At 38.8% G+C, this 274451-nt stretch overlaps 14 protein-coding genes across 27 annotated transcripts; 8 read left to right on the top strand and 6 right to left on the bottom strand.

Annotated features, from left to right (window-relative positions):
- Positions 1-2070: 2070 nt before the first annotated feature.
- Positions 2071-7615, top strand: LOC139940108 (uncharacterized). The gene is made up of 2 exons (XM_071936352.1): positions 2071-2525; positions 4711-7615. The coding sequence occupies exon 2, from the start codon at positions 4782-4784 to the stop codon at positions 6288-6290; it is 1509 nt and encodes a 502-aa protein (XP_071792453.1). The 5' UTR covers positions 2071-2525; positions 4711-4781; the 3' UTR covers positions 6291-7615.
- Positions 7616-8348: 733 nt separating this feature from the next.
- Positions 8349-17876, top strand: LOC139940120 (uncharacterized). 2 transcript variants are annotated; one of them, XM_071936366.1, is made up of 2 exons: positions 8349-8627; positions 15224-17876. In XM_071936366.1, the coding sequence occupies exon 2, from the start codon at positions 15239-15241 to the stop codon at positions 16820-16822; it is 1584 nt and encodes a 527-aa protein (XP_071792467.1). In that variant the 5' UTR covers positions 8349-8627; positions 15224-15238; the 3' UTR covers positions 16823-17876. The 2 variants fall into 2 exon arrangements, with proteins under 2 accessions (XP_071792467.1, XP_071792466.1); XM_071936365.1 differs by lacking the exon at positions 8349-8627 and adding an exon at positions 13415-13613.
- Positions 17877-18916: 1040 nt separating this feature from the next.
- Positions 18917-28297, top strand: LOC139940096 (uncharacterized). 2 transcript variants are annotated; one of them, XM_071936339.1, is made up of 3 exons: positions 18917-19191; positions 20488-20773; positions 23593-28297. In XM_071936339.1, exon 3 carries the CDS (start codon positions 23646-23648, stop codon positions 25488-25490), a length of 1845 nt encoding a protein of 614 aa, XP_071792440.1. In that variant the 5' UTR covers positions 18917-19191; positions 20488-20773; positions 23593-23645; the 3' UTR covers positions 25491-28297. The 2 variants fall into 2 exon arrangements, with proteins under 2 accessions (XP_071792440.1, XP_071792439.1); XM_071936338.1 differs by lacking the exon at positions 20488-20773.
- A 344-nt stretch (positions 28298-28641) lies between these two features.
- Positions 28642-34713, top strand: LOC139939900 (uncharacterized). 2 transcript variants are annotated; one of them, XM_071936062.1, is made up of 2 exons: positions 28642-29120; positions 31721-34713. In XM_071936062.1, the coding sequence occupies exons 1-2, from the start codon at positions 28948-28950 to the stop codon at positions 33381-33383; spliced, it is 1836 nt and encodes a 611-aa protein (XP_071792163.1). In that variant the 5' UTR covers positions 28642-28947; the 3' UTR covers positions 33384-34713. The 2 variants fall into 2 exon arrangements, with proteins under 2 accessions (XP_071792163.1, XP_071792164.1); XM_071936063.1 differs by lacking the exon at positions 28642-29120 and adding an exon at positions 31135-31308 and having other exon boundaries at positions 31721-34708.
- Positions 34714-34793: 80 nt separating this feature from the next.
- Positions 34794-39490, bottom strand: LOC139939901 (protein LTO1 homolog). Its single transcript, XM_071936064.1, has 5 exons — positions 39342-39490; positions 38588-38767; positions 37772-37886; positions 37154-37303; positions 34794-36274 (listed from the first exon to the last, which is right to left on the bottom strand). The coding sequence occupies exons 1-4, from the start codon at positions 39425-39427 to the stop codon at positions 37232-37234; spliced, it is 453 nt and encodes a 150-aa protein (XP_071792165.1). The 5' UTR covers positions 39428-39490; the 3' UTR covers positions 34794-36274; positions 37154-37231.
- Positions 39491-41640: 2150 nt separating this feature from the next.
- LOC139940017 (fructose-2,6-bisphosphatase TIGAR-like) lies at positions 41641-61584 on the top strand. Its single transcript, XM_071936209.1, has 6 exons — positions 41641-41766; positions 52122-52159; positions 54013-54131; positions 54530-54604; positions 55718-55825; positions 56623-61584. Exons 1-6 carry the CDS (start codon positions 41735-41737, stop codon positions 57388-57390), a joined length of 1140 nt encoding a protein of 379 aa, XP_071792310.1. The 5' UTR covers positions 41641-41734; the 3' UTR covers positions 57391-61584.
- A 907-nt stretch (positions 61585-62491) lies between these two features.
- Positions 62492-74017, top strand: LOC139939749 (actin-related protein 6-like). Its single transcript, XM_071935848.1, has 9 exons — positions 62492-62571; positions 65118-65235; positions 66067-66259; positions 66603-66738; positions 67366-67521; positions 68085-68196; positions 69541-69664; positions 70619-70757; positions 71199-74017. The coding sequence occupies exons 1-9, from the start codon at positions 62498-62500 to the stop codon at positions 71326-71328; spliced, it is 1182 nt and encodes a 393-aa protein (XP_071791949.1). The 5' UTR covers positions 62492-62497; the 3' UTR covers positions 71329-74017.
- Positions 74018-74150: 133 nt separating this feature from the next.
- On the bottom strand, positions 74151-84396 carry LOC139939747 (DEP domain-containing protein 7-like). Of its 3 annotated transcripts, none has more exons than XM_071935845.1 (14): positions 84312-84396; positions 83098-83312; positions 82255-82355; positions 81281-81364; positions 80772-80867; positions 80475-80582; positions 80116-80208; positions 79675-79767; positions 79065-79160; positions 78352-78503; positions 77656-77818; positions 76940-77309; positions 76165-76366; positions 74151-75642 (listed from the first exon to the last, which is right to left on the bottom strand). In XM_071935845.1, the coding sequence occupies exons 1-14, from the start codon at positions 84394-84396 to the stop codon at positions 75446-75448; spliced, it is 2055 nt and encodes a 684-aa protein (XP_071791946.1). In that variant the 3' UTR covers positions 74151-75445. The 3 variants fall into 3 exon arrangements, with proteins under 3 accessions (XP_071791946.1, XP_071791947.1, XP_071791948.1); XM_071935846.1 differs by having other exon boundaries at positions 76940-77306; XM_071935847.1 differs by lacking the exon at positions 84312-84396 and adding an exon at positions 84007-84087.
- Positions 84397-84696: 300 nt separating this feature from the next.
- Positions 84697-116525, top strand: LOC139939342 (synaptotagmin-7-like). Of its 5 annotated transcripts, XM_071935136.1 has the most exons (13): positions 84697-84760; positions 87807-87971; positions 88096-88350; positions 92214-92442; positions 95414-95515; positions 97367-97462; positions 106162-106294; positions 107425-107505; positions 110432-110556; positions 111047-111165; positions 111816-111985; positions 113410-113524; positions 114773-116525. In XM_071935136.1, exons 3-13 carry the CDS (start codon positions 88323-88325, stop codon positions 115081-115083), a joined length of 1509 nt encoding a protein of 502 aa, XP_071791237.1. In that variant the 5' UTR covers positions 84697-84760; positions 87807-87971; positions 88096-88322; the 3' UTR covers positions 115084-116525. The 5 variants fall into 5 exon arrangements, with proteins under 5 accessions (XP_071791237.1, XP_071791236.1, XP_071791239.1 ...); XM_071935135.1 differs by having other exon boundaries at positions 87807-88350; XM_071935138.1 differs by lacking the exon at positions 95414-95515 and having other exon boundaries at positions 87807-88350.
- Positions 116526-122506: 5981 nt separating this feature from the next.
- Positions 122507-139185, bottom strand: LOC139939341 (ADP-ribosylation factor GTPase-activating protein 2-like). Of its 2 annotated transcripts, XM_071935133.1 has the most exons (13): positions 139039-139185; positions 136947-137065; positions 136551-136620; positions 135739-135870; positions 134509-134716; positions 133800-133918; positions 131794-131936; positions 131211-131339; positions 129535-129672; positions 128976-129101; positions 127380-127500; positions 125822-126025; positions 122507-123996 (listed from the first exon to the last, which is right to left on the bottom strand). In XM_071935133.1, the coding sequence occupies exons 1-13, from the start codon at positions 139123-139125 to the stop codon at positions 123979-123981; spliced, it is 1614 nt and encodes a 537-aa protein (XP_071791234.1). In that variant the 5' UTR covers positions 139126-139185; the 3' UTR covers positions 122507-123978. The 2 variants fall into 2 exon arrangements, with proteins under 2 accessions (XP_071791234.1, XP_071791235.1); XM_071935134.1 differs by lacking the exon at positions 125822-126025.
- Positions 139186-164959: 25774 nt separating this feature from the next.
- LOC139940068 (achaete-scute homolog 1-like) lies at positions 164960-207201 on the bottom strand. 2 transcript variants are annotated; one of them, XM_071936301.1, is made up of 3 exons: positions 207019-207201; positions 169066-169722; positions 164960-167363 (listed from the first exon to the last, which is right to left on the bottom strand). In XM_071936301.1, exon 2 carries the CDS (start codon positions 169640-169642, stop codon positions 169100-169102), a length of 543 nt encoding a protein of 180 aa, XP_071792402.1. In that variant the 5' UTR covers positions 169643-169722; positions 207019-207201; the 3' UTR covers positions 164960-167363; positions 169066-169099. The 2 variants fall into 2 exon arrangements, with proteins under 2 accessions (XP_071792402.1, XP_071792403.1); XM_071936302.1 differs by lacking the exon at positions 207019-207201 and having other exon boundaries at positions 169066-170155.
- Positions 174539-176723, bottom strand: LOC139939598 (uncharacterized). The gene has a single exon (XM_071935616.1). It carries the CDS (start codon positions 176721-176723, stop codon positions 174807-174809), a length of 1917 nt encoding a protein of 638 aa, XP_071791717.1. The 3' UTR covers positions 174539-174806.
- On the top strand, positions 187943-206351 carry LOC139939865 (uncharacterized). The gene is made up of 2 exons (XM_071936017.1): positions 187943-188827; positions 204242-206351. The coding sequence occupies exons 1-2, from the start codon at positions 188264-188266 to the stop codon at positions 204290-204292; spliced, it is 615 nt and encodes a 204-aa protein (XP_071792118.1). The 5' UTR covers positions 187943-188263; the 3' UTR covers positions 204293-206351.
- A 1472-nt stretch (positions 207202-208673) lies between the features above and the next one.
- On the bottom strand, positions 208674-272980 carry LOC139939360 (uncharacterized). 3 transcript variants are annotated; one of them, XM_071935171.1, is made up of 26 exons: positions 272802-272980; positions 251419-251633; positions 250540-250663; positions 249820-250027; positions 246496-246612; positions 242482-242583; positions 241456-241712; positions 240526-240783; positions 239824-240160; positions 238983-239130; positions 237769-237971; positions 236961-237142; positions 236463-236684; positions 235759-235957; positions 235272-235357; positions 234523-234655; positions 233607-233724; positions 232964-233121; positions 229665-232355; positions 228949-229127; positions 223322-223354; positions 218375-218603; positions 217736-217844; positions 217321-217394; positions 216663-216777; positions 208674-211835 (listed from the first exon to the last, which is right to left on the bottom strand). In XM_071935171.1, the coding sequence occupies exons 2-26, from the start codon at positions 251550-251552 to the stop codon at positions 211748-211750; spliced, it is 6504 nt and encodes a 2167-aa protein (XP_071791272.1). In that variant the 5' UTR covers positions 251553-251633; positions 272802-272980; the 3' UTR covers positions 208674-211747. The 3 variants fall into 3 exon arrangements, with proteins under 3 accessions (XP_071791272.1, XP_071791273.1, XP_071791274.1); XM_071935172.1 differs by lacking the exon at positions 223322-223354 and adding an exon at positions 223172-223201; XM_071935173.1 differs by lacking the exon at positions 223322-223354.
- Positions 272981-274451: the final 1471 nt, after the last annotated feature.

Genomic DNA, 274451 nt, shown 5'->3' with positions numbered 1-274451 from the left:
AGACCAACTCGACCGATCCAAGGCAACGTGTTCCTTTAAACACCAACTTCATGTTTTGTTGGTTCTGTTGGACCGAGGACTGCGCTAGTGAAACTGATTATGCTTTACATGCGGGATCAGTTACGCTACCATAATTAGAGTCAAACAGTTTTGGTGTTGAGTTACTTTCATTTGGTTGAGTTATGTTAGAGAAAGGATCGACCCCTGTAAATCACTATAGAAAGAGTCTATTTTAAAGACCAGTATTTTTAACGTGTTGTGTTGTCAAAATAAAGTCCACTCCTATCTCGACATTATCCTTAGCCCGCCCTCATCGACCAATCTCTTTCAGAAAGTCCAAACCTCTGTTAATTCAGGTATCAGTATTTATATCGGTCTCTCCCCTCGATTCAGTACTGTTTACTTTGTGCCAAGAAGAAAGTCAAACACTTGTTTTATTTTTAAACTTCATACACCTGCTATCAACCCGTTCCGCCATTCTAACAAATATAATCTCAAGGTAATGTGAGACTTTTGAGCGCTAGGGGGCAGCAGACTTACCAGGTGAATTTCCTCAAACGTCTCTCATTACATTGCACGTACAACTTCCAGTCACCTAGATCATTTTCAGTGACGTCAAAAAAGATGATGATACGCTCGAAAAACTCCTTAGACTTGACCAAGTCGGTATTTCGTCGAATCTATATGTCCGCTTTATTAATCCACTGCATGCACTCCACGTAAATATGGCTTTAGCTCATTACTGACTTGATTAGCACGAGACCCAACCGGCCCCAAGTCTTAAAACTCGTGGGTCATCTGACCTGGTTCTTGGTCGCAGGGGGTCTGATCATTTCTGGGTAATAGTGACCCAGAATCAGAATTTGTGTCAACATGACTCAGAAATTTGTCAAAATAACGCATAATCCGAGCTAAAATCTCACTTTGCGGGTCAGCCTGACCTAGAATGGATCAGGCTTCATGATAGCCGGTAGTTTTTAGTGTGTGTCAAAAACAAGGATAAGACTGCATAAATATTGACTGGAGTCAGAATTGGAGATCTCATTTTAGTAAAACTTGACTTGGTAATGCCCCGATAAATGGGACCGTAGTCGTGAGAGCAGTAGTCTCGCGGGGCCAGCAGTCTCGCGAGATCGCGGGAATTGCGGGGAGAGTCGGAACTCTATCACCGCGACAGACATTCAACGACTTGTCCACAAGTCTAGGTATAGCCTTGACGAAAATATGTAAAAGATTTATACCGAATTCCTTGAGTGAATGTTTCCGTTTGTGGCCACTGTGCCCAAACACTCCTCAAATTGCCATAAAAGCAAAACTTTCAGTTTTGTAAAATCTAATTGTTTGTATTTGTATAGTTTTGTATGGAAATAAATGTTGATTTGATTTGATTTGATTTGATTTAATTTGATTTGATTTGATTTGATTTGATTTGAAGCACAGACACTCATCTACACGCGAGGCACCTGACAGAAAAGCTGCTATTATTTGGTGTGTTTGGAAATAATAATATGCTAAAATCGTTAATTTCACCCAAACTTTGAAAAGTTTGTACATGTTACCTAAAAACAAAGATGTAGATACAGTTTCGAGACTAAAATACCATGTCCGAATAATTGATGGAATGGCCGCATACGGAAAGCTGGGGGTACTCGCTTTGCAAGGGATGGTTATGGGGGTATATATTGGAAAGGTACGAAGTGTCCAGGGTACGAAGTGGCAAAGGTACGAAGTGTCCTGACACCAACTGGAATACCCTTTAAGCCATGGAGGACGAAATGGTTAAGCCTAATTGATTCCGTGGGACCTAGTTGAAGCTTAAGCCGAAACTTCTTTCTTACAAACACCCCCTTCGCATACCTGAACAAGATAAATGCTTTGTCATGATTCAATACGATGGATGAATAAGTGATGTCCTTTTCGCTTGTGTGTCTAGTTTGCTGCCTTCACTTTTCACAAATTGAACCATCTTAAAATGTTATTCGCACCAGCAAAAGTTCTGGTCAATATTTTTCTCTTATTTTATTAATATTGATGAACTTTTGGGAAGATGGTGGGTCTAATGAGGTGACTCAAGGATGCCCCTATGCCGTGTATCGTCGCGTTGTTCCGCACCGATTCATCGCTACCGATCGATCCAAGCCCCACATTGTCCGTGCTTTGTCGGGACGAGGTTGGTTTGAACACGCGTTAGATGTCCCACAGCGCTTCTGTATGTTATTAGCATGCTCAATGGTTTAGGTTTACTCACGGGGGCTTATTCATGGCCCGCGGGCCCCGTTACCAAGCACTGCCGCCACAGTGTCAAAAGGTTCACCTTTGCGTTGGTTTTGTTTGCGCTGCTCACTGTACACGGTTGAATTTTAGCAAAATGTCGGCTTGAAAGTGAGTTCTCAAAAACGCAAACTTGACTAGCACATCGAACACAAGTCGTTTGGTGTATTTGCGTATTGTTTTACTTTAGTATGAGTGTTGCTGAATCGACAACTTCAGGGATGGTGAATGTGGGACACCTGTTGTTTATCAAGGTATGTATGAGTTTGATGTTTGTTTGTTAAGTGGGAACAATATCTATTATACCTGTAAAATAATTGTTTGTTATAGATTTGTACACGGTTTGTAAATGATGACTCGTAGTACTGTGGTATTGGGAATGAGGAAACATGAAATGGTTAATGGAAAGATTTATGCCACAAATTAAAAGAACACGTTGCCTTGGATCGGACGAGTTGGTCTGTAAAAAGCGTTTGTAATCGTTTTTTATAAAATGCATGTGGTTGGACAGATGTTTTGAAAGTAGAATACAATGATCCACACAAGTTTGCCTCGAAATTGCGTGGTTTTCCTTTTACTTTGCGAAATAACACGGTCGGCCATATGGGAGTCAAGTCAAAAATTTGACTCCCATGGCCGACCGTGTTTGTCGACGAGGTAAAAGGAAAACCGTACAACTTCGAGGCATGTTTGTGTGAATCATTGTATTCTACTTTTACAACATCTTTCAAACCATATGCATTTTGTAAAAAAAAGGTTTCAAACGCTTTTCAAAGACCAACTCGACCGTTCCAAGGCAACGTGTTCCTTATAGTTTTTACGGTGGAAATTCTCATGACATTTCTAGGAAATTTCCTTCTTTTCAGTGTTTATACGCGGAAACATCAGAAAATTGTTCCTTGTAGTACTTTGATGGCCTATTGGTCTTTTCAGAACCTATACTACCTATATGACGTTATTGTTTAAATTGACCAAGACAACTTATAAAATGAGTGTATTTTTTGTTGGGTCTGAAAATGTTTCACTTGAAATGTTGGTCGTATCTTGAAATTGCTTGTTACTTGAAAGTTACTTGTTAGCTTTCACGTTCTGTTTATCAGTTTCCAAATTTCATCATATTAAGCCATGAAAACTCCCTCCCACCCACTAAACTACACCGTATAGTACAAACTTTTCAAGTCTGTCGCGTGTTTTCGAGCTTTGGTCCCGTCAAAGTGTCGCGTGTTTTCGAGCTTTGATCCCGTCATTGTCGCGTCTTTTCGAGCTTTGGTCCCGTCAAACTGCGATATTCCGTTTCCTTCGCACGTATTAATCCTCACTTCAGGTTAAAAAAACATGCAGTGAGAGATAATGTCAGCACTTCATGGTATACATTATTGGTCGATGATACCAAATCATATAAGCAAACAAATTAACCCAGCCAATATTATCTGGACGAGTTAACAGACTTAGATAACACAAATTGTTGGAAAATAATAGAAATTACAGATCATCGTAAACCATGGTAAAAGCATGGAAGCAAATGTGCTGAAAATTAACAGAGAGGCAGCGTGTACCAAAAAGGTGCCTCGCTTGACGGTTTTGAAGCAATATTGTTGGAAATCAAACCACCAAAATAATAGTCAAGAGACTTGCAAAGTCTAACCACGGCCATACGTGCGTTTGAGGAAGCCATGTTGTTTTTCTTCCGTTAATACTGTACCAAGGCCAGTGGCTTTTAGCCCCTCGAATAATGAATGATTTAAACCTATTGCTTGAACTGTTGTGTGTGTGTGTGACAAAGATGGCTGCCACAGCACTGTGATTGTGACCCTTTGTCACCCTCTTCCCATTCATCACCAGTTTGGTTGCAAATATCTGTCTTGCGCTTTGGTATCTGATAAACTAGTTCGATGGATAAGTAAAAAACTATTTGCTACAGTGTTTTCTTAAAGGCAGTGGACACTAATGGTAATTGTCAAAGACTAGCCTTCACAGTTGGTGTATCTCAACATATGCATAAAATAACAAACCTGTGAAAATTTGAGCTCAATCGGTCATTGAAGTTGCGAGATAATAATGGAAAAAAAACACCATTGTCACACGAAGTTGTGTGCGTTTACATGGTTGGTTTCGAGACCTCAAGTTCTAAATCTGAGGTCTCGAAATCAAATTCGTGGAAAATTGCTTCTTTCTCGAAAACTATGGCACTTCAGAGGGAGCCGTTCCTCACAATGTTTTATACCATCAACCTCTCCCCATTATTCGTCACCAAGTAAGGTTTTATGCTAATAATTATGTTGAGTGATTACCAATATTGTCCACTGCCTTTAAACACAAACTAAATAGTCAACAACACAGATCATTGTGGGTCAACTCGGGACGGGGTCGTTTTGGTTTGCTTTGGGTAATAACTGCTTCTTAACATTAATTTGTTGTTTCTTGCTATTTTATACGTAGATTTGGGAGTAAATCTGAGGAGCTTTGACGAGAATATTACATCAAGATGACAGTGTCATGATTCAACCAAGATGATGGTCCTTGGGAGCAGTGGGCCCCGAACGCGAAGTCGCGCTGAGCCTATCGTAAGGGCCTCGGCTAACAGCGGGTCGAGGGCCGCACCGAAGAGCCATCGAGTGGGTCCGGCCCCGTTCAGATCCCCGCCTAGAGATGCATTCTTCTCTATTGAAGGCTCACGTCTAGAGAGAGATAATCAGGGCCAGTCAAGACCGAACAGCAGACTTTATGAAGACCCTTTACATGATTATTTCCCAAGTATCTCACTCGATCATGAGTTTGATGTCGGTGTGTCGTCTAGATCCCATTCGAGAAGTGAATCGGTGCCGATTCCTAACGGAGACTTGTTCGAGGCGAGTGATGCTGACGTCACAACAAGGAGCACGACAGCGCCACCTAACGTCGACTTGTCTCTCAAACTCTCAGATCTGGCCAACTTGGACATGAGTGCAAATGATATCACCACCGTCGGCATCGAAAAGGAACAGGAGAAGTTCAAAGCAACACGGCGTCTGACGATTTCCTCGGCAATGGGTGCCCGGCAGCACGGGTCTCCTCGCCCGGCAAGCCTGGGTGGTGCTCGCAGGAAAAGGCTCGAGAGAGAATACGCTTATCTCCGTATGAAGTTTCGCGAGCGTCCATGTTTACGAACTGAAAGCTTTCTGAACCAAGATCTCGCAGATGAGGTGAATGACATGTCTCGTGAGTGTTGTGACGTACTTGGTCCCAAGGCATGCCACGAGTGTGACAGGCTCAACAGACGAAGTAACTCCGCGCTTCGAAATGAGGCTAACTTTCCGAGCCTCAATATCTCAGCGGCCAGTTTCTCAACGATGACCATGGTCACTCAAGTCAGGCCCGATCTCAGCTCCAGGGAGGTGCTTGAAAGACTTGCCCAGGGTGACATCACAAGACCACAGTCACTCCGACACCGTAAGGGAACCTCGAAAACTGGGAACAACGAAGAGGATGACGAGAAGTCAACCGAACGAAAGATCAGCATTAGCGCTTTTAGCGTCCCAGATGGACAAGGGTATTTCACAAACTTCACCGACCTACGAGCGCAGATTTTCGCCAGACAGGGCAAAACTCGCAGCAGGGAAAAACGCTTCAACGGTGCCCAGAACATGAGCAACCTGCCAGTCATCACGAACGTTGAGATCGTACCCAAGAAGGAACATGAGCGGGAAAATCCAGCCAACTATTTCGGTCCGCCCATGATGTCACGTGAAGAGATCAAACGTCAGCAGAGCCAGCCTCGCTTCTACGCAGGCGCACAGGGGAAATACGAGCTCCCTGAAGCGCCCTCGATCGACGAGATTGTTCGGCAGGCGACGGGGGCGAGGCACCAGAAGCTCCGGGAGCCGGAGCCGCGCTCGGACACCCCGGACTCAGACATTTCTTTTCGGAGTCAGAAATCGCCAATGCCGGAGGAGAACTTAAGCGTTGATCAAGGGAAGATAAATGAAAGAAAATCAAACTTGGATGTAAATGCTAATGAAGAAACTAATGTGTTGGAATAAATTAAACACCCTTTGTTCTCAATGGAGCCTAAACTTTTTTAGTTGTAGCTTCTCTATACGTGAAAAGAAGTAGAGCATAAACACAATCCATAACAGACAACTGCCCCAAAACAGAGAATATCATCTGTTCAATAAATGTGGGGCAGATAGGAACAATTTGGTGGAAATTGTGCCTTTGAATAAGCATGGATTTGGCACGCAGTCAGGAATTATGCCATAAGAAATGAAAAAGATATTTGGCTATAAATAAGGCGATCGCAGATTTTTCAAATTTGTAAAAAGTCAAAATAATTATTAGCATAAAACCTTACTTGGTGACGAGTAATGGAACATTGTGAGAAACGGCTCCCTCTGAAGTAACGTAGTTTTCGAAAAAGAAGTAATTTTCCACAAAATTTGATTTCGAGACCTCACATTTAGAATTTGAGGTCTCGAAATCAAGCATCTGAAAGCACACAACTTCGTTTGACAAGGGTTTTTTTTTCCATTATTATCTCGCAAACTTTCACAAGTTTGTTGTTTTATGCATATGTTGAGATACAACCAGTGAGAAGACTAGTCTTTGACAATTACCAATAGTGTCCAGTGTCTTTAAAAAGAAGCACTGTTGAAAGAAAGGTTATTGTTTGTAATTAAAAATACAAGATCTTTGTTCAGTATTATTGCCATCGACATTTCCCTTTTCCAAAGTGCTATTTCTAAATAATGTATACATTTTATAAAATGTGAACATTAATTCTCGTTCCAATTTGGGTTTTTTTCTGAAACAAAATTTTCTGACTTAAAACAAACAGTGATATAACATTTGTATTATATTTATTTTCGTATACATTTTTGATATTGACCAGATTTTTAAACACAATTTATTATCTGTAATCTTTCTATAGTCTAAGTGCTTTTTCCAAACTGCTTGTAAAGATTGTACATGATTGGTAACAAATGTATTTTATTCACATTATTCGGAAACTGTATGTATCTTCAAAAAGAGCACTAAAATCACCCTGCGAACTGTATCAGCCTATATAGCGCCACCAATCGGCAGATTTAATCATTTATACATGTAACATGATTATAATCAGATCTATGATTACACGTTATATTTTTATGTCATTTTCGCAAAGAGAATGTTGATAGCTCGTTTCAAAAACTTAAACATCGAAACTTGTATGACATCGACACTACTAAGAAATCGTACATGACATTTTGAAAATGACGTTTTTATAGCTTGTGCAATATCTCTATATTCCTTCTAATAATATTTTCAAAGTCATATTTTCTAAGTAACACAAATTAATCAAATAAAATGGTTTCTGTTTCTTACAAAAGTGTAAGATGTTTGTAAAACTTTCGATGGTGTATCATCGCCCCCAGTCAATACCTGTACCACTAACTACCGGTCACAACTGGTCTCCTCGGCCAACCCCAAGCCCAATCACGCAACTACGTCTCGGTCTCAGACTTTCATTCCCCCACTTTCAATGCCCTCTCCCCACCCTATGGACTGGTAAATGATGTTTACTTGTATCGAGGACAAACAAACTTGAAGCAACCCAGGGACCCCTACAATTGTCCAAATTGCATGATTTGCAAGCTAAATGACTGGTGTATTTAATTCAGTACTTCAGAACTTCAGAGCAAGGACCATTCTCTATGTTCAGACCGGCCTCGAATAACAGTGATCACAAAACCCATTTCACCTAATCCCCTCGTGATGCACACATCAAATTGCATGCTTTGGAGTTGTTTGTAGTGTGAAAAGGCAGAGGCAGAAGCCTAAACTACATGGCACATCTATTCTTCTCAAAATTCCAAAACCCACTCTAACCCTTTGACCCTTTTGCTTCGCTCGACCTTTTCTTATTACCAATACGCTCTTATTATTAGCCCAAATTATCAATAGATTCCGAATGGCAATCAAAGATAGCCGGTTGAGTTACTTCCCTCATTAATCCAAAAATAAAACCCAACCTTCGTCATCAACACAACTGATCTAACCACGGTTGCCAAGTCATCAGCAATATACCCTCGGTTTACAACACACACGTCGACACAGTGCATTGTCACATGTTTGCTGTACCCAGAAATTCTTGCCTGCCTTGTCGTTGTTAGGCACACTCTCTGCCACTGGTTTCAAACGGTGAACCTCTGGGCCTGGAAGGGTAAAATACTAATAAGTTAAGCCATCTGTAAATAAAGATTCGGACGCTATGGACCACTTCAAATGACTGAGGAGCAATTAATCAATATGTTTTCAAACATACTTTGCCAACCTCAGGTGTGGGTTGTTTTACTCTGAACTGTGAACGGAAGATCTATGGCGATGTTTAAGAAGTACAGGTGAGTAGAGATGAGTGTCCTCTGATAGATAGTAGATACAAAGGGAGGCAAGTTGGGAATAAAATTAAATGTTTGTTGAGTAATTTGACTGCAAGAAAACAAAATGTTTGCTTGACGTTTCAACCCTCAGCAGAGTCTTTCTCGAAGGCTAAAATTACAACGCAACATACATTAATATTAACTGGATGAAACCCGATGGCAATCTGGTTTCATGTTCAAATTATGCAGCAGCGGAACTCATTGAATTAGCAAACATCAAACTAAGCTTGTTCTTGTAGTTTTCTGATGAAGACAGCCAGAGCAAACTGATCGAAACGTCGACTTGTTGCACCACATGGTTCTCGCAGACCATAGCTTAGCGCGAATAGTTTAACCATTGGTTTACTGCAGGCCACACTTTTACGTGATCATACCAATTCATTTTGGAGTCAAAACCATTACTTAAATTTAAAAAATTATAAATGTGAGAACAAAAGTTCATACAAATTATGCTCTTTTTTACTATATCCATGTGTTGTCAAGGTTTTGTGGTGCTTTCACCATAGAGTGAACATTGTGATGGATTGACTTGTCTCTTTTCATTTTAACCCAAATAAATCAACAGTGAATCCTTCATATAAAGGTTAAGCAAATTTGATTTGCCATGCAGTCGAGCTTGCTGTATTGACCTAAAAAGCTATCTGTATTGTTAAAAATGTAACCAATGAGGTACATGTATAGTGCATGACAAAGTTCACCTTATTAAAAAATACTGTGCTTGAGTAAAGTGCATAATAATAGTCAGTCAATCGTTGTACAATGCATGGGCACAGACCAAAGAAGGTAAGCTAAAATACAATTTGTGCACTTAATTTCCATGAACAAGTTTTTTTTCATAATATCTCCACCCCCCCCCCCCCAAAAAAAAACCCCAAAAAACAATAATAACTTCCACTGCTAAATACCTTGGTTAAAGGACAGATTAAAAATGCATGGGAAAGTTTTTACGTTTGGGGGGGGGGGGGGGGGGTGGCGGTCAGAAACAGTTTCAATCTGAAAGCGCACCTAATTATAAAGTCCATCACAGTATCAACCGCCCAATCGCGTGCAGGGCCGAATAAGCAATTGCTTTTGAAGACCCTCTGGGATAACCATTTTGCTTGAATATTGTTTATTGTTGACTGGGGTCTGGTTAATGTACACACCTTTTTATGACAGTTTTATACTTTGTTAAGTCCTTGACAGCCCCCCGTTCAACGTTTTAACTTCTATTCACTACACGTCTAAATATATTCAATAAAATATATTAACCCGAAGATTCAATTGCATCGTATGCACTGGGGCAGGGGAGATATAGGGAGAATATGAAATTGTGGGAGTTGTGCCTTTGATGACTCAAGAATGGTGGTTGGCACACAGACAGAAAGAATGTCACGAGACAGATATTTGGCTATAAGGGGATCGCAGATTTGAATTTCGAAAACGCATAGATTCAATGATGTATACTAGGCCTATCCCTTGATTCTTCCAATCAATATTGAAAGACGCTACGTAATAAGATATTTTTGTTCCAAGCGGCAAAGACAGGTGGGAGACCAAACTTATTAAATATGCAACAAGTTTTATTTCCTGGCATTCCTGTTTTTTTTTTCTTTTTTTTTTTTTTTTTCTTTTTTTTTTTTTTTGGGGGGGGGGGGGGGTTCGAAGAATTCTGATGTATGTTAATTGGTGTTTAAAGTACAATGCCTAAGAACCAACCTGTATGGGTTTTGGCTTGCCGTTCATCATGTGTAAACCTCAATGGCTCCGAGTGATATAAATAATATTCAGCAAATCATTGAACTGCTTACTAGCAATGGGGAGCTGGTGATTTATAAAACATTGCAATAAACGACTCCCGCTGAAGTAGTTTCTCTGAGATAATATCTCACTCAAATATTTGAGTATGAGAAAGACTTTCTCACATGCATTTGAAAGCACACAAATTTGTGGGTTTTTTTCTTTCGTTATTCTCTTGCAACTTCGACGACCAATTGAGTACAAATTGTCACTGTTTTGTTATTTTGTGCATATGTTGAGATACACCAAGTGAGAAGACTGGTCTTTGACAATTACCAAAGGTGTCCAGTGTCTTTAGGGAACAATTATCGAGTTCTTTAAGGTTCTTATATTTTGTGTTTACAAGCCTGTCCTATGATAGTTTCTGTATATAGAGACACTGAAGAAGAGTTTGGTTGATACTTCCTAATATAATGTGCAACGACAATTTTTCCTCATGGTACTTGTCAAAGCACATTGAGTTCGTTAAAGGCAGTGGACACTGTTGGTAATTACTCAAAATAATGATTAGCACAAAACCTTTCTTGATTACGAGTAATGGAGAGAGGTTGTTAGTGTAAAACATTGTGAGAAACAGTTCCCTCTGAAGTGACGTAGTTTTCGAGAAAGTGAAGTAATTTTCTACGAATTTGATTTCGAGACCACAGATTTAGAATTTGAGGTCTCGAAATTAAGCATCTGAAAGCACACAACTTCGTGTGACCATTGTGCGACAAGGGTGTTTTTTCTTTCAATAATATCTCGCAACTTCGACGACCGATTGGGCTCAAATTTTCACAGGTTTGTTAGTTTATGCATATGTTGAGATACAGCAACTGCGATGACTAGTCTTTGACAATAACTTTAAATAATTAGCATAACAAAATAAGCTTGCATAGTGCAAGGCGTGCCCATCTTATTGTGACAGTCATGGAGGAAGATTTATATTGCAGTTATTGATGAATATAATCTACAGTGGGAAGAAGCCTGGGGCCAAGCAGATGGCTTCGAAATTGATCAATTCAGCTTTCGAAACTGGACGGTCTTTCATCTGTTAAAATACAACATCACCCATTAAAACCTTTGAGTGTAATTCAAAATGATCCAAAAGAGCAATTCCTTAAAAAGGAAATTAGTTATCAGTGAATACGCACTTTTGGGAAAGGAAAGCCCGCTGTATGTGAAGCCACAGGTGGCCGCTCAGAACTGGTAAGACATAAAAATAAAAAACACGTTGTCATAATCATGCAATCAGAAATAATGGTTGTAACTCTTGCATATATTGGGTCAACAAAGATATGCACACAAAACGTTGAAAGGGCAAATACCTACTGGCCATTGGTTTTTTTATAATGATATTAGTTTAAAGTAATAGTTAAAAACAACCGATGAGATTTTTGCAGCTGAGGTGTCTCAAACCGCTAACCACTAAAGACCACATTTGTTGACGCTTTACAAAACGAGAATGAAAGAAACAGGGCAATTTCGAAACCACGATTTTAAGCTTGGGCTCCGGCTTAGACTCCGGCTTAGACTTCGGCTTATGCTCCGCCCGTCTGTTTGACGCACCGAACCAAAAACACACGGTTTTCAATACAACACAACTGACGGAGCCCGAATCCAAAGCCCATGGTTTCGAAATGGCCCAGTAACGTGTTTCTCAATCCGATCAGCATCACCATTGGAGGACATCCAGAGGCGGATTCCTCCTCTTTGACTGTTTCCTGTGACGTAGATCACAGTTGTCAAAGCAGGTGACAAAGATGCGGTTGCTATGGTTACAGGGAGGTCACCCGTCCGTCAAATACGACACCCATGGTGCATCATCTGCTAGTAATGGATTTCGCACGGTTTTGAAAACATAAGGCAACCGTTTTGTTGGTTCTTTGGGTTGCTACAGAAATCCATCTGAAAACAATATTGTCAATTTCCCTATATCGTCTTCATTTAGCTTTCCGAGGTCGGTAGAGTTTTGGGCCCGTTTCTTAAAGCCTGTTAGCACAAAAACTTGAGCACAGCAAAGAAATAGGTTACCAGCCAAAATTACATTTACATCGTTTTGACTGGTGCCCAAATCACCATCTTCTGAAAGATTGCCAACTTCAGGGAGATGTTACTAAGCATTCTGCCTACAATGGGTTTTTATATGGATGCCATCTTGGAAAACCAAAATACGTCATAATACGTCTTGGGGAAGTGGTGCATATCAAAATAGTAAAGCTAGGTAAGGGAGCATGTGGACACAATAATATTGTTGTGCTTTTGTCGGAATGTCCATCTCAATATTGGACTCGAATCCGTCAGGGATCTGTCACAAAAGATAATGTGTGACATTTGGCTTATCTGAAAGAAGTTTCCCCCGAGGGCAGAGTTATTGTTTTCTTTGCTGAACAAATTGTGTTCTTAAACAGCTCGATAAAGGGACGTACTTGCCCAAATATTGATTTTTGCCATAACGTCTTGATACACAAAGTTTGTGTATGTTTCAGTGGGAAGATGGGGTCATCAACGCTCCAATGGCATCCGTATCAGAAAATTCCAAATCTCTCCATCTCTGTTTTCATTTCGTTTGACCATGGACCTCCATTGTTTAACCTTCCCAGTTGGTGTCAAGCCTGTTACTTTTATGGAATTAGTTACTTCCCATCACTAACAATAGCTGTGACATTCTCAAGCAATCACTGTAACTGTGTATACAGACCCTTCCGTACGAACAAGGTGGGATAATGACAGTATTGGCGCATGCGCAAGTGGGACACCCCTACCCCCCGGCTCTTCGTGTGGGCATGTTTGTGTTCGATCTGTACCTATTCTCGTACACAGCGATATTTAACTCTCAATAGAAAACACAATCACACGTCTTTAAAACTTTGATGAAGTCAGCCGGTGGAGAATAACCACACTATAGTCTTATCGTTAATAATAAATACCCGGTGTATATAACTTGGTGATTAAGAACCAGTTGGAGTTTGCAATGGGAACAAGTCTCCACTAACATTCACTGTAAGGTGGAAAAATATTCCAAGCAGTTGTTGTCATCTCTGGCCTCAATCTTCCCAAAAAGAAGCTGGATTTATTTTAAAGACTTGCGATCTATGTAGGAGTGTATTTTGGGGTGATTAGAAGATGCGAGTTACTATGGAGAAGTCAAGTCGACTCCCAGTTAGTGTCCTGGCTTACGGTGCACAGGTAAGGCCGACTTGGTTGCAGTTGAACCGCAGGCTCTTGTGCTGTCGTACTTGTTTGACCTTGGTGTTTTAAAGATACAGTAGAGCCTGACATGGATATTTTTAGGGGAAAGTATATTGAGGCCGTGTCCGAAACGGCGACTTCGGCTACAGCTACGGCTAGATCGCGCGCGTCTGCCTATTCTTCAACACTGGCAGACGCGCTGATCTAGACGTAGCTGTAGCCGAAGTCGTCGTTTCGGACACGGCCTAACTTCCATCTTTAAGCAAACAATCCAAACAAACAACCCGTAACACCATCGGTGAGGCAACAAGCGGTTTATGTTTTGCGTTGTTTTTCGTATATTTATACGTTTGTTTTATATTGGTCTTAAATTAAGCAATCGAAACAGCCTACGGTGTTTTGCGTTCTCTTGACACAACTGTTTTAACTTATGCATGAATTGTTATTTTGTTAGTTAGGGAGCATTCAGTGTTTCTCCCAAATTGCTCCCGCCCCTCTCCCCCGATGCAAATAGTATCTGGTTACGCTACTGCTGTGGGAATTTATCTTGGATGAAACAGCGTCATTCGGACAGCTATATATGACAAATTATCTTGAAAATTCCACTTTCATTATTTAAATTTTATAAGTCATAATGTAAAGTATATTTATTTATTTTTCCTTTTTCTGTCTATAAGTTCCTTCCATACCTTATTTTAAATCCGATTTTTCTTCAAAGTATTCAGATTTGTGAGCTTGGTGATCAAGGCCCAATTCCTTGCTAAGAAAAAAAATGAATATGCCAGTACCAGTCACTACGATATTATAATTCAATGTAGTTTTGTCTGGTAAACTTGTTCTGTAAGCAATATTTATCTGTACTTAGCAAGTATTTGTGCTCATACAGGCTTTATGAAATTTGGCCCTGTACGGAGTGTCAGAACGTATGAAAAGGTATTTTTCTTGATACGCGATATCGTCTGATAAGACTGAATTACAAGCCGTAACGGTTCATGGCCGCTTTACCTCGAACACTATACAGAACTGAACAATGAAGACAAAATACCTCAATCTTAGGAAAAACATTTGTAAGTGATTTTGAGATTGTTTGTGTTCTTGGTAAATGTCGAGTGCTGTATCGGTTACGTTTAAACTACGGATACAACATAAACGTTTGATCAAATTCTTTTTAATTTAAGTTGTTTGTTGGAGAAAGTCGTGATTCACGAGACAAACAACTTGTATGTACTTTGTCACGTACAATCGTGCAAGGAATCTTGGAAATTACATCAACCAGGCCGAAATAACCGAAAGTTACTGAAAAACAGCAGTGGCTCAAAACAATATATGGTAAGCAGAAAGTGACGCATGAATTATACCATAAATTATATAAACTTCATTAGAGAAAAGAGGTTACAAGGAAGAGTATCAATTAAGTTAAAAGACCGACGTCATGAGATATGGATCGGTGTCCTCCACCCCCACCTCTCGCGGGTTCTCGAAATCAGAAAGAGGAACACGATCACGGAGACTCTGTAAATCTAATTCAAGCACCCGTAAATAATTGAAATAAATGAAGATTGATTGTGTTTACATAATCATATTGTGTTCGTTTTATTTTGCTGCAGCTGCAAGATGTCAAGATGGCGGCCTGCTTCATGATCAAGAATCCCCAGGATGCATCTATATACGTCACAGGACTTCCGGTTAACAACTCATGGCCCACAACCACCAATACATCAAATGGAGCCACAGCGGAGTCCAACGACACGTCAGGCAACGGGCAGCAACCACGACCAGCACCGGGCAGCCCTGGGAAGCGGTATTGCCCCGTGCTGGCCGTCACTCGTCGAAGCTTCCAGGGGCACTTGAACCCAGTAGGGACTCCACAAACCCCGCTAGAGTCACCCAGGTATATGCCGCTTACAACTGATACCTCCAAGGAACCCTTTCTACGAGATAACATCTCAAAGTCTGCCCGGACATTTGGAAAACCTGTTCCACCAAGTGACATCCTGAAGAGTAGATCTGCTTTTCTGTCTTCAAGTGCAGCGGCGAAGTCAAGGTCCTCATTTCTGACCAAGTCCAAGGTGGACATGAGGACGGGTTTCATGAGGCTCCTGTCTCGACCAACACCGGGTGAACTAGACTTGAAGTACCACCGTGAGTCCCAGGAAAACAGTGCCAAAGGTAGGCGGAGTAGGGATGCCTCAGGACCCGATCCAGATAAGTTAAGTATGACTGAGATCATGCGAATGTTGAAAAGTAAATCCGAGACTGAGAAACGTACGATACTGGATGCCCAAAACACTGATGGCTGCCAAGAACTCAACACTACCTCCGGACCTGACGGTGATGGTGGGAATGGTGTGAATGTGCCAACTCAAAGCAGCTCCTGTCTACAAAAACCAACATCGAAAGCTTTGAACTACACGCACGAGAGATGTGATGTGGTGGGATGTGAACCACCGCTTGTTTCCAATAGAAACAGAGAGCACAAACTCAGGCTGCAGGCTCTGTACTCGCAACAGCATCAGTGTCACGCAAGGGGAACAGTATCCAGTGAAGTCATCACGCAGGGTCGATCATGGAGGGACCACGGCCGACGGGTTGTCGACAGGATCAGTCAAAGATTTTCCCCACCGCGCAACGAGGTGTCGACACGTGTCAACAATCTCTCCTTGGATAGTCTTGATGACGACGGTGCCCTGTCCTCGTGTCATTCTGAGTCATGCAGTGATTGCTGGAGTAGTCGTTCGAGTGATTCTGGCGACAGGAACACACCGCGGAGCACTGCAGCACTCCTCTTGCAACAGAACCATCAAAAGGAGCGACACCACTGCCGAACGTGCACCGGGAGGAAGGGTCGAGAACACCGACGGTCGTCCCGGCCCGTCCGGCACATCAGCTCGGGAACCCACCTCACAACCAACAGCGAGGAGATGGACAACTGGGATCCTCTCGGACCGAGTCATCACAGAGTTGAATTCGCCGAGTACATTAACATCATTCACCCCATGAGACCACCGGCCAACTCGCCCGTTAGTGTCGTATCCGAGGACGAGTACGAACTTATGAATATGGATGAGGAGACTGACCAATGGTCGATGAGTTATCGCACGAAAGGCGCCAGTAGTATTAGTTGTTTAGCTAGGGGTAAAGTTAGGATTGAATCAGACGGGGAGAGCAAGGCAAAAATTAACATTTTCTTGCCGCAAATGAAATAATTTTCAAAATAACAAATTAATAATAGCCCTACTATTATGCACTCCTAAGCATCTGCTTAGCATGAAAAACTCTTGCTTCATAGACGAAGGTAATACCAGCCAAAACTGCAACTGTTAGTATGACTTGTGTCCTGGTAATAATTTTTGTTTAGCTAATAAATAATGTTCGGTAAAATTGGCTACTTTCCAGCCGTATTAATCATTCCAAGATTCATTTTATGAGAATGAATTTCAGCTTAAAGGCAGTGGACACTATTGGTAGTTACTCAAAATAATTATTAGCATAAAACCTTTCTTGGTGACGAGTAATGGGGAGAGGTTGATAGTATAAAACATTGTGAGAAACGGCTCCCTCTGCAGTGCCATAGTTTTCAAGAAAGAAGTATTGTTTCACGAATTTGATTTCGAGACCTCAGATTTAGAACTTGAGGTCTCGAAATCAACCTTCTAAACGCACACAACTTCGTGTGACAAGGGTGTTTTTTCTGTCATTATCTCGCAAGTTCGATGACCGATTGAGCTCAAACTTTCACAGGTTTGTTATTTTATGCATATGTTGAGCTACACCAACTGTGAAGGCTAGTCTTTGACAATTACCAATAGTGTCCACTGCTTTTAAATGTCTCTCTAATCAATGAAATACGCTTGCGGTAGTGTGAAATTGCGTGTTCTAGTAAGCACCGATCCTTGGCTCAAAGCATTGGGATCTGGGCCCAATTTCATAGAGCTAGCCGCTTTAAGCACAAGAGTATATAAACACAACAACATTATGCTTATCACAATATGGTTACCAACCAACTGCCATGTCACATTATACAATTTGCAACTGGTATCCTGGTCATTTTTGCTTAGCAGAAAATCGTTAAGCAATTTTAAGCAGCTCTGTGGAATTGGGCCCAGGGTTTGATCTAGGGTTTGATTGTGTAAGTGAAGCAATACGAAATGCTCATAAAGTATTGTGGAATTAATGAAGTATTATGGAATTAATGATACAAAACTTATTTTTAGGCACAAATTGTTACGCAGTAGCTCTATGGTAATAAATCATAAACAAATATGGAATATTCTTCATGAGAGTGGCTCCTATAGTATTTATTTTTCTTCATAAACAATTGTTTTGTTTATCCACGCACGGTTATTTGCCACGAAATCCAAGGACTCTTGCTAAGTCAGTTGTTTGAAAAAGGGATTATGCTGTTACTCGAGATATCTATTTAAGTACCTTAACTGCAAGTGGGTGTGTCTGTTTTAGGGGTGTTGTGGCCGAGTAAGGCGGCGGGACTCAGGTTCTGTATAGCTTACAGATTGTGGGTTTGAATCCTGGCTGGCTAGGCGCGACATTTGTGTTCTTGAATTAAACAAGACACGTGGTCATAATTGCTTCTCTCCACCCAGGAGTACAAATGGGTACCGGGCGAGAGTTGGGGAGTAACCTGCGATGGACTGGCATCTTCTTGTCAAGGGGGAACATAAGCATTCTCAGTCAGTAATTTAATTCCAAGAAAACGGGATATAAACACCGCCCTGATGGGCCATGTTGACTTGGGACAGACTTTAATTTACTATCAAGCGGACATCTTGATAGTAAGAATGGACAGCTTTCCCCATTTGTTTTTTGCTATCCTTTAAAAAAAAAAATATTTCCCATTGTAAAAAAAACAAAAACGTTACAGTTCCCATGAATCACACAATTCTACCTTGTACACATGGACTTGCTGTTTGTTCGTCTGCAGGCAGTATGGCAAAATTTTGTAGGTATACCAAAACCTATTGTCCTCTCATCCAAAACTCACTCTTTCCATTTTTCCTTCACCCAAGCTCCCATTTGTATCATTTTGTAGAAAACAAACAATAATGTTAAACTTGTCAACTTTAAGGTGAACAGTGATGCATTGTTACTATGACAACCAGCCTTCCTACGAGCAAATATTGCCTCTCCTTGAATGAAACGCATTTTATATTTGGACAATAATGTTAATCAAACAATGGTGTTGTGAATTAATACACGTGTTTACTTGTAGGGGGACACCAGTTGTAACATATCAGATCACGTCACACGATACTTGGCGATAATCAGCGTTGAATGCTCGACCGTAGATTGGGTCTCCTGCTCCGCGTCTAGTTCGTGTTTCGTGGCTCAATGTTTGTCTTTGCGTGCGTGAGGGACATGTACACGAAATCGAGTCACACAAACAAATTACGGTATTTGTGTAGCGACCGAGGTGTTTTATTTAGCTCAACCTTTTTAATGGACAGTCAAAGGTACACATATTTTTTGAGGGCTGGAAACTGATTTGATTTTCAGCATTCGAGCATTGTTTGGATGGATGGATTCAAGATTTCGTGTCACTGCTGGAGCGTCAATTCTGGTGAGTTTCATTTTTTTTTTCTTTCTTAAATTTAAACTTTAATTGCTAAAAGCAGTGGCGGAAAATATGACTACTTATTCATTTTGTTTAATACAACACCATGAATATACCTTATGACAAGCTAAATACTCAACTGCATGTTTTTTATCCTTATATATTATTTTTCAATGATTTAATTTTGAAACAACAGAGTTCCAATTTGCATTTAGCATTGTTATTAAGCGTTTAGACTGCAAAATTTAGGTGAGGGGTAGGCCCTAGATGGCAGGGCGCGAGGACTGGCTTGGGATGAGGGTAATGGTTGGATGGTTTGTTGACATCCCGTAGTTTAGAAAGTTAAAGTTTGGGTAAACAGAAAAGCTTGTTCCTTTAAGTGAAATAATAACAATCGGCATCTCTGAGAAGTGTTCATGCAATAGCTGAAGAGTTTTGAGAAGAGAATGTAAACATGGCCCTCTCTTGTCAATGTTTCGCGAACTTTCTCATACATTGCATGCAACTTGCATTTATGTATTCACATGTCTTTCCTACGTCATATGGACAAGTACGGTACTCGTATGGGATTCGAACCTACGACATTTGACATTTCATACAGCTGATCTGAGACTAAATTTTGATTTTTTTTCAGTCATCCATTTTCCCAACCGACCAACACAAAACAGTATAGGTTAAACGGCTATTTCATGCCTGACTCCAAACAAAGAAGTAGATGCCGCTCTTTTGTTTAATTCACCGCAAAAAACTGACATTTTGAAAGAGAGGTTTCCATTTATATTTGGTGTGTCTCCGTTCTTGAAATCTCAGGAATTCTTTAGGGAATTTTAGAGGGGTACCTCTGTACAAGAAGACAGTTTTAAAGCATTGGGGGTTACCCTCTGCCCCCATATCGGCATGGCAACACTTCAAGCGTACATAAAATATTTAGTCTGGTGACCATGACAAGAACTACATACTTACAATACGTTTGTGTTGTACTCTAACAGGGAATAAGACCAACAGGAGCAGACTCGTAAGTGATGGACGGTTGGGTTGGTGGGTGGGAGTTTGTGGGATGGGGGGGGGGGGGGGTAAGCAATGGTTAGGGATAAGGATACTTCAACACCCTTACAAACTAATTGTTCCCATTATAGAAACAGGGGGGCTAAATGGCAGTATAACTTCTGTGTGTATATTAGCAAGCTCAGAATCTCCCTTGTTCTTAATCAAACAACATCACCACTAATGTCTACCCTCTAATCCACACTGGCTCTTACCTTCAAAGTGATCAAACATCAATTATCTTTATGTCATGTTTAGTTTGGGTGTCATCACCTCCCATCATGCAAGATAGAAGGTCAGAAGTCAGACAAAGAGGGGGTATTTGGTCAAGGAACTCTAATGCATCTGCAGTTCTAAACTAAGCTCATTACACACGGAGGATGTATCTGTTGTAGCCATGACTATCGGGAGGTTTTCTTGCCGTGCATGTTTTATGTTTTCTGGAGGAGGGTGAAACTTTTAACATTCTGAATTGACGAGGAATTCTGATGTATAATAACTAGAGTGTTTTGACATCATAACCGGAAGGAGCTTTAATTAAATGGTAGGGTATTATGAGTTTGTTTTCTGGTTATGTTATAATGTTTGTGGTTTTTGTATGCTGGCTGTTTGACCGACGGGTTTCTTTTCTGCATTCATGGCTAATGAGTGAGATTTGTAAAGTTATACAGTATTGGTTATAGATTAACCAGAATCATTGCTTAACTTTATTCTGAACACTAAATTATTGTGAAGTGCATACCAGAAGTTTTTTTTCGGTGAAATATTTCCCTCTGAAATGATGTTATGTTCGAGAAAACTGTATTTTGAAAACCTTTAAAAGATGCCACAGCTCATGTCGGTGGTTACAACCCAAATTAAGGACAATGTGTTAAAATGCTGAAAAGTGTACGCATGGCCCGGTCATTTCTTCTTTGCAAAGAAGTTTGCTAACAGAATTTCTGCTTAACAGCTTTATGAAATTGGGCCATGAATATAGTTGGAGTACCTATAGTTTCGATGTTCACTTATATTGGTTTATAACCAGAATTTTAAAGACAGTGGACACTATTGGTAATTGTCAAAGACCAGCCTTCTCACTTGGTGTATCTCAACATATGCATAAAATGACAAACCTGTGAAAATTTGAGCTCAATTGGTCGTCGAAGTTGCGAGATAATAATGAAAGAAAAAACACCCTGGTCACACGAAGTTGTGTGCTTTCAGATGATTGATTTCATGACCTCAAATTCTAAATCTGAGGTCTCGAAATCAAATTCATTGGAAAATTACTGCTTTTTCGAAAACTACACTACTTCAGAGGCAGCCGTTTGTCACAATGGTTTATACTACCAACCTTTCCCCATTACTGGTTACCAAAGTAAGGTTTTATGCTAATAACTATTTTGAGTAATTACCAATAGTGTCCACTGCCTTTACAGTCACCCATCGGTGGGTTTTAATGCATACTTTGATAACGAGCCATTAAATGTGTGTCGTTGGACTTTTTCAACACTTCAAATCGAATACAATCGCAACAAACGGGCGATTAAATTGTGAATAAATCATATTACGAAAAACATGAATCTCTTTAATTGATAGACTTTGCATATAAAACTGTGTTACAGCTATCGATAAAATTGACTGTTGGCCCCCCTTAAAAGCATAACGAGACAATAGTTACATTTTTTATCATTTTCGAGGATCGCCAAAAAGTTTAAACAACAGTTCCAAGGACAGATTTGGGTTATTAAAGCTTATCATATTGGTACTTTGATCATTTGAATTGTCAAGGAGTGCTGGATTAATTGCCAGCAAACTATAAATGCAAATAGATTGAAATCATTAAGGTGACTGTGTATTTTGATAAGAACTGCTTACTTTTGAGGAAACTGTTAATGTTTAATCCTGAATTACAGTAATCTCGTGGGTGAGCGGATAAGAGCACCAGACTCAAGCTCTGATCGTTCTGATCAGGATAGTGTGGGTTCCAGTCCCGCTCGTGGCATGTGTGTCCTGGAGCAAGATACGTTAATTGCTTTGTCCTTAGATGGGACATTAAGCCGTGACAGGATAGTACACGTAAAAGAACACAGATGTGGAAGAAGGTTTGGTGCCGTTGTTTCTGGTTCATACTAGCAAGGTTCTGGTTCTTACTAGCAAGGTTCTGGTTCTTACTAGCAAGGTTCTGGTTCTTACTAGCAAGGTTCCTGTTCTTACTAGCAAGGTTCCTGTTCTTACTAGCAAGGTTCTGGTTCTTACTAGCAAGGTTCCTGTTCTTACTAGCAAGGTTCTGGTTCTTACTAGCAAGGTTCCTGTTCTTACTAGCAAGGTTCCTGTTCTTACTAGCAAGGTTCTGGTTCTTACTAGCAAGGTTCTGGTTCATACTAGCAAGGTTCTGGTTCTTACTAGCAAGGTTCTGGTTCATACTAGCAAGGTTCTGGTTCTTACTAGCAAGGTTCCTGTTCTTACTAGCAAGGTTCCTGTTCTTACTAGCAAGGTTCTGGTTCTTACTAGCAAGGTTCTGGTTCTTACTAGCAAGGTTCTGGTTCTTACTAGCAAGGTTCTGGTTCTTACTAGCAAGGTTCTGGTTCTTACTAGCAAGGTTCTGGTTCTTACTAGCAAGGTTCTGGTTCTTACTAGCAAGGTTCTGGTTCATACTAGCAAGGTTCTGGTTCTTACTAGCAAGGTTCCTGTTCTTACTAGCAAGGTTCCTGTTCTTACTAGCAAGGTTCTGGTTCTTACTAGCAAGGTTCTGGTTCTTACTAGCAAGGTTCTGGTTCTTACTAGCAAGGTTCTGGTTCTTACTAGCAAGGTTCCTGTTCTAACTAGCAAGGTTCCTGTTCTTACTAGCAAGGTTCTGGTTCTTACTAGCAAGGTTCTGGTTCATACTAGCAAGGTTCTGGTTCTTACTAGCAAGGTTCTGGTTCTTACTAGCAAGGTTCTGGTTCTTACTAGCAAGGTTCTAGTTCATACTAGCAAGGTTTTGGTTCTTACTAGCAAGGTTCCTGTTCTTACTAGCAAGGTTCCTGTTCTTACTAGCAAGGTTTTGGTTCTTACTAGCAAGGTTCTGGTTCTTACTAGCAAGGTTCCTGTTCTTACTATAGCAAGGTTCTGGTTCATACTAGCAAGGTTCTGGTTCTTACTAGCAAGCCCCCTGTTTACAGGTTTCTTCGGGCTTGCGAGCTACAGTGATGAAGTTCACTTATTATGATGAATCATTGATTTCATTACCAGAACTAATGCAAGTAGACCTATTGCAAATAGCTTTTGCGCCCTGTGCTCGTATGCCTAGAAATGTTATGCCACCCTAAGAACAAACACATTCGCTACTACTTTGAATAATGATTGTTATGTATTGTTTTCGTTTGATATTTTTTCCAGATCTGACCCACTAACAACGGCAAGGACCTCATACAATATCACTCAAGTAAACCATGGCGTCTATGGAAGACTATACCGAGGGCTTGAGGGCGTCTCTCAATCAGAGAATGGAGCATGCCCTCAACGACAACACGGTGAAAGTAAGTGACATCTTATCAAAGACGCATGCGCAAATGGTTGCCGATTTGACCGATCCAAGGGAGTGGTATTACTCGGATGCTCATAGGTACCTGATCGATTTACTCCATGTAAACTATGGTGGTTCACAACGAAAAGGCATTAGGTTCCAGACCAACCCTAACATTTCTAGCGTTGATCATACGGACAGTAACAAGACAAAGATCAAAGGTCATAATGTCAACTATTCTAAAGTTGAGAGAAACATGCACGTACATCACAAGCGAGAGACGACTAGGCCTAAGTCATCTAAAGAACCATGTTTTGACGGAACAGACGCAATGATACGCTACAGGAGGCAGAAAGCGCTTGCCAGAAATTCTAAGAACGCGCATGGTGCTAGTAAACATTACCAACAGTTTGGAAGTGAGACTTTTGCCGAAAACACAGGTAACCGTTTTTTGCCGACACACCATAGAGCCCAAAAGGTTGCCGAAAAACAGCCAACTGGCCTAAACGAACTAACTGTACTCCCCAGTACCGCAGCGCAGGAACACTCCCCAGATCTGACCCCACCTCGACACAGCGAGACACGTGCACCTGCAAAGCAGACGAAAATTCGAAAATTCGTTTTCCCGCCTGAATCGCAGGAGAAAGGCTCACGTCACGACAGTGAAGTAGTCGTTTATGACCGGTGGATACAACACATCGCAGGCGACAAATCTCTGCCTGAGACGACCTACGGGATTCTCAAGAAAAACGACCGGTGCACTGGGCGGGAAAAATCAATCATTCTCCAAACTCCCACAAACTCTAAGTCAACACAAACTGACGGTGAGAACGGTGGCGGGAAAGTCAAACTCTTCTCCATTCCTCTCAAACTGTCCCCGAACTCGGGATTACATGGCTGTAAAAGGCCTCACACATCTGCCCTCAAACTCAAGTCATCCCAGGGGTTGAGAGATTTCGCCAAATTTGGCCGAGCTCGAAGCCCGCGCAATGATACCAATTTCCAGTCTCTCCTCGATAACGCCAAGAAGCGTTTGGCGGAAATCGAATGGCAGCTTCATGGATTGTGTGTTGAAAGTGGGATTATTCACAAATCAGCGTCAACCAATGCCCAAGTCGTACGGGATAGTTTAACATCTCAGCGGGCAGATGCAGCGGACAATCTACCCGGGGAAGACGGGGGTTACAGTAAAACCACTCAAATCAAATCTGTAGACGTCGGTACAGTAACCCCGTCTGAATGGTACACCGTCAGTAAACCATTGAAACCGCACAACTCTGACGTAAAAACTGTGAACATGAAAAGCTACGTCACACCATGGAGGAATAAATTAGATTCCTCCGTGGTCACACCAGACATGCTGAACGTAACATCCCAACACTCGCGTTATCAACGTCATGTCACCTTCGCAAAGAGCGCCCTCATTCACCCCGCTAAACTAGTCCGTCCTCAAACAAACCAGCGATGGAACTCTCACGAGACTGCTCGAGAGAACGGGAGTTTTGCAACGACTTCAGACTTACTGGTTGAATCACTTGACAATGTGGATACATCTGGGGAGATCGCTGAGAGGGTAAATATTCCCTCTCCCAAAGGAATAAGAAATTCACAGCAGGAGGAGGAATTAAAGATGTTATTGAGAACGTGTTCGCTGACACCGAGTCCTAGGAAACAAACAGCGAAAAATGAAACGTCCCCGGAAAAAGGAGAGTTTGATGTGGAGATATTGGAATCAACTGAATCAAATAACTCTAGTTTTACCGATAGTTAAGACGAGTTTATCAACCAATGACATTAAGCTGACACCGGACCGGTGTCTCATGCAATTATGTCCTCTATGCAATACTATCCGGAGGACATTACTGCATATGCAATTATGTCCGCCGGACGGTTTTGCATATGCAATCGTGTCCGCCTGGACGCTACTGCATAATGCAATTGTGTCCGCCCGGACACATTTGCATATGCAGTTGTGTCCGGCCCTGTGCAAAACCATCCTTGCAATCAACTAAACGACCTTGGTCGACGGAACACGTTCGCCATCTTTTTACAAGCTATGTGCATATCAAGAATGAAATAGGAAACGTTCGGCCGTTGGGTATTCGCTGCAATCATAAATAATAGGCCTCTTAAACGATAGTTAGTTCTTTTTTACATGTAAATATATGCGGTTTTCAGCTTTTGCTTGATTTTTTGCTTGATCCTTGTAGGGTTTTCCACCTGTATTGTAAATTGTTTTTTGCCTGTTGTCTGTATAGTTTGTCTAGTTTGTTAAATTGATCACCCCTTTTTTGTTCAATGCTTTAAAGGGTTTGGGTATAGTTTGTGTAGTCCTTAATGTTTTAATATGTTTTGATTTTCGAATGTTATTTTAATTTCTTGCCTGTATGTAGAGTTCTCCGGTATTTTAATGATTTTTGTTGTTCTTGTGTGTTGTTGCTGTCGGTTAGCCATTAAAATGGCTTTTTCACGCGTTCACTTTCATCAAGCATGGCGGCCGATGACGCATGTTGCAATTCGTCTTTTGTGCATTCCCTAATGTTTATTTGTAAAATATTTTACTGTATAACATGCAAATATTGACGCAATTTAGCCATTGGCTACAAGTTCAATTTTAATAAACCATCAATAATATAAAAAAAAATAATAATAATAATTAAATACGTGAATATTCATGCTGCATATACGTCGGGTTAAGTGCATGCACGCTTGCTTACGCGCGCATACACATGTACAGTCGTGTACATGTCCACCTGACGGTTTTTGCATAGCCCCGGACACGATTGCATATGCAAAAGTGTCCAGAGCGGATAGTATTGCATGGCGGACACCAAGAAGATTTTGAGATTAAATGAGTGCGATTTTTTCAAATTTCAAAAATGTTACCAACACAGCCAATGCTTTGTTTCAGAGTTACAATCTGTGTCAGTCTAAAAAGAAAATAAACAACTTTATTCTTTGGTTTTAATGCACAATGTTTATTTTACAAAAATGTTTTATCAGTTTCAAACTTTTCTTTTATCCATAATTTGTTTTCGCTTTTTGAATGAATTTGTAGTTTGTCTTACAAAGAAAAAAAACATTGATATTCTAACTATCGAGCAAGAAAGCCATTGTTCAATTAAAACAAACTACAGGGTTTTCAACTTAATAATAATGGATGGGAACGGACCACAATGAACTTCTAACTAAAATTGACCGATTACTGTCTATCATTCAAACATTTATGACACCATTGAAACACAATTATAGTGAAATCACATATTAACTCTGTTTTGTTGCTTCACTTGCATGGGCCCTTTGCGTTGATTTGCCCTTTCCAGTCGAAGTTGCGCCAGGCAATGTTGCTAAATTTTAAACAGGAATCTTGGTGCTTTGTAAAATCGAGGCAAGTTCCGATAACGTTCAACAATTGTGCAAGGCTTACATTGTTGGACCGTTGCGGCAGGAGATTATGTCCCCCGGAGATTCTCTGTGTACCCCGCCCCCCCCCCCCCATATTGTAATATATATAACTGTGCAGAAATTTTGTCTGATAGCGCCCTCTTTTGAATAAACTTCCTTCAACCCATTTTGCCTTAGATTTTGGCACTTTGGTCTATTTCTTTGAAATGAACGTGATTGGAAAGATGTTTTAAAATTGGAATATTATGCCTTGTAATTGTGTGGTTTCCCCTCAACTTCGTGAACTAACACGGTCCGCTATTTGTATAATAGAACCAATTTTTGGACTAAAAAAAAATTACCGACCGTGTTAGTTCACGAAGTAAGAAAAACCACAGAAAAACTTAACTCAGTCCGAAGATCACATGGGTTATTCGAACCATGTGGTTCGGATAATCCACGTATACCTTCGGGGGTTTTTTAATGGTCGAAAACAGCAAAATCTGATTGTTTCTGCTCCATTCCTTTAAAGACCTTTGGAGTCACTTGGGTATACATTTTATTTTGAAACCAATAGCCCAATAATGGGGAGTGGGGTGGGGGCATGGGCGTCAATCGGGGTTGTCACTTTAAACATGGGTAACTTTATTGATGCTCTTGGTTCGATTTCACAGTCCTATTACCTAATAGTAATCCTGGGGTCGATTTCACAAAGAGTTCGGACTAGTCTAATCTTGAGTTAGGACGAGTTACTCACGTCCTAACTTAGGACTATCCATACGTTTTTAATATCTCCTAGGACTAGTCCTAACTCTTTGTGAAATCGACCTCTGAGTTGTTAAAAACTAAAGGCTAGTCCTCCAACTCGAGATAGGGAACTGTACACCTTAATCATTCATAAGGTTGTGCGGTGATCATAAGTGGGAGCATCGCGTGCATTCATGGGGTCGGAACTGAGTTTAATTGAATTGAATTGTAAGAGGGATAACACTCGCCTTTTTTACTATGAAATACTTGTACCGGGCCTCTTGAATGGACCACCATCTTAAACCACCGTCTTTAGACTGCCTTTAACCATTTAATTGTCAATACATACCTGCAATGAGTGGTCAAGCATTGTACAAATCCCTAACAACCACTCTCATCTCGACAAACATCCGTAGTCCCTTTCTATGAAGTGAAGGCTTTAGGATTTACTAGACGGAATCCTGCTAATAATGTAGCCAGTTGAGAAATAAATTGTGTTACTCAAAACTTACAAACTTTCCTTGGCGTCTTTTTTTGTGAGTGCCCTTTGACAATAAACTTATTAAAGCAAGAAGATTTGTTTTAAATGTTGTTGATGTATCATGCATGTTGAATCATCAGATTTTGATCATAACTTCATATTCCTAGATCATTATATCTAGTAAAAATATCTCACTTTAGGGCACAATAAACAAGACGTTTATTTTGAGGGTAGCCTGTATCTTTTCAAATCAAGAATGGAGATTTTTTTTTTTTTTTTTTAGTGACTGGAAATGTGTCACAAGGTTTTGACAGTTGAGGTTGCTTTTGTGGACTTCGTACAGGAATCGATGTTGATGAGGCTAAAGTTTTGTTCCAACCCACGGTGAATGCTATCATCTATCTCCTTTGATCGTGGGATTGTCCTAGATCTCCTACATTTCTTGGATACTGATGTTGGTGAAGTGTTTGCCCCCGTTTTCATGACTTTCGAGCAGCAAACCCTTGCTCGAAATTGGCAAACTTAGGGTGAATTAATTATCTTGGCAATCTTTGTGTCGTATCCGTATCGAGATTGTACTACTTCCTGCTTTTCGTGTCTTTGGTGCGATTTGGCCATGGCCTCCGATCTCAAAACTAGTGGAATCGGTGAAACAAACTATGGTGGATTGGGTGGGTCGACGTGTCAGAACGTGGGTACATTCGTCCACAAAATACCATCTCCTACACCAACGAGCGTAATACAGTTCTACAACCAACACAATTCCTACAACCAACCAGACAATCACAGGTGAGTTAATAGTTCATTGGAACGATTTCCCGTTATATCCTGTCACCACTTGTTCACCCATTTTTACCAGAAGGGAATATCTCATTTGAGTAAATTAGATACTAATTTATTTCATAAAAGTGACGGCAGCACACGGAAATTGTTCCCATTTTATTTCCTATCTAAATAACTTTGATGTTGTAGGCCTACTGTCAAAATAAGGAACGTGTGGGCTTTTAATACCTTTTTGACTCCTCGTGGGTCATACCTTGAGGAAAGATGTTCATAAAAGTTTTTTAATATGACATTAACAACGAGGTGTGAGCGGCCGGGCGGGGGGAGGGGGGGGGGGGGGCTAACTGTGATACTCTTTCAGTCGGGTGTATATTGATGCACATTATACTTTCTTTTCCTTGCCGACCTACATTTCCATGTTCGCTTTTATGTGACAATGAAATTTGATGAATTACTTGATTAATTTGGTGATTGGAACATTGGTTTGCATTATGGTATGCAGAGATAGAAAAGTGAAGAGCAGAAATATTAACAAAGACCAGGCTATGTGTCACAGTGTGGTGTATATGTTTTTGCTAAGACAAGATGTTCCAAAGTGCACAGAACCTTGTTCTAAAAAATATCACAAACAAAATGATGTGCAGATTTTAATATTGCAGTTTACTTTCTAAGTGCACCACTTTTAGGCCAAGAAAACTAAACATACCAACTTTAATTAATAATTTATTCATTATCTTCTTTTAATGACTGTTAGTCTTATATATAGTGTGCTTTCTTGTAAAATTTTGTCTCAGACTGCCCGAGTTTTAATATTGTATTTTTCTTCTTTGTAAATTGCATGTAATTCAGCCTTTGGCTGCAATGTGTTTTTCACAATAAACCAATTAATAACTGGGGGAGGGGGGTTTATTATTATATTATTTATTTCAAAGGAAAAGTGGAGCCAGACTAAAAATGTGCTGACTTTGTGGAATTTAGAATTCTAAAATTATGGGTAAAATAAATCAACGAAACATTGGTGCCAATTATGAAGTAATAAATACACGAAATTTTGTTGGCCTTTCGGGGACCAAAATAACATGTTTTTAAAAAGGGGGAAAATGCGGCTTAAGAAAGGAATGAGGGTCGGTCGATCAATTTTTGATGCCTTGTTGCTGTTGATTTGGGTTCTGTTATTACTTGGCCTGAAGTTCTGTGTGAACCATTGAGGTAGAAACATCCATAACACAAAGTTATCGAAATTGACGGTACAGTAAGTAGCTGTGTAGTAGTCCGTGTTAGAAAGTGATCGTGATTGTTGAACATAAACTAAACCGTGTAGCCTTGGTTACGAGTATATACAACTAGTGCCCGATGCTAAAAATCTCGCATGTGTGCCAGTGACGTCAGTGGAGCTTATATTGTCAAAATGAGAAATCACTAACAGGGAACAATCCGAGCTGACCTCTAAACACCTTTACAGTCTATGCACCTCCCGGAGGTTTGGGATTGGATAAAAAACAAAATTCTCAAATGTTTGTTCCCCATAATGCCAGGTTGTTTTCTTCATTTTTCAAGGACTGTTTTACAGTAAATACAAAGTTACTCTCTAAAATGTAAAAGAGTGAAAAACACCACTCTTTACATTTCGAGCTGTCCTTCATACGGCTCTTCAAAAAGAGTGGTGGTATTTCATTCTTTTAGAGTGGTTTCACTCCAGGACAGAGTGAAAAATCACTCAAAAAGATGCAGAAATTCAATCTAAAAGAGTGGAAGACCACTCGAAAAAGAGTTGTCCTTCATATGGCTCTCCAAAGAGTGCTTTTTCACTCTTTCACATTAAGAGAGTACATTTCTATATTTGTTCTTTCAATGGACACGCCAATAAAATACCATTTGCAGGGCTATGGCAAAATGTAGATGTTGCTTAATAATCCCTAAGGTAAACAATCCCCAGCTTGAATCGCTTCAGCGAACTTTCACAACACACGATTGAAAACCGTAACTAGGATTTAACAGTGGGGCTAAATGCGTGGGTAATGTTGCGTGACTGCATACTGAAATGAATGTCGAGTTGACCGACGTACATGAGGAAATACTGGTAACATTTGGTTTCAAGAAGGACTTCTGAGTTATGTTTCCATGACGGCAGAGGTTTTTCTCTTATTTTGGTAAAGGAGAGACGTGTGATATGGAGGGAAAATAGCAGTATGTGGTAAGGAAATAGGAGTGTAGATGTCGTCTTACAATTTGATGGTTTGGCTTTAGGGGTTTGGTTTAGTCGTGGGGCTGTTTTGGTATTGGGGCTTTGTGATTTTTTGTTCATTCTTGACTAGTATAAATATAAGCACGGGTTGAGCAGTGTTGACACTAGAATGACTCACTTTGTCAAATCTGTTGACTGAAGTTGACACTATCAGCTCAAAATGTCCGACTGTTTAGCTCTCAAATTTATTTTTGAACCACTCTTCGTTGATTGAACTGTAGAACAAAAGGCATAGGGCCTACAGGTTTTTTTTCACAAGTGCGAGTTGGTTGCAGCATGGAGGCTACCTCCATGGTTGCATGCCTGTATATTTCCACGATTTCATGTATTTTCAATTGTATCCCACTTTATTGCGTTACAGACACACCATTCTTGAGGAGCCATCTAAAGACGCTACTGCCTCCGTCACGATGACGTCATACAAGCTGGATACTGGTGTTTTCCTTCAGCAGTTTACGAACAGCGTCAGCCGGGCCCTTCATAAGCAGACGTGTAGCTGCAGCGGACGATCCTACTCGGCAGACGAACTCTTTCTGAGGAGTAATCCCGCCATTTTTGCTACAAATGTCACCGAGTCGTGCAGTCGACAATCCACTGCCGACTCGTTACCGTCCGTGTCAAGACCCGGCTGTATGGCTAAACACAAGACAGATGCATCAACAGCAAAACACTCTTCTTCTTCTCCGAATATGAAATTGGAGTATGAGTTTATTCCACGTGGTAGTCCAACCCACTGCACGAAGATCAAGATGCTAGGAGATGCCTCTCCGATGAAAAGATTGAAACGGCAGTCAAATTTACCGGAGAGAATGAACGTGACCGACAAGAATGGACAGAACTGGCAGGTTGTTCAGAACTTCCCGAAGCACAAGAATAGGTCATCTTCACATCAAAACCCATCATGCTCTTCGCAAGAGCTCGAGTTGCAGACACCGCCAAACACATCTCGTCTCGCTATGATGGAGGTAGGAACAAGCAAACATGACGCGTCTGAAAGAAATTCTCCAAGACATCGAGATATCCACCTCCCTAAACACATCACCAGTGAAACTGATATCACTCACAACAACATTTTAGAGCAGATACAAATACAAAATGCTACATCTCCGGGTCCAACGCCCACTGATTTACCAGTAATAGACCTTGAAACAACCCCTGCCGACGGCTTTCTGTCCAGCCGAAACACGCCTCGCGAAGCCGATCGAAAGTTCATCCTCTCGCTGTTAAATTCAGCAGTGAGAAAGAGACAAATTACGTACGAGGACTTCCTCAAAAGAGCATCTCAGCTGACATCGGCCTTGTCTAACAGGGACAACAACGAAGACGGGTTGGTTGAGAGTCGAAACCAGAATAATAACAGTCCTTCATCTGATGTGTCTGAACTCAAGAGTGGGGGTACGCACCTCCCGAGTTTAAACGCCTTTGACAAGACTGGTGAGCAAGTACCGGCCCAACATCACCTACCATCACAACTGGAAGACCTGTACACGAAGGGACGTCTGAAGATTCTTAAGTTTGACATTGGAGGAGTGCTTCCCGATAATTTCCTTCAAAAGGATAGGGACAAACTTCGACAGATGTATCCAATGTATGACTGGCGTGTTGGTCAGGGTGCAAGGTTGGTGAAAATGAAACACTCGCCCGTTAAAACAGTTGCACCAAACAAAAAGGACATTCTGGCGACAAATTGTACGCTTCAGCTTCCGAAAATGTTCCCCAAAGATGGAGGGAAAGATTTACGGGACAAAAGACACAATTGGCGAGACTGGAAGAGCCCAAGGAGGGCTGTAGGTGTGAGGGGCGACAGTTTTGCAGTGACCGACCACTCTGAAGCTACGAAGGGGAGTAAAGTCAAAGATGGGGAAAGTGGAGCGGCCGCGATGGAAGAGGAGCGTGTTGGGGACGGCGAGCCCATGGAGGAAATGCGTCCGTGTTCGGGGTCGATGATCCCGAGGCAGCCACCACCAACTCCGATGGAGAGTAGACGTAAACAAACATTGGAAACACTCAAAGAAATAGACTAGCTGCGTGAACGAACTGTCGTCACATTGTGTAAATTGTTATAAAAGTACCAATAACTGTTTGTTGTGTTCATCGTTTCAACAATTTTCCTATAAGGAAGCACATGTATGACAACTTCACGGAGGCAACGAAGGTGATTGTGTTTCCCCATGCCCTCTGGTCATTACCTTGGTGCCCTTGAAAACCTCCTGAAGAATGTTGCAATTTCCTGATAGGGTGCCTTTTACCAAGGAAAAAAATGGCTTAGTGCCCTTTGCCCTTTAAAAAACGAAGCATACATGCATGGACAAGCTCCGTAAACGAACTATCATTGTGTCATAGACACATAGTGTGAAGTGTTATAAATGTACTATTAACTGTTTGGTTTGTTTATTGTTTCACCATTTCCATATGGAAGCAAATAACTACCCTGGGCCCAATTTCCTAAAACTGTTAGGCAGAAAATACTGCTTGACAATTTTCTTTGCTAAGCAAAAATTCTATGGGGCACCAGTCACAATAATGTACATGTATATATATTTTGGCCGGTAGCCTGTTTCTGTTTAGCAATATTTTTATGTGCTTAGCAAGTTGATGTGCTGGCAGGCTTCATGAAATTGGGCCCGTACATAAACAAGATCTATCAGAACATTCGCAACATTTCAGAAAGTACATTACATCTTTAGTTTTGGGAAATGAAAATTCAATCAGGCTTAACATTTCATCTCGTTAAGTTTTATAATGTGATTGTGTATGTTTACTTTTTAATATGTTAACTTGTTTGTTCTTAACAATGTAATTATGCAGGGCCCAAATGGAAACCAGTTATTTTTTTACTGATTTGGCTCACCCTGGGTAAATAAAGGAAATAAATAAATCTCAAGATTTGAGGCTATTTTCATTTTACAATGGGAATATCCGTCGTAAAATCTTATAAAGTATTTTATGGAAAACTTGTATAGGGGGCACGCCAACGAACCATGGGTAACAGAGACCATTGCCTCCCTGTAACTGCGTTCCTTAAATTCGATCCTTAAAATAGCACTATTATAAAATATCTATTAAATGGCCATGGTACTTGTTACAGATACTCTAAATGTTTTGCGCAAAAATTAAAATACTTTGTTTCTCGAAAAAAGAAACTGTTAAATTTCTTTAAAAAAAAAAACGGTTTTTGAACCGATCAAAATGTAAAACGAAAGCTATTTGTGTAGAGATCAAGGTACTTGTTGACCTCTCGGTGTTAGCTCTGCGTCCAGTTTGACTTTGAACTCGCATTTTTGCTTAAAAAATCATTCTTAATTTAGATGAATTAAGTGCCAAGGTAAAGCAGTGACATCTCCAGCAGCCTTTTAATCTATGTCAGCTAAGTTTGGCCGTTACACTTGCATTAAACTGTACTGATTGTGTTGAATTGAGAAAAGATACAACAGTGGTTTTCATTTATGTTTTTATTATAATTTTAGAAACAAATAAATATAATTTTTGAAATTATCTTAAATTATTCTGAAACAGAAATGAAATGTCAAGATTGAAGCTTCCTCATTGTACGCAAGGCGTCATGCACACAAAAACAAGCCTAGTTCATACTTACTGTCAATGGTTCTTGCAAAGCAAATTTGATGTCACAGCTCTGTGAATGTTACAGAGGGTTGAGCTATTCCGAATTATTTGTTGAAATTTGCATCCATTCACATGAAGTATGAACCAGGCTTTAGACTTCCCTTTGTAAAATCCGAGTACCAGTTAAAAGGTTAACTAACACATGCTGGTTGTGACTGCCAAACACATCTACAATATACAACTTGGCTGGAATTTGAACCCCTCTGATCTAAAGCAGATATATTAACCTCTAGACCACCGAGCCCAGTATCAAGAGGCCACTCCAAACCTGTCAATTAGAATCTGGTACTGCATCAATTTACTGTTTACCAGTCGATATGCGGCAGTGTTTGGTTCCCACCATGTTTTTGCTGCCAAGAAGAGATATTTGTCAAGAATTATTTTGTACTTTACAATTGAAAAAACTTGACCTAGGTCAAGTGGTTCTTTAAAGACACTGGACACTGTTGGTAATTGTCAAAGACCAGTCTTCTCACTTTGTGTATCTCAACATATGCATAAAATAACAAACTTGTGAAAATTTGAGCTCATGTCGTCAAAGTTGCGAGATAATAATGAAAGAAAAAACATCCTTGTCACACGAAGTTGTGTGCTTTCAGATGCTTGATTTCGATACCTCAAAATCTAAATCTGAGGTCTTAAAAATCAAATTCGTGGAAAATTACTTCTTTCTCGAAGACTGCGTCACTTCAGAGGGAGCCATTTCTCACTATCAACCTCTCCCCATTACTTGTTACTAAGTAAGGTTTTATGCTAATAGGTATTTTGAGTGATTATAAATAGTGTTCACTGCCTTTAACCCCTCTTCCACATCTGTGTTCTTTTACGTGTACTATCCTACCACGGCTTAATGTCCCATCTTAGGACAAAGTAAGGTTTTATGCTAATAATTATTTTGAGTAATTACCAATAGTGTCCACTGCCTTTAATCAGTTTCAAACAAGAATAGCTGTGTGGTATGTTTCTGTTCTCTAATGGTAGTAACCCTAAGCACATGAGATCACTGCAGTAGGGCGCCCTCATGTAGAGGTCACACAAAAGTTGCTCATTGGTCCATCCTGTGCGATGTGGTACTGAGCTTTGCATTTCCAGTTTTCATCACTGTTTACTGCTTCGACAGGATAATGCCTATGCGTCAAGTCTATAATATCCACACTGCTTTGGCCTGGTGCCCTTTGCGTAAGGGTAGAATACCCTGCCAATCACAGCATCACAGGAGCCAGACTACTTGCATGGGTTCCCACATGGTCCTCTTGAAATGAAATCATGTCACAAAGAGAAACCTCAGTACCTATGAGAAACAAACAAACAGCACTATTGATACAAGACACACACATTTAAGAATGCGTCTTCAAAGCAAAATATCAATGAAAATTGTAAACACAAATTGAAATAGATTTTATCGGACTCAAATCACCATGTGAACATCGTATGTTTTTGTTCAGGCATTATTGTCTCATTGAAAATCACAAGACCCTGGAACAGTCTGGTCATGAGTTCACTGGCCCCATGCTTAAATTACTGGACTCTGTAGTCTAGCCTCTAGTCCAGTGTAAAATTTGAGCCCTGGTCAAATTCACTATTCCCACTTAAAGGCAGTGGACACTATTGGTAATTACTCAAAATAATTGTTAGCATACAACCTTACTTGGTAACGAGTAATGGGGAGCTGTTGATATTATAAACATTGTGAGAAACGGCTCCCTCTGAAGTGACGTAGTTTTCGAGAATGAAGTTAATTTCCACGAATTTGATTTCGAGACCTCAAGTTTAGAATTTGAGGTCTCCAATTCAAACATCTAAACACACACAACTTCGTGTGACAAGGGTGTTTTTTCTTTCATTATTATCTCGCAACTTTGACGACCAATTGAGTTCAAATTTCCACAGGTTTGGTTTTTTATGCATATGTTGAGATACACCAAGTGAGAAGACTGGTCTTTGTCAATTACCAATAGTGTCCACTGCCTTTAACTTAAATGATTTGGGTTGACAAATTTTTGTTTACTAGAGTGGGATGTGAACCAGCGACCTCCGGATCAATGTGCCAGCGCTCTACCAACTGAGCTATCTAGCCATACGTTGGCAGTCTCCCTAATAAGTCAATATCTTTGTTCGAGGTGCTGTTTAAGTTTACAAACACTTTGTAAACTCCTTTTTTATAAAATACCTTTTCTGTCTTTGATTCATCAAGGAATTCTGGCCATACTCGGGTGTCTCTCTCATTCAGCAGGAGAGGTCACTGACCTCAGAATGATAGTGGTGGCTTCTGGGTGTCCTTGTCACTGAAATCTAGTGACACATTCAGAAGTGATGCGACCTGGATATTGGAACAAATTTAACTAGATGAGCCGAACTTTGTTTATGGTACACAATCAGGAACATGCCTAGCACACAAGGTATTGTAGTATAATTCAATTTGCGGTAACACCCTGTGTGTATCTACTTTGCTTTTGTAGATTGTGTGTTTTGAGAACTTGTCTTGCCGTCTCCTGATGATGATTAGAGCAGGCAAGTCGTAACATTGAGACCAACGGCATACTTTTGAACGCTAGGTGGCAACAGATTTACCAGGTAATTTTCCATGTTTACGTAGCATGCCCACATTATTGAAAACAATGGATTAACAAAGTAAGTCTGCTGCCACCTAGCGTCCCAAAAGTCCCCAATTAAAAACTCACTCCAGTGCGGTGCGGTAGTGGTGACAGCATTGCTCATAAGGAGTTGACAAACCGCAAGTGCAAAACAACTATCAGTCTAAATTGAGAGTAGATACACGGCTGCTCACCTGTTTGAATTTGTCTCTGATCTTTTTAAAATCTTCCCAGTAGTTTTCCTGAGTGACATCCTCCAAGCGAAAGGATACCAGCAACGAATGCAGAATGCCCAGCGCTTTCACTGCTCTGTAGAAACAAGTATGGATTTCACATAAAATAACAACTCCATTATTTAGACCTTTAGTGGAAGATTGATGTTTGTTTTTATTAAGATTCTACACAAGAGCTTGTGGGCACCCACAAATTTAAATTACTGCTAAAAGCATAAAGTATTGCTTACCAATTTTTTGTGAACAAAAATGAGCAAGATATGAAATGGGGTTTTGGTTGTTATAAAACCTTATTTTGGTAAGCATTATTTTGTTGTGCTAAGTTACTGTTTGTACTTCAGTAGCCATGTAGTGTTAGTGTACCATACAAATTTAGTTTGCATAGCGTGTACACCCACTAAGCATTTTTTCTAACCCTTTTTCTCATCATGTTAAAAATGTGCTTCTCAAGCAATGGAGCTTCATGTATAGCTCCATGTTCTAGTAGACTTATGCAGTCAACTTGGCGGCTTGATCTCCAAGTTAAAAAGCATTGAAGCATAGGAAGCCCATAGCAACAGCCACAGTCACAGCTTCCAATTCGGTCATAGTCTTAAGCCGTGTCCGAATAGCAACTGTGGCTAATTGCTACCACTGTTGCTAAGGGTGTTGCTAATGACTACCTATTGGACTATACTCTAATGCATGATTACCCAGTGATCAAGCCATAGATCTAGCCGTAACGGCCAATTCATTCATATTAATTTAACATCTATTACAATTCATTCATGACCTTACTTGGGTTTGGCTAGCTCAGAGTCTTTCTGGAGAAGCTGCCGCCATGTTGATATAAAGCCGAGATAGAATCCATACTCTGATCCAATCTGTCGTCCTTTGTCTTGACCTAGCTTGAATCCATCTTGTTTCCCAGTGACTTTACCGGCTTGGAATCCCTCTTCAAATCCCATCTCATTAAATCTGTGAAGAGTCAATAATCACGTTGAACATGTTAAAATCCATTGAATCAAATTGTATTTGTAAATGTATGAATTGTAAGGCCTAATGAGTGACCTCTTGCATTATAACGTCGCATGGAACACTTTTACAATTGCCATTTTGAGAGTCAATATATTTCTTTATTTCGGCATAATTTTTACTCTCAAATTGACTATCTGACACAATAGGCATGTGAAGTGTGGTACATACGTTGAAATTCGAAATGGGTCAATTATTAACTAAATTTAGAAACTTATGAAAATAAAAATATATTTTAAAACAATTTATTAACTATTATTTAATTTACTTTTTTATCTTGCACATTCATGACACTTAAGTATTGAAACAAATGTTGCCATGCCCCAGTTCCTACATGTGTGAAATTCTGAGCGGACTCCATAATAAAAAAAATATAAGAATGTGTAAACATCGACGTAAATTTGTTCAGAAATTTAATCAACAAAAGTCAAAAGGCATTGCCATACACCGACTTGCCAGATTGCGGCGGCGACAAAACCACAGTGAACTATATGACTGAGATTGAACTCTTATTTACCTTTCTTCCGCCATAACTAAAGAGTCAAAAGGATCTTCATCAGGGGCGCCTACACCACGACTCGGGAATCTGGGGTTTTCTGCCATTGTTGAATATGAAAATAAATGAAAATCCAACTACTTTTAGAGCGACGTCCTTTAGTAAACACTTCGTTTGTGTAGCAGAGATCACGTCGATGGTATCCCTGTGGCAAATCCACAAGTAGCGCTCGTTCTCGTGGCGTGGCGTCTAGTTACCAGACAAGTTGTTGCCCAGACCGTTAATTTGAAATAGCGCCCTCTATCATCAAAAACAACTATTGAAGAAACTTTCTTTTTTGCATCATTCGGGTGCCTGATATTGGGCATGATATTATCCGCAAGGATAATCTCGAAGTGTGTCGTCACATGTTCAGGCTAGGCATGAAGTAACCCAACGTGTCTTCATTATGTGTTTTGAATATCAAAAATTGATTTGAGGATCAGTGGGGGATAATGACTTCTGTACGAGAGGAAAATACCCTTTACCCTATAGGGCATTCGATGATGACAATCTTAGTCTGGCCACTACCCCCGGCCCCGCCCTATTGCGAAGGTTTGAGCTCACAGGGTTTGTTCCACATGGACGTGATGTATGAGTTGTCAATACTTTTGCCATAATTGATATGAATTGCATCGATACAGTATTAGAAAGACCAGTCATAGCTCATTGTGAAATCGGCGCATTAATTATGACTGGACAGCGGCTGTTTTAATCTGCTTAAAATCAGCATCACTCAGATGGATAGATGGAGGGGGGGGGGGGGTAAAAAATCAACATAAAAAACGTGTTTGGAAATGTTCGATTGTTTCATCATAAATCATATGAATGTAATACGCCTTTTTCCATAAAAATAATTAGGCTGTGAATTTTGTATCGTATTGGTCGTTATTTTGAATTATATACCTCATGTATAGAATCCTCTAATCTGATTGGTTAAAAATGGGAGTCATGGAAATAGCTATGCCCCCTTTTTATATCAATATGACGTCATAGTGACTATGCCCGGGCATAGTCAATTATTGACTATGCCCGCTCTGAAAATAACGCAACTTTGATATGTATAATGTACGACTAGCGTTCCATGTGACGGCGCGACCTTTCTTCGCAGACGACCTTTCACCGTATAGTCAGATTGTCGTTGATTAGAAGAATCTTTATTCGGTAAATAAAAGAAATATTGACTACTTAATATTCGGGCAACAGTTAACATTATAGGCCCTCGATGATGTCAAAACCATGGCTATGCTCTCAGCTTCGCTTCGGGCATAGTCATGGTTTTGACATCACCTCATTTGGCCTATAATTTTTAACTGTGCCCCTCATAGCAGTCAATTTTTCCATACTATCGCTGAAACTCCTGAGCGATTTCCATTATGTTCACGGAAATAATATACCCCGTATAGGAATACAAAATCTAATTCAATTTTTGCGGGTATAAAAGTGATGTGTTTTTCCATAATCATTATAACATGAAGTGGTTGTCAAAGTGAATTATCCAAAGCTGATGCAAAAGTTGATGTCTAAATGATGCTTAATTACTTCAGTTTGAGAAAACGGGTGAAGATTATAATTTTCGCCACGAGGTCAGTTTCTTGCAGTTGGTTTTGGTTTTAAGTTGCCTTTGTGTTTGTTTGTTTGTTTGTTTGTTTGTTTGTTTGTTTGTTTGGTTGGGGTGGGGTGTTTGTTTGTTTGTGGGCGTGTTTGATTGTTTGTTTGTTTATTATTTTGTATGGTTCTGAAAAAAATTACAACTAGCTCTTTCCGAGCAATCGATACAGTCAGGTGCCTGTGTATCATTTTTTTTTAAGCCATACGTGCATCTTCGACCGTGCCTCAACTAAGCCCCCCCCCCCCCCCCCCTCCCAGACCATTCCCAAAGCCAGCCGGACCGTCAACTTTTGTTTCCTACCTAATGCGGCCTCAGCCATTTGTCAAAAAGGCCTTCCTTGTTAAGTCATAATCATTATACCCTGAGCATTTCCATCATGAAAACTTTGGCATAATTTGTAGTGATTATGCCTGGGTGATGTTATCAGCCAATTAGCTCGTCTGCAATCCATTCATGGAATCAGAGGTCTGCGGTCTCACGGTCTAATGCCCCAGACGATCGCCCAGACAGGTCACAAGGTCAAAATGAATCCAGCCGTACTCAGTATGGCACCCTGACTCAAGCAAATCATTCACACATGATTACTAGCGGGGACAACACAGCAGCGCGTGTGGGTCACCTGACGATGGCTTGCAAGGCACGTTGAAAAAGTGTACATGCACCCTAAAAATAGCCGGTCAAAAAAACGAGTGAAAACCGAAGTGCTTTGTAGGATTTTGACATTTCACTCTATGCATTCAAGAGGAGAAGGCTCGTCACAGAGATGGCACGATTTATATTAACTCTCGTGAGACAGTAAGTTGATCAATTAACGTTTGCATGAACCCTGCCCTTGTGCCGCTTGACTGAGGCCTATCCTATTTCTATATAGCGGAGAGAAGGGCTTTTTGGGGGTGGGGGTGAGAGGCTGAAGCCTCGGCTAGCTGGGTTGGTGTGTGTCTGCATGCTCGCACTCTCATCATCCAAGTACTGAGCTGAGCAGATGCCAACACATGCATGTGTTGTATATCAGCTTGTGTGGGAAATTCTTAGCTGCACTGACCTATGCCTATTCAATAGCAATCATGTGTAAAAATATATATATATTAATGTAAAACCTTTTAATATAATTTAATTTTTTTTAAAGATGTAAATTGAACTTGAATGTTTCAATGTTTGCTTATATTATTTTAAAGTCTCTATTTTTGGATAACTTTCCACATGGCGCCACCACTTTTTTACTCTTTTTTACAAAAAGGGATATCTCATTGAGGTAAATTAGGTACTATATTATTTCATATCGAATGAAAAAGTGGTGGCGCCATACAGAAACTTTCCCTATTTTTTTTTGTACCGAAAGTGTCCAATAAGTGTAAAGCCATTGGACCTATTCTGTAAACAGTACAGCCCAAGGCCCACACTTCGTGTATCACAACTTACAATTTGCCCAGTCTGTCATTGAACCATCTGAATTTGCCCGTAACCTCAGTGTTATTATGGATTCATCATTGTGCATGAGTAGACATGTTGATAATGTTTGCAAAGGAGCTCTCATTGCTATTAGGAAAATATCACAAATTCGCCGCTACCTGGATGAACCTACTACTCTTCGTCTTGTTCATGCCTTCGTCACTACTAGACTTGATTCCTGCAATTCACTTCTGTATGGACTCCCCGATAAAGATCTTGCTAAAATTCAACGTGTACAGAACACTGCTGCTCGCCTTGTTTCTTGTCTGCCTCGTTCTCACCATATTACACCTGTACTAATGCAATTGCATTGGCTCCCGGTTAAGTTTAGAACAGTTTACAAAATTCTTCTGTTAACTTTCAAGGCTCAAACATGTCAATCTCCTGCGTATTTATCTGAACTTGTTCATCATTATTCCCCTACTCGGACTTTACGATCATCTCAACAGTCATTGCTTTCTGCTACTAGTGCTTCTTCCATTTTTTATGGCCACAGATCTTTTTCTTACGCCGCACCGTTTCTTTGGAATAGTCTTCCTGTGCATATTCGCCAAGCTAATACTTTACAATGTTTTAAGTCCTTGTTGAAAACTCATTTGTTTAAAGCTTCTTTTTTGTAGTTTGCCTATTTGTATCTTGTATCTTTCTCTAATTGTTTATTTTATTGTTTTCTTAAATGCGCTTAGAGGCTTTTGCATTAGGCGCTTTACAAATTATTAATTATTATTATTATATAAAATAACAAACCTGTGAAAATTTAGGCTCAATCAGTCATCGGTGTCGGGAGAAAATAACCCACCCTTGTATCCGCACGTTTCGCCGTGTCGTGTGTTTAAAATAAATCCGTAATTCTCAATATCAGAATTGATATTGTTTTACTGTTTTCTCAAAAAGTAAAGCATTGGACACTTTCGGTACAGAAACAAAAAAAAAGTTCACAGATTTACAAATACTTGCAGGGTTTACAGAAGGTAACGGTGAAAGACTTCTCTTTAAATATTATTCCATGAAATGCTTTACTTTTTGAGAAAACATTAAAACAATATCAATTCTCGATATCAAGAATTACAAATTTATTTTAAACACGTGTCATGACACGGCGAATTGTTCGGATACAAAGGTGGGTTTTCCCGTTATTTTCTCCCCACTTCGATGACGGATTGAGCCTAAATTTTCACATCACAGGTTTGTTATTTTATATATAGAAGTTGTGATAAACTAAGTGTGGGCCTTGGACAATACTGTTTACCGAAAGTGTCCAATGGCTTTAATCTTAGACCATTAATATTATTATTTAAGTGTGTCTTTGTCTTTAAACTTCGAACAGATGCAAACATTATTTACAACCTTGGACAGTCGTTGGAACTTTAAAGACACTGGACACTATTATTGGTTTATAACACACCTCTGGCTCGTTCTGTATTCTGGTTGGCTGAAACATGGTCACGTACGTGGGATGAACTAATATAGGCTAGTGATCGCGGGCGCTTGTTTTGTGGGAATAGTACCAGAGCGAGCAATAGTCTTTGACTATAGTGCAAAACAAAACTCCAAAACTCTTTTTTCTGTTCTTATTTTACATTTAAGACCGAGCTGTGTTATAAAACACATATTGACTGGCATAATTCGGTAACTAGTATACGTCTATTCCCCCTCGGATCTGCGAGTGACCAGAAGAGGGCCTATTTCCCTGACGTATACTAGTTACCTCGTTGCCAGTGTGTATAATATGGTCGCGACATGGTTACTTTTATTATTTACTCCGCTCACACTTTTATTTGAATTTCTCCCCAAAAAAGGATGAGCGGAGTTAATTAAGGAAGAATAATTAGCTGAGCGAGTTCAGAAAATAAGTTACTCTTTTTCCTCTTTAATTTTTTTATGTTTTACAGGAAAATGTTCATCCACTGCAGTAAACATTGTTAAACCTACAACCGTTACAACATAGTTGGTTATTTTGTACAAAACAAAAAGTTCCATTCAAAAATTTCCGATCCCTAGAACTAGTCAAATAAGAAAACAACTTAAAAAAACAAACAATTAGCTTTGACATCAGAAGCGGACGAAAAATACTTAAAGACAGCAACTTCAGGAAGATTATTTTTGAATATAATTCTTAAAAACTGCACACCTAATACCAAAGTAGTGAATTAGCATACAAGTTGGTTGGCTAAACATGGTTTTGTGCACACTAATTGCCAAGTAATATTGTGTAACAATTTTTTATTTAATTTTTTAGTTTCAAGAATCAACTGATTATACATTTTGTGCATACGACACTAGTTCAAAGTACATTCTGGTCAAACTTCTCCATAATACTGCTTTGGCGTGTTGCTTTTTATGTTACCTATCGTTTGTAAGCTGCCATAGTGAGTTATTGGAGCGTTAACTGGCCCTGCGTTTTGAGGCTGTGTGTGTACAACAGGCCTGATACTTCATGGAGGCAATTCATGTCTTTGGTCTCATTACCTTGGTGCCCCATGAAACATTCCAATAGAAAGTTACAATTTCCTCAGAGAGGTGCCCTTTACAAAGGAGAAAAAGCCTTGGTGCCCATGTCTTTGATCATGAACAAAGCATATAATATACAGGCTTTATTCCATGGTTCTGTACTTACCTCTGTAAAAGTTTGAAATTTGAACAGCCGTAGTACAGCTATTTGCATGCATTTGTATCACATTGATTCTTGTGTGAATTATAGAATCTATCAAAATTGAATGTAAAATACAATTTTACAAAATTCTACTTTTGTGCACAATAATGCAAACCCACATGTCCGGGTATAAATAGTAGTACACAGGTTTCAACATGAATGCAAGTTTCCACTAACGATTTGTGTACAAAGTTCTGTTTTATATGTATAAATCTAAAAAAAAATCAAAAAAATCGGACCTAGCATCTTTAAGCCAACCACGACAAATTGAATCTTAAACCACATAAACCTTATAACTAAACTAAATTAGGGTTGCCTTGCAATGTTTATTGAAGCATGGAGGAAGAAATTGAAGATTTAAACCAATCGAAAACATGCATGAGATATATTAACTGGGATCCCCCCAGGTATCTTGCGGTCTGAACCTCACTTTGTCAGTCTCAACTTATAACTTGCAAATGTGCCAGATGGCTCGTGGAGGGTTGTTTACTTGTCACATTTAATAGCCCAGAGCCAATGGAAGCACAAACCTTTCCATCTTTCTGGCACACGGGATTAACCTTAGGTAAACCGCATAAACCACAATGTCACTGTGGTTCGTTCTACCATGGTTCTACTCTGGCTGAGTCAATACGCTCCGGGTAATGAAGAGCTTTAAAACAGCTCAACAATTATTGCTAAATTGTGTACTTTTTGCAGTGCTCGATTTTGAAGTAAATTCCACGAGACAGCAAGGCTTGTAGCTAAAAATGTTCACTGGACCAGTATTTATTTTACAAGCTGGGGCAATTTCTCAAAGAGCCAAGATTGATCTTAACTGCAAATCAATCATAGTTGCTTAGTAAAGTGTGATGTCACAATACAAATCACTAACATTTGAACATCATTTCTTTCTGTTATATATACATAAAAACCAAAAGGAGAAAAAAGTGCCACAATTAAACTGTTTTTATAATACTTATGGGGTACAACTTTCTTAAATACTCATCTGAACTGAAAGATTTAAATCCGACTTAAAGTCAACATTTGAACATAGTATGTTTGTTAAGATGAGGTGAGGAGGTATTATTATTCAATCACACAAGACGGCTGAACTTGTCCAGTCATAAGTTTACAGGCCAAATGCAGGCCTGTGTGCTTCGTTTTTGAAAGGGCAAGGGCACCAGGGCATTTTCTCCTTGGTGAAGGGCACCCTGTATGAGGAAAATTGTAAATTTCTACTGAGCATTTCAAGGGCACCAAGGCAATGACCTTGGGGCATGGAGGAAATCGCCTTTGTTGCCTCCGTGAAGTATCAGGCCTGCGATGAAACAACACTGGCCTCGGGCCTGCAGTCCAGTGTTAATTTGGAGCCCTATGTCATGTTGACATTTCGCGTGAATCTATTCATAATTCATGGTTATCATCTTATGTTAACACCCTATAGCAGCTCCCTTGTCTAGCCTGCCAGGAAAAAAAAAAAAAAACGAAAAAAATACATAGGCCCCTAAACTGCAGCCAAGTGATAACAGCTGTGTGTACTTTCCATGGTCAAGTCAATGTGTTTAGTCCCCAAGATCAGCCTTAGGGGAAACCGTTGAAGGTCAGTGCCTCACGGTACTCCCTGAAGACCTAGTCAATATTACAAACATGTAATTAATACAGTGACATTTGTGTATGGTAATTTCCTAAATGGAGGCAATCTGATGGATGGCTGTAATGCTTTCATTGTTTTGACTACTCCATGTTTTGACATTGCATCACACATATAGTAGGAGTTGGGTTACTTCATAGACTAGAGCGAGGGTTTATTTTTATCTTGCGACCAACGTCCTCGGTTTATAGGGATTGGTTTTTATTGGCAGACTGCCAGAAAGTCTTGAGGCCCTGACTGCCTGAGGCTGTGAGGCTTATTGACTGGCGGTAGACTGTTGGTAAACATTGGCAGAAAAGGGAAGTGCTACTTACATTAGAAATACAAACGGTTTAGAAGGGGAAGTCCAGTTCGAAATATGTATCACCAGGTTTTACTTGACTTGCATTACAGAGATTATTATTTTGGTTTCTAGCAGTTCTGAAAATGGTATTTTGTAAAAAATTTAAGGAACACTTTTCCTTGGATCGGACGAGTTGCTCTATACAAAGCGTCTGTAACAGTTTGTTATAAAATGCATAAGAATAGTGGAATACAATGATCCACACAAATATGCCTCAAAATTGCGTGGTTTTCCTTTTACCTCATTACCTTTTACCGCAATTTCCAGGCAAATTTGTGTAGATAATTGTATTCTATACTTTTAAAACGTCTTTCTAATCATATGCATTTTATAACAAACGGTTACAAACGCTTTTCAAAGACCAACCCAACCGATCCAAGGCAACTTGTTCCTTTAATTGCTAACCTTTGGGGTGGGTGGTGGTGGGGGGGGGGGGGGTAGAAGGCTGAAAAGACAGTCCTCTTCAATAGCCTTCTTGAGGTACGGTGAACACTATAGGTGTGCACCGTTTCTGTTGGGTGTTTACAGACAATTTTCCAAAGCTCTCTTAAAAACACATCTTTTCAGATTGGCATTTGAACACATCTGTGAATTCTTTGATTGACTTTGACCTATGCCTTTTAATGTTATACAGAGAAAGTGCGCCTTACAAATGCTTTGTTATAATTATTATTACCATACCTCAAAATGGCTACTCTTTGTTTCCCTCAAAAATGAAAAATATAAAGCTCCTGACTAAAGAAAAAGTGCCATGTCTTCACTCAGAAGGAGTGAGTACAAGCCTGAGATGGACTGACAGATAGTATGTTTTTGTCTGTACTTTAAACAACTATAAAAAGATACATTTGTAAATAAGGAAGTGTACATTTTTTGGTAGGATTGACTATCAATCATTGATAACCAACCCATGCTATCTCTGCCATTTGCATGTTAGTTTTCAATAATGTCTGGTACAGTGATGCTTAAACCCGTGTTTCAACTTCAATTTCAATTCCTCAGTCGAGAGACAGTTGCTATGTCACATGGGTCGGGGTAATTATTTGTGTAATTCTGTAGAGGGTGAACACCCACACACAATGTGTATGGCATGATGGTATGGCTTTGCTCATCTGGCGGTTGCTATACAAAAGCCTGCCCGAACCACTGTGTGATGTGGTAACACTGTCTTGAGTCTGGTTAGACCAATTTGGAGTATTCACTTCCCCCTAATCAAGTCAATGTACCAGACATTATTCAAAATCCAAGTTACTCGCAAATGGCTGATTCGGTAGATTTCCCAGAACTCATGAAAGTACCGAGTACATGTACAGTATAGACATTCGAGGGGAAACAAATATTATATTCTTTGTTCCCGATGCAAAAATAACCTCTAATTTGAAGAACTTAGCACGTTGATATACTGTAGTTGGTCTGTCGAGACTATTCAATGTGTACAAGTACTTTAATTCCGACGACGTATCTGAAGCCCCACCCATTCAGGTAGGGGCTCCGATCCGAAGGTCACCTTTTAGGCTTAATGGGGTCAAGTACGCAGACAGTGAAGGTCTACAAGGTACCTACAAGGTCAGACAGGCGATTGGCCATCCTGTGCCAAGTGACGACCCCCACTGATTCTGTTTTTAAATTTCACTTGCATTAATTTGGAACGAGGGGGAGGGGGAAAAAGCGATGTAGGGTGTGTGCCTCTTCAGAATTAAAAAACAGGAAAAGAACTCCTAATTTCAGCTTTCCTTCCCCTGCCCATTCATGATATGTCCACCAGCCACTCCCCATAAATTGTTATGACTACCAACGCATTTGAATTTGAAAAAACATGTTTCACATCATCACCTTGCTTTATGGAGACCTTCAGTTCAAGGTTCACACGTGGGAGTGAATTACATCATGTGTTATCTATAATGGAAAATCTCTGTGGATTTTTAACTATAGTAATTCTATGTGAGATTTGAGGCATTGCACGGTGAGATATCAATGTATATTTGGTTTGCGGTAACGCCACATTTACTTGGGTATATTATGTTCTTTTGAGAACTTGTCTTGTTGTATTCTACTATCGCTAAGTAATGATGTAGCTCAAAGAGTGTTCTCTCCTATGTACAGTAGACTCGGTCCTTCCTAGTCAACATTTTGGCCACTCTGTTTTGATATGTCAGGGAGTTCTGGCATCATTTTCCCCAATTGTTTCCTGGCAATTTGTTTGTTGACCCATTGTCTTCTTTCAATTTTACAGAGTGAGTATACACTGTTATGGTTTAGGTCTATCAGGTGAGGTTTAGACCATGTGACACTGTGACATCACTTGTTTACAAAACGGCCACAGATCCTGAACTTCCAGCAGGCAGGCTTTATTCGTACACAGCACAATGCAAGAAAACATTACATTGCATTAAGGGAGGTTGCACTGCTTGATTTTATCAACTTTTGATATGAAGCAACGGAACACAAAATGCAAAGTTTCCCATATTATGAACAGCCAGTACAAACCTAATATCTGGGATTTTGTTTTAGGGGCGTCCCCATTGGTTTTGTACATGAAAGTGAAATGAGGCATCTTTACATTGTCAAAACACTCTCATCCCTTTTTGTTAATGTCTTCAGTTTCAATGAGTAGACACCCTCAATGCACACTTTAAATGAGTTGTGGAGCAGCTGTTTTCTAATATGTCTTTGTTTTCAGTTTTTTGTAGACATTGTGTTCACATGATGAAAACTGATTTTCTGTTTTTATAGTCGGCTGATTTGTCTAGCCACCGGCACTACAAGTAAAGCTAGCAAGCATTACCATCTTGGTTTTATGAATCCCTCATAATACTATCATGGAGAAGAGGTGGATTATGAGAGGGTTATTAGGAATGACATTAAACATTCTATAAGCCATGCAGTGATGCTTATCTGCTTTATTCATAATTGATGGTGGAACGTTTGTTTGTTTGTTTGTTTGTTTGTTTGTTTGTTTGTTTGTTTTTGTTTGTTTTTGTTTGTTTGTTTGTTTGTTTGTTTTTTGTTTGTTTGTTTGTTTGTTTGTTTGTTTGTTTGTTTGTTTGTTTGTTTGTTTGTTTGTTTGTTTGTTTGTTTGTTTGTTTGTTTGTTTGTTTGTTTGTTTGTTTGTTTGTTTGTTTAGATGATCTTCCTGTTAAGGGAACTCGTCAAACTCAAAGGGCATATAATCACAAAGCTGGCAACAGCCAATCTCATTGGTCTATGATTATACATTGCACAAAATCCACAAATTGTATTTTAGTTACAAGACGACAGTACTTATTCTATTCATTGTGAAGTCAGTGGTTAGCATGGGGGGGGGGGGGTTCGAACCCACAACCTTGTTATTGAAGTCTTGCAGTCTAACTGCTGGACCATGGCTGGACGAATTGGTAGTTTAGTACTTGTTGTTGAAGTCTATACCTTTTCCATGACTAATGTAATTGAGGAATTTTTGTGAGTAGCTTCACATTTAGGATATACACCCCTGCACACATTTAGACAAAAAGTTGTTTCTTTTTGGGGGGAGATGCATGCATTTAAAATGACTTGCACAATTGCGTGCCACTTTTAATTAGGTCCATATAAGAGGGAAACAAATTAAGAGTGTGACTTGGCAAATTAGCCAGACATTCTGTAAATATTAGATAAGTAAGAGGAGAAAATGATGAATGAAATAAGGCCACTAGACGCTCAAGGGCACCAAGCCCTGGCTAGGCTTGTCTCAAGGGGTTTATAGAGGGTTGATGAGGAATGCATGGTGGTTTAATCAAGGACTTAGGATCAGGCAAGAGGGGAAGAGGCTATCATTGGGTTCAAAGCACTTTTACCATTCCCTAGCGCTTTCTCTAATAAAAGTTCATCCTTCCAATTAACTTCCTTCAAAAATCTTCGCTAATTCACTGCATGGATCTAGATTGACTTGGTCGGTACAGCAAAGCTTGAATTTGGAGTTGGAGGGGGGGGGGGGGGGCTTCCACACAACCACATGGCTTGCTGGCCCAGAATGCTTCTTACAATACCATTATTAAATTAAAAGAAAGCTGCGTAACCCAGTTTAATATACATTAAGGTTAATTGTGACAAGCGCTCCAAGACATTAGAGAAGATTTAGCTCATTTTTACTTAGTGGTATTGAGTATACTTCATTATGTCATTACTCAATACAATTGAATGGTATTTCATCAAAACAAAGCCAACATTTTTAGGTGCATTTGTCATTTGTATTTTATTCTTTTTGTACACCTGGGCTGTGACATTAGTATTCATTTAAAAATATACAAGACTGCCGGACTTGTCTGGTCAACGGTTCATTATAAAATGTTAACCCTGTACAGCAAAGTCTAAAAATGACCAAATTTACCATGCTTGATTGAGGACATGTGCTTGTTGATTGTCTCTTTGATTCAACAGGTTTGGGACAGTATAAAACTTGTTAGGAAGTTTTTCAAACAAGTACTGTGGTTGTGTCAGTAAAGGCACAAACTAAAACAACAAGAAAGTAGGACAAACCTTTGCAACTGTTTACGGCTGCTATCTATAATGGGTTAGGCACAGTCTTATCAACGGCAAACAAAATTCAAGAAGGTTTCAAGTGAGTGAGCTTATCAGAAGCGGTAAAACTTTAGAAATAGTGTGATTAAATTTGACAAACATTTGTGATTAAATATGATGATGTCAGATTAAAGCCATTGGACCCTTTCGGTACAGAAAAAAAAGGTTCACAGTTTTACAAATAACTTACAGGGTTTATAGAAGGTAGTGGTGAAAGACTTCTCTTGAAATATTATTCTCTTTTTGAGAAAACAGTAAAACAATATCAATTCTCGATATCGAGAATTATGGATTTATTTTAAACACATGTCATGACACTGCCAAACGTGCGGATACAAGGGTGGGTTTTCCCGTTATTTTCTCCCGACTCCGACGTCCAATTGAGCCTAAATTTTCACAGGTTTGTTATTTTATGAAGTTGTGATACACGAAGTGTGGGCCTTGGACAATACTGTTTACCGAAAGGGTCCAATGGCTTTAAAACCCTTCTGTCTGGATTTTGTTCTGAATTTGTTGTTTTGTTTGTTTTTAAATTTCAGCGGTCAGACGATTTACAACCAAGATGGTATCATACAAGGTAAGCTTAATGTTTGTGAAAGACATTTTTATTTTGTTTATCATCAGCAAAATTATCAAACATTATGATGTAGTTGTGTTTGTATACATATATCATATTGCACAACAGGAAAATAATGTAGAGATTCTATTTAAAGGCAGTGGACACTATTGGTAATTACTCAAAATAATTATTAGCATAAAACCTCTCTTGGGGATGAGTAATGGGGAGCTGCTGATGGTATAAAACATTGTGAGAAACGACTCCCTCTGAAGTAGTATAGTTTTCGAGAAAGAAGTAATTTTCCACGAATTTGATTTCGAGACCTCAGATTAAGAATTTGAGGGTATCAAAATCAAGCATATGAAAGCACACAACTTCGTGTGACAAGGGTGTTTTTTCTTTCATTATTATCTCGCAACTTTGACGACTGATTGAGCTCAAATTTTCATAGGTTTGTTATTTTATGCATATGTTGAGATACACCAAGTGAGAAGACTGGTCTTTGACAATTACCAATAGTGTTCAGTGTCTTTAATATTCAATCTTGTATTTTGATATCATAAGGAATTTGCCAGTCCCACCATGAACTGTTGAACACTTTTTACAGTTCTGTACAAAAAAAGATGTGAGCTTTATTTTGGTATTAAACAAATAATATTTTGGAAAGTAGTACTTTTGAAACTTTAACTGCGATTTTGTTTAATCACTGAAATCTGGCTGTGGAGCACGATACATTGGTTGGTGGTGCACCTGACGAAATTATTTAATTAGACAAAATATTTTTGAGAAAATAGAATTAGCTGTTGCAACCAACTTACCAACCGCTGGTATAAATGGGGAAAAAAAATTCATGGCCTGATGTTTCGACTCTTACAGAGTCTTTCTCGCATGTTAAAATGTACTTTTTGAATATATTTTTTGTTCTAAACAACTTGTTCTTTGTTCTTGAATGAGACGCTTCAGAGGTATTAATACAGAATAACTGTCTGAATAAGTTTCTGTTTTTTCTGAATAAGGAAGTGCAAGCAATGTGAAACAGTTTTATTAGACACAAACCATGTGGCTAATCTCACTTGACTAATGGGATGTGGTTAAGTTATAAGAACAGTCTGCCAAACTCTTGTCTTCTTCTGGAGACAATGGGAGAGACAAAAACAGTTGAGAAAACCACCATGATGAATAATTCTTTCTTGATAGTGAAACCCCATGGTTTACCAATTCCCAGAAATCAAGATGCAGTCATCTTTCTTTTTCCCCATTTACCTACATACATGTAGTTAACCAAACTACGGCCCTTTTTAATTCATGGCTTCAGCTTTGGCTCTGGCTTGGGCTCTGGCTTGCTGGCTCAAGCTTAGGCTCTGGCTTGAGCTCCGGCTTGGGCTCCAGCTTTGGCTCTGGCTTGGGCTTGGGCTTTGGCTAGGACTCTGGCTTCGGCTTGGGCTCCGGCTTGTGCTCCAGCTTGGGCTCTGGCTTGGGCTCTGGCTTGCTGGCTCCAGCTTGGGCTTCGGCTTGGACTTCGGCTTGGGCTCTGGCTTTGGCTTGGGCTCCGGCTTGTCCTCCAGCCTGGGCTCTGGCTTGGGCTCCGGCTTGGGCTCCGGCTTGTGCTCCAGCTTGGGCTCTTGCTTGGGCTCTGGCTTGCTGGCTCAAGCTTGGGCTCTGGCTTGAGCTCCAGCTTGGGCTCTGGCTTGGGCTCCGGCTTGTGCTTCAGCTGGGGTTTTGGCCCGGGCCTTGTCTGCCTGATTGGTTCTCAAAAGGGGCATATGGCTGTGAGGGTAAATAAGAAATAAGAAGTAACTTCGAATTGTATTTGTGTCAAAAGTCACTTTGGTAATTTCCTTACAATGAAAAATTTTTTGGCATGCCAAAAGGTCAAATGGACGTACCATTATCTGAGGAGGGGAGGAAACAGGTCTGGTTGCTAGGCAAGGCATTGCAACATCATCGATTCTCAAAAATCTTCGCCAGTGATCTGCAAAGAGCTTCAGAGGTGAATATGGAAATCCCACATTGTAGTCAGGGATTGGACATAAACGCTGGCCAGTGATTTTAGCTTCAGGCCAGTAAACTCAGCATGGGATAAGTCTGATGGTCTTGTGTTTTTCAATTGACTAAAGATACCTCACTGTGTAAATACCTTTTCAATCTTTACGCTTACTTCATACCATAAGACAAATTTTATGAGATAAAATGAGAAGTGCGTTATGTTATGATGGGAAGGCCAACGTGCACAAATTTGCAGTAACTGTATAAGTAACTTTAAAAAAAACTTGTGAAACTGGGATTAGAGCGGCCCAATGCAATTTTAACTCGTTTAGTTCGCTTTGATCTCTGCCCAGATTGAGGTTTTTAGTAAACAGTTAATTCAATGGATATTTTCTCTTCCAGACCGCTCAAGCTGTTGTTGACCTCGGAACAGTTGAAAGGCCAAAGGTCATCACAGATCCTAGGTTAAGAGAAAGGGTAAGGAAGGAATTCACCATCGATAATGGTTCACTATTTTTTTTTTTTTTTTTTTTACATTGCTCTTGTTTGAATTGCAATTGCACTTGTTTATTTATAAAGGCACTACATCTGAATCGAGGTATGGCTGTGGCTAATGGCATAGCAGTGTAATGATCGAGCCAGAGCCAAAGCTGTTAAATTGTTTGCTGGAACTCAAGACAAGAAAGTCAACCACGTCACCCTAATGCTAAAATTGTTTCTTTGGCCCCAAATCAATCATAGGACCCATTTTCTCCTGTTCTGAAACATTGATTTATAACTGGTTACCATTAGTTGTCTGGTCTCCTCCATCCAAACAAACCAACCCACATGACAACATATCATTTGATAAGTTTCTACTCATTATGACAATAAACTGTCCTCATCACTTGGTGACGCAGCTTTCTCAGCTGCAGAGCCAAAAGCTCTGCAACTCTCTGCCCTCGGAAACTGGCCTAACTGCCCGCCACTGCATTCAAAACTAGTCTGAAATCACTCCTGATCAAATCTGGGCCCAATTTCATAGAGCTGCTTTAAAAGCACAAAATGTTGCTAATAAGCACAACAACAGTCTCCTGACGATGACTAGAGCAAGCTAGTCGAAACGTTAAGACCAATTTCAGAACTGACTCCGCGGCAGTACAGTTATTACGATCCTATAAGCTAAAGTAGTAGTCCAGCCTAATTTCTATACCATCCGCCTTGGTAATAGTTAAAAAGCAGGACAGTTCTTTTCAGAACTGAGAACTCTCCCGAACCTCCGATTATCTACTCCACAGCAGTAGAATAAACAAGACAGTTTCCCTAAGAACAACTCTACCTGGCAAGTAGATACACACATGGTGTTACCGCAAACCAAATATACAAGCACAACAACATTACGTTTACCAAAATAAGTTTACCAGTTAAAGCATTATCACACCTGAACAATTTGTGACTGGTATCCTGCTTATGTTTGCTTAGCACAATAATTTTCTGCTTAATAAAGCAGCTCTATGAAATTGGGCCCAACATGTCCGCCGCTTTTTTATGATTATTTGGCAAAGTCTTATCTGTGATACTTTTTTCTTCTCTCTCTATAATCGCTTCCAGGGTTATGGACGATTGGAAGGAATACCCGTCAAAGAGTACCAGGGACACGCCAAGAGGCAGAAGAAGAGAATTGAGTTTACACCCGAAGGTGGAGAAACTATTGAACAAGTTAGTGAAATACATGTTAACCCTTCAGTCCATGCATGGAAATAATAATATTAATTACCCTTGTTATATAGCGCATATCATCGTGATGAGGTTCCTGTGTACAGTCAGTGTTTTCCTACACCATTGTAATGTGGTGGTTAACATGGTGCTGTGGTGCAATATGCAGCCAATCAAAACAGGAACAGCGAGGCTTCTTTGACGAGCATTCACAGCAGACATATTTTTTCTACTTAAGTCTGATTTACAATTTGCTTGCCCTTAGAAAACAAAAAAGAAAGCCTGGAAGTCTTATATAGTTTACCTGCCCTTGTATTCAATAAAATGTTTCTACTTTTTCCTGAAGAGCCAATTATCATACCTGCTTCAGTCACTGTACCGCCTGAAACTGCCTGAGATTGGTTTTCAGTTCCTACATGTTTACTGGGTTTCCCTATTTGGGGTTTTCCTCCCACATCTTAAACTGACATTTCTTCATCTTCTTCTCTACACATGTATCTTCATGTCTTAGGGTTCGAAATTTTTAAGGGTGTTTTGGTTTCATTACCAGAAAGCTATAACATTTTTAGTATTAACAATATTTGTCCCACATCATGGATCATGATGTCAAAATCTCAGTGTTTCTGTTGAAACATTTTTATGTTAAAATCCCCAGAAAAAAAAACAATTTAATTTTATCTTGTAACATCAGTGAAATTAGAGAACTAAGAAAGGCTTTTTTTCCCATCATTATGTTGGAGTAGTCTGATTGCATAGTATGCATTTAATTCTGATGTGTGTTTTTTTGTTTTGTTACTTAGGTTAAGAGCCGAGCTGTTGATTTCTTCAAAGACCTGTGTGACGACTTTTTAGAAGGCAATGCACTTCTTACCCCTCCAGAAAAATGTATACCAGCAAAACACCCCCGCCAGGCCGATGATGGCTCCAACCCACCAGATATAGTGCACACAAATCCGGGATCTTCCATTGCACAATCAGAGTTGAGTGCTTCCTTTGAAAAGGACAGTCCGCCAGTAGAATTTAGCGTAGGCGATGACGAAGAGGCAACGAGTGAAACCGCTGAGCCAATCAAAAGCTGCGAGCTTAGCAGCGAAGATTTGGCAACGGAGGAACAAACAACTCAAGCCAAGAAGGCTGCAAAGAGTGGAGGAGGGGAAGGTCCTCATTTTCATAAACACTTGTCATCTCGCAGTAATCAGTACGCCCCCAACGTGACCCTATCAAACTCTCCCATGCATGCAGGAGGGGGCGAGTTGTCTGAGGGCGCTATTGAGATATCATACTCCGACGGTAGCCTGGGAAGTCAGGGAACCGATGATTTTGACGACGACATTGATTTGGATGGCATGGCAGCGGATGTCTTGGTGGTCGCGCATGGCGTGCTCATCCGAGAACTGATGAAGTATTTCATCGACGAGCTAAACTGCTTCATACCCAAGGGTCAGAATTTGGCCAATCGAGTTACTTTTAACACCGGAATGTCGCGGTTTCAGGTTGACCTTCTAGACGGGTTCCCAAAGATGGAATGTTTAAGCATTCATCAGATTGATCATTTGCATCAACCTTAACTATAGCATCAATAATCGCTCAAAGTCAGGGGGCACATCAGGGAGTTTAAACTTAGGAAGCGTCTCAAAATTTGGGCATGTTCTAGGTGCAGAGAAAGCGTTCCCGCTGACACCTTCCCCATCAGCCAATGGACCTCCAGAACATTGGGCTGTACTGTGCAATGTGCCGAACTTAAGGAACAACCCTACACGAGAGAATATTATGCGCATTAGTAATTGAAAGGTTACAAGAGACCAGATAAGAATGTTTCAACCGTTCAAACTTTTGAGAAGCTCCCTTACTAGAAAATGGGCATTCCCTTCAGGAAATGAGAGGTATTCTTCTGTTTCCCCAGGCCCTTTTTTGAGCGCTGTTTTTAAATATAGCAGTCGTTGGGAAAAATTAATCAGTCAAAGAAAAAACAGTATTACATACATTTTAATTATTCATAAAAATATGAACATTTTTTTAAATAAATGTTTTTTGATATATATTTTATTTCCAGAGTTCATTTCAAACACAAACAAAACAAATTCCTCATGAACTGTACCCCAATGTCATTTTTTATTATTTTTTTATTTAGTATTTTATTTTTATTATTTTTAGTATTTTATGAGGGGTAAACCTTCTGATGACTTTTGCCTGTAAATAACCGTTCCAAACTACCTCATTACGTTTGCTTAAGTTCTAATGAAAGTTTTGTTCATTACCTTTTGGGTTTATTAAAAGAAACATTACTACACATTATACTCAGTGCCTTAATGTTTATACCTGTATATACCTATTTAAAGAATGAAATTTAAGCATGCAAAGAGATGTTATGTACAAAGAAGATGGGTGGGCGTCCCATTAAGAGAAAATGCTGCATTGTACGGAAAAAAAGTATGGCTCTTTATCGTGCAGTAGGCTTTTAAAGGTAGGGTTATAGATTGTTTTTTGTCCACGTTATACTGATTCATTGTCAATATTATGAAGAAATATACAAAAAAGTCACATTTCGATTACAGTGTCTATTTGCTGAGAGATCAGAAAAAAATGTATTTGGTTTGTGGTTACACCATGTGTGTGTCTATTTGCCAGGTAGAATTTGTTCTTTAGAGAACTGTCTTACTTTATTTTCTACTACAGCCACAGAGTAGATTTTTTTGGAGACTTATCAGTTCTGTCCATCCTCGTTTGGCAAGGTGTTAGCGGGAACAAACCGCATCTCTGGCTGCAATGTTCACGTCCAGACACCGACCCTCAGAAACCTGAGAAATTATTCAGGAATAAATCCTTTCCCAGATTAAAATGATTATAAGTGGAAAGTTATCTAAACCATATTACTTGGAAGGGAATCCTTTCTCAACAAAAATTCATACAATCAAGTAATCATACAAAGTAAGTTTTTATGGTCATTCAATTTCTGAGTATATGACAATCTATGACCCTACCTTTAAGTCATGTTCCCGTCCTGCAATAACAATAATGATAGGTAACTTTTGTTATGTGAGATGGTACCAGACTCTTCCACCTTCAAGCCTCGTTATAGTTCCAATGTAATTAGAGGAATCAAAGTCGAGCTGCGCCATGATAAGTGTCCGTTTTTGTTTACAGAGGAACCTTTTTTTGCATGCAGTACGCATGTTTGAAGACTTATTAGAAAGATTCTCTTTTGAAGTCATTTCTTTATTCTTTACCCTGCTACATTATTGATCCTAGTCCATATTTTATGTTCATGAGCAAAATTTGAATAGTTTTTATATATTTTTTTTCTTCATTTTTTTGTAATTATTGTCATTTTTAGAATTATTCTATTTTATTTATTATTTGTTGTTTTTATCACTAATATCATTATGGTTGATAATTGTTAATTTTTCAAACCCAAGTATTTGCTTCTTATGGGACCAAAGAGGTGACCTGTTCTTGTTGAAAGCTTAGCTGGAGGAAAAATCTATCTCCTATATCACACATTTGATATTTGTTTTTTAAATGTCATCCGAACGTGACAATTACTTGTGCAAAGGTAAACGGAAACCATAGCAACATAGGATCAGGCATTTGATTGTTCAAATCCTCGCACTGATGTCAATAACATACAATTAAAAAAAAAAAGTTAAAGACAGTGGACACTACTGGTAATTGTTAAAGAACAGTCTTCTCACTTGGTGTATCTCAACATACAAAAAACACCCTGGTCACACTAAGTTGTGTGCTTTTGGATGCTTGATTTCGTGACCTCAATTCTAAATCTGAGGTCTCAAAATCAAATTTGTGGAAAATTACTTCTTTCTCGAAAACGACGTCACTTCAGAGGGAGCTGTTTCTCACAATGCTTTATACTATCAACCTCTCCCCATTACTCATTACCAAGTGAGGTTTTATGCTAATAATTATTTTAAGGAATTACCAATAGTGTCCACTGCCTTTAAATGGTAAAAAATGAAGTTAAACATTTCTGTAGATGAATTCATGTTTTGCAAAATCAATTGTTTACAGGGTCAGCTTTCAAAATGAATTGTTTACAGGGTCAGTTTCTCAATACATTGGTCTGGACAACATCAAAACATATTCCAAGTATCGTTGAATTTCACAACTAGCTGTTTCTTCAAAAATTAATTAGATGTGACACAAAAAAATCTTTTTGTTCCAAATATACCAGGAATAGTATATTTCATTCATCAATTTATTGATATACCTCGTCTAAAAAGTTTGGAATTATTATTTTGTTTTTTACATGACCCAGTTTCATAGAGCTGCTTAACCAGATAATATTGCTTAAAAAAGGCTTCAGCTAAGTACAATTAAGCATGATACCAGTCAAAGATAGTGTATGTGATATGGTGTTTTGGCTGGTAACCTTCTCCTGGTAAGCAATATTCTGTAATGCTTAGCTTCTTTCTAGGCCCTGCAGTATAGCATGTAAATCTGTCTTTATGAGAGGGTCACAGAAAAACTTAATCCAGATAGCATAACATTCGGACCATAAGCTTTGCGAATTGATTTTCACGGCATTCGGCTTATAGTTTGAAAAGTAAAGTAGGCGCCAAATAACCTACAAATCAGATTAAACATCTTTTTTTTTGTGTGAAATTTCAAAACAATCTCAATTCATTAATATCAACAATCCAGATGAACTTATTTAATAATCTCATTGAAATTTAAACAGTAAACTTTGTCATCTTGCCAAGTTCAATTGTTTTATGAGAATCCTGATGTCACCCGAGCACACTTTTTAAAGTCAGTATTTGTTACATTCTTTGACATCAAATGTGCCTCTTGTATTTATGTAAAAAAATATTAATAATGAAATTTTACCTCATACTATTACCTCATAATTTATGTATGATACAAAATGCTACTTATCTCATAAGATAATCAGAATAGCTACTTTAGTTAAATTTACCAGTAGTATTTGTAGTACACTGAAGTTCTGTCTGAGACCCGAGTAAATTATGATTCTGAGGAAAATTCCTTCAATCCTCTTCCATATTGTATAAGAAACATTACTCTAGCCATATCAAAATTGGTGGATTTAGCTACGATTTAGCTACGATTTCACTAGGGCTCGATTTCATTGTGTAGGCAAACAGAAATGTGCTTAGCACAGAAAAATCTTGCTTAGCAGAAACAGGTTACCAGCCAAAATACCATATAATGTATATTGTTTGTGACTGGTTCCCTGGAAATATTTGCTTAGCAGAAAAAAAATTCACTGCTTTGTGAAATTGGACATCTTTGAGAAAACATTGGTAGCATGTTTGAAATTATTGCATTGGGCTTCTGGCAGACACCTCAAAAACAATTTAATTTGCATGAATTATTCAAATGTATGTTAATTCTTGTTGGAAATGGACTTATTCTCAGGGTGATTATTGGTACTTTTGTTACTTGTGTTGATGTGATCTTTTGTGTACTGTAAATAAGTGCATAACTTTGCACAAAATACTATAGTTATTATTTTATGGCAAATCTTTCTTGAAATAAACTCTTGTCTTTTTCTCTGTAATTTTTACCAACATCTCATAAAAACTCTGAACACTAAGACTCAATGTAGTTGAGAAGTTTTAATCATGTAGTAAAAACGATCAGTGTATGGGATTTTTTTGTAATCGTTCAATATCGCCTTAAACCCTCTGAAATTGGAGCGGTCCAGAGTCGATATTTTTGCATGCATGTGTTTGTTTAACTGAGTCATGTTTGGCAATGCATGATCTTATTGAATAGAGAAAGAAATAAATGCCTCATTTTGACTCAATGTCAAACTATTAATTGCTTTGTAGACAATTTCTTTATTTTTCGATTGTCATGTTCGATGAAAATAATTCATAACAGGTTGATTGATGGTCAGAGAAGTACACACATAGAGTTTGGTTGATTGTAGCTATAGAGACAAAGCTTCTCATTAATATTATTTGTTTCAGCCAAAGGAATGATGAAAGGGTGTTTTTGTAACTTAGTAGGGAAAATGGATTACAGGCTAACTAAACAAATCAACAAAGCGTACCAGGCATTATAGTCACAGCGAAGAGATTCTTTTGGTACAGTCTGAAGTGAGGTTGAAATTAAATAGAGATTTCAAAATTGTTTTAAACCAGTTAACCAAGTGTTAAAATGTAGGAAAAACCTGCACAAAAATAAATTTTCAATTTGTAGTGGAGGACATTGTTGAGTAATTAAATCCAGTGTGCTGTAACGAAAATGACTATTCAGGCACCCCCCCCCCCCCAAAAAAAAAAAAAAAAAACAGAAATCCGTTTTGAAAGATACCCACAATGGGATCTTTATAAAACACATGATTTCCCCTGTTCAGGCTCCCGAAAAACAAATGCCTGGCATGCAGTTTGCCGTTTTTAAAATACCCTAGTGAGGATCTTTGCTGAACGTGCTTTCCCCATTCAGGCCCGAAAAACATTTAAAAAACTTAAAAAAACATACTTTATTGCTCCATGGTTTAAGCTAAAAAGGTTCCTTGTGAAAATCATGTTTTTATGGAAATCTTCCCAGGTTTGCAACGATATTTTGCCTGAGTGTTACGAGTAGTATTCTAATCTAAGTTTTGTGTTCATCATTTTCGGCGGGGAGAATTTAGTTTGCATGCCGCGCAAGACAAAGAGCGCCCTCTACTGCTCTGTCATTAAAGCCAAAATGGCGACGACCATAGTCATCGACAATGGCGCTTATCAGGTCAAGATTGGCCTGAATTCTGACGAAAAGCCAAGGTAAATTATTTCGTTTTTGCATTGAACTTGTTTGTGTTGTAATAAAGAATCATTTGAATGACTTGTTTTTGGCAAATTTGTTCACCCGAGCTTAAAAACAGTCCTTGATATTCATTGGGTCTAAACCATAGAGCTATATAAAAATTAGACCCAGTAACTGGGGCGCTGTACTCCTTTTCAACAATTTTTGACTTTATCTGTCGTACTAGCGCCCCAGGGAATGGCACAGAATTTTAACGAATACCCAGTTTTTCGCGACACCCAGCCACAAAAAATGCCTCAAAATGACAAAAAGACCAAACAAACTAGCTCAAAAATCGCCTACTCTATTCTCGATACGTCTAGGATGTAACATCAGGCATTTAATTGTACTCACGATCATTTTTTAAACTCCAAATCGATGATTTTTAACTCCGCATCGTGGAGCGATTGACAAGTCTGCGATTTTCGGATGTGTATGGTAACGAAACATGGCGTCGCGTTGTGGGTGGATGTCCATCAACGGCTGTTTAATGCTACACTTGTTACAGGCGTTGCAGCGAATGCTATACATTGTACACGGGGATGGGTACAGGCGCTGCAGCTAGCGAGTGCCCACGTGCGTTCAATCATGGGCAACGTAACTTACACGGTGCCGGGTTGTTGGAAAATTATCAGAAAGGGGGTGAAAAGTTCTCAGAAAGGGAATATTGTCTGAAAGAGGGGATTTTTCTGGTCTGAAGTCTGCTGGATGAAGCTGGATGGTTCTGGATGAAGTCTGCTGGTCTGGATTTTTCTGGTCATCGCCCCCCCCCCAAAAAAAAAGGGGAAAAAAAAAGGGGGAAAAAAGATGATAAATAAATAAATAAAAATTCTACAGTGACACTGGCAGCACTAAACATTACAAGAAGCAATTTAACCATGCACAAAAATCGTAGGCCTAGATGAAGTACAGCGGTTTTTATTTATTTATCATATTTTTCCCCCTTTTTTGGGGGGGGGGGGCGATGACCAGAAAAATCCCCTCTTTCAGACAATATTCCCTTTCTGAGAACCTTTCACCCCCTTTCTGATATTTTTCCAACAACCCGGCACCGTATAAGTTACGTTGCCCATGATTGAACGCACGTGGGCACTCGCTAGCTGCAGCGCCTGTACCCATCCCCGTGTACAATGTATAGCATTCGCTGCAACGCCTGTAACAAGTGTAGCATTAAACAGCCGTTGATGGACATCCACCCACAACGCGACGCCATGTTTCGTTACCATACACATCCGAAAATCGCAGACTTGTCAATCGCTCCACGATGCGGAGTTAAAAATCATCGATTTGGAGTTTAAAAAATGATCGTGAGTACAATTAAATGCCTGATGTTACATCCTAGACGTATCGAGAATAGAGTAGGCGATTTTTGAGCTAGTTTGTTTGGTCTTTTTGTCATTTTGAGGCATTTTTTGTGGCTGGGTGTCGCGAAAAACTGGGTATTCGTTAAAATTCTGTGCCATTCCCTGGGGCGCTAGTACGACAGATAAAGTCAAAAATTGTTGAAAAGGAGTACAGCGCCCCAGTTACTGGGTCTATATAAAAATATAGCTCTCCTCTATGGTCTAAACTCTATCTAGACTAGACTGTGGTGAAATGTCATGTGGTTTGATCATGCTGCCCTCATATTCGTGTGCTATTCACTGCTATTCTAACATAAACCATCATAAATAAAGCAAGAACACAGGGATCATGCATGTCATGTCAACTCATCCGTCGGACCATTTTGGATAACTCGACGGTTGAGAAAACTCAACGGTTTGGAGTTGGACAACTCGGCTAAGACTAAAGACTAAGACTAAGAGTAAGACTAAGAGTTAAGACGGGATAGCCACAACCAGGAGTTTTATTACACTACACTACAAGTCTACAGTACTTAATATTTAACACTAAATAACAGATGCAGATGCAGTTGCAGATGGCATGTCAGGTGCCTCAGTAGTTGCGATAACGTAACCCTCCTCCCGACGGCCGCCAGGCCGGAGGGTTACGAGTTCGGTTCGAGCCGCAACGGTTAATCTGGTCCAACACGTAAAATTTCGACAGCTAGTCACCAGATTTGCCCCATTTTTACCACTTTCAAAAATCATGACACAAATTCTGAGGGTACGAACGTAATCCGCAATGTCTAATGCAGCCTGCCATAATACTCAAAACACCATTTAGGAAATATTTCAAAGAAAAATGGACAAAAACTTACCAGATCTTGGAGCGAATTCCCAGGTTGATATTTTGAACCTGTCGCATCGCTTTGCTAAAGCATTATTTTGTTGTTGGGCTAAACCATTCTGTGAAAGGGGTGTTACAATGTTGCAGTGCGTGTGCGCGCTGTCCATTTGCATTGCACGCCGTTCACTCATAATGCCATGGCATTCGCTGGAAGTAGTCCTATGAACCGGGCCTAAAGCAGTTGAAAAGCAGTCACATGTTCAATTACATATTTAGGTAAAAATTTACAACCCCATCTAGAATAAATATAAATGTTTATTTTACATTAACAAATTTTGTTTTTTCCCTTGGACAGGTTGGTTCCAAATTGCATCATGAAAGCTAAGAATGAAAGACGGAAGACATACATTGGATCACAAATTGATGACTGCAAAGATCTGTCTGGTATCTTTTACGTCTTACCCTTCCAGAAGGTAAGATTTTAAACTATATAAGGTCTGGGCTCCGGAATATCACTCTGGAATGAAGTTCACATCTAGCCCCACTGGAGCCCTTTTTACTCGATCCCCCAAAAACCTAGATTCCTTGTTATAAGTTTTACAAGCGCTGATCTTTACTTCTTATGTCACTCTGCAGAGTTTTTACACAACACCAGGTATTGATTTTACCATTACTCCACGCGACAAGAGTACAAATATATTTACTTTATTTGTTTATTTATTTTAACAAAACCTCTAAAAGTGGAGAAGATCAAAATAAATTATATTGACAATAAAAGGTACATAAACACAAACTCAAGGAAACATGATAACCCTGACACTCATGGACGACCCCAGACCATCTTAACACAGTATTCAACAAAAGGATTGTCAGAACGATATGAGCATCTGACCAAGAGTACCAAAATCATCACAATTAGGAAACTGGCTGCGTACCACTGAACAATCACATTTTCTTTCTTAATCATTACTACTACCAGAAAAATAATGATGTTTCGCTTACATTTGTTAAACACAGTGCGTTCCAGTTCAGATTGTTAGCCTGACACACTTTTTTAAACAGTAGCGCAAACATTTGCAAGGTGACACTCCTTTACCAAGGAATGTCGGACAACAAACAACAGATTGTTTCACAATGTTCCTTGTGAAAAATTCCACTAGCGTAATTTTTGTTGTAGGCCGGTACCAACTACAAAACTTTTTTGACCATATATAATGTCAACTTAATGTTGTAACTAGTTTATATACATGTACACTTATAAATTTAACTCTAAAGTGAACTGGTTTGGATATATATTTTTTTAGGGCTATTTAGTCAACTGGGACGTTCAGCGCCAAGTTTGGGAGCACACATTCGGCAAAGATGCTTTGAACCTGGAGTGTGAGGAAACCAACGTGGTGTTTGCTGAGCCGTACTTTGATTTCTCATCCATCCAAGAAGCCCTGAATGAGATCTTCTTTGAAGAATATAACTTCAAAGCTATACTCAGAACAAATGGTAAATCTCAACCTCTCCTTGCCCTCCCTTCCCCCCACAAAAAAACCCAAATGAATCCCCCTGACTGGCGCTTCCCTTGTTGTATTGTAAACTTGGGTGTGATAAGGGCTAGATAGCTCAGTTGGTAGAGCACATGCACATTAATCCGGAGGTCGATGGTTCAAATCTTGCTCTAGTAAAACTGTCTTTGTTTAACCCCAAATCGTCATAAAAAATTTAAATGATAATGTAAAGAAAATCATCACCATCATGTCAAAATACTGAGAATACAGTGCTTACACACATCAATGTAATGGTAATACCAAATAATATAACTTATGAGTCACCTTTTTTCCTTTCACAGCTGGTACTCTAAGCGCTTATAAGAACCGGCAGGATAAACCTGAAGAGCTTTGTTGTCTTCTTGTAGACAGTGGCTACTCCTTCACTCACTTAGCCCCATACTACAATGGCAAGAAAGTAGGCAGTGCAATAAGAAGGTAAATCACTGCTTGATACCCCACTAAGATTGATTTCCCTGTGACGTGTTGCGGCTAAGCGGTTCAGAGCACGGACTCAAGGTGTAGTGTTTCTGATCAGCAGAGTGTGGGTTCAAGTCTCTGTCGTGGTGGTAATGTCCTTAAGATACTTAACCACAATTGCTTTGTCCCTCGGTTGGGACATTAAGCAAGAGGTGAGGTATAGTGCACGTAAAACAACCTAGAACACTTTTTGTGGAAGTGTAGGGGTTAACCCCAGTGTTTCTGTTCACATTGCAAGCACCCGTGTTTACAGGTTTCAAAAGGATTGCAGGGTCCAAATTAAAAAATAAGGCACTTGACCCAGACCCAGCCGCCGATTGCTGGCGGATTGAATCCCCTGCTGTAGAGGTAGTGTTAAAAAAACAAGCTAAGGCCAAATTTGACTGCAGCCAACTTCGATATAGTGTGAGGCAATCTTGTTGTGGGCAAAATGTATAAGTGTTAATAAAACTTTTCACGCAAAGATTCGGCAGTCCATCTGAATTTTTTCACTAACCACTTTTGGATCGTCTATAGTTTTGTGGCAGGCTGTGTTAAAGGTCTGTGCTAATTCTGTTTCTTAACGCATTATTTTTTTCTCCAAAGGATGAACATCGGGGGAAAGGTTCTGACCAACCACTTGAAGGAAATCATTTCATATCGTCAACTACACGTTATGGACGAAACTTATGTTATGAACCAAGTCAAGGAGGACGTATGCTTTGTGTCGCAGAACTTTTATGGAGATATGAAGACTGCAAAGTGAGTTGTGGCAAACAAAAATTACTTTCTTTCTGATTGTGTTCGTTGAGGATTTTTCACAGATCTCATACTTAAAATTTTGAACCACAAACTTTTAACTAAATGTGCTTTTATTGTTTCTCTCCTAAGTACATTTTTGTATCTACTGTCTTTATGTCAATGCATTTTTATGTCAATGCAATTTTACTGTGGTATCTATCTACTGTCTTTATGTCAATGCAATTTTACTGTTGTATCTTTTGTCTTGATGTCAATGCATTTTTATGTCAATGCATTTCTACTGTTGTATCTACTGTCTTTATGTCAATGCATTTTTACTGTTGTATCTGCTGTCTTTATGCTAATGCCTTTCTACTGTCTGGAAAGTCTTGTAAGGGTCTTGTGTGGGGGATTGTGGTATTTCCTTGCTTTTACCAAGGGTTAGCTTTTAATCATTGTCTAATTATTTTGTTATGCGTTTGTGTACATTTTATGAAATGGGCACAATATAAATGTCTGTTCACTGAGAGTTAAAACTAAATCGCTTTTGGTTGATAAACATGAAATTGTTTAACTGGTTTTAGATTGAGAGGCGGAGATAACTCAATCGTCAGGGATTACATCTTGCCGGATTTCTCCCATACCAAGAGAGGCTACCTAAAAGACAGTAATACCAAAGTCAAGACACATGAACAGGTGAGAGTTAATCGCTGTACTTTTCCTTTTTGTTGTACATTGACAACTTTTATCTTAAATACTGATTATGATTTTGGCCAAATGTTGAGGATCTTTGGCTGAGAGTGCATATATGCTGGTAACTTTTCCCCTCCTTCTTTTAATGTTCTTTTAATCAGGTCTGGACTTTCATCTGGAGATGGCCATTTTTCTTTTGCAAAGGGCACTTTTATTTGATAGTCTTGAAGTCTACGTGAAAAGGGCACCAACAGAATTGATAACCCTCGTGGCTTTCATGTACCTACAGGCCTGTTTATTGTGTACCTACCATTTTTATATTTGTAATATTGATTACTTTGTTTGCCAGATATTGAGTACCTTTGAGTACATGTGCTGATAACCCCTCCCCCCTCCTTTCGTGTTCCTTTTTATTGTGTACCACCAATGTTTTATATTTTATTGACTGCTCTATTTTCATATGATTTGCTTGGCCAGTTTTGGCTGCAGGTGGTTTTGTTGTTTATCCCTAGTGTTCAGTTATATGTTTGTATTAACTTTTTAATTCTTGTCTCGTTAAAATCTTTATTCATTAATTATAATTGTTATTACTGTCTTTTCAATGGTTTATCTGGCTTGTTTTGAATTATATGTCTTATTGCCATTTTTATAAGTCTATGTTTGTAAAGCGCTTTGAGGATTTTGCGTTCTAACAGTTAACTGCTTGGGACAAGGGCCCAAATTCATTGAGCTGCTTAAGCACAAAGAGTAGCTAAGCACATCTAAATTATTCTTACCAGAGTATGTTGACCAGACAAAGTACAATGTCACATGAACATCTGTGACTGGTGTCTTGCTCATTTGTGCTTTATAGCAGAATGTTGATAAGCAATACTCTTTTACTGAACGAAAAACAGTATTTTTTTAGTTACATATATGAACTATTTTTACTTGTAAATGTTCTTTTCTGCCTGCTTGGCTGCCAGTGCAGTTAATAAATAAACCAGATTAATGATAGTAATAAATCTAAGTCATTTGGCCCTGCAGGTTGCATGGTTGTACTTTACCTTTGGTTTAATTTATGTGAATCCTTGTTCAAATCCCACTAGGGTTTAGAATAGTGAATATTGATCAGGATTCCTGTACCCATCTAGGCCTATATGCTTAGCATATATATTCCTAAAACAGATTGCCACAAAGTTGACATTTTTGCAACCTGTTCCTTGCGAATTCCTTACTCGATCAGACAGAGACATTTTGTGATCACTGATCAGTATACTTTAAATATTGTCATTATTTTATCATCTTCTGCGTAACTGTAGAGAATCAAGTTATCGAGTTAATTGAGTTATTTGTTGTCTTTTTCAGACCGTCCGAATGAACAATGAAAGATTTGCTGTTCCAGAAATCCTGTTTCATCCGTCTGATATCAGTATACAGGAACAGGGTTTGTCGGAGGCTATCGTTCACGTCATTAATAACTGCCCAGCAGGTAGGCTGTCCATAGAGGGCGCTTTCTTATTCATGTTCCGGGTACTGTCCAAACAGTATCCTTTTCGGGGATTTCAGTTGAATTATGTCTTGTACAAAGGGAATGGTAATTTTTGGCTTGACAGACATTCGGGTCACAGTGTTTAAGTACTCTTTTGTTAATCCTGGACAGCTTGAAATGGGTTGTCTCTGTTCCTAATTCCCTGCTGTTCCCTCTCCCAGCCCAGTTACTAGCCTTATCCAATCTACCATCATCTCTTTTATTCTTCACATGTTTCTTGTCGTAGCCAAACCTTATGTCAGTCATCTTCATTCAGGACCAGTGCTTTAGTTGCCATTATTTAGCCTGTATGCCTACATGTAGTTCTGTTCTATATGTTGATTTTTTTTTCTTCCTATAAATAAAATTTTATAAAAAATACATGTATTGTTAATGTACTTTGTGAAATGGCGGAATAAATAATATCAATAATAATAATAATAATAATAATAATAATAGTATTAGTTTCTGTTTTTAAGGGATAGGGGAAATTTGTAGTCTCATTTAATTGTTGATTTGTTCTCGTGTGTTTGTTGTTGCTGTCCTAATATGGTTAATTTCTGGTTTCTTTTCCTTTTTTTTTATTGATTGATTTTTTTTCTTCTTTTAATCTTAGTGTATTATATTGACACTGTATTTTTCTATGCCATTTTATGTTTTATTTCTGTTATGGGAGTTTTTGAGAAATGTTAATTTTTAGAATATTTGTATATAGGCTTATTGAATTTTGTATTTTAATTATTTTGTCAAGTTAGAGCATTATTAATCTTGAAACAAATTTATTTCTAAAAATAATTTACCACTTTCAACACCGTGCAAACTTCAAAATCTTACCCAATCAGGTGGTAATATGGAGAAGAACATTCACTTTCATTTTTTATAATAATTTATCTTTTGTTGACAATGCTTTTTCAGACATGAGGCCGCACCTGTTTAAGAACATCTTACTAACCGGCGGCAATGCAATGTTCCCTGGTTACAAGGAGAGAGTAGAAAGTGATGTCCGATCCATGGCACCCGCTCAGTACGAAGTCAGCGTCACTAAACCAGATCAGTAAGTCTCTTCTAATTATAAGTGAGGGCTGGTGGAACATGGTATTTATTTCCTGATGTGTCACAGTGGGAGTACGGTGCCAACTGTGTGTGCATCACTAAAAGTGTCCTCGCAGCATTTTGTTTTAACCAGGCTTAATTATGTTGCCCAGGTTTAACCTGGTTTATGTTTGTTCCAGGTTTATGCTGCTTTATTTTTGCGTTGTTCACTAGAGTTTAACACACCCAAGAGATCAAAATCGTTTTCTGAATGTAATTCGTGACTTATTAAACTAATATTGTAGTTATTGTTAGAAAAAAACAGGGTTTTAATACACATATTCAATGTTGTGTTTGTAACCATAAAGTTGCCCCCATGCTCATATAATTTGTTTACATTAAAGAACTTTCTAGTAAAGTTTTGAAACAGCTTTCTAATGATTGTTTTATCATCTCATTCCAGTCCAATCACAGATGCATGGGAGGGCGGCAAATTACTCAGCAAGTCTAAAAACTTCTCTAAACTTATGGTGACAAGAGAGGAGTACAATGAACACGGTCACAGTGTCTGCTGGGAAAGATTTGACGTCTGAGGGAGTTTAAGAGTTGTGACTGTCATTCAGAAGATCCTGACTGTAAGCGTTCCTGTATGTGAAGCGCCCTCCGGAGGTAAAATATGGCCATGATGGTTGTAAGGCCTCAGCTTGGTCGCTACTAGACTGGTTCCCTCTGTTTATCCACAAGAAGAAAGATAGCCCCTGGTCTTACCGGCCAAATGATTTCATTTGGTACAATGATTTCATTGGATAGACGTGCAGTGACGTAACCATTACATATCTGTGTTTGATTTGTTCGAGGTGATGCAGTGTGTCAGCTGTACTTTCGACCGCCTGCATGCAGCGTATGTGTGCATAATGTTGTGTACATCATGTAGTGTTGTTTTACTCACTATGTAATACATGTATGTGTACATATGCATGTGAATTGACTGCAAATCTCTGAGTGAAATGAATGTGAGGGCAAAGGTTAATTTGTCAGGATCTCATCTGGCTGGTATCTGCATAATTCATGAGCTTCAAAGTGAGGCGTCAGATGTTAATTCAGGCTGGCCTCAGCTTGGTCCCAAGTTTCCAAGCCAGATGGGCTTGGGTTTGTTCACGGAGTATAATTCGACATTGCACTGTCTGAAATAAGGTGCTGCCTAGGTCGATGGTTGCCAACTTGGAAAGTATGTGGTTAGTGTTGGGGATCATTTTGCCATGGCTTTCAATTTGAGCCAAACTTTTATACAATTTTTATACAGAACAATTTTTAATAAAATATTAGTTGGTCAGTAATGAAATCACTAAAGAGTACATCACCATCTGTTGGAATGATCCCGTGAGTTGTGAACAGCTGCATTACGATGCCTGGCACCAACAGGAAGATATTGTTTTAACCCATCAACATATTCACTAAACTATCAAAATAAAAGGGTCTTTTCCAAAACATCGGTTTGAGCTCCGTCATCAGTTTGGAGGTGTGTACATTTAGTGCAGTGGAGCCCGGAGACTAAGGCAAAGTTTGGAAAAAGTTTGGAAGCAGACACGAAGGCTGGTCCTCTTAGTACACAATTCAGTACCATTACCATTGTTGCAGTCCAACATGGCCAGCTATTTTTAAGACTAAACTTTGTGTAAAGGAAAACATTTGGTTGTAACTATCGCGACAATGTCTATGCAAGGTACTTCATAATCCTAATTTGTATTTTTATTAAGTGATTCGTGACAAACAGTGTGTACATTTTTTCTGGCATTAAAAAGTATTCATTTGGTAAATTGAACTGTGTATGTTTATTTATTTAATTTTCAAAACCGAGTACATTCAACTCATCTGATAACAGGTGGCATGGTTTTTGTACAGAGCATTTGCTTTACTGTCTTTAACTCTTTCATCTCAAGACAGTTTGTAATGGTGTTGCGCTAAGCAAAAATGTACTTAATGCTTATATGCTTAGCATAGATGAACTGTCTGATTGTTTTAATCCTATATAAATGTAGATGTACAAACGTGAACATTTTTTCAAAATGTAAGCGGGAATGGAGATCGGAAGCGCAGAAGTCGTTTATAACCAGAGCTATCATCCTATGAAATTAGGATCGGCTTTCAACTCTTTTTTTTATAAAGACATAACTTAGAGTTGTTTTGCATTTTTTAATTTTTACACATACACTTATTTGGGGGGGGGGGGGTGTTATAAAAAAGAACAAGTCTACAGTCTCCCACTTAAGTCTTTAATCATAATTACTATTTACAATTAAATTTATTTGATTTTACAAACTAGTAAATAGATTTACATTACACACTTTACAAAATTCAGTTCATGCATCTACTACATTGTCCTCTTATATGAGGGTTTACGTGAATACATCGATGCTGATACGCCTTGAGTGTACCAGTAGCCTCTCCTCAAGGCTTTCATGGCTACAAACCTGTGTAGCGGAGACTACATATGTGCACGTGCGACTGGTGAAGCCACATAGCCTTTTCCAACTTGATTGTGCGTGTTTTCATGGTTGCATGATTCATAAAGATTCAAATGTAACTTATTCATAATTTTGATACAAATATGTAAAATGCTGAAAGGTTGACCAATCACAATACTTAAGAGGTAAATAAAGGCTGACAACATTGCATACTTGGTTTGCAAATTTTCGACACCAGAAGGGTAGCAAAAATGTAGACATAAAGAAAAAAATTCCTGACACATACATACATACAGGGCATTTATATAGCGCCACTACGTCAAGACACGTAGGAAAAGACTCGTGGCTTTGTCACTCAGGCATGTAGTCTCTGGTTCCAGGCACTTTGTGGCTACACTCCTTCCAGAGCCTCAAAGGCCTTGAGTTAAGGCTAGTGTACCAGGGACTTTTGATTGCTACTTTGCTCAATAATAATCTGCATTCATAAAATATTATTTACATTGTTTATTTTCTTATTATATATATAAACAGCTGAATAGGTAATAACTTTGACTAAAGATTGTCTAGGGAATATTTGTACAAATTGATCAATTGATAAACGCATAAGATTATCAAATTGTTTCCTCTGGTTTGAGAAACGTTTTACATAGCTATACATTTACCTTTATACTGTTTCTAACTATTACACAAGTCTGCACTAGTAAAAAGAAAAGTTTTTGACTAGAGTTTGCTTAGCAGGAACTGTACTTGCTACTTAGCACCCTTTTATGCAAATAGCTTGATTAAATTGGGCCCTTCAACCTTTTAGAGTTACAAATTTGTATTTGCGTTGTTTGTCACTTCTACTCAAATGGTTTGCCCACCAACTGGGAAATGTGACCTTTTCATTAATAAAAATGCTTGGTACAGTGAAATTTTTTATTTTGTTTTCTAGTTTGACAACATCTTTAAGACATTTGACTTAGATTTAAATGACCCTTGAGGATCATGAATCAGTTGAATGCATGTCTAGCCAAGTGGAACGGTGCAACCAAAGTCCATTGGTGGTGGATGAATTCTAAATGGTTTCTAGCAATAATTCACGCCAGTTTAACGAGGCTGCACTTCCGCCGATTACAGTTATTTAGCCTTGTCATCGATTTACCGCGCTGTGGTTGTTGCTAAAATCGTAATGATAGATTGTTCACACGTGACATCACACAGTTTAAAGTCAGTTATCTTTGCTGGCAAATATCAATTTGTTTTGAATGTACACCAACATGATGCCTGGTGCAAAATGCAGAAGTTTGATCAAAGTCCTTGCTTGATTGGTCTGTGAAATACTTTGCTGCGTAGAAAATTGAGAAAGTCAAAACCCAGTAATAGTTAACTGTAATGATGGCTTATATAATTGAACTATCTGTATTGCCGGAACTGGGTCAGAAATTAATCATCGCATGTGGTTTAACTCAAGCTGTGTGGGTGTATTGTTCGTTACCCTCTCAACTCTTCTTAAGGATGTTGTCGGATTGCAGGGTTTGAGGGCTATAGGCCCAAATAAAAATTGCTCTAAATCTTGGTCAAGGACACGAGTGTCAAGACCGGGTCTCGAACCCACTCTGCTGATCAGAAACACCAGAGCTCGAGTCTGGTGTTCTACACGCAACAAATACATAGTCAACCAGCTCGAGGTAATCTCTGATGAGAAACTTGATTCACAATTAGTTTTATTCATTATTTTATTTGGGGAAGTGAGGTACAGCGAGAAGAATGTCTCTTATATTGCTGCTAACATGTTCTGTTCGCATGCAGTGCAAAATTGCCCTGCTTGACTTGGGCAAACATTTCCATGTTGAGTGACCATAGAACGGAGGATAGTGGAGGATCGAGGTTGCCTATGGGCAAGTGGGCCAATACAGTGAATGGGGTCATTAATTACAAAGGCAAGCAATAGTCAAACTATACTCCAATCAGTGGCGTAACCAGACATTTATTTTTTTTTTTGGGGGGGGGGGGCAAGTGGTGGCAAAACATAATTTTTGATTATTCTTCCCCCGATATCTCAAAAACTCTATTGACATGAATTTTTCACGGGTTAGTTTTATTGTACATATCTACATCTACATGGGATTAAAAGAATTGAATAATTCCAAAAACCAAAGGTATACTTTGCCTTGTATCAAACCCTTTGTTTGTAATTTTGTTTTAATCGATCTCAAGTTGGGCTGGGGGCCTTTGGTTACACCACTGACTCCAATCTAAGCGACTACAACATATGAGAGAAGTGTTTATCATACACTGTGAAATGATGTTTCCTCATGTCTTGAAGATGTTGTTTTTTATCCTTGAGGGATGTCTTGATGTCATCGATGATGGAATTGGTCAGATCATGTAGGGCTATATTTGTACCCGTTGTACACTGCAATTGGTATTGCTGGGGTGTGACCCTCTGACAGTAGGTTTCTGTAATAAGAAGAAATAAAGTTTTGAGGAAATATACTTTGGTTTGCTGCATTAGATGGTCTTTCCCCCGTCAAGTGAACTCAGCAAACTCCCACAAAGGGATATAAACACCAAGCTGGCAACAGCCAATCTCTCTCATAATACAAATATTGGTTTAATGCCTATGAGTATGAATTGCACACATCAAGAAATTGTGATTGAGTAACTAGACGACAATACTTATTCTAGTCATGAAATCAGTGGTTAGCTTGGTAGGGTTCAAACCCTAAACCTTGTGATTGCAAGTTCTGCGATCTAACCGCTGGCCTATGTGAGATATTCTGCTAGCTTTTTCCCTCATACTGCTGCACTTTGGAACTCTTTCCCTGTATCTTGTTTTAGGTACGTGAACAAAGTACTCTCTCTCTTTAAATTGTCTTGTTTTCTTGTAGCCTTTGTGTTGGGAAACTTTTCACACAAAAATAATTTCAAAAATATTGAATCGTTTTGTGTATTTTTTATGGCACTAGTCAGAATACTAACCTAAGCTGATGTCTTTGAGTCCTGCCTTCAATCGTGCAATTCTGATCTTTGCTGCCTCCTCAACAAGTTGTGGAATCTTGAAGATTCTATCGTTACAATCCACCATGAAGGAGACCAAGTTCTTCTCTTGGACTGGGGTCACTACTTGACTTGGAATGATCAGCGATGTAAAAGTTGTGATGAGTGTGATTCGGTTGTCCATCTATTAAGAATGGGGGGAAGGTTGAATGATTTTGAAAATGAATAATCTGACATCGGTGTTGTTGCTTGATTGTCTTTCTCGTGCATCAAGCATGTTTTGATATAAAATATTTTGATTTTATGTTACAGATTTGTAATTTTAAGTTTAGTTTAGATTAACCATCCTACTGCTTGACCATTCAATATCATCCACTGTGGTTTTGAATTTTAAACTATGCCAGCCTGCAGTATGATACCACATGGTAAATGCACCTACGCAGTACACAACCAACCCTCCTACTGTCAAAACAGTCAATATCATCCACTGTGGTGTCAGCGTGCTATGATATCGTAATTTGTGAAACGTCATCATCTTTAGGGATCAGATTGGCTCAGTGGTTTCTTTCCCTGTCTTTCACCTCTGTGGACCCGCGTTCCAATCCCACCTCAGACCGAAGCCTTGCATGTGGATTTGGTTTTCGGTCTCTACGTGATTTTCCCCCTTGGGGTTTCCTGTTCATCATGTTATTGGCGCTAATTTTGCTGTTGGATGTGTAATCAAATAAAAGGGTTTGTAATCTTCAACACTGCATACCTCATAGCTCAGTTTCACTGCATTCTTAGTGCTTGCCGCACTCATGAATCCCAGCAACCTCTTCAGTTCATCTCGTTCCTTCTTCCCAACAATCATCATCATCACCTGCGTCAACTCAATCGCTCTCGTTGTCTTCCCGCGAGCGAGAGAACCCAAGATGGCCGACAAGACCTCATGGAGATCAGCTGGGATCAAGTGATGTTTCCTCCCAGCGTAGTGATTGGTCAGAGTCTGGAAGAGGAGTAATTTGCGCGCATGAACCGAGGACTGTGATTGGCTGTTGGTGCTACTAAGGAAGCTGGCTGCTATTGAAGCGCCCTCTGGGTGTGAGTGAAGACATGCGATGGCGGACGAGAACCAAGGATCACTGCTGGAAATTATCAAATAAAACACATCTATTATGTTTCTTGAATAATGATTTGGGTTAGACAAATTGACTACCAACTAAGCTATCCAGTCCTATGTTGGCAGTCTCCCTATTAGTCCATATCTTTGTTTGGGGTGCCAGTCAGAAGCCATATAACAGTTAACTGCCACATAGGCTAGCCAGGGATCACCAAGTTTTTGATACAACCTCGGAAGTGGCAGCCAAGGGATCACCTTAAGGAAATGTGACTTTTCTTAATACTGTGGGCAATAAGTCACTCTCAGGAAGTGAACTTTGTCAAGTTGATGACAAGACTGCAGTATTAAAGAGAACTTTATTGGTAACTCACCCAGTGGTATCATCTTTGATTGTGTTTCCATTCGTTAAACTCTCTGCGATATCGTTTCTAGCTTCAAACTTTTCTGTGCAGCTTAAAATGTCCTCTAGAAGGGGTAAATCCACTAACTGCAACAGCCTCTGTATTGTAGACTCCTTCCAGATTTGATTCAAATCTTTGAATAAACAATAATTATCAAAACCATCACAAAACAAATAATAAAATATATAAACTTCCGATTTTTTTTTTTTTTTAAACATTCAACAACCCTCACCATAGGTGGTGCTACTACAAACTACAGTGTACATACCAAAATATTTGTTCAGCATAATGCCGATTTATTAAGAAAGATATAATAAAAATCACATATGAAAGTTTCAGTTGTATTCAGTTGTCTACTTGTTGAGAAAGAGCAAACAAATTGTATGTTGAATTCATCCTTGTTGACAGCAGATACTAATCACATCTCTGGCTTCAGTACAACACAACTCAAATAAGATTTTTCACATGGTGCTACCACAAACCTCACCTGATTATTATGAATGACTCTTATAATGAGATGTTTTTTCCAAATATCCTTTGAAATAATTGCTCTTTAAATGAATTCTGTTCACAAATTTTCATCTCTAACTTGATTCCGTTGCTATCCGACTTGTTTGCCCCACACTTTTCCGTTCCTGCAATTTCCTTACTTATAACAAGACTCACCGATATCATCCCCATTGCTCGCCTTTGATCTAGTCAACCGAACTGACGCCCTGTCACAGTAAATATTCACATCGCTGCTCCTGCTACTTGTTGATTTAGTGTCAACTTGGGAGGATTCTGATGTTACACTCGCCGTCTCTACGTCCTTATTTCTGATTTTAAAAACAAAAATTGATTTCAACATAAAAAGGTTTTCAGTGTTCTTTTTGTGGCAAGTGCTGTTTGTTATGTTGATGAAATCAACTGTATTTTGAAGCAGGAGAAATCGTGGATAAGGCGCCTCCAGACCATTCAACCCCACATCCAAGAAGGAAATGACTAGCAACTTGTCTTTGCCTTCACCTTTTCCAAGAGATATCCCCTTTTCAGTCTGCCTCATTCAATAATTAATTACTTTCTCTTCCTTTTCCCACCTTTGACTTTGTCTTTTGTGTTTCCAACCTCTTGTTTGTTAAACCAGCCCATTCCCTGGACCCCCTTGTCTCCTTCATTGTTCATTCCTTGCTGTTTCGGTGTGCTTTCTACCTCCCTCTCATTTTTGGCCATTTGATTGCCCCTTTTACACTAGTACACCTTTTTATGTGTGTTGTCATTTAACCTTGAGAGAGACTCTACCAGAAATATCAGGCCATTAACTCTCTTGTGCATATAAACCAGTTTTGTAAATATGACCCAGGTATTCTTTTATGAAAGTAATTCTTGTGACTACTGACTTGACTTCTGTTCGCTTCCCAAGTCGAAAACTTCCGATACTCCGACGACTCTTTTTACGCTCTGGCAGGGATCCTTGAGAATCGAGATCTCCGCATCTTAAGTAAAAATAAAAAGATGTTTGATGTTTTGTGGAAAAGAAGGCATGATAAAACAATGAGGGATAGAGTTGACTTCAGGGCTGGAACTTGGGGGCAAAATTCAGAAGACTGCAGGATTTGTAGCTTAGAATCTTTACTTGACTGGGATTTTATTTACAAGACAATGAAAAGAGACTAAAATCAAAACGAGAATCAGTTGTATGATCTGAACTGTTTGCACCAAGATAGTTTGTTGTCTCTTCTGTTTTAAAGGTGGTACTCTGCAGGATTGAAAGATATTTGTGATACTCAAGCTCAACACTTGAATGTCATTCTTCTAAGACAAAATGTTGAATTCAAAATTACAAGACCACCAGACTTGTCCTGCCTTGCGCTTACTGGCCCAACACTGAAAGCACCCGGAGGTAAAATCTGAGCCCTGTGACTTGGAGATGAAGAGACAGGAAAGAGTTTGGAGGATTGCGACTCCTTACTGGCTAAATGGATTAGAGTAAAACAGAACTCAACTTACTTCGGCTCAAATTTTTGCCTTGAGAGTCTGAAACTTGCTCTTAGCTTGTCTCCGGATCGAGGGATGTTTTCAAGAGATCCACTGATATTGTAACTGAAGATTATAAAACAACAAAATTTGTAACAATTCAAATATACCCAGCAGGGAACAATTTCGTCCAGCAGTTATTGCATAGGAAAATATTAAGACTGGTTAAATTTTGTGTACAATAATGGTAAACATTGAGTAGTAAAAGATGATTTTTTGAGTAGTAATTTATACATTTTGCATTGCAGTTTGCTGTAAAAGGGAAATCTTTCGATGACCAGTTGCCATTTATTACGGTTCCAAGGACTGGATTATTTACATGCATCCCATGAAAGGAAATTTAGTTATATCTCACAAACATTTACGATATTACTATCCGTGTTGCCACATCTTGCGTGACATCAATTAGCTCACCTCCCCTCTGGTTTTAATTTTCCGAGTCCAAAGCTGTTTCGTTTTCTCTTTTTTTTCTCAAGGGGTGTATCTGATGGGTTTCCTTCAGTCATTCTGTTGCAATGGGGACGGGAAAAGAGAACAAGGAACAAATATAGACAAAGGATTGTTGTTATATGTACTGAAGATTGTCTGCTGTTAAAAGTAAGATTGACGTCAGACAAAGAATGAAACACTACTTGGTGATAGGGTTGTCGTTGTAGTCGGCAAAACAAATTAATTATGCACTTTGGTTTCAAAATTATTGTACTCTAATGGTAGGATAGCATCTTTCAACAAGAACATTTTTTAATCAAAGCAAAACTGTAAAAAGGTCATACCTAGGTAATCCATCCGTTTTCAGTTTTCCAAGGCCGAAGCTTGCCCTCTTCCTTTTCTTGCGGTCAAACAAACCGGCAAAACCAGTGGCACCATCATTTTCATCGCATCTAATAACAAAAACAAGTTACATCAAAGACATGTAAATTTTTACTTTATAAGTATCCATCAGAATTCATATTCATATGAACTTTATTATATTCTGAATACCCAGTGTAACCACCTTGACTTTCGCACAAAACTTGCACTGGTTTCGATGTTACTGAAACTGAAAAGCCAAGACGGAAATGTTTTCTTACCGATGTTCCATTTTTGACTTGCCAACACCAAAACTGCTCCTCAGTTTCTTCCTTCTGTCGAAGGGAGAACTTTTCAAGCTGTCATGGTCAATTGATCTGCATAACATAATCAATCCCAACATCTCGTAACAATTTAAGAACACTCAGAAATACAGACTCCTGTTTATATCAAAAAGGTGCCCGATTATTTTTTGCTCCTACAGCCTCAGTTAGGAGTAGATTTTTGAATTCAAGAGACTACTTAGTTCTGAAAAGAACTATTGCGCTTAATAACTACTACCTGGTGAGGGGAGATAGGGAATCTACCGGGACTACTATTTTTGCCTAGTGGATTGAGGGGAATTCTCGTTATGCCGTGGGATGAGCTCTGCATAATTGGTTCCAGATGGGGATTTAAAGTTTTAGGTACATTCCACAGTGAACATTTATGCATTCTATTGTTTTATTTAGTTAAGCTTTTTAGGGTCTTAAGGGAAAGCAATCTTATAGTGGAGGGTGAAATTTGTTACCTTTTCTCTGTTTGACTTCTTGACATCTGTGACAAATGATGGTCGAAATGACTATTGCTACGAGCTCTCTGTTCACTCCCAAATCTGTTCATGAATTTTTAAAGAAAGAGTTTTAGAATTCACAATAACTATACAGTCACTGGTCTGAAATCTTGTTTTAGTCTCTACATGTAATTCTTTATTGAAGTTATTAAAGCTGACACACTGAATCCGCTCAAATCCTTGTTGATGGATCCATTGTTTGCTTGATCAGCATTCACTTTTTTAAATCATTTTACTGGGTCATCAAATTTGGTGAATCAAGTTTTCCCCTAATCCACCATTGTGGACTGCAACACCTTGCCCTAAATTTATGTCATCTCTAGTAAATCAATGGACACCTTTAAAGACCTCACTAAAAAACAAAGTTACTCCCTCCCTTTACCCTCCCATCCCATCCATACATTTTGCAAGCTGATGTGATGTGTCTTTTAAACATTTTTGTGCCAGCTTATTTTTAACAGTACAGAAGTTAAATTTAGCCAAAGAATTAAAAGATTAATCGATAGAAGACGGTAAAAACAAGCCTTCCAACCACACTGATACATTATCACAGCAGTCCTGTGGCTGTACATAGTACATGGAGTTGTGAACTCTCATCCAGTTAGAGCTTAGGCGCACTCTCCATAGATTTAAAACAGAGGGAGGGCCTGCACTTGCAGTCTGCTAACTGGGTGAACGATCATAATATATTTCAATGTACGCCGCAGGTCTGCTTTGAGCATGTCGACACAGTCCCTTTAATATACAGTCAGTGAAAGTCTAAAAGTCCTAGGGTTAGGATTACTGTTAAAGTCGACCTATGACAGGCCTGGAAGTGGTGCCCCTTCCAAAACTCTCTCATAGACTTTAGGATGTTCCAATGGAAGGGCCCTTTGCAAAACCAAAATGGCCTCGTCCTCTCATAGATCAACTTGCAGGCCTGCTGTTATTACCTGTAGTAGCTTGCGTTGCTGTCCTGGAAGACTGGTTTAGTGTTTATGGATTGCTGAGACTGAGACAAAACATCGTCAAATATATTCTGCTCCAGTAGTAACTGAAAGAAATTAGTTGTTGGGAATTTGTTATAAAATTTATGGACAAGTTAAAATTGTGTGCAGTTACGGAAACTGAAGATGTGATCAGTCAATCAATGGGAAACCTAAAATACATAATTTTGTTTTTTTAAACAACTCAATGTTAGCAGCATCAATATTGAATTGAAGAATGTTTTCATTGAAAAAATAAGTTGTTGTTGGGAATTTGTTATAAAATATATGGACAAGTTAAAATTGTGTGCAGTTACGGAACTTGACGATGTGATCAGTCAATCAATGGGAAACCTAAAAAGAATTATTTTGTTTTTAACAACTCAATGTTAGCAGCATCAATATTTAATTGAAGAATGTTTTCATTGAAAGAGTTATAGAGAAAATTTCTTTCAACCATTTTTCTTTTTGTTTTTTTGGGGGAAATAAAGGGATGTTAAAGTGTAACTATGTTCAGTGACATAAGTTTTGTCTGACTATTAGTATATTACTCAACCGAATGTCATACAACTCGTCCGTCGGAACAACTCGTCCATTCTTACAAATCGACGGTTCAGACATTTCTACGGCTCAGACAACTCGACGGATGGCCAAGACAAGTCCGACGGACAAGTTGTCTGGTCTCCACCCAACCATGTCCACTGTCATTTTGTATGGATAAAATTTTCAAATCAAAAGATTATTATCCAAAGTAAGACTTAGTCTTGAGTGGCTGTAAACATGCTCTTGCAGCGATTCAACTACACATACTTGACACAATTTGACTGCATTTTCTCTGGAAATGTCTCGCTCAAATCCACTCTGCTGTAGATATGGCAGTAGGACATCTACAGCATTGGCTCCAGTGAAGCATCCCTCGTAACGCTTTGCCTTGTTCTTGTGCGGTTTTGTGTCTACGCTGTCTTGTAGATGTTTGATAATGCTGTTCCATCGCTGTGTGGCTCGAAATGGTCCATTCATCGTACCTGCGGCAAATTGAGTGTTAATAATTACTGCAGTTTTAATTTGAAAAATAAATTGTGCAGCAACACAACAGGCCTGGTTACAGTGAGTGTAGTTGCGACATTGTAACCCTCCATCCCTACCGGTAATCGCAGACCTTTGGTAGGATGGATGTTACAAATGTTTGCAGACCGCTGGGTTGGGAAGATTGAGGGTTATGATTGTCGTTCTAGAAAAATACTGAAATAGCTAGCCCCACTTTGTTAATAAGACTAAAAATGGCCACATAAGTGGAAGTGGGATTTCTGAAATCAGTGACATGATACTGAGTGATACTTAGAACCAGGGCAAGGCAACGTTTGGTTGCGATAATCGTGACCCATATACTCCCAATGGTTAGCCGAGTTACGATTATCAGCAAATTGTCTTCTTTTTTTAACAAAATTAATATTTTTACTCAGTCATAGTCTAAATTTATATCTAAGTTCTAACAAAAAAATATATATAAAAAGGCCTTTTTATTCAGTGGAATCCAGAGCTAGTAACCAGGCTCTGTTCTGTACTCATTTTATTAAATTTTGATTTTTGCATTTCCTGCCTGCCTAGAAACTTAAGCCTTTATAGGCATGATTGATAGGCCTAATATTTATATAATAAAATAGTTTCTATTCTAGAGAAGTAACCCCCCCCCCCATGATTCCCATGAATTTGTCTCACTGTCTGTGGTAAGGGTGGTTATTGTAGTTTGCACACCATGATGGAGCAATAGTTTATTGCTCTATGGTTTATTGCTCCATGGCACAACATATACAGATCCGGCCAGAGGCACAGAAGAGTCGAGAGCAAGGTTACTAGAAAGGTTGGAGTTGGACTCGACAAAACATGATGATTTTTTTATTTAAAAAATTGTGTTGAAAACAACGTTATTTTCGCGGCCATTTATCATGCCGCAGCAATACTGTTGTTTTGATTTTGACACAGTGCCGATCCGATCCGTTAAGACTCCAGAATAACTTACTAACCTGCGTCATCCATTGAGTCTGTCATCGGTTTTGAACAAAAGTTTTGTGTTTCTCGCAGAGGGTGAATCTTCAACAAGGTCGCCATTTTGAAATTGAATTTACCTCGGTTTTATTTTGGATTACTACATTTTGACAGAGGGGGTGTTTGATTCGAAACGCCCAAATTAAAAATAGAAACGGACAAAGGTGACAAGAAATAAAAAATACGTGTGTTAACTTTTTTGACATTCAAAGAATTGCTTTACATTTTAAAAAGGTTTATATCTTTATATGTACTTTGAACATTTTCTGAAGTTGACTTTAAAACTAAAATGGAACATGCCAATTCTCACCCACTCACCAAGAGAGGGCGCCATGCACCAGCAACAAACCAGTCAATCAATTATTTTGCAAAATAAAGTTGCGGTGAGTCGAATCAAAGTCGGCTCTGGCATCAACCGCACCAAAGAGTAAGTCAATAAATTTATGCATTTACAATTTATTGTATTGAAAAGCTTGGATAGTTTCTTGCTTTTGCTTTGCTGTGAATGATGATAATGACAATGATGAAACCTACAACAGCACACGAGGGAGAAAATTACGAAAACTTTTGGGTGCAATCTCAAATCTGAACTGAAACTCACTCCGCGCGCCGACCCACACTGCGTGAACTCGTAAACTTTATGCATGCAACACTACAGCAACAAGTCTGTGTGTGTGTGTGTGAATGGTGAAATACTTGGTGTATTGTCCGTGTGCAACAGCACTGCTTTGTGGTAATTCTAGGGGGGAGTGTCACTGCCAAAACAATCATACAATGCTGTTGTCTTCTCAACATTAACATCATAAAGCCATCGGACACTTTCTGAACAGAACAAAAATTAATATTCACAGATTTACAAATATGTTACGGAGTTTACAGAAGGTAATGGTGAAAGACTTCTCTTGAAATATTATTCCATGTTATGCTTTACTTTTTGAGAAAACACTAAAACCAATTATCAATTCTCGAAATCGAGAATAACAGATTTATTTTAAACACATATCATGACACGGCGAAACATGCGGAGGGTGGGTTTTCACGTTATTTTCTCCCGACTCCAATGTCCAATGACCGATTGAGCCAAAATTTTCACAGGTTTGTTATTTTATATAAAATTAAAAGTTGTGATACACTAAGTCAAGTGTGGGCCTTTGAATGAACAATACTGTTTACCGATGTTGTGTGATTGCTTTAAAGCCATTGGACCCTTTCGGTAAACAGTGTTGTCCAAGGCCCACACTTTGTGTACCACAACTTCTATGTGTTGTCATTTAGCCTTCGAGAAAGACTCTGCTAGGGTCGAAACGTCAGGCCCCTAACTATTTTTTGCATGTATACTCTCGGTCCATTTGGTTGGTAAGTTGTTTGCAACAGCTAATTCTATTTTCTCACAACTTCGATATCAAAAAACAAACCTGTGAAAATTTAGGCTCAATCGGTCATCGGAGTCAGGAGAAAACAACGGAAAAACCCACCCTTGTTTCCGCACGTTTCGCCGTGTCATGACATGTGTTTCAAATAAATCCGTAATTCTCGTTAACGAGAATTTATATTTGTTTTGCTGTTTTCTCAAAAAGTAAAGCATTTCATGGAGTTATAATTCAAGAGAAGTCTTTCACCATTGCCTTCTGTAAACCCTGTAAGTTATTTGTAAATCTGTGTACTTTTGTTTTTTTTCTGAACCGAAAGGGTCCAATGGCTTTAACACCAAAAAAATTCAAACAAAGATGTTGGTCGTGGGGTTGATCGTTTTTCATTTGATGTTTGTTTTTGTATAAAAATTAAACACTTGATTAAAAATAATAAATTAACCCTTCCTTGACTTTGGGTACTAAGTTTTGTATTTTTTTAATTTATGTGAAATTGCAAAATAAATAATAAAAATAAAATTAACTGTGATAAATTTTTGTTTCTGTTTTATTTTTTTGTGGTTAAACTTATAGTGAAGCTTGTTTTAACAGTAGTGCGAAAAAACTCAAACGGAAAAGTTTCTGTTTGGCGCTACCACATTACCTTTAAAATTATAGTAACGGTATCTTATTTATTTACCTCAATGAGCTAGGCCTATCCCTTTTTGTTTCAATAAGTGAAAAAGTGGTGGTGCCACTAGACTGCATAACTATTTTGTTAAAAGGGGTTACTGGTCCAATGCTAAATTTACCAGACTCCGTGGCCAGTGGCCCTGGTGGTATTTAGAGGGGAAACAACAACCCTTCTCCTCGGGTAAGAAAACAATTCAGTGGTTTTGGAGTTAATTAACGGAATTGGTGGCGACGTGCGGAAGATTATCCGGTGGAAGTTACTTGCTGCAGTCCAGTACTAAAATTCTAAAAGTAAATTTACTAGACTCTAGCCATAGGACAATCCTATTGTCAATAGGTACTAGTTGATAAAATACCAGTCTGCAAGACTTGTTTAGTTGTGGGGTTTACTTTGTGAGTGATGTCCCAATATACTAAAATTTATTTACTCTAGTCAGTGGTCCATTCACTTTGTATTATACAAAAATAGTCTGTAATACTTGTTCAGGGGTGACCTCATTTGAAAGTGGTAGACTCTTTCCTATAGACTCTGACCAGTGGTCAACTTGGAACCCAACCATCGACTTTACCAAATTAATTAGAATTTAATATGTATGATCGTTGTGTACTTCCAGATAACAAACACCCTCTTAGTGGACGAGCCTGACTGTAGTATTAAGAGGACATACCCTTCTGTTATAAATTCATTTAGGCCTACACCAGACCCATAATCCTCTCGGCTGATTTTTTATATTTATCTCTGAAAATTTTGAAGATTAATTTAGAAGTAGACTCTCTAACAATAACATGCCCCCACGACTGGACTGTTTTTTGCATTATCTCACGGTAAAGCATGAATGCCCGTTGCGGTAGTGTAAAGGAATTACTCTCTGCTACAATGATCATTTAATGCTCTGTAAGTCTAATTCTTAAATCAACATGACTAGATTTATTATGCCTTGAACCATTCTCTGATTGCACTGAGTATTCTGCATCAAGTGTTTGTGCAAGGACAGACCATGGACAGACGCATCCTTTCTTTTTGAGAAGATGAAGGTCTTATGAACTACCATGATGTTCATTTTTCGGTCCTTCCTGTATGATGTACTTTGTAAAATTGCAGTTTGTTTTGTACTTTGGACCCAAAGTTGAATGCAAACTTGCTCGGTTAGGAGTCAATATCTACATTAACTTGTTGATTCATTTATGAATGGTGAAATTTTGAAAGACTAGGCTTCAGACGCGTGCATTTTTTACACAGTGACATTGTGTAGGCGTAGCCTTCATTGGTATTTGTATTGTATAAAACATTACAGCTTATAGGAATCAAAACTAGCTTTGTTCGGTATTTGACCCACATTTGAATCTGTTTATCCCCGTGACCTTCAGTAATCATGGATTTGACGAACTGAAAAATATTAATAAAACTCTTTTTTGTTTCCCCCATTGCAGCTTTGAATGCAGCAATCCTCAACGCTCTGTTCAGTGGTCACAATTGGGTGCACTCACCACTCATTTCCCACCAGGGAGTTCCGCATGAGTAACTACTCAATGTAAAGGCAGTGAGGACTACAATTCCTAAACTAATAAACCCTGCAGGCATGCACAGAAAATTGTGTGGGTATTTATAAATTCCCTTGTGTTTCTGATCTGGAGAATTTAGTACCGTCTTTCATGCTATCCATTGTAAGGGCTTAACTTTGACAATATCAACACCGCCAGTATTTTTGTCCTCTACCAGGAGTTGATTTGCTACTCAGTGTGCAATGATTGTCACATACGCTCAGTGAGTTTACCAACTGCAGTACGGTGCTTCGATTTTCCTACACCAGGGAATTTTTCAACACCACAGGAGGGAAAGAAACCGAATTGAATTCTGTTGTTTTTACCACATGCTGTTTTGTGTCGAGGAAGGGGGTGGATTTTATATCATGGAGGTTTGATTGACGCAGTTAGAACAGCGACAAGATGCAAGAACTACCAGCAGAAAATGAAGGTAAGCATGGCATGATGGACTTAAAGGCACCGGACAATATTGGTAATTACTCAAAATAATTGTTGGCATAAAAAATTACTTGGTAACAAGCAATGGAGAGCTGTTTATATTATAAAAACACTGTCAGAAGCGTCTCCCTCTGAAGTAATATATAGTTTTTGAGAAAGAGGTAATTTCTCACTCGAACAAAGCCTTTTATTATGCATTTGAAAGCACACAAAGTAATGCAACAAGGGTGTTTTTTCTTTCAATTCTCTTGCAAATTAGATGACCAATTGAGCCCAAATTTTCAAAGGTTTGTCATTTTATGCATATTATGATGTTGGGATATACCAAGTGTGAATATTGGTCTTTGACAATAACCAAACATATTTGCCAGTGCCTTTAAACTGAATTCAAAGCATACTTTATTGTAGAAGTCAGCAATTCAAATGGTCGTCAGAGTTCCACACCGATGGTCAAAAGATAATTTTGTAAGAGGGGCTATGTGAGAGAGTGAGACAAAAGTAACCAATTCGTGGCAGTCTATTTTCGTGTACATTGCCAATCTGTTTATGATTTTAAATCTGTGACCTTTAAAAATTACTGTCACATAGACAAAGGCCTCGGGGAACGATTTCACCCACCATTTTTGCAAAGAAAAGCTGCTATGCAAATTTTGTTGTTGTATTGTAGCAAAATCATTCTTTTGCATAGCAGTCCATACGATTTGCATTGCAAATTTAAAAAAATGCTTGAAAATAATTATATGTAAACTTGTGAAATGTGCTTAGGTTTAGAGGCTTACTCCAGGCCGGCTGGAAAGGGAAGAAAGAATTGTTAAAAATGTCAAAATTTTGTGCCAGTAGCATTCTTAAGCCTTAAAAATAGTAAGAAGAAAACAGATATTGCTGTTGGTGGTAAGAAAGAAACAACAGCATTGGGTACAAAGTCAACTTTGAGAAGACATTTGTGGCGTACCCTTTGTATTCAGTAATACTAATATACATGTACACGTACCTTGTGTATGAAAGTGATACATGATTCGTTGGGCCACAGGGACAATCGGAACTAAGTCTTAATGAAGTTTGGAAAGAAAGATGATTTATGTTTTATTTTATTTTATTAATATTACTATTTTGTTTTGTTTTTTTGTTTTTTTTTTTTGGGGGGGGAGGTAACCCCTCAAAAGAGTTTTATTTTATTATTTTAAAAATATTTTATTGTAAACTGAAACTTCACACGAATGTCACACTTAGCAACAATACGGTCCACAAACAAAGTATCCATCTACTCAAATTACTTTAAAACAAACTAAATACTCGTGGCTTTCTTAAAGTCAACTTTCATTTTGTGTAATGTACCCAGCTCACTGCCTTCGTTTTGACACTTCCTTTGCCACCTCAGTTCAAACAAAAGTGTAAAGGTTGTCTACTTCGTGAAAACTAGACATGTTAGTTTTAACATGGCGACCATCACTATTAAAATAAAAGGAATGGTCAGGCACTAGTCTTTTGTTTGTTTGTAAGTCAACCAGAGACACAACCTCTTGTTAAAGGCCTGTGTGCACATTGTATTTGGCATGATGTGAATTAAATTGATAGTCTGGCGATGGTGTTTTTCATTTACTTGAATTTGTTGTTATAATCTCTTTTCTATTCACCCTCAAATTGAAATCAGAAGTTTACATATAGGCCAGCTTTACTGTTTTTCAACCACCTGTACCAGAGTTTCATGAACAAACTAGAATTATCTCGCTATAAACACAAGGGCCAATTTTATTTTTGTTTTGTGAATACTTTTTGAAAAGATCAAATTCACAGAGCTCATCAACCAATTGTTGATTGCACAAACAAAGCAATTAACTACAATTAAAAAAAAAACATTTAGTAGGACCTTGTTTCAATTCAACATGCTTAATTTGGCCAATCTTTCAAAACTTGGGTCCAGAATACCCATGGTAGTGAACAAAAGTGTTGGGGGATGTTCATTTTACATTCCTGTACATTTACATGCAGGAACGGATGACTGGTTTACATGTATTCCAATATCCTTATTGTTCGGACAACATCATGTGATGTATTCCTTAGGGTAGGGTTAGGGTTAGGGTTAGGCCTTAGAAATAATAGTAGTTATAATAATAATGGAAATTTATACAGTGCCTATCCATTGTAAATATGCTCCTGGGCGCTGAACAATTAAAAGAAAACCTATTACAATCCATACAGTACCCAAGAGAAAATACAGTAAACATGTAATAAATGATGCAGAATTTGCACACAACAATCAATAGTTAAAAACACTTAGAATAAACCCTAGTTAAAAAGCTGGAATTGCTACAGAGAATTAAAAAAAATAAATGTAGTACCACCAATGCATTGTACCATCAAGGTTGTCGAACATAGCATGTCGTGTCGGAACAAATGGTTGTCGTTTCGGAACAAATGGATGTCTTGTCGGAACATGGTGTCATGTTGGAACATCTATAGGGGTGTCATGTCGAAACAGACATGTAGGGGTGCCCTGTCGAAACATGGGTGTCCTGTCGGGGTGTTGGAACATCTAGGGTGTAACCACAAGAATGAACAAGGCATGGGGTCATGTTTGTACAGATTTTTGTACAGTGTTGTCGTGTGGAAACAGACATGTAGGGGTGTCCTGTCAGAACATCGGGTGTTGGAACATAGGGTTGTAACCACAAGAATGAACACGGCACGGTGTCATTTTTGTACAGATTTTTGTACAGTGTTCATTCAGAATGGTACGTCCTTGAATGTATTTTAACAACTTGCTGTAAAACTTTGTGCAAACAGAGTAGAGTCATCATAAAGTCATAAACCATAATATTCCAGACAGGAACACATACCACCATTGATAAACCCCTAAACAACCCCGTGAAAAATTTCTTTGGATGTTCCTTTAACATTTTGGTTGACCTTTCCACACTTGAGTTGCTAGCCCTGGGAAAATACTGGGAAAGTAATTGCTTTGAGGAAAGGCATAGTAGCTGAGCCAGGTTTAAATGTAGGATCATATAGATTGTTTTTGTCAGCATATTCAAAGTTTATTGGCTGAATTATCAATCATACAAAATAAAATCACCAGAAAAGATTTCAGCTGAATTCAGTGTCCAATGCCTGTTAAGAAAACAGCAAAAAACTGTGCGGTCTTGTTTCCAACAATGTCAAATCCTTCCACCTTTAGCGAGTTGACAGAGGGCACCAACCTCAACTGTGTGGCTGTATTGAGGGCATTCAAACGAACACTACAGAAATTTCCAAAAGTCGCCTAAAGTCAATCTTTGGATATTCAGACTTTCGACCTTGTTTGTTCATTTCTAATAAACTGGGGCACTTCAGACGAAATAGTTTCACAGGGTATTATTTGCTTTCATTACCAGCTTTATAACAAGGAGGTTTTAGAATCTACATGTATGCCTATATAGACCCTTTTTTTAACCATGGAGGTACCTCCATTGGTTAACATTAATTAGATTGGAAACTTGAACATTGCAGTATCTGTAAAATGAGGGTATGCTGGGGTCAAAAGGTACCTGAGGCAGTCATTATTACAGGCCTCGATTTACACATTACGCCACAGAGGCCATGGGTCTGTTGTTAGAACTTTCCCAAAGACTCTATTCAAGATTTTCAAATGGAAGTACCCTATACCATGGACCTCCATGCCCATACAAAATAAAAATTGCCTTGCCCTCTCAAAGGTGAAAATTCAGGCCTGAAATGGAATGAAAATATACACTTAGCTAGTTTGAATGTTGCGTGAAAGTTTGTAATGTTTAAATTGACACACTAAAGGGATTCATCTCCAAATCTGTTGTCTTTTTCGGTAACAATTTTATTTTATTTTATTTTTTCCTTTGATAGTGTTGCACCAGGTCATCCTGGCCATGGTGTCTGCAGCCTTCCTGATGGTGGCTGCAATGTCTGTCTTCTTGTGCGGCTTCTGCAACTTCTTCAAAAAGTCTAGCGACTTGGAACAGAAGCAACCCATCCTTGGAATGGATGAGAATGGACAGGGCTTTAAGAAACAGGGTGCAACGAGCGGTGGTTACAACTCCAATGCAAGGAAATCGTCACCTGTTATAAGTACCGGGTGAGTGATCCTACTTTAGTACTTAGATTTAGATTTATATTAATTAAATCCCAGTATAAGAGATCCACTCGACCCCCCATACTGTCAATGATGTATGGATGGCCTCTGTTTTAGCAAGTGTGGGGGAAAGGTTGTGGTCTGATAAATATGTGTTATAATGAGAGAGAGAAAAAATAGACGCTAATTAAACTCCGCGGTAATGTTTATGATCGTTAATCATCAGAGAATGACACCAGACCATCTGTGAAATTGGCTTTTCCCTGTACGGTTGCGGGATGGCTGATTTGTTTAATTTTACACGCTGGTACATTTGGTTTACCAAATTCAAGCATGCATGGATTTGGAGTGTAACTGAAGTGCACGTTGCAAAATTGTTACAGAGACAACTTTGTGTATTTTGTATCCAGTTCAAAGTTAAATGCATTTAAAGAGCGGCTTTTAAAGAGGTCCTTAGAGCCACTTTTAAAGGGGCATTGTCATGGTGATCATAGTCTGCTTTTGGCTGGACATGGATACGTGAGATCTCACTCACCCAGTTACTGACCTTCACGACACAAACAAAAGTCGAAAAGGCCACCGTCTTTTTTATCGCCCGCACGTGTGCAGTAACTGGTTGAGGGTTCCGAATTTAATGTCTGTCCACAGACTCCTGTGTGATCAAGACGACTGTGCCCCATTAAAGGCACTGGCCACTATTGGTAATAGTCCGATCCATTAAGCTCCTCCCCATGGCGTATTGACCAATCACAACCCATTGCACAACAAAAAGGCTGACACTATAAAGTCTGACATGCGTGCGCGTATGCTTGGCGGGCGCGGCAGAGTTGTGCTCCTGTGTTCTTGCTCACACGTGGGCGGAGCCTAATCGACCGGTGTATTACTCAAAATATTTGTTAGCATAATACGTCGTAACGAGTAATGGGTAGAGGTTGATAGTATAAAACATTGTGAGAAACGGCTCCCTCTAAAGTAACGTAGATTCCGAGAAAGAAGTAATTTTCCACTAAAATATTTGAACTTGATTTCGAGACCTTAGAGTTGGATTTTGAGGTCTCGAAATCAAGCATCTGAAAGCACACAACTTCGTGTGACAAGGTTGTTTTTTCTTCCATTACTCATATCTCACAACTTCACTGACCAATTGAGTTCAAATTTTGTGCATTTGCTGAGATACACTAAATGAGAAGACTGGTCTTTGACAATTACCAAAGGTGTCCAGTGTCTTTAAATGGAAAGAACATGAAATGCCAGCTGGGTAAAAAGTACACTCTTTAAAAATAATTAGAAATAGAAGTCTCACTGTCCATTTGTGTCAAGCTGGTGTAGGTAGTTGTGGATGTGTACGAATACCAAAACAACCAGAGAAATTATTTTGTTATTTCTGAGATTATTGTTATTGAAATTGTTGAGGTAAATGTATTTAAAATATTCAATGGAATAGGCCTACTGGTTTAAGAAGAATTCACAGAATTTAGGTCACAGCAAAGGTTTTAAAACAATCAAAACAGAGAAACCAATGTTCACTGTACAAACAAACAAAATTTCTGTTTCAAATAAGCCTTTTTTTTATTCAAAATAATTTATATTTAAGCTGTTAAACTTGAGTATGTCACTTAAGATCCTTTGATGCACATATCTTGTTTTGTTTTTTCTAAGGTCCCAATTTCAAAGAGGTGTTTATTAAAAAACACAGAACTAGTCCAGCAAAATTAATTACCAGTAAAATAATGCTTTGTGATGTGTGGCTGTTCAGGCCAGATCAAGGGGGTATTTGCATTGGTGCCCTTTAAAATGTTCTTTTCCTTTTTAGAGGTTCCTTTTAACTTGAAGTATAAACTGCCTTGCCCTTCCAACATTGGATGTACATGTATCAGGCTGTGACAACTATGTTCAATTTCTGCTAACCGCGAAATTATGTGCTTATACAGCTCCCTGTAAAGCATGTAAGTATACAGGAAGTAAGCGCAGAATTCTGCGGTGAGCATAAAATTGACCTCTGGTGATCTTGGGCCCTAGCATGTTACAATCACACGTGATTATTCATTGCATGAACACATTGCATGAAATGTAAATTTTAACACTGAACTAACAAATCTTTTTCTTTTTTCTTATTTGAAATCCAGCATGAGTCTATTCTGTACAGAGTGTTGTTTTCCCACCTTTACAAATCCAGTTCATTTCTTTTGATTTTGAATTATATCCAATTTCATTTGCTTCCTAGTTGTCACTCTTCTTTTTTCCCCTTAGTTTGTGTCACTGCGTCTTCTCTTTGTTTTTCTTCCAGTTCCAGTCTCAGGTTTTGATATGTTCAGTTTCTTTCTTTGTGTATTGTTCTCCTACACAGTATACAATAACATTGTTCACAGAATGACAAAATGAAGGCCCGATACTTCATGGAGACAACTGGGGCAATTGCCCTCATGGTCCTGGCCATTGCCTTGGTGCCCCTTGAAATATTCCAGCAGAAATGTACACTTTCCTCTTAAAAGTAATAAGGAAAAGCTTAGCTGCCTCGCCCTTTATGAAAAGAAAGTATCAAATATGTGATTCAGGGAATGGTACAGCATTGGAGAAGAAGATTTCAAATGTTCGCTTCTTAAATCAGTTTCATAAAACGTACCTGAAAAAGTCACTGTAAATGTTATTCTTATTCAACAGAAATTATTGCTCTTATAATTTAAAGGATTTTACAACAACTTTTATTTTCAAAATAAACAGAAAGGGAATCTGACTGGGTCAGTTTAAAAAATTGGGGTCGATCAAAGAAAACTTGCCTTGAGTGGGACTTGCACCTGGGACCATTGGATTAGAGTGCAAGCGACTAGACCTAACTTTGAAGGTCTTAAACTTTACCTTGAATCTTTTACTAAAGTTGTTACCAATGCTGTACCATATCTTCATTCTTGACCTGCCATGCCCTTGCATGGCCACACTCTTGTTGACCAATTAAACCAATCTTATACTTTATTAGTCACATGCACCAAGACACACCCCAGAGGAGGGAGCCACAAAGAGCGAAGTCTCTCAGGTCATTCACCAAAAGATATTTAATCTCACCCGACGGGAGTCCATCGTAGGTTTTTAATTTGTTCAATTTAGGCTTTTTAAAAATTCAATCGCTCAAATTGAATCATCAGCGCACAACAATATTATTCACGTTCCATGCTACATGTAAAAACTATTCAACATTTCAACTTCTGTTTTGCAAACCAAATTCTGTTAAAACCTTGGCATATTTCTATTAAAGTTTGGACGTTTTTCAAACTGGCTGTCCCTGTCAATGGATAACAAAATTTCTTATGGATTGAAATAATGCAGTATGCACATTTTGCTGGTAATTGTCAGATCTCATCCACACAACCTTACTGTACCTATCGCCATCCCTCACATCATCCTGCATAAGGCGCATCTACATCATCCCGCATAAGCGCATCTACATTTCCACAACCAAAACCTCCCTCATCTTTCCCCCACCCCTCCCCACCCCTCCCCACCCCACCTCTTCCAGAATTTTTTCATTAAATAAGGATTTAAATATTTCAATGAAAAAGATCTACCACTTTCCCACCCTAACATTCAAGCCGACAACATCATTGCCAAACATATGTTGTTTATTTTATCTTGTGCAAATTTTCCATATGGAAGAAATTCTAGTTCATCAATATATGTTAACAACTTTGGGCAAAATATGTACATATTGTGCACAAGAAAAACATCCTCTGTTTAGTCTATCATTCATTCACCGACAAAAAGCTGACATCCATTTAACAAATCATTGATTAGTTTTCATTGTTTATACACCTACCTGCAATATGACAATTTTTCAATTTGCATTTTGCTTTGATGTACAAGCTGTTGAAATTAAAGCCAGCCCTAATTTTATTCACATTTCCAGCAGTTATCATTTACTATGCTATCCATTCAAATTACTGGACAGTTTTGGACGCCTTTGTTCTAAATGATTTCATTTTCAAAAAAAGTCACTAGTACTTGTTTTTTGTTTGCCAAACCTACATTTATTGCACATGTCCATAGTGTGATTGCACATAGCACATTTTCAAACTTTTGCATTGGCCAATACCAACTTAGATTATTAAAGGCAAATTTCAACCGCCAAACCATCTCTTGACCCCTTTTGCGTTGTTTCAAAAATTATGTTTTCTTTCTTACTTGTTTACTTTCTCCTTTTCTTTTTAACGTCATCTCTGCTCTTTTGAGTTTTCTTTTGGAAAAACTAATTTAAAAACCTGTTTTTACCTCCTTCGAATAAGCTGCTTGCGAGTGAGATTTGAATAATGTGTGTTACAAACTGATTTGTTTAGTCTTATTTTTAGACGATGTGACCTGTGACATCACATGTTTTCAAAAGAGCCACAGAGCCTGGACTTCCTGCAGGCATGATTTGTACACAGCCTAATAGAAGAAAATATAAAATCTTATATGTTATGGAGATTGCACTCTCTAAACTTTTGTTTTGATGAAAGGAGGCACATCTTAAAATTTGTCCAGCTTTTACTTTCATAATTCTTGGACTTATGTGGAAATTATGACACAAAATGTAAACTTGTCCATTTGACCTGTGCAGTATACTCAACCTAATACTCATACTCAGCCTGCCAGAACACTCAAAGAATGTACAAGGTCACACCTATTGTAAACAAAGTTCACATGGTCTATTATTTCAAGTGGTAATGTGTGACAAAACAAATCATTGTACAAAACATTCAAATCTCACTCCCAATTTGTTACCCCCCTTTTTCAACTTGCAACCAATAACATCCCTTCCTTGGCACCACCCACCCACCCCAAGCACCCACACCCTTCACAATATCTATGGTTTGTTTTACTTGCACCTGATCACTGCCTCTACTCTCGTGGACTGTCTATTATTTACTGTGGTGTGTGTTGGGCTTCTATCATCTAGACTGGTGCCGGGCCAAACCAACATTCAACGTGTCCAGCCCCCAATGCGGCGGTCACAGTCTACACCTCTGACGATGCCGGCGTCACTTTCAACAGTGTATGTCATTTTGTTTAATTTGAATATTTGTTTATAATCCATTTTTTGTTTCTTCTTTTCAAAATGGACTTTGTTTTAGGTTTAGGGGGACTGAACTCCCCCAGGTTTTTTGGGGGAGGGGGGGGGGGGGGCCTCAAGGGTTAGGTGATGGGTGAAAGGGGTGGTTGTTGCAAATCAAGACACCATTGATTGTCCAAAGATAAAAATCTCACATGAAGAGAAAAATGATTGAGTGAGGGTATATTTTTTGGGGGAAAATAAGACAGTTTCTTATTTGGAAATGATCACCAGACATGCCAGACAAAAGAGATGTACTGTTTGTAGTTCGTATTTTGTAAGTAAATTATACTTCATTGTAGATGTATTTGCCTGATTTTCTTGGGTTGGGCGATTGCTGCTACCGACTGGTCTATTCTATGAAGCACAGTGAAATGTTAACAGTCTTGAAGAAATAAATAAATAAAAAATTCTAACAATACTAATAATACTAATAGGTGTGGTTAAATAATATTTCAGTGCCGTTCGAACACAGTTTGACTAAAGCGATGCAAAGCATTTACAACTGGATGACTAATACCTGCATATAATTCATACTAATTCACTTTTAACATTTATAACTTAACTTTCTAACGGTTACCTCTTTACCAATGTAGTCTACCAGGCCTGGAATTACGCAGGGTTCATGACCTATGTATGTTGCCTGTGAGGTCCGCCTTAGTGCCCCTTTCAACATTTTCTTACAGACTTTACAATTTTCCAACGGAAGTGCAAAATGGATAAACCCTCTCATAGATGAAAATCGGGGCTTGGTAAACCTACGGGTATGGTTTTAAAATGCTGCTAATAATCAGCTGCTACTGTGAAATATGTTTTAATCACATTAACGCATGGTTGGCAACTGTTATAATAGAGTTAATGTAGATTTGCTAACCTAAGATAGAGTTTCAAGTGGGAAACAGGGTGCCGGAATGATGCTTTAATGTACAGAGTTCGACTGCATTTATAGCTGGTCTCTGGCTTATTTAATTAAAATATTTTTTTACAGCCAGGGCATTTTATGTTATAGAGTTAACTTTGCTTGCACAGCAACTGTTCGCTTAGCAGGTGGTTGGAAAATGCAGTATACCAGATGGATGTAATCCACTGTACTTTGACTGGCTCCTTGCTAAAATCTGCTAAACTGAATATGAAGTATGGTTTTACCTGATGATTTCTGTGACTTGTTTCAAAAATCAAAGCCACTACTATAAATATTGATATTATTATTTTAAAATAACTGCTAATCAAAGTGTGATGTCACATTACAAATCACTCTGGTGTTGGTGACAATACATCTTTAATAAGATGAACCTTTGTGCTGTATGAAATCAAGCCCCGGAAATACTAAAATATGAAAAAATCATAAATTCAATGTACCTTTGTAAATGTGAATCCCAGTTTCAGAGCATTTGCCATCAGTGTCTCTCACCCCTGCAAATAAAAATTTAGTATCAAGCCATGATAATCAATCTGAAACTGAAGTTCTCAGATTCCTGTGTCCACTGTAATGTGAGTAACCGTGAAACCGCTCCAAATTGCTCAATGAAATTGAATCTATTCCTGATATTTTATAGACTATGGTTAAAGGAAAATTGGTTGCAACACTATTTGGTGCATGTTCCAACACAGCTATTAAACACACAAATTTGCTTAGCACTTACAAAAGTTGGCTTAGCAAATTGAACCCTGTCCTTCGATTTTGTAGACTATGATTTAAGGAGAGTTAGTTATCACCGGCGTACTTGAATCATGTTCTGAAGAAAACAACTTCCTAATCTGTTCAAGAATCAATTCCAGTGCCCCATTTCATAAAGCTGTTAAGCACACAAATTTGCTTAGCATTTGAAATCTTGCTTAGTGGAAACTGGTTACCATAAAATACAAATATTGGATGTACATGTAGGTAGGGTTACTTGAGTGCAATGTTGCTTAACATAATCACGAGGTGAAATGGGTACAATCCCATGGGAAAGAATTGTTTTATAACTCAGACAGATCTACGGAGCCCTCAAAGGGACATTTACGGGCTCCGTACAGATCTGTGTCATTTGAACAAATAAAACAAAGATAGACATGGAATCTCATACGTTCCATATGCTGAAAGTTCAATAACAACTCCATGTAGACACTAACATGGTCTTGTCTCGTTTGGATACAAGGGGCGGGGGATAATTGTTTTCTAAATTAGGCTGCAAAGTAATGGAGGCATCCTATAATTATTAATATAGGACTCCTGCATAGAGCTTTGGAGTGTTGCAGTAGACGTCAAAATAAATGATGACGTGATGCTTGTTTCACCAATCAAATGACACTTGGGATCTTTGTCTGCAGCACGCCATTTTGTTGTGGATCACTGGTCATAAAATACTGTTAACGACTTGTTTTTCATCGCGTTGAAGCCTACAAGAGTATTTTCAGTAGCTGTGACTCAGTTTTTTATTTGTTTAAACGACAGATGTCTGTGCTATTTACAGTGTTCATATGACCATACAAATTAAATGGTAGAAACATTATTATTCCTCTCAGAAGAGTATGTGCATTTAAATGACAAGCTACATAAAGGAATATTGTTTATAGAAATTCAATAATAATAATTTAATATTCTTTATAGCGTTTTACATAAAAATGTCAAAACGCTGGATACTGGAAATCACAACAAAATATACTGGTCTGGAAGGACACATTTATTTGTCTGTTTTCGAGTGTGAAAAGCTTGCCAATGCAGGGTTGGGTCTGTGGTTGGCTTAGAGCCTTGGAAGATATTTGGTCATACTCTATGGTGCAATCTGAGCCACTTTTTCTTTAGGAAAAGTATAACATTGCTTGAAAGTAAGGTGCTGTTACTACATTCCGGCACCCATACCAAATCGTTCGGTTGTTGCAGCATCCACAGAACTACGCCTTACATAGCCCCCCCCCCACCTCATTCTTGCACGCCTCTTGGATGGTGTCACATTTGGACATTGTTAGACTTCTTATTTATGTCACATGAAAAACCACAGCTGCACAACTTCACACACAAAAATGTTTCCTACGATACATTTACACAAGTTACTAATACCAGGGAAATATTCAGTGTTAATACGAAAGGCGTTGCCATCTGTATTGACATGGTATGATTTCCACTTGGCTTTGTGTCAAGTTAAAATCAATACCTATTTAATTTTATAAACGGAGACCCCAATTAATTAAAAATAGGTCACATGTTCCTCACGTACAAGACGTCCGAGAGGGGTATTAATTAACGGCCGAGTATGGCACGTACCACTGAACGACCTTTCTTGTCTTTCCAAACATTGCCATTGTTTATTTGCATTCATCAAGTGACAAGTATGCGATACACAAAAGAAATAAATGGATACTTTTACATGTACCCTTGGAGCTGAATGCCTGTTTCAATAACACACGAAGAGGATATTTTGTAGGGATCAGTCACGGAATAACTGTCGCTATGGAGGCATTCGGAGGATGGATTCAGGACTTAAGTGATTCATTGTAAGTTTTCTTCATCTTTGTTTTCAAAAATGGTGAATGGTCGGACGTTTCAACTCTAGTAGAGTCTGTCTCGAAGGATAAAAAGAATTGCTTTTTGTTGTCACTATGGCTGCCTGACTTCAATGTGCCATAATATTTTAAACAGTAGAACAATTCTTAGTTTTGTGTGTGGATGTTTGTAATACTGTCTGTAATTTTACAGAAATCAGGACTTGGTTTTCACGAAGTAGTGTTCACAATTTCCCAACACACTAAGTGGTACACCTCCCTGTTATGAATAACATACATGGAGAAAACCAATCATGCAAAATATTTGTGGAAATTTTGTTTTAAAGCCTTGTCAGTTTAAATTTGAATGTAATTAAAGCTGGTTTATTTTGTGTTTCTGCACTTACTGCCCAATAATGGCAATACGCAGTGGCAACATGTATATAGCGCTGTATCACACCTGTGTGCTGCTGTATCACACCTGTGTGCATCTCAAACGCTCGGCATTTGTTCTACAAGGTACATGTATGTTCAAAATATAGGACCCATTTATTTACAAAGCACCGTGTAACGGTTTTTAAGGTACTGTGTGGTGCAATATATGCAGCCAACCATACTATTCTTTTTCCGATAAGTGTACAGTGTTTTTTTTTATGTGCGTTACATAACACATGGAAAACGTATGATCTGAATGACGAAGCGATGGGTGTTTTGCTTCGTATCAGGATCAGAACTTGAACCCACACTCTACTGGTCAGAAACACCAGAGCTCGAGTCTAGAGCGCTTGGCCACAACACACCATAGCATCATGCGTTTAGATGGTGCTATAAGTACAGGGTTCTGGGGTAAGCAGTGCAATGATATTGGGCCTATAGACCCCTTGCGAAACGCGCAGTGACACACATGTGACATAATGCCTATTAGAATGCCTGGACATGTGACATAATGCCTATCCTGGAATGCCTGGGTGTCATTTTTGGTGTCAAAATCTTATGCAAACATGCACAAAAGAGAGTTGACACCCCAAGTTACGCGCACTGTTCGGAGGGGCGTTCTGTATTGTGTAAGAAATCAAAAGCTCCCTACAAGTACGCTGAGGCCATGGGCGCGTTTTTACGCACAGAGAATAGCTATTGTCCAATGATCTGCCTCTTTGAGAGTGTGACATCATATGCATTGGTTCTATTCTTGTGAAATCTGCAGTTCAAGCTTGTCGGTTGAACCTTGATGTATGTACTCCTCTAAGACAGTTGCACGGTTTACTTCACATGAGATTGATAACGGGAAATTATAGCAGGCATGATTAAGCAAAGTTCTGGTGTAATGACCACTCTGCAACGAGGCGTAGTCTTTAAAATTAAAGTAAATTATTAAAGGGGAAAACATTCTCCATGGTGACGGATTGTCAGACAACATCTGAGACTGCTAAGATTGCTTGAGTAATGAGTGCGTCTATGGGGATGACACTTGTTGGGTTCTTTCTCCATACACTAATGTGTATTCAATACTGTTTATTCAGTACTTCCCAAAGCTCTGTGGTGAACAAAATCCACATGCAAATCACTTGTGGGATTCAAACCCACAACCTTTGCATTGCCAGAGCTGATGTCTTACCCCGAGACCACACAAGTTTTTTCGAGACCATGCTGAAAGTATGTAGAGGTTATGTCTGTGCAGGTAGAATAATCTGTAATTGGAATAGACACAATCTGGGAAATGTTTCATGCAGAAACTTTCCTCAGATCAACTTATTTTTAATACCTCCTCTAAAGCTACTTTCGCTGCAGTGCTATTTATCAAATATTTTTTTTTAGGGTCTTTAATTTTGTGAGTAAATTTCAAAGGCCTATTTCTTCCCTTCAAGGTAGCAATGATTATCATCACTACTTAAAAAACTTTATCTTCACGTACGCGCTAATCCTCCAATCAGATTCGCAGAATGGAGTGGTGATAAAAACCTATATTGCACGGCTAATATCACTACCATGCGTCTTGTGTGTTCTATGTCACGAGCCAAGTTTGCTTGAAGATAAATACGTTATCACACGGGCGCTCGTGAAAATATAGCGCGTCTGCGTCCCATATCCAACTCGGCCTTCGGCCTCGTTGGATGTGTGATAACTGATAATACGTGATGATTATTTGTATGTATGGCAAAAAAACACCTTCAATAAATATTAGTATAAGTCACTTTATTTCATTAAATTAATTTCAAGCAAAATAGACTCGTAATTTATTTTATATTTTATTTCGTACTGCTGTATGGTCTTCATAACTGTTGCTACAGTATGTAAGGGCCTTCACGACAGGCAAGGCAATGAGCCATGGTTGACATTTAAGACACAGCCTTAGTTTGGTTTTATCCTTATAGGGAAGGTATCCGTTTGGTAATAACTCTTAAAATGAATATCAATCAAAACTTAATAGTCAGAAGCCTACAGCAGAATTCAATATATTTTTTTCAAGCATTTTGAGAAACACTTTTCCAGTTCAGAATTTGAATCTGAGTTACCGTCGGATACGCCTCTCAGATTGTGTATTTCTATCAGAGATAACTCTTCATTCGTGGACATATTCGCTCTGGATTTTCGACGATATATCTCAAAAACACAAAAACCTTATGAAATAATTTTTCACATGTTAGTTTGATTGCATAATTACATTTATATAGAACTTAAAAATCGAACGGTTTCAAAACCCGAAGGTATACTTTGCCTGTATGTGTGCACTGTTGGACGATGTATGTTTGTTATCTAGGATAAAGTCAACATGGTGTATGCATATATAACTATCTATAATGAAACCGACTTGCCATTTGGAAACATATTAACGTCATAATAAATGGCCCCCATACCAGTATTTTTAATTCAAGGCCATAATATCGTTGTTGTAGACAAATGGGAACAGCGTTGAATAATTGCCATCCATTTGAAGCATTTAAGCAACAGGGAGCTCACCTTGTAAAACAAGAAGTGGTCAAATTGATGCAGCTTTAAGGTCTTAGCAAGGATTTGGTTAAAAAGGGGTCAAAATACATTCACATATAAATGACAGATAAAACAGAAGGCTTTTATTTTCACTCTTGAAGGTGAAGCAAATTTCCATCCAGTAAGGGCCAATATAGGAGGATGATTTAAATTTGTGTTTGAGCTTTGCAAAGAGCACCATAGCAAAAGCACAGGGCACCATGGCAACTGTTGTGGGGTCTGGGGGTTAATTCAAGGCCTGAAACAGTGTGTCCAAATTTAAAAGAGGTTTTCAAAAGGACACACAGACACCCCTATCGCTACATTATGTGCAGCATACAATATGTTACAGTTTTTATATCAAATTACAGATTGTCAAACAAACCCTTAGTTGATGTAAGAACAATATTTTTATCAAAATACTTTATTGTAAAAATGAATTACATTTTATAATTTATAGTATGTATTCTTCTTCTCAGTAAATATTCCACAATCATTACCTCAGAAACAGTCGTTATAAAGTCACATAATTGGTTGAGAGGACCACAGGTGTTGTTTATGGCTACTGTTTCACCCGACAGCCCAGTCTGATTATTCATAAAATGTCGGATCCCTTAGTATTTGGAAGTTGGGTAGTTTAGCAGTACTTTAAAAAATGAATATCATCATCAAAATCCTGGTATTGAATTAAAGGCAAAATAAACCATTGGTTTTCGAAACTGTGTGACTGTTTGATGTAAAAATTACATTAACAAGTTTTGAAATATCGCAGAAAAATCAGAGCAAAAATTTCCAGGGAAAATGATCCTTAATATTCAAATTATTTTGGATAAACTGATCAGATACCTTTTTATATGACCACGTTACTTTGAAGTGAAATTTTTCTCAAAATGCTTTGTACTATCAAAAGCTGCTGTATGCTTCTTACCAAAGGTTTTTATTGCCATTAAGTTTAAGAGTAATTACCAAAAGTATATTCCCCTTTAAAGCCATTGGACCCTTTCGGTACAGAAAAAAAAAAAAAGTTCACAGATTTACAAATAATTTACGGGGTTTACAGAAGGTAATGGTGAAAGACTTCTCTTGAAATATTATTCCATGAAATGCTTTACTTTTTGAGAAAACGGTAAAACAATATAAATTCTCGTTAACGAGAATTACGGATTTATTTTAAACACATGTCATGACACGGCGAAACGCGCGGAAACATGGGTGGGTTTTTCCGTTGTTTTCTTCCGACTCCGATGACCGATTGAGCCTAAACTTTCACAGGTTTGTTATTTGATATAGAAGTTGTGGTACACAAAGTGTGGACCTTGGACAACACTGTTTACCGAAAGGGTCCAATGGCTTTAAACTAAATGACGGAGGTCGATTCAATTTAAATTTAGCATCAAGCTGTTGCCAATATACAATGGACTATTACTTTTAAAAAGTCCACAAATACATGCTACTGTACTTGTGCAGCATTTTGAGATTTTTAATGTCAGACGCTACGTCAAGAATAAATTGGGACTAATAATAGGCCTATTACTGTTCATGCAAAGGCCAACAAGTGTTTCAACATTTAAATAGCATGTACAGGCCTATAGGACATGGTTGCTTTTCACTCCTTACCCCCCACCCCCCAAACTCTATGAAATTTTCTTTTGGTGAACCAGGATTAACTGTGTTATTACAAAAACACAAATTACTTTCTTGTTAGGTTTTAAGGGGAATGGTATGTAGTGATAGAAGTAACATTGGGAGAATTATGGTGGTTTTTTTAACACGCTTAGTTTACTCCTGTAGCCGTAGTAAGTGGTGTGATTTGAAGGAATTTAACTTTTAACAAATACACTCATGTGGCGGAAAACTGATATTGCTAAAAAGTTAAGATTTTTAAAGTGATACTTTTAAGTTACAACTTATTATCAGTTATTGCACAAGGGCCAGTGTGGAACTTTACAGATTGCTTAAGATGCTGAATTATAACAGTGCGATAGAACAAAGTTTGATATGGGCGTTTAGTATAGGTTGATATCACACTCATGTTTCTATGGATCGACCAATCAGAATCAGAGATTCAAGTTTGCTTGAAGATAAGTTGGATATCGTGCAATTAACAAAAATAATTGAACATGACATTTAAGATGAAGAAGAAATGTTTAAGGTTAGAAAATTTTCAAGAGTGATAGTTTTAAACATTTTTCTTGTGTTTTTGGTTTTAGATTTGAGCAACCAGATCGTCAGATGGTTGTTGGTCAAGTGCAACCAGACGCTAAGAAGCTTGGTAAACAAACCTCAGTAACATCTGCAAATTCTGCATTCTCTTTTGCATCAGGAGCTTTCGGTCTCAGTGATGTGAGTACATGAATTCAATGTTTGGCCGCTCACTCCCCCCCCCCCCCCCACACCAACCACCCTTCTTTGATACTCATGCTTTTCATGTTTTAAAGTATTTACATGAGAATGTTGTTTTTGTTTGCTTTAACCCTAGCTACCCAGAATCCTCTAAATTCCTAACCACCTAGAACCCTCCAAACTTATAGCCACCCAGAACCCCCGTCTTCCTGGGTCCCCTCCAAAGTCCTAGCTCCACCAAACCCCTAAAATTCCTAGCTTTGCCGATCCCTCAAATTCCTTCTCCTGGTATGGCCTTTTTTCATGCTCATAGCTAGCAGGCATGCACATTTTGCCAAAGTCTTAAGTTCTGGTTTTTGAGGTTCAAATAAAAAATTCCCAATGAAAGATTTCTGCAATTCCTCATCAAACTACCGGCAGGCAGGTTTTATCCTATTAGGCCTACCTCTGTTCCCGTCCTCATTTTGGTTGATGTCATCATCCCTTGATATCCCTCTTTTCAGGCAGGTGGAAAATTCCCATGTTTACCCATCTGCTAGACTTGCAGTTTCAAATTAAATCAAGACATATTTATTACACATCCAACAGCACAATTATTTTGCCAATAACAGGATGGTCTGGTTGGCATAGTGGTGTCTTGCCCTGCCTTCCACATCCGGAACGGTTCAAATCCAACCAGGGACATTACGTGGATTGGGTTTTCAGTCCCGACCTGACTCCAGGGGATTTCCCTAGAATAATTCTCTAGGGTTTCCTCCCACATCTAAAACTGAAACTTCTTTGTTGTATTCTCTCCATTGGGTTCTTGGTTAGTGTAGTGATTGGGTTCGCTTTTCTGAGAGCCCTTGGCTTCACAGCCAGAATCAATAAATGAAATAAATGAAACAGAATGTAGGATGAATAGGAACCAAGAAGAAATGTTCAGTTTTAGATGTGGGGAAAAACCTGCTACCTCCAAATGGTACGAGTGAGGTGAGATTAGAACCAGGGTCCACAGAGGTGAACGGCAGAGAAAGAAACCACTGAACCAACCTGATCCTCCCATATGGGGGTTACAATTCTAACAACTTCAAGTTAGAGGACCCCGGCTCGGACTCTTTAACAGTTGACTTCCAATTTTTTGTCATTAGCGATTTTCTAGAAGACTAAGCAAATCCCCAGAGCCGGGTACAGAATTAGTTGACAGAAGGCAATCCTTGCCACCTGAGCCGGTAATTATCAACCACTTGAACTTTGTGGCGATGGGATAGTGGCACCATTGCATGCATAAACTTTAAAGGGAGCAACGACACTTGGTGAAAACCTTACGGGTCTGCCAACATTTTCAACATTTTACACATAGTACCAGAGAGTAGATTGTACCACTGAAAGAGACCCCACAATCTTCCCAAACTCCCCCCTCCCCCCTAACATATTACTTTTTAACAACGCCAGCTTTTTGCCGGGATGCTTTAAATTAACATGTGGAAATCACCAACAATCCCCCTCCTCTCCTCCCCTTGGTAGTATTCCCTGTATTATGGTAAAATGTTGAAGTAATGGCTGCTCACTCAGGGACTTTTGTTTTTGTTATCTTCCTCCAATTATGAAAACATAGTTCCTTTCTTTAAATGGTACGTAAAGCCATACATGTAGATGTTGGTTGTTGTATTTAAAAACTATCAATCCACCTAAAATACCCCAGTACACTTGTCGCTAAGTAGGGAAGGGGTTCACCCTGGTGTGTCTGGCATGCATTGCCCTTGTGCCTTGAGGATCTACACCCTGAACAGCCTTTGATGACAGTCATCATTAAAATAGAAATACAAGTAGAAAGATGCTGCTTCTGCATAGCCAAAATTTTCTCGACTGGTGTCATAACCAGCTCCAAGGAATCGACTCTCCTAAAGGTTGCACTAGACATGTTTACCCTGCGCTCTGTTCAATTGCTAACTATTGTACGACAGCTACTGACTATACACAGATGGAATCTAAACTCAGTATTCAAATAGTCACCATTGTATTGGATCTCATTAAATGAAATGCAAATTAGGAAAGTGAAGTAACACAGTACCAGCATGTTTGTGGATTGAACAATAACCCAAGCATGACTTATTGTATTCATGTATTCTTTAATGCAGGGCTTATGATCATATGGTTACCATGGTCACCTGGATTACTTTAGATCATAAATCCTGTATAAGTGTACATAAATCCATTCATTACTGCACGACCCTTGAACCTTGAACCTAGTTGACATTCATGTTATGCATGGGAGTAATGTAGACTGCTGGATAATAGTTATTGGTTTTGATGTAGCGCTTTTCACACCCGAAGGGCGTCTCAAAGCGCTTCCAACATTATTACCCCTGGTCACTGGGCCTTAATTCATTCCTTAAACAAATGTACAGCCTGTGGAATACACTTGTATATCTGCTAAGCTAAGCATTTCTCTGTAGATTGATCCCAGGGTGGTGTAATTTAGCTTAGCTTACTACTGAACCCAGATTCATAGAGCTCCATTTAAGCAAACTTTCTGCTCACTTTTAGTGGAAAGGAACTTGTTTCAACTTGCGCAAATGTGTTTCTCAGCTTAGCAAGAAAGTTAGACCATCAGTCTTGCGCATTCACCATGGATTTGCATTGCGTCATTGATAAGTTACATGTAGTTAGTTGCTTGTAGTAAGCGCCGAAAGTTTACCATGCCGTTTTATGTGCTTATTGTTTGCAGCGCTATGAAATACAAGTTGATAAAAAAGTAAGCACAAAGTTTGCGGTTCTATGAAATTGGACTCTGGTTGGTTTTAACGGTTTCTTGCATGAAAGTTTAGGTTTTTTTGTTTATCCTCACCGGGAAGTCATTGTCACTTTACCACCTTTCCTCCATCCATGTATCTCTTTGTAAATAATTTATTATACTGTAATATTGGTACTACAAGCTTTTAGTTCATTCTTTGTGGTGCAAACTTTGCACTTGACTATAGGCTCAAGGTCATTAATTGTAGGGTCAGGCTGGTAAATTCACAACTGGCAAGACTGGCGGTCCCGTGTTTTTCAAATCAATATCTTTATTTGAAGAAAAAAGATGATGTTAAAACGTTGACTTTGAGTCTGATAATATCAATTCTTTAAAGGCACTGTACACGTTTGGTAATTGTCAAAGACCAGTGTTCTCACTTGGTGTATCTCATCATAAGCATAAAATAACAAACCTGTGAAAATTTGGGCTCAATGGTCATCAAAGTTGCGAGAAAATGATGAAAGAAAAAACACCCTTGTTGGACGAATTTGTGTGCTTTCCGATAAGAATAAAAGACTTCTAGCTAGAAGTCTTTTATTATTTTAATGAGAAACTACCTCTTTCTCAAAAACTACTTTACTTTAGAGGGAGTCGTTTGCCACAATGTTTTATACTATCAACAGCTCTCCAATGCTCGTTACCAAATCAGTTTGTAAGTTAATATTTGTTTTGAGTAATAACCAGATGTGTACCTTCCCTTTAAGTAGGTCTATCGAAGTTGACTTACTAATAAAACAAAAAAATGAACTTGAGGTTTATCATTTTGATTTTGACCTTGTCACGTTATTTCTCATTTTGAATCTGGTCTTATGAAAAATATTATGGGCAGCAAGCCCTGTAATTCTCATGGATTTCCCCTCAAACTTGAACCCTGTTATACACCATCTATCTTGCAAAAATATCTTTTTGGAATAGGTGTTCCTTCTTACGAGGGTTTGTTTCTCAAGTCTTTCATCGGTACTAAATAAAGTAGTGAATAAATATTTCTTAAAAAGGAACCAAAATTATATACAGACATTTGGGTTAATAAACCTTTTTTGTTTTGTAAATTTGTTGGCTTATTCAAATTTGTTTGCTTCCTTCGTTTTATTGGCCATGTAATTTGCCCTGGTTGACCCCTTAAATTCTAGTTTGCCCTTTGTAAGGCATGGTTCATACTTCCTGCACATTCTTTGTGCAAAGCGAATTTGAGGTCACAGCTCTGTTTTCGCTGCGAATGTTTCGAGCATGAGTTAAGCACAGTTCAACTCTTCTGAATTTGTGATGTTAAAATTTGCATCGCATTCGCTGGTAGTATGAGCCAGGCTTAACATTTGGACTATTTATTTTGAATTATTTCTCCATCTTTATTCCCCCAGAGTGCAGAGATGGAAGAAGAGGAGTATGTCGGCAAACTCCAGTTCAGCATCAAGTACGAGTTCACAGATGAAACGCTTATTGTCAAAATATTTAAGGCAATTGAGCTACTCGCCAAAGATTTTAGGTACGGTGCAATACTGAATATTTGTAAATATTTGTATAAACACTTGTCAAGATTGCACCATTACCCTGTTGTTGATTTGTCTTTAAAATTCGAAGCAAGTTTCTTTAATCAAGGGTTATCCCCAGGTTTTTTCAAAACTGGGAGGTATTCTGGACCCAAGTTTTGGAAGTTCGGGCCAAAGCACACTGAATTGAAACGAGGTCTTAAGAATGTTGTCTACTCTATGTGTAATAATATCTTGGTATTAAATGCCCCAATGTGCATTCTGGAGCATTATTAAGAGTTTTATCTTGATGATTTTTGGTGAAACTAACATTTTTGTAAAAAAAAAACATTTAAAGTATATATCGGCCAAAATATGTGTGTACCAGTACGCAGTATTCTTGTGTATCAGCCAAATTCGCTAGATCGGCGTTGGGAGAACCATGCTCAATTCCAAAGAAGTTGTTAATTTCACAGCCATAATTATGTGTTTTTCTCTCTTCTCCAGTGGTACAAGTGATCCGTTTGTTAAAGTTCTGCTTCTACCCAACAAGAAACATAAAATGGAAACCAAAGTGAAACGTAAGAAGCTGAACCCCGTCTGGAATGAGACATTTCTCTTTGAAGGTAAGATCATTAGATACTTGTCTCTATCTTGGAGTAAATTCAGTTTTTTATGTGTTTTTCCAAGTGTTGGTAATACTACAAAATGTTTTCTTTTTGAAGAAAAGATCATCTAATATTTTTTCTTTATCTTGGTGAAGTTTTTTTCAAAGTGATTATTTGGTAATAGTAAATACTGAAATGTATTTTGAAATAAGATAAAACAATATTTGTACATGCCTGATACTTCACCATGGAGGCAATAGCGGCAACTGCCTGTTCCCTGGCTATTGCCTTGGTGCCCTTATAAATGCTCCCGTACAAATTAACAATTTCCTTCTAAATGTGCCCTTTACCTCTAGTATAAAATGCCTTGGTGCCCTTGCCCTTTCAAGAACAAAGCATCAATCAGGCCTGCATTTACATTATTATATTTTCTCCACCCAAGTATCTTTAGGCCTACGGGGTCAAAGTGCAAGGAACTTTTCAGGGCTCCTTGGTTTTATTACCAGAAAGATATAACAACTAAAATAAATATATACATAAAAAACGCTGCAAGTAATATGATTAGCCTCCTAAAATAGTATTATTATTAATATACCGTGAAATGTTCGATTTTGTATTGATTTTGATTGGTTTATTCATTATTATAACTATTTGCTTGTATTTGTTAGGATTTCCATATAATAAACTTCAAGAAAGAATACTACACTTGGAGGTTCTGGACTACGATCGCTTCAGTAGAAACGACCCCATCGGTGAACTCAACATTCCGCTGTCTGAGATTGATCTAACACAAGAGCAGCAGTTCTTCAAGGCACTGTCACCAAGCACCAAATCAGCAGTAAGAATATTGGCATACTTCTGGTCTCTAGAAAAAACTAACAGCCGAATGTTGGTGGCAATTTGTGTCTCGTTGGCTAAAGGCCTTATCACATGAGGCAACTTGGAGGCAACCAACTGCAGTAGCTGTTGTGGCCGAGTGAATAAGACCACCGAACTCAAGCTCTGGTGCTTCTGTTCAGCAGAATGTGGGTTCACATCTGGGTCGTGACACTTGTGTTCCTAAGCAAGACACTCACTATAAGATTGCTTCTCTCCACCCAGGGGTAAATGGGTACCTGTGAGGGCAAAGATGGTTCTTGTGATTGATTTAGCCCAGTTGCACATATTAATGTTGCACAGGCTGTATACCAACCAGGGAGCTGAGATGGTTCAAAGCAGGGATAATAATAATGGAAGCGCTTTGAGACGCCCTTCAGATGTGAAAAGAGCTATGTAAAAACTGGTTATAATTACTATTAGTGCATGCTTCAGGACCACTTTGGTAGTACTTGAGTCATTCTTCAAGCACTCCTAAAGAGAAAAACGTGAACATTCAAGTTAATGTGAATAGATTCTCTTCATGAAGATGGCCTGGAACTGGTTGCAAAGTTGCCTGATTGACATGGCCCTGCAGCTGGGAATAAGGTGGAATTTTTAAAAATCCACATTTCAAGAGGCGGGATTTATCCTGTGCTGTTGGGAAAATGTAGAAGATACACTGAATTGTTCTTTTAGTTGCTTATCTGACAAACCAAGGAATAAGCTGGGTCAGGCGAAGTTTGCGATGATACCATGTCTTTTAAGAAGTCGTGGCTCTGAGGAGAACTGGGCCCAATTTCATTGCGCTGCTTGGCGGCCGATTTTGTGCTTACTGTGTGATTTCCATTTCATAGCGCTGCTAACCGTAATCACACGAAAAGGCTTGCTAACCTTACGGTGCTTTTACGCACAAAAGTAAATGATGTCACAATGCAAATCCATGGTAAACGCGCAATATGGCCGCCCAATTTTTTGCTATTCTGTGAAATACGCTTGCACCTTAGCAAATGTTTCTGCTACAGTAAGCAAATGTTCGTGCAGTGCTATGAAATTAGGCCCTGGTGGTTTGACATCTCAGACTGGAGTCTCAGAACCACCACATCTCAAATGAGATTCATACCCATGATGTCATTGAAACCTCACCTGATTGCAAGCTTTGGACTTTACTCTTAAAGGGGCACAGCAGTTTTCCGCTAGTAAAGGGCACTTCTACTTCTACGGGGAAAATGTAAGTTTGTGTTGGAACCTGGAGCACCACAGCAAAAAGCACAGAGCACCATGGCAATTGCTGTTGCTGCCTTGGGTTATTTTAAGGTTGTACTCCCGCCATAGTTCCCCATCCCAATAATACTCTAGATTGTATAAGAAAATTAAGATGTTGATTTGTTTGATTTTTCTTTGAAGGGGAAGCTTGGTAAGATTTTAGTGTCATTGTGTTTTGCTCCAACTGCTGGTAGAATCACCATAGTTGTCATGAAGTGTGACACCCTAGCTGCTAAGGATATCACAGGAAAATCTGGTGAGTCTCAATCATAATAATAATAATAATGTGATTTTGTTTTTTTCTTTTCTTTTACCCATACACCGATGTGTGTTAGCGCTGTACACTCAGTACTTTCCCGAGTCCTGTGAAAAAATATCACAGGCATGTTACTCTGATGGGATTTGAACACACAAACCTTGCAATTCTAGAGCAGTGTCTTACCAACTAGACTACCGACTAGACTACCGAGGTTGCCCAGTAGCTAGAGGCAGTTAGAATCCTATGTTTTGGCAGCGGGTACCACAACGATATAAGAGATGTCACAGGCATGTTACTCGGGTGGGATTCTTTTTTTCACAGGACTCGGGAAAGTACTGAGTATACAGTGCTAACATACATCGGTGTATGGGTAAAAAACCAAAATTATTATTCTTTATCCCCGATGCAAATTTAACATCTCTAATAATAGTGTTAACGTTAACAGTGGCATCTTACAATAGCGCTCATATCCGCGACGCTTGACATTCAGTATTTTCCTTGGAGGTATGAGAAATATTCCTTTACATAGCACCATGTAATGGTTTACAAGGTGCTGTGACACAATATGCTGTCAATCAAACCAGGAAAGAACCGTTCTCGATAAGTGCACTAGGTACGACGGTGCTGTGACACCCTCCAAGAAAAAACACTTCCCAAAAGCCAGTTTGTAAATTGTGTTTATTCGTCTCCATTCCTTTTTCAAATGTTTATTTGTGATTGTGAAAGGTCAAGACAAGAGACCTTGAGACCTTTCCTCCGAGACTGAGACCAAGTCGTCACAGTTGAGACCAGGAAACAACTAAGACCTCAACAAATTGGGTCTTTAGATCGGTCTCAAGTGTTTCAATACTACTTTGGGAGTAGAGCTTTGAGAAAAATAATAAGTGGAGAGTCACTGACCTGGGACTATATGCAGCCAATGTAGGCAAAAGCCTCCCTGCCTCTGGTCTATGCCTTGGTGCCCCTTGAAATGTCTCAGTTTCAGGCCTGATACTTAATGGAGGCAATAGTGGCAATTGCTTCCCTGCCCCTTGTCATTGTCTTGGTGCCCTTTGAAATGTTCCCTCATTACGGTGCCCTTCACTAAAGAAAAAACCTGCTCTTACATGGCATAGTAACAGGGAAGGAATTGGATTTGAAAGTGTTTGCGTTCTCTGAACTTGATGACAAATGGCATAAAATTTAGAATCAGGACGTGATATACATTATCAAAGAGGTTTGTGTTGTTTGTTTTCCTCTTTACAGATCCTTATGTCAAGATCTGGCACGTCTTCCAAGAAAAGAAAATTGAGAAGAGGAAGACAATCGTAAAATACAACACCCTGAACCCGGTCTACAATGTGTCCTTCCTCTTCCACGTCAGTCTCGCTAAGATTCGTGACACCAGCTTCATCATCTCGGTCATCGACCACGACCGACTCTCCAAAAACGACACCATCGGCGGGATTATACTCGGACCCAAGGCCAGTCCCTCGGAGGCTAATCATTGGAATGAAATGATGAACAAACCAAGAGTTCCAGTTGCCCAGTGGCACGTTCTGAAAGACATGGGGTGAGCTCCGTTCAACGGTTCACAGGTTGTAAAAAGTCACTATGAAATAACCCACAGGGTACTGCACTAATGCCATTTACAGAATTATGTGTACATATTATGTCGGTTGTTGGGAATGACTGGTAAGATAGACCCCACGAGTGGTTGTTTAGGACGTACAAAGGGTATGCGTACAGAAACACTGTGCTGATTAGAACCACAAGAGCTTAATTCCGTTGCTCTTAATCCCTAGACCATGACGTTCCTCAACATGAGCTATGACTCGATATTAGCGCAGAGTCTGTTACTCTCACAGATTAGTAAACTTGACAGCACACACGAGTCTGCCTTAAATGCACTTTACTGGTGTTGCACTCGGTACATACATGTAGCACTATAAAAAGCTCAACACTAGTTTTTGTGAGTGCGCAACGGTCTTGAAATTAGTTGGCCAGGTTGGTTCATGTGTCGTTGCACCCCTCATACATGCATCTTGATATTGAAACAAAAGAGTCTACCTTGAAATTAAGATTTCTAGTGCTTTTAATTTTTCTAGTGGGCACAAAAAAAAGGAAACTGTTTGGGCCCAATTTTATTGCTCTCATACTGTTAGCAAAGAATCAGCGCTTACAGAAGCAGGGAATTCCGCACTTACATCAAGCGTATTACACAGGTCAGCAGGGAATTTTGCTTGTGCATGTGTACTGAACGCTACTATGCATTCTTTGCTAACACAGCTAGCTAGTTCTGCAATCTATCCACATCAACAGATCTTGTATGAACACATTTTGGATGTAAAGTAGTTGTGTGTAAAAAAAGTATAATTATTGTATTTTATTTAAAGACAGTGGACACTATTGGTAATTGTCAAAGACCAGTCTTCTCACTTGGTGTATCTCAACATATACATAAAATAACCAACCTGTGAAAATTTGAGCTCAATCGATCGTCGAAGTTGCGAGATAATAATGAAAGAAAAAACACCATTGTCACACGAAGTTGTGTGATTTCGAGACCTCAAATTCTAAACTTGAGGTCTCAAAATCAAATTCGTGGAAAATTACTTCTTTCTCGAAAACTAAGTCACTTCAGAGGGAGCCGTTTCTCACAATGTTTTATACCATCAACCACTCCCCATTACTCGTTACCAAGTACGGTTTTATGCTAATAATTATTTTGAGTAATTACCAATAGTGTCCACTGCCTTTAATTATCTTTGTAGATTTATATTTTGGTTGAGTTATATTTATTGTATTTTAATACATTGAGCTTCCATTCTGAGTTTGATTTCCAGATTCGGTTGTAAAATTTATTTCTCTGATTTGTTTTATTCTAATTTTGTTCAGTGCACAAAGGTTTGTGTAGTAAGTTGTGTAGTAATTATAGCCAGTGGCTAGAGGCAAAAGTCGTGGGTTCGAATCCCACCCGTGTAATATGCCTGTGATTTTTTTCACAGAACTCGGGTAAGTACCGAGTATACAGTGCTAACAGACATCAGTATCTAGGGGCAAAAAACAAAATGAACATAATAGTATTTGAATTGTAATTAATAAACATTATTTGTATTATTCTAGTTGGCATACAAAATAAAATAACAATGTACAGCTATGCTTAAAGGGGCTATGTCATCAAGATCACAGCAAGTCTACAATGACAGCCACTTTAAAGATTCTGATGTGACGGTCAGCATGCGCTAACTGGGTGAGAGTTCAATGTTTCCATGTTCAGGCACAAGCAGACAGTGATCACGACGACACGGCCCCTTTAAAGGGTGATGATGTCATAATGATCAGTAATTATGAACTCTGACCCAGTCAAACACATCAGGGGACTTTCTCAAACCTAGGCTTGGGCGCTGCTCCAGCTCCATGAGCTGTCTGATGTTCAAACCACCTACGTGTGCAAAATACACGTCACTCTTAAAATATGCAGGCCTGAACATTCGTTCATACTTGCTGCATTTCCACTGTGTAGCACAGCGTGCAGAGCAGAAGACGAAACCCAAGCCCAGGTTTGAGAAAGACCCCGCGTATGAGTGACCAGCAAGAGCTAATTGTTAAAGTTATGACATGCATTGGTTTGATTTACTTGCCGTTTATTTTAACACAACAAGGGTTGTTTTGTAAGTGCCATGTTTCCTTAAATCTTTACAAGAGACAGCACAATGTACTCAATTGTTTTGGGAGAATCTTGGGTTCTCATGAACAATGCTTTGAAGGAAACACAACTTAGTACTTTGAAGGGATCCAATAGACCATATTGAATATGATGTCATCAGTCAAATATCTGCCCTACAAGATGGCGTATGCGAGCGTTTGCGTGTGTGCGTGTGTGCTTGTGCCGTAGAAATCAAAAGGGGAGTGCTGCGTGTTTCTTTGATGTACGCGTTAAGACGTTTTGACCTACAAGATGGCGCCTTTTATAGCATCAAAGGGGTTATTCAACACGGTCTATAGGCAAGACGTAACTATTCACCTGATATCATCACCACAATATTTTTTTGATTTTGGAAATCAGTTTCCCTGTGTAGTACAACTAAGTAATGTGCATTTTAGGTGGAGTGCGCGCGTTTACACGTGCACTGTATCTTTTTCACATGCAGTTTGATTTCTGAAATGACAGACTGAGTAGATCGTAGGCCGTTTGTGAAGACACCGCAAAGGATATACTAACTAGCTTTGATTGGCAGTACTCTTTACTCTTCACCCTGCATTGTGTCTAAATACAGTACCTACATGTGCTCTTAAAACCTTTACTGTATTAAAGTGTCTTAAATCTACATATTTTTGTATATTTGATATACACACTAGTTGGTATTTTGGGAAAGAAGAGTTCCTCTGGATGAAAGTGGACTTACCAGGTAAACTCATTGGTCTCGGTGAGTTTTCTATTTGGCAAATGAATTTGCTTTTCAAAGCCCAAGTGTATTTCACAGGTTAGCTAAGTAGGCAGCCAGGATTTGCATTGACTGTGGATATTTTTCCCAGAACTCAGGAAAACATTGAGAATACAGTGCTTTTTACACGTTGGTGTAAGGATAGAAACAAATTATATTGTTACGCCAATTAATTGCTTACAGTAAGCACCTGGGCCCAATTTCATAGAGCTGCTTAAGCAGAAAATATTGCTTAACAGTTTTCTGCTTAGCAGAAACAAGCAGGATACCAGTCACAAATTATACATGTGACGTGTTTTGGCTGGTAACACTGTTCTGGTAAGGTTACTTTTGCTGTGCTTAGCTGTTTTGTGCTTAAAGGGAAGGTACACATTTGGTAATTACTCAAAACAAATATTAACTTAAAACTGATCCCAATTTCATAGAACTGCTTAAGCAGCAATCTGTGCATACAAATTTTCTGCTTAGAAAGTGAGCAGGATACCAGTCACAGATGATACATGTGGAATGGTTGGCTGGTAACCTTATTCTGGAAAGCTTTTTTTTGTGCTTAGCTACTTTTTGTACTTAAAGCAGCTTTATGAAATTCAGCCCAGAGTGTTAGCGTGCCTTTTCTGGTGCTTACAGTAACCAGTAAGCAGTGATGCAACATTTTGATTGGATAACAATGTATGCATTTTTGTAATTGTCTAAATACAGTACCCGCATGTACTCTGAATGCCTTTACAGAATCAAAGTGTATTTATTCTATGTATTTTTGTATTGATATTGACACTAACTGATCCTGGTATGTCTAATCCCATATAGCATCAATAGGTCTCTAGTGGGCGACTTGAATGTGGAATTTAATTGTGGAGGGAACTCCGATTGTTTGGGGACATCCAATTCGTTTAAAAATGTTTATTAGAAACGGAGGGTAAGATCTCTGGACTCTGCATCTAAGAAGGATGTGTATTAATATCTTGAGATATATCTTGGATGAGAATAAATCATGATCTGAGAACATTACGCATTATATGAGTCCAACTCATTGTCTCTGCATCCGAAAAGTTACTGATCACTATTCACAAAAAAACACTTCTTGTTTCAAACATGGTAAATAATTGGGTTCAAAACTGAAATTTTTTTTAAAAAAATTCAGCATTTTCATCAAATTTTGATCCAAAATTGAAATAATCACAAGGGGTAAGTCCAGCTTTTTCATCAAATTTTGGTCAAAAAATGAAAAATCACAAGGGCAATTCCAGCATTTTCATCAAATTTGCGTCCAAAATTGGAAAAATCTTAAAGGAACACGTTGCCTTGGACCGGTTGAGTTGGTCTTTGAAAAGCGTTTGTAACCGTTTTTTATAAAATGCATATGGGTAGAAAGATGTTGTAAAAGTAGAATACAATGATCCACACAAACATGCCTCGAAATTGCGTGGTTTTCCTTTTACCTTGTCGACTAACACGTCGGCCATTTATGGGGATCAAAATTTTGACTCCCATAAATGGCCGACCATGTTAGTTCGCACAGTAGAAGGAAAACCACGCAATTTCGAGGCAAACTTGTGTGGATCATTGTATTCTACTTTTACAACATCTTTCCAACCATATGCATTTTATAAAAAACGGTTACAAACGCTTTTGTTTTGACCAACTTGTCCGATCCAAGGCAACGTGTTCCTTTAAGGGGTAAGTCCAGCATTTTCATCGAATTTCGGTTCAAAATTGAAAAAAATCACAAGGGGTAAGTCTAGCATTTTAATCAAATTGCGATATTAAATTGAAAAAACAACAAGGGGTAAGTACAGCATTTTCATCAAATTTGGGTCCAAAATTGGAAAAATCACAAGGGGTAAGTCCAGCATTTTCATCGAATTTCGGTTCAAAATTAAAAAAAATCACAAGGGGTAAGTCCAGCATTTTCATTGAATTTCAGTTCAAAATTTTCACCAAATTTGAGTCAAACATTGGAACAATCATAAGGGGAAGTCCAGTATTTTACCAAATTTCAGTCCGAAATTGACAAAAATCACAAGGGGTAAGTCCAGCATTTTCATCAAATTTCAGTCCAAAATTGAAAAAATCACAAGGGGTAAGTACAGCATTTGCATCAAATTTCAGTCCAAAATTGAAAAAATCACAAGGGGTAAGTTCAGCATTTTCATTGAATTTCTGTTCAAAATTGAAAATATCACAAGGGGTAAGTCCAGCATTTTCATTGAATTTCAGTTCAAAATTTTCACCAAATTTGAGTCGAACATTGGAACAATCATAAGGGGAAGTCCAGTATTTTACCAAATTTCAGTCCGAAATTGACAAAAATCACAAGGGGTAAGTCCAGCATTTTCATCAAATTTCAGTCTAAAATTTAAAAAATCACAAGGGGTAAGTACAGCATTTTCATCAAATTTCAGACAAAAATTGAAAAAATCACAAGGGGTAAGTCCAGCATTTTCATCGAATTTCTGTTCAAAATTGAAAATATCACAAGGGGTAAGTCCAGCATTTTCATAGAATTTCAGTTCAAAATTGAAAAAAATCACAAGGGGTAAGTCCAGCACTTTAATCAAATTTGAGTCAAAAATTGAAAAAATCACAAGGCATTTTCATCGAATTTCGGTGTCAAAATTGAAAAAATCACAAGGGGTAAGTCGTGCATTTTCACCAAATTTGAGTCAAACATTGGAACAATCATAAGGGGAAGTCCAGCATTTTTACAAAATTTCAGTCCGAAATTGACAAAAATCACAAGGGGTAAGTCCAACATTTTCATCAAATTTCAGTCCGAAATTGAAAAAATCTCAAGGGGTAAGTTCAGCATTTTCATCAAATTTCAGACAAAAGCTGAAAAAATCACAAGGGGTAAGTCCAGCGTTTTCATCAAATTTGGGTCAAAAATTTGAAAAATCACAAGGGGTAAGAACAGCATTTTCATCAAATTTCAGACAAAAATTGAAAAAATCACAAGGGGTAAGTCCAGCATTTTCATCCAATTTCTGTTCAAAATTGAAAATATCACAAGGGGTAAGTCCAGCATTTTCATAGAATTTCAGTTCAAAATTGAAAAAAATCACAAAAAGCACTTTAATCAAATTTGATTCAAAAATTGAAAAAATCACAAGGCATTTTCATCGAATTTCGGTGTCAAAATTGAAAAAATCACAAGGGGTAAGTCGTGCATTTTCACCAAATTTGAGTCAAACATTGGAACAATCATAAGGGGAAGTCCAGCATTTTTACAAAATTTCAGTCCGAAATTGACAAAAATCACAAGGGGTAAGTCCAACATTTATATCAAATTTCAGTCCGAAATTGAAAAAATCTCAAGGGGTAAGTTCAGCATTTTCATCAAATTTCAGACAAAAGCTGAAAAAATCACAAGGGGTAAGTCCAGCGTTTTCATCAAATTTGGGTCAAAAATTTGAAAAATCACAAGGGGAAGTACAGCATTTTTATCAAATTTCAGTCCAAAATTGACAAAAATCACAAGGGGTAAGTCAAGCATTTTCATCAAATTTCAGTCCAAAATTGGAAAAATCACAAGGATTAAGTCCAGCATTTCCATCGAATTTCGGTTCAAAATTGAAAAAATCACAAGGGGTAAGTCCAGCATTTTAATCGAATTTCAGTCAAAAACTAAAAAAAGGCACAAGGGACAAGCAAGTCCAGCATTTTCATCACATTTTTGTCCAAACTGACAAAATCACAAGGATTACGTCCAGCATTTCCGTCGAATTTGAGTCCACAATTGAAAAAATCACAAGGATTACGTCCAGCATTTTCATTTAATTTCAGTCCAAATTGAAAAGTTTACAAGAGGTAGTCCAATACTTTCATCAAATTTGGGTCCAAAATTAAATAAAAATCATAAGGTGCACACTACACATGACAAACCACTTCTTATTACATTTATGACATCACTTTGAATTTTGTATCGTTTATTCAAGAATGTTAAGTGAAATAGAGCATAATGTTCAGATAATAATTAGGTCATTAGAAGAACAAAAGAGAATTCAGTTTCTTAAGGTCTAATTAAAACAGATAATATTAACCAATTAAATGAAAACCATAACTCGTTTTTTAAACCTTAACCAATGTAATATTTTCTCTACATTACCATGATAGGGTAATCAAGTTTATTTATTCATTTCAATTCATATTATTTAGAGGGTTGTTTTTCCAGCACCGTTAATTGCCTTGAAATCTTTAGAACCCTTAACCTTGGTGTAGTCAAGCATGATGACATAATAATACTGACTTCGTTTTAACCAACAGTCCAATCATAAAGGGTCATAACCAAAGTAAAAGCAGAGAAAATTTCAGTGTAAAGCCCAGTTCATACTTCCTGGGAATGCGAATTTTGACATCACAAATTCAAAACCGTTACCCTGTGCTCTACTCCTGTGAAACTTTACCATAAAAAAATGATCTTTGATGTCCAATTTACTTTACCTGAATCATTTGCATGAACCAGGCTTAATTTTGGCAACATGTAATAATGTCTACACATTATGTCAATATTGGCCCAATGCACCCGACGTCATCACTCAGTACAAATCATAAATCTTGCTAGTGCCATTTCCTGTATGTTACTGTGCAGTTTATATTTTGTGCTTAACATGTGCAATTAGTTAAATGTGCACCTTATCTTTACATGGCTCAAATTATACACCTGAGTGCAGGCCCGAGGCCAGTGGTCTTAGTGTCGGGGCCAGTAAACTTATGACCAGACAAGTCCGACAGTCTTGTATAATCTCTTAAAGCTTATTGTTCACCTCGAACAAAGATATTGACAAAGTAGGGAGACCGCCAACATAGAGCTAGAGATAGCTCAGTTGGTAGAGCGCCGGTATGTTAATCCGGAAGTCGTTGGTTCAACATAAGTAAGTAAAAAAAAAAAAAGGAAGAAAAAAAACCTCATAAATCACTTAGGGGAAAGAACAATTAACGATTTGAAACGTCTACCTCTACAAAATCAAAAATATTCTGGAATCTATGCGATATTTTACAAAGCAATAAACGTTTCCTGCTGGACAAAAATGAGTACCACAGGAAAATGGAGCTAAATAAATTGCTATGTCATGTGCCTTCTTAAAACCTGTATCTTTGAATAAAGAAAAATATTTGCATTTTAAATAAAATAATATTCCTTACTTAGTTTACATTACATATTACGTCGGCAATGTCTGCCGAATCCCCCGAATAACGAAACAGACATTTATTAATATTAAAAATAAGTTTACGAACAGACTGCATTGGAAATCTCTACAGAGTAATATCTTAGGCTCAATGTTTTAAGTGTTGGTTTAAAAAACTAAAACAACTTAAAGAGGTGTTACAATGTCAAAATTAGGTCTTTGATGATCCATTAATTTTTTTAATAGATAGAGTCCTAATAAAGTGGGGGGGGGGAGCTACAATTCTCTAATTCCTCGTTGATGGTGTAAAATGTAATTTTATTTCATACTCTTTCGGAACGCAATTTGAAGCGCGACATCATTGGACAACAAAATAAATGGGCCTGTTCATTCTGTAGAGGAATTTCGGTGCCGGTCGTAAGGTCAAATTCAATGCCGCTTTGATTGAATATCATCAGAACTCTGGAATTAGTTCGAATTCTAAATGTATAGACCATTTATTTGAAATGTTACGTCATCGAATATCTTTAGATGTTGACAAAAATTTCACTTAAAGGTTCACAAACACAGTGGCATTTTACATCATTTTAAAGCGAGGTTAGGAACATGTGATTTTATCCCATTTTCACAAAGAGTTTATCTATTGGAAAATGAGTGCATCACAAAACTGATTTTGACCTTGGAATCCCTCTTTATGAAAAACACAACGAGCACGTCACAAAACTCTGCCCAGGCTTGCTGGGCACACCTTGGGAATCCTTTATATTGTTTTTAAATTTATTAATCTTGTGGAATTTTTCATGATTTTTGAGAATCCAGTTCCTTGTTTATATCATATATTTCTTTGTTTAATCTTACCAGTTAATCGCCACAATTTATGCAAATGACACACTCTGTTTTAGTAACCATAGCGATCCTGCAATGACAAAAAGAAAACAAAGTAATAGTTATTGTTCTGAAAAGTAAATTTCAGAAGGAAAAAATAAATAAATAACTTGACTGGACTTTAATAAAGAGAATTAGATTGTTAGTTGGGTTCCCTGCAAGGTCAAGTGAGTTCCCTGCAAGGTCAAGTGAGTTCACAACTCATTTAACATTGACCTGGGGTGGGGGTAATCCTTTTTTCAATTTGACCTTTGTTACCATACAACCACCTTACTAAAGGTCATGTCACACAATTTACAGGCAATCAGCTCCACGCAACATACGATAAGAGAATTCATTCACATTTTAGTGATCTCATTATTTTTATGGTGATAGTGAGCTAGTTAGAAGATTGTCTTTTGTGCTGCGAAAATATTCCTTGTACATGCAGTGCAGTTGGTTGCCTCCAGGTTGCCTGAAAAATTGATCAGTATGCAAGGCCTTGATAGTTCTGCATTGTCAAAATTAAGCATCAATCAGAGTCCAAACTTGTTGATTTTAAGTTTGCACAGGCTGATGTATTCTTATTGATGAAATGACTGTAGGTACCAAAGGATTTTATAAGTTATAGTATGGTACAAGACAATATGCCCAGAAAGAACAATGTACCATAAGCTGAAGGATTCCGATGGATTACAGAAAGTTCCAAGTGCAAAATACCCAAAGAGTACCATAAGTCGAAGGACATTTAAGGTTCCAAGTCAAATTGCCTAGAGAGTACTACAATGTATTCAACCGAAGAAAAGTAAGCTTTCAAGTCAAAATAGCTAGAGAGTACAATAAGTCAACAAATTTTGATGGATAGATAAAGGTCCAAAGTCAAAAGTCCCAAAGAGTATCACATGGTGAAGGATTCTGATGGATATATAAAGTTAGAAATGTCACAAGAGTTTAGGATCTCCACAACAATGCATGGGTTGCCTTTTTGGTGTGTTTTTAGGGGAAATTAATAGGAAATGAGGGTAGTGTACATGTACGGGCAACATGCAATAAACAAATAGAGCTTTATCCATGCTGTTGCCATCTTTGTCAAGTTTCGCGTGTTCAACCACAACCATGGATACATACTGAAAAGGAACCAGACTAAAGGTTCATACCAGCCTCAGCTTGGTTGCACTGATTTGAATGTGAACAAGACAAGATGGACGATAAAGCTTTATTTATAACCTCCCTACTCTCAGAATTATCTGGCAGGAAGTTGATCAACCATTAAGAACTACTCGGCTAAAAAAGTTGTGCAAGGTGACACAACTGTGCACAGAACTGATATGTGTTAATGATGTGTAGTATGCATTCAATAATCAAAACCACAGTGGATGGTGTTGAAACAGTATGAGGGTTGACTGCGTACTATGTGTTTGTCACCAAATAAAATCATACTGCAGGCTGGCATAGCTTATCAATCATTCAAAACCACAGTGGATGATATTGAATGGTCAGACAGTAGGAGGGTTGACTATGTACTATGTACATTTACCACATATGTAATCATATTACAGGCTTGCATAGTGTACCAATCATTCAAAACGACGGTGTATGATACGGAATGGTCAGAGAGTACATGTAGGAGGGTTGACTACGTACTATGTAGATGAAATCACCACATGTTATCACATAACAGGCTCTACCACTCAAAACATGTTGAATGGTCAGACAGTAGGAGGGTTTGCTAATTACATGCAATCACCACACGATATCATACTGAAAGCTCTAGTATAGTTAATCTACCACTCAAAGCATATTAAATGGTCAGACAGTAGGAGGGTTAAGAAACAGGAACATTGGAACAGGTAGACAAGATTAAAAACTCCAGGTACCTGTATTGAGTTAACGATGCCATTGGCCATTCGTGATAGCCGACCAGCAACCTGCGTCACGCTATCCTTCATGCCATCTTTAATGGCGGACATATCTGGACCGGCATTATACGAAGCCCCTGCAGTCGTTTGGTCACCATACAGCTCAGAGCTGGATATACTAGACTTGCCTGACATCCGGTCCAGGTTTGCTCGTGTCGTGTCCTAATTGAACCAATATCAAGGAGAAGATACAACATTGGTCTCTCTTTCTCAGCTAGTATTCTTCAACTCTTTCAGTGCCTTTTTTTTTTTTGGGGGGGGGGGTTGCATTTGAACTTTAAATACCCAGCTAAACAAATTATGTATACAAAAAAAAACATGTATCTTCCTAATTTGTGTTGCCTCGGTACATTCCAATATTAAGTATTTCTTGAGTGATAATGCCCTTAATCGGTAATAATCGGTAATAAACATACGATTGATGACACTTTTGGAGTAACAAATATCGTACGACCTTGGCATTGAAAGAGTTAATGTAAGAACATATTTTTGTCTATTAACTTCTACATATCTCTCCACCTGAGGGCTTCGCTTATACTCTAGATTGTGTTTGATGTGTTGTTATTAGGTCTTTAAGACTACGAAACTTCAAGCCATCAACCAGTTTTGCATTTATAGCATATGTTGGTAAGCAGTTTACAAAAAAATATTTGCTTTTTCTATATACGGTAAAATTAGTTTAAAACTTTCACCACTACACATGCAATTATGTTTCAAGAAAATAGAAACAGAGTTTTTTGTTAATATATGTTTCTTTCAAGAATGTGTTCATTCTATGATTATAAGTTTTATCATCCATCTAGCAAAGAAACATTGATCACTGTATTCATTTCGAGCAAACTCAATTTCAAGAAATCAAGAGAAACAATCAATCATTGGTATCACAAGGATAATAAATTTAAGTTTTGACAGGTCCCACAAACTATCAGAAAACACTACATCTAGCTGAAGTTTCTTAAAGAAGACTCATTTATGTTCACTATAAACATTACTTTGACCCTTCGAATGAACCACATGGCAAAACACACCAAAAGAGTAAACAAGAGTTGGACCAAACATCTTCACCAATGTTGTATCTTCTCTTAAATAGGGGCTTTACTGGACAGACGGACAGTGATGTAAATAACCCTTCAGAGACCATTCCTACCAACATAACCATCACCATACGACCAGACATGGTGAATATTGTTCAGTTTTTGTGAAGGCACTGGACACTATTGGCTTGGTAATGAGCAATAGAGAGCTGTTGATAGTATAAAACATTGTGAGAAACGGCTCCCTCTGAAGTAGTTTTTTGAGAAAGAGGTAATTTCTCACTCAAATTTGAAAGACTTCAGCTGAAGCCTTTTTTGGGCATCTGAAAGCACACAAATTTGTGCAACAAGAGTGTTTTTTCTTTCATCATTCTCTTGCAACTTTAATGATCAATCCGGTTCAATCTTGAAGTCATTTATACAAGCCGTTTCTGGCCGTTATGGTCTCTAAGGGGTTTAAGACTTGGTTTTGTTCTACTCACATCCATTTCTGATTTCCCAAAGTAGGCATCAGACGAGATAGACTTGGCGTTGGAGAAGCGTTTCTGGGCCTCAGTGGATGTGGAGGTTGTTTCATACGGCTTCTTCTTACTGGCTGACATACTGTCAGAAAAGAATAATTGTAAGTATTGTATTAATTTCATTCCAAAAAAGAGAGCAACAGACCTTCGTTTATAGAAATACTCAGGAGCTCAATTTAAATCACTCTTCTTAAATTGTCCAGGAGCTCAATTTGTTTGATAGCATACTCAGTTTATGTATGGTTTATGATTACTAAAATGGTCAGGTCGGATCGGATCGGACTCGGACGTACACAAATAAAATTTAAAGACAAAATAAAATAAAACAACCCCAATCCCACTCCCGTGTGACAAAATACCGCACGATTTTAAGGTTTTATGTTTAATGTTTCCTTTTTTTCTAAAATGTTTTCACATTTGATATAAAGCATTAGAAAATACACATTTTCTTACGAGAAAATACATCGTTGATCCATGGTTGATCTAGTAGTAGTTCTAGTATTGCACGGACGACGTATACAGCAGCGTGTGTGTGTACGTATGTATGTAACATACGTGTAGTAATGTACCCGGCTGCGAGTTCGTAAAGCTAGCACTCTGTTAATTGTGCTGCTCAATCTCGAGATTGCATAACAGATGTTGATTGAGCTACGTACGCCGACGGTATGCGCTTCGCGCTCGCATTTGCGCTGCCTGGAAATGCGCTAAAACTCCCACGTGACACGTCGAGTCTTGTCTCAATGCATTTATTGGTGGTTCGCGTATATTTTACCACTAGAGGGCGTTTAATATCACGCTAGTGCATCGTTCCAAAGCGACCTCTAGCGTTCAATGTTTCTTTTATTTATTGTCGCACGCAAAGTAACAACGACTGGTGTGAAATCTGCTTTTGTGTTATAAATAAAATACACCGTAATGATCGCGGAGGAGCACTGTCGATCGCGCACCTGAAAACAGCCCCAGGAGTGCGGTAGGAGCGCGAGCGAGATCGCGCTCCTCAAAAACGAAGGTCTGGAGCAAACTCAAATAATAAACAATAACAAAATTTTAAACAATATAGCAAAACAAGGAGAGGTTAGCATGAAAACATTTTTCAATTAAACTTGGTTTTACTCTAACTTAAAAGCAAATAATGTGTACTTTGCAACACAATTCATAAGTTTTATCATGAGAACTTAAAATGAAAACAAATTTGTCCTCAGATAAGATACTAAAAAACTGTAACTTTGACCAAAATTAAAAAAAATATCACTTACACTTAGCGCATAAAACAAAACGTCTCTATGCGTATACAAATTAAAGAGTAAACAGATATTATCAAACAATATTCTGCAATATCTCAAAAACATAAACATAAACACCTTTTGAAATCAAATTTTCAGATATTAGTTTTATTGTGTACATTTCCAGTTATTGAGGATGAAAACAATCAAACAGTTCAAAAATCCATAGGAATACTTTGCCTTTAAATGAAAATTGCAGGAGATTTTGAAAAAATCGTGAAATCAGGAAAAAATCTTGAATAATCAAATGCTTAAAAATAAAGTTTGTACATACCGGTCTTCCAGTGGTTTAATACTATCATATCCTTCAGATTGCTTGGGTTTGTCCACCGTATCCCAATCATCTCTCTCATTCTCATCATCCCTTTCTTTGCGGCTACCGTATGAAGTATCTTTACTCCTGTCAAAAAATAAAGCATAAATTAACACTCTAAATAAAAAGCACGTGACACTCCTAATCACATAACCCGCCTGAACCACCCCCACCGAAAGTAAACCATCAATTTTTCAGCACGTTGAATAAAGTTGATATACTGATCCCCTGATCCCATCTGACGCAATCAGACTTCCATATTAACCGGCGAAATCTCATGTGTACCTCGAACACCCAGCAGGGTGGATATGTGCGCATTACAAGTCTTATTATTATTATAAAGTATATTGAAGAAGTTTTTGACACCAGCTTTTTTTCTCTTTTAATTGGGTAAGTAGGTCATTTTTTTTTCACCCTCGTCAAATGTATCAGAATTATTATTATTACTTTTTGACCTACCAACTATTTTTTTATTTATTAGAAGTAACCAGAAACAGAACCTTTTTTTCTTTGGCCTTACCTGGAAGAGAATCCCGATGATCCCGTATCGAAATCATCAAAGAAGTCTCTGCTGGAGGAGCGTTGTGTCTTGGTGCTGCTTGAGGGCGTATCCTGCTTAATGGTCTGCATGTCGCTCATGGCAGAGTGGGATACCGCACTGTATGGGGCAAAGACAAGTGGGAGGACGATATGGAATATTGAAAAGGGTTGATATAGCTCATGTCTTAATTGTCTGCATGTCACTCATAGCAGAGTGTGATACAGCACTGTTAGGGGTAAAGGAGGAGGTATGACGGTTAAGAGATATTAAACAAAATTGATACATCACTTTGTCTGCATGTCTTAATTGTCTGCATGTCACTCATAGCAGAGTGTGATACAGCACTGTTAGGGGTAAAGGAAGAGGTATGACGGTTAAGAGATATTAAACAAAATTGATACATCACTTTGTCTGCATGTCTTAATTGTCTGCATGTCACTCATGGCTGAGTGGGATATGACACTGTTTGGGGCAAAGAAAGAGGTACAAAGAAGCATTGACAAGGAGTACTAAGTATTAGGCCTGGGCGAATTATTCAAATATCCGGTTAATGGCGAATAGGTTTTCCTATCCGTAACCGCGAATGCCTTTTTTTTCTTAACCGGATATCCGCATAGGGCGCAAATACCTATTTACAAACCGGATAATTCTGTAATTACAACCGAGTAACCGGATATTCTTTAATATCCGAATATCCGCGGACGTCGGGCGACAACTGATATGAATGTTTTGTCTGAATCCTTATGAAACTTCTATTAAGACAGCATAAAACAGCATAAATTAAGTATTTAACTATGCTCACCTCTGTGAAGAGTTACAACAATGACATTTCTGACGTAATTTGTTCAAAGATTACAAAAGTTTTCCTTCACAAAGAGTCAATCACGATCAAAAGAAAAAGCAAATCGCCATCTTTAAATTAGATCCGGTCATTTGAATGAATGAACCGAGTGACACTGTCTAAAACTAATATCAATCCGCCCATAAGATCTCATTCACAAACGAACAGCGCCCTCTAGCAGCAAAATAAAAATATAAAAAATTTTTTTTTTTTTTTTCTTTTTAAATAGCGCCCTCTAGCGGCAAAAAAACTATTCGAATATCCGATTAATTTCGGATAGTTGGCCAGCGGTATCCGAATAACAAAATTTCACTATTCGCCCAGCACTAAACTACTAAGTATACAGGGCTTTACACACATCAGTATTCTTTATCTCCGATGCAAACATCTAAAATTGTTGCTGTAAACACTGCTAAAATTACAGAATTTAACCTGCCTCTAGCTACCAGGCAGTGGTCTAGTTGGCAAGGCATCTGTAAAACAAAATAGTATTCTTTATCTCAGATGCAAACATCTATTAAATCGTTGCTGTAACCACTGCTAAAATTACAGGATTTAACCTGCCTCTAGCCACCAGGCAGTGGTCTAGTTGGCAAGGCATCTGCTCTAAAATTGTCAAAGGTAGTGGGTTTGAATCCCACACAAGTAATATGACTGTGGATTTTTATTCGCAGGACTCAGGAAAGTAACACAAATGCCTTGGTAATGATTACAACTTGACTTCTTTTCTGGTACACGGTTGTGCGTTTGCTGCTGTGTAATTCCAAGCATGTTTTCCTACTGAGTGATTTTTACAGCATACATTGATTCTCACCTTCTACCACCAAATCCCATGCCAAGTCTTTCCATCTGTTCTGCTTTTTGTGGATTTGCCGTCTTCATTCTGTCCTCTTGTCTCTTCCTTTCAACAGACATGTCTTGATAGGCTAGACGCATCGATGCCCTGAAATGGAATCACAACATTGGTTTCAAGGAAGGTGGTAGTAGCACTTAAAACCTACATAAGAACTGCTTAAGCTTTCGTAGCAACAACTACTTTGTCAGATCATGCAATGAAGGGGACAAGGCAATACATGTTATATAAACAAGAAAGTAACAGGTGAATAAGTTCATTACGAATGAGTTCAACGAATTAACGTGCCGGCGCTCTACCAACTGAGCTTTCTAGCCCTATGTTGGCGGTTTCCCTATTTTGTCAATATCTTTGTTCAATAACGAAGGATGTAGTGGGTTCCTACTTATTTTAGACCCTGAACATCCCAGATGTTACAATTTAGGAGGTGTACAGCACCCCCCAAAAAAATCCTGAAATCAGGAAAATCCAGACAAATCCGTAGTCTGATTAGCGGGTGATAATATAAATGATAAGTGGTTGATTATAAATGATGACAACATACATGCTTGACTCCTCCTCCTCCTTGGTCTTCTTAGTTTTGATCACCGTATCCTTCTTCATTAAGTCTGCCTGATGAGCCGCCGACTCGATGTCCGCAAAGTTTGTTGTGACCTTTTGGGCGCCGAGCTTCTTTTTGGCTCCAAGCTTCGGTTGAATTAGGAAAAAGTAGAAAGAAAAGAATTAGTTTGGTCCCAGTATGAACTCCAAAATGGGTATGCTTTCAGATTAAAAATAAATAATGAGGTTTGAATCCTGCATAATAACAATAATAGTTGTTTATGTAGCAATTATATCCATCACTCAGTGATGCTCAAGAAACTTCAACATTCATTATTTTCCAGCAAGGTATTGTGGAGCTACATTTTTGAAGTATGAGACCTACTCTTACATAGCACCATGTAGTGGTTTACAAGGTGTTGTGGCGCAATATGCAGCCAATCAAACCAGGAACACCAGGGCGAACCCCTTCTCTTTTCCGATGCAATGGGTTCTTTTACATGCATTACACAACACACGGGACCAACTGCTTAACGTCCCATCCTTAGGACACAGGAATAATGGTTAAATGTCTTGCTTAAGAGCACAAGTATCAAGACCAGGGCCCAATTTCATAGAGCTGCTTAAGCACAAAAAGTAGCAAAGCACAAACAAATTATGCATCAGAATAAGGACACTAGCCAAAACACCATGTCACATTTACAGTTTGTGACCAGTTACCTGCCCATTTCTGCTAAGCAGAAAATTGTTCAGCAATATATTCTGCTTAAGCAGCTCTATCAAATTGGGCCCAGAACTCAAACCCACTACACACTGTGCTGAAAAGAAAGACCACAGATTGAGTCTGCTGGGCCACAGTTTGATAACGAACACTGCTTGGGAAAACAAAACACAGCCCACTATGAGCAGAGATGCCAACATTGAACTTTAAAAAAGAGTAGCATCTCCCAAAAGTTAAGGGCGAGCGTGGCTTGGGCTGGGCTCCCTAAACCGATCTTTCTATTACTCTCTACAATGCTAATTAGCTCATTTTCAGGCATTGTCGTGAAATAACAATAACCTCTGTATGCACCACCAGAACAGCTACAAATGTTTATAATGGCCAGTGAAAAAGAAATCTGGGGAAAAAAGAAAAAAAAAAATCCCTCATCTTCTGACTTTGTTTTTAAAAAAAAAACATAACAAAGGGTGGCCTTACTTAAATGTTTTTGTTTTAATGGTCAGAAATGCAACAACAAGCTATTGGGAGAGAGAAAAAAAAAAAAAAAAAACGTGTCCGGATTTTGGGCAAAAAATACGTGTCCGTATTTTGGGCATTGTCTGGACATCGGCGCTACAATTACTAGTATTTTGTAGTAAGAAAACATGGAAACTGTCTAGCTTAGATCTCACAGGCCACTCAGTTGAAGGTATTTTTGTTCAGAAGGTCTCCTTTTTTGTCGCCATTATTTCTTACTTTTGTGCCAAGCTGCGATGAAGTACATGTACAGACAGCGTGGGCACAATAATAGTGGATACATGAGGAATGAGGTTACTGTGACACGTTAGCTCACACACAACCTCATTCCCCACGCACGTGTGCACTATTCCCCATGGTGTAATAGAGATCAATGGGTACGATCTTGCAGCAATGCACTAGCGTAAAAATACTCATCCGGCCAGCCAGCGGGGGATCAGAGGGCACGCAACAATCATTTACGTCGAGACACCTATATTGTTCGAGTGAATTCGCCGCTATTATTCAACACTGCGTTCTAAAATTAAAAGTGTTTTTTCTTTTCTGTTACAATTATTTGGATATTTTTCTTAATTTTTATTTCCACTTAATAGTTCATTCGTTGTTTGCATGTATCGTACGATTTAATAAAATTATATTGGGCGGCTTGTTTAGCGTGTTTTATTGAGTATTATCGTAGCGTCGTAGTCACGGCTCGAAATCGTATTTGCTACGCCCAAATCGTGTATGTTCGTATCTCTGTATGAGGTATCTCTAAATCACAATTCTCTTACCCCTTTCTTTTGCATTGGTTTACGTTGACCAATGGTTGACTTTCTAGGCTCCACCTTAGCCATTAATTGCGATGGAGAGGTCCCCAAGACATGATCCACACTGGGCTCTCTTGTATCCACTACAACAGAAACAAAAAGAGAAAAAAATCCACAAGTAAGAACCATGAACTTACGATACACCTACAGGCACTGGTGGACACTATTGGTAATTACTCAAAAACATTGTTAGCACAACACTAATTTTTCACAAGCAATGGAGAGCTGTCTATAGTATAAAACATTGTGAGAAGTAACATAGCTTTTGAGAAACAAGGATGTTTTTTCTTTCATTATTCTCATGCAACTTCGATGACCAATTCAGTCAAAATTTTTGAAAAAATTTACTCCAAAGAACCGCAAACTGTCAAAAACAACCGCGGGGCTAAGCTAACCTGAGCCCAATTTCGAGCCGAAGCCGTGGATTTGAAAAGGGCCCATCCACATTCGTGCTTCCACTGCACTGGACTCATTTCAAACCGCTCTCAAAACACACTGATTTAAATCCATCTAAGCTGTTGAGTTTCTGCCATTTCATTCTACTTTAAATTGTCATTTTTTTGTTATGGTACCCTTCTTGTTTCAGCGCTTAGACCCCTGGTATTAAGCGCTTTATAAATGCATATTATTATTATTATTAATATTATCAAATAAACAAACTCTTAATAACCACCTTCGCCTTCTGCTTCCTGCCCGTTCTTAATCGGTACAGCTTGAACCTTGACTTCTTCTTCTTGAGGCGTGAAACTAAGATTCATGTTCTGCTCTGATGGGTAGTTCGCAGCGGGTGTGCTGAAGGCAAGATCATCATGATGCTCCTTGAAGAAATCAACTTCTTTCATCTCAGGTGAGCTGACTGCATGATCTCCAATGTGAATGCTCTGTGAACAGACAAGTCACAAGGTTAAGTCACAAGATACCTTGGATCAAGCATAATATTATATTATTATACTTACTTGATAAATGAACTCTATATCTGTAGCTCTCAAGCCTGAGGAAACCTATAAGCTAAGGTGCTTGCTAAGTGAAAAAGGAACAACAGGGTTAACCGTCCTGGGGTTAACCCCTGCTCTCCCTTGATAAGTTTCCTGGGGTTGATTTCACAAAGATAGTCCTAACTTAGGACTAGTCCTAGGACTGCTTTAATAAAAACTTACGGCTTGTCCTAAGATAAAGGAACACGTTGCCTTGGATCGGTCGAGTTGGTCTTTGAAAAGCGTCCTGTAACCGTTTGTTATAAAATCGATATGGTTAGAAAGATGTTGTAAAAGTAGAATACAATGATCTACACAAATATGCCTCGAAATTGCGTGGTTTTCGTTTTACCTTGTCGACAAACACGGTCGGCCATTTATGGGAGTCAAAACTTTGACTCCCATAAATGGCCGACCGTGTTAGTTCGCGACGTAAAATGAAAACCGTGCAATTTTGAGTGATACTTGTGTGGATCATTATATTCTACTTTTAAAAAATCTTTCTAACCATATGCATTTCATAACAAACGATTTCAAACGCTTTTCATAGACCAACTCGTCTGATCCAAGGCAACGTGTTCCTTTAAAAGGAGCAAATCGTCCTAACTTGAGATAAGATTAGTCTTTACTCTTTGTGAAACCCACCCAGGTTTCTTTTAAGTGCAATACCAATCCTGAAACACGAGGCCTATGGCTTAATGTCTTATCCGAAGGACAAATCAACTATGGCGAAGTATCTTGCTAAAAGACACAAGTGCCACGAACCCACACTCTGCTGATAATAAACACCAGAGTCGAGCCTGGTGCTCTTAATCACTCGGCCACAGTACGCCACATGTTGCTTTGGAAATTTTTAATGAACAACCTGGAGAATGATTTGTTTAGAACATTCCTATATTTGAATGAATAAGTTAATCAAGAATACTCACGTCCGTGCCATACTTCCTCATAGCCGCTGCAGCGAGTGTCTTGATTTTTTCTTTATAAAGTTGAGCTGCCCTGCTGTGATATTTCTTGTTGGCATCTGCGGTTGAAGTGCCATGCTGTCTGAAGAACACCGTCTGAATATAATGAACGAGAGATCAAAGGTTCAAAAACAGATAATTTGATATTCGACCCCAACCACCAACAAGCCATCAACATCCAATTGCATGTTCTTTTTGATTCTGTTAAACTGAGGACTGTATTATTTGTTATATTGGATCAGGTATACCACCATAATCAGAGCTTGGGTGTTCAGTTACCAAATGTTGCTGGATTTGTAAGTAATTCACTCTAGAAAGATTAGTCAATCATGCTGCTACCATTTTTGTCATGTCCCCCGTATACCATAGGAGTTATGACATCAGTTTTGTTTGCATAATACAAAAGGTTTCTGACCCTTTTCTGTTCCACCTAACCAGTTAGGTTCTTAAAGTGTTGATTTACTTTGTCAAGGACAACAACAAAAAACATACTGGGCAAGAAGTTTTCTCCTAGTGAGGGGTCTCCAAGGTCAAATTCAGTATTGTTGTGCACTCATTTTCCAAAAGATAGAAGTCTTAAGGCCGAGTTGTAGTCGGTCGCGCGAAAATCGCGAGTTTTTAGGCCTCAGTCTTAGGATCGCGCGCAAGATTTCCATCCCCCAACCGACTATAAACCGGCCTTTATGAATGTAGGAACAAACTATAAACTATCCTTTGGAAGATGAATGGATCACAAAACTAAATTTAATCTTGGAACCCCTCTTTCTCAAACTTACTGCATTGGCATTGCCTCCCACTTGCATAGCACGTAGCTGTGGCCAAGCCCATGAATCTAGTTGTGTTGACCTAGAAATGAAAAACAACATCATACGGCATAAACACAAAAGAGTAAAAAAGCATATGGTACTGAAGTTTTTTTCCATAAGCACTCGGCACATATTAATGCTCGAAATATAATAGAAGCCAAGTACCCAGATCTTTAACAAATGCGGACTACATGTGCAACCCTCCAAATATTTTAAGTATAAAAATAAGCACACATATAAACAAGCACTAAACCACTGATACTTAGTGATAGACATGAATCTTTTTTTCTCACACTCAAAAAGATTGTCATTTATTGTTTTGGAGGGGGCAACGCAGAGAATTGGGTCAAATCCTTAAATTCTCACCGGATAAAAGTTACATGAACACCGAGAGAACGGTGAACAGCTGAACAGTCAATGCACAGAAATACACCGTATGTCACGCTTGCCCATGTTGAGTTCTTGCTGTTACAATCAAAGCAACTCTGGAAAGAAAAGCAAAAATTTGGGAGAATTGTTATTAAAACAGTCGCTGAGGAACTTACACAAGTTAGGCTACTACTACAGGAAGGTATTATCCAATCCTAGACCCAGTAACTGGGGCGCTGTACTCCTTTTCAACAATTTTTGACTTTATCTGTCGTACTAGCGCCCCAGGGAATGGCACAGAATTTTAACGAATACCCAGTTTTTCGCGACACCCAGTCACAAAAAATGCCTCAAAATGACAAAAAGACCAAACAAACTAGCTCAAAAATCGCCTACTCTATTCTCGATACGTCTAGGATGTAACATCAGGCATTTAATTGTACTCACGATCATTTTTTAAACTCCAAATCGATGATTTTTAACTCCGCATCGTGGAGCGATTGACAAGTCTGCGATTTTCGGATGTATATGGTAACGAAACATGGCGTCGCGTTGTGGGTGGATGTCCATCAACGGCTGTTTAATGCTACACTTGTTACAGGCGTTGCAGCGAATGCTATACATTGTACACGGGGATGGGTACAGGCGCTGCAGCTAGCGAGTGCCCACGTGCGTTCAATCATGGGCAACGTAACTTATACGGTGCCGGGTTGTTGGAAAAATATCAGAAAGGGGGTGAAAGGTTCTCAGAAAGGGAATATTGTCTGAAAGAGGGGATTTTTCTGGTCATCGCCCCCCCCCCCAAAAAAAAGGGGGAAAAATATGATAAATAAATAAATAAAAATTCTACAGTGACACTGGCAGCACTAAACATTATAAGAAGCAATTTAACCATGCACAAAAATCGTAGGCCTAGATGAAGTACAGCGGTTTTTATTTATTTATCATATTTTTCCCCCTTTTTTTTGGGGGGGGGGGGCGATGACCAGAAAAATCCCCTCTTTCAGACAATATTCCCTTTCTGAGAACCTTTCACCCCCTTTCTGATATTTTTCCAACAACCCGGCACCGTATAAGTTACGTTGCCCATGATTGAACGCACGTGGGCACTCGCTAGCTGCAGCGCCTGTACCCATCCCCGTGTACAATGTATAGCATTCGCTGCAACGCCTGTAACAAGTGTAGCATTAAACAGCCGTTGATGGACATCCACCCACAACGCGACGCCATGTTTCGTTACCATACACATCCGAAAATCGCAGACTTGTCAATCGCTCCACGATGCGGAGTTAAAAATCATCGATTTGGAGTTTAAAAAATGATCGATTTGGAGTTTAAAAAATGATCGTGAGTACAATTAAATGCCTGATGTTACATCCTAGACGTATCGAGAATAGAGTAGGCGATTTTTGAGCTAGTTTGTTTGGTCTTTTTGTCATTTTGAGGCATTTTTTGTGGCTGGGTGTCGCGAAAAACTGGGTATTCGTTAAAATTCTGTGCCATTCCCTGGGGCGCTAGTACGACAGATAAAGTCAAAAATTGTTGAAAAGGAGTACAGCGCCCCAGTTACTGGGTCTAATCCAATCCCTATTTTGTAAAAATACTTTCACATGATTCAGTGACTTTCTGGCCATGGTCATGTTCTCTGACTGAACCTATGTATGTAGCCTTCCACTTTTTTGACATGTTAACATTTGTTAATAAATTTAATAACAATCTAGCTTTACAAACCTACAAACCTTAAATTGCCAACTTTCGGTAGTCTTCAGTCAGACTTATTATAAACTATATAAAAACACAAATTATGTTCTTCTCGATTTTTGACTTTCACATATTACAAAGTCTGTACAATGTATGTAACTTAAATTTAAGAAAATTTTCTGATCTCCCTTTTTAATCTAATAAGGCTTTGCATTGATCATCATTGATCGAGTTTCTGACCAGTTTCAAATATTTATTATTTTGCATGCTATTTAGTTGCCATTATTGTCCATATTGTTGGTCTTTAAATGACAACCAATTGGTCAAATCGTGTTAATATCAGTTCATGGCATCACAGAGAAAGAACAATCATAATTTTATTACTTACTTTATTTGTTGGGATTGATCGAAGACGTTTAAAGATTGCATGAATGTCGTTTTTGCTAGCATCGGCCATTTTGTCATTTGATGACATGACTCTTCCATACAAATCCAAGTACACGCGTATTGCAATGGTGCTGACGTAGCCCTTATTGTGCGCGTTTTTGTACACAATATTGGGCTAGCAGAAAAGCAGAACACGTCAATAACTACGCAGCAAATATGTACCGCCCGGTTAGGCGCTAAATACCTCTGATTTGGTGCTACATTTAAACAGCGCCACCAATTGTTGGGTTCCAGACTGAGGGTGACTTTTAATAAACTCCCAAAGCAACCAATGTTTAACAAAGTATTTAAAAAATAGTCACAAAACTAGTTAAAAGTCTTTCAGCCTTTGAAGACCAATCAAACATATTTTCAGACAACTGAACTTTAGATTTCCTTTTAACTTTTGCGAGGTCATCCGCTCAGAATTGTTGCTTTATGCCAAAGAAAAACACCCCCAAAACAATGTGCTTTTTCCCCAAGCCAACTTGTAGGCCTACTACTTGCTGCCATGCCAGTTTTTATGGATGAGGCGCCACTCCACCCTAATTCCCAAGCCAACTAAGACCAATTTTCACGCTTCAATTGATCAAATCTCCTCAACAGTTAGAGCACAGAGACCACAGATTGTCATCCGCAATAAATATTATTAATTGCAAATACCCAAAACGTTAAAAGTAACTGTGTGTGGCCGTGTTTACAAAAAAAATGAGAAGCTTGGCGCATGAATTTTTGCCCATTATGTGGTGCATTCTGCCCCTGCATAACTTGATAACTTGATCGATCATAACAGCTTGTTTTATCATAAACAGTTGTGCATGAGGACACAACACCAAATTGCCTTGTGGATGCAGTGGTGGTTATTGGGAATCGTAATTCGATGCAGTGCGCCCTCTTGAGGTAGATCCGTATAAAAAGAATTGTTTGGTCCGGACGCGGGGCATGGATGGTAATGTTTGCAAGACTCTAATTTTATCTTTCCATTGCCATGCTTACTGGAAGCGTAACACTTTTGGAAGCTTTACAAATTTTCAAAACTCGCATTATTTTGATACTACTGTCATGACTAAAGGTCGAGTTGACTCACCCGTTACCGATGACGTGTGTGCCGTACATCCAATTTCACACAGCTACTCAAGCACAATAGCAGAGCACAAACAATGCTCATCAGAAAAATACTTGCTACTAATTTCCTAGGTTTATTTCAAAATGCACGTGTTGTTCAGTATAATCAGCTTTACGAAATTATACCCCGTCTTACGACAACAAGTATTTCTTGATTACTTATTTAATGCCAAAAGCATTTGTTTTTTGTTTCGGCCTGAAAATCTGTCATCTTTCACGAAATTATATTGTTCACTTGATATGAAATTATTCAAAAGGGTGTCAATGAACGTCTAGAAAACTAGTGATATAATCTTGTTTCAAACTCTTTACCTTGTTATATAATAAGTTATTTTGTAGATGCAATAGTTTAGCTACAGGCTGATCGACCAGAAACTGCTGCATGTATCCTTACAAAAAAAAATCGAATTAAATTCACACGTTCGTAGATACTTCCGCCGCAGGTCAGTTCGGGTCACTTTTGCAGATATCAAACCAACTTAGGGTGCGTTCTTATAGCTTCCCTGGGTCGACCCCGGTCTGCCTCGGTACGTTCGAATAGCTTTGACGGGGCTCACCTGGGTCAGCCCCCAGTGCCCTGCTTGTGGAGTGGGTCACTTGGGGGTGACCTGAGGTGCATGCCGTCACCACGAGAGGGCGATTGTGATCGTTCGATTAGCTCTTGTCAGTGGCTTACCCGGGTGATCACCGCCGCGGGGCAGACCCAGGGCTAAACGAACGCACTCATAGTAATGTTGTGTCAGTTATATCCTGTGTCCATCGCAGGAATATAACTCAGGAAAGTACTGAGTATTTAGGGTAAACACAAATTGTATTCTTGAAAGCAAAACTATTGGAAAAGACCTATATTGTGGATGATTGCAGCTTGCGCTCTTTTAAAACTAGGATTGGAACGTTTGCATGCCTACAGTAAGAAAAACAAAAACGAATCTAGTGTTTGCAGATGATTAACATTATGTGATTGTTCTGCTAAAGAACAGTTGGAGTACACAAACTTGACGTTTCGATGGAGGACATCGCAGTGGTGCCGTGAGTGCTGCTTAACACCATACAACCACGACGGAACGGGGACTTGGTGCATCCGTCTTTGTGTCGCACGCAAGCTCACATTGTAGTCGATCAATGATGATCAATAGTTTTATATTTATGTATTTGGCTTATGACAATAAAATAGCAATATGCAAGAAGTGAAAACAAATAACAAAGAACTGAGGCGGCATCCGAATTGAAAGCTATACAGCTATGGCTACGACTGTTGCTAAGAGCGTTTATATAAGTTGGCCTGCTTCGACGAATAATGACGCGGCAATACTGCCCTAGCCGTAGCCTGACCGCCATTTTCGACACGATAATAGGCCATTTTTTAAACCACGGCTTCGACTTTGGATTAGGCTTGAGTCTCCGTTCTCTAGTCTGAAGTCACGAGCGCGTAATATACAGAGCACGTTAAAATTGTCAAAACACCGGCGGGGCCAAGCTAGCCTGAGCCGAATCCAAATCCGAGGCCGTCGTTTCGAAAGGGGCCATATATTATAGTCAAGAGGTTCGAAAGGAAATTGGAAAAGCTTGGTGGAGAGAGAGAGAGGGAGGAGGGTTAGGATTGATAGGGATGATGTTGCGATCAGTTTGCTCCGACTGTCTCTTGAAGACCTTCACAGCACACCGATCGAAACGTCGTGTACTGTTTACTGATGACCAGATACATTTGAAGCTCCATGCCTATCCAACCGGGTCAGAGGGGGTGGGAAACATACACCGGTAAAATTACGCAATAGTGGTCACTGAACTTCTGCCACGAGGCCAAGTGGGCGTATTCATGGTCGGCCATTATTTCATAGGGGGGGGGGGGTGTCCTCACCAGTCCCTCATCCTCTTACCATAAAGCTACAACAAAACTCTTACCGTCTCTTACAAGAATGACCCTCAGATCAATAATTATCGTCTCGGTAATTCATATTGGTGCCAAGGAGGGGATTAGACTTTATACTAATGAATGCATAATCTCTAGTGGCACGCGACGCCTACATTGCTAATAATCCTAAAAGAAGATTGGGCCGGTTATTGGTTTTAGGGGGCGTTATTGACCGAAGCTTAAGCCGCAGACTCAATCCTCGTTTTATGTGTGGATATTGATTGGGATTCTGGTAATACTGAGAAACAGGCAGGGGTCGTTAAGTTTGTTGTAAATCCCGCTATATTCAAATTAAAGCCTTAAGTTTGCTCCTCGTGGTGTGTGTCTGCTCTCTGGCGTCACTTAGCAACAACAGCTCAGGTATGGCGCGTGACCAAACATTGATCATCATGACTTCTGCTAATCAATATTGAAGATTTTACCTTCTTGTTGACCACAATATACACAAAGAATCTTCGATATGTGACTACACCGATACGGTCTTATCCCCATCCAAATTTTGTTTATCAAACCCCACAATGAAACATTGTGTGCAAGCATTTTTTTAGCCAAAAAGGGAAGAACAATAGAATAGTTTACTTCTTAATTTACCTATTTTTGTTTTCTCACAATGTTTTATCACATCAACCTCTCCCTAGTAAACGTTACCAAGTAAGGTTTTATGCTAATAATTATTTTGAGTAATTACCAATAGTGTCCACTGCTTTTTAATCTGCTCATCTCTATAAAAATAATTTGGCAAGCATCCCTGCATAAATTTCACTCTCTGAGTCAAACTCTGAACGTATAAAAAGAAAATGCAAGAACGGTATAAGAGCAGTTCTGTACTCGAGATTTCAGTTGATATGGTAGAGGTAATGTTGTTGCTGTTGACATTTGAGTGATGCACGCTTTAATTGCACAAACATTATTAACAATAATTCTAGCAAGTCCACGATGAATAGCTTTATCCCCATTTACAGGTCTACGAAACGATCTATCTAGATATGCATTGATCGTGATAATTATTCGTCATAGCGCATTTGGTGTACACTCCATCAAGTTAGGCGGGTGGCATGGCATGAACCCAGAGGCAGGTTCAATCCACAGAAACAGGACCCATGTCAAATTACGGAGTTATCGGTACTCGAATTATTCAATTAAATCACACAAAAGAGTTATAAGTGCTCATAATTCAAGCCACAAGTAGCAAAAGGGTAGGAGAAAGAAACAAAAATGTCCATCAAATTTCCTCGACGCATTTTTCTCTCAAAACGATTGCTACTAGCATGTTTTCACAAAAATAGAAAATAATTCAACCGTACCTGTGAATTTTAATCAAATTGGACGGCCACTTTTTGAAATGTATTTATTTATTCCTTTGTAAAGCGACAAGTGGTGGTTTTGGAGGGTTTTGATGGTGAATGAACACGTGTACTATGATGGTTGGGGGACAGTTTTTAGTATCGAATTTATAAGGCGTCAATTTTCACGTTTCACCCCCCCCCCCCGACCATACCAAATAAATCATTGTAATACAGGTCTTAGTTTGAGCTAGCTTTTATAATAATGGTAGTTATAAGTATGGTCAGAGATTTCTTTGGTAATGCTGATCTACAGGCACAAGCATCAAGCAAGATATATCAATAAAAGCCACTCGTGCAAGGGAGTTTCTGCTGAACTTAAAACCATTTCTTGTGTTCGGATAAAAATTACAAATTTATTTTTCCGGGTCCTCCCAAAAGAAAAAAGAAAAATCCATATATCAGAACAAACCGAATATTTTGATAACAAACATCCACCAAATTCGTTGACCAATTGAGCTTAAATTTTCACAGCTTTGTTATGTTATGCATATTGAGATACATTAAATGAGAAGACTTGTCTTTGATAATTACCATTAGTGTACATACAGTGTCTTAAATAACTACGTACCTTTGTTAAAGGCAGTGGACACTATTGGTAATTACTCAAAATAATTATCAGCATAAAACCTCTCTTGGTATAAACGAGTAATGGGGAGAGGTTGATAGTATTAAACATTGTGAGAAACGGCTCCCTCTGAAGTGACGTAGTTTTTGAGAAAGAAGTAATTTTCCACGAATTTGATTTCGAAACCTCAAGTTTAGAATTTGAGGTCTCGAAATCAAGCATCTGAACGCACACAACTTCGTGTGACAAGGATGCTTTTTCTTTCATTATTATCTCGCAACTCCGACGACCAATCGAGCTCAAATTTTCACAGGTGTGTTATTTTATGCATATGTTGAGATACACCAAGTGAGCAGACTGGTCTTTGACTTCCTGGCATTACTGCGCATGTTAATTAAAAGTTGGAATGCAATTTTCCCACGGACTACGAGTCTACGACATCAACACTGTCGTAAAGTGCTCTTCAATTGGGATTTGTTTTCTGCTAAATCTTTTCAAAGAAAAGGGAATCCTTAAGAAAAAAAATTGCAACTTTTTGAGGATGGCAATTCTTAAGTGCAGAACAAATAAAATTGCAATCGGGTTACACCCAAGTACGTCACCAAGAAAAAACCACTGTCTATATATCACGTCAATATATTCCATGCTTCAGTGAATCGGAACGAACCAACCTGCGGAACTTACGACCCTCTATGTTACATCACAAAAGAAGTTTTCCTCCTTGTCGGTTATTTTTAGGCCCTCAGTTGCGTGATGGTTTCCAGACAGCCACTGGCCCATATGGTTTGACCTTTACCAGAGCCCAATTTCTTGCTTAAAGGAACACGTTGCCTTGGATCGGTCGAGTTGGTCTTTGAAAAGCGTTTGTAACCGTTTTTTATAAAATGCATATGGGTAGAAAGATGTTGTAAAAGTAGAATACAATGATCCACACAAACATGCCTCGAAATTGCGTGGTTTTCCTTTCACCTCGTCGACTAATACGTCGGCCATTTATGGGGGTCAAAATTTTGACTCCCATAAATGGCCGACCATGTTAGTTCGCACAGTAGAAGGAAAAACACGCAATTTGGGGGCAAACTTGTGTGGATCATTGTATTCTACTTTTAAAACATCTTTCCAACCATATGCATTTTATAAAAAACGGTTACAAACGCTTTTGTTTTGACCAACTCGTCCGATCCAAGGCAACGTGTTCCTTTAAGCAGACAGATTTGTGTAACATTGTTCCTGCTTAGCAAAAATGAGCAGGGTACCAGTCAACATTGTACAGTGTGACATTGCATTTTAGCTGGTAACCCTAATCCGGTAAGCACAATGTTGCCGTGCTTATTTTTGTGCTTGCGCATACCTACAAAACTCAGGATTTATTAATACCTTCAGTTTTGCGGTATGAAACCAGCCGCGTTGGTTTCACTAAACTCTTCCTTACTTTAAGATTAATCTTAGAACTTAGGACGGGTTCAGTTCCTTCCAAAGACGGGTGACTCGTCCTAAAAATTGAGTGAGGATTAATCGTAGCATTTCGTGAATGCAGAGCTGGTCCATTTTCGAATCATAATGTAACAGGATGTATACCGTCCTGTCTTATATAGAACCAGAACAAGCCTGCACTGGTCCAGAACCGCCATGCTTGATGGTTATTGAAGGTCGTTCGGAAATCATTCTTTACATGCACGGACGCTTTGTGCACGGAGATTTTATTGCCGACATTGTCTAATGCGATTTCGAACTGTCCGTTCCCGCCAAAACAAAAAGCACACGAACAACACAGTGTGTTGCGCATCAAAAAGCTAATCTGCATCATCAGTACTTCGAAGCATGCAGCATCAGAGTCCAGCTTTCTCCAGAACACGATCAGAGCATACTGATCGAAATCCGAGTTTAAACCAACGGTTCTAGTTTCAGAACCACCCACAACTGAATTAGAGATTATCAGTGTTACCGAAAACCTATACTATTTCGTATTTCCACCGTGCGAAGTTTAAAATCCTACTTTACACAGTGGGTAATTCCCTGTTCAAGATCGGACTCAATAAAGAGAGAGATTTAAGGTATTAGCGGGAGCTTTACTTACTGGTCTTTTCATACTGTTCTCAGCGACGAAAACAATAAAAAGGGGCACTTTAGTGGAACGACCATCGTCTGAAAATTCCCCGATTGTCGTCAACATTTTTGTAGGCCCATCCGCTTAAACAAATCTCAACAAAGATAAATAATGATGGAGCTATCTGAAGTGACAAATGTATTGTGGAAGTATTGTTAGAGTTGTCTGCTTTATTGCGTCATGACTGCACCCAGCATCATGGCTACACCGTCCAGGGGTGTGAAGTGTGGCGAAGAGGGGCCCCCTGGTCTACTCTACACAACAAGGTGGTAAACTCTACACAACAACAGACACGCACTAATCAAAGTATTACATTGGGACAAAGAGATTTATCTGACTGGAATTGAGCGCCAAAAAAATGTAGAGCTGTTGTTGAAAATCACACAAGCGTTGCAAGATGGATTTAGGATAACAAACTGACCTTGATGAGTAGCAATTTTTGTGATGGGTGTCATTTTTTCCTTGTCTATGGTTAGAGACAGACTGGTAGCCATTTTGAAAAAGAAGGGGGGAATTGCAGTTTATTTATGTTTTCCAATCGGCACAGACTCTTACAGACATTGCTAAAACTTAATGTTGGGCTTCAGTCATGAACTGCATGTTCAAGTACACAAAGATGTTTTGCAGAATGAAATATTGTTGGCATTCCAAACAAGGTGTTGTCTATGGTCACTGTTCTTTCATGTTAAAAACATTGGGGTGCAACACACCTTACCAATAATTAGACCCAAATTTCATGTTAACCTCAGCTAACGGTACTTTGGTATGAAACGTCAATTTTCTATAAAACAAAACTTAAAGACCCCACCCCCTCCCGCCATCGACACCCCCACGCCCAAACTCACAAACCCATAAATAAACAACAACAAAACTAAGATTTCTTACGGTCAGCCCTCGGCAACATAGCCCCCCCCAAAAAAAAAAAAAAACAACAACAACAACAACAACAAAAACAACAACAACAACAACAACAACAACAACAACAACAACAACAACAACAACAACAACAACAACAAAAGAATGATTTCTGCGATTTTGATCGCGTTCAAATTATGACAGTAGTGCTTTTGCAAACAAACAATCATCCAGCTTTAGAAATCGGTGAATATTTTCCAATCAGCACTTCCTCTTTGTAGGTAAAGGTCAAAATGCTCCCACTCAACTTGAAAACATAATCTCAAACAAATATTGTTTAAAAACATTGAACATGAATGATAACATAATGTGTCCTAGCCTAGCAGCTAAATAAACCGAAAGCGAGTGGTTTAAGGGACAGTCCCGATAGCTACCCCCTAAACAAACGCCGTCTCACAGTGTGACATTTTAAATCATTGAAACTCGAACCCGGATCTACGCGCCAAGTGTTGATCAATCAGAGATTAACATTGACAGAAAACCAACGTTCGGGAACATTATCATTTCCAATCTACACTTTTTTGTAAATTTCGTTATTCACGCCAGATGTAGTGTTCATGTTGGGTTTAAGCTAAAAGATTTACAGTGTATCAGGGAGAGTGGAGTCTTGGAACAAGACACTTGCCTCTGTTTTTGTTTCTCGTGACGAAAGAAACAACCAATTTCCTTTCTCCTTATTCACAATGGGTTACATTTATTTAAGTTCTTATGTAATTCAATACGCACGTGTTTTATATACAAAGGGAAATATCTGTTTACTTGTTAAAGACACTGGACACTATTGGTAATTTTAAAGACCAGTCTTCTCACTTGGTGTATCTCAACATATGCATACAATAACAAACCTGTGAAAATTTGAGCTCAATTGGTCGTTGAAGTTGTGAGATAATAATGAAAGAAAAAAACACCATTGTCACGTGAAGTTTTCAGATGCTTGGTTTCGAGACCTCAAAATCTAATTCTGAGGTCTCGAAATCAAATTTGTGTAAAATTACTTCTTTCTCGTAAACTACGTTACTTCAGAGGGAGCCGTTTCTCACAATGTTTTATACTATCAACAGCTCTACATTGCTTTTTACCAATGCTAAAAATTATTTTGAGTAATTACCGATAGTGTCCACTGCCTTTAATTTACTTGTTCATTAATGAATTAGTTAATGCATTCACTCATTTATGTAACGGCTTTATAACTAAACATGTTCTTAAAGGCACTTGACACTATTGGTAATTACCCAAAATGATTGTCAACATAAACCTTTTGGTCACGAGCAATGGAGAGCTGTTCGTTGTTTAAAACATTGTGAGAAACGGCTCCCTCTGAAGTAGCCCCTAACGTATTAAAAAAAACTTCAGGCCCGATGACTTTTTAGCTACTTAAAGCACCCACTGGTGCAACAATTAAGGGTGATGATTCTTTCTTTTTTCTCTTGCAACTTCGATGATTAATTGAGTCAAAATTGTCCCATCAGATTTGTTATGTAATGCATAATTAATTTGGGATACAAAAAGTGAGATTACTCACGGTCTTTGACAATTACCCCAGCCGTCAATTTCACCAAACTCTTCCTAACTTAGGATAAAATCTAAGAACTTAGGATGAGTTCAGTTCCGTACCCGAAGTTCGTGAAATCGGATGCAGTTCCTCTTTCCGTTCGTCTGTTTATTCCCCAGACGTGATAAAGAAGGGAAAGGTAAACAGGGGACCAGACTTGTCCCCCAATTTATACATTCGTTCGTTCAGGTTGTTGTGATTCTGTTGTAAAATTGCATGTATGTAATTGTAAATGTCTGTATGCATTTATTCATCTTTTCTTTGTCTCTTTGAGCGTCTTTCGGAGTGAATATTTGTTCACTACAAATCTGTATTATTATTATTATTATTATTATTATTATTATTATTATTATTATTATTATTACTATTATTATTATTATTATTATTATTATTATTATTATTATTATTATTATGAATATATTGAGGTTTCGGTTCTAGTTTCAGTTGAGTTGCTTAAAAACATTGCTAGCAATGACACAAAACTTTCAGTATTGATTGGTTACTGGAATACTGCGCAACGGAGCAGCCCACTGCCATTACGCATTGGCCTACTATACAGTTAGTTTCTACTTTGAGCAGGACGGTAAAGTTGGGTCATGGACACTTTTACATTGAGCCACAACTCAAACCAATTAATTTATATCTACTTTTCACTACATTATTTATAAGTATTCTAGTTAAAAGCACTGGACAACGTTGATAAGTCAGAGACTAATATTCTCAACTGGTGTATCACAGCAAATGCATACAATAACCATAACAATCATGCAGATATTTGATCACCAAAGTTGCAAGGTAAAAATGAAAAGAAGAAAAGAAAAAAACATTGTTGCATAAATTTGTTTAATTTCAGATGTCTAAATTATAAACGCTTCAGGTCTGAAGTATTTTAAATTGAGGACGAATTAATATCGCTCTCAAAAACTACGTTTCTTCAGAGAGAGCCGTTTTTCACATAGTGTTTTACTCTCAACAGCATCTATACCCATTGCTCGTTACCAAATAAGTTTTTATGCTAACAATTATTTTGAGTAATGCAGTGCTTTTTAACGTATGTTGATTTCGTAAGGTTTACTATACCTACATAAGTGAGAGGGAGCGGGTAAATTACAAGTAAATGACACCAGGAATAGACAATAGAGCCTGGCTATACAGATTTAGCAAAATAATGGCATCAAACGCAAAAACGGGGCTGATGAATATGTTTGTTTGATCGATTTCCTGTGGTACGTACATAGGCTGGTACCACCAGTTTGATAAATAACGCTTTACTACGAATAAATAATTACAGTATAACCTTCAATCAATAACATGACAACGTTGTACTGGTACCTTCCCCCCTGTTCATTGCATCAGAGGTGCTCAAGAAAATTACCCAAAACCCTCAGAGTATAAAAAAAACAAGCCCTTTTCTTTCTCCCCCCCCCCCCCCCTTACCTATAGAAGTCCAACTATGCGGACCGCTTTTGTCAAGCCTGGGTCGTTTTTGTGCCCCTCTTTACAAACGTCGAACAAAAGAGTCACAGAGCGAAAAGGCTGGCTGTCGCCATACCAAGAGCTCACTGTAGAATTGAATAGTTCCCCAGCACGCTTGGCGCACTTCTCTTCAGCAGGGCACGCGACGGATCCCTTTGATGGTTCCACCCTCAGGCCTAACTTTTTTACGCGCGTTTTTTTCCCCTCTCTCAGTCTCATTCAAAACTTCTGAACATTTCCACTGATTTGTGTAGTTGTGATGAAGGTATGTCTCTATTTGCCGTCCTACTGGGTAATAAATTATCGTTATACATCTTATGATGTCTCTATTTGCCGTCCTACTGGGTAATAAATTATCGTTATACATCTTATGATTAGCCGCAGACAGTGCCTGAGGCTCTATTACATTTGTATGTCATTCCGTTTTAAAGTTGTTATTGCGACAATTTGGAGTAAAAACCATTGCAATGGCAAAGATCTTACCAGGCTATTAACAAATAAAATTATGTGTTTACAACCCATTAACAACTAGTGATCAAAAAATTGACAAGTATTGTATTGAAAACGATGTTTTTTTGTCTGTAATTAGGGCCCCTGTTAACTGCCATATGTCGACCTGCTCGTATCTATTAGACTATACACAAACAAGTCTGGTAAAAACACTTCACTGTACAGCAACACTAAACTAAAAACATGTTTTGGATAATAACAAAACTAATTAAACAAATTAATTGCTGTTTTTATTGTGAATGCCTAACGATTTACAAAGCTTGTTTTGTTTGCTCTTTCTTCGCCTAAGAAAGCAAGTCTTAACTTAAAAAAATGTGTATGAATAGCGAAACTTCAAACAACTGTTTGAAAGTGATAGAAACCAATTATGTCATAATACCTGGGTAAACACCTCTGTGCTATACTCTTTCTTCCATTAACCAAACTTCATTGAAGATTGAGGCTACCATTGCAAACAAACCACACTCCAAACAGACAAACAAACAAACAAATATCACCCAACAGACAAACAAACAAACAACGTCTGGTTACCACGGTGGCACGTTTATAAATACAAAGTCACAGCCCGAGGTTTTGCCAACCACGCTGGAAACTTATGGGAGGTCATTAATGCACAGCAACAACAGATACAACAGTCTGTAACAATGTCAAACAAATAATAATAATAATTTAAAAATGGTGTTTATTGTTGGAAAACAAAGCAAAAATGATGGGATTTCTTTTCTCTTGTACTTACAAATTTGCAAAAAAAAATTAATTTAGTCTTAAAGGGGGCCTATAGGGCGTAACATTATGTTATCACAGTTTAATATATTTCGCTGACATTCGACTGTCGATGCCAACAAGTGCGATTTGTTTGTCAATAATAAAGTGTACATGTCCATGCACAATTTTAGTATGACTAGGGATATGGGCAAAAGACAATAAATGGAAGACTCTTGAATAAAAAGATGGAAGTCCTCAAAATTAAAGGACGTATGGTTTAGTCAGATTCTAAATCCCATTATAGGGTCTTGATCCCTTTTGTTTTGGGTCATAACATGAATCCTTACTCACTGTGAATGAAGATGTTTTCGTCTCCTGAGACGAAAAATGATTTCGTGGCATTATTTTACTCATTTTTACAAACTACACAGCAACTACCTCGGCAAATAATATTTTACGGGAAGTTTTCTACCATCATGATTTTAAAACCGTGCAAGTTTAATGTAAACATGTTGTGCTTTGTGTTCTATACAAAAAGTACTCAAACCCTTTAATATTACTTGTAAGCCGGGTAAAATATTGATCCCAATCTTCCCGGATTTTAACACCGGAATTTGTCTTAGATCCAAAGCCAAGGCACCGAGATCCGGATAAATTCTTACCGAGGATTCCTTTTAAACCATGGAGGAAGAACAGAGTGCACGGATCGTTTGATGTATTCATACGGTTGTTGTTGTAACAATTTTACACCGTGGCACTCGGTGTCAAGTTGAAGGGGTAGGCCCCCTACCGGTTAATACATACATCCGGGACAGGAGTTTGTTTTGCCTGCTTGGGGTAGCCTGAACATCTGACGTCACACTTTGAGGCTCGTGCGGACAAAGACAGGGGACCAGTATAGTATTAGCCTTTTTGAGGTATGGCTGACACTAAATAATAAAGGAGTGCTCTGTATGGTTTGGTGTATACTGACAAATATCCCATATTTCAAAATGTCTTATGGGGTACCGTTACAAATGATTTACACATTATTAAATTCACCAATGGGGGCATGGAGTCATCTCTTAAAGGCAGTGGACACTATTGGTATTTACTCAAAATAATTATAAGCATACAACCTTTTTTTTGATGAGAAACAGCTTTCTCTGAAGTGCCATAGTTTTCGAGAAAGAAGTAATTTTCCATGAATTTGATTTCGAGACCTCAGATTTAGAACTTGAGGTCTCGATCAACCATCTAAACGCACACAACTTCGTGTGACAAGGGTGTTTTTTCTTTCATTATTATCTCCCAAGTTCGATGACCGATTGAGCTCAAATTTTCACAGGTTTGTTATTTTATGCATATGTTGAGATACGCCAACTGTGAAGGCTAGTCTTTGACAATTACCAATAGTGTCCACTGCCTTTAAAAGTGAACTCTACTTCTATACGACACCGCGATCACGAGTTACAGCCACTGTTACGTCTGAGTCCCTAGATATAACTAGTTGAATATCACACAGTGCCCATTATGGTGCACAGACGATACATCAACGAATATGGATAAGCCCCATTATTTGTAAACCTTTCATGGCATTAATTGTGCATGTTAACGGTCGGGTTACTGCAATGATCGTGGTTTTACCCTACCGATGTACTCAGTACTTTCCCATCTTCAGTGAAACAAATCACAGCCAAACCAAACTGGGAAGAATATTTGCTTCTACTCTTTGAGTGCAATAATTGCCACTGCTGAAGTCGGTCATACTGGACACAAACCATGATAACCAAGTTGAACATAAATAACTAGACCTAATTATTGATGGTCTTTCGCTTCCAACTTTGCATTCTCAGAGGTGAGAAATACACACAATGAAGCTGTACTATACAATCAAGAACGACCATTATTTCCAAGTAAACATCTTCAAACTTTTCACATAGATTACTATGCTCAAAAATCTCCACCCTTCAAAATCCGCTTCAAAATCCGTGTCTGGGCCTTCCAAAAAAAATTGCAAAAGGTTTGCAGTCATCCTTTAAAATCGTTTTTGTTTGTTAAGCAGTGTCGCATACCACTGATCCAGACACTTTGGAAAGATGCACGAATGATTTATAATGTTCAACACATCAATTTTAACAAAAATTAATGTTACATTATTATGGATTTTTACAAGTTTGTCCTAGTTAAATACAATGCCCGCAGGGCTATGTTGTCAACAGGAACCTATTTGGTTTATTTTGACAAACTAATTCTAAACACGCCCAATCTAATAATACGAAAATATATTTTGAAGTCATATAGCGAACAGCTCCGGTGTTAGTAGACAATGGAACATTTTTTCCCCTCTAGATTAATGTGAAAGAGTGCTCGTCAATTGCAATTCGCACTCAAGCCCCCCCCCCTCCCCGCCCCCATCGCACCGAACCAGTTTTCATATTTTCTGAACAAAATGTAGCCGAACAGACTACCGCCCCCACACTGAACTCGTTCTCACTGTCTGAGAAAATGTAGTTTTGGTGCAAACGTTGTTATTCACACTAACACACTACTATCGTTTCGCAGTAAGATAGACTAGGCCCCTGTCCTCACGAGTGTGACGTCAGATGTTCAAGCTAGCAGCAAGACTGCATTTTTTTAGAACGTTTAGTGGGAACGAGTTCGGTGTGATGGGAGTATTAAACTTAATCCAAACGGAGTGGACGTATAAGTATCAACCTTTTTACGGTCTGTTTACGAACTTCATGGACGGGCTTGAACGGGCGTCATTTGGATGTACATGTGAGCATCACTGACCGGGTCCGTTTATATAGCAGGTTCATCCCGTTCACAGACATACACAGAGCTTTTTTAACTAATTACCAAGGTGAAACTGACTAGGGTCACATTATAAACATATTCCGGCTGCCAAAGCCATACCTTCCAGCCAGAGTCAGCCACCGACACCCGTTTTGCGATTTTTTTTCAGGACGATTTAGGACATTTTAAGAATTAGTTTGGTGTGACCCATCTTACACGCGCATTACTGTTTATTTTCTGGTCGGTCGAGTTCTGATCACCCCTTCTATACACGGACCAGTAAAACCCAAGAAAGAGGTATTAAATAACCCAAATAAGAGGATTAAACGTAAGTTCCCCGGACCATAGAGCAAAGCTTGGACCATCTATATCGACCCAGAAAGCACAAGCCTTTCGGCAAAAAAAAAAAAAACGATCGGCAAAGTTGAACCGATCGAATGCACGCGTTATTTACGTACGTGTTTTCTTGGTGTGTTTACCAAGTGACCTGTGCCGTGCCCAGAGCGCACCACGCGGGGGCCACAGCTCAACTGGGAGTCGGTCCCAGGGACCAAAACGGAGTCGGTACAGTGAAGAAAGCTCCAGGCTAGGGTTATAAGAGGTAAAGAAACCTCATGGAACTATCACGGAGACCATTGTGACATCAGAATATTGCCATCGAGAAAAAGGGGAGCCTTTCTCTGTTGCTAGAATCTATACAGTACAAACTATTTAAAGTTAACCTGTTGTGGAAGTGCATTGAGTTCAACACCTTTATCCTCAGGGGTTGTTCTTTAGGAAAGGAGCTGGAATGATCAATATATTGAGTGAACCAAATGCAAAAGGTTTGTATAGGGGAAAAAATAATCCCTGGTGAACAATGGAAGGCTTAAACCCTCTGTCCACAAAGATTAAACATGACAAAATCGTATTAGAAGTTGGTAGCTAAGGTAGGTATATGCAGTGAAGGGGATCAGTTAGAGGTGTGATGTGTTGCCATTGTAGGTTTGCAGGTCAACCAGCAAAAATTAATTCAGTTTCATAGTAACGCATTGAAATTCACGCATGTTTCCCTAATTCATTTCAACTGAGGTTTCTTTTAAAGCTACTAAGGAATTTAGTTTCGTTTTTCGTGCACACATGATTTCATTCTCATTAGGGTTTCAGTATTTTAATTGCATTATAGTCATTCAAGTCACAATTAAGTTAAGCATCTACTATGATTATAACCTATTTACTATATCACTGAGATGTTTGACCAGCTTCTTGCTGTTGGCTTTTACGCACACTGAGGGACCGTTGCAACTTTTGGGATTTGAAATTGATTTTTTTTTTATCAGTGGGTTGTTATTGAATTGCTCCTTTTTGACTGTTTAATGCTGATGCAGCAGGTCTTTCATATTTAGAAATTTAATGAGTTGGTGGCCAAATTGAATGATTTTATTTTATTTAATTTTCTGTTAAAGCCATTATACACTTTCGGTAAACAGTATTGTCCAAGTCCCACACTTCGTGTATCACAACTTATATATAAAATAACAATCCTGTGGAAATTTAGGCTCAATCGGACATCGGAGTCGGGAGAAAATAACGGGAAAACCCACTCCTGTTTTCGCGCGTTTCGCCGTGTCATGACATGTGTTTATAACAAATCCGTAATTTTCGTTAACGAGAATTTATATTGTTTTACCGTTTTCTCAAAAAGTAAAGCATTTCATGGACTAATATTTCAAGAGAAGTCTTTCACCATTACCTTCTGTAAACCCTGTAAATTATTTGTAAATCTGTGAACTTTTTTTTTTCTGTACCGAAAGGGTCCAATGGCTTTAACGTTGACAATGTATAAGTGAAGTAAACACAAACAACCTTTTCTCCGCGAAAAAAAGGTTAATGAATGAAAACATACTGTTGTTGTTGTTGTTGTCTTTGCTGTTGTTGTTCACGTTGCAATCTTGACGTTTCCACGAACTAATGTAAGGTTAAAACGAAGCAAAATTTCAGGCTCCGTTTAAAGTTTCACCAGCCACTAAAGCATAATAGCAAGGAAACGCAAATAAGTTCCGATACCATAATAGCCTATACTCGGCGTATAGGCTCAGCAATATCCGAAGTTTCTCTTGAACAACGGGGTTTTAGGTGCAGATAAGCACACAACGTATGTCAGCAGAGAGGGTTACCAATGAAATACCACATCGACCACATTTTTATTTTTTATCTAGACAATCGCATCAACAACTTCACTGTGCGTTGACATTAACCATAGATCGTCGTGTTTAGAATAACCATGCACACACTGAATGTGACTGTGATATTCATGAGGTGAAAATTGAACAGCGTCAAGTGTCGGGTTAAAAATAATGTGTTCAGTCCATCCTCGCGCGGCTCAGACAAAAAATAACAGCTACCCTATACTCTACTCTTCAACACCACCAAAAACATTTCATGTAGGCCTACTAACAAACCATGATTTGCATGTAGGTTTTACTATGACTAGTGACTGCTCTAGTTTCAACAACAATATATTTAGATAGAACCAGTGATTTACATGCTGTAAGGTTATAGGGTTGGGGATATGGTTAGTGAAAATACACATCATGTGTCTGGGAACACATGGGTGTCGGAACATAGGGTGTCGGAAAATAAGAATGTCGGAATATAGGTGTGTTGGTTAACCATACTAGCCTGCCGATTACCATTCACGCAGGAAACGAAACATCACATTGTAAACTTTGTTTTTATTATAAGGGTTAAATTTCTTCTGTACCAATAATTATCTAATAAAAGCATTCAGACAAAATAATTTCAATCTATCACAAACAACCATAGTCCTGTATACTATTTGCGATAAAATGGTATACTATGTACATTCAATGTATTAATAAGTGTGTGTGTGATACGGTTACTCTAAATAAGAAAAAGACACGGACAATTTGAACGACATGGGTACAAACTGCATAACTAATGCACCATAGATAACACTTCTAAGTTGACTAGACCACACTAAAACATAAAATGATGAGAAAATCAATTCAGTTTGTCACTTCATGGATTTGTGGGGCACGCTTTTGAGCGATCTAAGTAGTTCCTCTGTTGACACAAGGGCTAACAGGCGAAGCGTCCCTGGCTTAGTGCAAACAGACCAACCACCACGCGACCCAACGCTGATAAAAAACAGCCCCGATAATCTCCCCCTAAAGTTTGCCCAAAGAAATCGCCTGCGTTCCCCTCAAGTGCATCACACAATGGGTAGGGAGCGCGTGCACGGAGTATGTAGCTCTACCAAGCTAAGGGCACGTGTAAAGAGACTAAAAAACAGGCTGGCGCCTGCCGTCCGTCTTTACTGAGCTCTTCTTAAGGGGGGAGGGGGGGTGCATGCTTGTCACACTTTCCAAGACTATTACACTCACGCGCGAGGGGGTGAGGCTTAGTACGAGAGCTCTTTTTATCTCACAAGCTTGAGATTTTTTGAAGGTCATCCCCTTTTTTTCAGGGGCGGATTAGCTATAGTAGCCCAGGAAAAAAAAATGGAATAACATGGTTATCTTTATTGAAGGAATTATTAACCTCGATTTGCAATGGGTGCTGCCAAGGGGAGGCTAATCATGTTGAAAAATTACACCCACTTATCAGAAACCACTCAGCGACTCTGATAACGTGTGTAGACAATATAGATAGACTCACCTCACAGTCGTTTCGTTCCAATTATTGTAAACCATTTTGGTGTTCTTGTTTCCCCCTTTTGAGATACGCCCGGACGCTATTAAAGTTATTTAGCGAGGATGATGTGTTACTTTCTACATTGTTCACACGTTGTTCGTGCTCTGTGGTTTTTAACACAATTTACAAACTTCACATAGAACCAGGGGTGGATTTCACAAAGGTAGTCCTAACTTAGGACTAGTCTTAGACAATGCTAAGAGATAGGACTGGTCCTAAGTTAGGACCAGTAACTCATCCTAACTTAGAACTGGTCCTATCTCTTAGCATTGCCTAGGACTAGTCCTAAGTTAGGACTACCTTTGTGAAATCCACCCCAGGTCCATGTACATGTTTACCTGACCTGAAGCAAATCATCATGGATGTAGTTTTCATTTCGGTAGTGAAGTTCGGTAGCTTCTAAGTTTACAAATCTGTTAAGCTCACGGTTTGTGAAACAGATTTGTACTCGCTGATAGCCCTTTTTTATTTTAAAGTCGGGTAAAAAGTATACTGGTAAGAAATTTAAATAAACAACTGATTATTTTAAATTTAAAAACTCACTAGTTGTAATTTTCCTTACCCAAAACTAATACCGTCAACGTGCGGTAAAAATCGTCCCGGACGCGGAAATCACGCTTTCACCAAGTTGTTGCGGTTTCACGTACATGTATGTTTGCTCGCACCAATGAATTTGAAGTTAGTCAATTATTTATTCAATGAACCACGGGTGGATAATTTTAGATCGCAGGCTCGGTACTCGCGCCTGGATCGTGGCAGTCAGCCAAAAAACCAATCCCCAGGACTCCCTGACTTTGCAATATTTCAATATTTAAGGATAGGTTTCGGAATAGGTGAGCGAATCTTTAACTGGGTGGACAAAATGTATTAAACCCATCCCAAATGGCCACTTAAAACGATTACAGAACTTGAAGAGGGTACATGGAAAACTCTGCTACTGCCTTGTTGTTGCCAGCCTAGCTTGAAGCATTACAACTATACATGTACATGTACATCTTTCAAAAGTCATGGCAAAAGGCTGTAGGCCCCCTTTTGTGTTGGGATGTACACTAGGGGGATACCGTTTTCGAATGGGTGAGCGCTTTGGTGTTTTGTGTATTTTTAAAACCTTACTAATAGAGAAAATCGTACAGATACCGGCACCTGTAATTATGTGACCTACAATTAAATCCAACAATGGCGGCTGTACAGACCGATAGAAATGAAGTTATACCTCACTAAGGGCGTTTGGCCTCAACAAATTATGGACATAGAATAAAGGTTTGTGAGTGTGCTATTGTGTATGTACAGTACAGACATGGGTTATACATTTACCTGGTGAAAACGCCTGGCGGCACCACAGTGGACTATGGTTGAGATTTAACCTCCCGATAACAATATTCCCCCAAATCGATGGTTCAATCGACCCCCTTTGTCACCCGTGAATGGAGTCCTCAGCCAATAGAAACTGCTGACTCCCAAGGTATTTGGGCTCGCACAATGGGGGAGCCTCTCTTTACCTGAGTGAATACACCTTTGGAACCCGGCACGCGAACTCACGCGCCTTTTGCACGGGTCGTATACTCCAAACACGCCGTGGTAACCACACGCCACCCCCGTACCATTCGTGCGAGCAAACAAAAGCATTTCCGGACTTGTAAGGTGCACGCCCCTTTCTATATCAGGGACCGCCAACAAATTTTCAACAGCAAATTTTGGCATTTTGAAGAGCTTCGATCAAACATGCAGCATGACTTTTAAATACGCAAAGTTCAAACGAAAAGTCATCACTCAGCCGCACGTTAAATAGCATTCCAATTTACATACACAACACATGGCGTGAATCCTTATAGGTAAAGTTTGCTTTCTAAGAAAATTGTATTCATAAGACGACAAAATATTAAAATATAAACACTTACGTCAATTCCTCACGGAGAGAAAGCATGTGCTGTAGACATTTATCATACTGCCTCCATCTTGGTATTGTTCCTCGTATCGAATAACAATAATGAATGCTAATAATAATCATTTTGCAAATAGGAACCAGACTATTTTTGTTCTTCCAGCCTCGGGTTGGTAACATTGAAATCAATGGGAGAAATTCAAGATGGCTGCACCGTGATAGAGGTCTATTGAAGACAAAAACCTCGTGAGTGTTGGCACTAATATATTACATATGACCCCATCATCTCTGTCTGCCAAACTGAAATGGTACCATCACCAATGTGAAAGCAAATGCCAAAAACTTCTATATCATTTTTAAAGGTAGGCCTACTTCCAAATTGGTAAAAAAAAATTGGCAGTTCAATGGGTGTCCTTAAGCGCCCATAAGGCGCAAGTTGTATAACAGTGCATTGTAAAGGCATACTGTGTGCGAACTTTATGCAGTTCATCGAGAGGATTTGGAATTTCTGTACACAGGACGTCTCGCCTGCGGGCGACATAGCAACTTTGTATACGACTATAGTTCACGAATTTCACCAGTAGTTACTTTCTCTCTGAATCACACAGTGGTGAAATGTGATGTTACTATTTACTGTTTTCATTCATGGTTTTAAAGTTCCTAAATTTGTGTAGGATCATGATTAAGAATGGTTGATGAAATTTGAAAGAAATGTAAGGGTTTTATTCGTACAAGCAAGAAAGGCATATTATCTACCCAATGTTGCAGTCATTTTATGAATCACAGTATACAGCCACTGTGCTTATGTCATAAACTGCGATGATTTTGACTGACATTGTTTAAAACCACTCAGTCGGATAATAGAGAAGATCTAGGTCGTATTTTTCTGATTTAGCTTTATCTGGCTAAGCTGATTAGCACAAATTTGATTCTTAATATAATGGTATTATGTAACCTTTTTGCAGTTATCGATATCAGTACTTCTTATAATTTTTATTATGAATTGTCAGAAATGATAAGACACAAAGGCTTTTGCTTCACAAATGAACTCAGTCGCGAATTTGTTCGTAAATGAGGGCGATAATTTTTTTAAGTTCTAGGAATTTTCACATGGCTCTTTTCGAAGCTATTGTCTTGGCTACGGTTTAAGCCCAGTTAAAACCTTTGAAAACATGCACTTTTGGTTATACAAGAGAAAGGCGGATGGAAGCGGGGTAGCTAAAAATACAGGTTTTCGATGCAACGCATAACCCCCCATAGCTGTGTGACAGTCAATCTGGCCATAATGATTTAGTATGGGAATGAGGTGTGCGTATAGGGAACCAGACCAGAATGAGCCACACTGTCAACTCGGCAACTAAATTTAAAGTTCATTCATTTTTATGCCTTTTAAAGTGATGGATGGGGAAATAGTCTGACCCCACTTTGGTTTAAAGGCAGTGGACACTATTGTTAATAACTCAAAATAATTATTATCATAAAACCTGACTTGATTACGAGTAATGGGGAAAGGTTGATTGTATAAAACATTTTGAGAAACGGCTCCCTCTTAGTGACGTAGTTTTCGAGAAAGAAGTAATGTTCCACGAATTTGATTTCGAGACCTCAGATTTAAAATTAGGTCTCGAAATCAAGCATCTGAAAGCACACAACTTCGTCTGACAAGGGTTTTGTTTTTTTATCTCGCAACTTCGACGACCAATTGAGCTCAGGTTTCCATAGGTTTGTTATTTTATGCATATGTTGAGATACACCAAGTGAGATACACCAAGTTGACAATTACCAATAGTGTCCACTGTCTTTAATGCAAATCAGTGTCTATATTTTATATATATTTTAGAATACCTTAAACAGAGAACACTGCTGGCCGAATGATGAATATACAAAGTGCTCGTCGGGTTGCCTGTACTTTATACTGCCAATCCCATTGCTTGTTACTTTTAAGACAGACAAAGTAAACAATATCGGCACTTTCTGAAGCATGAAGTATCATAATTGAACAACAGTTATCATTATTTACATCTTATTATTTATCCAAACCCAATTGTTTCGAAGGAAATTCTTTCTTAAAATAGTTTATACTGTATTAGCTGCAACACTTCTCACCAATAAGTTTTAAACCTGTGGTAATTTTGGCTCAACTGGTCATCAAAGTTGCAAGAAAATACCCGAAAGTAAAAACGCCATTGTTGCATAGATTGGGTGCTTTCAGATGCCTGAAAAAGGCTTCATGCCTGAAGCCTTTCTAAGATTTTAACTTTGGGGTGGATATTTACCTCCTTCTCTAAAACTGCATTACTTCAAATGGGGTCGTTTCTAACAATGATTTATAACAGCTCTAGGCACCAGTGCTTTGAACCAAGTAAGCTGTTATGGTAATTAACTTGTTGTATAGTAGGGACCAAAAGTACACCATGCCTTTAGGGGCAACTATAAAGTTGGTCAGACCTAGGTTGAGCTGAAATTAAAAATATTTTGCTTGGTACCGTTATATTTACAAACCCCATTTAATAACACGATTTCTCTAATTATGTTCAACTTTGGTTTTTAATTTAAATTTTGAGAATTTGAACGACAACATTACAGTACCAGAGTTACAAGAGTGGATGTATACTGTGGAAACTTCTCAAAGTCAGTACGACCGTCACCTATCAGTATTTTTGTTTCGCGTGACGACTTACAGACCCACCACCAACGTACCGTTGTCTAGTGGGTACACACGGTATCCGAATCTGACGATCGGACGTCCAGACAAAGACCCGGGGTGTACGGGTGGGTCTACGGCGGCATGGCTCGCTGAAGACAGGGCTGGATCCAGCGCGTCGTTTTTTACGCTCCAACAACCCTTCCACAAAAAAACTTGGAGGCTTTGCCTGTTTCTCTCCCTCTCTGTGTAATTTTGTAGGCCAAGGTTGGAGATGCAAACAATTGGCAGATTTGGCTATAGTTGTTAGATGAATAATAAATGACTCATTTGAGTAGAGTGGTTAGCTCAATACAGCTTGTTTTTGTTCAGATTTCTTTAATTGTTTGTCTACTGGAGAGGATGTATAAGACTGAGTGAACAACAACGTGACTCTACTAACAAAATATTTCTCGATTTTCAAGCTTATTATTATTTTTATTAATGGAAAGAATAAAGGTGTTTGTTTTTATAAGAAAAGTTCTAAAACATTTATATTGGCAGTAGAACAAGATAAATAAACAAGACAAAACACGAGATCTTATCATAATATGACTATGATTTGCAAGCTAAATATTTCCATACAATCCTAAGTTTTTAATCTATGACTGAGCGCTGATTCAACAGAAATTACAGTTGATAGTGGATTTTATTGCATTTCGCTTTAAGCATGTTGCCAACACTTGTGATAGTTATTGCCAACGACCAGTATGCGCACTTTATGGGACCCAACATGTACATGACATAACAAACCTGTCATTGGATACATGAGTAAATAGTGAAACAATCCTTGATACGCTTTCACTGTTTTCAAACATTAGGTTTTGACATCGGTAGATCGAAATTAATTGGTTACTTATTAAAAAAAAAAAAAAAAAAAAAAAAATGGCCTTTCACGAAAAAATACTTCGAGAGAAGTTTCCCACCACCAGTATTATATCATTGTTTAATTTTGCAAATGATCGCACTTACATTTTCAACCATATCAAGTTTATGCACTGTTTGGGAGAGATATCTTATTCGCATACTCATCTAATTCAATAAAAATTAGAATGTAATTAAACAAGTGGTGAGAAAAATATTCCAAAATAAAATAAAATAATGAATGTAAAATATTCGTCACTGTCAGTTCTTTTATTAAAAAATAAATTTATTATAAGTTTGGTAGTCTATCAGAAAGTTTACATTAATGATTAATTTTCGTAATAATAAGACTTATTTTAAAGACAACATACAACAACAAAAACAACAACAATGCAATAAACACTAAACATATTCCCACAGAATAGTCCTTGAGTTGTTCAAGCAAAAGCCTGACCCGTGCCAATTCACAACTACGAAACCGACGTTTTTCAACTTATTTTTAAATTATTCAATTTTGTGGTTTCCAGGCGTTCAATGCGTCCGTTCTCCAGACAAAACTTCGTTCGTGCTCATTGTTAAGATCAGACATCGTGCACAACGTCACCACAAAGAAATCAATGTACCGCCCTGTATACCCGAAAAACAACTCCGTCGAGCTTTCCTGCATGCATAGACCAATGTCGCAGTGAAAAAAACTAAAATGTTGTTTTCATTTATTTGATTATAAATGCTATTTAAAGGGTTTTTGGTACATTTTGAAGATCATTTTTTTTTACCATAACATCAATCCTTATACTCACTGTGAATAATGATGAGTCGCCGTAAATACCGGTACTAGTAAATACGTTGTACGCAAAAATAAATTTCGTGACATAGTTTAACCCATTTCGCAAAAAGTACAGCACCTCAGCAAGTATAAATTAAGGGAAGCTTTCTACCATCAATATCTTCAAACCGTGTACGTTTAATGTAGGCTAAATCTGTGGACGTGTTTTGTGTCGTACAAATGAGTACCCACATCCTTTACTAACCCAACCCTGTCAATTTATGTTTTCCACTTTGCCTCGTGAAAGTAAGACAATATTCTCCTCAGGCACATCCTTGAAGCCGCCCACCAACCCTCGGAAATATAATAATCCCTTTTCAAAACTGTCCTTCAAAAAAACGAAACAAATATGGCTGAAGTCCAAAAGTTCACGACCTTAGACCTTTCACATATGTATGCTCTATAACCTTCGACGGAATTAAAAGTTTTTAATCCTTAGTTAACAGGAATTCCACTTGTTACGGTCGCACGCGTCACGCAATATAATACGTATACTACTGCAAAAACTTAATTTTTTGTACCCAAGAGAGCATCAAAATTTACAACAAAGGGTGTTAAAATAACACTTATTTCTGCCAACCGAATTGCATTGGTGTTATATTAACACCCCGTGGTGTTGATTTTAATTCTAACTTTGGTATCTATGAGATAACACCTATGGTGTCAATAGTGTACTTGAGTCGATAACCTTAAAAACAAACTAACTTTGAAACCTTTTGATATATTTTGTGTAATACCTGCTTTCCTCTTTAGTTTTTCCGTCATTCAGTTCCCAAAAGACTGTGTTTTTTTCTGATGAGCAAAAAGAAATAATTATTCTTTTTGAGATTATGTTGAACCTCTCAGAAAAGGGTCAATCGATAAACTCCCCAAACAAATAAAACAACAAATGTATAAAAACAACAAATCATTCAGTGAGACAATAGTTACATAAACGTGCTTTACTTTATTAAACTCTTTAAAAAAAATTATCGTAGAAAACAAGAATCGTATTTACATGAACGTCCTAAGGATGTATTATTTATTATTCCTTAATATACAAAATAAACCAGCAAAATGACTCCTAGTTTGTAACCATTCATTGTCAGATCCGAGTATAAAAATAAACTTTCAGTTTTGATTTTGACAAACAAATATTTTCCTCCAATTCTCCGGAGAGTTATTTCCTCGTTTCGATTGGTAGATCTTTCCACAAATTATGGTTATTATTATTATTATTTCTATCTTAACTAAACACACCAGGCAACGATAAATATTAATGTGTATTGACGCCGTTGATAAAATACCTGGAAGTATGCAAATTATCGGTACAATAATTCCCCCCCCCCCCCATATTGATACCTTTAACGTCATAATAGTTCTATATTGAGAGACTGTAATTCTCTTTTAACAAATTTGAAACTAAACTTGACTTTAGCTTATATCTGTGAATTGTTAGTCTCATAAAATCTATCAAACTTACAAACTCTCATTATGCTAAAGTATTATTCGGTTTCCATGAAGGGTGAGGCACCAATTAAGTTTCCGAAGGTTGTCCCTTATTTATTTATGATTAATTCATTGATTTTGTCAGAGTATTTTAAAGCACATGTGTAATTTTTGTCAAGCTCGATAAAGCCAGTTGAAAAACTATAATAAAAAAAAATCGAATTACTTGAAAATTGTTTTTAGTATTCAAATGTCACCGCTGAGAAAACACGTAAATTTGGTACAAGCTAACGACGTCTGTACGTCCTATTAAATTATCCGAAGTTATCTGAGTTTTCTTGCCACATTACCATATTTGTCAATGTCCTTATGCCTTGAAAACCGTGCAGTATAAACCTTCACCAGCATTGCTTAAACATAAATCCATAACCAAAGGGAAAACAGTGACAATTAATATGAATTTAAAAACAATGAAGCAATCTAAAGTCCCTTAGTCTTTCTCCTCAGATTCTTAACGTTAAGGCAAACTTCAATTCGAAATCATTTGTCCCTAACCGATAATAAAATTAACATATCTACCATAAAAATGGTTTCAATAATAAAGGCAGTAGGAAAGAATACTCAGCGAATTCCGATAGCACACAATTAACAGTCAGCACCATCGCCCTCACTGTTTCAATTAACATCCACATTATCTGCTCCTTTTCCAGTTATTTGTAAGGAAATATGGAAGTGTACAAATTTTGTGTAATACCAATTCTCTTTTAGAGGCGTCTAGGTACTGTATAGCCCAAAACACCGCACCATCGTACTTTACTCTACATCATTTTTGAGTGAAAAAGTTGGTTGACAGACCGCTGAAATTTTACATAATTGTATTTCATAACATGACAGAATGTACCGAGTTTTTTTTTTTATGTTTCAAGCCTTTGAAAAACTGCCTGATCTCGAGTTAGAACTACAAAGAGTCAATTCAAAGTGGAAAAGTATCTATAAAATCTCAATGATATAAAAAATATGTTATATAACAATGCTTTAAAACTATAATTAATCGATCGATTTCCTAAAAAAAGATAATCACTACAATAGAATGGAATGCTGACTTGAGCGGTCGATATGCAAATCAATTGTATTGATTGATTTGCGATACACAATTTGTTGTTAAAAAATGAATACATTATGTCAAAATTTGCATGTATTATGTTCTCTCTGTACAAAATAATATATTTTACAATATTTATTATTATTTACAAAATATTGGAAGGCACGCTAAGTATACGGTCATAAAGCGAACAAACAGGCACTTCATAAATTATCCCCTTTTTAGTATAAAAAAGTATTACAAAATTAAACTGCATGATTCAATAGTTGTTTGCGTAATGAAACAGTTGCAAATGGATAGGAACACATGATCTCAACAAACAAGTTGTAACTTTTTGAAAGTAAGCCTGTTTATGTTGTCCACCAATTAACACTTTTCTAATATTTGTCTTTTTGAAAGAAATTGTACAAAATATCGGCAACGTGAGTAGCACGCGAAAGTAGCTGAAGACAGTCAGTGAAATGTTAGTTTTTGAAGATCTTACGTTTGAAGGGGGAATAATAACTTGTTGATTTCCTCCCTTTCCAAACAGGGTCCCACTGAACGCTATGTCTCTCAGCCCGAGTTCGGCATGCCTACTCCCCGGTACCAGCACAGTCATGAGCGGTGTCCTAGCGCCTCGCGGTCCCGCTAGAGTTTCTTTGTTCACAACGGCCCGTTTCCCGTACGGGAGAACCACGGTGTGGTTTTCCCTCTCGGTGGTCGGCTGCGATCTTCAAAGCTCTCGATGGTTGTTGATTGGCAGGAATGCGCGCCTGACGCAAGCGACGTCGAAGATTGTCATTGGTCACATCTTGCTGGGGACACGCCCTCTCCTATAGAGAACACACAAGAAAAGAAGAAATATCAATGAGGGTTGAAGGATGAATGGCAGAAAAACGCGGGAGAAGGGGGTAAGGCTTGGTTACAATTCTACTAGATAGATAAAACCTAAACGGGTATACATAACAGAAGAACAAAGAAATGGGCTTTGCTTAGAATGAAATTAACTAAATTACAGGATTTCCATTATTCATAACAATAAACAAAATCTTATGAATAATGTGATGTTAATTAGTGAGTCGCATTAAAAACAACTGAACGATTAGTTAAGTTTGATTGTGTGGGGTTTTGAAGAGTTACTTGACGACTAAAACTTTTGTATGACATATCATCGTTGTGTTTTTTTTTTTTGTAGGTTTATTTGGTCACTTTTACATTCCTGCAAATATTGTTTGCATTTTGATACACAATAATTTTTTTAATACAACTGTTTTAAATACAATTTTAGAAATTCCTTTTGTTGTAAGGCAAGGACTATCTGCACCTTACGCATTGATTGGTTTTGTCAGCAAGTGTTTACGTTGTATTAGTAGCGGTACATGAAAAAATAGCGATGGCTTTCTGAACAATTTTTTTTACAACAACAACAAAATGATAAAAAGATTTGGGAAAAAAACTGAAAAATGTTAAATTCAGCAAAAGCAGTTAGTAAGGTTTTTTTTTAAACACATGTTTTTTAAAAAACATTACAAAAGAAAAGCACAATTTCGAAAAAAATTACAAACTTTAAACTAAAATGTCACTATCAAACTTTTTTTGCAGCAAACAAATCCACCTTTTACGCATGTTGAGTTAAAAAAAAAATTGCGCATATAAAAAAAAAAAAAATCTATCCAATAAAAAAGCCAATTGGACTAAATTATCATTTTCAAATAAAACTGTGTAACTTCTTTATTTAGAAAAACAAAATCAAACTTCATGAATATTTAATTATTTAACTCAATCACGCGGTATAGTCTGATTGCATTGCGCTGATCGCACAATAACTCCGAACAGTCTTTGTAAACACAGACCCGTTCGGGGAATCGGTACCGGTAAAAATCGTTTTACGACCCGTCGCGCCAATCAGCGAATCACGCTACTTAAAATGAAGTATGAATTTTTGATTGAATAACTAAACAGGTTTGTTGTCTTAACACGCGAGTTCACCATAAACAAGGTTGTTAACGACTGATGTAAATAAAAAATATGTGTTTAAATAGCCACCATGTTAATGCAGCCGTAAACAGGTCACGACGCGTGCAGTTAGTTTTACGTGAACATTATTGCCGTTTATGGGCTATTCGCCACACGGCATTTTTAATAGTCGTTATAAAATAAAATTAAGTACCGGCAACACGTCTAAAACCTAGAGTTTTTCCACCAACAATAGTAACTCGTATTAATAAAACCTAATTAAAACCACTCCAGTGTTTTGTGTGTAGAGAATTCAAAATAGCAACGATCAATTTAATTTTTGTAGTTTTTTTAAATCGTGTTTTGTGTTTTTGAGGCCAGCACCATGCCATCATAGAAATAATCATAAATTGAATGTAGCAGAATACAAAAACCATTGCATGAAGTATTTTTTTCCCTTTTTTTTTAAACTTAAAACTTTGCTGATGTCAGATTTGGCAAGCGTAATTTCCTTAATTTTAAGCACTTCATGAAATCAATTAATTTAACGAAAGAGAGAAAACACAAGCGGTAACTTACCATAATAAAAACAAACAGCATCATTAATTGTTTCTCAGCACGCCCCATTCATCGTAAACCAGTCTGTGAAATTAACAAGTTCTTCTTCCTCCGGTGTGAGCACCTCGCTGGATGACGACTCGGGGGAATAACTCGATGGCGACGGCGAGCTTGTCAGTGAACATGTCGGTGAGAGGGAACTGTTGTTGAACACGGCGTTCACAGCGTCCGTCTCGTCCAAAAGATCCTGCAACTGCTTAATATAGTCCACGGCCGATCTCAGTGTTTCTACTTTGCTCATTTTCTTGTTGGCAGCGCCGTTTGGGAGTTGTTGACGAAGGCTGGTGAAGCCCAAGTTGACAAGTTTCACTCTGTTTCTTTCCCTCTCATTTCGGCGGGCTACGGCAACTGGAGGAGTTTGCTGCAAATAGTTGAAATGAATTCGCCGTTTGCAGCGAACAAGTTCAGGCTGATTGGGGTCGGATCGGTCGAGACGTCTCTTTGTGACGCGTTTAGGTAGCGCCGAGTTGACTTCACTCACCAACTGCTGCACAGCTTGCTGCAGAAATTTCTGCGAGTTTTCCATACTGATGGCCATAGTAGTTTGAAGGAACGGTAAAACAAAAAAGTTTCTGCTAAAAAGTTCTCGAGAAACAAGTTTCTTGCGAGATGACTTGTCTGGCAGGAAAAATAATTAAAAGTTTAGTTGCGAGAGCAAGGGGTTCAACCTGGCCCACCAATGGGTGCATTTACGAATAAAATTTGGCCCATGAGGGTACAGTGAATATATAGTTTGGTGCCGCTCCCTTGCTTTGGATAAGTCCCTCCCACTAGCTCACCTAATTCAAAACCCTGCACCCCTCGACGACATGGCTCGTGCGGGCTGAATAGAAGTTGCAGCTCATTAAAGACTTGTAGCGTCCTGTCGCGTGAGTAATTTGCATATGAATGGCTTGCCGACCAGGGATTACTCCAAGCTAGGTCACAAAAGGATGTTTATCTAAATTATAGTACCGCCAAAGTGTCACTCACGTGGACCAGAATATCACCGCCGATTGAACAAGCATAGAACAACAAAGTTCGGTAAGGTAAGGGCGCCCCAAAAACTCGTACATTGTCACTTGGTACTGCCCGGTCGCGTGGGCTATTGGATTTTTTTTTTCACCATTCCTGGAATACAATAGAGACCCCCATATTGCTAACGGCATTGTACACCTTTTGTGCACTTTAAGACACCATTCAGGAGCCGCTCCTCTCAGTACCAAAATGAACTTAATTATCAGCGTCATACTGTGAAGGGGCCGAGACCACTCTCATAGGTCTATACTTGAAAAACTTGTAAGTTCTTCAAATAATGGGGTTGTGTGTGTATGCAGACCGAAGTGCTAGGATAATGTGGTTGGGCAAATGAACATTTACATAAGAAAACTACAGTTTCAATGTGTCACGTTCAACAGAATTTACCAGTTTTAAAAGCTCACACACAATCATAGACATACTGTATGCAAGTTTGTCAACTTATATCTTCTTTTATGGGAACCCAAAGCACAGGAAAGTTTATATCGAGAGTTTGGAAGGTTACCTGCTAATAAGCTAGATATGTTCTGATACCATAATTCGGTTTTGAAGTGGTATTCTCACCAACATTTCACATTTGTACAAATATTATATGAGTATTTTAGTTGAAACCAAACTAGTGCTATCAAAGATAAGCTCTATACATGCAACCTGTACATGCCAACTTTTACGTTGGGCATAATCTGTATTCTCATGGATTCCTTTGTTTGGTGAAAATCATTGGATTTCATGCTAGGCTCACAGGTAAGCAGTGACCTGGCAAACAACGCCACCCTATTGGCTAATCACCAAAGTGTCGCGTGTAGGTGAATTACAACGGGCCAATGAAAAGGCTCCACCACACTGACCTTGCATAAACAATGACAATGGAGCCACACGTGCGGAAAACGTTTGTCTGCGATGTGGGCACTATAAGATTTTAACGATAGCCAGGTAACGGTCTTTGGCGTCAGCAGTGCGGTTTCGAAGCGGTGGTTGAGATAACATTGTTGACTTAAAGAAAACAAAAATACCTTGACCCTTGAATGGTAGTTTGGGACGATGGCGTATTTATCCAAGTTTTGTTCCACCACCCTTCACCTTTTCCTCGCACGACAGTTGTACCCAATTTTTGTTGTATAAACAGCGTGACGAGTTTAAACACAGGGGGACGCGTGGCAAGAGATGAATAAGAAAAGAAAACAATCGGAGAAATAAAAACAGCTTACAAAGGAGAAGTACTTTTCTTTTTGAGCCATTGTACGCCGACCAAATCATAATACATGTGACTATAGTAAACTAACGTTTAGATATTATTTAATATTTCATATTATGTGTATACATTTATTTTTTAAATATAAGTTCTGAGTCGGGACGTGTCGTTCACCACTGGTTCTTTTCAGAACCAACACTACTCAAAAAGAGGTATTCACATGGTGTTACCGCAAAAACCTCATTTAGGTAATATATATTGTTTTTCAGAGACAATTCACAATCGACGATTATCGACTTCTCAACCAAAATTCCCTTTTCACTCCAGAACAAAACAAACACAAAAGACAACACAATAATCACTTAACTGTAAATTTTGGGGGAAAAACAGATGAGTGCACAGTCATTGTGTAATATCAAGCATTCCATAACGGTAGTAGTGAGTCCGTTAGTTGAGTCTCAGTCAACATCACGTGGGCCAACCCGACACTGTCCCGGTGGGGGCAGTAAGCGTGCTCTTTACAAAACATCATTTTAATCCCCTTCCTTGCATGCACGTTTGGATTCCTATTATGTGTACACCTTGTTGTTGTTGATTTGTCGCATTTTAAGTATCAGTGGAGCCGTTTTTCTTTTTTTGATGGTACACACAATAAACGCATTAGCACCAGTTTGGAGTGGGTTTAGTGGTAATGTATAGCTGACTGATTGGACAAAGTGGTCCGGGAAAAACACCGACTTCCCCCAACAACTTTGTGACTCGGTAAGGCACGTACGGACTTTGTTCCACGACACCTTATTTAGAATCTTTGAGGCCACCCTGTCAGAACAACAACAACATTTTTATATTCCACACTCCACTTTGGATTTTTATGAACTCCACAGAAATGTTAGGAATTAAGGTACAGGACTGGGTTTTCTTAGGGTAACACGTGCATGACGAAAGGTGGTATATTTTTAGACACGGTATGTAAGTTAGATTAGCGCCCTCTACAGATTGTGGTTGCCAAGTTAGACTTGACTCAATCGGTTCATCTCATTCGGCTACTGGGTTCATCAGAGTCTTGCTCGTTTAGTTACCTGCCTAATTACCGTTAACTTCTTGTATAAGTTTTTTACAAGTCTTTGAAGTACAGGTAAAGTTTGATGACAATTAATGAGTATCGTCAAACTTTCTACTTTAGGACCAATTTCGTATCGTCAAACTTTCTACTTTGGGACCAATTTCATATAGCTGCTTTAAACACAAAATGTTATGCTCACTTTATCATTCAAAATACCATGTTACATGTACCATCTATATGAACGGTACCTTGCTCATTTTTGTAATGAAAATTGATGAGCAATATTTTCTGCTTAGGCAGGTCAACAAAATATTGGCCTTTTCCCAATTGTATTAGTGTAATGACATGGCCCTGTTTAATAACTATGGATTAATGTTATAATTAAAGGAAATAGAATATCTTACGTCTTTGTGGATCGAGTATACCGATCATGTTACGGGTTTTATCCGAGAACTCTTGGTGTAGGCCCTAGATGTGCCCTTAAAGGGTATCATGTACTTTTTCCTAACAAAAAACACAATGTCCACAGATTTACATTAAACTTACACAGTTTGAAGATAATGATAGTAGAAAGCTTCCCTTGAAATTGTACTTACTGAGGTGCTGTAGTTTTTGATAAATGAGTAAAAGTAATAATTTACATGTGCCCTTAAGTTTTGTAAGCATGCACGAACTACAATTTGTATACAAAAACTCCCAACAACTAGCTCCCGACATTAGGTAGAAAATCTACCAACCCTTTCCTTAAATACTTTCAAAGTGGATGTTCTTACGATTACTGACATAAGATGAAGACACTGGCTCGTGTTCGCTTACTCCAAAAGTGGTAATTTCACCGTTTATTTCATCCAAATGTGAAGAATGTCCAAACTGCAACATCATTATTTGGGTATCCACAATTATTTTAATCGCAGTGCGTTATTCACAATAGTTGTTTTGAAAGTAAGTGCACAAATAATACACATTAGGAAGGCTTGAAGTATCCAATTTTACGTGTTTGTGTCAGATACGAAACTGTTTAAGGCTCTATAAAGGGAAGAGTTATACTCAGACTGTCACCAATACAGTGGCTGAATGCAGGAGTGTTGTAAACAAACAGCGCCCTCTTCCGCCATGTTTTTATTTTTTATTATTTATTTGTTACACATTTTTGTTCGCTAGAGGGCGTGTCGTGAATAGCGCCACATACAGTGACGTTGTGTCCATTGACGACAACTACTACGGCTGGATCGTCATCATACTTTGAAGCATGGAAGTTGAAGTATATGATGTCGCAGCAATAAAACTGATCAACAGTCGTAACCGCCATTTCGGATAGACCTCAGTCTCACTCAGCTATAAAAACTATGAAAATGAAAAAGCTAACGTAGACAAATGGGTCCTACAGCATAACTTGAGGGTTCTTTGACGGTTTTTTAGGGGGTTGGTAATAGAACAATATTTCCAATTAGAACAACGACAACAAGTATTTTCATTTATCGATTGCAGAAATGTACTTTCGAAACCACGCCTACCTCTGGCTCCGGCTTTAGGGACATTCAACATGTTCGCAAAGAAGTGATGTACCGAAGGTATTCAGCCGGAGCCGAAAAGCCATGGTTTCGCAAAAGGAAAAACATGTCAAAAAGGTCCTTATTTGGGGGCTTTGTCTGAGCATATACAAGAACTAGCCGGATGACGTTAAGATTTAAGAACGGGCGTGTGACTAATTATACAGGATTACTAGAGCTGACAAAACAGTTGTTGCAGACAGAGTTTAAGTTTTGTGTGATTAGCCATTATACGTGCAATAATACTTTTGAAATTTGGGCTTAAATCCACTGCGATTCAGGAGAAAATAGTTTTAAAAACATGCACAATTTGATCATTAATTTGTCCTGAATTTAGGTTGTAACAAACGAAATCAGCTGTTGCCTTTTTTTAAGGTGTGCGGAACAGGGTTTTTTTTTCTTGTTGAACTTTACAATCAGTAAATGTTTTGACTAAAAACAAGCAATGGTGTTTTTATCTTTACCAATCCTGTACAATACCTTCAACAATATATTTCAGCAACTTTTCTTCAAGCATTCATTGAATAAAGATTTTTTTTATTTCGACAACCCACGAAACCCGTTCACCCGTTTCACATGCATAGTCAACTCATAGAATTAAGCTCATCTCCATTATGCATTTCCTCAAAACCTTAACTATGAACATTTGAAATCTCGCTTGATATATTGATGCCATGTTGTCTACACTTTCCAGAAGAAGGATAGTTTTTTGGCGGCTTGAAACTTTGCGATGTTTGAATTACGAACAGTTTTAAAAACATAATAGAACAAGGAGCAATTTTTTCTTACACTTCACGGGGTACATCTTTGTTTTTGTGCATATTGCGATACTAATATTTTGAAAGTAAACAGCTTTTCAAGTTTTATAATATTCATTTTTTCAACTACGAATGTTTATTGTTCCTTTAGCTGCATTACGCCAGCGTTTAACCACCGGGTTCTGAGATGGTCCTCCAAAAATAGCTCTCCGTTTCTCCTCCTCAAGCTCCTTTTGTTTTTGCTTCTCCAGAAAAGATGTAAACGAAGTGACCTTTGACATGATATTCTGCTTCCGGTTGTCATCGATGACCTTTAGGTGATCTACTTCTTGATCCAGCTGCATGCGTTGTAAGTCACGTTCTCTGGATAGATGAGAAGCTGCGAGGTGAATCTGAAGCTGTTTCAGATCCTCTTCAAGTATAGGGGGCTTCTCCAGTTCCGAATCACTCCTCCAACTCTTAGATATTTTAGACTTTGTGTCGGGGTTAACGGGTGTGGCCGGAGTGCTGGCGTCATCAGAGTCCGAGTCATAGACCGCTAGATTAGCCTGAATACTTTTAGCTGTCATTGCTGATTGGAGGACAGGGCGAACTTTCAATCTGGAACCTAAAGTGGACCTCTTTTGGACTGAGAGGTGATTCCGCGCAATTGCTGCTTTACCGAGCAGACGAAAGCTGAACCTCCCTGTGGAGGCTTTGCCCCCAGCAGGCACCTCACCCTCCGTAGAATCCTTAGGGTCTTTGGTGCCTTTACCAGAAGACCCGTGTTTACTTAACCCACCACCCATCAGGCTGAGGATTGAAGCTTTGAGTAAAGTATCACGGCGTTTCTTCAGAGAAACATCCTCGACGGACTGCATCGGGTTTCTTCGAACTTCTGGAATGACATTAGGTGTCGGACTGCTCATCGCACCAGTGCGACCAGACTTGTCCATTAATAATGTTAAAAGACCGAGCGAGGGCGCCCTTTTTGAGTCTTTATGGTTACTAGCGACCATACCGAAGCCTAAACTATTATTATCATCATTCTCAACTGTGTTGTTATTGGCGTCAGTCTCGTACAGTTCACCGTTTTCCATAATACTGACGTGTTTTTCCCTTTTTTTGTTATGTTTGGTTTTCAGCGCTGATTTGAGCCACTGATCTTGCGCCGTTTGACCATCACTGATGGGCGTTGCCTCTAAGATATCTCTCAGAGATCTACCTTTAGATGGTTTAAGAATCTTAGATGCACTTACAGAAGGTCTCCGTTCTTGGGGTTCAGTTTGAAAAATATGCTCTTCGGGCTCAGTGTCTGAGAACTGGTGGTTGTTCACTTCCGACTCCGATCGTTTCGTTTTAGACGGTTCTGGTGTCCCTTTAATGCCAGGCTTGGTAGTTTTCCTTCCAAGGGCTACTCGTGCCTCTACCTTTCGTGGTCGCACGTTCCCCCAGGCATCAGCGCGATCAGACGGCACAGCTTCACTCGACTGCGAGTCCCATTCTTGGAGCCGTTTTCTCCAAGCTAGTTTTGAGCACGTCTTTGCGTTCAGTCGCTTTTTGGTTTTAAGCGACTCCTCTCCCTTTCTTTGCTCCTCGTTTCCCGACGAACCACCATGATCTCTGCCGTTTCTTGTGTACCCATCCGGTGCGCTGGTTGGTCTTCTATTAAGACGTTCCCAAACAGATTCTCCGGACTTTGCTGTGGCCCGGACAGCGGCACTTTTAGCCCGTGTTGATGAATCGTTACTGGTTTTCTTTCCATTAGCTTTCTCCAGATTCATCCTCCCACCACTAGAGTTACTCCCCGGTGTTACATCTTCGTCGGGTACCCAACCATCTTTGCTCCGCCCGCTGCTCTTTTGCAGACTCTGCATCTCTTTCTTTACGGCCTGAAACTCCCGTTTGAACTCGGAGTTGGTCATGCCGATGCGCCGGTCCAAGATGCGAATCTCTCGCTGGAGTTTGACGTCTTCGAGTTGGTTCTTGACTCGGGCATGGAAGAACTGAAGACTGCTCTGTAATTTTGCGTCCTTAATGGTGTTATTACTGCTTGACATTGTGTCTTATAGTCTAAGCTCAGATGTTCATAAAAAACAATTGATCACTTTTCCAGAGTAAAACTTCCTCCATAGCAATAAGTTGTTCATGAGTACATTACAACCACTTCTCCATCCCGATATTTTCAAAATGTAGTGTCGACACTTCACTTGTAGATATCATGTCCATGTGTGCCTCTTGTGGAATTCTTAAGACGAACTGCGCAGTAATTATCCCATTCACTAGTCATCACTTGGTTAAGTCCATTTGCAGTGTTTGCTCTTACCAGCTGAAGTGTTTGTGTTGTCAAAATTGGGCACAATAGTTTGATAAAAGAGTACATGTCATGTTTTTACATGGCGATCTGAACAACACGGTCATCGTTGCACCATACGTCACTGCCGTAGGCACCTACTGTTCCGACCGATGGCAGTGTTGAAAAGGGTTACTTTTAACTCCCATAATTTGGCGCGTAAACTTATTTCACGGACAATATTCACAATTTGAACAATCTTGATGTTGATTTACTGTGATTAGTTACTAAACTGCTGAAAAGCTACTGGTATACATCTTGCTCTTAAAGTTACTCCATAATCTTCTCAGATGAGACGTCAACTACTGCTGATTTCCATACTAATTTGATTCGTTACAAATCTAGTTGTTTTCAACACTACACATTGGAGCGTGTATCATAATGACTACTGTGCCTAATGAGCATAATGACTCCTTGTATTCCAATCTCAGCTCTGTGTTATGTTGTTAAGAGTAACGGTTATGACGTGTCGGACCGTTCCAAGCATCTAACTGTTGACTGAAGTTAAGCAACCATTGTAAAAGTCAACACCTTCTCCCACCGTCCCACCGTCCCCCTGTCTATGCAAACACAACTTGCACACATGTTTTCCCCCGTCAATGAAACCAGAGAACACAGCAAAATCAGCACCAATTGTTTGAATGTTTGTCGTTGGATTTTAGATCCCTCCTCAGTGGACTGACTTTCCCTTGGAAGCTTGGGTCGAACAATAGATGTTGATTCAGAACAATATTGATACATTCTTTAAGACTTTTATATAAAAAGTTGTCTTCCTTCATACAAATCTTTTTAAAGGTACACACATTTACTGATTACAACGATGGGCAAGACTCTTCCTATGTACTGTACACAAATAGAGTAATAGTGGAGAGAGAAAGTTTTCAAGGCCGGTCGAGCGTGGTTTAGAGAGCGCACATTTATTTAGGCTTAATGTTTAAGACGTACAAAGGCATAATACAAACAGAACCAATGTTGTCACATCTTCTTGAAGAGAAGGAGTCGCGTCTCTGTTTTCAGATAGTAGAGTTATTGTTCAGGCATTTTTTTTTTTTTTTTTGCTGGAATCGAATGATAGGCCTCATGATATATTCATGCTAGAAAACTATGCATCTTCTAGGCAAACGAGACAGAAAAGGACACAATAGACTACAAATTTGCCTTTGATACAACAAAGTTTAACCCAGTTTAGATTGGCCTTTTGCCAAGGTGGTTAACAGGGATAGCTGAAGCATGATTGTGTCGATGTCTTTAGACCGTGTCAATGAAGCCCAATGACAAGCTACGTCAAGACGTCTTGAGCAGAGACTACTGCTCACACTAGTGATTAAATATCAACATTTCTCATAGATGATTAGACACTCAGTCCCAAGTTTGTGAAGAAGTATTTAGATTGAGAAGGTAATTATTCCACTTTTAGGCCTTATCGGTTAATTTCACCATTTAATTTTCTGCACATGCACGCGTCCTATACGATTAGTAACACAGTCTTAATTTTCTTTTGTGCTCCAACGGGCCGTGCGGACGACGAAAGTGTCACTCATTTCGAGGGAATGTTGTTCTTTCTGTTTAGTCCGAAACGTTTAAGTTTGTCCGGTGGGTAAGCCTACCATGAAAGTATATAATAAGCGAAAGGTCTGTGTTATTGCAAAATAACCGGCCTCAGCTCAAATCCCTTACGTATACGGCGAATTGAAATAGCCAAAAATGGAAAACGATGTAGAAGTTGTGCTCGGGGGACTGGAATGCTCTGCGTCCGGGTGAGTAGGGTTTTGGGAAAAGTGCCCCCGGCGTTTTCCCCGATGGAGGCGGGATTTCAAGTATATAATTGGATAATATGTTCTGAAAGGCGAGAATTGCCACAAGCACGGAGTATGTTGTAAATATGTTGTGTCTCTCCATTGAGAATTTGTCATTTTTCTCATGTTTTTGTTTTCCTTCCGGGGGGGGGGGTAACTGGAAGCACTGACAACTTAAAAAACACATTTGTTTTCCCAAGTTTTAAACAAGGTGATGAGAAAATGTTGGTAGCACCAGCATTTAGCTTGATGAATATAATAATACAAGAATGAAAGCTTTTAAGCAAAACATTTTAATACTTTTTTTTAAAATTTCATCCAGTGGGGTTCACCTGCCCGTACCGGTAGAGACCATTGACCTAAGGGCACGCAAGCGTGCAACTCCCCCACGAGCCAGCGGGCCATAATTGCCCCCGCCTGGGTGGGAAACTCGGGGTGGCTCTGGTGGTCATAATATAAATAAATCCACGATTATGCCTTAGCTGTGGCAAACCACCAAGGTCATTTTCATGGTTTGGTCATGACTTATTCATGGTGTTGTTTTGTGAAGAGTGTGGGAGGCAGTGATCTCGGGGTACGGTGCGCCGATATGGCCCAGAGGAAAATCAACAACTTGATTGGTTCGTCACGTCAGTCATGTGTGTCTGGTGCCAAAGGTTCCCCCCTGCCTACCGGCCAGAACCAAATCAGTGCGGGGAACATTTTATTCTGCTTCCCCGTGAAAGGGCGGGGGACAGGGGCAGCCTTACTGTACCCTGTACTTATAGGAACTGAAAATTATTGTGTGTTTTTTTCTTCTTAGATAATATGTCTGCCAACTCTTTCAATCAATACAATTAAATTCTATTCAATATTTCCACAACTACAAACGCACGGTTTTAGTAAAATTTGTTTGTCTCAACATCTTTCGTTTTAGACTCCTCAAGTTTGTTTGGTTTTAACCCTGCGGTGTGGCATTAGCCCTTAATTTGAAGTGTGTTTGTGAACAACATTTGTTGACTCCGCCATGTTTTTCTTCATTTTGTTTAATGGAGTGTACACACGTGATCTCTCTGAAGCACCTTGTCCCTAACGAACCTTTTGAATGATAATCTGGGGGAAATACCATAAGCTGATAGAACGATGTTCCGTTAAATACAACTAAAGTCAGAAATAAAGTCACGATGACGTCGTGTATAGGTGAATGGAAAAAATAACGTACTCTTACTTTCTTTTATAGACTCGCTTTTATTTTGAGGACGTGAACGACAAATAGTATGACTTGCGGGAGGCTGGGGTTTTAAGCGACGATTGAAAGATGGTCAATTTAGTTTTCAGTTTACACCAATCAGATTATGAATATCATGGGATTAATTCCGACGCTTGGTGGCAGTAGACTCAAAGGGTAAAATCGCTCTTCCAAAAAGGGACTATGGCCCTTTTCAAAACAACGGCTTCGGCTTTGGATTCGGCTCAGGCTAGCTTGGCCCAACCGGTTGTTTGACAATTTGCGCGTGCTTTGCGTATACGCTCGGGACTTCAGACGAGAGAACAGAGCCTCAAGCTGAATCCAAAGCCAAAGCCGTGGTTTCGAAAAGGGACTATGAGTATTACCAGTGTGCCAAATGTCATGGTAACCTTGGTTCTCTAAGTATCCCGCTCCCAGGTACCGAAAACGAGAGTTGCCAGTGACTGTTGAAATTCAAAGATAAGATCTCGTCAATCAGATCTGACTCAAGCGACGTTGGCTATACGGCCCTTTGCTGCCATTACAACGCCGGGAAATTGCAGTTTCCCAAGCCACTAGAAGCACGCGGCCTGGTCCACATTGAACTAGTGTAACAATAACGAAATGTATGCAACATAAAATCGAGCAACAGACTTACTCTACGGTACCACTGAAGCAGGAACATGCCATAGACACTGTGGGGGTTCGAACCTGCAACCTTACACGCTTGTCGATAAACCGGCAGCAATGAACATTATCCAAACAAAGACAACCTGTTTATTCCAGCTAAGCAAGTGAACAATATGCTAAGCAGTGGGAAATATGGGGCCCCGAGCTAAAGAGTACAAGGTTTTCACCTTTACGGAGGCCCAGTGACGTAAAACTGTCACTCATCATTTGTTTCAGTCAGTTGGGTAATTTGGCAGTCGTAAATGATGGTCTTAATGAGTAGTGGATTATTATCGCCCCTACAACTCCTGACTGCATGTCTGCAGGCCTAAACCATTCTCAACATTTTTTTCTCAATTCCTCTTTTTCTCATTTCCGTTCCACGCGTACCCTTGTTGTGATTTCATTTTAGCGTGAATGCATGTATACCACACACCGAATTCCGAGCTCATCTCGAATGGTGACTATGCACATCCAGAGCAAGCCAGGGAGAAGTCAAGCGAACTAGACGGGGCCGTCTACACAGAGGCAGGGCCCGGTCATCGTATCCAACGGTCCCCCCCACACGTGTGTCTTCCGCGCCTCGGGCCCGGTAACTAACTGTAGAGCTGTGCGCTTCGAAAGTCCGGGGGAAAAACAACACGGTTTGCTAGATTTAGCATGAACTATTCAGAAGGGGGGAAACATATTAGTTGGTACATATCAGTCCTAGAACAAAATTGAAAATGACATCTGAACTTGAAAGTACTTCAACATTTGTTGATATAACATTTTGATCTATTGATCCAAATGCACTCTTGGCACAACATAGTCTTTTTGTGTCAGCTTTATGAATAAAACATCCTTAAATTTTGTCCTCCGTTTAGCTCCAACTTGAGGCGTCGAATCAACTTATTTTCAGAACATCTGAATTCGACCTAATTCTGTGATTAGGGTCTCTGTGCCCAAAGGTAATACACGGACGCAATATGAAAATCCAGCTGGGCTTGGGTGTACCTTTTACTGGTTGTTATCAAAGTCAACTTGCTTGTATGAGGAATTCTCCTTTTCTAATCTTTGTTCAGACCTCATCTTCGAGTACCACATATTTTGATAAATATAATGTCTTCAAGCACCCAGTGCACACTATTGTTACGATCTGTTACGCTGAGTGGGCTGAGATGGATTTTGTATGCATCTGAAAGCACACATTGTGCAACAAGGGTGTTGTTTCTTTCATTATTCTCTTGCAACTTCGATGACCAATTGAGTCCAAGTGTTCACAGGTTTGTTATTATGCTGGGATATACCAAGTGAGAATACCGGTCTTTAAATGCACTGGACACCTTTGGTAATTGTCAAAGACCAGTCTTCTCACTTGGTGTATCTCAATATAGCCTATACATAAAATAACAAACCTGTGCAAATTTGAACTCAATTGGCCGTAGAAGTTGCGAGATAATAATGGAAGAAAAAACACCCTTGACACACGAAGTTGAGTGATTTCAGATGCTTGAATTCGAGATCTCAGCTGAGGTTATCAAGTAAGATTTTACGCTAACAATTATTTTGAGTAATTACCAATAAGGTCCAGTGTCTTAAACAATATTACCAAAGGTGTCCAGTGCTTTTTAAAGCGCACCATTCTATATGATGCAAGCGCATGAATCCACGGTAAGAACCTAAGCCCAGAGAGCAGGAAGATGTGTTTCTTTGGCCATGTTTCATGTCAGAAGATTTGATACAGAAACAATCAACGGGTCAGTCGATGGAAAGAGAAGGAAAGGTCGACCCGAGACATCATGGATGAACGACATAAAGCAATGAGAATGGCAGGTGCAGGGAAATCAGCAGCGGATCGAGTTTATTGGTGGACTGGTGATGACCACCGCAGCGCAATTTGTGCCATCGGACCGAGAGAAAGAGAGGGGAAACCCGCGTGTAAATAGACCTTCACCATTGTGCGGCCATCTTAATTTTCCCCCATTCAAATCAATGTAACCAAACCAAGGCTGGAAGGAGAATTAGCATGGTTCCCTTTTGTACAACAATGAAAATTAGCATCCGTTACTTCTGTTGAATACAGGGAACATGACCAAGACAGTGGTAGCGTGATATAGGTCTATTTTCATATTACATCAGAGAGAGAGAGAGAGAGAGAGAGAGAGAGAGAAAGCATATATCCCTTGGCCCAAAGCGGGCCCGAACCTCACACCGTGATTAGAACTTTCTTGAGACAGCTGAAAGTTAACTTGTACAATTAATTAGCACTAAAAGGGTGCGCCCTCAATTTTTACAATAACCGTATCAACAGCTTTACATTAGTGCCCTGGCCAATAACATTCATTGTATCGTTCTCAGCTCCCTGGGAGTATACAACCCGGGTAAACCCTAGCGATCCAAAGGCTTTTTCATATACAATATCAACCTCTACCCTCACAGGTACCCATTTATACCCCTGGGTGAAGAGAAGCAATTATAGTAAAGTATCTTGCTCAAGGACACAAGTGTCACGACCAGGATCCGAAGGCACACCCCGATCACTTAGCCACCAGAACTTCATTTCAATGCTCTTAACAACTCGGACATGACACCCTACGTACTAGACTTACATGTTGACAAAAATCATCACCAATGTGTAAGCGCAAACCAAAACCAGAGGGTAGAGTTGTTATAGTGTGACCATCCGACCGGTGTGACAAGAACAATGAACGTCATTGTTTTCAAGATGAAGGAATACATTCCCCTATAACGTGCGAAAACATTGACCATATCAACAACAATTCAAAAGTCCCTTCGCTACTCCATGTTGCTAAGGTAAGCCCTTGATGTAGTTTGGAAATACCACATCCCCTATTATACAGTTTTGTACGGAGATCTTCCAACTGAAAAATGAGACTTGAATTTGCTGGACATCGCAAGAGAAGTACAGACTAGTTAGAGGTGTCAGATTTAGTGTTGTGGCAACCAGCACGTGGAAAGAGGCGCAGTGGAAGGCATGTCCATACATACATCAACCAACTATGTGAAGACTGCAACCTTACCTATGAGGACATAGGCAACTGCATGCTGGACAGGAACATTTTTGAAAATTCATCAAAAATGTCCGGCGGATTTCTTCGGAATGAAGTAATGTTTTCAATAAACACACCGTGTACAAGTAACTTGTAAAGAGTCAAACTTTACGGCCAGGTTTGGTGAAATTGACAAAAAAGGGGTTTAAGTTTTGACTGAGATTTAATTTGCATAATCATAAATGGCACCTTTTTCGGTTGTGGCAATATAAATTAGAAACAGTGTTTTATAGGGTCTTGAAATAGCTACATCATCGACTTAGAGAGCATTTCAGATGGAATTGTAGGTCTGCCCTTCTACAAGATTGACGCTGTGGGGTTATTTTTAGGTAGAAATAACTGTAGCTATTGTTTTTTGTACACAATGATTTATTTTACATTGTGGTGCCAACCCCAAGAAATATTGTAGAAAGGGGGTAATAAGAAACAAACGGAGAAAGCCCACATTGTCGCTCTTCTTACACTGTTATTCTGCTGTGTAAAAAAACGTTGTGTAAAATCTTTTTTAAACAACTTGTGTAATTTGTACACAACGTTGTGTACTCATTTCCAAGTTGTGTACAATGCTAGTTGTGTAATTATTATAAATCGATAAAACCTCCAAAACTGAATTTACACAACTATTGTGTAAACTTTGAAGCACGTGATCAAAAAGCAACCAATCACGAAGTACTTTTGCTTGGCAAACAAAACGAACAAAACAAAATGGCTGACGTACTTTGCCGCTACTGTCGACGTCAAAAGCAGCGAGGATTCGAAGATTTTGTTCATTGTGGCGGTAAGTAAAAAACAGTTCACTGGTTTGAACGAAGAGTACCGTAATAAGGACCATTTTGTGTGGGTATCTGTCAGTTGGCTTTCGGTAAATTAGCATAAAATTATAAGTTTTTACCTCGTCGATGACAACGGGTTACGCGGATCGTAAAGGCCATTGTTACAACGCTGCCACTGTGCAGCGAAAATTTAGAGTTTGCATGTAGGCCTAACTGTAAGATTTTTAACCCTCCGTAGTCAGATCAATGGGCCCAAGAGAGACGTCAACCCATGAGAAGTTTGGTCATTCAATGCAGACACTTTTAAAAATAAGTTTGACAGTTTTAACGTTAGTTATTCAAGTCAGTTTTGCTGTATTTTCCGACTAGTTCTATCATTCAATCATGTCTATTTCGTCAACTCGACCTATCTCCAACGAGAGTACAAAAATATTGATTTTTAGTCCCCCCGTGCACCACGCACACAGACAAACCGCGTGTGTTTCGGGGTGCTCCATGGTCTTACATGCACAGCAGTGTGTGAAGGCTTGAACATTTTTCATTGACATTTGTATATCTTCTGACGATTAGGGCTTGAAATTTTTTATTCGGTATAATGGAATTATTTGGTATGATGCAAAGAAATTTTAACTGCAAAACATTGCTGGGAATTTTAGACTCGTACGTACATTGTGAAAAAAATGCAAAGCAACTGGAAGAAAAACAATTATGCCCTTTGGATCAGCACTAACCTAAAGTCGTGCTGGTGGGACTAACTAGTGACCCCTCATGTTTTTTTTGTAGGCCTACTCTCAGCTACTTGATTCTGTGTTTTAAGTATCTGTTCATTCAGACTATTTCAAAGTTGTCTTTCTTTTTTAAACAGGGTGACACGTAACAGATATCCAACACTACATAATCAGCATTCCTGTATTGAAGCACCAGCCACTGCCATTCATCCTTCTCACTTGGTGGAACTTGCTACAGCACAAACTAGTTAAGGATGAGTACTAGTTGGATTCTGAACGTCAAGCTATGGAGATTATTATGTGCTGGATGTGGAACAATCATGAACTATCAGCCACACTGTTCAATACATGCCTGTACTGTTAGGAAATGCAAGAAGAATAGCAAAAACCAGCTCCCTGGAACTACCAACATGACTATCTGGATGGACCGAGTAGATGAACTTGTTTCATTGGAGAGTTTAAAATGAACAATTGACTGCAAAACAGTATTTACAAGGGGAAGCTGGATGTTTGAAAAGTGGACAGTTTGTTTGCCATGTTGCATTCTTTTTTGTGTCATTTTATAACTAAATTACAGTTTGTCTGAGTGACACGACACAGCGTGTTGCTCTTGAAATTCACAGTTTTTCTATAAAAAAAAACATGTTTAACAAACAACATTAAAAACCTGCTATTGCGCAAAGCATTTTGGCCTTGGCCAAGTTCTCTCTTGGACCATTTTGTCAACATGAGGTCGATATTGGCTGGTGACCAACACATTTTTATTGTCATTTGTGATGAATGAATGTATGATTGGTGCAGTTTTGACCAATAAAATTCATTTAAATATCGTTAAAAACAAGTTGCTGAATTATTTTCTCATTATGTGTCTACACTTTGCTTAAAAATGGGCGTTCCACAACTAATATTAATACATTGTGAACAACTATAATTGTGGAAACAAATTAACTGATTGTTATGTAAACAGTTTGCACAATAATAGCTAATTTGGTACTTTACACATGATTTTGTAGAATTTAATCTTACAAAATGATGTGTAATTAAGTATACCCAATTATTGTGTAAACTGTTTACACAGCTACTTGGTTAAAAATCTTTTACACATAATTGTGTACACTTATCACACAACTGTTGTTTAAAAACTACACAACTGGGGTTGTGTAAACCGTTTACACAACAGTTGCTAGGTTCATATAGTAAACAGGGGTTGTGTAAAATTTTACACAAGTTGTGTAATATTTTTAACCAATTAATGTGTAAACCGTTTACACAACTTGTTGTGTAAAAAACTTTTACACATAATTGTGTACAATTATCACACAACTGTTGTTTAAAAACTACACAACTGGGGTTGTGTAAACCGTTTACACAACAGTTGCTAGGTTCATATAGTAAACAGGGGTTGTGTAAAATTTTACACAAGTTGTGTAAGATTTAACACAACCGAAATAACAGTGTATGTCTGGTCTTGCTAATTAACTTAAAGGCAGTGGACACTATTGGTAATTACTCAAAATAATTATTAGCATAAAACCTTTCTTGGTGACGAGTAATAGGGAGAGGTTGATGGTATAAAACATTGTTAGAAACGGCGCCCTGTGAAGTGCCATAGTTTTCGAGAAAGAAGTAAATTTCCACGAATTTGATTTCGGACCTCAGATTTAGGACTTGAGGTCTCGAAATCAACCATCTAAACGCACACACCTTCGTGTGACAAGAATGTTTTTTTCTTTCATTCATATCTCGCAAGTTCTATGACTGGTTGAGCTCAAATTTTCACAGGTTCATTATTTTACGCATATGTTGAGACCCACCAACTGTGAAGGCTAGTCTTTGACAATAACCAATAGTGTCCACTGCCTTTAATTTATTAACTAGCTTTCAGGTTTGAAACTAACCAATATTGTCTTCTTTGTTTACACATCTTCGCTCCAATTTAATTCACACATGAACAATCGTCCCTCCAGTAATACAATAGAAAACCAGTTGAACATTTTAAAGGTTTTGGGCAGAACAGACAAGACAGACAATTCAAACGCCACCTAGTGGTACCCGGGGATAGCTCCGTCGTCCCCCCTGAACGAAGCGCGCAGTCCACGGTCCTCTCTGGTAATTTCAGCTGAACCTTGCCCGCCGGCAGTTGATCAAAATTCATAGAGACACCACAGAAGATAAGCTTTGTTAATCCGCTATGCGCTAATAGTAATGAATAAAAGTCATATTAGCACACACAATGACTACACAATGCGAGGACTTGTGGCTATGGATAGACACAATTGGCCCCCCGAACGGCAAAGCCTTGTCATATTATTTTTGTTCTCTTGCAGTGAACAACAGTTAACCGTTTGCATGCATTATTAACGCCTTGTGCAATATGAACGTGGCCAGAGAAAAAACGGGACATTTCCCTGCCTGCGAGCTATTGGGTTGTAGCTGCTCTCCCAAGCGCCATTTTACGCTCTTCTTTAAACACAAACCGACTGAATCCAGTCTACGGATTGACGGCTCTCGCTATTGGCTAACGAAGTGCTCAGGGGCGTGAACTCGCTCTCCGTGATTGGCTGACAGAAGCTTCGACTCTGTGACGACATCAATGTTTCTGCGATTTACATGCGGTACACAGACACGATAAATATGGATGCGAAATGTCGCTGAACGTTAATTTGGAACAATTTTAAATCTCCCCTCGATCAAGAAAAGGCTACCGAGTGGACAGCAAATCCTTGCACAAATTAACTCTTTATATTACATCATTTTGACTGGAATCTCTTCAGTGTCAATTTGTTCTTCGGGGAGAACAGACCTTTGCTCTTTCAAAATAAAATTACATAAACTCGATACTTTGCTGTGAAGGACGGGTAGTCTCGAAGTTTTAGAGCGTTGTTTTAGCTGCATAACGGGCAGACGAACCGCAACCTCAGCAGAGACAAATTGAGGATTCTATAGTAAATTCAAAGAAACTTAGGTTTGTTTGAAAAGTTTATTTTACGTCGAGACACTTTTTTTTCTTCTTAAAACACCATGGCTTTACCACATGTAAGTGGCAACGTGAGCGATGTGTGCCTCTCGCCGGCATCGCTTGAAGACGACTCCTGCTCAAGCGACGAATCTTGCGATGACATGCCGGACTCACCAACCTCCGACGATAGCCAACCCTCGAACTCATCATCGGGACTCAACGGTTCACAGCCCGGCAGTGGCAGGACAAGAAGAAGGGTCGGAGGAAAAGGATCGTCGGAGTTTACGGGTAAGAAACAACACCGGCCCTCCTCCGGCAACCACAAGGAGAAGGAACCACATTTGGTTGCCAGGCGGAACGCACGTGAGAGACGGCGTGTACAACTCGTCAATGACGGCTTCGTGAGGCTGAGGAGGAAAATCCCAACGGAGCCGAGAAATAAGAAACTATCCAAAGTGAAGACGCTCCGATCGGCCATTAACTACATCATGCATCTTCAAGAGACTCTTAATGAGGCAGCGAATCGACAGACTAGAATGGAAGAAATGGAGAATGTTGGAATGAATGTTGCACTGGCTCACCAGGCACCTCCACACTATGATTGGCCACAGTATGAAGTACCAATGGTAAGCCAAATAACTTCTATTTCATTAGCTTCTTATTTTGGGGTGGTGTCTGTAAGTTGCGAAAGTTTCATCAAGCGCATTTCATTTAGGTTGGTTTTACTCTTACAAGAACTTGTAATCATAAATCATGTCGTATGTTTTGCAGCATTGCAGACAAGGTGGTTTAGTTGTCATTTTTACTGGCATTTTTCTTTAAAACGTTGGTATTATTCATATACATTCAGATAGTCCCATCTTAAATAGTACAAACTGCACATTCTCATAAGTTTAAACAAATTGATTTGATTTGAATAGTTCCTGATCCATGGGTACATTAGACCTTTATTATGCTGCCTCCATCTTGGTCATGTTCCTCGTATCGGATAACACCAACGAATGCTAATAATCATGTTGAAAATAGGAACCAAACTATTTTGTTCTTCCAGCCTCGGTTTGGTAACATTGATATCAATGGCAGAAATTCAAGATGGCTTCACCGTGGTAAAGGTCTATAACGTCGCGCGTGTACAGCCGGACATTATCGGGTTGAAAACCATGTTGCATATTCCGACGGCTGTTTGCATAAGTTTAGGTCTTAATTCCACACTTTGCAGCTGATTAAAATGGTCTGTGGTTGAGCTAACTTTGGTATAAAAAAAGTAAATCATGATTGATTGATTGAGTGGTTGATTGATCGATTAAATGATTGATTGATTGATTGATTGGCTCAGTTTATTTGGTTAAAATAATATTCAATTATAGAACTAGTCCCAGCCAATTTTCTATACCTTCCGCCTGGGTAGTTTACAGGCAGGACAGTTCTTTTCAGAACTGAGAAGTCTTCCGAACATCTGATAAATCTACACCGCGGTAGAAGAATAAAGAAAGACAGTTCTCTAAAGAACAAACTCTACCTGGCAAGTAGATACACTCATGGTGTTATCGCAAACCAAATATATATATTTAATTCAATTCAATTCAATTCAATATATTGATACCTCACCATGCAATGCCTAAAATCCTAAATATACAATTGCCTTTCATAGTACACGAATAAGACTCATCATACGAAAGACAAGAACTGCAGTTTCATTCTACTTGGCTCCTTATATAGCTACATTGACAAATAAGTCCAACCGAATGTCTTAATATTCATAGACGTCGATGTCTGTAAGAAACACTGACCACCCAAAAAATGATCAAAGACAAGAATCGTGGACCACTGAGCATCATATTCAACGCCACCACCCACCCTTACCAAACCAAAGAATCAATTTAGACAGTTCGTTTACGTCAACCGGCGGGCTTTTCTTCACAGCAACACTGATTTCAGCTCCTGGTTTTGTTTGGCGATACACTGCGACGCGTGGCACGGCTACCGTTTCTCGCTCCTCGCATCGCGCCTGTCGCGTGGCTCAGAGAGCCCCCAAGAATCAAGCCATACGTAGGGGTGCTTCCTGACGGGAGAAAAGCTCAGACTCCGTGCGCCACGGCATCATCGTTTATTCAAGAGGGTCTTCAAGTTTGTTTTGTTCGGATGATAAGAGTCGTTGGTTTAGGGCAAACTCCAAGGAATTAATCCAATCTGATTGACAGACAAGACAGTATAATTATACATATAAAGGAGCATTGTTAAAACATGAAAACTAAACCGGCAATGTTTGTGCAGAGATGTGTAAACAGCAAGCAGATCACAGTGAGTGATGGGAAGTGTCGTTGTAATTTAACTTGTTAATTATATTGGTTTATCCTGATAAGTGGCTCTTCACAATTTAATCAAGTTAAAGGGGATTCTAAATCCAGGATGTTCAGTGTGAGCATAGAGTAAGGGTGTGAGTTGCATCGGTTAACCATTCGGATGTTACACATTTCATCGTACATAGTTTCAAACCTTTGCTAACAGTTAGTCAATTTATTTATTGGGTTTTGTTGCAAGGTATTTTTGTATGAACAGATAACTGTCTTAACAGTTTCGGATTACGGACTAGGTGCAGAGTTCTACAACTTCGATGAGCGGAAAGCTCTTTAATAATCTTTCGTACATTTAAAACACATCTCAAAACCTGGAAATTATATAGCCTCAACCTTTGGTTGTCTTTGGTAACTATGTATATAGCAGAGTTCTTGTTTTCGCACCAGGGGTCGATTTCACAAAGAGTTAGGACTAGTCCTAACTTAGGACTAGTCCTAGGAGATATACAAATTGCATGGATAGTCCTAAGTTGGGACGAGTAACTGGTCCTAACTCGAGATAAGACTAGTCCTAACTCTTTGTGAAACCCACCCCAGGAGTGTCGTCCTTGACAGACATGGTGCACTAGAAATGTTCACCATTATTCAGTTTAACTTGAACAATGGGTAGAACAATCTGGCAAACACGTGACTAACCGTCTCCAAAACCACATTCCCATTATAATAGTCTTGGAAAGAACATGATGACTTCATCTCATTATTGTGATCCCTGCTCAATAATGAAGAGACGTGTTTCTTTCAAAACGCGGCTCCCTTGAAACGGGCCCCGAATTCGGCAGAGCGAAGCCGGGGCGCGGTCAGTGAACGGAGCCTAAACCGGGCTCCCTCGGACCGTCCGTCGGCACAACCCTGTTGGGCAACCAGAAACATGAGGCCGTCTCACACCCAACCAAAGTAACCCATCTAGAACTTTTTATGATCGGCCCAGCTCCAGACGAGCGGGACGAACACGGACCTGTCTGGTAGAACTTCATACTGCTTGTTGATTCAGCCGAATAATAATAGCTTTGTAGGGAACTCACATGCTATTCATATGGTGTGCCGTCGCACCGCGTGGTACGAAAAATATGCGCAGTCGTGAATAATTTTGCATTGAGATTTATTTCAATTACTGGAAAGCCTGTGTCAATGGGGGGAACTCGCGTGAGTTTTTCCCCCTCAATATTCTCTCGCTATCTCAAAACACCCCTTCAGATTTTTTCACATTTTTGTAACTGCGCTCTTTTGTGGAAGTGCACGTGTAGTCTTTTATCAGCCTTGTCAATTGTTGTATAAACTGCCATAGCAGATCCAATGAAAACAACCCGAAGATTGTCCTCATATAGCGAACCAACACTTTGGAATTCATGGACAATATCTATGACAAGGGGAAGGTCGTTTACTTTAGGAAAAGTATCGATATATGAAAAGTGACCTTTAAAATCGACATTTCCTGATGGGCAGCTTTTCTGGGGTCTTTACCAAAGAGGAATTCTCCGACAACAGTAGTTATGACAGTTGTGATACAACTACTTGTATACTTTAAAGACAGTGAAAACTTGACCGTTCATAAATACTATACTAAGTTACACTTCTGAACAATGTCCGAGTGCTGAGGTCCCATCCTAAAAAACAAAGAAATACTTTGGAATTATTGATATTGTTTTACAAACGGCAAAAGGCTCTGCAAACCCCCATCTACAAAAACGAAGTACACATGCTTTTGAAAGTATTATTGCTTTCTCAGTAATTGCACGTCTTTCAGTGTGAATGTTACAGTTTGGGCACATGTAAGCCATTTGATTTGAAGGCTGGTAAATGTTTAGGGCGTTTTGCGAGAACTTTTGGGAACACCGTGAGAGTTGATTATTTGATCCTATGCAACTTTGAGAACTTCGCTTACGGTATCGTTAATCAGAGGTGTTTGTATTTGGGCCCTATGATTTGGTTCACTGGTCCTGTAGCTGAGAAGGGGAGTGTGGCCAGGCAACCCACCCCAATTTCCCCCGCCCAAACGCTTGGCGCCAACCAGTTTCCGCTGACAGAAAAATTGAAAATGTCAGATGTTTCTCACATGCAGACTGTCATGGGCCATTTAGTTGGGCGGTAGGCACCGTTTACTGAGCCTCGTGGACGGTATCGCTGAGCGGCCACGACACGGTCAACCGAAGATCACTTGTGCGTGCGCTGTGTGAAAGTTGACAATTGTTTTAAATTCGATGTATGTATTTTATTGAGCCTTTTTACTAATCATAAACCTACTTTTCATGGGTTCTAGCAGCTGTTTTAATTTCTAAACATTATAGGCGCAGTCTGAACGATATCTGGGAAAACAGGGGACGTGAACAACGTATTTCTATTCGCTTTTCTAAACAGATGTCGTAAAGACAGAAATACATGGAAAACAAACAACTGAACACTCGCGATAAAATGTTAACGACTCATTTCTACACAATTTGTTAACCCCAGTGACCTACTTAGTATTAATAAATAAAACTGTAAAGAGATACCATGCGTTACGACTGTTGGGGGCTTTATGGGAAAGGATTTAGCTCAACAAGTGTTGATGAATTACTTTAAGGGTCTGTAACTTCTTGAAGGATGAATCTGAGACTGTGTCTCGGCGTGAGTAAGCTAAAAGGGAAACTCCTCCCCGGAATGAAGCTCTGCCCCCCCCCCCCCCCACACACACAAACAAGCTGATAGTGGGTACTCTCCCAGAACCGTAGTTTACTATACACTATGACCCCCATGCTTATTCAAGATTTGGAGCGAAATCCATAAACACCCAAATATCCATCTGTTTTCATCACATAAATTAATATTATTTACAAGTAGTATCGCACTCTATTATGTTGTTGTGACACACAGTGCCAACACCCTATTGTATTTTCACAACTCTACCCTAATAAACCCTGACCATATCCCCTAACCCTAACCCTAACCCTAACCCCTAACCCCTAACCCTAACCCTAACCCCTAACCCTAACCCTAACCCTAACCCTAACCCTAACCCTAACACTAACCCTAACCCTAACCCTAACCCTAACCCTAACCCTAACCCTAACACCAACCCCAACCCTAACCCCAACTGTATCTATTCTCATAGCGTGAAGTCACTAAGGGTTATCGAAGCATGGGTGTTAAAACATCGAACAGTCACCCTTTTGGTTTCCACTAAACCTTTAGCAACCATGCTCTAACAAAAGTGGAACATTTTCAGTAGTTAACAATAGTACATCTTAACTTTCCCCATAAAACCCAGAGTTTCATGAGAAATTACATCTGTATAATCGACGTCCGTGGAGCCAGACGAATGAGTTATTTTTGGGGGGTGCCTGTGTCATTCCGCCATAATCGTTGACAACGGAGTCCCGACATCAGACATCAAAACAATTATCCAATCAAAAAACTGAGAACCAATCATCATATTAAAAAAAACCTCAAACCCATCATATTTAACTCAAGTGCCCACTCGTGTCGGTTCCTTTTCCTTTGCCGAAATAAAAATACAAAATACAAAATCAGACGAGTCTTTACTTTGTTGACAATGTTCGCCCCCTGTGTGTGCAATATTAATAAAAAAGCAAACACACTTTACTTCAGCCTTGGCTGCTTCGGCGTGAAGAAGTTAATGTAGCTTGTTTTTGTTAAATAGGTTAAAAGCAATGAGCCCGCTATACGAGTGTATACAGAGTCCGAACCAGCCGGCTTTGCTCACCCGGCTTGACACCGTCTTTCTTGTGTGTATTTCAGGGTAGGCTGCTCAAGCGAGCGACGGCAAACTATGGCCCAGAAAAAGACACTCTGATGATTCGCGGTAATGAATTGAAATGAGGTATAATTAGCAGCCTTTCGGAACGATCTGACAAAATTAATTTGCTCGGATGGCAAGAAATTGTGGGTGGCGCCCTACGCGGGCAAACGTTTTTTATTTTGTCTTCGGCTGCGTGGTTGCCTTTTTGTTCTTAAAATAAAAGCTCCGTTTAATGTAAACCCCGAACAAACTAAACCAACTTTTTATGACATAGCTTCATTTAGCAGAACACATCTTGCTAACTATATCTGTGGACAGTGACTTCTGCGTACATCCATCGTCTAAAAATGGTGTAAAAATGATTATTTCATGACAACTAAAAACTGAAATTGTAGTTTACACTTTGTGCCTTTTAAAAAGCACGCCAGATTAGTTTGTTTTAATTGCCTGCATCAGCCCCACTCAATTTTCTTTTCTCCTTTTTTCCTCGATCGAGAGAAAGAGAGAGAAATTTTGATGCGCTATGTGGACCGTGTATATATGCATACATACTGTGATCTAGATTCATGCCTCCTACAGTCGGACCACCGATGTGTAATTATGATATTGTAACACAAACATGTACCGTGGTTCGCCCATCAAGCACCAACCATCGCTTCAAAACGCACTTTGCAGTTTAAACAATCCCCCGTGGTTGTCTCAATATTGGTGACAATACGCCGGTCCAAGAGCTCTATTGAACGGTACAGGTGCAGGAGATGCCCGGCACACGGGGGCCACCAGAAAGCGATCGATGATCGAGTCACAAGTCAATGGCAGTTTGGGGCAAAAACTTCCCCTCAACAAGCAGACAAAAATCGGGGGAAACTGCAGCCGCTAATCGGATCCGTTTGAAATTAATATTCCTAATGGTTTTTGAGGCTGTGTGGGGTTTTTTTTGAGCTAGGGAAACTGGGTTTGTGAGTCTTTGAATAATATCACGGTGTAACGTGGTGGAAGGCGGTTGTTTATAGACGACGGATCGGCCGCGGTCACAGCGACGGTTTGCACGGGTGGCACAACCATTCAGTTCTAACAAATCTGTAAACTTCACAATAGATCCGTTTTGTCACTTACTGATTCGGCACGAGCCCATTTAACAATAACATTTGCGTCCCAGTTATCAGTACAACTAGTTTTTTTTGTGTTGGTCTACAAAGACTCCGTTCCAAGATGACTTAGTGCAATTGATTTTTCCTGTATATAAGAGTCATGTAATTCTATCTCTTGGGTTACGATGTGAGTCAACATCGCAGGCGATATTCGGTGGTGCTTCCATTGGCACATTATTGCAGCGATATTTGTATAGGGGACCCTTCTTCCTTTAATATAATGTTGACATAATGCAGTTCGTCACAGAAACCAGTCTAGAGTACTTTCAGCCTCGTTCTGGCCAACACGGATTTGAAAGGAACATTTACCCAAAATGTGTATTCATAATAAAACTTTATAAAAAGAAAATTGTGTCTTTCATTTTAGAGGTCCCACAAAACCACAAAATTGTATAAAACTATACAATTTCCATGATGGCATTTTGGTGTTTATTTATTTATTGTAGTGCCGTGGTGAGTTGATCTTCTGGTTAACAAATTTAGGGTGAAAAGGTTCAGATAGCTTGAAGTGGTCATTCTAATTGGTGACAGAATCAAGTGCAACACGTGTCCAAACTGTTGTGTAAGAAAACCTAAAATAGTTACACTAAATATTCTACATTATAAATGGACGGGGGAGAGAATGGCAAGTGTTTAACCACCGTCAAAAAATGGTTTCAACAAGACCCTGGGGTACAATCCGTTGTTACCACTGTTCCTAATAAAAAATCCTTAAGTGGTTTAACTTACTTGGCTCATGGCAAGTTGCAGTGTGCCTTTTGAAGTTCTACTCGATTCACCTGTCATATCAAATAAGTCAAATCTCTTGATGTTCTCAGAGGCTATTCTAGGCTTTTGTTCTGTTTCAAAGGCCGGGCAACGCTGTGTACTTAAAACTGTCTTTTGTTCTTGTTTCCATGTAGCAAAATGGCCCGGTTTCTCCAAAGATGTAGAGGGAGCCTCAAATTGTGATGAATCAAGGAACTGAGTCAAAATGACATTTATTGTGCGGGTGATTTTTTTCTTCCTTTTGTGTGGTGTGTGTTGTGGGTAATCATTGTCTGGGGACTCAATAAAGGCTCGTTGGAACATTACGCAAAATGGAAGATCTATTGCTCTTTGCAGTTTTTTTTTAGTAGGCCTAAGTTTAAGTCTTCTGTGGTACCACTTGATCAGTGCACTTTAGAGAGTTGGGTGTTTAAACTTTCTATTCTAACATCATGAGGTAAATAAAACTTGCTTTGTGCCTATAACTGAGACAGTAGAGTATTATGTTTACGCTCAGAATTATCAAGAGTCTGAAATTGAGTCCGTTTTAAAGAGACAGAGTAAACAAATTGAGAAAAAAAACACAAACACAAACAAAACAAAACAAACACAAAAACAACAACAACAACAACAACAACAACAACATCAGCAGCAGTAACAACAACAACAACAGCAATTGGTTACATTCAGTTTGAATTCCCAATGGTTATAAGATCATAAACAGCAGAATAAAGATCCACAAAATCATTGTTTTTAAATCTGGATACTAGGCGCTTTCAAAACCTAACTTTGCTGCTTTTTTATGAAGTTTTCCTTTGGCACAGAAAATGACCCCAAACACAACTTGCTGTCAAGTTTAGGGTATGACCCACCACCAGCTTGCTGCCAAGTCAATCTACTTGAAATGATCGTTTGTGGGTGTGAAGTATCGTTTAAAACAATTGTGACCATTCATCTATTCTTTTCCTTTCAAAGTGGACTTCGCCGAAAAAACTGTTTTGTCAGTGGCCATTCATTGGCTCAAACTGGTTCTTTGTTTTGAATTGCAATGATTTTTTTTTCATAAGAATGTTCAATTAAAATGGAAAAAACGTAATAAAGAAAAATTTCATAGATGAGCGGCGATCATCCAAAAACCAGTTGACGCCGTTTTTTTCTCGCCCTGATTAAACAAAATTACAAAAAGACACCAACTCGAAAACACAAAAACCCATGTACATTAAAATAAACAACAGAAAACCGAAAGCGGGTGTCTTTGGTCCTTTTAACAAAGCAGAATTAAAGCAATGATATATTCATAACTCTGTTTAACAGGGTCATTTCGCGAGCAGCCGAAAAAAAATAATCATCAATCTTGCGTTGATAAGATCACTGAGACAGTTGAACCACGGACGACTAAACTACCCCAGCGAGTCATGAATGAGAAACTCGGCCGTGGAAGAGACGCCGTGGGCGGTATGCTTGTCCAGTCGATCGGCCGCATGCCTCCCTTTAAGGGGACTGCTTGTACTTGGGAGACAACAATGTCAAAGTAAAGGGTTTAGGGTCTCTTCCATTATGGACAAGTGTGATTTGGTGTCCTAAAGTTGACAAGATCCCAAATCGGGACAGCTATCAGCAGGCCTGGGGGTTATGGATTGATTTCAGATGTAATAAAAACCACGTACAAATGTTGTTGGAGTTATCGAAAACTTGTTTTGAAAAGAAAAATAATGAAGATGTCAAAATGTATAGGCTACATCTTCGTAATGTGTTACATGTGGAATAACCATACATTTTCACTGTATTTCCACATTTATTTCTGCATTGTTTTGATCCCTTGGAGATGGGGAGGGAATAACCAGGGTTCTGGGCGCCTGCCCCTTCTAGTTACGCCACTGTGTTTTACCACCACCCCTAAGAAATAGAAGACGAAAATTAAGGCAATTCTAGACTCATATAGCGAGACAAGGCAGAGCCAATGAACATTAATGTTTGTCTTGTTAAAGCCATTGGACACTTTCGGTAAACAGTATTGTCCAAGGCCCACACTTCGTGTATAAAAACTTATATATAAAATGACAAACCTGTGAAAATTTAGGCTCAATCAGTCATCGGAGTCGGGAGAAAATAACGGGAAAACCCACCCTTGTTTCCGCACGTTTCGCCGTGTCATGACATGTGTTTAAAATAAATCCGTAAATTTCGATATCGAGAATTGATATTGTTTTAATGTTTTCTCAAAAAGTAAAGCATTTCATGGAATAATATTTCAAGAGAAGTCTTTCACTATTACCTTCTGTAAACCCTGTAAGTTATTTGTAAATCTGTGAACTTTTAAATGTTTTTCTGTTCCGAAAGTGTCCAATTGCTTTAAAATAGCCCCAGCCTCAAGTGACATTGTGTGTTTCTGTTTTCTTTCCTTCTGCACACTACCTTCTGCAGGACTAGTCAACTTAAAAATGTTATCATTATTATGCGTACGAGCTGTCAAATCCTTAGTCATTTTGAATGTTCTGGTCCAGTCAACTTGAAATGGAAATAAATATGCCTGAACTATCAAATCATGTTATGTTGAATGTTCTAATGACATGAGACATGTTCTGCTGACAGGGATATTGGACACTCTTTCTATATTCCATTACTATCATTTGGACTCGTGTCAACGCGTGCACTTTAGTGAAGGGACTGCGGTCGCATCAACATTTCTATTCTATAAATTAATGAAGTCTTTTGTGAAGCCAAAATACTGATTTGTTAACGACACAAAAGGCATCAATTATAGCTGGGTTTTTTTATAAACTGATCGGGGTAAAGAAGTGGATAAAGAGAATGGGGGAAACAGTAAAAGCGGCACAAGTCAGTGTGGCGGCACAACGTCGTGAATTTGTTTTTATCTTCAAAATCTTATTTTTGTTTGCCCCCTTTTTTTATTCTGTGTCTGTGCTGGATCGGAAGGAATATAAAAGCCATGTCTTGTATTTATAATTTAACCGGTACAACAAGTGCAAGTATTGTACAACTGAATTATCAGCTCCATCTTCACATGGAACGCTAAAGTCCCGTTTGGCATGGGGCGGAACTATTAAAAGATATGCCGGCCTTAAGCCGCCACGCGCCCCAACCCTAAGAAAGCGGGTTCTTTGAACTTTCCAGCAAGGGCGTCCGTCATTCGACATGAAATTGTTCATCAGAATGGAGAGGGGGGAAAGATGTGATTAATCGAGGCTCGTAGTTTGGTATTATTTGACAGATAGTTACCCTACCCCTGGTTGAGAGGCATAAAAGACAAGCCCAGGGTTTGAAAGTAGCTGTTTATTGCGCAGGCGAGTTTTTGACGGTGCAGTGAAGCGCCCATTCCACCTGCAAAAAGAGCACAATAAGTACCATTTAGTGCGCCAAAATAACCCTCATAAATCACGGCCAGGGCATTAAAAACAGAGTGATAATACAAACTTGTACTTCAGCCGGTGGAATAATTGAAGTTCAATCAAGCGTGAATGAGATGAAAACGGGTTTCTAGAGATTTGATATATATCTTTTCTTTTATCTGGTAAGCTTGCCACGCGTGCGGCGAATTGTGCACATGCGTTGTGGGGAAACTATAACGCGGACAGGGTGTGTGCAACACATCACGCTAGTCACTTGCAATAATTATCAGACTATGGGGAGTTAATTACTGAAGAAATGCAACAATTTGTTCGGACGAATTTTTATAGTTAAACTATGCTTAGAAGAGAATAAATGGGAGTACGACTTTTTAAAACCTTTACAAGTTGGTTTTACTTTTTATGTCAAAATTAAAATAAGCAAAAGGTACAGAGACCCACTTCAGTGAAGAATCTTGCTAGGAATGCCCTCAAGAAATTGTTTGAAAAGGCTAACTAAGTGATTTGTTTACAGGCATTGCTTTAAAACTTGGTTATAATGTGTTTGTTTATCATTTAATTGCATTTTTGATACTTCGACACGTCTAAATTGTTCGTAATTATCTGATAAAAAAATTAGGAACCAACCCCAGGGTTGAAAAACTATGTAGCAAAACACATTTCTGCCGTTGACGGCGTGCGTCAAAATTACAATACGTTGACGTCATGTGTGGGGGGAGGTTGACTAATGCCTACATGTTGCAACAAAGTGGCTTGTATCACATAAGTGATGACGAAACAGGACATTTTTGCGAATCCTTCTGAAAAACATAGAAGAAGGATGTTCAAAATGATAGATTTTCTTCATTTTAAAAGCAGTTTAGTCCCATGCATGTTAACTCAATTTCCTTACGGATTGAAAACAGCAAAGATTACCATGTTTCAATTAGAAGATTTCGACAGAGGAGGAGTTCCAAACTTAAAAAACAAAGCAAACCATTGTACCTCGAAGAACGCATTCCTACTCCCAAGCTTCATGTTGTTCCCTTCTATTTAACGATTTTTCACTGACCAAGTCCACGGTTTCGGCGTCATTTTAGTCCAAATGATTTGTTTTTATTGCAGAATGCAAATTTTATACGTGCAGTATTGTCCAAACCTCTCCATATATCGTCAGCATCTTTACCGGTTCCGAGACCGCGAAACGCGGCACACCAATTAATCAAAGTGGACCATTTTACGGACGGGGGTAAACTCAAGTGACGGGACCCCGAGCCATCGAGCCTCGTCGCACCGTCAAGCAGACAACGGGAAGATCTTGGCGAGAGGCCCGGGCTTAATTCACTCGCTTAGGGTCAAAAACCTTACCGATGAAAAGCCCGTCGTCTTCGGGCGGTATTTTTTAAACAATTCCTAGCCTTCAGTCTTTGGGGTTGAATTGTTACAATGTATTCGCTTGTTCCATGGGCTATTATCCTATCCATAGGCAAACGTTAATGCTTTTCGGTCAGATCTAAGTCTAGTTGATGTGACATGTCGGTAATTTAGACTCACAAATCGGATCCACGGAGAGAGAAAACCAAATTTGACGCACACAACTGTTGACTTCAATAATTTTATTATTTTAAATAGAAGCTCGTTGTTATTATTTCACCAAAGTCAGTTTATTTTCTTACAAGCTAGGTCCCCTGCAGGTTTTCAGCCTAATTATATAACACATTAAACAAATTACGACTTCAAAAACCCTGTCAAAAATGAGATTGTTTTTCGGTTGTCACATGAACATGTTGACATTTTTACAATTCCTGTTGGTTGTTTTTCCAAACCTCAGCCTAGGCTCTGTCTCCGGGCTTCGTTTGATGACGGAACCACTGTGCAAAGTGTACACTGCTCCGAAATAGGAACCAAACCTGGAGCCAACGCCTGGGAAAAGACCACGCCCCTTTAGGAATCGGCCTCCATCCAGTCTATAAACACTCCAAAAACTCGGGTGTAAATTAACGCTACGAGTGTTGTCACATTGCCAAAGAGAATCTTGTGATTAATACTGTTTCTTCTTCGTCAGATCGATGGTTATACCACTTTGAATTGCATCGAAAAATTGTATTATGGTTTGTTGTTTACTATCTTTCATTAGGTATTTGCAATACAGTGTTCACTGTGATCGGTGTTCTTCTCATTATTTTATTATCTGATCAAAAATTGTTGAAATTATAAGAAGATAGGCCTACCACAACTCCATATATGATGTAAAATATATAATTAAATACCCAATTAAATAAATAAATAAATAATCTACATTGCTCACACATTCCCAACACCGCACCCTGACCATAGATCACCACTCAGCTGCAATGCGGCTAATCAAATTAAGAAACTCTTCAATTACAGTCACCAAATATAAGATTTGTTTACCCAAAATACCTCCTTATTAATCCCACTCAACTTAACTAAATTGTAAATCCAAACACAGACAGAGGAAAAAAGACAAGAGCGAGAGAGAGAAAAAAAAAACTCGTGCAAAAAAGTAATTGTCGGAGTCCAAGGTTCTTCACTCTAAGTGGCATAATCATTACAGGATAACATATACTAATGAATAGCAATACTATTTTGATGATGTATATTAAATCTGAAAGCGGATGATCGAGGCAGGTGAAGTTACCGGCAGAGACCGGGTAAGCAGGTGATTTTCTCCCGATCCCCTCGGCTCCAACGACCACGCTGGAATTAATAACTCTCCGTGATTTCCCCTCGCAATATTTTCTAGAGGAAACCCCATGAAAAGGGAAGCTGCGACGTGGGGAGAATAGGGGGGAAAGGAAAATGCATTTGATTCCGAAGGAATAATACCGCAACACTGAGGTTATATTGACGGCGGAACTTCTGCAGGTGATTTTTGGAGCCTGGGTGTATCCGAACGAGAAGAGCCTCGCGTATCTAAAGCTAGCTGCTAGAGGCACTCTATCGATCTCAGGCTTGGCCCTGATTATACTTTGCTTTAAAAAAGAGTAGATTTACCGTAGTTCGTGAATGAAGAGAATTATTGTGTCTGTCAGAAAGTCACATAAGTTTCATTAAAAATGGTAATGATGACGACTTCTGTAGAATGATAAAGGTCAGTTGCTTAAAGGGACTGGAAAGATTGGAAAACCTTCTCCACATCCACACATCAGATAATTTGTTATCATATTGTCACATTCCTTAAATATAAATCTTCATGAGTTACCGTATTATCTGAAACGAAATAAGCAGATGCTAAAGAGACTAGAAAAGATAACTGCGGAACTCAGGCCTGTTTTAGCTCAAACTTAACGCATTAAAAACAAATGGTATTATGATATTTTCACATTTCTTAAATACAAATCATATAGTGAATATACCATACTCTCTGAAAACACTAAACAGGTTTGGTTTTCAGCCTGTAGTTCAGTTATAGAAAAATGAAAGAATTTCAGGCCGAATGCCTAAATTTCTAAGCCGAGCCTCTGTTCTTATGTACACCCACTTTAGAACGCACATGCCCCACGCCGTCCACAGTTATCGAAACAGAAAACCAATAAAGGCACACAACATTATAAATAGACATTTCAATATCATGACGCAATACTTCTATATACAATTGGTAAGGCCTTCAAACAAATCCTTCAACTCGGTGTAGCTTAACTTGCCACAAAGATTTTAAAATCTCAAGTTTTCCCCTCCAAGGGTCTCGTTCGCCTCTCAAGAGGTAAGAGGCGATTGTAAAAAAAGCAAGCAGAGCTATTCCGGACTCTGGCAGTCAGTCCTTGCCCGATGCTGCCGGGGCTGCCGGGGCCCGTGCAGCCGGGGCCCATGCAGGTGCATAGACACTCACGCTGTGCCATCAACTTCCGCTGCTACATCTTGCCCAACTTCCGGCAATATTTCTATAGCTTCCGGTTGACAGGACTGACTCGCTCGTGAAAGCTAATCACGCAGGCACGGTGGAGTGGTGTTATAATTGCATCAAGAATGCCGAACTTGTATCGTTGGGACTCGAGTCAGTCCAAGGAGGGAGAACGATAGATCCTCCGTGGTTGTGTCAGTCGCTCTTGGAGGTGAAAGTCTTGACTAAAACTCATGAAAATTATGTTTTGGCGCAGAGGTTTCGAAGAGATCAGTCTTTTATTCAAACAGTAACATGATCAATTCTAAACCGTTTTAATTGTCATAAATTGTTATGTTTTTAGTGCAAAGGTTGCAAGCGAAGAGCCCGCGAAGACGGTCGTATTTTGATATTCAATTTTACTATATTTCGTTAGATCGCACAGCTTCACTCAAAATAGAAACAACACTTTAAGGTTGGTCATTTAAGATCTTCATTACAAATACCATCTTTATTTTCTACATCCATGTAGCGTGGAGGAGGGGGTCCTTCATCCATGCTTTTCTAAGTCAACCACAAGAATAGGGCATAAATCACAATTCTTCTACAATAACATTTCAACTGAATACATACTTCCCTTTTATCAAATTTTTCCAATGATCATCAATATTTGTGTCAGCATCTCTATGCTTTCACGAAGATACCCCCCCCCCCACCCCCTCTGGATCTGAAGACGCCAGGGTTACACCACTGGCAGGTGGAAAACTCGATGACTAACCTTTCCAACACCCAGGGCATTCTGAAATATTGTCACTTTTCTAAAAGGAATTCTCCCTTTCTTTCTCCTTCTCTTTACAGTGCAATGGCTACGATTATCCCACGGAAAACCATCCAGGGTACTACTACTGAAAAAGGAAAGGATGTGGATCTGATTAGGACTGATGTTGAACTCATTTCGGTTGTCGTGGATGGAGTGAAATCCTTTGCAGAAACATTAAAGTGAGACAGTCAGAAGAAGGTTTGAAGTTATCCCGCGATGGACTTTCAAATAATGAACCGGTACAACACAAAGAAAGAGTCAACTTCTGGATCAGAGAGCAATCCTCCCGGACCAGTAACTATGTCGAATTTCAACTTGAGACGACGTCACTGGCATGAAGAACCAATTAATGTCCAGTAATGTCCAAGTGATTGCTATTCAAACTTCCACCAGAGTTTCTTTGACGTCTGCACTACTCCATGGATGGAAAACTTCGGGGTCTGGATTCGTGATGTGCTGAGATCGTTGAGAATAACACCAAATGTAGACACAGAGATTGTACACTAAAACCACTGGGGTTGTCCTTAACTTTAAACAGTGACTAGCCAGCAGGTCAAGTTACCTTGTTGTTGGCCATTTTTCTTATCAAAAGTTGATTAAAGAATGACAGTGCAATATAAACAAAGTGTAATATTAAGATTTGTTTTCTTCTTCAATTGGGTTGTGTACAAATCATGCATATAGGAAGTCCTGGCTCTGGTGCTCATTTGTCAAATGGTCAATACACTCGTCCAATACTCAACTTTATTTCAAAAATATATACACCACTTCAAAATTAGGTTTTATGTTGTGAAAGAATCTGCCTTCTCGTCAAAATCACATCGTGGTCAACGTTTCACGGTTGATCTCTTTGAAGACCGACTGTACCGCTCGAACACATTCTGGGTTGATATTCTATCCCCACACGGCGAACAGTGTACAAAACTTATTCTGATAGCGCCCTCTATTGAACCATTCTCCTTTAGCCCTTTTAATTTCCCATATTATGGGGACAGAATCTTCGTTGGACAGCATTCCATTATGACGTCCAGTTTACAAGATAACAAAAACCTTACACATTACTTCTGATGTACATAAATTTGTCAAATATTGGTGTTTATCGTATAATTTTTACTGGTTTTGCATTTTTAATCATACGAAATTAAGTTTGTTTTTTGCTTAACATGATAATTGTTGTGCTCAAGTCTACGAAGTTGGGTCAGAAAAACTGTCCAATTTGTCGGTGGGTAGTTTTGTCATTGTATTTAATTTGTTTACGTGATCAAGTTCTCTTTTCTTCAAAATTTTCACTTTCTTATAAGTTTTACGATGTTTTTAAACAATGGACATGCCCCAGATTTTAAAGGGAACGTATGCATAATGTTCATTTAGATGATTGCAGTTGTTAAAGGCAGTGGACACTATTGGTAATTTCTCAAAATAATTATTAGCATAAAACCTTACTTGGTAACGAGTAATGGGGAGCTGTTGATAATGTAAAACATTGTGAGAAACGGCTCCCTCTGAAGTAACGTAGTTTCGAGAAAGAAGTAATTTTCCACGATTTCGAGACCTCAGAATTAGATTTTGAGGTCTCGAAAACACACAACTTCGTGTGACAAGGGTGTTTTTTCTTCATTATTATCTCGCAACTTTGACCACCAATTGAGCTCAAATTTTCATAGGTTTGTTTATTTATGAATATGTTGAGATACACCAAGTGAGAAGACTGGTCTTTGACAATTACCAAGTGTCCAGTGTCTTTAAAACTACGCATGGGTATACTTTTAGAAATTACTCAAAAAATTACTGACCATAAAAACTTACTTGGTAAGAAGCACTGTAGCTGTTGATAATGAATAACATTTGAGAAATAATTTCCTTCAAAGGAATGTGGTTTTACAGAAAGAGATTCAAAAGCATTTTAATATCTGAAAAACGTTTATCAGATTGAGAAATGATTTATCCATGCGTGGACATAATCTAAATAACTAAATTGTAAACATTATTGTTTTTTTTTTAAACATGTGTAGGGCCTATTGTGATTAAGTTGTGTTGCCTTTTAATGCATGATGAAACTCACACACACAAAATAATATTGAAGTACACCCGTCAAAGTTAATAAAATCTTGTTCTTGTTGGTTAAGTTGTAAATTTTCTTATTTTAAATTAACGTCAAAACTAAGACCTTAATGGATGTTTATATTTGTATATAAAACAAAATGCATATAAAAATTACAAAATGTGGGATGTGCAATACATGGTCTCTGATATTATATTAATACGAAAACAATAATATATTGGTTTGTAGTTTGTGGTTATTTTGTGTGTTCAATGTTTGTTATTATTTAGCAAGTAGGGCTACATCAGCAGTATAAACTGACTAAAAACAAAAGCAGCAATGGCAGCAAAAGACAACAACAAAGTCTATTTTAGGGATTTTTTTTTACGCGTGCAATTAGCTAATTTCCATTTGGATAATTTTCCGCACTTCACCACCAATTTATCCGCCCTTAATTAACTCCAACACCACTGAACTTTTTTCTTTACCTGAAATTGGTGGCGAGGTCTTAAAATTGTTCCTTCCATTTTCCTAAAACGCTGTTGTGATACCCTTTCAAGAAAGTCTACTATTTAACGCCCCCCTTTAAAAAGTAAACAATTTACAAACATTGTAACACAACATTAACTCAAAAAGGTCACTAGATCTACATTCAGGTCAAATTGAGGGCTTTCATCATCTTGCAACTAAAAGGACACAACTGTGTCGGTGGCCATTTTTAATTCTTCAAAAACATTACTCACTGTATAACAGTAGTAGATATCGAGAACTCACCTACAATGTTTCTTCACTAGCTCTGGTTGTCTGAAGACTTTCTATGCTATCTCATGACTTTGGTGCTAATTCTTGCAATGATCGCAAACTGCTAATTTCCATGGTTTTGATGGGGTTTATATCCACGTTTTCGGTTCTCTTTATGTTTTCTTTTAAATCGACACATGTTCGGTTAGGACGGTGGAATTCATCGCAGGCAAAGCGACAAGAAGCGTATGCATGGTTGTTGTCGAATGGTCCATCTTAAATTCCAATTGTTGTCATCAAACCACAAGCACACCTTTCGTGGTTTTTTGTGTTCTGAATAAGATTTCTTCAATGATACTCGACAATGTACTTCACATGAAAGGCAAGATTTCTGACAACATTCCGACGCTGCATTTCTCAGCTGTCACTCTTCCAACATGTGTATAACAGTGATCCTTTGTAACGGTAGTATGATCTAAAAATAGCTGACCAATCAAAGCGTAGAGATTCAGCCCTTTCTTTGCAACTGTTGGAATGTCTTTGCCGCCAAATCTGATATCGTCTGCTTTTGCTTAGAAGGCAGCACACGAAGTTTGAATAGCAAGTTTTTTCTTTGAGACCCTCGTGTTACATTTTTTAAACTCCCCTGCCAACTCCTTTTGTTTTTGGCATGATTAAGATAAAAGCTTCAAACATTCCCACCCAAATGAAAATTATGGATAGAAATTTAAGTTAAACATTTCTATCCATGCTTCCTAATTCCTAAGCCAAATTCCATAATAGACACTTACGCAGATAATGTCACTTTTTAAGCAAGAATAAACCGATTAATACGGTAGTTTGGCTGGTAGGCCTAACCTTTTGGCGAGTAAAACTGGGCCATATCTCATAGCGCTGCTTTAGCACATGAACTTGCCGAGACCAACAACATTATGCTTACAAGGAAAAGGTTAGACTTGTGGACAAGTCGTTAAATCGGCCCCACGCGCTGAGATAGTGCTCTCGCGAGATAACTGCACTCGCGCGAACTGCTGGCTCCGCGATTTCGACCGGAGTCGAAATCGGGGAGCCATCAGTTCAGAGCAGCGATCTCGCGAGAGCACTATCTCAGCGCGTGGGGCCAATTTAATGACTTGTCCACAAGTCTAGGAAAAGGTTAACAGCTAAAATACAATTTTACATGTAGCTTCTACAACTAGTACCCTGCTCATCTGGGCTAGGCAGAATTTGTAAGCAATATATTTTCAGCCTGAGCAGCTCTGTTGCTAGACTTGTGGACAAGTCGTTAAATCGGCCCCACGCGGTAAGATAGTCGAGTTGTAGAAATCGGGGAGCCAGCAGTTCGCGCGAGAGCAGTGATCTCGCGAGAGCACCGCTACAACTCGACTATCTTACCGCGTGGGGCCGATTTAACGACTTGTCCACAAGCCTACTCTGTTGCTTAATTGTATTTTGGCTGATAACCTTATTCTAGTAGGCATACCTTTGTTGTGCTTAGCAACTTATTATGATAACGCAGCTCTATGAAATTGTGCCGTGGTTTGTGATATCCAAACTTGTGTTTCAGCAAACCTTTTTGAAATGGATCCCTAACACAAAGAGCTAAATAAAAACACAAACGAAAGACCAAAATATCTGCAATTTTTATAATTTGTATTCAAATATTATTTTATTGAATACTTTTGTACAAAAAAATGACAGATGGATTAATAGTTCCGACTAATTTAGTGTTTAAATCAGTCGAATGGAAATGGGTTTACTATACAATATTACCTTAAAGCAATGCCATCTCAAAATGCAATTTTAATAAAACATGTCAACACCAGTAACATGCATTAATTATTGTTTCTAAAATTTCTTCACCCCACAGGCCTGCTGAAAGAATTAACAATTGCTTATTTTATACAATAAATAACGAGCAGAAAATATCTTTAGTAGTAAAAACTGATATTTGTTTGCATCTTACAACACGTTAAATAATATCTCATTAATTTAAGAGTATCCATTCTACAGTAGTTACTTACTCTAAGCCGATTCAAAGTACTGTTTGAAACTGGGAACAAAGTTTCTGGAATTTATTTTTTAATGATTTTTTTTTTAATATAGCGAATTTATAATCACCACACTGAATAAAAGCTTCGATAACAAACTCAAGCACAATTTCGCCAACAAAATGAAGTTTTGTTTTGAAATAACCTGAAATGTGTCTGACGGTGGTCCACATTCCCGCCATTTTTAACACACACTTGCAGCTTCGAAAAATATGCGTAAACACGCAACAAAATATTTTGCACACCCCACCACTAAACAGCAAATTACTTTACTCTGCAGGAAAATAATAGAAACGTTTACAGACTAAACTCCAAATATTAAATCTATGGTATATTTGAAAACAGATTCTACACAAACATTATTCCCGTTGGATTGCAACGAAAACAAATGCGGACTTTCCCTGTGTCGAGGTTTAGGGAAAAGCCCCTAAAAAACTTCCGTACATGCGTAAGGACGCCCTCTATAGTACAATTTATCAATTCGAAGCTGAGAACAACCAAACAGTTGCACACAACAATTCGCCTACAACTTGCATATAGGAATACAATTGCATATGAGTAATTAACAGGCACAACTTTATTCATTTACTTGCACCATAAGATTGTTTGTCCTTGGAATGCCGTTTCAATTAAAGGAATTCATTTACAACTCACTAAACATCATGGTGTGAGAAGAACCCACTTCCTAATTCAAAAACACTTTGCCCATATCTACATTTCAATCACACTAGAAGGAACACCACCGAATTTATGCCGTTGTGGAAGGAGATTCCGTCCCCATAAGGCGAAATGTACAAACTTCCTCTGATAGCGCCCTCTGTTGAATCATCCTCCTCCAGCCAATGTCATGGTGTCAGATTTTCCCTACGTCACTAGCATACAAAACACGACTTTTCTCCATTGAGCAACTCAACACTACCAATTAGCAAAACTAACCAACAAATCACCTGTAGGGGTAACTCAAACTTAAAAGCATACTGGTATTGCCTCAATATTCTAACCAGCGTCAGTAGTTTACCACAAACAAGAAACAAAAGACATTAGTGCCGATGACATGACGTCACAATTTGGTTGCCACTTTGCAAGAATGTGAACCATAGACCTTTCTATTGCAACGTCAAAGCCCATAAAGCTATGGGAAGCCATAAATGCAAATGACCCCTGGAAGAAGACCATCTCCTCCATGAATGACAAAACGCCCCACCAGTGACCAAAATGTTAACCCTTGGCAATACTAGTGGGTGCTATGGTTAACCCAAGCAACACGAGGGCTTGAACTAGGACTCTACTCCCTTGACTGGACTACAACTCGGATATAAATGTACATGCAATAACTATGGCACCATGTTTGTCTTTGAATCATAGCTTTCTGATAAAATACTATTAATCTTGTTTTTAACAAGGAGCCTCAAGGATGTGACATGTATTCAAAGAATAATGCAGTATATTAAAAAAAGTTTTGGTCAAAACAAATGTAAGTACTGTAAATATGGAGAAAACTGGCCAATATTTTGACCAAGGAACAAATATAAAAAAGCATCAACAGTTAAGAGACAAAATGACTATGGAAAAGTCACCTTGGTACAATTGAAGTACCTTTGAACCATAAATAATTTGAAACAGATGAGCGATGTATCTTAAAAAATACAAATGGAAATGCATATTATATGAAACAAACATATAGCTGAACATAATGGGACTCCTTGTAAAAGTAATACATTCTTGCTATGAACAAACAAGATTTATACTTACAACAAACAAGGCCCAATTCCACAGAGCTGGTTAAGCACAAGAAGTAGCTCAGCACAAAACAATTGTGTTTACCAGAATAAAGGTACCAGCTATAACACCATGTAACGTGTACCGTTTGCAACTGGTTTCCTGCTAATGTTTGCTAAGCAACTCTGTGAAAGTATAGGCCCAAGTTACAAGCCAAAATGCATACGATTACTAAAAATGTGGGACTGGATCCCTTAAATAAACTAAACATGTACCTTTTATTTAAAGTATTGTTTTACTCTTTAGATTTATGAAGTTAGGTCCTCATGCCACAAAATTTGTTTTATTGCCTTTGTTAAAATGTCATTACATTTTTAAATGACAGTTTCTTACTACATTTGTCTTTTTTGCTAATGCTACATTTTTACTGCCTTCCTACCAATAAAAATTCCATTGCTTTTGTAATATGAAACATCCATAGCTCACAAAAAAGTTTTTTTTTCACAAGTATAAAATAAAGTCTGTTTATTGATCGGCTATTCCATTTTTGTATCAAGGGGGTTCCAGTTTATAATTTGTTTTTACCCTGAACACCGATCTGATTAAGTGCTGTATACTCGAATCCAGTTTGATACACCCATTACCATTATACTACCCCCATCGAGGTACATTACTACCCTGATGGGGATCATTCTTCCCATTGGGGGTATCCCTAGACCCCATTTGGGGGAACAAGTGATGCTTCAAGTATCAACAACAACCAACCATTAACCAATTTTATATGAAAAGGTCATCCATCAAATATTTACTGACCTTTGAACTCATTTCACTTAATTTCAAGTAAGTACTGTTCTCCATAAACTGTCATTTTGATTTTTTTATATAAAACATTGATTCACTACTGATGTAGAAAGTGGGTTGCCTACAGCTGGCTGATCTAATCCATTCTGCACAAGGGGTGTTCCATCTGAGTAGAGTGAAAGGGTGTGCATTCACACATGTATTGGGACATCACTCCTCGCTGTCAGTAGACCCTTCTTCAACATAATCTCCTCGATGTCCAAATCCTCCTTTCGCTCCCTGTCAAGAAGAATGGAATATCCCGAATGGTTGTTTAGTATTGTACGACTGAGGTTAGACCATTTATTATGTGAGGGGAACATCAAGGGTGACGGGCACAAAAGTGTCAAGGGAGGGGGGGGGGGGGGTTTGCGGTGGCTAGATTTATGGGTTGCGTTGCTTAAATACCATACATGGGTTTACCAGAGTGCTACATTTACTTTGATAAGGGAAATGGGAATGCACAAAGCTACTTCAAGAACTTGTCCTCATCACCAAAATTCACCAAGAACACACTTTTAAAAATTGCCGGAAATTTTTAAATAATAAATCAGCAAAAATATTTCTCAGACACATAACCCAAAATGGTAAAAATTATCAGCAAAATTAATACACTGCACCTAACCTGGAATATTTGTCATACAAAATGTGAAATAAATGTGAAATAAAAGATACAATAATTTTTTTATAGATAGCTACAGTTGCCTTATTATTTAGGTTAGTTTGACATTAATAGCAGTTGTCTCATTTGTCTGATTTCATATTTTCGCAATCATGAATTCAACAAGTCATGCGCAAACAAATTCAATGTGTAGGGAAGATTAAACACAAGCAAGTTGCAACAGATTGTGTTCATTTGTCTAGAATCTATAAAAAAAAATACAAAACTATAATTGTTTTTATATCAAACTTGATTATCGATTTTGACAAATGTTTTTGATCAGACATACAATCTCATTTCTTTGAGAAAAGTGATTCCAAAAAAGGGAAAGATGGTGTGAAGATCACAATTTCTGACCAAGTGAGCGAGCCAACGTTAAGTTGCTTGTATTACTCTCAACAACATCATAGTGTATGATGTTGTGGCTATGGCCGTAGCAAATGGCTACAACAACAACACTCAAAGCATAGGGAGATGAAGTGTTATAGCCACATCTGTAAGCCATATATACAAGCCATAATCTGCAAGCCATAATCTGCAAGCCATATCTGCAAGCCATATCAGTAAGCCATATCTGCAAGCCATATAATCGGTCTGCCATAAGAAAAAGCATCTGATAAAGCATTAAAAACAAAAAATGCAAGTATAAAAGCCATGCAAGATGTTGAAACGGAACTGTCTGGGGGAAAAAATTGAAAATAAAACAAATTTAAATGACTACTGTTGCAGGGTTGCTATATAGACCCATGCAATGACATCACAAGCCAAAAGAGCAATGAGGTCAAAGGAAAACCTATCACTAGATGAGAGTTGTGCATGTTTTAGACTGGTTCCATGTCGTTGTATCCGCAAGGATTACGAAAGGCACTGGTCTTACAGACCTCAAGATTCCATTGGATGCAAAGATTTCAATGCGGAAACGTTCAGTGACATAAGCTTTCAATATCTGTGTTTTGACTGGTCCGAGGTGATGTAGTGTCGGCTTGCACTTTCGACCGTCTTCTTCTCCTCCTCGTCTTCTTCCTTTCAAGTGCTGCTTCAATAATTGAAGATGACCACACTGCGACCGGGTGCACGCGTGAAACCATGAGACCGTAAGCCAAATCAGGTGCAAAATATTCATGGTGCAAGTAAAAACTGGCCAGCAAGATTACTACCTGGGTGAAACCCTCAGTGCATTCTTGAATGCATCCAGAGAGGGTGAGAGAGCAGGGTCCATCTTCAAGCAGTTCCAGTCCCTAATTGTCCGGGGAAAGAACGCTGAGACATAAACCTGATTGCTGCAGTGTGGGATGTAGAAGCATCCAGTGTTCATGTGTATAATGTTGTGTACATCATGTAGTGTTGTTATATTCATTATGTAATACATGTATGTGTACATGTATTGACAGCGAATCTCCTTGTGAAATGAACGCGAGGTCAAAGGTACACCCGGTCAGGCTGGTATCTGGCATTATTCACAACCCTTTAAGTGTGACGTCAGACGTTCAGGCTATGTTTGTGAGGGTTTCAATTGTTTAACCTCAACCAGGGCAAGGTCTAAACCTAAAACCCTCTTCGAAGAACCCATGGCAGGGCAGACCATGGAGGAATAAATTAGATTCCTCCATGGGCAGACGAATGTAAACCTGGATCTTGTATTTGAAGTTTCACTCCATATTCTGCAAAGAAGTCTTCGCCATATCAAGACAGAAGCTGTGGGGAGTTCTAAATAGAGACACAAATGTTTACCATCAAAGAATGATTACATGCAAAGAAGACGAGTTCTGTAACTAATGAGGCAAACGACTCATGCATCAAAGTAAATGTAATCCTGTCTTAGATGCCATGCTAATGCTCCATCCAACTTTCCTGGTAACGTGTAGTTCATGCCAAGTACAATGCCGACAGTGACATGCAGGTCGGGTTGATGTTTGGGAAGGATAAAAGGTACATCATTGTCTTAATTTGTTTCTTGGCGAGAAACCGACTTATATCGTAAAACTCAAATTTTGAAAATGTCATCAGAATAGGCTCACCCATATTTAGTTTGGGGAAAAAATGCTTCGAGGTTCAAAAGTTTTTGTTTTACACCTTTAGAGGCTAAAGCCCGGTTCATACTTCCTGCGGATTTTGACCCCAACTCTTGCGAAAACAGCCATGTGACATCAACATTTGTATCACATTCGAAGTAAAGTATGAACCGGGCTTTACAGGGTAAAATTTGTAGTTGATTGGTTACAAAATTTCAAGATAATCAGATACAAGACAATGTCTTTGTTTTTCGGCTCTCAGAACAACTTGCTTTTGTTTTGACTTCTTCACATGACACAATACCAATGCTGCACCACTTTTTTAAATGGAAAGGCAAAATGCAAACCAAAAGGAGGAGGGAGGAAAATCAAAATAAAATGTGGGTCATAACCAGATTCATGGTTAGGATGCTGATATATATTAAGACGGATGAACCCTGTACCTCTACAGTTAATGATGTTAAGATGGAAGAGGGAAAACGTTCTTGAGACGCCTTCAAACAAGCTAAAGCCTCTTCGGTGCTGGGAAGACAGTAGGGGAAAAAATAAGACGGGTTATGACAATTGTTTTTTCTTACTTTAGGGAGAGCCTGGAGTCTGGAGACCTTGGAAGCCAAGGCTTCTGTTGCCCTGATTTCGCCCTCATTGCTTGTTAGTTTTTGTTCATAAATTAGGGTTCTCCCCTAACACAAGCTAGGACATCAGGTCACTATACGCAAATCGATGCGCAATCGATGCGCAAAAAGTTGCATCCCCTTAACTTATGAACTTAATGAACAGGGGGGATTGTTGAATGATGGTTGATGGTTGAATGTTGGTTTTCTGTTTTTATTTTATTTTATTTTAAGAAAGATAAATTATTGTCATAAAAGTTTAAGTGATGTCATCGTCAATGTGTGCAAGTAAGTCTGAGGAGTCATTATAACAATGAAGCTGAAAACAAAATCTAAAATTTACTGACAAGAATAGAAAATATAAATTAAGTTGTTAGTCAATTCAAATAAATGGCATGGCACACTTTTGGAAGTAATGTTTTTTTAAACATTTGAAAGAAAAGTATCCTTTAAATCATCAGATGAGTGCACAGTTCGGCAGATAGGTGTTGGGATTGTGTATTTGATGATGCAAACATTGAATTTGGCACACAGTCAGAGTATGTCATGAGAATTTGATTTGATCTTTTGAAAAAGTAAGGGTAAAATAACAAGCACTGGCAGCCATTTTGAAAATGTGCTTGCTGTTCTACCTGTATTTTTCCAAAAGAACCAATCTGAATCTGCAATGACCTTATAGGCACAATTCCACCAAATATTCCCCCTACCTGCCCAACTAGTATTGTAGTTTCTTTTCAAACAGTTAACGCAAAACTTGATGCAACATTTTGATTATTTCCTTTTTCTGAGACAGCATTTATAAACATTTCCCACTTACTTAACTGATGTACAATTACATCGATACAAGCCAAAAGAGTACCATTGCCCTAAAAAGTTGTTAAAGCTACTTGCCTTTCAAAAATTTACACTGTTAAAAAATCACATTCAAAAGTTTATCACAATATTCCTACAAAAGCTCTGCAATTACTTTTTTTGCTTTTAAGAAAATTGTTAAGCAATTTTGCTGCGGTAAAGAATGCTTCACACACTACTAAGCTGCAAAAACACATGAAATCTCAGAGCGTTTAACCCATTTGAGACCACTAATTTCTTCATAGCTATCACCATACGCCCAGACATTGATGATTGTGCTGATTTTTTGCACCGTTAAGCCTGGTTCATACTACCTGCGAATGCGAATGTTGACGTCACAAATTCGCAACGAAAGATTCGCAGCAGTTGAACTCCGCTCAACTCACTTGCGAATATCGCTGCAAAAGGAGGGTTGTGACGTCAAATTCACGTCAAATTCGCTTCGCACTCGCATTCGCAGGAAGTATGAACCGTGCTTTCCCAGGTAAATGTCAGGTTTTGTTTCGGAGTTGTTAACTCTATGTTTACATCGGAAACAATTGAAAATGTCAATTCAGTCTCAAACCTTTTCCTTGACCCCATTGTTTGAGCAAAGGCTGGTTAAATATTGGGCCGTTTGCAACACTCTGGGCATTTTTGGTACAGCCAGTTTGGTCTCTACAGGGTTAATCTAAGTATATATCTACAAAAAACTACAAAGTCACACTGCAGCGATAACGAAAACGATAACGATCACGACGCAAAGAGAAGGCATTCTATTGGTTGAAATGCTCAACGCAGAATATGCCCACGCTCATTCAACCAATCGAGTGCGTGCATTGTTAACATTCTCTATTGTCATTCTCGTTATCGAGGCCTGTGTGACCGGGTCTTAAAAGGTATTGTGATGAGAGAAAGGACAGAGATATCAACGCAAGAAGAGACTTACTTGAGGCGTTCCTCTTCAAGAAGTGCCACCAGGGCGTCCCTCTGCTCAACGACTTCCAACATCTCCTCAAGTAGAAGCTTCTCTACCTCACGATCCGATTCTTTCTTCTTTGTTTCTGTAATCAAGAGAACAACAGATTTGTTTAAAGTGCATACTTCGTTCAAGCCCCTCATTAAATCATGGACATGCTGCTGCAAGTTGGTGCTGAACGGAGACACCTTCGGTCTACTACCTCGTGTTCACCATACTTTGTTGCGCCAAGAACAAGCCACATCACTTTTGCCGATAGAGCCGATGGACCCAAACTCTGGAATTAACTTCCAAATCACATCAGGGACACAACATCACTCAACACATTCAAGGCACTTGTTTCAGGAGGCATACCATCAATGACTTAATTATTTCTTCTGCGCCTCAGCACCTTCAAACCAATCTTTGATTTAGTCAAAAATTTTTGGAGGTAAGCTGTTTTGACATAAAAACTGGACAAAGTGTAAAAAGAGGCCAAGCTAAGACATCCATACATAGTATGCCTTTGAAACTTTGAAATTGAAAAAACACTCTTAATTTACCCAGAAATGATTTTATATACAAACAAATTTTTTGAGTTACACTGTTTTGCCATGGAAGGGTCGAGTAGATAGGACGTAATTCTTACCGTCAATAGCCATCCGCTGTCTTAGTTCTTGCTCCAGTTGGCAATGTCTGTCCTCCAGTTCAAGCTCACGTGCCCTAAAAGAAAAATCCAAACAAAAACCTTAGCTAGGTCCGTCTTGGCAGAGACAACATCAAAATAAATAAAAAAATTCACTCTCCCTCTCGTTCTCTTCCACTCAGTTAGCTTTAAAAAAAAATTGTAGCAGAACCCGATAGAGTTAAAGAGAAAAACAAAAAAGAAACAAAGCTTGGTGGGGACCAATGCATGACAAAAAACACCTGTTTGCCAAGCATTGTGTGAAACACACGTGCTGGTGTTGAGGGTGGTAGTATCAAGGGTGGGTTACAAATGTATGTCAAGATAAAAATTTTGGAGGTGTGTCGGGGACAAACACTAGTTAATTGATTGGACTTACTGGACCATGAGTTCAGACTCGTATCGGACGAGAGCGTTCTTTTCGTTGACCAAGTTGAACCACTGTTGCATTAGGGTGCTTTCATCAGCGCCACCGGATGCTGTAGAGACTAAATAATCATTAGAATAAAATTTCATTATTTGTAATTATTCTGGGATTTTCGGTAACATAACACATGGTTTGCTGCCAGAGGCTGAAATAACTTTGTCTTATAATAGAATAATAGCTTTTAACAAACGAAAAAGAGTAATTTACAAAAAACAATAAGATTGTTAAGTCACATGCAAAATAGATGTTAATTTTGTATCGCGGATAAAGAATGCTATTTGGGTTTTACAATCCAATGTGTATGCTCAGCACTTTCCCAGGTTCTGTGACAAAAAAACCAGGTGGGATTCGAACCCAGGACCTTTGCATTCCTAGAATGGATGTCTTACCACTAGACCACCAGCTAGTCAATGTTTAGAAGCCGGTACAAAAAAAAATAAGAAGAAAAAAAACCCTGAAATATCTTAAAGTGCTTCTTTATGTTTCTTGTCTGCAATGGCTAGTAACAGCTCGAATCCTATATTCAGCAGCGGATAACAGAAAAAACACCAAGAAAGCAAAATCTTGAACTATCTCAAAGTGCTTCTTTACGTTTCTTGTCTGCATCATCGCCGCCTTCCCCTCGTAACGCTTTCTCGACGTAAACTCCACGATTCTCCAGTTCCCTCTGCTTGACCTCCACCTCTTGAAGATGGCGTTGAATCTCTTGGGCCATGCGGTGGCGCTTCAGCTGTTGCTGATGGTGTTGACGTCTCGCCTCGCGTTGAACTCGTCGTGTCAGTTTCTCATTCAACTCTTCCTCCTCTATCTTCCTTCTCTCCTGTCATCAAAAATAAATCGTCAAAAAATGATGAAGGAAGATTCTTGCTTTTGAGACAATTTGTTGAAGTGGTTAGCCATTTTGAAATAAGTTACTTTACAAATATATTAATTAACAATATTTTCAAATGGTTACTACTGAACAATACACTGTTAACAAAATACATAGGTGACCACAGTTAAGGCATTTACTTTGAACAAGTTAAACAAAAAATATAACATTTACAGCACTTGTAAATACACAGAAATTATTTCACAAATTATGTTATGGCGAAAACCTGATTGAACTTGAATTTGACACATTCCTGATAGTTTTGTTTAAGCTTCCCTCGAGCTAAAATGCACAACGAGCTAAAATTTAGTTAGTTTTCATCTGGAGATGTTTATCAAAGGGAGTGGGCAGGAGGGGAGGGGGCTGGATGGGAGGAGGCTGGGGGTAGGGAGCTGGAGGGTAGGGGCTGGAGGGGAGGGGAGGGGGCAGGAGGCTGGAGGGTAGGTAGCTGGAGGGTAGGGGGCTTGGGTGAGTGGGCTGGAAGGGAGGGGAGGGGGCAGGAGGGTAGGGGGCTGGAGGGTAGGGGGCTGGAGGATAGGGAGCTGGAGGGTAGGGGGCTGGAGGGGAGGGGCTTGAGGGAATGGAGCTGGAGGGGAGTGGCCTGGAGGGGAGTGGGCTGGAGGGGGGGGGGCTGAAGGCCACTGAAGGCCAGGGAGGGGCAATCGATTCTTCAAACTATGTTCTAACTCCACACCAGGTGAGGGTTTCAGGATGTTAGTGATAACATTGACACAAACATTCTATTCTTGGGTACCGGTAGTTGTTTTAAAGGTCACAAATGTATTGTTTAGGTAAATAAGACATGTTGGGTAGTGTTTTTTAAGGTAAACATAGAGTTGTTAAGGTAACAAGGTGGTAGTACAACAGTGACTAAACACTACCTTTACATATTAAGTTGGAACAAGTGCATTGTGGGATTGGGGAGTGGGGCACTCAGGAGGCTTATGAGACACATGGTTCAAGTTCAATATTAACTGGTGCTCATCCTTATATGAACCATTTGTCAACAAGAAGTCGATCTTGCCTGGTACCCAACTTATGATTTTGTGCCATAGAGTTATATATAAGAACTAGAGGGCGCACTGTCCTATATACGCGACCCGGCATGCGCACAGGCGACCATTTTCTAAGTTGACAAAACAGGCATCGCACAGCGTGTGTTTGTGCGTCTAAAGTTGATAAAACAGCATCACGTCAGCGTTCAATAAACACAAATTCCAACATGTACTTCATATTCAACGCGCGTGCAGAATGGCGCGCGTGTCTCCTTGCGATCCCGTCGCGCTTGTGCAAGAAGCATCACCAGTGCGCCCTCTAGTTCTTATATATAACTCTATGTTTTGCGCATGAGTAACAAATGGTCCTCATGCGAATTTGGCCCACGTGTCTCATAAACCCTATGAGAACCCCATTAGAAAACTGGACAGTGGCATCGTTCATCTGGCTGGCAGTATGATTATGTTTTCGTTCTCATCGCTCAAGGGCTCCAAGAATGTATTTGTTTTTTTGCCAATGTGTATTAAGCCTTGATGCATACTCAGCACTTTCCACAATTCTTTGAACAAATTCCACCAGCATTTCACTCAGGTGGGAGTGACATGCCTGTGGATTTTTTCACAGAACTCAGGTAAACTGATGGATTTTTTCACAGAACTCAGGTAAAATGATGGATTTTTTCACTGGACTTGGGAAAGTTCTGACAATACAGTACTCAATACAAAATAATGCAAGAGCAAAACCCAAATAATATTCCCAAGTATGTTTGAGTACCCACAACACTTCTATGGTCTATCCTGGCATGTCAAACTTACAAACTGGGTAATCTGTAGAACTTACATGTATTTACATGTATGTGCTCTCTTAACATCAACAACAAGCACATTTAAAACATACATTTCACAACAATGTTGCATGTCCTGCAGCCGATTTCACGAAACACTACGATTAATCCTAACTCGAGTTAGGACGAGTAACCCGTCCTAACTTAGGATGGGTTCAATGCGTCCTGCAAATTCGGATACGGAACTGAACCCGTCCCAAGTCCTAAGATTAATCCTTAAGTTAGGAAAAGTTTGGTGAAAACGACGGCTGTATCACCAGGCAAGGGTGTGTTTCTAGTGCAAGGTTGGGTGTTTGCTTTTACAGTGCTCTGCTATGCAACTTACATCAATATATTTGTGAAGGGGATATAACACATGCTGGTAACATACTTAAAGGAACACGTTGCCTTAGAATATAATGATCCACACAAGTATCACTCGAAAATTGCGTGGTTTTCCTTTTACCTCGTTGACAAACACGGTCGGCCATTTATGGGAGTCAAATTTTTGACTCCCATAAATGGCCGACCGTGTTAGTTCGCAAAGTAAAAAGAAAACCACGCACTTTCGAGGTTAATGTGTGCGGATCATTGTATTCTACTTTTAAAACACCTTTCTAACCATATGCATTTTATAACAAACGGTTACAAATGCTTTTTAAAGACCAACTCGACCGATCCAAGGCAACGTGTTCCTTTAAGGTGGAACACTGTGTACACTATGTACAGACAACTATGCAAGTCACTGGGGTTGGGGTGGGGTGGGGGTTAAGCAGAGGAGTTGGGGGGGGTGTTGGAAGCTGGATGGGTGGTGGTGTGAATTTGTAGCTGCATATATTTGGGACAGCACTTAGCTGTGGAGGGAAGATTTCAAAATTGGTTCGGACCCAATTAACAACGATTTGCTTTTTTGCAGAGTGAGGAAAGTTTGGGGCAATTTTACTCAGAGACTGCCTACCACAGCTTGTTTCCTCTTTTTATCTTCAAGTAACTGACTGATTTTATAAATGATTTTTTGTACAGTAATGTTAGCATGTCTCCTTGAGCATGATGTTTTGTGTCACTGAATCAAGTTTGGAGACTCTTTGAAACAAGATCAACATGTCAAGATTGGAGTTATTGTCGTCTTGAAAGTATTATCCAAATCTTATCCTGCTTTTATTTTACCAAGTACAATCTATTTGTAGCTCTTAACTTGAATAATTATTCAATTAAAGGTAATGGGGGGGGGGGGTCTATAGATGAGGGAGATAGGTGGAGGAAGCAATGGGTTCAGGCAAAAGAAAATGGGTATTACATGTAAGGAAAATGAATGGGTTCAGTGGGAAAGGATGGGTTTTGGGGTCAAAGAATGGGTGTTGGGGGAGAATGGTTGAGGCAAATGGGATGGGTTTTTGGGGGAAACAGGAATGGGGTCAGGCGAAAGAAATGGGTATGGGGAAATATGAACGGGTTTAGGGTAAAAGGAATGAATTGAGGCAAAAGGACTGGGGTAAAAGGAATGGGGTATAGGCAACATCAATGGGTTGGGAAATGGGATGGATTGGGGTGTAGGTAATAAGGAGAGGGAAGAATTGGTGGGGAGGGGGGGGTAGGGAATGACACAGAAGGAAGGGAAGGCAGGATTATTGCGTGACTAGTTCACCATTTGTGAATTTTAATTGGTGCAGAGGTTTAAACATTTTTATTAGCATTTTCAGTGCAATACAATTTTATAGTGTAAGCGTTACAAGGATGTCCTAGGGCTTAGGGGTGGGGCTTATACGTACCTACAGAAGGTTGTCAATCAACTCACATGCATAATTCATGAGTTCTAACATATTCAAATGAGGCTACTGTCTTGGTTCTACATTAACTACAGCAGTCTACGCTACATTTCCTATTACATTATGAGTAGAAATATATGGGCGAGGCATAAGATCTAATGAGGGATGATTAACATACTCATGCATTATTCATGAATAACACATTGACTGACACATCTACATGAATATCCCTGATGGTGACTAGCGATGTGAATCCACTGGAAGGCTCGGGATTTGAAACACAGCAATCAAGAATGGCTCGAAATTAACCCATAATAAACAATTCACTTAAAAAATGTACTTAGAATAAAGTTTATAAAAGCGAAGTAAATTTTTAAAATGTTTTTAACAAAATGTTGCTAATTAGATTTCTTCAAAATCAAACAATGGTAAAATACGGGTTACAATCTAGTAATTCAAAGATAATTTGGTGTTCATCTCAATTACTCAATTAAGTGCTTATCAAATTTTAGTTGATAGGTGTAAATATTAAGTGTTAAGTGTTCCTGTTACTTTGGTTAATTCTCATCATTTTGCACGGATTGCCAATATAGGGGTTAAAGTAAACGGGATCGCAGTTGAGCATTAAAAAGCAGAATTTATTTTAGAAGCTGTTAAAATTGAAACAGGATGACACAAGTTATTTCTCGGTTACATGAAGTTCGCATGATTGTTACAAAGGTCTGATACTTCATGGGCACGTCAGTCTTCCTTAGTCAAGGGGCACCTCTGAGGGAGAGGGGCACGAAGGCAATGACCAAGGCATGAAGGGCAACTGCCTCTATGAAGTATCCGGTAAGGTTATGGGTTAACTCCTAACCTACATTAACACACTACTATTTCTAGAACACACACAACCAGTGACGACTTTTGAATATACATAAAACAAATACCTCTACTTTGGGGGACTTCTTTGTAATAACCTGTGAATATAAGCGGATGGATAGAGTAAAAGGGTTAGCACGTTAGCGTATTATGCAAATTAGCTGGCAGTTTCTACAGTACCCATGGCGCGGTGCAGAATGGCTGTATGATAAATGTACCTGATCTACTTTGGGGGACCTCTTTACTATGACCTGAAAGGAAGTGGATAGATGGGGGTTATATCGCATTAGCATATTCAGATGAGCTGCTGTTTCCATAGCAACCAAGAGGGTAAGAACGCATCAATGAGGTGATTGGCAGTCTTTTGGGGTTCAATTGCTTTGGTAGCATATTTGTTCAGGAACGTTTGCTACACCAAAATATATAAGAAGCTAAATTTTTAGCTACATACGATACATTTTACTTCCATTATTTAAGATTCAAGTGAATCCAATTTTGGAATTTATACAACATTTAAAAGCGCTCTCTTCTTTTTAAAAATGCAACTTTTTGCGAAAGATTTTCAGAAGTTCAGCAGAATTGGCACAATAATTGAATGATTCGAGGCAAGCACCCTGAACGTGACTCAAACCTCATTGATGTTATCTTTCTACATAATAAAATCAACTGCGACTGCAACCAAAAGATGCAAAAAATAAACACAACTCGTTATCACAACAGCAACTGAAAACCAAAGCATAAAAGTTCACTACCTTCCTGATGACAACCTAAGTTAGAAAAAATTGCAAAAATAAAAAAAAGCTGAAACCAGACTAAATCCACTCCAGCAACACCGTTCCTTTCTTCACATTCTTAACACGTTGCCTTGGATCGGTCGAGTTGGTCTTTGAAAAGCGTTTTGTGATCGTTTGTTATCAAATGCATCTGGTTAGAAAGATGTTTTAAAAGTATAATACAATGATGTACTTAAAATATGCATTGAAATTGCACGGTTTTCTTTTTACCTCGTCCACTAACACGGTCGGCATTTATGGGAGTCAAATTTTTTGACTCCCATTAATGGCTGACCGTGTAAGTTCGCTACCTAAAATGAAAACCGTGCAATTTTGAGTGATACTCGTGTCGAACATTATATTCTACTTTTAAAACATCTTTCTAACCATATGCATTTCATAATAAACGAGTTCAAACGCTTTTTATAGACCAACTCGTCCGATCCAAGGCAACGTGTTCCTTTAAGTCAGTAAGATAAACAAATTCTTTCTGGCTTTATAGTAGATATAAATTGCTGTTTCAATGCAACCTTTTCCCAAAAGAATTGCAACACATTTTATTTGAGAATTTGTCTTGAATTGCAGATAGGAAATCTCACTACGGTCAACGCTGACGTCTTTTGAAGATTCATGGCAAGATGCTCCATGTGGCTGCTTTGGAAAGTTTTAAATTGAAGAGAAAACAACTCTCCAATAGAACAGAAAGGCAGGAAATAACTTAGCATTTCTTTCTCATGCACATACACATACCTGCTTAAACTGCATCACATAATGAAGAAATTCCAATGATACGTGTGTGCACAGCAAAATGGGTTAAACACAAAACAATATTTCACAAACTACTTCAATGACAAGTGCGTGTCGAGGCATTTTAAACAGGATTTGCAGTATTTTTTAAATAAAAATACAGTAAATAGAAATGAAAAAAAAAAAAACATTTTTGATTCTGTTTTGACAAAGCTTTTGGAAATTTTAAATTGACACAATACTTTTTTGATGCGAGACTCAAAACAATGTGCACAATGAATTGAAAGTGGGGAATAAAAATGACCAGCAAAGATTGAAAAACTTTGTCAATTGCAACACTTCAAACTTAGAAATCGCGTTTGTTAAATTAAAAAAAATATTCTCTCACAAAACAACAATTAACTAAAATGTAAAGGAATAACTTATTTGAACAGAAAGGGCTTTACTTTTGATTCTCTTTAAATTTTGTCTATATTAGGTGACAGTTTCCCACTTGTTTTTAAAAATCCTTAATTTCTGAAGTTTTCTGCAGGTATATATTTACAATGAATATTTCTGACATCTAATCTTTTTTTAGTTTTATACACAGCTCTTGTTTCTTTTTTAAAATGATCTGCTTATTCACAATAAAAAAGCCTCTCTTATCTGGGACAAATTTCATGGCTCTGCTTACCGCCAAAACAAATTGTTTTCTTAGGGTAAAAAAGAGCCATGTAACTGGGCCCGACTGCGAACCCTTCATGCAGAAGATTAGTAGATTATTCTTTTCATTCGCGATAAGAGATTTGTTAATGTGGAGTCCAAAAAGACAAACTAAATACACTTGCATCAAAAGACTGGCTTCATGAAACACATGACCACTCATTAAGATCTGCTAACAAATTACAACCACAATCCTACACAACGTTTCTCGACAAGTTTTTCCCAACGACAATTCTCTGGTCAAAATGAGACTGGATTTAATTGTAGCTTCACCGCTACGTGCCCAAGAATTATGACAACAAAGTGTAAAGTGAACAGAGATGAGAGTCACTGCTGATAACAAAAAGTCTGAAACTGGGATTCAGATCTTAGGAAGTATAATTGAAATGATGTCATTTCCACGTTGTGCTCACTTCTTGATTCTAAGGAGCTTCTGGGAACAGTACCCTCAGTGCTAGAGAAGTAGATTTATTAATTTTTTTTTAAGTGCAGCATTTTCGGTTGACCATGCAGACTTTACAAAGTCTGAATTCAGATAAAAGTCTGAAATTTCTCATCAGCTTACATATATGCATCCATTGGGCATGCAACAGCACTTTGTCAAAAAATAGAAAAGTGCTAGATATGACCAGACCTTGCACTGTTTTGTATGGCACAGCTGTTAAACTAAAACATTTAGAAAATCAGCTGAAAAGCTAAAAGGTTGCAGTCAATAAATCTTTCTTTTTTTTTTTCTCCAGCAAAAACTTGAGCCTTTTCGTGAAGAAATTACCATAAGTTGGCTTCTAAGAATTTAAATCAAATTTGTTTGTTCCAGTTTGAGCAACTTCAAAAGAAAAAAGTGGGTGTTTTTTTTGGAGTGAATCAACCTTTTCATTTTCTGAGTATGGGAAAGAAAAGTTAAACAAAAAGAAACATTCGCCTTCGTTCCTTTTGTTTGTGTTTAATTTGTTTCCTTCTCTCCCTTTTTTTTTCTTCATTTGTTTGGGGTTTTGTTTTTGGGGGTTTTCCGGATGGGGGGGGGGGGGGGGGCGTCGAGGGGGGCTTGTAATTTGCTAGCATACCCTAATCTTCACTGACAAACGTTCAAAGTTACATGAAAAGTTTACCTGTCTGAACCTCTGAAAGGGGTTGGTGTCAAAAATAAAAGGTGAGAAAGCATACAGCAAGATGACACAGTGAGATTCACGATTCCATGGCAGTTTTTACAATAGAAAAGACTAACATGCGCTATTGCAGTTTTAACAGTCTGGTTTCTAGGAAAATAGTTGTCAAAATATATATTTTGATATAAAAATTTAAACAATATAAGTACTTTCCGAATAAATATTTCTTTAAAATAGTTATATAATACTTTGTATAAGTCTCTATAAAAAATAAACAAATGTTTTATTGCACAACGGAACAATTTTGCACCAAATTGTTTTGACAGTAATCTTAGATTGCCAAAAAACACCTTTCACAGAAGGTTTCAATAAATTACTGGAAGAAAAGTTTTGTTTTTCAGGTTTTTTTTCCTCTGTTAAAAATGTATATCAGTAAATAAAAAATTTCCACAATTGTATATAAATTCTGAATTGTAACAATATGACCGTTTAAGTTTCAAACAGTCGAATGATGTAATTTTGTTTTAATTTTTGTTTTCTTTTTTCAAAGTTGATTTATTTTTTTAAGTTCTTTTTTTTCTCCTTTTTTTCCTTTCCCAACAGATTTCATAATTCTTAATGATCATGATCAACTCAACTTTGGTATCAGTTTGTTCTTTTGGACTTGATGTAAGTTCCAAATCTTCAAATTACAGTTACAGTAGTAAGAAGAGTTACGATCTTTAGAAGTTGAAGACTGCTCTGCAAGGGCGGTGATGCAATACAAACAGGCAAAGCAAGACGACAGTGTCATCGCTGCCTACAGTTCTACCTCTAAGCACTACCCATTCTAAAGCATTACTATTTCTATAGAATTTCTACCACACTAAAACTCAACCATAACAGTGCAAGGGCCGTTTTCATGAAGCTGCTCAACTAACTAAATTTAAGAAATGCGGGGAGTTTTTCTGTATTGAATGAAAAGAAAAGAAAAACACTTTGAGCACTTTCTGCTCAGAAGAGGTTACCAGCCAAATATGTGTCTTTAGGTTTGATTTAACTGGTATTATGTGGGTTACTGGGTCAGTTTTGTGATGCACTCATTTTCCAATAGAAAGAGTCCTCATGAAAGTGGTTTCTAAACTGCATGATAATATGGTGTAATTTTTACTTAGTACTCTTTCAGAGCGAAATTTGAAACATGACGTCAGTGAATATCAACAACAACTGGGTTTCAACATTTCAAACCTGTGAAAAAAATGCAGATCACTGTTCCAATGTTTGATTTTTTTTTATGTTGACAAAATTTTCACTGGAAGGGTGTTAGAACAATGGCATTTTGTACCATTGCAAGATTAGAGAATTGTCCCCACTTTCATAATGACAACTTGGAGATGAGTGCATCACAAAATTGAGTTCGACGTTGGAGCCCCTCTCCAACTTTTCATTTTTGAAGGAGGCAAATATTTATTTGGTTCCATTGAGCAGTTTTACGAAAAAAAGGTCCTGTTATTCTTTATTTAAATGAAGAGCAAGTGTTTTCCATGACAGAGAAGCATCACCAATTCTTCAAAGCCACTATGCTGTAACTTTGACTGAATCCAGAGTAGAACCTATCAAGTTGGCAGTGATAAACGCAGCTCCACAGCTTTGAAAATATTACAAGCAATCCACCATAGTTTGAACTCACAAGGAAAACCTGGCATGGATGATTTATCTATCGCATCACCCACAAACTGGATATAAAACATGTGACACCTCCCCCCCCCCCATTCAATTTTAGAGTTTGATGGACGACGTGTCCAATAGATGATTTCCTCGCGTCATTAATCACAAGAAAATCACACTCTGCTTTGTTCCTCGTTGTGGGGGAGGAGGATGGAGGGGGTACAATGTATTCTTGCATATACAATAATGCATGCAGCTGGACTAATTCTAATCGGAAGTTATTACTGAAAAGTTATTAACAATGATTTATAGCTTGCACTTTTATTGCAAATCGTCCCAGAATTAGACAAGGTTGACTTGTGCTAAAGTTTAGACATGCGGTAAGTTTTGTTCTGGGTGGAAACAAAAATAACTTTCCTGGCAATTTACTAGTGCACAATTTGTCTGGTACACAATTCTGTAAAGATCACATACATGGCCAGAATTCAGGTTGCGGTATTCTTTGTTTCGCTTGGTGAGACATGAGTGATGTTTGAGTGCAGGTGGACAAATTGTTCATCATTTTAACAGCTAGTTACTCAAGTTAAATTGAGCATCCAGAACTCTGGAACTTGTTCATGTGCAATGTGTTGTCAAATAGCTTTCGAGAAAGACTCTAAATATGTTGTGTGCGTAGGTTCAATTTGTTAAAACTTTATCAACAACTATTAATAAACCTGTGTCCCCCCCCCCTCCCGACCACTCCCCCTTTTTGTGGATAAAAACACAACAATTTCCGATCAACCATTTTCACATGTAGGGTTTTCCTTGCGAGTCCCGAGCACCACCTCTGAGACTAAAGCGCCGCCCGAACCAATCACCAACACGTACCTTGAATCTCTTTCCCCACATCCTCTTGGGGGATTTAGCTTTCCCCTTCCCCTTCCCCCCTGGGCTTGCTGCTGCTGCCATCAGTTCCTCAGCGGCCTCCTCATCTGCTTCTTCAGAGGTGGAGGAGCTATCCAGGTCCAGAGATGCTGACAGTTTGGGATCTAGACTAAGCTTACGAACTAGGAAGGAAAAATGATTAACAGAATAATTAAGTCTTCCTGCAAGACAGCAATCAAGTTATGAATCATAATAATGACCCAAAAAACTGTTACAGTAAAAGACTAAACATACATACTACCTCAACTTATTTTATCTTAATCCCCTTCAGAGCGCACATTTTACACTGGACTGCAGGCCAGTGGTTTTAGTGTAACACCCAATTCAGAGAGGCGTTCAAGAGTCGCGCCGCACCAAATCATTGATTTGAGTACATGAAAAATTTGACATCTGAAACATTTAGGAGCGACTGGACGCGCTAGAAGTCGAAAGATCGGAAGTCCTACTGTGTTTTTCTTTCAATATTTTCTTGCAATTTCGATGACCAATTCAGCCAAATTTTTCACAGGTTTGTTATTTTATTCATATTTTGGGATATACCAAGTGAGAATACTGGTCTTTGAAAATAACCAAAGTATATACTGCCTTTTAGGGGAAAAATCACACAATCAGAATAGTTTAAACAAACAATCATTACTGAGAAACAAAGAGGGACTAACTTAATCTTGGTAGCTCAGCAGCAGTGGATTTCATTTTTGGTAGATCTTCAAGTACAGACCCAGGTCTTGAAGTAGCTTCAGGTGTGTCCAGTTCACCTTCTGCCGAAAGCGACATCTCATCGTCCTTCATCGACGCTAACGGAGCACCTGATGACTCCGTTACGCGATACTTAGCCGATCGATCAACAGGTTCATCCACAGACTTTGCTTTGTTCGACTTCTTCTTCTTGTTCTTCTTACTGGTCGACTTGCGTTCCGCTTTGGGCGACTGAGTCTTCCGCATCCCATCCCGTCGACGGATGTCTCCCTTGAGTTTACTGAGGCGGGATTTGCGCTCTTCAGACCTGGACTCTGACTGCGGAATGCCCTCTGTGAACTGTGACGGGCTGTGGTCGCTGAGCGGGGATTTTTCCCCCTGTGAGACAGAGAGGTACTCCGATGACATTGCATTATCCGGTGTGAAAAACTGATCACTGCTGCCGCTTGTCGTGGTGATGAGAGGGGACTGAACCATGCAGGTGGCACCTGAATCTCCAAGTAGCTGCTTCCCGCTGGTGGTAGAGCCTGGACTGGTTACATCCGGGAGGCTGGATCCAGAACTTGACAGACCCAGGTACTCTTTCCCGGAAGTTTTCTGTCGTAGCAACTTCTTCGCCATTTGTTTGTTTTCCGATGTGACCTGACTCTGACTGTTTTCCTTCGACGGAATCTTTGGTAATTGCCGCTTGGGCGATTTCTTCGGGGAGCCTCCTTCTTTCTTTTTACCGACCTTATCGCGGGCTGTGCCGCCTGAGTAAGTTCTTTCTCGGCTCTGAGACATAGACAAGGTGTCCATTTTGATTGAAGTGGGTCTCAAGGCTGCTGGAGGCGTGACATACTCAGTCGGAGAATCTGGACGGGTATGAGTCTTTTTATTCCTGTACACCACACCATTGGTTGTATTTGCATTCTGGTCAGGTGCCTTTACTTCTACCACATCCTGAACCTTGATGCTGTCTAGTACGGGCATCTCTGCGAAGGAGTCTGAGAATGATCGAGACATGACTAATCTGGGACCGCTGTCGCGTTTATTATACATTGGACGATATTTAGGTTTCTCTTTGGCTTTTGTGGAGGGGGTCTTGACGGCTTCCCCATTCTCAGGTGATTCTGGTGATGGGGTGACCTCTGGCGTGGATGCATTTTTGGGTTTGCGCAACTCAACAAGCTCGGCTGGTTCCACGTTTTCCCACTGCAGTGTTTTCACTTCATCTGCTTTAGTGTTCTTCTCCATAAAAACTTCGACTTCGGACAATTCAAGGTCCTTTTCTAAAGGTGGTACGCATTTAAAATCATTTCCCTGGTAACCCGAAGTGACTGAGAGATCCAAGTCAATGTCATCTACTGCTGCTTCCGTCTCTGTGGATACCACTTCACTGGCTCCCAGTGCAAGATCTGACCCCCAAATTTCTTCCAGATCTAAATCCGCATCAGGGGCCATTTCTTCAGAGTTCAGTGTGAGATCAATGCCATCATCAACAGCTGGGTCACTCTTGTCGAGGTCAACTTCGGCTGACTTTACGGTCAAATCTAACTCCATAACTTCCTCTTCAGGGATTATCCTTGAGGAATCCACCATGTCTATGGGGTTGGAGTCTACACGACTTCTTAAACTGTCCGTGGTAACGGAACACACAGATATTGAGGAGAAGGAACCACTCGGCGTGGAGATCGTGAAACTCGAGTCTGAAACCCCAGAAACTGTACGCCCCCGTCTGTCTCTGTATTCATCCTCCACATAATTAAAGATGTCCTCTTTGCTTTTCAAGTCTTTCTTACTGGACTCACAAGTCCTCTCTGGAAGTGTTTTGAAGGCTACTTCATCAGCTAAACATGGTTCACTCTCTTCAAGTTCCTTTGTTTCAGAGGCAATTGTTCCTACTCCGGCAGTGTCGTTCTCAGATTCTTGATGTTCGGCGGCATCGACAAGATCCTTTTTGACTCCTGAGGGTGCATCATTTGCTGGCTCGTCCATATCCATCTCAAATACATCCTCCGATGACATGTAATCATCTTCCCTATCATCCTCAGCATCCTTGTAACTCTCATTATCCTCCTCGCTACTTATCTCACTCCCTGAGCTTCCATCTTCCGGGTCCAAATTAAGAATGGTTGCAACCTTCTCATCATCTGTCAACCCTTGGAAGCTCCGGCCCTCTACGTTGTCTTTTGGTATGAGGGGTGTCCCAGCCTCCACTTCAAAGTCAGCGTACTGCTGAGCAAGAGCATCCAAATTAAACTTGAGCTTGCTGTTTCTTTTCTCAAGCACGGCGACTCTCTTTGTTTCTTCCGCCTCTTCCTGTAACCTCCTGGCTTCTTCTTCGGCCTGTCTCTGCTCCTCCTCTTTTCTCTTTATCTCCTCCTCAGCTAGCCTCACTTCCTCCGCCTTCCGCGCCTCTTCCTCAGCTTTGAGCTTCTCAGCCAGGATCTCTTCAGGTGGCCTCCATGGTGGGATCTCTGGAGCCTTCATGTTGTTGAGCCACTGTTGCTTCAGACTGACCACCTTGGTGATGTGATTGTAACGCGGCTGCTCGTCCTTGGCAACTTCCATCTCTTCTGCTTCTTCATCTTCTTCTTCACTGTCTTCATCGCTGTCTTCCTCATCACCATCTTCATCATCCTCATCATCAGAATCAGATTCATAATCAGAACCTGAACAATAGATTTGACACACAAAATAACTGTTAGTCATGAATTGTAATTTCTTTTCTTGATATTTATGGAGGTAATTTTTCAGCAAGTTTTGCAAGACATGTTTTGCCTGTTAGTCATGAAAACGGATCGCTAAATTTCCAATGAAAAATATCAATTATTAACATACTCGAAAGTATCTGACGAAGTAGTTATTGTCGCGAAAGCTAAATGCAACTAGTTAGTCTTTAAGTGCTACTACAACCTTCCTTGTTTTATCTATTGGACAAACAAGGCTATCTTTTATTAGAGTATCTTTGTACATAAAATTTCAGTAGAATGTAAAAGTTCAATGCAAAGTTACATTTCTGTGGAAACGAAAACAAAAAAATAGTTGCATGTGCAAATTTGAATGTTATATTATGATTTTGCATAAATGCTGTATCACGAACAAAAAAACTTTGCATTTTGGCGTGTACTTGTTTGTTTGTGTGTACATCTGGGATATTTCAAGCGAGATACGATTTCAAACTCAGGCTGACCTTAAGCACTATTTTAAGCAACACATTTTTGCAATGACACAACAATATACTTATATACCAAAAAGCTTTTAGTTTTTCATGACTTACTGTATTCATCAGAATCATAATCCTCTTCATCTTCATCTGAATCTTCCTCCTCCTCCTCCTCGTCTTCACTTGCCTCCTCCTGCACGTCCTCATCAACTGCTGCATCCTTCATGGATGCAGTCCTAGCTTCGGATGATTCCATCTCGCTATCTGACGACCTACAAATAGCAACACAAACAGAAATATCACAAAAGTGTCCGTGGTGTGGAATGTATATCCTCCATTGGTTTAAGCAATAAGCCAATTCCATATTAGATTTGAATATTGTTTACTACAATGACGTGCTTGATCACAAATTATCACTTTCAATTCTTCAGACTGTAGAGACAGTTGGTATGTCACATGAATCAGAGCAAGCTTTTGCATAGTTATGTAAGAGATGGTGAACACCCATACACAATTCTGAATAGATGTATATGGCACAATGGTACCAGGGTTTGCTCATCTGGAGGCTGCTATACAAAAGCTTGCCCCGAACCATTTAAAATAGCAACTGTCCCTACAGATTGAGGAAATCAAATTTTAGTGTTAACTTGTAACTAAGCAAGTCATTGCACCAGACTTTATTCAAATCTAACTCGCAAATGTCTTATTGGGTATTATTGAAATAAACAGTGCACAAATACACATCTTAAGTACTTACTCATATTCATCCTCTTCCCCAGAGGTCTGTAAGGAGGTACCAAGGTTGTATTTGGCTATCTCTTCCTCAGTCACTTCAACAGTACCAGCAGCTATATTTGCCCTCATACTCTCCAACTCTGTTAAAATAACGGAGTACGTTAAAATCTTCCCAAAGTTTCTCTATTACTTTATTAACAAGGTTGCAGCTTTTCATATAGCTGCTTTTAAACAGCTCTATGAAATTTGGAACCTGAAGCACAAAAAGTAACTCAGCACAACGAAATTATGCCGATTAGATTAAGGTTACCAGCCAAACTACAATGTCATGTGTACAATTGGTAACTGAATCAGCTTTACGACCGAGGAGTGGTTTAGAGCATCGAACTCAAGTGGCCAAGTCATCAGAGTTTGGGTTTGAATCCCAGTCATTATAATTATTATTTTTATTATTATTTTATTTGCCATAACAGTACAAAACAAAACACAAGACAATATACCCCGAGATGGGCAAGGGTCAACAAAAGCAAATACATACTATGATCAGTAGATCTGTTGCCCCACATCTGGGGTAAACAATAAAATTAATATAGATTTAACATGACACCAGTTGATTTTCTTTTGGATTTTTAAGCAAGAGGAGGATGAGGGCCTTTCTATTTTTACTTTATCATTTTTTTTTTTTTCAGGGAGGAAAGAGCCAGACTACAAATTAGCAGGCTTTGTAAGTCTCAAATATGAGTTAATTAAATCAGTTGTTGAAAGAATAGTGCCATGAGGAAGAAAATATGCAAAAAAAATGTCGAGACCACAAAAGGGGGGGGGGAGATGCAGCTTCAAAAAAATGATGAGGCCAGGATGATTATCTTTCCCTATTTTTGAGTATAAATGTGAACAGCTTTATGACTTTCAGGGTTTTGTCAAGGTAGCTCACTCACCGATGCGTTCTGGGGTTGCCCGGTAGCGTTTCTGAGTAGGCTCTGACAAGAGTGATGCATCACCTACAGGAGGTGTTACGGGCAAATCCTCTTCAGAGATGGTCGTGATGACGGTTGGTGCAGGGGTCGTCGGCTAGAATTTTGTCAAGGAAATTATTTGGTTGTTAAAATTGATTGATGAAAAATAGTAAGCAGTTTTTTAAAGTGTTACACTGGTCAAGTTATTTTGTTATATTGCTAGGGTTTCTGAATTAGTTTTGTATTAAAATTGAAAACTTGGTTTCAGATTAAGTAAAATATTTCCAACGGGGAAAAAACAAAATACATGTAAATACAAACAAATATTTAACAATAAATAAGTAGTGAGCAAGATCAAGAACATTTTCCAGCTAGTTGAGCAACCATTCAAATTCATTTAACTGCATAGGTTTTGTATGGTGGAGTTACTGTGTACAGAACTGTGTATTAGCGCATTTCAGATACACAGATGAACAACTGATTGGGCTCGAGGTGGGTAAACAAGACATCTTGGTACTGCGCGCGCCATGTAATAGTCAACATATCATGTGACGCGCTCTAAACCAACGAAAAGGCAGAATCTTTGTAAGGGGTGTTATAATACATAATATTTAACAAATAGACAGTGAAGAGAGGTTACAATAAGCATGAGTCAAAAATTTAGAATGATTTAAAATTTGATATTGTGCAATTTAAAAAACAATTATTTAAGACAAAAAATGGATTGTTACCTCTGGTGCCAATGATCGTTTTCTGTTTGCACTCTGCAAATTATTAGTTATTGACGAGGGATAGTGTATTCTGCAGTAAAACTTTCCTGCTCAAAAAAACAACAAAAAACATCAAGATTATTATTGTAATAATATACAATCCCAAGGACTACACGTGAATGTAAATGTGATCAAACCCAAACAAGAAATTAAGCTAGAATCATTCAATCTGCAAATTGTAGAAAAGATTTTGGTCGACTTTGATGTTACTACATGAAAAGGGAACATTGACTTGGGTTTCTTGAACCCTTAAATTGTTTTCGACCAATATGAATTACCACTGGTGACCAGTATTATTTCTTTGGTCTTCTTTTTCAATTTGGTTTGTTTTAAAAAACGTTATGAGCTCTTAATCACTCTTATGTAAAGAGCATAATACAATTTTGTAAATTCTTATTACAAGTATTCAACTTCAAGCTAAATTATTTTGAGCGAAGTGGGCCATTACCTTTAATTTTCCCCTCCATATCTCTAGCGAATGCGTAGTTGCCTATATGAAGCATGGTCTCGCAATGCTGACAACGGAAACAATCTCTATGGAAGAACAGCCCTTCAGCACTCAATCTCTCCATTACATAAACACGCTTCCCGCAGAAGAAACACGTGTCACTGTGCTGCGTTTTGACGGGTTCAAAAGCTTTCAATTTCTGTCGAAAAAAGAAAAGAAAAAACAACTTCTGAGAATCAAGAATAAACTATGAATAATAGTAAACTTGCAGGTACAACCATGAGATAATTCTCTTTTGAGGGCGTCTTGGCTTTGAAAAGAGCCAGTTTGGTCTTGACGTTTCAAACAGTATACTCTGTTCGTCTTCAAGAGAAAGCCGAGGAACAATTTGAAAGTAATACTTGACAATCGGAAGGTTGAGTACTTGAACGTTCCAAGAAGAAATTATTGCTGTTTGAAATCAATTATTAAAATACACATGTAAAATTCTCTCATGAAAATGAAAATTTGAGACTTTTAAACTGTACATGAAAGTTTTGAGATTTTTGTGAGTAAAACCTGATCAAGGTCATATAGCTCCATGCATCTCCTACCTTTAGTTTTTGATAACCTTGGGGGCTGGCCCGATATACTGATGAAACCAAACTGTTTAAAAAGTTTCTGGTTTTTGATGGATTTATGGAAAAAGAAGAACAAAGTTTTACCGGTCTATTCACAGGTCTGTTGTCATCGGTTACTGTTAACCCAGCAATAGTACGGAATTGCGCCGTTAGTTGCTCGGCCAATCCGCTGACTCGATTTGTACCAGTAGGAAGCTCTGATTGGTTGTAGGCTTTGTCAGCCGCTCTCTCATTGGCTCGATCGATAATTCTTTCTTTCAGGCGTGCCTCAATATTTGCAGCTCTTAGATTCTTCAAAGCCATTTCCTATAATATAGACAGGAACAAAAAGGAGAATTTTCAGTTTAAACTGACAGTTTATAGACTTTTAAAAAACTTAAAGGTTTGCTTTTATACAAAGTAATGATTCTTTTAAGTGGAAACCTTGTCATCTTTATACAATAACTCAATTGGAAACAAATTATTTTGTACATTCCTGTGTATTTTTAAATGATTTATTTTCTCTAAAAATAATAGTCTTCAGGAACGCCAACATAACTAGGTCACTTGCTGACATATGGCTGGATTCTCAAAGCGACTTACCGGAGACTCCCTTGATTTGGCCCTCTTAGCAGTCACCGGACTCTTCAAGCCTTCTTCGTTCTCCTTGTTACCGTGATGAGACTTCTTGTGTCGAATCTTGTTGGAGATTCTTGAGAGGAAGGATGCTTTGGTGACAGGCGACTTGGCCATATGTGGAGCCTCTTCAATTGTAGACAGATTGACTACAAAAAACAAATCATTATTGAAATAATTGTTTTACCTTCTTATTACCGAATTCTTATAACATAAATCGCTGGTGCTCAAAACATTTGACCACTCAAGCATGAAGGACACATTCTCACCCAACAGAAAGCATGTGTTTAAATGTCAATTTTACAATCTCTATTATACAGAAGGCACAAGAAAATTAAATACTCTCCAAAAAGAAGAAATTACATTGCTCGCACAAGTTTAAAAACATCCCAAAGCTTTTTATATAATACAAAAAACATTGAGATTGACCAATAAATATTCAAGCTTATTTACTTACCAAGTTCTATAAGCCGAAACACACCTTAATATATTTAACCATCATTGAATCTAATCTTTCTCTTTCCAATGATGGTAAGCTTGGGTACGAAAGGTGAACATGGTCAAAATTACAGCTTTATAACAAATGGTCTTTGTGCTCAAGCTAGAGTGTTTTTGTGTGGGGGGTTTTTGTCGACTAAAAACGCTACTGGGGCTCAAGCAGGATATAGAACACAGTTGACTATAGTCACCATTAGGGCTACAAGGGTTGTTCCACAACAACACAAGACCAAACATCTTCCTACTCCTGCCATCCTCTTCCACTCATCTTATTTACCTTTGAGCGGTGGAGGCAACTCATCCTTGAAGAGATCATAGAATCTTGAGATGTAAGCGACCATAGTCAGTTTATCTGGTGACTCCAGCTCACTCATCTCTTTCCCCGTCATTGTTGGACTGATGCCAAACTCACGCTCCGCTAGATCAAAGGCAAGCTGGTTATTCTGAACAATGTCCTCCTCTCGTAATGATTTATAGTCTCTGGTGGAGGAAACACAACATTTTATAAATCTCAGCAAAATTGCAAATCTTTAAGGGTATTCTAGACCCCTTGCACAATGTGGAAGTCACCTACGAACAATGCGTGCCTACCATTTCCGCCTCTTTGTAAGACAATTCCTTTGTGAACATTTTGAATCCCAAATTTACTCCCAAATTAGCACACAGGATGGACACTATGTTCTCCTGACTCACACAACAGATTAAAGGGAAGGTACACGTTTGGTAATTACTCAAAACAAATCTTAACTTAAAACTGACTCGGTAACGAGCATTGGAGAGCTGTTGATAGTATAAAACATTGTGGGAAACGACTCCCTCTGAAGTAGTGTAGTTTTTTAAAAAGAGGTAATTTCTCACTAAAATAATAAAAGACTTCTAGCTAGAAGTCTTTTATTCATATCTGAAAGCACACAAATTCGTCCAACAAGGGTGTTTTTTCTTTCTTCATTTTCTCGCAACTTCGATGACCAATTGAGCTCAAATTTTCACAGGTTTTTTATTTTATGCATATGTTGAGATACACCAAGTGAGAAGACTGGTCTTTGACAATTACCAATAGTGTACACTGTCTTTAAGCCAAAATGTTCACAGGTTTGTTATTTCATGTTTATGGTTGATCACACAAAATATGAACACTGTCTACGAATATTTTGTCAGCTCTACCAATCCTGTGTAATACCTCTAATCAAACAAAAAAAACACAAGCAATATCCCAAAGAGTTGAGAATTAACTCTTTCTTTTTTCATTTTCAGAAATTGTTTTCCATTGTGCCATTATGATGACAGGAAGAGTTTATAGATGGCCTGACATCCCTCAAGAGGCAAGCTCATGAGAAAGCAGAAAACCAATGGTCTTGGGTTAGATTCCCACAAGAGGCATTTGTAGAAAGATTTTTCAAGAAAGAATCAGAAAATACTGATTGGAATATTTGATTACAAAACAAAAGTAATCAAAGTAGTTTGTCACCACAAGAGGGCGCTGTAACTCACATAAGGTGTGGTCTATAACGATGAATGATGGCACACAGAGCTAGGCCAGTGCGCCATGCCGAGGTCATGTTATCCATGTGGACATTCTTGTAGGTGTCGGTAACACGTTGACACCACATCAACAGCTTACTACTTCTCACTATGGACCCTGTAATAAAAGGTCAAATGCAATGGATGGGAGGGTGTTAGCATGGAAAGGAATGTTTCATCAAGTGCATTTGAGTTTTGAGGGGCCATCGGGTTAGTGGTTGCGATTTAGGGTTTTTGGGGAGGGGATAGATTGCAGTGTCCTGGCCAAGCGGTCAAGCATACCAGACTCAAAGCCTAGGTCCTGTTTGCTGTGTACTGTATATGTAAAAGAACTCAGTGTGACAATCGTTAAGGGAAGGGGTTTGCCCTGGTGTGTCCAGAATGGTCTTGCTCAGAGCTGTGTATTCAAGAAGTTGGGACATACATGTAGAGGGACCAGTTTTCTTTGGCCATGTGGTTGCTTGACGCCATTTTGGGTCCAAATGTAGCACAACCAAACGTTTTTAATGACTGGTCAGCAGGACCAGTTAGCTTTTCATCTCACTTGTCCATCAGCTTTTTCACTATTCCATGGTCAGCTAGAATACTTGGAGTTTATTTTGACTGGTCCTCATGTATTTTAACTAGCATTTGGCCAGCAAACCAGTTTAAGGAAGAATGCTGGAGTAATATGCCTGTGGATTTTTTTCACAGGACTTTGGAAATTACAGTGGTTTACACACATATGTTTAGAGGTACAACAACATAATAATCCTTTTTCTTTTCTTTTTTTTTCTTTTTTTTGGGGGGTTTGGAGGGGGTTTCCTCTTACCACTTCTGACGAGCGTCTGCCTCTGTATCTGTACCACCTTCTCCCACTTCCTCTTGAGATCTTCATCATCCGTATCATAGAGGTGTAGTACCTCATGAGGCTGTGCCGCCTTGAGGTTTATATGAGGGTACCTCGTCGGCGGATGAATACTGTACTGCTCGTAGATCTTGCCGAGGTTCTCAGGGGTCGTCTGCGCGAGGAGACGGTAGATGCTCTCACGCTCGGCGATGATCTCTGGTGGGGAGAGCTGATTGGACGACCAGTTTCGTATCATCCAAGCGGTGTCAAAGGCACCGAGAAAACCACGGGCGCAGCCGGAGCCCGTCGGCCAGAAAGGCTGGTTGGGGAACACACAGATCAAGGATATGGTAATTGAAGTCGCAAGAAAATAATGAAAGGAAAAACACCCATGTTGCACAAATTTGTGTGTTTTTCAGATGCCTGAGAAAGGCTTCAGGTCTAAAGTCTTTCTCAGATTCAAATATTTTAGAGAGAAATTACCTCTTTCTCAAAAACATGTTACTTCAGAGGGAGTCGTTTCTCACAATGTTTTTTAAACTATCAACAGCTCTTCGTTGATCATTACCAAGTACGTTTTATGCTAATATATATTTTGGGTCATTACCAAACGTGTCCAGCGCCTTTGAGGAGCTCTTTGAAATTGGGCCCCTGCAATACAAAATAAATTTTCTTTAGGCTCACCTCGAGTAGACTGTCACCAACCAGCGCCATCAGCAGCCGATGTCCCTTTCGCTCCTTCACTCTGGCTGCATGTTCAGCCTGAAAGATTGATGTGAAATCAAACATGGCAACGTCTGGCTGGCCGTAGTGGTTCAGAGCAAAGTCCAGCCTAGGCAGCTGTTTGTTGGTGGAGAAGTTGGCCGCCTCCCGGGCGTATGCTTGCAACTTCTCGTGACTGTAGTTGTCACGGGAGAGGAGCTGTATTGTGTCTGCTCGATCCTAAACACACAAAAATCAATGTAAAGTATTAAATCATGAATAACAAAACCACTCGCATTTTTGTGGGGGTTCATTTTCTGCTGTTGTTGTTGTCATTGGTTTTTCTCCTTTGAGCTATAAAAGCATTTGTTATGAACTAAATATGGTTGGAAAGATGTTATATAGAAGTATCATATCATGATTCAAACACATATCCCTCAAAATTGTTTGGTTTGTGTGGTTCTCCTTTTACTTTGTGAACTAAGGCGGTTAGCAATTCTTTCAAAAACTTTGTCTGACAAAAAGATGGATTGTGTAAGTTCACAAAGTAAAAGGAAAACCACACAATTTTGAGGGATATCTGTGTGGATTATTACATGCATATTGTACATTTAAAACATCTTTCCAAGCATATTCATTTCATAACAAACGCTTGTTATACCCCCAAAGCGTCCAATCCAATCCAAGGCAACCGGTCCCTTCAAGCAAACAAACGTGCAACTTAGGCGCTTTATAAATTGATTTTGATTGATAGAAGGGCCCAAATTTATAAAGCCTGTTAGCTCAAAAAAAATTTCTTAGCAGAAACTGGTTACCAGCCAAAAGTCCTTAACTTTTACACTGTTGTGACTGGTGTCCAACCCATTTTTTGCTTTGCATAAATGTTGCTAAGCAGAATCCCAAGACCCTCACCTCTAGAATAACTCCCTTCTTGATCAGACTCTTCTTCTTTGCCGTCATGACAAAGTAGTGAGTGTCGTCTCTGTAGTAGACTATATTCTCTAGGTCGATACCGGAGGCAGCCTTTAGATCCTGGAAGAACTTTTGATTAAAGATGAACGCCACTCCGCTGATCTCCTCCACGCGCGCTTCCTCGTTGCTGTGACGATTGATGAAGTTGGCCGTGATGGCGATGGCGAGTTTGCCGCGGAATTCTTTGCGTTTGAATCCTGGAATGAAGATTGGAAAGTACCAAGAAGTGAAAATAGGTGAGGTTTGTATAATTATCCCCTTGAAACTTTGCATGGTGGGCCGGAGTACAATCAGGTGAATATCTCTTTTGAGTGGCGTTGGTTCTGAAAAGAACTGGTGGTTGACAACTCAATGTTTCACTCAGTATGCTCTGATCATCTTCAGGAGAAGTGAAATAGAAATTCAGAGAGAATCATTCGAAGAAATGAAAATATTTGGCAAATCTCAATAAGTGAACTTACGGCTTACCTTAATAATAACCAATTCTTATATAGCGCATTTTACATTAATGTATTGTATCAATGCGCTTTACATTAGTGCCCTTGTCATTGGGCCAATAAAATTCCTGTTATCTTTCTCAGCTCCCTGGGGAGTATAAAGCCCGGGGCTGCCGTGGTGCTCCAAAGGCTTTTTTTAAAACAATATCAACCTCTACCCTTGCAGGTACCCATTTATACCCATTTAAATACCTTGTAGGGTGTTTCTCTTTCCACCCAATATCATCCGCCATTTAAACCTTGTAGAGTGTCTCTCTTTCGATGCAATATCAACCTCTACCTTTGAAGGTACTCATTTATACCCATTTAAACCTTGTAGAGTGTCTTTCTTCCCATTCAATACCAACCTTTACCCTCGCAGGTACCCATTTATACCCATTTAAATACCTTGTAGAGTGTCTCTCTTCCCATCCAATATCAACCTCTATCCTTGCAGGTACCCATTTATACCCATTATACCCAATCATACCTTGTAGAGTGTTTCTCTTCCCATCAGCTCCGATGATAACATCAAATTCAAATTCACTGAGGGGATGGTCCTTGGGATTCAACTGGGCTCGCCATCCAACACCTTTGGTTAAAAATAAATAATAACATTTCCATATTTATTTCTCATTCTAACTTATCCCAATACAGGCAGGCATGATTGAAGTCCGGTTCATACTTCCTGCGAATGCGAATGCGAAGCGAATGTTGACCTCAAAAATTTGCAAAAAAATAATTTTTAAACAGAGTTGTGACGTCAAGTTCGCGTCAAATTCGCATCACATTCGCAGGAAGTATGAACCAGGCTTTATTAGGCCCTATTGGAAATAGCAGGACGCTTTGATTGATTACAAGGGCTGACCTATGTGTACACATCATAGGCTTTTATGGACTTGTCAGACTTTTTTCAATAATATGCCTGCCAATAGATTAGTCACTTTGACATTTCGATAGGTGTATAAAATAAAAATGTAACGAACTATCTACCACCAAGCTAGGTTTAATTTCCTATGCAGAGCCAAATCAATCATTCAACAAACAAAGGAACTAAAAGCTAACTTTTGGAGGATATGATTTACATTTTAGTTTGGGTTAGTGTCTGGTTTTCAATTCTCGCAGTTTCAAGTCATTCTCCTTCAGTATAGCAGTTCCCTAGCTCACTGTGTAAAGTTCAAATCTCGGTGGCGTGACCAACCACTTCTAATATGACATCTGGTAAAAGAACAACTTTCAAAATGACAATTGTAATTTAAGTTGACGGCACATGACGGATACAGTAATTCACACCAATTTGTATTGACTTAACAGGTATGTGCGAGGGATTGATCAAGTTAAGGTGTTTTTTTTTTCTCCCAGAGAACATGGAAACCACTGAACACAAAATAAATAAATGGGGAATGAGTTTTTCCAATCTTTTTGTTTCATACAATGTTTTACAGGAAATACAGACACAGAGATTAATCTTTGAGAGGGCAAGGCCATTTTCAATTTGCAAAGGGCACTTCAATTGGAAAATCTTCAAGTCCGTGGGAAAGGTTTGAAGGAGCACCAAGCCAAGACCAGGCTTGAAATAGCACTTTGGCACTATTAATGCTGAATGCAAAAGCATAGTACCCGAAACTCACACTACGTGGCAAATTTCAGTAACGTACGCACGCATACGTGTTTAAGCTTTATGTTTACTTGTGTGTATTGACCACGGCAGATGTAGGGGAAGGTTCTGATTTGCTTCATTATTGATTCTTCATTCTTCCTTCCGTTGGTCCGATATATAAAATAACCCAGTTACACTTGGCGCTAAGAGAAGGGGGTTTGCCCAGGTGTTTCTGGCAGTAGCTGTAGCACGTAGTAAACCCTTACAAGGTGTAACATAAACAGGTCTCATAAATTCAAAACCAGCAAAAACCTGTCTAGAATTAAATAATGATTTGAGATGCCGAAGATAAAGCACTATTACAAAAAACTAGTTATTATAATTATTATTATTATTATTTTGGGTTGATCAAAGAACAGTTTATTAGAGCGAGATAAGAACATGTCACTTTCGGATTAATATGCCATTTATAACTTGATGTTAGTACAGGGATGACATTTGAAAAAAGGGGACATTCCTTAAATGTGGCTTGTGGACTTGAGGGTTCCCCTCAGTCTAGACTCAGAACCTCCCAGATGTTTAAAATTCAGGTTTACAATGTGCACCACAATACAAAACTACAGTCTTTGGACGAAACGTGGACTATTTTTTTTTTTTTTATTGGTGACATATTTACTTCTTTTAAGAAGACTCAAGGTTAAAAAAAAAAATGAAATCAGGGAAAATCCTAAACAACCACATGCCTGTAGTATTTATTAAAATTATTATTAATATCTTGCATTTCAGAACTCACTTCATGTACAATTCAGTTTTAATCCCAATATAAGCCATAAATCTGCCTGAATCATTTTTCATTGCTACTGAAAAAATGTGACCATGGTCACGGCTAGTTTGTTAACAGTCACGGTGGTTGCCACGGTCACAGCAGCTGGTAAAACTCTCTCCGCACTAGAAACCAGTTGAACCCGAAAGGGACGAACGTTCCCACCTCATTAAACCCTCACAATTAAAAACAGATCACAAATCGTGATTGCAAGAGCATATTTCCAAAGTCCGTCCAGACTAAAGAGATTGGGCAGTTGAGTTTGATCGTTAACAGACCCTCTGTAAGAAGGATTGAAGGTAGTAAATCTTTCAGTTCGAACGGACGTTTGAAATAATGCTCTTGCAATCGCGAGATGTATATTGTGATCTGTTTTAATCATGGCGTTCTGTGGTGGAGCAGATAAGAGCGGATAAGAAACTCTGGTGTTTCTGATCAGCAGAGTGTGGGTTCAAGACCCGGTCCTGACACTTGTTCCTTTGTAAAAGCAAGATACTTTAAAACCATTATTGCTTCGTCCTTCCGATGGGACGTAAAATCGTAGTTCTCATGTATTGTGTAATGCACAAAAAAGAAGCCAGCGCACTTATCATTAATAGAAGGGGTTCCTGGTCAGATCGGCAGCATATTGTGCCACAGCACCTTGTAAACCATTACATGGTACTACAATGTATGTAAAGGAATATAGATCATACTTTTTTTCTCTTCTTTTTTTTAACAGTGGGATGGGTGGTTTTTAACTGTGGGATGGGTATTAGGGGACATCCTTTTTGGCAGGGCGGCTTTGTAGAGGTGCTGGTCCCCTGTTCCTCCTCGCCACTCACTGGCTTGGTATTTTTAGCTATTTTGCTTCTTTGTTTCTTTGTGTATCGATTTGTATGTTTATATTTTCATGCCAGTGTTAAGTCTAACAAAACTAAAACTAAAACTTCAACATGTACGTGTAGCTCCACATACTTTGCAGAAAAAAAACTAAGCGCTTTTAGATGCCTATCAGGGGTAGATAGAGATAAAGTAGATAAGAACTGCATATTACTATTATAATTCATACAGTGTGAATCAGGGACGTCATCCCTGTCATGGTTAAAGACAATCACACATGACCCTTTGACCTTATATTTATCAAGATCTTGAGAGGTGGTGTATCACTGATGTTTCTGACACCCACAGTAAGGGAAGGAGAGGGTGTTATGACAGGTTTTCCAGATGGTAGTAGAAGGGGAGAGTTTATTAAGACCTTAGGGTGTCCCACTCTCTGAAGAATCCAATCTCTCACATCGTTTGCGTCACCAGTAAAAAAATAAGGAAATTGCGTACTCCTTTCAGTAGTGAAGTTTAATTCATCCATATTTTGGAGCTCCTAGTAAATGGAGTTTATTGATCAAGAGTGGTCTCCAAAGTAATTGTTGGCAAAACGAAACCTTTAGTTTCTTTAAAACTGTTCTTTAACATTTACCTACGTGGATTTTGATTAATTTTTCAAACTTATACGCATTGTTCACTCAACAGCCCTTTGATTATTACGGGTATGAAATTGCACTGAGAAAATTATACTATTATTTTTTTAATGCTTTTGCTTAGGGTTTTAACAGTAACAGTGCTTTAAATATACATTTGGTTTGCGGTAACACCGTGTGTGAATCTACTTGCCAGGTAGATTATGCTCTTTAGAGAACTGTCTTGCTTTATATTTTACTACCGCGGAGTAGATTTTTCGGAATTCGGGAGTTCTGAAAAGAATTGTCCTGGGGTCGATTTCACAAAGAGTTAGGACGAGGACTCGTCCCAACTTAGGATTAATCTTAAGGTCTGCATGCTACAGTGCAGGGTTGGGACTCGTCCTAAGTCATAAGATTAATCCTAAGTTAGTTGTTGTGAAATCGATGGGTGCTTCTTAACTACCGGTACTACGTGGGCAGAAGGATGAAAATCGGCAGGAACTACTACTTTATAGTGGACCATTATCAACTTCACTATCAAGGAGTAAGTTCTTAATTGGTCTCAACGTTTCGACTAGCTTGCTCTAGTCATCGTCAGGAGACTTTTATTTGATGGGTCGCTGATATTGAGGAAGTACTTACGTTCTTGATCTTGGTCTTCAGGGGGCTCTTGAAGTTCCTCAAAGGTCACGCCGGTGTGGATCTCGACGCCGAAGAGAAGGGCAACCTTCAGAAGGATCAACTGGAGCTGGCGGATACCTGGGAAGATAAACAAACAAAGTAATAATCTTAGATAATCCTTCGACCTTTATCCCATATTTTAAGTCAAGACAATATTAGCCATGTATAAGTTAATTGTGATAATTATAATATAAAATTTTTAAAATAACATATACTGGAAGAATATAATTGTAGTTTTAAGTAAAATGAATTATTTTCTTCCTCAATCTACATGTAGCTTCTGATACATGTTTATTACATTTGTCAATTGTTTCTTAATTATTTACATCATCTGTAATCTATTGGATTTTGTTGAAAAAAATAATATAATATGATAATGTCAAGTGATAGCTCACTTCACTTTAATTGTTTTTGTATACTCCTCTTGCCCAAAAGAAACAGATTGATCTAAACATTACTTCTACCAATTAACAACGGTAATGAAAAAATATTCCTCATCAGTATACAATTAACATACCACTTGCACTAATGTCCTTCTATGTTTGTTTTTTCAAAACTACAAATAGTTTTTCCAAGAACAAGAAACCATCAGCCAGTTGCACCTTGAGGTGTTAAATTTAGGCCAATCACTCGGACCCCCTGTGGGTCCAAGCTGTGCTGAGTTACCCTGTAACATTGGTAGACGCATGACGCATCACTAGAACATGCTTAACCCAGACACTCACACGGTGTGCATCTAAATTACAACACATTCATTTGATACCGATTCAGGAAATCAAAGACAATGCCAGGTCAAATCAACAACAAAGGTCTAGATCTGCCGTCCATGAAAGTAAAACACATAAATGTACACCTGAATACAATATTATGATATCTGCAGCCGATTTTACGAAACGCTTGAGAATCTCGAGTTATGACGAGTAACCCGTCTTTGGTCATTGCCTTGGTGCCCTTGAAATGCTCAATAAAAGAAATTTACAATTTCCTCATAGGGTGCACTTTTTTCAAGGAAAAAATGCCTTGGTGCCCTTGCCTTTTCAAAAACGAAGCATACAGGCCTGTGAGATATGTTTGCAGAATACCGGTAGTCCCTTGTAACACTGGTCTGCCAGCATGTTGCAACACCTGAGGACCTGTCAAAAATCTCTCTAAGTGATCTAGCTGGCTAGTTCAGTGTTGAAAAGCCTCCCTATTTTATATGAAGTGTGGACTAATGAAAGAGTTGATGGGCTAGTAAAACAGAAAGCCAACTGGTCCTGCTGGCGAGTCACTGGAATAAATTAGCGTCAAACTTTGCAATGTATGTACATGGTGTACAATGTACATTGTATTTGGGTTTGCAGTAACACCATGTGTGTATCTACTTGCCAGGTAGATCTTGTTCTTTAGTGAAATGTCTTGCTTTATACTCGGAGAAGATTTTCATAATTCAGGAGACTACTTGGTTCTAAACAGAACTGTCCTCCTTTTTAACTACTACCTGGCGCCTTTGAATGGTACCATCCCAGATACTGTGCGCCTTATAAATTGTATGTTATTATTATTGTTATTATTATTATAAATTGTATGTTATTATTACAATTATTATTAAAAGGTAGGAAATCTGCTGGGAATACTGCATTTGCATTCGATAGAGGGGACACGGTACATGTGCAACCACAAGTACTGTACACTTACAACTCGACTATTGAAACAAGGTTGACCAATGACAATAGGCCTTTTTGAGATATGGCGGACACTATAGGATTTGCACTGTTTAGTTTGGGTATACAGTGTATACAGACAAATGTACCCAAACCCAACAGTGTCATGTGAATGTGTTCACCATATCTCAAGATGGCTTACGTGTATAAAACGGTCACGAAACAACGAACAGACAGACAAGAGGCTGCTAGTCTTGGGTTGGTTTGTTTGATTCCCTTAAAGAAAACATTATTTTTTTATTTGTTTTTATTGATTATCCCGCTTGACCCCTACCAGCATGACCAGCAATAGGCTGAATGCTCATTTGACCAGCGCCTGTCTCAACTCATTCCCCCAATCACCATATCCCACAACACAAACACAGGCTGAATGTTCGTTTGACCATTGACCAGCGCCCTGTCTCAACTCATTCCCCCAATCACCATATCCCACAACACAAACACAGGCTGAATGTTCGTTTGACCATTGACCAGCACCCTGTCTCAACTCATTATCAATCCCCCACCATCTCCAGACATCTTTACTAATCCAACACTTGATGTAATCCTCGAGTAATCACTCTCCCATGTCAAGGATAGGCTTAAGCACCCAGGTGGCTTTGTACTGGCTCTTTGTGCAGAGATTTAATCCTAATCCATCAATGCATAATTCATGAGGGATTACGTTTCAAACACTTTTCAAGAAAGGATCATTTTTCATTTGTGCACACAATGCAAGAGATCTTACAAAAGCTGAGTGTTTCTAGTAGCTGGCGCTAAACAAAGTTTTCAACATTTGCATGTTCACACAAAATAACAATGAGGGGAGGGGAGACCACATAATATGACTTTAAAAGATGTGTGAACACCGACTGGTCCAATGGATGGTTCATGGGGCCGTTGAAAGAGAGGTTCGTGGATGATTGCACCCTCTTGCAGAGGAAGAATTGTGACAAATCAAAAACAAGGTCTTGCACCTAATAATAAACAATAGTGGCTTCTTCTATAGCTTGCAAATCCTGGCACTGTACTGTATTTCCTGCAAGGTATAACGTGGGACTACGTTTGAATTATGAGTAAGGACCAAGTACTTTTTCATAGCACCATGTAATGGTTTACAAGGTGCTGTGGGGCAATGCTATTAATCAAACCAGGAACACTGGGGTGAACCCCTTCTCTTTTGATAAGTTCACTAGGTTCTTTTGCGTGCATTACACAACACACAGGACCAAAGGCTTTACGTCCCATCCAAGGATTTGAACCTAGACTGTTCTGATAACTAATATTCTTATATTCCACAATGTTTGCATAGTGTTTAACAGTGTGGTTGTGGTAGGTTTACAGCGAGGAGTTGTTCCCATATGACCTTATAGGGGCCCTCTTAAATTTCTGTGGCTGCGAGGAAGTATTCCGCGTCCTCTTTCGGCATGTTGGTTTTTACATCATGGTCGCGGTAAGTTGACAGGGGGGTCAGTTTATCATGCATTCCTATTGGAATTATTTTTGCCGTTCTACAGAAAAGTTGCAGTACTCAAAACGAACAGGCCAATGGGAACACAACTTTAGGGGTACAAATATTGAGAACAAACAGAATCCAACTTACTGATGTGATCAATAGCACCAGCACAGAACTTTCCAAAGAACTTCTTGGCGCCAAGATTCTTAAGGTCCGTGATAAGGAACGGCCAAAGATGCAGCACGTTGTTCCGGGAGAAACTGTCTCTTTTCTCGATGACGACGCACTTTGTGCCGAGCATCGCGCACTCGATGGCCGTGCGGAGACCGACTGGGCCGGCTCCAATGATGAGAACCTCAACAAAGAAAAACAACATATTTCTTTAATTTGATATTTCTATAATATGCAAATTTATACAAATTTGTTGTACATTTTCATGCGTTTCTAATCCAATGTTACTGGTATGTTACCAAATTTGGTGATGACAAACAAAAATTGCTTGGTCATACATAGCCTTTGAGTATATAAATCCAAGATAATATGATTGTGCTCCTATAAAATATTTTTAAAATGTAAACTTTCAGTACAAGGCATAAAACAGGCAGACAGAGCTTAAGTCAAAGCCAAAGCCGAAGCCTAAGCAAGAGACTAAAAGCTGTACTCATAGCTGTGAACTTTCGAAAGGGCTTATGATTCTCTATTGTTTAGCTCTATCTTTTTTATTTATTTATGGGTTTTTTTTTTGGTTATTTTTAAGACTTCAAAGGGGGGGGGGGGAGAGAGACTAGAAACATAATGGGGTATATTAAAGGGGGGGGAAGAGAGACTAGAAACATAATGGAGTATTTCCATGAATAATAAACATACCCTTGTATTCGTACATGCCTTCCCCTTCTTATATTCTTTCCTGCCGTACCGCTTATCAAGTTTGGCCCACAGTGACTTTGCTTTCCATGTCGCCACCTTTGCCTTAAACAGGGGGTAGAAATTCCTGCAAAAAAGGAAAGAGACAGTTTTTGTTATCAGATTTATATTCTTTCCTGCCACACCGCTTATCAGGTTTGGCCCACGGTGACTTTGCTTTCCATGTCGCTACCTTTGCTTTAAACAGAGGGTAGAAATTCCTGCAAAAAAGGGAAGACAGTTTTTGTTATCAGATTCGTTGCTGCGATAAAGGTCATCGACCCTGGAGCGCGAGAGAGCGCGAGCCCCTCTTGTATAACTACATGTAGGCTATTCTGTCTAAAGGTTAGGTTAGGTTTGCAGTAGCACCTTGTGCAAATCTCTTTTGAGTAGTCTTGTTCCGAAAAGTCATGGTTGTGGTTGACAACTCAACAATTCGATCAGTTTGCTCTGATCGTCTTCAGGAGACGATAAGAGCATACTTTTGAGGTTTTTCTGCAAGATGGAATCTTATTTTTCAATGACATAGGTTCTTATTTGTCAATGTCATTATTCATTTTGGCAGCACCTTTAGAATAAGTTTCAGGACACCACCAACATAGGGCTAGATAGCTCAGTTGGTAGAGTGACAGCATTAATCCAGATGACGTTGGTTTGAATCCCGCTCTAGTATTTTTTTTCTTTGTTCAACCCAGAATCATTTAAAAAGTTACCCAGTCGTTTTCCTTGTCCTTTGTTATTTGATAATTAACGGTACTTTGTTAACTTATAAAGTTCATTTAATAACCAAGATCCAAGGAAACTATTTGAAAATTTATTTAAAAAAACAACTGACTTGCTTACTTTTGTTCCTTGGGTTTGAGTCCTAGATGGTCACAAATCTGTTGGAATGATGACATGCAGGCGTGGAAGGTACCAGCCTGAACGAAGCGGTCAAACAGCTGAGCCGCTACTTCCTCACTGGTTTGCTCTGGCATGGTGAACCAGTGATGCGGAATACCAGTGATGAAAGAGCCTCAGAGTTGAGTGTTGGGGGTCGGATGAACCACTACATGTATCTGAAAATGAAAAGGTGATAATTTCATTTGAATTTTACATACAAATTTTAATAGGGCCTACTTGTTTCATAATCTACGATTACATAAAGAGTGATATTGTACAATGCATATATTCCAGTGGTCATTTTGGGATTTTACAATTCATGTCATAAGGGCCACATAAATTCTAGACTAATAAAAATATCAGTTGGACATGTTGGAGATGAGCCCCGTTTCTTCATCATATAAAAAGTTGATTTATGATTCTCTTCCATTGGGCTGTGTAGAAATTGTGCCTGCAGGCTTGGTTGCTCTTTTGAAAGCATGTCATGTCACAGGTCACATGATATCAGGGATAACAACAATTATTTTTTGAGGAAAATATGATATTTGTATTGGAACTTGCAGAGAGAAAAATCACAGTATATCACGGCAATTGCTGTGGGTGCCGAGGGTTCTTCGAGGCCATGGTCTATGTATACCTGTCCTAAAACTTTGCAGAGGGCACCACGGCAATTGCTGTGGGTGCCGAGGGTTCTTCGAGGCCATGGTCTATGCATACCTGTCCTAAAACTTTGCAGAGGGCACCACAGCAATTGCTGTGGGTGCCGAGGGTTACTTCAAGGCCATGGTCTATGTATACCTGTCCTAAAACTTTGCAGAGGGCACCACGGCAATTGCTGTGGGTGCCGAGGGTTATTTCAAGGCCATGGTCTATGTATACCTGTCCTAAAACTTTGCAGAGGGCACCACGGCAAACACTGTGGGTGCCGAGGGTTCTTCGAGGCCATGGTCTATGTATACCTGTCCTAAAACTTTGCAAGGGGCACCACGGCAATTGCTGTGGGTGCTGAGGGTTATTTTGAGGCCTTGCTATACATAAACTACTGTACTTACAACTTCAGTGACAAAACACTTAACAAGTTACAAAGTTCACTGTCCTTTAACAACAGCATTGTTAATTATTGTGCTGTGTACAAGATAATTAATATTAATTCAAAATTTTACAACTGTAACTAACGAAGATACATGTATACATATTTAATGGCACTTAGGGTCTGAACCCGTGCTGTCGTAAAAATCTGCAGTCGTAAATTGTTAACGACATTTGAATAAAAACATACATGACTGTACTTGGAGGCCCTTAAAGGAACACGTTGCCTTTGATCAGTCGAGTTGGTCTTTGGAAAGCATATGTAATCCTTTGTTATAAAATGCATGATTAGAAAGATATTTTAAAAGTATAATATGTTGATCCACACAAGTATCACTCGAAATTGCGTGGTTTTCCTTTTCCCTCGTCGACAAACACGGTACACCATTTATGATGGCCGACCGTGTTAGTTTGCAAAGTATAAGGAAAACCACGCAACTTCGAGGCAAATGTGTGTGGATCATTGTATTCTACTTTTAAAACATCTTTCTACCCATATGGATTTTATAACAAACAGTTACAAACGCTTTTTAAAGACCAACTCGACCGATCCAATGCAACGTGTTCCTTTAATTGATGTAGATTTATTATACAGCAGCTGTACATCACTGTATACAAAAATACAAACATAAAGCAACATGATCAATTTCAGCCTTGAACATGCTGAGAAATGCTCACATGTGCTTTAATAGTAGGACACTGCCTATTTTTTATATCACAGACAGATACACACTGAACAATGGGTTATTACTTGTTCAAATTTAAGGTCACAGATAAAATCAGACAGACAATTCCTAATGACTCATCCAATACAAATCAATATTTGTTGACACCCTGTGCCAACGCAGAATTTATAAACAAGCATTGAATTACACACAAATGTACATAGTGTAGTGTCATTTATTCAGTGTGTATTTGATTTTACTGAATGTTTGGACACACGTATGAACATACAGTAGAGGCCTGATACTTCAAGGAGGCAACGAAGGCGATTGCCTCCATGCCCCCTGGTCATTGCTTTGGTCCCCTTAAAATGCTCCAGTGGAAAATTACAATATCCTCATAGGATGCCCTTTACCAAAGAGGCAAGAAGTGTCGTGGCCGAGCAGTTAAGAGCACCGAATTCAAACTCTGATGTTTCTGATGTTTCTGATCAGCAGAGTGTGGGTTCGAATCCCCAGCCGTGACACTGTGTTCTTGAGCAAGACACTTAACCATTGCTTCGTCCTTCGGATGGGACGTAAAGCGGTTGGTCCCATGTGTTGTGTAACGCATGTAAAAGAACCCAGTGCACTTATCATAAAGAGAAGGGGTTCGCCCCGGTGTTCCTGGTTGTGGCTGCTTAATGCGCCGTAGCACCTTGTAAACCCTTATAAGGTGCTAAATAATTGGGTCTCAGAATTCATCACTGCAATAACCTATCTTTCTGAAAGTTTGTATATAATCAGCGCCTTGAGTACCTTGTTTGGTAGATACGTGCGCTACAATGTATATAAGACTTTGATATTATTATAAAGAGAAAATGCCTTGGTGCCCTTGCCCTTTCAAAAACGAAGCATGTACAGGCCTGATATAGTGTAGTACAAAACCGTTATCACACATTGTAAAAACAGATATATACACCAGGGATAATTGGTTCTTGCAATGGCACACCAGTATTTCCTTAGTAAAAAGGGTTTCTCTACAATATGTAAGAGAGAAATGTAAATCTCTATTGGAACATTTCAAGGGGTACCGAGGCAATGACTTGGGTAAAAGGGGGCAATTGCTTGTGTTGTCTTTGTGAGGTATCAGACTTGTCAAATTGCCCAACTTTGTTGTAGATGACCAATGACCCTAGTATTATTTACACAAGCTACACAATTACATGACCATCTTCTTCGGTCTAGTTCCCTGCAGGCAAGAATTCAGAAAAGCCGTAGCTACATGAAACTTTCACCAGAAAACACAGACTACATGTATTTTCTAAATAAAAAACTTACAAACTCACATCATAGGCTACTACAGTGTGTACATTACCACATGATGCAGTTGCCGTCATACATGTAGGTACAGTGTATGTACTCACATGAACGTAATACCTACAGTACATACGTACGGTAGACGGTTTTACATTCGGTAGACTGATTAATGTACGGTCTATGTTTTTAAAAATGTGAACTTTCAACAATATTACTTACTTGAACTCTAGCAAGCTGAAAGCCACACTCTCATACAGCACAACCAAGATAACAAATAAAGTACAACGTGCATTTACACCGGTGACAAACACTTGCAGGATACGAATCACTCACAACCAAAACAAAACCAAGATAAAACCGGTGATCCCTTACAAATACACCGTGAGAACAAAACACAGTTTATATAAAGTTTAGATTGGCGGTTTCTTAACAAAAAGAGTTGGTGCACTTCCTCTACCTTGTCAACGTAACTTCCTGATCAACTTGCATCAAGGTGAAACAAATGCGTAGGAATTTCTGCTAACATCATCTCTTTATAATTATATAATGACCGGTGCACCGCGGTGGTTGGGAATCAGTTATCTTATCATTATATTAGTCTATCTTGATTTTTTGTTTTTACTAGCTGGCCATCCGGACCCCCCCCCCCCCCCTTTCAGGTGTCCTCTTAAGGTGTTTGAACTTGTGGCCGCACGGGACCACTTTTGTTGAGGGATAATTCTGTTGGAGATTTGTTTTACGGACAATTAATTACTAAAATACACTGTACAGTACACTATTGGTAATTGTCAAAGACCAGTCTTCTCGCTTGGTGTATCTCAACCTGTGCACAAAATAACAAACTTGTGAAAATTTGAACTCAATTGGTCGTCGGAGTTGGAAGATAATAATGAAAGAAAAACACCCTTGTCACACAAAGTTGTGTGCTTTCAGATGCTTGATTTCAGGACCTCAAATTCTAAATCGAGGTCTCAAAATCAAATTCGTGGAAAATCACTTCTTTCTCAAAAACTACATCACTTCATAGGGAGCCGTTTCTCACAATGTTTTATACTATCAACCTCTCCCCATTACTCGTTTCCAAGTAAGGTTTTATGCTAATAATTATTTTCAGTAATTACCAATAGTGTCCACTGCCTTCAAATGCAATCCACGTTCGTGTACTCCGACCATAGACGCCCAGACCAGGACTCTGCTAAAGATTCAGGTTGTGGTTGTGGTTGTTGTTGCGTTGTTGTTTTGTTTGTGTGTGGTTTTTGTTTTTGTTTATGGTTTGGGTTTCTTTTTAAAAAGGAACAGACTTAATGATGATGATTTGAAGCCTTTGAAAACAAATACTAAAACATGAAAAACAAAACATTGCAACGTCACTTGCAATGCATCATAGGCCACCCTGTATGAGTTGCAAATTTTAGGAAGTTAGTGTTTAAGCAGGATTCTTCCCCTGAGGCTTGTTCAAAACTGTTGGGCATTTTGGACCCATGATAAGGAAGCTTTACCTAAGCACGCTGAATTGAAACAAGGTCCACAGAATGTTTTTACTTGACTTTTATATTTGAAGGCCTTACTGTCCAATTTGGGGATTTATAAACAGTTTAAAGCCATTGGACACTTTCGGAACATAATTTTTTTTTAAGTTCACAGATTTACAAATAACTTACAGGGTTTACAGAAGCTAATGGTGAAAGACTTCTCTTGAATTATTTATTCCATGAAATGCTTTACTTTTTGAGAAAACATTAAAACAATATCAATTCTCGATATCGAGAATTACTGATTTATTTTAAACACATGTCATGACACGGCGAAACGTGCGGATACAAGGGTGGGTTTTCCCATTATTTTCTCCCGACTCCGATGACCAATTGAGCATAAATTTTCACAGGTTTGTTATTTTAAGTGATAAGTGATACACGAAGTTTGGGCCTTGGACAATACTGTTTACCGAAAGTGTCCAGGGGCTTTAATCTTAAGGGTTTAGGGGGAATTTGATAACAAAATTGTCTGACATAAGGGAGTTATTTGTTGAAGTTATTTTGCCGTGACACCTGAATTAATGGCTAAATAAGCCCTCACAAGCCCAGCACTTGGTGCCTAACGTGTTATCACATCAAAAATGACTGGCTAAACTGTGCGTTTAGTTTCCCCATAGCCTGTTAGATTTTCCAGTGGAAGTGTCAATTGCAAAATGAAAATACCCATGCCCTTTCAATGATAAAACTCTTGAAGGCCTGTAAGATGATGATAAATGTACCTTAAACAATTATGAATTCAATTCATCAAATGTAAAGATCGGTCATCCTCATACAGCAGTCGCAACCGTGATCCCGCTTTTATAAACTTCAAACTCTATGTTCCTGCTAATCACAAAGATGAACTTCATTGACAAATTACAAATCCATAAATGGGCCTCTGAGAGAGCCTTACCTTTTAAAACAAAATACAAGTATCTTGCTTTCTACAGTCACAGACAGTCTTTGTATTGTTGATAACTGAGTTAACAAAACAGTCAATAAACAAATCTCAATGACTTTGTTTAATAGAGCCACCAGGTTGAACGAGAGTACCGGGTAGTTAGTTCCACTTTGTTCGTTTATTGTTAGTGTCGTCAGTTGAAAATGTTGTCAGCAGCCTGGCAACATACATCCATCACAGTGGTCCTCTGGCCAAATTCACCTGAGGACTAGTCATAATTCTCTCCAAGTGGTCCAGCTGGCTCCTTCCATGTTGGAAATCATCCCTACTTTAGCCTTCAAGAAAGACTCTCCTAGGTTCAAAAAGTCAGGCCGTCAACTATTTTTTGCATTTATACCGTTAGGTCAATTTAAACAGCTAATTCTTTAGTGATAAGCCTAGCAGAACAGTAGAACAAGCCAACTGGCCCTGCTTTCCGTTTTTAAGTATGCTGTCAAGAAAGGGCAAATCTCACCAGGTCTGAGCCTTAATTTCCCCCATAGAACAAACCATTACAACTGTTGTCTCAAATCACAGTATGCCTCTAACAAGGATAGAGAGGTCGCGACCTCAAACTAATGATTCAGTGTTGTGAAACCATGACAAAGAAAACCTATGACCAAGAACACCACGACCAAGAGAAAGACGTCTTGACATTGGTATGTGGTTAATCACTGGGAGTGAACCCGAGATCGACTACCAACCGACCGACTACCGGTGGTAAAAAGAAAACAAGTTATATTCATTTTTCCAGTTAGCTAGGCCATTAAACATTTTCACATTGTATGTTGATCTTAACCTTAAAGGCACTGGACCCTATTGGTAATTACTAATAAATAATTTTTAGCATAAAAACTTACTTGGTAATGAGCAATGGAGAGCTGTTGATAGTATAAACCATTGTGAGAAACGGCTTCCTCTGAAGTATTGTTGTAGTTTTTGAGAAAGAGGTAATTTTTCACTCAAATATTAAAAGACTTCAGGCCTGAAGCCTTGCTATTATCCATCTGACAGCACACAAAGTAATGCAACAATGGTGTTTTTTTCTGTCATTATTCTCTTGCCACTTCGATGACCATTGAGCCCAAATTTTCATAGGTTTGTTATTTTATGCATATATTTTGGGATGCACCAAGTGCGAACACTGGCCTTTGACAATAACCAAAAGAGTCCAGTGCCTTTAACCTGCAAAAAACATTCCATGGTATTTTAATTTAACATGAACGTTAAATCCATCCATGTTTAGTGAGCTGACAGCGGGTACCAACCACATCTCTTGCCAGAGTATTTGCTACCGGGCACCAACCCTCAGAAATCTAAGAGACGCTTCATCCATGAATTATTTCTCTGATTCAAATCTTTTGGGTGGAAAATCTATCCAAACCATGTTACTTGGAAGGGAGGATCCAGCCTCAAAATAGTTTATACCATCACAGCTGCAGAGCTAATCTCATGTAAGTTTTTTTGGTCATTAATTTTTGGAGAAGTAACCAATTGCCAACTTCTCCAAAAATTAAGGACCATAAAAACTTATCACCCTTCCTTTAAAGATGCGATGTAAGATTTTTGGCCCAAAACATTAAAAAATAGATTATTGTGAGTGAATGGTATTTCAAAGAGTATCACCCGCTCTAACGAAAAAAAGTTTAACTTTTACTTTTAATGGTCAGGAACCATTACAAAAATTTTAAACGTTTCTTATAAAAGACATAAGAATTGGTCATGTGATATATTGTCGGGATCCAGACAAAAACTAAGTTTGAGCACTTTATTTCACTGCTACTAATAATTGGCGGACTTTTTCGAGCAATGGCTCAAATGAAAGCTTGTAACTTTCTCGACCCCCATCAAAATACCTATTGAATTTTAAATCAAATTTTTGGGTCAAATCGGCCAAAAATCTGACATAGCATCTTTAATGACAATCGTTCATGGAAATCTATTAATTTCCTTGGGGGTTTGTTCATGGTAAATACTGGTTTGTTTATCATAAATACTTGAGGTAAATACAGGTTTGTCTACAGTAAATACTGGTGGTATTTATACTACACAGTGAGTTGCTTGTATTAAACAGTAAACATAACAAACTACTTTGCAGCTGTCATGTTGGAATTTTTTCCAACGGTTGTTTAGCACCTGAAACAACCCAAAAGTGTTTCTTACAATTGACATGCAGGCTTACATGTATACTGAACAAAAGTTGAGTACATTAATTTGATGTTTTAGTTTGTTTTCCCCCTAAAAGATTTCCTCTAAAGTGAAAGGGGTTTTGCTTGACTGCAAGTAATATGCATTTTAACGCACGAAGACCCAAGCCAATGTTTGTTTGAATTTGTTTACAGAATTTTTTTCCTAGCAACCATCATTGAGTACAATAAAAAGCCAAAATAATTTGCTTACAAAGCGTTTACACCAAACAAATTTGTCAAAAGTCTGCTTTTGTTTGCAAACAAAACGCAAAGTTGCCCCAAATATTTGCTACAGTTCAACTGTGACCTGGAAGCATTCCACAGAGCCAGTAATGCACATTAATAAATACCTTGGACGGTTTCAAGTCTCTAATTGGTCAAAACCCGGTCACGTGTGGGAGTGTTAACATTGGTATAAAGACAGGCTTTGGGAAAATAGCGAATAAGTGGCCACTAAATCAGCATACATTGTGTAAACCTTGCGCGTTGTACTGTATCGCACGCTTATTTATATCCCTGTTAGTTTCATTGCAACTTCGCGCACTTGCACGTACGCGCGCTAAAAAATGTATCAATTTCGAGTGCGCGCGTGTAACATGTGCGCGCATATGAACTGACGCCGAGCTCATGCGCGCGTTTTAATGCACAAGGAACAGCTATCGTCCAATCATTTGCCTCCTTTGACCCCAGTGAAGGCGCTGAACAGATCATTATTTAAAAGAGTCACTGGTCTCAAAGATCAGTAATGTGATTAACGCACGAAAGAGATGGGAACCATCAAAAGCTCAAACATGGCCCCTGAACATGTCTGGAAGTACCGCCGAGAGAAAAGTCACAAAATTTGGACAATTTTAGCCGTTTAATTCGCTAAAAAAGGTATTTATTAATGGGAATAACAGTGTTCGTACCCGGTCTTCACTGCGTGGTAATGACCTTGGTTGGTGGCTGGCGCTGTTAACGGACCTCCCCTTCGGCTCGGTCCGTTAACAGCACCAGCCACCAACCCGGTCATTACCACGCAGTGAAGACAGGGTACTCGCACTGTTATTCCCTAATTAAAAGCAGGCCTGGTGCTTAGCAAGGGGCACCAAGGCGTTTTTCTCCTTGGTAAAGGGCACATCTACTAGGAAATTGAAAACTACTATCGGAATGTTTCAAGGGGCACCCAGGCCATGACCAGGGGCAATAGTGTCAATTGCCGCCCTTTGAAAATTGTGTACCTAATTAGGGATCAGATTGGCTCAGTGGTTTTTTTTCCTGCCTTTCACCTCTGTGGACCCGGTTCGAATCCCACCTTTGACCGGAGCCTTACATGATGTGAATTGGGTTTTCAGTCTCTACCCGAATGAGTGAGTTCATTCTTCTCGTTTCCTATCCATCCTGTTATTGGCGCCAATTGTTCTGTAATAAATAAACCTGAACCTTGCATAATTACAAAGACCTTGCTTTAACTGTAATGAATTATAAAAACAGTGGGTTGGGCGAGGGTGCGTGTGGGTGGGAAAGAGTCAAGTGCAGTTTCCTTTTTACAGTTTTATTGATTGATTTTCTTTTTAAATGACAGGAAATGGTATGTTCTTTAAATTAATCCAGTTACAAATAAATTCAGGTAATTTGTGGTGAAACCTTTATTCCGGCTACTGTTGGGAGGGGGAGTGGCTGACATGGTGTCAAATCTTTAAAAGGGTCCGTATTTCACCATGTGTAACAAGTTCAAGAATTTCTTTATTAAAAGCACAATGAGGCTAACTTTTTCCATAAATGTTGGGTCGTGGATTTTCATTGTAATACTGATGATATAAGCAATCCCTTTCCAATACCACAAATTCAAACCAATTTGACCCAGTGGTTACCAATTTTATGCTTGTTTGAATATTGCCGGCTGCATTTTTTTTTAAACAAAAATCGCTGAAGAAGGGCATGATGTTGCACCAAAACCATTTATTGGCTGGAGTTAAAATTTGAATTTTCAGCTTGTCGACCAAAAAACACAACATAACCAATATGGTGTTTAACCCATTAGGCGACTTGACACGGAATGACCCTATTAAAGATACAATAAAAGTCACATATAATCCAAACTATACTACTTCGAAGGGACTCCTTTCTAAAAATATTTAGTACTATTGACAGCTGCAGTGCTACTCATTGGTCATTATTAAAACAAAAATTTACCAATCTACATCTTTGACCCCAACTGTAAACCTAAATATGGACCCGCACTAGAGTTTGATTCATGTAGTTATTTTCATAATTTGTCAAACTAATTTCCTTCGTTGGTATCATGTTTGCTCACAAAGGTTGAAACCTTGAGATTTTATTAAACAAGTACATCTGATATCTCTGAAGTCTGACCTTTATGACCTTTCTAGGAATGTCAATAAACAAAAAACGATATCCAAATAAAACATGATACCTTAATATGCCTTGAATTTACAAGCATGATACGGACCCTTGAAAAGCAGCAGGAACATTTCATGGAGTACAGTGCTGGTGTACTTTAGTACTGAGCTTAATTTCATAGAGCTGCTTTTAAAGCATATTTCATTCATTTCAATACATTTATTTCAATGTTGCCATAAAGTTACATTTGTGTACATCATTAAAGTTAATATACATGGTAATGAATAAATAATGGCAAACCACAGATGAAGTAAAGACAATAACAATTTACACCGAAGTTGAGTAGATAATGACAAACAGGACAACATTAAGTTGCTAAGCACCACAAAATTAAGCTTTCCAAAATAAGGTTTCCCAGCTAAAACACCATTAGTACAAAATGTAACTGGTATCCTGCTTAGTTGTGCTTAGAAGAAAAATAGAAGCTCTATGAAATTGGGCCTTGGTTAATACTTTTCCAAGCTATTTTATAATAATTTTGATTTTGACATACACAATAAGAAATCAGATTAATGTCGTAGGAATATCCGACCTGCCTGTAAAACAAAATAGAACTGTAGGACATTTGTAATGCAGCTTTTGTTTTTTCCTTTCCGATTCATAGTGATCAATGTTTACAACTACAGCGGGTGAGATTTGACAGTTATGCGAACATTTCTGATAAATTTCCTAGAGCTGCTTTTAAAGGCACTGGACACTCACTACTGGTAATTAGTCAAAATAATTGTTAGCATAGAACCTCACTTGGTAACGAGCAATGGAGAGCTGTTGATGGTATAAAACATTGTGAGAAACTGCTACCTCTGAAGTAATGTAGTTTTTGAGAAAGAGGTTATTTCTCACCTAATATTAAAAGACTTCAGGCCTGAAAGCCTTTTATAATGCATTTGAAAGCAAACAAATTTGTGCAACAATGGTGTTTTTTCTTACATTATTCTCTTGCAACTTCAATGACCAATTGAGAGTCCAAATTTCACAGGTTTGTTATTTTATGCTTGGGATACACCAAGTGAGAATACTGGTCTTTGACAATTATCAAAGGTGTCCAATGCCTTTTTAAAAGCACAACACATACATGTAGCTGAACACACGTGCCTGTACATGTATATATCTACATCAGAAAATTTGTTCCAAACCAATTGACGTACAGCGAAGAGTATTCAATCTTCACTGAACTTTACTCTCACAATTAATTTTTTTCAAGGAAAAGAGAACAAATTATGGAAATTCAGTCCTAATCCAGGGTCTTTTCTGTTGTGTCGCATTTCTAGCCACATAAAGATCTATTCTTGTATCATAATGGTTGTCTAGGTGTTGAATGCTGCAACTCAAGGCCTATTGCCAATTTTTATGGACAGTGAAAATGCTCACTTCAAGAATTTTGTGTGAACTTCCACACACACAGCATAGACTTGCTGTGAAGTATGCGTTTGGTTATGTTAAACATGTAGTTCTCAACACAGTAGTTAATACAGCTCTAATCTAAAATCCCATGAGATTCTCCATCAAGCCATGATTTGAAAATTAAGTGTTGTTGTATCAGTACCACCATAGAGGCTCGAGCGATGGCAAGAGCAATGGTACCACACTGGAGCGATGGTACCACCCACTGACAACTGTACAGACGTCTTCAACTTGTTCATTTCTGAAGAAACAATCAAACATTCCATTGTCTTTACATTGATTGACACGAAAGACACTGAGTCAATAAATACCAAGTCTGTATGGTTAAACTGTCAAGTCCTGAAACACTGTCAAGTCCGTGCGATAGAGCATCCCATTGTCTTTACATTGATTGAGAGATACAAAAACACAAAAGCCTGGTTCATACTTCCTGCAAATGCGAATACGAAACAACTTTTGGCGTCACAGGGCTGTTTTCGCAGCAAAATGTTTCGCACGAGTTGCGCACTTAAAGTCAACTGATGCAAATTATTCGTTGCTTGCGAATTTGTGACGTCAAGATTCGTGTCGCACGAAGTATGAACTGGGCTTCAGGTTCAGTCAATATAGTCTGGTTACGTTAAGTCCGGTTACACTGACAAGTCTGTGTGCCATTGTCTTTACATTGATTGAGATACAAGAACACTGAGTCAATGAATACTGTCTGTATGGCTACAGACAGAGACACTGTCAAGTACATGTGATGATGCATTATAAGGAAGCTTCCAGCTGTCATTTTCAACTCTTTAGTAAGTGGCTTACAAGCCGCCTACAGTCTGTATTTAATACAAGAAATTGACAGTCATTAGTTATTAACCAACACTTTACAAGCCTATTGCTCACTGAAGTGACACCTGTTTTGAATACACACAAAGGAGGTCATATACAAGGTATGATGGAATGTCTTCCATGTGATGGCCATATTAGACTGACAAATCATCAGCTGAAGTACTGTATAGCTACTGACGCATCGGCCCATGCCTATAACCACACAAGTGCTGCTTCTTCTTATAATTGGGCAAGCTGTTGAAAGAAAAGGTTTTCAAGATGTTTTCTTTGGGACTTTAGTGTGAACGGTGCATGAAGTGTTTTTCTTGAATTTAACCATGGTTGGTTTATAGTAATACAGACAGGGATTTTATTTCACAAGACTCAGAAAAGTACAGTACATAAATACATTCAGTTAAATATTCTTCCTCCATGGTTAAAGGGTAATAAACAAATATGTTAGTCTTGTTCTCCAGTTTACCAATAAGAACATTGTCTGTGTTCGGCCATCTAATCATTAACATGGAGGTCAGATCTGGCATGACAGTAGGCATGGTAGGTCTGGATATTGCCTGGTCATTTGCTGGGTCATTGCCTTTCGGCCTCAAAGGATTTCCCATGCACAAACTAGCGCGAATTTTGCAATTCGGCGTCATTTGGATTTTAGGTTCCTTCTACGAGGTAGCTCTAGTGTCAAAACTCGAAAGTATACAACTGGATGATACCCACCCACCTCATACACTTTTTGTTTTTAATAAGTCTGGGAGATTGCGTCAACTCAAATCCAACACTAATCGTCATCGCCTCTCCTTCTTACCCAGTGCAATTTATTATTTCAACAACAATTTTATTAGATGACTTGCTTCGTACTTCCCAATCCATGTCAGCTATGGCCTCTCCCTCGTTCACATGTTGTGTCTTCCCACCCCCCCCCCCCACCCACCCTTCCTTCTCTCCTTTTCCAACCCCCTTTCCTTCCCAAGTCATCCTTGGTTTATTTTCTGTTTTGATGTATGTTTTAATTCCGGTGTATTTTAAAACTATTTATTTGTGCAATGTGATATTTTAATAACATTGTTGCTGTTTTAATGTCTACGGTGCATGTATGTTTTGTGCTATTTTTAATAACTGTATTTTAATGTGCAAATCAAGAAAGTGATTTTCATGCTGGGCATGACGAATAAAGAATTGAATTGAATTGAATTTAGCAACTTGGGTCCACAATACTCCCCAGTTTTGAACAAATCCTGAGGAGAACCAAGTGATTCATGAACAATATCCTCAATGAGCTGCCCATTACAGATGAGAAAATGACTTTGTGCCCTTGCTCTTTCAAGATTGAAGTACCTGGGGTACGTTCCACTCGCGCAAACGTATCGCAACTGCTTGCGCAAACGTTGTTTGTCTTTGGAACGATTGGTGCGCATTACGTGATGTCAATATGGCGGCGCCCTGAAATGAAGATGGCGCGCACCGTACGTAGTTTTTTTTTTTTACTTTGTTTTTGCTGTAATAGTCCTCTTTTTGACATCATTACATCAACTAATTAACTTTGTTATTTCAAATCCCCATTATCATTCACCGAAAACACAATGTAATTATGTTTGTGACAAAGAAATTATACCTTTTGCTTGTCCGCCATTTTAAAAACCACTCGCCAACACCTCAGAAGTATGTTTGCGTAAAGTTGCCAACGTTCGCCAACGTTCGCAAACGTTCGCAAACGGTGGCGGCACACATTTCGTTCCACTTGAAATTGTTGCTGAACGAGCGCAACTGTTGGCAACGTTTGTGCGAGTGGAACGCACCCCAGGATTTCAAGATTGAAGTACCAGGCCTGCCACTCCACATCTTCTGAATGTGAAAATGGCAGCTATACCATGGTTATTTCTACCTCCATGGGACCATATGGGACATACTGCACATATACACAAAAAGTACAAACATACCAAATGAACACAGTGAGTAGACTTCAGATAAGACAAACAAGACTTCCACACAGGGGCAGCACTAAAATTATAGAGTAAACAACTCCTATCCATAAGAAAACTGCCACTAGGTAATGCTACATCCATGGTACATGTCCAACATGCTGAACTAAACATCATGGTTCAGATTCAGTCACAATGTACACTATTTTTTAAAGCCCTTTTCACACTTCTGAGCCACTTCATAAACACAGCTCCATGGTGATCAGCCCACTGCCACCAATGCTCATTTCACACTATGTTACTTTTCAGGGTTCGCCCTGAACTTTGTCAGTGATTGGCCACCAGGACCAGATTAGCTTGTCATTTCCAAAGTCCACTCAGCTTCCTCATCACTGGTACATAGTTATGGAAAGGTTTGCGGTAACACCATGTATGACCAATCATGGAGGTAGATATGACTATCTCTAAAATGAGTTGGGGTGGATCATCCTTTATTGGCTCTTTAACTACATGTAGTCAGCCGGACCGCTCAGAGAAAAGTATGACAAGTGTTTCTAAAAGGTGTTTTAGCTAGCATGTAGACTACTGTTAAGGGAGAAGGCTGATTTTCCTGGGGAAAATGAGCACTCAGTTTGTAAACCACTGGGGCTTTTTCCTAGTAGGAGTTTGCATGAGTAAGCAAGTGTGAAAAGTTCAACCAAAACTTTTCAAGGAATGCACAGTAGGGAGTGTACAGAGTGTGAGATCACACCTAAGCTTCAATCGTTTACTACGGCTGATTGTATCATGTACGTACAGTACAACCAGACAAGAATAGAACTTGAAGTTAGCTTTGTAAGCGTGGGGTTCACTTTTGCAACTGACGCCCTTTTTTCACTGAGATCCAAAGAATGGAAACCTGACAATGATTGATTAATACAGTGCCAACACCAATGGTTAGTTCCACCATGGAGGTTGTATGGTTCCACTGTGTGGGTTAGGCTGGGTCAAAGAAAATATCTAGCTCCCAAATCTCCTCTGATAAAACATCACTGGGGTGGATTTCACAAAGGTAGTCTGAACTTAGGACTAGTCCTAGGCAATGCTAAGAGATAGGACCAGTCCTAAGTTAGGATGGGTTACTGGTCCTAACTTAGGACCAGTCCTATCTCTTAGCATTGCCTAGGACTAGTCCTAAGTTAGGACTACCTTTGTGAAATCCACCCCTGGCCCTGTTTTGTAGAATCTAGGCCTCTTAGCCTTAAATTCCTGTGATGTATAAAATATATGACATGCATTTTATGCCAAATGGATTAAAAACGATACATTATAGGAAGCAACACATCAATGTTTTTTTTTTTTAATTTACAATCTGTAACAGCTCACAACAAAACAGGATGCTCTTAGTTTTATAATCTTAGCAACAAGTATTGTGGAAGCATTTCCTTGGCAGCTTGGTAGTGTACTGTAATTGGCACCCATACCACAATTGCTCCCAATCCCTGCAATATAACAGGAAACCAACTTTATGGCTACAAGCGATAGGCCTAGGCTGCAGACTTTATGTAAAGCAGTAGGCTACATGTACTAACAGACTTTGCATTTTCACTTTTTGCTGACCTTCCTTAGGTACACAAATAGTGTGAATGCTAACAATTGTTGGCAATGAAATCCCACTGGGGTACTAAAAAAAGAGCCAGTGTTAAATAGCTTGGGGTTGGACAATAGTACTGAAGGAATGAGTACACTTCAAGCCAGAGACTCGGCAGCACTCTAAGCCTTCACCATAACATGGCCATATTCCTTACATGTATGTCTGCAATTGCAAACAAACAACAGAACTCATACCAAAGATGCCCAGACTATCCAGCCTCAGTCTGGTCTACATTGATGTAGATTTATGATCGAGAGTAGGGGAGGGCGTGGGGGTGGGTGGGGGGGGGGGGGGGGGTAACTAGACTATGATCTAACGAGCTGGCACAACATTGGTGCGAAAATATAAGATTGAAAATGCATTTATGATCCAGGCCTGACACTTCACGGAGGCAAGAGCGGCAATTGCCTCTGTTGCCCCTTGCCATTATCTTGGTGCCCTTGAAATGCTCCAGTAGAAATTTACAATTTCCTCATAGGGTGCCCTTTGCCAAAGAGAAAATGCCTTGGTGCCCTTGCCTTTTCAAAAACGAAGCATACAGGCCTGTGATCACAGATTTACACATAACCTGATGGTAAAGAAATTGAGGATGATGAAAGATTGGAATATTTTCAAGTGAAATGCTATAGTTGATAGCGAGTCAAAAAACAGATTATTTGAAAACAATGAAAACAGGGTGATTTTTGTCCACTATTTTCTCATGTGAAGACCAATTGGGCTGTAATTTGGGTCATTTTGGGTCATATGAAGTGCGGATACTGGTCTTTGACTGTTACCAATGTCGTTCATGTGCATAAACCTTTGGTTTTAGGATCTGTTCTATTGTTTTAAATTGTATACAATGAAACTAACCTGTGGAAATTTCTCTTTAAAGAGTGAATAGTTCAGACCCTACGTGTCCCACAGGAGCAACCCAAACCCTACCCTGTTGTGACCTTTCAACCAACGCTTTCCCCAAAATGAGACCTTCCTGTGTACGCTCCAGCGCTCCCCTTCAATAAGAGCCATTCACAGCCATTCACAATCACGCCTCTTATGTATTTTTTTCTTCATCACAAAGCACTAGCCACATTATCCAGTTTCATAAGGGCTGACCTCCATTGTGATGACAGGAAAATTAAATTAAATCAACCCACCCACACCAGTTACAAATAAAAAACTTGTTTGGTCAAAAAAAAATCCAGTATTTATTCACCGAAAATAAACTGTGTGTATTATTGACTGATTAAATATTACAGATAAGATTTTAACCTTATGTGCTACTGTTGCTGTGTTATTGCGTACAGATGAAAGAATTCTACGGTATTGACCAGAGTGTAAAAAGAAGGGAAAAGAAGGACATTCATGACTGTTGTTGGGTATTTTTATGATAAAGCTCACAATTTCTGGTGAATATCAGTGGTACATTTCATCAGGATTGAATTTGATCATCAAACCTTTTGGCTATTGATCCGAGATGTTCAGTATGACTCAATCAATACTTTATTTCCACTCAATAATCTATCAATAATAGATATCCAATGATAAGTAAGACTAAAAGGTTGTTAAGTGGTGGGGGTCTTTTAGAAAGCAGGGCTTGTCAAAGAACCACTGATGTGTGTAGCCTACAGAAATAAAAAGTACAACTACACGGAACAATTCCGTCTATCAATTTTGCAATACTCAGACCATGCTCCATGCTTAGACTAAACAGGTTTTGTGGACATTGAATACTAGCTGAAACCGGTCCTGAAACAGATTCGAGCACGAAACAATTAAATGGATCAGAAAAGGTTATATTCATCCTTTGTTGCTGCTATTAGGTGCCCTGTATTTAAAAAAACACAATATTGTGCTTTTAATTAAATTGGTTCCTCATACACATGCAGTTTCAAGAGCTGATTAAACTCTAAGCCAAACACACTTCTGAATGCTCATTAATATTTTTGAAAAACCACCAACATTACAATGCCTATTATTATTAAGTACAAAAAATTGCTAAACAGTAAGCAGAACAAAACTAAGCTTATACCAGAATACGGTTACTGGCCAAAGCATCATACAACATTCCGGTACATGTACCATCTTTGACCGGTTTCCTGCAAAATTACAGTAAATTTAAATTTATCTGCTCAAAGATGAACTTGGGCTCTCCTTGTGTAGCATTTTAACATGCAACAGAAATCATTTGCCAAACCATACAAACTTAGTCCATCCACTTGTTATAAATTCACACTTCTTGAGTTATTTGGAGGTCGCGAAGTCATATTGTAATTTTAATCATAAACCTATGTAGCCAGATGACACCTGACCATGGGGTTTACACATTCTAATAAACAGGAAATTGTAGCGTTTGTGAATGCTTCAATATTAGATGAAGATGTTACCAAGGTTGGTTGATGTTGTTTAAACGTAGATCCACCATGGAGAGCAAATAACATGTATCTGGAGCATAAGATCACGGTCATGCGTGCATTTAATGCGAATCAACAGTCAATGCTATCGGATGTGGAAGCATTCAGATCAAAGGTTCTGTCCACCGCCTAAATACAGCTATCTACACGTAGGCCATTTTTTCGAAACAAGGACTTGGGCTTTCCCTTTGGCTAGTTGGGCTAGGGCTTCTAAGGCTCTCAGCTCCAGCCTTGAGTTTTGTTTTTGAAAGGGGCACAGCAATGTTCATCTGGTAAGGGGCACTCCTATTGACATGTATAAGGAAAATTTTAATTTGCATTGGAACTTTACAAACGGCACATCAGCAAATGCACAGAGCACCACAGCAATTGCTGTGGGTGCCATGGGATATTTTGAGGCAAGGGCTCCATCAGTTATTTAGAACAGGTGTGCTTTCCTTACTAATACAGGGCTTCAAACAAGGTCCAGTAACAACATCAATATGATGTGAAACCAACAATAAAAACCCAGCTATACACGCACTCGTCTCAACTCATAAAACATCCACTTTTATGAGTAGACTGTCTCCCTGATACTGATGCCCTACTAACATTCCCTTTACGGCTTGGTCTACAATTGCAATAATATTGGCTCAAATAAAAATTTATGCTTGTTAAAAGTATTTTGACTGGGAGAGTATTGGTTCTATTTTAATTTTTTTTTCTTGTAAACACTCATAAGGTGATAGTACATGTTTGTAAGTGTACCTGTATAAATGTGAGACCAAAAAAATTGTTGATCGTCCCCGCCCGACCGTTCAAAACCCCCCGACCCCATTTTTTCCCCTTTTTTTTTTCTTCATAAAAAACACCCTTTTCAGCTGATATTTTTTTCACAATGTACCTTGAAAAGATGTTTAAAGAAGGTTTTGATTCATGTTGGCAAAGCAAGAACAGTTCTTCAAATATTTACTTGGGCTACACTGTGCTTAGTTGTTTGAAAAAGTTTACAGAAAATGTCATCTAGATGTGAAATTTGTTTGACAAAACTATTAAAAACATCAAAAACACACAAACCCTCTGTTTTATAGTGATTGTGATGATTTCTTTATTCTTGATTTCATATTTGGCATGTCAACAAAACTATAAAAAACAAAACTCCCTCCCTCCCCCATCAGCAAAAAAAAAGGACGATCAAAAACAAAAAATTTGTGGCCTTAGACTAGACAAATACAATGTGACAGACTATCTTGAATTAAACATTCCTGTATCCTGCCTCCACTTTTTTCATTTGTTATGAAATAAATTAATATTTAAAGCATTTGGACCCTTTCGGTTCAGAAAAAAAATAAAAGTTCACAGATTTACACATAACTTACAGGGTTTACAGAAGGCAATGGTGAAAGACTTCTCTTGAAATATTATTCCATGAAATGCTTTACTTTTTGAGAAAACAGCAAAACAATACAAATTCTCGTTAACGAGAATTACGGATTTATTTTAAACACATGTCATGACACGGCAAAACGCGCGGAAACAAGAGTGGGTTTTTCCGTTATTTTCTCCCGACTCCGATGACCGATTGAGCCTAAACTTTCACAGGTTTGTTATTTGATGTAGAAGTTGTGGTACACAAAGTGTGGGCCTTGGACAACACTGTTTACCGAAAGGGTCCAATGGCTTTAATTTACTCAATAATAAGTAAAAAATGAGTGAAAAAGTGGTGGCAGGATCTGGAAATCTTTCCGTAATTTTGTTGTACAATTATTTCATATCGTAGACAAGTATGACAATTACATGTATACTTCCCCTTGCATTAAAAGTTTGAGTTTTACAAGCTTTACTTTCTCCAAGAGGGGCTAGACCCAGTAACTGGGGCGCTGTACTCATTTTTTTGAAATTTTGTCAGATCGTCGTACTACTACTAGACCAATAATGACAAAATTGTTGGGGAAAAAGGAGTACAGCGCCCCAGTTCTGGGTCTAACTTTCTCCTTGGTTTGTGTGACATGCTAGACATCAGACAATCATAAGTCAATGTAATGTTGTAAGAAATTCTGATGACATTTCTACTGTGGTGTGTAATGTAAGTTTCTAATTTATTTTACAGTTTCCTTTATAGAACAAAGAAATGAATAAAAATGTGGGGGTGAAAACTTAGTTTTAAATACAAGACAATGCCGACAGTATTACAGAACAGTGTATAGAAATAATATTGAATTCAATCACAAAATACTGGAAACACTTCTGTATCCTGCCACCACCTTTTGAACTTGATTCATTCATTACGAAATCTAATTTGCTCAAATCAGATCCTCCTGTTAAAAATGAGGGAAAAGTGGTGGCAGGATACGGAAATCTTTCCCAAATACTCAGCTATGTAATACATACATCATTTAATACATAAAGTATGGCATTCTTTAATCAACATATAGAGCAATCATGGAGGAACTCAATGGAACAATAAATGAACCGTTCGTTAACTCAAACAAATGGTTTACCGTGTCAGTCATGTCACGACAAAATGATGATGTTGGTGTATGATCATTCATACTATGATCGATACATACGTGTTACTCCTAGAACTATTTCGGTTTCGTCCGGCTATCGTCTCCCGTAACCTCATAGGTTTATATCTCTCACGCGTTCAACGACCCATGGTTCAATGAATTTCGGCATCAGGAATCTCTCTTTTTTTTTTTTTTTAATCTCGCCAAAATTAGGCTCTATGTGTCCTTTGATGTATCAATGTGTATTCTTTTGACCAGAGAATCCACTCCACAATCTCAAAAATTGTTAAAAATGATAAATTCTTTTCATTTTTAACAATTTTTGAGATTGTGGAGTGGATTCTCTGGTCAAAAGAATACACATTGATACATCAAAGGACACATAGAGCCTAATTTTGGCGAGATTAAAAAAAAAAAAAAGAGAGATTCCTGATGCCGAAATTCATTGAACCATGGGTCGTTGAACGCGTGAGAGATATAAACCTATGAGGTTACGGGAGACGATAGCCGGACGAAACCGAAATAGTTCTAGGAGTACATACGTGTGTACAAATAAATGAATGAAATTTAACGAAACATTTCCAACCTTACCTCGACAACTCGATCACCTCATGTTCCCATAAATATCCGAAGAATAATCCATAATCATGTTCTCGCTAAGACAAAACAGACGGCAGTAACAATCAAGTGGTTGTGATCTGACGCTTGCATTACATTATTGAGTCATCTAGTTTGCCGCTGACGTACCCAAAGTCAGACGTTCAGCTGGCCATCGCCATCTTAGAAATCATAATAACTCAACATAATTCAAAACGGACACTTGGTGTCAAACTAGACAACCATTCTAACTTTAATTCTGATGATTTTAAAAGTCCAATTAAAACAAATGTAGACTTACAGGTGGGAATATACTTTGTTAGTTGTAATATTAAGTAAGACAATTGTTTCCTTTGTGCAGATAAAGGTAGGGAGGTCATTTTATTATCTGCACGTTATAAAACAAAAAGGCGTTAACTAATACGTATGTGAGGGCGCTGTTCATTAATTGAAAACGTGATTTGAAAGCGACTCATTGAAAAAGTGGGCGGGAGTTGGTGTGATGTGGGGAAGCAATGAATGGCACATGAACGGGATAAAAAAAACTAACTTTAATGTTGTTTGTCTCTTTTTAAAAGAACATGGGGACTACATAAGGTTCAGTGGGCTAAATGTTAATGGACACAAGTTTATGTTACTTCGGATATTCTTTGGCAGTTATCAAATCAGGAAATTCAGAAGGAACTGACAGTTCAGCTGCATGCACTAAAAATGAGATAGCTCTTTTTGTGTAACGACTCATGAAGAACAAAACTATAAAACAATAGATAGATTACACTGGGGGGGTGGAACAGATTAGCAGTTTTCTTTTAAAGTATAGCAAATTACCTTGTAATGTGGGATACTAAAGGTTGTTTATATGTTCACCATAATGAAACTTTCAATGTTTTTTAGACAATTTTTTTTTAACACTTTATTTTATAAAATTTAATTTAGTGTCCAGTTTCCCCATTATTTTATTTGGGCAAAGATGGGTCGCATAATACGTACATATGGCAGGTCAACGAATAATTGAAGTGGAACACTTGAAATAATATTTCTTTTGGGGCAAGATGGGACAAAAGGTGTGTGCCCATTATAGTTTTCCCAAACCAAAGCATATAGGTCCACCTGTAACTTCGAAACAAGTTTGTATTTATTTACGCCTAAGGATTTCATGCATCGATGTTTTTGGCAACATCGCTTGTATTTTTTTTCATACAACGATCGACTATCAATGTAATGGGGTCTCAGCGTCACTACGGTTGTGTTGGGTTGTGGGCCTGTTGGGTGTTTTCGTCATTTCGTCCCATCGTTTAAGGAACGCTTCTGAGGTGAACAACATCCTCTTCGGAAACATTTTGACGATGATCTCTTTAGCTTTGTCCTCAAAATTTGGGTCGCCTGCAGAGGAGGAATTTTAAGAGGCACAGGACACGTTTGGTACTAAGTTACCCAAAATATTAGCACCAAAACTTACGGTAAGACCTACGGTGCGCAAGCGGGCTTTGGGAAGTATTATAACAAAATAGTGGGAAACGACTCCCTCTGAAGTACCGTAGTTTCCGATGATGTAATTTCTCACAAAAAATATTGTAATCATCAACAAATTCAGGATCTTAAAGCAGTTAAAGTAACTATTGTAGGAAGGTAGGCCTACGGTGT

Source organism: Asterias amurensis, chromosome 7, assembly GCF_032118995.1.
Source record: "Asterias amurensis chromosome 7, ASM3211899v1".
Classification (NCBI taxonomy): Eukaryota; Metazoa; Echinodermata; class Asteroidea; order Forcipulatida; family Asteriidae; genus Asterias; species Asterias amurensis.
Note: the sequence above shows the minus strand (reverse complement) of the source record. Positions and strands in the feature narration are given on the sequence as shown.

What these genes read in the sequence shown, in the direction of transcription:
- LOC139939901 (XM_071936064.1), bottom strand. Translation starts at nt 39,427, where the DNA reads ATGGCAGAAAACCCCAGATTCCCGAGTCGTGGTGTAGGCGCCCCTGAT. An exon ending in TTAGTTATGGCGGAAGAAAG is followed by an intron (nt 38,768 to 39,341) that starts GTAAATAAGAGT and finishes GACTCTTCACAG; the next exon opens with ATTTAATGAGATGGGATTTG. An exon ending in TCAGAGACAAATTCAAACAG is followed by an intron (nt 37,304 to 37,771) that starts GTGAGCAGCCGT and finishes TCCAATATCCAG; the next exon opens with GTCGCATCACTTCTGAATGT.
- LOC139939598 (XM_071935616.1), bottom strand. Translation starts at nt 176,723, where the DNA reads ATGTCAAGCAGTAATAACACCATTAAGGACGCAAAATTACAGAGCAGT.
- LOC139940017 (XM_071936209.1), top strand. Translation starts at nt 41,735, where the DNA reads ATGGCACGATTTATATTAACTCTCGTGAGACA. An exon ending in ATATTAACTCTCGTGAGACA is followed by an intron (nt 41,767 to 52,121) that starts GTAAGTTGATCA and finishes TTTAAATTTCAG; the next exon opens with CGGTCAGACGATTTACAACC. An exon ending in CCAAGATGGTATCATACAAG is followed by an intron (nt 52,160 to 54,012) that starts GTAAGCTTAATG and finishes GCATGCCAAAAG; the next exon opens with GTCAAATGGACGTACCATTA.
- LOC139939749 (XM_071935848.1), top strand. Translation starts at nt 62,498, where the DNA reads ATGGCGACGACCATAGTCATCGACAATGGCGCTTATCAGGTCAAGATT. An exon ending in AATTCTGACGAAAAGCCAAG is followed by an intron (nt 62,572 to 65,117) that starts GTAAATTATTTC and finishes TCCCTTGGACAG; the next exon opens with GTTGGTTCCAAATTGCATCA. An exon ending in ACGTCTTACCCTTCCAGAAG is followed by an intron (nt 65,236 to 66,066) that starts GTAAGATTTTAA and finishes ATATTTTTTTAG; the next exon opens with GGCTATTTAGTCAACTGGGA.
- LOC139940068 (XM_071936301.1), bottom strand. Translation starts at nt 169,642, where the DNA reads ATGGCCATCAGTATGGAAAACTCGCAGAAATTTCTGCAGCAAGCTGTG.
- LOC139939747 (XM_071935845.1), bottom strand. Translation starts at nt 84,396, where the DNA reads ATGGCGACCTTGTTGAAGATTCACCCTCTGCGAGAAACACAAAACTTT. An exon ending in ATGCAGTCAAATTGTGTCAA is followed by an intron (nt 82,356 to 83,097) that starts GTATGTGTAGTT and finishes AATTTCTTTCAG; the next exon opens with TTACTACTGGAGCAGAATAT. An exon ending in ATCAAAGATGATACCACTGG is followed by an intron (nt 77,310 to 77,655) that starts GTGAGTTACCAA and finishes GATAATTTCCAG; the next exon opens with CAGTGATCCTTGGTTCTCGT.
- LOC139939865 (XM_071936017.1), top strand. Translation starts at nt 188,264, where the DNA reads ATGGCTTTACCACATGTAAGTGGCAACGTGAGCGATGTGTGCCTCTCG. An exon ending in CACAGTATGAAGTACCAATG is followed by an intron (nt 188,828 to 204,241) that starts GTAAGCCAAATA and finishes TTCTCTTTACAG; the next exon opens with TGCAATGGCTACGATTATCC.
- LOC139939342 (XM_071935136.1), top strand. Translation starts at nt 88,323, where the DNA reads ATGCAAGAACTACCAGCAGAAAATGAAG. An exon ending in GAGCTTTCGGTCTCAGTGAT is followed by an intron (nt 106,295 to 107,424) that starts GTGAGTACATGA and finishes TTTTGTCATTAG; the next exon opens with CGATTTTCTAGAAGACTAAG. An exon ending in TGAGACATTTCTCTTTGAAG is followed by an intron (nt 111,166 to 111,815) that starts GTAAGATCATTA and finishes TGTATTTGTTAG; the next exon opens with GATTTCCATATAATAAACTT.
- LOC139939341 (XM_071935133.1), bottom strand. Translation starts at nt 139,125, where the DNA reads ATGTCATCAAATGACAAAATGGCCGATGCTAGCAAAAACGACATTCAT. An exon ending in GCAGGAAGCAGAAGGCGAAG is followed by an intron (nt 133,919 to 134,508) that starts GTGGTTATTAAG and finishes TTTCTGTTGTAG; the next exon opens with TGGATACAAGAGAGCCCAGT. An exon ending in ATTAAACCACTGGAAGACCG is followed by an intron (nt 127,501 to 128,975) that starts GTATGTACAAAC and finishes CTTTTCTGACAG; the next exon opens with TATGTCAGCCAGTAAGAAGA.
- LOC139940108 (XM_071936352.1), top strand. Translation starts at nt 4,782, where the DNA reads ATGATGGTCCTTGGGAGCAGTGGGCCCCGAACGCGAAGTCGCGCTGAG.
- LOC139939900 (XM_071936062.1), top strand. Translation starts at nt 28,948, where the DNA reads ATGGCCTCCGATCTCAAAACTAGTGGAATCGGTGAAACAAACTATGGT. An exon ending in AACCAACCAGACAATCACAG is followed by an intron (nt 29,121 to 31,720) that starts GTGAGTTAATAG and finishes ATTGCGTTACAG; the next exon opens with ACACACCATTCTTGAGGAGC.
- LOC139940096 (XM_071936338.1), top strand. Translation starts at nt 23,646, where the DNA reads ATGGCGTCTATGGAAGACTATACCGAGGGCTTGAGGGCGTCTCTCAAT.
- LOC139939360 (XM_071935171.1), bottom strand. Translation starts at nt 251,552, where the DNA reads ATGCCAGAGCAAACCAGTGAGGAAGTAGCGGCTCAGCTGTTTGACCGC. An exon ending in GTTGCCTCCACCGCTCAAAG is followed by an intron (nt 237,143 to 237,768) that starts GTAAATAAGATG and finishes TGTTTTTTGTAG; the next exon opens with TCAATCTGTCTACAATTGAA. An exon ending in GGTCCCCCAAAGTAGATCAG is followed by an intron (nt 218,604 to 223,321) that starts GTACATTTATCA and finishes TTTTGATGACAG; the next exon opens with GAGAGAAGGAAGATAGAGGA.
- LOC139940120 (XM_071936365.1), top strand. Translation starts at nt 13,551, where the DNA reads ATGCGAGTTACTATGGAGAAGTCAAGTCGACTCCCAGTTAGTGTCCTG. An exon ending in TCCTGGCTTACGGTGCACAG is followed by an intron (nt 13,614 to 15,223) that starts GTAAGGCCGACT and finishes ATTTTGCTGCAG; the next exon opens with CTGCAAGATGTCAAGATGGC.